The 288,358-nt window shown below is 39.1% G+C and overlaps 1 protein-coding gene across 3 annotated transcripts; it reads right to left on the bottom strand.

Moving 5' to 3' along the window:
• Positions 1-62,645: 62,645 nt before the first annotated feature.
• pcdh7b (protocadherin 7b) lies at positions 62,646-271,582 on the bottom strand. 3 transcript variants are annotated; one of them, XM_020937825.2, is made up of 3 exons: positions 268,508-271,582; positions 165,795-166,014; positions 62,646-63,118 (listed from the first exon to the last, which is right to left on the bottom strand). In XM_020937825.2, the coding sequence occupies exons 1-3, from the start codon at positions 271,580-271,582 to the stop codon at positions 62,646-62,648; spliced, it is 3,768 nt and encodes a 1,255-aa protein (XP_020793484.1). The 3 variants fall into 3 exon arrangements, with proteins under 3 accessions (XP_020793484.1, XP_055012697.1, XP_055012698.1); XM_055156722.1 differs by having other exon boundaries at positions 165,819-166,014; XM_055156723.1 differs by lacking the exons at positions 62,646-63,118; positions 165,795-166,014 and adding an exon at positions 209,094-209,596.
• Positions 271,583-288,358: the final 16,776 nt, after the last annotated feature.

The raw sequence follows: 288,358 nt of genomic DNA, 5'->3' as shown, positions 1-288,358 counted from the left end.
ACTGATGGATTCACCCCGAATGGCTTAACTGCTCACACTTTTATACCCAGACAGGAAGTCCCTCCCCCGGGTTCGTACCAACACACACAGTTTAGTTTGTCTTGCAACTTTCCTGTTTTTAGGTGTGCTTATATAATCGCTTATGAAGGCCTACATCCCCTTTAAATTAAACAGTGCTCAACATAAACTAGAAACACTGAAATAACAATCATACAAACAAAAAATCCATTAAACAAAAAAAGTGAATCTGAGTCTTCCCTCCACATGGTCTGGCCCAAACTTCCCCCAAAGCCTACAAATATGACTGATGAAGGTCACGCCCTCTTTTTATCTCCAGACCATGTGGAGTCACAGGTAAGATGGTAAGTTGTCTAACAAAATGAACAGATATAACCAAATAAAACTGATTTAAAGTAACTGTGTGAATAGTGATTAATTTAACTAAACAAAGACTAAATAAAACTAATCCGGGATAGTGATATTTAGCTGTTTAGTTGACTTATTGATATAGATGTAAATGAAATGAAAAGTGAATAGGGACACAGGCCCTCTTTGTCACAGGCATGTTCCACAATATGGCATTAAATGGTTAGATTTCCATGGAAGCAGGCAAGTAATGCTGCCAGGCCAAGGCACAGGTCAGGGGCCTCATTTATAAAGCTCGTTTACGCACAAAGCATTGCGTAGGCGCTCTTCACGCCAACTGCAGGATTTATGAAACTCCTCCTAAGCACTGCGTTTTTCCTTGTCTCTACAGCAGCTAGGACCCTGCTGTAAGCGCTACGCAAAGTCTTGAGACACGGGGAAAAGAGACACTCGTGGAGAGGAGCACAAGTGAAGAGAGTATGAGGAAGTATTTTATCAGGAAATCATCAGAAAATCCACGTACATAAAATAATTACATTCGGTTTTGTGCATTTAAGCAGACGTAAGCCAAAACATAGAAAAGGGCTGTTTATTCCATTCATTATTCTCTACATTATTATACATTTGAAACTTGTGCATGAGCATGGCGGCTTTCCTGGTGCAGTGTTCGGTCTCCCGCAGTCCGAGCCGTGACCACAGACTTCTATAGGTCTGTGGCTGTGACCCAACACAGAGGACGAAATAATGACCAGACCTGAGAGAAATCTCTTCCCTTGGACGAAGCACAGGAGTCAGGCTTTGGTTTAATGAAGCACTGGGATTAAACACAACTTCAACATTTTACTTCTGTCTTCACGCTCCGAGCGCCAGAGTGGGCGGAGTCTGCGCACGACACGAAGCCTATTGCCCCGAACCTGACTCGAATTCAAAATATTCCTTACATTTTTGTGTAACGGGGAGCTCTTGCAAATGAGAGCTTGCTCCTAAGTTTGGACCCAGCCCCCTTCTTTGACCATTCAGTCCACTGCATACACATGTCTCCTAGTATATATGCATAAACATGGCTAGTCCCCACACACATCATAGGCAGACTTAAAAATATAGTGATTGATATAGTGACTGATTATAGACCAATCAACTTGGATTTTATACATTGGATATATCAATACTTGTCGGTGATGTCGTCAACATTCTCTGGAGGTGTGATGCTAATGTAGGCACTGCTCTGTCTGAGGATCTGTTAAGGTCACCTGAAAACTTCAAAACTTAAGACTTTTTGGTAGTTATTGCTAATGAGTGCATTGTGTCTCCACAGGAACTAATGAACACTCTGCCATAGGGATAGATGCTTTTCCAGACTTAATATCACATGGTCAAACTTGTGTGAATGAAACGAAACAAAACTCTGGGTATGTTTTTAATGAGGTGAGAACTGGCTAAAAGTCAAGTTAGGGTAAATTTAGCATAATATAGTATCAAAAATACACATTTTAAAAGAGAAATTAGCCAGAGGAGTTGAGTCATATTGTATGTAGACATACTATATTTGAATATGATACAGTACAAATGAGGGATGTAACGATATTCAAATCTCTTGGTACAATATTATCATGATATGCATCTCAAGGTGCAATATTTATTGCGATACTTTGACAAGGCTGATATAATTGTCGATAGGACACTTTTTTGCTTTTAAAATATCATGACGAGATGTTTTGGTGTGAATTATTTCCATCACAACCCCAAGAATTCAAGTATTAACATGTTTACATTGAAATGAATCATGGGATGTCTGTGAGCTGTTGCTACTATAAAACCATGTATTTACACAAAGGAACTTGTGATTCAATATATTGTTAGACTTTTGATGATACGATATCACGATATTTCTGTTATTGTTACATCCTTAGTACAAATCAACTCAAGATTGCACTTAGTAGTAGTTCTATCATTTGTCAAACTTTATTAAAAGATCATGTGAGTTGTTGTAAATCAGCCCAGTCTTTTTGATTTGATATGGTCAGAGGAATTTGTTTTACAGCTTCAGTCTGTCTTTTTAAAGCAGTGTGTGTGCCGTGTAACACAATTTCGCTCAAATTTCACAAATGCCGACAACTTTCAAGAAATAATAACTTTGAAAAAATCTTTGAATCTTTTAACTTTTTTCTACCAGATGCTGTCTTTGCTTTTTTTTCCTAACTCCTTGCCACCTCGTTCTAGTTACTGAGCAAAGAGAAAGTGGAGAGTGTCACAATCACATTAGCATGAAGTCAAATCTGCCTTTTGTGAAATGCCAATCCAATTAGCACATTCGCGTTCAGCTCCCTCCTTCTAAATCGGAAGTGATTTTTACATCTTTTACTGGGACGATGTGCAGTAAAAAGGACCATTTTGTAAACTATTTCGCCTCTGGGTTTACCCTTCTGGGAGCTTTCGAGCTAGGTGGCTAATGAAACTGGCTGGTATAAGCTGTAGGAGGCGGAGGAGCGTGATGTGTGGGTGGGAGAGGGTGAGGCGGCGGGGGTCTCCAGGGAGGGAGCAACAAAGGGGGGGCTGATTCTTGACAGCGGGTGACTCTTTAAAGGCTCAATGTAGTATGGATTGTGGATAATTATCCTCATGATAGCCCTTGAAATGACAGGGGCCCCAATGAAAACCAGTCAATGTGGCTTTAAGTGTGCCGTGTAATAGATATATTGATAAAAAGTTTGGCATGCCCCGGGTTACATCAATATATAAATAAATAAATAAATAAGGGTGACGTCCATTTTTTTCATCACCCCAAAACAGAAAAAAGGGGTTGGTGATGTTGACGATGATGATTACAGAAAAGAAAAAAAAAAACAGATCCACACTGCAGTTCTTCTTAGCTCTTAGCTATTTTTGTTTTTGGACCCAGCACACAGTCTCAACATTTATTGGACGTACGTGTCTCTGTCTACTCAACGGTGATGATTATCCCATTGACGATACTACTGTCAGTCTAGAATGAGGCGTAAGTGTCACACAAACCATGGAATAGACAAGAAGTAAAGAAGTAAGAAGTAAAGTAGGTAAATGTCTCTGTATATCTTTGTATTTGTTTGATTTGTATTCTGTCTATGCCAATCAGGTTTTTGGTATATATTTTTATTTCTTTAAAGGTTCTATATTACGCAAAATTGACTCTTGAGAGCTTTAAGCCTTTACCTCATCAAAAACATACCTGAACTTGTGATTGCCAACCTTTTCCTCTTGTGTTCGTTAGTTTCTGCTGAGTTAAAACATACGGTAACATACAAGTCCAGATAATTTACTTGTTCCAATATTAGGCAAGGCAAGGCAAGGCAAGTTTATTTGTATAGCACAATTCATACACAAAGTAATTCAAAGTGCTTTACAGAATAAGAAATACATTAAAATCATAATAAAAACAAAATCAAACATACATGAAGATTAAATAAAAAAAAAAAAATAAATAAATAAAAAAAAAAAATATATATATATATATATATTAGAAAGCCATATTTACATACTTACATACAAGGAGTCTGTGCCGACATTTTTATGCAGAGACTCAATGTTTTACGCCTATACAATGAATTTTATACGCAAATTATAATGGCAGGCTACCATGGTTTAGACTTGGCAGCTCTTCGTTGGTGCAAAGACCAGTATCAAAAATATATACACATGTTAAAAACAAAATTAGCCAGAGGAGTTGAGTCATATTATGTAGAAATACTATATTTGAATTTGATACAGAACAAATTAGGGATATAACGATATCCAAATATCTCGGTACAATATTATCCCCATATGCATGTCACGGTGAAAAATTTATTGCGATACTTTGGCGAGGCTGATATAATTGTTGATAAGACACTTTTTTGCTTTTAAAATAACATGACAAGATTTTGGTGTGAATTATTTCCGTCATAATCCCAAAAATTAAAGTAAAAACATGTTTGCACTGAAATGAATCATGGCATGTCTGGGAGCTGTTGCTGCTATAAAGCCAAGCATTTAAGCAAAGGAACTTGTGATTCGATATATTGTGACAACTTACGATATTGTGAGACTTTTGAGGATACGGTATCATGATATTTCTGTTATTGTTACATCTTTAGTACAAATGACCTCAAGATTGCACTTAATACTGGTTCTATCATTTGTCAAACTTTATTAAAAGATCATGTGAGTTGTTGTAAATCAGCCCAGTCTTTTTGATTTGATATGGTCAGAGGAATTAGTTTTACAGCTTCAGTCTGTCTTTTTAAAGCAGTGTGTGTGCCGTGTAACACAATTTCGCTCAAATTTCACAAATGCCGACCACTTTCAAGAAATAATAACTTTGAAACATCTTTGAATCTTTTAACTTTTTTCTACCAGATTCTGTCTTGGCTTTTTTTTTTTTTTCTAACTCCTTGCCACCTCGTTCTAGTTACTGAGTAAAATTGACTTGAGACTTGTATTCTAATTTGTGCACACATTTTAGTTAATGTAAGTCTGAATTATTTACACTTACACTTGTTCTTTTTGTTTGTTTGAATGCTGGACAGAGGACCCTTGGGAGAGACAATCATTGAATCAACAAAGGGTGGAGCACGATTTAGTTTGTTTTAAGTTTGTTTGTTTAGTTTGCTTTAAGGTCACTTTATTATCACTTATTATTTTCTGTATTATACTTATTTGCCTTCTTGTTATTTTGATTAAGTTAGTAGTGTTAGTTAATTATTTAGTGCAATTCACCCCTCTTGTGTTCAGTTTTAGTTGGTCCTTAGGTATTTAAACACCCCTGTTCTTTGTCTGGTTGGGTTTTGTTTTCTTTAGTTCGATTTAAGTTACCCCAGTTTGGCCCGGCTTTTTTTGGTTCATGATTTACTTAATTCAAGCCTTTGTTAAATTATCTCTTTTTTGACATTAAATTTAAACTTATTTTTATACCTTTGCCTTTCTGTTTGGTCCACTACACGGGGTATTATCTGGCTAACAAGTCATGACATCATCCCTATCTGTAGTTCTTATCCTGTTTAGTTAGTTTTCTTGATGTATATCTATGAGTCTCACAGCTGTGATCAGAGCTCTTATCTTCAAATGACCTCGGTACAATAATGAACTATAGAAGTGATTATACCAAATAACTAAGCCTATTTATGTATCCGAACATGTGTAACCCTTTATTATTAGGCTGTCTACTTCTCCAAAGCTAAAAATGATTAAAAAAAAATGGGAGAGAGTGTTTTCTGTTTGAGAGAAGAACTCAGCATAAATACACCAGATGTGTGAATGAAACAAAACGTGACTCCAGGTGTGTTTTTGATGAGGAAACATTATAACATAGATCAGAAAATAGTGTGATATTTATTTTTTATAATATGTGTTGCATTAAACTGTCACCTTTGAAACAAGTGTAGAGAATATATTCGTTTCACTCTGGCTAATGACTGGCTTTATCGGCCCTGGCTCGCACTAACCGCTCATGGTCATCCGTCTTGAACTTTGATTTTTTTTTTTTTCCTAGCTCAGAGTTTGCGGAGCGTACACGTCTGGGAGGGAACCCAACCAGACCTTAAACGATCCTACTCTTTTCTCTGCCTCTTTTCATCATCTCTTTTTCGCGCACGCACAACCCTTTTTACTTGTGGACATTTTACCCAAAGTTCTATCTCGTCTCACTTGCGTATTTATTTCTTGCTTTCTTCTTCTCCTCCTCCTTTTTCCTCCCCTTGGTCCCTGCTTCTGCCAATTTCATGCCAGGCTAGTCCTTGGAGAATCACCAAGGGCATTTGAAACAATCACACAATTCTTTGCTTGCCAAAACAAACCTGAGTAGTTTGTGATCGACCGTTTAGTCTCAACGCCATGACAATTAAAAAGACGGAAATTATTTTTAGACATGGCTCTCGTTTTCTGTTACACATATCACAGTTCAAGAATATTTATCTAAACACAGCACTGCGCCAGTCTACATTCTGTGGCCTGTAGCTATTTTCCACATGGGCAACCGTGAAGTCGTATTGACACTAGACATATGGTGGGCCCCGTTCGCAGATAGGCACCGACTCCCTGCGTTGCACTTGTCTTAATGGATAATACCATGGTGAATTCAACGTCTGGAATTACGAGAATTTTTCAACAGCTATAAAGCCATGCATGAATTAAAATTGCTCTGTGTATCTTCTATAAGGTATAATCTGCTATTTATGTTATTTCTTGCCTGGAATGTTCCACAATATGGCATTAAACATACAGTGTCTTCCTTGCATTTGTACAATTGCAAGTGTTTTATCTGTGAATAGCGGCGACTCTCCATAGATCTGAATTGTAATGTAGCGTAGTGCCTGTAACCTGCTTGTCTCTCTTGTGATATAAAGGTTTAATCTACCGTATTTTTCGAACTATAAGGTGCACTTAAAATCCTTTAATTATCTCAAAAATTGACTGCGCCTTATAATCCAGTACGCCTTATGTTTTAATTCTGGTTGTGCTTACTGACCTCAAACCGATTTGATGTTGTACAGGGCGCTCAAAAATCTGTGAAAATGTTTTAGTACGACTTTGGTAAGTTACGAAGCTGCACAATTACGGTCACCAAAGTTGAGTTACGTCAATATCTGCCAATGGATCGTGGATGCCTTGGCAAAAGTATCAGTCTCAAGTGTCATCCGAGCTTTCACGAAGGCTGGAATCATCACTGAACAGCTAAGTAACGAGAGGGATCTGTGCCGAAATGGCCCAACTGTTAAACTCAGACACTGAAGATGAGAGTTTGATGAATTTGTGGAAGTGAAATGAACTGAAACAGTGAGTGTATTGTTTTGTATTTTATGTGTATTTACTGAACAATGTTGAGAGTTACTATGAATGAGTTGAATAAAGTTTGACTTTTCTGACTGTTTTGTTTCACTTAATGCGCCTTTTAATGCGGGTGCACTTTATGTATTAATTCTGGTTGTGCTCACTGACCTCGAACTGATTTTATGTGGTACATGGCGCTCAAAAATCTGTCAAAATGTTTTAGTACGACTTTGGTAAACTATGAAGCCGCACCGTTTGATGGATTGTCAGAACATTACGGCTACCGAAGTCGAGTTACGCCACTATCTGCCAATGGATCGTTTATGCTTGGGCTGAGGTAGGAGTCTCAAGTGTCGTCCGAGCTTTCACGAAGGCCGGAATCATCACTGAACAGCTAAGTAACAGCAGCAACGAGACGGACTCGAATAATGACGAGAAGGATCTGTGCATGCTTGATGCAGAAATTGCCCAACTGTTAAACTCAGGCACTGAAGATGAAGAATTTGATGGATTTGAGGAAGTAGAATGAGCTGAAACAGTGAGTGTATTGTTTTGTATTTTATGCGTTACAATTGAACAATGCTGAGAGTTATTGTGAATGAGTTGAATAAAGTTTGACTTACCTGTTTTGTTTTGCTTAATGCGCCTTATAATCCCGTGCGACTTATGTATGAAAAAAGATGAGAGAATTCAACATTATTGATATTGCGCCTTATAATCCGGTGCAGTTTATAGCCCAAAAAATATGGCATACTCTGGAACATTCTAGACAAAGCAATAACATTTCCATGCAGACAGTCAGGTGGTAGATAGACACCAACTCCCTGCGCTGCACTTGTCTTAAAAGTGCACTATATAACTTTTTGGCTGGGGGTCTGTCACCTTCTTGTTTCTATGGATATGCCATTGCTCTGCTTCGAATGTTCCACAATATGAGATTAAACAGATCTACCTTTAATTACAGGTGGTTTTAAAGCTCAAAAACACCTAGTAAAGGTGTGATTGCTTCTCTACAGATCTGACCTGTAATTTGGCCTGGTTTGGTCTCATGATGTTTGAAAGACAACATAAAAGTTACACAATGCACCTTTAATGGATAATACCATGGTGAATTCAACGTCTGGAATCACGAGAATTTTTCAGCAGCTATAAAGCCTTCATGCATGAATTAACACTCCACATTTCCATTTTTACATGGTGCCGGGGAACACAACAGTTTGTAATTTCATTTGCAATATTACCAAGAAGGGACTCAAAAAGAAAACCCATTTCGCTTGTAATAAGTGCCTATTTTTGTGTTGATTTTCATCCCAGATCCGTCGACTACACAGACCCGGCGAAAAGATTGAAGCATTTGAACAGAATCAATGATATTTTACGTGGCTAAAGCGAAAATCCAAGAAATATATCCTTTTGTTATTGAAATGCAGCTCTTTGAGGGGACCCTGGATTCATATCGAGACTGGAGCTATTCCTGTGTGCACTGAAAGAAACTTAATACTAAGCGACAGCAAAAGGAATGGAAATAATGAGATCTTATAAATATAGTGAAGACAAACGCGCCACCGTTGCTGAAAGGAGGAGTTATTTCTGTCCATTGGCCGTAGCAGTGACCTTAGAAAAGCACAAAACTCACATGGAGTAAAATGGTTCCTGGTTCATTTTGGCAAAGACCATACTAACTGACTGTCATGGTTTACAAACAATGTTGCTGCTCTCACTTAAAAATAAATCAATAGTATTAGTATTTATTTTGGTATTTATATGTTAAAGGGCCAATTAAATAAATGATTCACAAAATTCATCTTTAAAGGTGCGCTGCGTAATATTTCTAGTGGAGTGTCCGCCACCTGTTTGTCTCTATGGAGATGTTGCTTTGTATAGAATGTTCCACGGAATAGATTAAACATATCTATCACAAGGTAGACAAGCTGGAAACTATGCGATTACAGTTCAGATCTGTGGAGAGTCACCCCTATTCACAGAAGAAATTATTGGATTTTTGAGCAGTAGAAACACCCGTACTGAATAAATGCTAGATGGATACGTTTAATGTCATACCGTGGAACATTCCAGGCAAAGCAAAGCAAAAAAGTTGCACATTGCATCTTTAAATACATCGTTTTGTGGTGCTTTTTCTGTATAAATAGTTGTTTTGCACGAACTCTCGAGGAGATGTAGTCTTGTGAGATTTGTAATAGTTTTAATGCTCCCATTTTAAATGATTCATTGATTGGCAGGACATGTCTTTCGTCAACTACAGCCCTACTAAAATTGTGAATGCCCAAGAAAGAGACATGAGATGATTTATGGGTGCACGACTTGCTCGTTTTCAAATAATTTTAAGAACTTCTTTGAAGGTTGAGTACTTTAGTTGCCATAATTCTCAAGTTTCGTGACTAGCAGTTTGACAGTGGACATTTGTATAATAAAAACAATAACAAACAAAACAATATTTATCTTGTTTTTGTGCAAACATTTTAAGTGTTTAACAACCTCTCTCAGAGTGACTTCTGTAAGCCCCACCATTAAAAGGTGATGATGCCAGTGGGCTGTGTTTCCCTTGGACTTGACAGCTCATAAATGTAAAACCTTATTAAGCCTGATTAGCTCTTTATGAGGCTTTTGTGTCATAAGTAAATCTGGACTAATGACCTCTTGGCTCAGTGTAATACGCACAGTGTGGGTCAGTCACAGTCCCACTGCTCAGGACAGGCTGATTAGAGCTCTATCTGAGTGACCGCTCACAGGGTTTTGACAAAGACGTCCATGCAGGTCTATATGCTGCATAATGAGATGATTTTATTTCTGAACAAAATGAATATTACAAGTTTGAAGGCTCAGGGCTAATGAGCTACAGTGTGTGGTAACAAATGACCACAAGACATCTGTTTTTGAAACTTAATAAACCATTTGTGTAATAAATGTGCTTTTTGGACTTAAAACAACTGTGTTTTGCATATGAATAACCATGTAGATGGTTATTAATTATTAATTGATCATTGGATTTATAGCACCTCTCAGACCCCCAAAGCGCTTTACAGTGCAGTCACTCCACATTCGCTGGTGATAAGATACTATTGTAGCCACAGTTGCTCTGGGGCAGTCTGACAGACGCAAGGCTGCCAGTCTGTGCAGGTGTGTGTGTGTGTGTGTGTGTGTGTGTTGGTGGTTTTCCAAGTGGTTATACCAGGCAATGTAGGTGGTGTCTTGCCTAAGGACACAATGACATTTTTAACCATTGGAGCTCCACTGTGGGACCTGGTGTTCCCAGCTGTCTCCCATCCAAGTACTACCAAGGCCTGGCATTACCTTGCTCAGCTTCTGAGATCTGATGGGATCATGCTTTTACAAGGAGGTTAGGACACAATATGGGCTCCTGCACTCACCGCACACAGCTGATCAAGTGACTCTAATTATGGCCATAATTATCATAATTAATTATTGTGATATCAGAATCAGTATTGAGTGTAAGAGAATGTAAGTAATTTATCCTCCATGTACATCTTAGTTTAAGATTGACTTAAAAAAGCTATATTTACACCATGATCTTCCCTTGGCATACCATTGGCATACCGTTGGCATACCATTATCTAAATTGAGGGATATTTCTGTCTGACCAGTGCCTACTGGTCTTCATAGTCTCACCACACTTGCTTTATAAACCTCCCCCTTGCTTAGCTTAAGCTTAGTCAAGGAGCTTGAACACTCAAAAATCAGACTATGTTCACTTTTGAAATCAGACTATGTTGACTTTTCAAGTCCCCCCGGGCCTGTATTATTGATGGTAAATAAACTTCTCCTGCTTAAGACATCCAGTTGGTCTCCAGCATTTTATTTTCACCCTTCCTTGGACAAGCTGAAAACTTTTACAACATTGAGTTTTGAGTCTATTCCTTAATATCAGCATCAAAGTATCATCACACTAGTTGGTCCATCAAACGAGAGCAATTTCTAAAAATAATTTCCATCTTTTTAACTGTCATGGCGTTGGGACTAAACACTCTATCTCCAGTGAATCTGATTGGGTTCAACATGTAGGAAAACATAACCATACTAATATTCAAAACCTAAACTTGAAACTCTGATGTCACTTTCGTCAGTATTAGCAAATACAACTACTTGCTCCCCTTTGAGCACATATACCCACATACACCAGGATAGTGTCCCCTCTTCCCATCTCTCCCCACCCCCATCCATGACATTTTCAGTTTAATTTCAGCTCGAAAAGTCATTTTGATCTCCCGTAAATTTGCTCTTCAGACAGGTTCGAAATTAAAATTGGCTCTACAAGAAATAAGATAAAGCTTAACACAGCATACGTCAGGGGGATAAAAACAAAGTTGGCAGGGTTAATGAAGGTTTAATCTAGACATAAAATAACACATTATTTCTAATACACACTAATTTGAAATGATCTATCTTACCAGACGGCAAATAAGGGCGCTCAAGGCTTTGGACTCAGCACGCCCTTTGCAAATTAACTATGTATATTTCGAAGTGGCCTTGTCAAAAGTTAAAGTGTGTCTGTGGTGTTTATAGTAGAAGGGGATGACAGAATGGTAGTGTATGGGTTGGAGGGATGAAGGGACAAAGGTGCAGGTTAAGTGACAGGCCAGATGGCGTGAATGCTCAACCAAAGTGACTTTAGGCAGGCTCACTGTTTCACCTTCCTCATCTTACTGTAGAAGCAGCTGCTGACTTGGCAAATGCTGAGTGAGGACATGTACGTAAATGTAGGTAGGGCATTCTCATCGGACGGTACTTGTGCACATATAGTATAGCATTGATTTGAAGTAGTGATGACTACAGCACGTAGTGATGACTACTGTAGTGCTGTAGTCAGTGTTGGAAAGTAACAAAATAGAAGTAGTACTGTACTAAAGTATACATTTTAGGTATCTGTACTTTGGTACACTGCAACTTTTTGGTCTGTTACCTTCTTGTTTCTATGGATATATCATTGCTCTGCCTGGAATAGAATACTCCTGTGTAAGGATATGTGATAGCTGAAAAATACCTAGAAAAACAGGCATTCTGACTGTGTTGCCTCTCCAGAGACCTGGCCTGTAACTTGGTTTGGTCTCCAAAATAGAAAGGTTTAATGCCATACTGTGAAACTTTTCAGACAAAGGAATTAGGGATGGGCATGATTAATCAATAATTGATCATTAAGAATTTGTTCGATTACGTTCATTTTAATCGACAAACCAAATGTAGGTTGCTGTGCGTAGCGTGACCAAACAGGGGTCCGTACATGTGTCTCTCTGCACTCAGAAGGAGCAAGTAAACACAAACAGTCGGTCAGTCTGCAACGCAAATGCGTATTTAACGATAACTTGTACAAGAAATTCCACGCTTTTGCGTTGCGTTCGGGACAAGTGTGAGTCCATGTGCACAGTGCACAAAGCAGCACATATGTTTCGGTGTCCAGTGGGAAAAAGCTTTGCCAGGTGAGAGTCGCACAATGTCGATGACGAGGACCCACCTCCCGTACGGTGTCCTGGTTTTGACAAACGCAAATATGGTCACACTAACCTGTATTCCACTGAGTCATGTCTTTTAATCCAACAGAAGTTGACCGCATCAGCGACACAAGAGCTGTAGTTTTATCTTCGCTGAGTTTCTGCAAATTAGCGATGCAGTTTTAAGTTTCGTTTCTGTGAGAGTTGCGCAAAACTGCGTTAAACACATTATAATCTCAAATGGATTGATGTGGCTCTAGAGTCGTTACGGTTTATATGTCGTAAAGTTGAATTTATGTATGCAGATTAGTAGTGCAGATAGTAATAATAATGATGATCATTTTAATATAAACACGTTAATGATTAATCGATAATCGATCGTTAATTCTTCCGACGATCGATTAAGAAAATTTCATCGAATGCCCATCCCTAAAAGGAATAACATATTCATGGAGAAAAGCTGAAAAGTTACACAATGTACCTGTAAGTACATTTTAATGTGGATACTTTTACTTCTCTACATTTGAGAGAAGATATCTGTACTTTCTGCTTCACTACATTTTGCAACAGGATGGAAAAGTAATTGTTTTATTATTGTATGAGACTTGCTGAAAAGCCTGAACAGTTTATTTTTTAACCCATTTGTAGTTTGAGCAAATAAAAATCTACAAATAAAACAATGGGGGGAAAATGATTGATTTTGAAGTACATTTTGAAACAAGGACTTTAATAATTTACTGAAGTAGCTTTTTTCATGTGATACTCTTACCTTCTTCAATATTTTTTGCCCTAGTATCTGTACTTTTACTTAACACAATTGAGTGGTTCCACCACTGGCTTGCCGACCCAGACTGCACCAATGTGATTTCAACTGCACAGGACAAAACAGCAATTTGGCCAGAATCAAGTAATAGGAAACAATGTATTTATATAAAGACTAAACCTGTCAATCATGCATTGTATACTTAACTTAATAAATAAATAAATTCTAACAGTTTGTAGATTTCATTCCTCATTTTTGTTTACCTTAGTGTAGTGTACTGCCACCACAGCCTCCCTGTAAACCAGTTATGCAAATTGTACTTCAGTTAGTCATAGTATCTGACATGATCTTACAGCAGCTTTGATTAGGACAAGGTGAAGACTGTACAAGATTTGTCATTGTGGTTTTGGCACACATGTGCTTATTGTGTGGAAATACATAAAGGATGTTGGTGGTTTTTCAGAATGTGATGATGTCATACTTCCAGATGGGGGACAAACAGACTAAACTATGGCTTATCTTACAATTTGAACAAAGGTGGGGTAGCGTGAGACAGTGGATATGTGATTTGGATTGATTGGTATCATAAGATCAGGTGGCATTTCTGAAATAATGGTCATTATTTATTTATTTTACTTTTTGCTTTTCCAATCAAGTGAGACAACAGACTAAATGAGAATGAGGTGTGCTTTGTAAATTCTTAAAAGTTCCACACTAAGGCATCAAACCAGTGTTTCCCACGGCGCTTTATAGTTGGGATGGCTGCCTTGACATCAATTGCCCCTTCCTTAACTACATCCCTCCAAACCACGTGAATCCTCACAAAACTACGGTCATCGCTCCCTGGGAAAAAAAAAAAAAAAGTTCCCAATTAATTACATTGTTTTTTGCAATGAAATATTGAAAAGGTATATATCCCAATATGAAACCTGATCATTTCTATTATTGACAAAACCCAAGATCATTCTGTATTACAACAAAAATCCGCAGTTGAACAATATTCATTTGACCTGCCCCCCCCCCATCTCTGTTTGGCCTGTTCAATGCTGTGATGTTATCTGAAACCCAGCAATTAACTTCATTTGGTTTGTGTACTTAAACTTTTGGAAACATTATTTTATAGATTTTACATTTACAACATAAAACCTTCAGTCCTGATTTCTGAACACACAAAATGCAAATAGTTCTATGTTGTCATATTGATGTGTGAAGTAGTTCAAATGAGGTTAAAACAATAACTGCAAAGTTTGAATCCAAATCGATAGAGTCCAGATGTCTGTTTATCAGTATGTTTTTGCACATTCTTTTAAAATATACTCCTAACTAAAACGAGAACAAAAGATTGTGATGCCCTTGAAAGTCTGAGCTGTCACTTCAGTCAATCTTATAAACCAATCAGAAGCATTGATTTAAAATGGAGATAGATCTGTGAGATGCTTGTCCTGCTTACTGTACCTGTTGTGAAAGTCTATAGCAGAATTCTCAACATGTGTTAGTATTGACTTCCATTTATTGATTTGGTGAAAGTCAATTTAATCTGTGCCTTGTGCAAGGCCGCACATGCACAGAATAAGGATGAGTTAAAGGTCCTGTATTATGTAAAATAGACTCGTGTGAGCTTTTAGTCGCGTTGGAATGCTGTTTCCTCCTCAAAAACGTACCTGGAGTTGTGTTTTGTTTCATTCACACATTTATTATTAGTCTACATCTCCAAACCTCAAAATGCTCTGTTCCACCTGGTGATGTCATGAAGCAATTGTTTTCAAATTAATAGCTACATTTTAAGGTAGAAATCTCTCTGATGATGAGCTTGTTGCACAGATGCACATGTACCTTGTCACACTGATACAGCGTGTGTAGCGTGGGAGAAGTAACATTTGGCTTTGGAACAATCTCTCCAGCTCTCACTGTGGCAAGTCGGGTCAGAGTCCTGCACCAGGTCATGTACCTGCGGATTTAAGAGAGCGAGAACCCTGAGCAGGGTGTCCGCAAAGCGCAATCAGTCGACGGTTGCTCTTACCTCCGTTCAGGGCAGAGCTGCGGTGGTCTTTTCGCCTGCAGTCACCTAACGTTCTACAGGGGCGCACCTTAGTCCTGGATTAGTCCTGGGTTAGTCCTGGGTTAGTCCTGTCTTAGTCCTGGGTTAGTCCTGTCTTAGTCCTGGTCTTAGTCCTGTCTTAGTCCTGGGTTAGTCCTGTCTTAGTCCTGGGTTAGTCCTGTCTTAGTCCTGTCTTAGTCCTAGTCTTAGTCCTGGTTAGTCCTGTCTTAGTCCTGTCTTAGTCCTGTCTTAGTCCTGGGTTAGTCCTGTCTTAGTCCTGTCTTAGTCCTGTCTTAGTCCTGTAGTCCTGGGTTAGTCCTGTCTTAGTCCTCGGTTAGTCCTGTCTTAGTCCTGTCTTAGTCCTGGGTTAGTCCTGGGTTAGTCCTGTCTTAGTCCTCGGTTAGTCCTGTCTTAGGCCTGTCTTAGTCCTGGGTTAGTCCTGTGTTAGTCTTGGGTTATCACAGGCACGGGCGGTAATGGGTGGAAAGTTAACGGGTTAACTCTGGGTCAGGTCACTTTGGTCACGTGCGGTGATCACGGTGGCCCAACATCCACCGTGATGGGCCTCTTCGTACGGCGATGATTCAGTTTTGCAGTTATTGCGACAGCCCTAGTTACAGGTCAGATCTCTGGAGAGGCAACCCCGCTTACAGCCAGAATGCCTGTATTTTTGAGCCTTAAAACCACCTGTAATTGAATAAATGTAAGGTAGAGCTCTAATAGTCCAAAGAGGTTCATTTGGTCTTCCAATCATTTATGTTATTAGGTTATTTTTTCAGACCAAGAGTTCAGACGAAGTGCAGAGGGCAATGAGAAAACACAATATCAACACACCAGTGAAACCGTACAGAAAACTCAAGCAATTACTCATCCACCCAAAAGACAAAATAGACCCGGAGCATAAATGTAATGTCATATACGAAATACCCTGCATGTCCTGCAATAAAACACTTATCGGGGAAACAGGGCGTTTAGTGCATGAAAAAAGGAACATAGGACAGAATGCAAGAAGGAAACAGAAAAGGCGTGCACATGAGCAACAAAACACAAAGCAGAACAGGAACAACTCAAATTGGCCGTCTGTGACCACTGTAAAAGAAAGAACCACATTATGGACTGGAACAGTGCAAACATCATTGGGACAGAGGAAAACAAACACTGTCGCTGGATTAAAGAGGCCATCAAAATATGGAAACATGCTCACAGGACTATAAACGGGGACAAGGGGGCTTTTTTACTCTCACACAGCTGGGATACTGTCCTGAGGAAGCGGATGGCACTGTCATCCTGCCTCCACTGCTAGGAAGAGAGCACCAAAACCTGTTTAAATCAGCTGACCGGACACGTCACAGCAACATCACGCGACCACTCTGAGGAAGACCGCGAGTGAGCAGTTGAAACTGTCAGTAGGCCTGGGTATCATTCAGAAGTTGCCGATAAAATACATACCTCGATATATAGGCCACGTTATGATACATATCTCGATACAAAGAGCTTTCGATTCAATACAATATATTTCAAATTGATTTGATACAGTTCAATAAAAAATAAAGGATCAATCATTGCTGTGATACTAAAAGTCTTTATTAAGCCACTTCTTCTGCAAAGAAACACAAACATTTTAATCATCAAAACAGTGAAAATGTCAAATGTGTCACATAAACAAGTTTCCTTCCTCTGAACAAGTCACAAAACTGTAGCGTTGTAACAAAATAATTTAGTAAAATATACCATAAAATACTCTTGGCGATATATTGATTGTTAAATGATGTGATATATCGATATTTCAATATTTTTGCACACCCCGAACTGTCAGATATGAAAACAAACTCTTAATAACGTAAGATAGAGCTGTTTAATGTCATACTGTGTAACATTCCAGACAGAGCAATGACACATCCAGAGAAACAAGCAGGTGACGGACTCCCAACCGAAAAGTTACACAGTGCACCTTTTAAAGTATGCGAGGATGGTACGGCACCTTTAAGATTTTTCATGCAATTTAAATCACAAACATATTCCTATACAAACCATCATTCTTCTATAGGTGTACAGTAAAGCCATGCAAAACTATTCCCCAATGCATTAATGATAATAGTTAGCTGCGTTCAAAGGGGTGCCGTTAAAGATGGCCCCTCTGTGTGCTTATGTTGTGCACTGTTTATTAGATTTCCCCATCATTTCAAAACAATTACTGCAGTAAGAAGAGAAGGCAGACCGGACCCCCCTGCAGATGAAGCTGGCGGTGTGGCCCCTGATTAGGACTCATTACAACACCGCCAACACAAGATTTCCTTTCAGCTACATTACTGTGTGCGCCACCTCTGATGTCTTGTGATTGAAGACTTTGAAACCTTCATGAAAAAGTAAATAAAATAATGATAATAATAATGTGTACGCTTGCTGGAAGGAAATGTAAAGTTTGCATGAGGAGTTTGAATGAGTTTGGGTAAGAAATGCATGGCTTAGCTACTTATTGTTCTTGAAATACAACTGAAAATATGCAAAATAGTGTTGCACATCAACAACACCACTGTCTATTTGGATTGCTAGTTGTCCTGCCCATACATATTGTGCTATTATACTTAGTTAAATTTATTTTTATTGAATTCTTGCCCTTATTCTATCATAGTTCATCATCTATAATAAGTATTCATTGTTTTATGTTGCACCATATCACTGAACCTAATAGATGCATCAAGAATTTCTGCTCAAACTGTTTCCCTTCCCAACGGAATTGAAAAATAGTGAAAGGTGAAGGTGATGGGCAGTATTGATCCACAGGAAGGACCAAAAAGGAAACCTTTGACTGCCTAAATCATCCCGAGTTTGCAGCGAACATTTTGTATGTGCAGCACCATCAAAGCGGGATCCCGTTTGTTAAGTGAGACGTACAGAAGACAAACAGGCTGAGCTCGCACTTTCTTGTTCTTGTGGTTTTACAGCAACATCACGTCTTGGTCGCTTTGCAGTGGAAGGTGTTTCTGCGCGAACAGTTGGTGCCTTTCACTTTGGCATTGACTTTTTAAATTTGTAACCAAGGCTGAGTGAGGGATCGGTATTTTGCTTTGATGGCGCTTCACGGGATGATTTAGGCAGTCAAAGGTTTCCTTTTTGGTCCTTCCTGTGGATCAATCCTGCCCATCACCTTCGCCTTTCTCTATTTTTCAGTTCCATTTGGAAGTGAATCAGTTTGAACAGAGGTTTGCAGTCACACAGATCTGATTCCCTTTTGCATTTATGGAATTTACAAACAAATTTTTTGAGCTGTTTTCTGGTGTTAGGATCCAACAACCACACAATTACAATGTCCGAATCCCAAAACTAAAATATGACAATATCACAACCAGAAACAAAAGTGATATGGTTCAAAAGACTAGAAAAGACTGGCTTTGTCAATAGACACATCCCACTGGGAAAACAAACATGGCGATTTGATGCTCACTTTTTCTGAAAATCCTTCCCATTGCATTGCGCAATGACCGTAAATCCGAAATTCTTGATGCATCTATTCCATTGGCACTATCCTTGCAAGTATTAGTAAAATAGCAAGACATACACTCTCATCTAGGGATGTAACAATAAGCACAATATCAAGATATCGTATGGTCAAAGTTCTCACAGTAATAACGTGGTTCATCTCAGTATACTGAATAAATTTATAGTTATGGTGCCGCAATAGCTTAAAAAAAAAAAAAAAAAAAACGATCCCTTTCTCCGTTTCAGTGTAGACTACATGAAAAAATAGTATATTCACAGTTTTGTTAGCCTCCACAAAATATCGCAATTAATATTGTACCATGAGATGTATATGTCGTGACGATATCAAACTGAGAGATATAGATATCATTACATCACTACTGTAGTCACTAATAGAAGTGACCAGGTTCAACATTTGTGAATTGATCTTCTGGATATTTCATCGAAAAGTACAATGTAATCAATAGGATAAACTTGCTCTTGCCCCCCATTTGGGAATATGACATCATCACATTCTACAATCTGAAATATAGAAATACAGTAGAAATATGAAAGAAGGTACTCATAATCTCCATTGTCAATAAAATAGTGAATAAATAAATCAATAAATCAAGCGTAACAATTTGTAGACATCACTAGATTTCTCATTTCAGTTATCCCATATACTGTATCTACTGACACTGTGTGTTTAAGTAATATATTTTAACAGCGCTTATTTAAGGTCTATATTACACAAAATTGATTCTTGTGAGCTTTAAGTCGTATTAGAATGTTGTTACCTCATCAAAAACATACCTGGAGTTTTATTTTGGCTTTCATTCACACATGACAATAATCCTGTATTATTAGTCTGTCTACAACTCCAAAGCTCAAAATGCTCCATTCCACCTTGTGATGTCATGAAGTAGGAATGTAACAATAACCGAAATATTGTAATATCATATCATCAGAAGTCTCAAAAAAATATTGTGGACCATCACAATATATCAAATTACAAGTCTCTTTGCTTAAATTAAGAGTTATGGTGCAGCAATAGACAGAGGAAACTACATAGACCATGATCCTTTGCTCCATTTCAGTGCAGACTAAAAGAAGAAATAACAGGTCTAAGCATTTTTAAGTCTTAGTTCTTTGGATTAAGTCTTGTCAAGGCATTTTAATTGGAAACAAAGTAGCATATTAACAGTTTTGTTGCCTTCCACAAAATACTGCAATAAATATTGTATCGTGAGACGTATATCATGAAAATATCGTACAGAGAGATATGGATATTGTTACATCTCTAATCGTGAGCCTCCCCACCATATTGTGAGTTTTCCCACAACATCACAATAAATATTGTACTGTGAGGTTCATACCGTGACAATATCATATTGTGAGATGTGAATATCTTTACACCCCATCATGAAGTGTTCGTTTTCAAGTTAACAGCCACCTTTTACCTTTTGTTTAGCTCTGAAATTACAGAATTTTGTGCATTCCTTAAATGTTTTGACCTCATATAAATCATAATTACATCCCGACAGTTTACAGTAGAGGTAATAAACAATATAGCATGAATAATTAATCATTCTAAATATAAAAAAAAAACCCTAGAAATTAAACACAAACCATTCTAGTCCAAAGCTGTATCTTTGAATTGGACAATTTATCAAGCTATCTCGCCTCAGAATCCAATTTTTCTTGCACATAGTTTTGCGTAGACTGGCTGTCAAAAGATACAAGACAGACAGGGCCTAAGCCTATAATCACTGCGCTTATCCTAAACATACAATCAAAACTTTTCAAACAAGACCACGTATTGTCAAAGTTAGCTTAAAGATTAAATGATTTGACTCTGCTCCCTCACTGGCGCTTTCGTGTTCAGCGGTCAGACGGATGGCTCCACACATACGCGCATATAGACTTACAGATATTGATGACCGCGCAGTACGAATTGGTGTAATTAATGCTTGAGTTATATTGGAAGGACATGGGCAGCGTTGGGGCCCATTTATCACCAGCGGACTTTTGCTTATTCTCGCCCCATTGAGCCATCGGAGTAGTCTGGCTGAGCAGAATCTTAATTGTGGGCCCTCAACCTGGCAACCCCCCTCTGCTTCAAGACAAGAGGGACAAGACAGGAAAGTCAAACAGCCAGCTCTCGTCTCATTGGCCCATTTGCGTCGTTATGTCTTCTTCTTCTTCTTCTTCTTCTTGTTCTTCTGTGGGAAGCATAAAAGCGCCGCGAGTGAGGGAGCATAGGGAGATGGCTACACTTCGCGACAGGCTTTGTAGAGTAGATTATAAGAGTCCTAAGGCGATATTTCTTCTCCCCTCGGAAAGACTGTGCGAGAGGATTGACCACTGCAGAGAGCTAAAGTCAACATTTACAAGATGTCTGCCACAGCACACATCCAGTGAAAGGCTTGAGAACACGCAGAGGTAAATAAGAGGCCAACGGGAATATCAGCAGGAATATCGGGAGACAGGGAATTTGTATATCTTTTTTATGTAGACAACAAAATTACCTAAAATGTTAAATAACCTTTTTTTTTTTTTTTTTACACTTTAATTTATATAGAGCAACAAGCAGGACATATGGCATAAAATGTACAGTATAACCAAATGATTGCAGTGGGATCAGCGTACATCATTGCATCAGGTTTGTGTAGTTGTAGTGCATTTTTTTGTATCATGATTTTGTATATATGTGAAAATTTGCTGTGCAAGAGCATGGGTGATTCTTGAACAGGCTCATACTGAGATCGCTAGATTACATAAACACACAGGATGAGTACAGTATTTTCCAGATTATAAATCACTCCGGAGTATAAATCGCACCAACCAAAAAATGCATATTGAGGAAGAAAAAAAACATAAGTCGCACTTTTTGGAGAAATGTATTTTATAAAATCAGGGACCAGGAACCAACATTTCATCTAGAAAGGGCAAGTTATAGTAATAATAGAAGCAAGAGAACAGAGAACAACAGTCTGAATAGGTGCTAATATGTTAACTTAACATATTAACAGTTCTTCAGATAACTATAGCATAAACAACATAACGTAAGTTTACCAAACTTTCCATCTCACTCCAAATCATTAAATCCACTGAATTCTTCATCCTTGGTGTCACTTCTGAGCATCTCACCGACCTCCAGACGTAAATGGAGCGCAGCTTCCTCTTCTGCGTAGCTGTCGTCAGACTCAGCATCAGTTCCAGTTGGAATTATTCTGGCCTTTATGAATCCCGACAGGATGATTTCAGTTGTCATTGAAGTCCACTCTTTTGGATCCAGGCTCAATCCATCCATTGACTTCCAGGAAAGCTGCACGGCACACCTTCCCGGTTCCCGTGAAGCTGTGTTCTTCATCCCTGCTTTCCACCAGTCCCTCACAAGTTTCTCGCTCACTCCAAACTTTCTTGCTGCTGCTGTTTCCATTTTTGTCTGCATATTTCACTACTTGCAGCAGGACAGCATTCTTTTTGTTGTTTTTTTTGTGCAGGAGACATGTGCGAAGTGACAGTGATACCGGCACACAAGCCTAGAGCACCTTCTCGTGGCTGTCAGTGTGAAAATTGAACATATAAATCACACCAAAGTATAAGTTACAGGACCACCCAAACCATGAAAAAAGCGTGAATTATAGTAAAATACAGTAATTACTAATCACTGCATTTATACAGCACCTTTGAAGACACCCAGCACATTTTACAGAGCATTATTCATTCACTCAACACTCCCCAGACTGACGGAAGCGGGGCTGTCAGTCTGCACCATCGTCCCCACCAACCAACACCAACGCAAACACCGCACACACCGCTTTTATACTATGTAATGTGGGTGACGTGTCTTGCATAAGAACACTGGTGCTCCACTGTGGTGCCTTTAATACCCAGCAGTTCCCATCCAAACACAAACCAGGCCCGGCCCTGCTCAGCTTCTGAGATCTGATGAGATCAGGTTTTGACAAGCTGGTAATGACATGACATATAAAACCTCTTGCGGGAACAACGTTATTACATGGTGCTCCAAAAATTCAATTTTGCATAATACCCACTTTTTAATTTCCAGCTGAACTTAAAAGAAATGGGAAGGTTTTCTCTTAGTGGAGTATTATAACCCAATGTCTGTCTGTCTTTTTTAGTTGGAGTGTCTGTCACCTGCTTTTCTCCAGAGAGGATATTGGTTAGGATTAAATGCTTCTATCTCCATGGAGACCACCAGATGACAAGTTACAGGTCAGATCTGTGAAGAGGCAGCCCCCGCTTAGGGCACGAATGCATCTTGTTAAAGGCAATAATAACACCTATATTTGAAGAAATGTAAAATGGATAAGTTTAAGGCCATACTGTGGAACAGTCCAGGCAAAGCAGTATCCTCTCCATGGAGACCCCAGCGAGAAAGTTACATTGTGCACCTTTAAGGGGGATGGTTGTTTATACAGGCTGACCACCACATATTTGAGTCTCCTCTTGGGGCCTTTTTTTCCCCTGGCTCCTTATTATATTTTTAATGTGCGAGGTGGTCAGGGCATCTGGGCTTGTCTGGGGAGGGCCTAATTGAGCACGTAAATGTCAGAAACAAAAGTGAGGAGTTTGCATTGTGGAGAGCAGGTACCTGGGGAATCGCATCAAGTGTTTATTTCCATCATGGCTATTGGAGAGGTAAGGAAACCCCAATGGGACAAAAAAACTCACACAGGAAAATGGCAGGAGATGACAATGTAGGATAGTGTGTGAAAGACGGGCGTCAGGGAATAGCGAGATTGTAAATACCAAATGGATGTAACTGGGAACAGGGATGAGGCAAAACAAACTTGACAGGTAAGCTCCAAGGAATCCATACGAAATGTGTGAAACCATTTTTAAAACCTCACCTCATTTCCTCATTGTTTCTCAGCATCATCGCTCCTTTGAGTCTTTCTATCATTAGTTTCATCTCTACTGACTAACTGTCCGCCAAGTGAGAAAACTCAAATCCTCTAAACTCCACTTCATTATCAGATGCATTAGAATCACAACAGTCAAGATCACACATCTCCTTATGTCAGTATGCGGAAATATAATGTAAAGCGATAGACTGTGATGAGCCAAGTCGATAAGATGAGAAATAAAATAAGATGCAAAGATGAAGACTGGTATTCAGAATCTGCATTAGGAAAAAAAAGACAAGTTTAACAGTTCATAGACTTCATCATAAAGGTGAAACAAAACAAAAGTAAATAATTTTATCCCTTTATGTTTTTTGTTCCATCTTGTGATGTCATGAAGCTGTAGTTTCCAAGTTAACTGCTAACTTTTACCTTTGTCCACTAGAGATTCAGCCTAAATATGCAGAGTTTTGTGTGTTAAACATGTGAATGAAATGAAACACAACTCCAGGGGTATTTGTGATAAGGAAACATTATAAAATAGATCAGATAATAGCATAACATGGGCTCTTTAAGCATATGTTCAGTCACCATGGGGTAAATATTTCACATGTTCTAACTTAAAATAATGTCTACATTTGAAAGAAGAAAAAAAAGGCCTTGGAGTTCCCTCTGCTGTCAACAATAAGTGTGAACAATGGGAAAATATACAAATGAAGTCCTTAGCCTTGCTGATATGTTTACAGAATCATGTGTTAGGTGTGAACAAAATTTGACAACAGAATGTGTCCAAAGATGGCTAGGTATGTTTTTGATGATGAGCCAAAAATAAAACTTAGTTAAAGGTCAAAAATGTTGCATAATATGTGTCCTTATACCTTAATACCTTAATACCGGTCATGGACAAAACATGCTGAAGTTTAAGTATCCGTATTGCATAAAAAGGGGGTATTAAAGATTGATGGGACACAATCAGTATACATCATTGCTTTGTGAAGTTGTACTGTATTGTTTTGTATTATGATTTTGTGTATATATATATATATATGAAGATGTGCTGAGCAGGAGCATAGGTGCTAATTTTAAGAAGGGTTCAAATAGTGCAGAAGAGATCATTTAATTACTTAAACATGCATGGATGACTCTTGTGGGAATATTATTACATCTTTCTCCAAAAAGTCAAAGTCTTTAATTTTCATCTGAACGTACTCAAAAGAGATGAAAAAAAGCCAGTGCTGTTATTACTTAAGTTCATCAAGTTCAAGCCTCAACCTGTGTCAAAGGTTACACTTGTTGTACAGACAGTGGTGTAGTGGTGTGAAAACATAATTCCAATGTCTTTATGATGGTCTGTTTACTGTGTACTACTGCATACGTCTTCTTTGTTCTTGGCTAGACATAATGAAAAGCCTCTTGGTGCAGACTGGCTGTCAATAAAGGAAGGATGTAAACATGTTAAGATTTACACTGTCTGATTTACAGGAGTTGTATTGTGAGGTCCTCTCAGAATTTGGAGTACATTTTATTTGACTTTATTTTATTTTACTTACAGTACAATCTTTTTTTTTTTTTTTTTTTTTCTGTAATGGTTTAATTAATTTATTCCACACACTGTCTTCATTTGGCTAAGGCTTGTGACAAGGGTAAATGGTCATGGTCACATTTTTAAATAGTGCTTTTTCACCTTCCAAGCTCTCAAAGTTAAGGAACATCAAGGAAAAGTCACCCATTTCCACACAGACACCGGGGACGAATTGGATTAAGTGTCTTGCCCAAGGACACAACGACAGCACTCATCTGTGGGAGCTGAAATCGCAACGCCAACCTGAGGGTCAGTGAATCCAGCTGCTCTCTCAATGCCCTCAGTGTCGAGAGTGAGATTCAAACCGCCAACCTTCAGATCAGTGGAGAAACACTCGACCAACTAAGCTACTAAATAGTGTAGTGTAGTGCTATTTTGGACTAGCCAGGTGGCGCCACCTAGTGCCTCGGCTCAATTTCACTTCTCTCCAGCAACTAGGTCAGGAATCAGAATACACTAGACAGTTCGCAAAAACCCCAGAAGTGTGAGTCCGGGCACCAGCCAATGAGCGAAGAGCCATATAGTTGTTTCATTCAGTGTTGTCAACGATTCCCGAGATTGAGGATTTAAAGCCAGAATAAAGAGAATGTTTGGTGAATTTTATCAAGGGGAAAGACATTATTGCTCTTCTTTCTACGGGATTTGTGAAAAGCTCACCATATTTTCCGGGCTATTGGGCGCGCTCTTAAGCCTCCAACCTCATCAAAAACGACTGAGCGCCCTGCAATCCAGATCGCCTTATACACGAGTCCACTCAGGTGTCCCAGCACGACTTCAGTAAACTACAAAGCCGCACCACCCACAGCGCACGCAAACACACACGGAGCAGACAGCGACTGCGCAGCGAAAAAACACTCACACCCACACTCACCACTCCACACGGACGAGGAATGGAACGGAGGAATGAACTGAAAAAGCGAGTACAATGTGCCACTTCTAGTCCACAACTGAACAACTGAGTCACTGCGAACACGCCAACAATCCAGCGGTCCCAGACAGCACCCTCCCTACACGCCACAACTGAACAAAGCCAAGAGTCACCGTGAACGTGACAAACTGTTGTGTTTCATTTAACGTCTGGTGCGGTTTATTTGTGAAAAAAGTTTGAAAATAGACCATTTAATGACAGTGCGCCTTATAATCCAGAGAGCCTAATAGTGCGAAAAATACCGTAATATACCAGTTAGCCCTGTCAGCGGTGCATTACATACGTCACGACCAAATAGCAGCGATTGGTTAAATGATAAAAAGTACCCGCCTATGGTCGAGCGAATGAATTCCAACGCTGCGAGGTCAGACGGTTTCTACGAAGTGAAACCGGCCAACGAACCAGGCTAATTTTGGACGGCATTTAGGTCTTGTTTACAAACTCTATTATAAATCTGGATAGTAACTTTAGATTTTTGAGTTTTACTTCAAAGAACAGCAAAAAAACAAAACAAAACAAAAAAAAATACCAGTGGCACAGATGGATAGCGGTGCCAAATACAGTGTGTACAATAGCTCAGTGAGACTCCCCTCTGCCTGCTGCGTCTGCCCCCACACCCCTCGGGCTAAACACACTCCACTTTATTCCTCTTGTTGACTGGCAAGAGAAGCTGTCACCCGCCCTGCCGTCTTGTGCCATCATCTGCCACCTCCTTGCAGGGTTCTGGTGATGCTGTTTCGTTTTTTCATTTTTTTCCCCCAATGCTCGTTGTTTGCATCCGAGTGTCCGTGGGTGGTCCTCTGCCAGCCCTTGTGACTCGGGGCTGAAGTGATCGCCATGGCAGCGAGTGAGGCAGATGCTAACGCCATGTGCCAGTTCTGACGTACGTTCCGCCGCCGTCTCCGCGGAAACACGCAGGACAAGTTGTGCCTCTTTAGTTTAAATTTATGTCTGCGGTGTCGCTTACACGGGGGAGGTATGATGAGCGCTCAAGTACAAGTTCAGATGGAGGTCAAGCTGGTTCAAGTTGTTCAAGAAGGATTACAGTCATTCAAGTTGTTTTGTTTGAAAATGAATGTGTTAGTATGTGTCAGTTTTGTCAGAGCTTTGTAAACTTGATTACACGTGCATGAAGTAAGGTAGTTTAAACTTACTGCACCTTACGAAGTGTGGATTGGGCTTCAGCATATGATTCCATAGACAACTACAGTCACTAAAAACAACCATAAATATTAAGTTATAATTATCTACCAACCACAGATCATCATTCATGTCACTATTAAAAGATCTACAGTATGTCTACATTCATACTCATCAAAAAGGCAAATTCACTGCGCAATAGCAATTAAAAACATAGGGTTAAAACTATAAATATGCCAGTATGTTTCCTTATTTAGATTTAAATTTATAAAAGGGCCACACTGGAGTTGAAATTGAACTTCTCTGAATAGTTTTCAGACTCCATACTTTTACTCCTACTAGAATATTATATTTAACAGCACTTCCTTGAGTTTATTTGGTCACCTACTGTGAGTGAGATTACAATAAACAAAGGTTTTATGTTGCAAGATTAAGTAATATGACCATTTATATTTCTCGCACCCTCACTTCAGCTCATTTTTGGGATATATTCATTGAAATTACCAGATGTAGTTCATTAAAATCCTTCCAGTTACTTCAAATTATCAATAATATATTAGACCCAGAAAGAATGACTTGAGTAGGAGGTTCCCCCAATAAGTTTTTACTCTTGAGAAATTTCCAGAATTGCTAATTTGTACTTCTACTTCAATAAAAGTGTTTTGGAGCAATTATATTCTTTAGTACACTTGTCGGTTCTGCCTATCTCTGTGGGTAAGTAATTGGAAATGCTTAATTTTCATTGCGAACATTGCGCTGTTTAGTGGTTCTCTATCAATAAAAGATTGGGAATAACTGCCACATAGGGTCATTTAAGAAAAAAAATATATCATTTTAATGTTCAGCACAGACTGTTCACAATCCAGGATTTTGACAGTGGAATGAGAATGTTGCTCTACTGGCCTGTTTTATTTCCTTTTTTTGGGTCTTCTCCTGTTTTAGGCAATTGCAAGATAGGCATATTCTAATATAATATCCAGTCTGACGTTCACTTTATTATTTCTAGGTATATATTCCAAATAGTGTTCTTATGGGGAAGTACTTATGAGGTGCCAAGTAAGTGCTCTGTAGTGTTGCTTGGAGTGGAATAAGAAGCAGTGGGTAAAGCTTGAACGATGTCACAGCATTTGCCAAAGTTTCTCTCACGGTTGTTTGAGTAATGCAAACACATAGACAGTAAACAAAAACATCACATCATTTGATCATTTGTTGGCAGTGGTGAACGCAATTGTAGCCAAAAATATTTCGGGCTTTATAATTAATGAACGATATTTGTAGAGTTTAAAGGGGCGCTGTGTAACTTTTTGGTTGGGGTTGTGTCACATGCTTGTACCTATGGATATGTCATTGCTCTGCCTGAAATTCACGCAATGCACCTTTAAAGCCCTGTACTCGATTTGGTTTTGCCTAAAATTGGTCTTACCTCAGTACAGATATACTTTATAAGCAGCTCTTGAGGTCATCTAATTTAATTCTAAAGCGTATAATCAGGAAGTCCACGTTTGCATGGTAGTTGTTGCTTTACTGTGACTGCAAAACTCCAGTCTGGTCTCTGAGAGTGATGAAAAGCACATATAAACACATCAGACTGAATAATTAAGGATACTTGTAATGCATCAGGTAAGTGAGGAATAACTATGCACCACTGCAAACAGATTAAAATGAACTAGTTTAGTTTTAAGTAGAAATCAGACACAGCGGCTTCAAAAAAGGATCTAAAATATGTAAATGCTTAACTTGTGTAGAAAAACTGACTAACTGAACCATTTACTCTCTGTTGGGCCGAAATATGCTTTAAAGGTGCACTGTGCAACTTTAGTGGTGGAGGGTCTGCCACCTGTTTGTCTCTATGGAGATGTTATTGCTTTGCCTGGAATGTTCCCTGGTATGACATTAAGCATATAATTAGGGCCCGACCGATATATTAGTTGGGCTCCGATAAGGGCACTTGAAGACGTATCAGCTATTGGCCTAAATCTTGCCAATCTGGGCCGATAGTCCACGTGGGCATGTTGTACCTCATTATAAAGCTTAGACTCTTTATATTATGTCCATTTAATCCAATTTACAGACAGATAATTGTACTAATATGTGGCACCGCATCAGTATTTATTTATGGAGTAATTTGTCTGTGATGCCGTACTACCACTGAACGCACCCCCAGAGTCACGTCACTCACATGCACTTGTTTGCAAGATCCATTTGTGTAACACTGAGGCGCTGCTTTAAACTCTCTTCTGTCTGATCCACAATATTGACTATAAATAAAAGTGCACTTCAGCGCAGTTTAGGCCTGCAATGAAACTACTGCTTGTTTTTATCAGACTTATTTGTGAAGACTTGTGATCTGAGAGGTGCCTGTATGAGCGGTGAGTGTTGCAGTTTGCTGGTTTTGGAAGCTACTTTTGGTTATTTCTCATTGGGTATATTTTAGCTGCTGTAGCTGTCACACATAATCAGCCTGTTTCCTCTTACACTGGCCTAGTGTAAAGTGACTATAGTGGCTGTACACATGTTACTGGACGTGCACTGATATGTAAATGGCCTGTGAATAGAGGTGTGAATGATCCGCATTTACGCATATGATTAATTATCACAGCGCGCTTACACATATACCACTAAAGGCTAATAGCGGTAAATTACTTGCTTTGTTTACAGGTTAGAACATCATGCAAAAATGCCATTAGGCTGACCTACTGTCTTTAAATATGACTGTAAAGAGGCAGTATAACAATAAATGTAGCCTAAATAAACCCAACTTAAAATTCAGTAGAACCAGACCTAAGTATTATAATCAATTGAACATTTACAGTGAATTTTTACTAAATATATCGGCTTTTATATCGGCAGCTCCAACTCCCATTTTACTGGTATCATATTGGCCGCAAAAGTCCATATTGGTCGGGCCCTAATATGCATCTAACCTTTATTCATCACGGGTGTATTTATTGCTCAAAAATGGCATAATTCCTTCTGTGAATGGGGCGACTCTCCACAGATCTGAATTGTAATATCGTGTAGTGCTGTAACCTGCTTATCCCCCTTGTGATAGGTAGGTTTGATCTATACCGTGGAACATTCTAGGCAAAGCAACAACATTTCCGTGCATACATCAGATGGCGGATCCACCACTAGAAATGTTACGGCGCCTTTAAGAATATTATACAAAAACAGATAAGAATACTGCAGCACTCGGGCCAGAAGGAAGTAATAAAAGAGATTCACTCTTAAAAGCCCCCTACCCAACCCACATTTCGAGTGTGATGTGTCTATCTGAGAGGTAAATGTTTGGAGCAGCGGATGAAATTAGGAAGAGGAGATTAAATGTATAAATCAAGGTGCTTGGGGAGGCAGAAATAACTCGGCAGCTCAAAACAAAATCATCAATACCTCATCTGGTCCAAACATCATTTCTATTCAGCACATTTCCATCATGGCGGCGCGGGGCTCTCCTCCCTCTTCCACTCCAGTTCACATCAGTGCCCTCATCTCCGCGTTTACAGTGGGTGACGCTAACATGTGTACATACATAAACACAACGCATCGGCTTCACACTATTGATCTCGCGGTGAACTCTTAAAGCGACTGGTGGTCCAACATTGGGCTGTTTGCATATCACATTTACATACCAAAGTAAGACCGGCCACTGCCACTGCATCATGTATTATTCATATGCAGGTATTTACATAAGGTGCAGCGCCGGGGCTCAACCTGCTGTACACAGTGTGGCTACTTGGGACATGCAGGTTTCACGCAGTCTTGTAGTTTTGATTTTTGACAATAATAATTTTTGGAGAAGATGGTGTGAGCGTATGAACTCTGATATGAAAAACCGGTCTAGGACATCCATTGTTGTTTGATTGGTTGAATAAATACAGTGCAAAATTGTGGATTGGATTAATTAAAGGAAATGCTCCACTGTGTTTTTAAACTCCTTACAGCTTCACTAGAATCATTTGGGTGATTTCAGGCCTGGGATTGCCAATGTGTTCTAAACAAAAGGTAAAACTAAAGGTAAAAGATAGCCCTTAACTTGAGAACTACCACTACATGACATCACAAGGTGGAACAGAGCATTTTGAGCTTTGGGAATACTGACAGACTAATAAACTAGGATTATTCAAACATGTGTGAATGAAACAAAACGCAACTCCAGGTACATTTTTGATCAGGTAACAATGCTCAGACATGACAAGAAACCATTTTGTGTACTACAGAACCTTTAAAAAAGTAAAAATATAAAATTAAAATAGTAGTACATCAAAAATGAGCAAAAAAGTATATGGATAATAATATAACAATCTATTTTATTAAAGGTGCACTATGTAACTTTTCTGGTAGAGGGTTTGCCAACCGTTTCTATATATACACACACCTATAATTGAATAAATGCAAGAAAAATGAATTTAGTGCAATGCTGTGGAACATTCCAGATAAGCAATAACATGTCCACAAGATCAAGCAAGTGACATACGGTCAACCATGAAAAGTTACATATTGCACCTTTTAATAAAAGTAAAAACAAAACAAAACACAAAAAAACATAAAACAATGAATATAAAATGAGTATAAAATGAAAAAAATATGTAATAAATAAATTGGATAAATAAATGCATTTGGGAATAATATCAGAACACACAGACTGAGCCTCCTCTGCCCCTTGGCTGCTAAATTAGCCAATTTGAGCCTTTGCCAAGATCAATGAATGGCAATTGGTGTGGCTAACACAATTCACCAAATGAGGCTATAGCCCGAGATCCGCATGTTCAGGTTTAAACCCCCAGGGAGAGTGTCCCTGATTCTAGCGTCCACACAAGCACAAACAAAAGCTCCATGTGATGTATATAAATATGTGTTTATGCATTCATTATTCTGACAAGGACAGAGCTTTGTCTTTGATGTTTTATGGTACACAGGGTTGCTAGTGTGAACACTTTGCATACATGTTGTAGCATAATTATCCTTGGTATCTGATTGTGCTAAGGCAAAGTTGTCAAGAGCAACGTAATCAGTCAAGCATGGTGCCATGTGTTCTGTGTACATTTGCATGGTGGAGATGGTAGTGGCTTCTTTATTGAAGTATTTAGGTTAGGAAAAACATGAGACTCATAATATTAGCATGTCCAACATCAAAGCTCCATGTTTGTGACTGTCAGGCGGCGAGCAGCTGATTGATGCTTTGGGGATAATATGAATTGGAAATGTAAAGTTGTGTGATCAAATAAAGCCGTTGTGACTTCTGGAGCGTGGGCATTTTGACATGACATATTTTCATCCAAATGCAATTTCCATCATGGCCAATTTGCCAAAGGGATGGTGTCTGTTGTAATCATAGACTGTGTAAAGAAGTGGACTAAGGGACTGTGACCTCACCCACAGAGTTCAGCTCCAGTCAAATGAAGCTCATGATGCCAGAGGTTATAGGAGTGAATTTGGAGCCAGGTCCGCATGTGGAATAGGAATTTATTCACGTACAAATAGCTAAAAACCCCAGGATGATGTAGAGCGGGTTAATATGAACACCAGCATGACGAGGCTCACTGCAGCAGTTGAAGAGAGAGGGGTGACAATTTTTCAATGGAAAGTCAATTGGAAAAGGCGTCGATGGAGCCGGAAGCGCCCTCATGAACACTTCCTATTTGGAACACGGCAGTTAGTGGGTTAGCTGTTACATTTATATTTACAGTCTAACAGTTTGTAGCAAATTCTCAAAAGATGGTTTCTGTGAGGAGGATGCTGGTTCAATTCTTGCATCGGTGTTATGAACTAAGATGGTATAGGCTTGAATTTCAACATCAGATTCAATTGTGTGTAATGTTTTTTTTAAGGTGTTTTTGAGCTATAAATCATCTGTAATTCAACAAATGCATGGCAGACCTGTTTAATGCCCTACTATGGAAATAACATCGCCATGGAGACCTTAGAAGTTACATAGTGCACCTTTTAACTTTTGGAGTAGATTTGTTTTAATGTTAAACTTAAAATAAAAATTAACAAAGGAAATGAAAATTAGAACTGTGTGATTTTGGAAAAACAAATATAATAGTTATTTTTCTTGAGATATGATTATCAGTTAATGTTTTGATAATAGGATTCTGTTCAAATTTCACTTTTTTTCCACTTCAACACAGGTTCATTTGTTATTAGCAAAGGAGATTATTGCAGTTTTTGAGATTTGCTTATTGCGACTAATGAAATTGTCATTTTTATTTCACCGTGATGTATCTTGCAACTCGAAAAACAAAAATCGCCAGAACAAAAGCCTCCTGTTTAACGTCTTAATCAAAATATCACTACTGTTCCTTTACAAATTATATTAGAGTAGAATATTAAAATAAAACATGAAACAATGCAATGATAATAAACGTGAAAACAAAACACAAATACCTAAAAGATAAAACAAAAAAGATCACTCCAACAGTAAATTTGTTTAGCTAAAATACAGAAAACTGCCCTTGAAAAAATAGAAAAAAACAGAAGTCCCTCAGACAAATGAGTCGAAAATAGATAACGTTACGCTTTTTTTGCAATTTTATTTATACCAAACATCGCAACCCAGTTGACTGTGAAATAATATATCATCAAAAATAAACATTTACTAACATAACTCTAAGACGTGGCTGTTGTGTTGTGTTCATGTTCCAAATATTACAAAACACCCTAGTAATGCCCTTTAGCTTCAACACCAAATTGGACATCCGGATTCCCATGTGTTTTTATGTGTGCGGACCTCTGGCTTAAACCTCTGCTAACCCTGAAGGACTGCCTGTTTGCTAGCTGTGCACAGTTAATTAGTCCATTGCACATAAGCACCCACATTAGCGTCCTAGCGCACAGATGCATGCTAATCCTCGTCCAGCCGTGCGCGCTCATTGACACAGTTTTAGCGTACGAGCGCGCACGCCTTAAATCCACATGGGTTTTGATGACGGCGAGCTGTACGGCACCCCAGGGAGCAGGCTGTCTGACAAAACAAAACAGATGTTGGTGTGCGCAATGTCACCCTAATGTCAGGAGCTATGTAGTGATTCTCTGTATTAATTATAGGAAGTTGCAATTCATGTTTTGATAGGCTACGGGGGTATGGGGAGTGTAGTGGCGGAGTTTTGAGCCGGGACTGTTGTGAGTTGTCATCTTTCATTATCTGCTCCAGCTGGCTTTATTAAACGCCGCAAAGAGGTGGCAGTGATAGCGACATTTGGTGCTGCAGTGCTTTTGTGCTGTAGCTGATATGTAGGTAAGAAAAGGTCCTACATTACATAAAACTGACTCTTGTGAGCTTTAAGCCATGTTAGAATGTTGTTACCTCACTGAAAACATACCCAGAGTTGTTTTGTTTCATTCACCCATTTGAGGAATCCTTTATTAATTGTATGTCTACTAGTGTTGTAGTCAAGACTACAGTAATAGAGACCAAGACCTGTCTGAGACCAAAGGATCCGGAGACCGAGAGAAGACCAAGTCCTCTGAGGGTCGAGACCAAGACAAAGCCAAGACCACGGCCCGTCGAGATGACCTTGGTCATTTTCTTCATTTATTTGTATTTTACAGTTACTTGGAACATATACTGTATATAGCAATGTTTTTATAAAGCTATCTCCTTTATATCTGATAAATGTTAACTTAAGCTTAAAATAAGTCAAAATCCTCACCCACAGTTTGAGAACTCCTTCTTTAAGAAAACTCACACTGGCACTTTACAGAAAACTGCTTCATAAAGCGGGTAGGATTTTTTGTCATGGTCTTTTTTTTGTCCATGGTCTCCAAACAAGGGCATAGACGGAAGTGAGAAGTCCCGCGCGCCCGCATACTGGTACATGCAAGACAGCAGCGGCCTTAATGAAATATGACCACACTCGTCGAATGTCAGACCTCGAGTCCTTGAAGAGACTGAGTCCAAATGCCTTCAAGACTGAAACAAGACTAAGTCCAAATGTGCTTGAGTCTGAGATGAGACCAAAACAATTAAAAAACAAAAAACAATCTAATGGCCGGTCTGAAGACTACTACTACTACTATACTACTGTCTACATCTCCAAACCTTAAAATGCTCTGTTCCACCTTGTGATGTCATGAAATGGTAGTTTTCAAGTTAACAGCTACATTTTATCTTTTGTTCAGTAGAGTTTGGCAATTCCAGCGCTGAAATCATCCAAATGATTCTAGTGAAGTTGTATGGAGTTTAAAAACACAGTGGAGCACTTTGAGTGTTTTCATGTTGAGAGAAGAGCTCTCTAACTGTAATTTGCAAAGGAGCATAGTAATATTTTGATTAAGCCGTTGAATGGGAGGCCTTGCTCAGACAATTTTAGTTTTTCGAGTTGCAAGATACATCACAGTGAAATAAAAATGCCAGTTTTATTAGTTGCAATAAGCAAATCTCAAGGACTGCAATAATCTCCTTTGCTAATAACAAATGAACCTGTGGTGAAGTGGGGAAAAAAAGTGAAATTTGAATGGAATGCTATTATCAAAACATCAATTGATAATCATATCTCAAGAAAAATAACTATTATATCTGTTTTGCCAAAATCACACAGTTCTAATTTTAATTTCCTTTGGTAATTTTTATTTTATGTTTTTATTACCACAAATCGACTCCAGAAGTTAAAGGTGCACTATGTAACTTCTAAGGTGGAGTGTCTGCTACTTGCTTGTCTCCATGGCAACGTCATTTCTTTGCCTGGGATATTTTGTAGTCGGGCATTAAACAGGTCTGCCTTGCATTTGTCGAATTACAGGTGTTTTATAGCTCAAAAATACCTTTAAAAATCTTATTATGTCCACACTTGGTTCTCCGTAGATCTTACCATTCACCTGTCTCCATTGTGATTACCAAATTCATTTCCAAACTAAAGATGGCGGACACATTACTCCTTTAAAAAGATGAGGATAATAAAAATAGCATATATTGATTTTGAAAAGCTGTTGGGGGCGTTCAGAGTCACTCCCATCATATTTCGTTTAATTGTACATACATTTGGCCAGGTTCCATGCACTCTTTGCTTCCTATCTGTTTGAATAGAGGCTCAGCACCATGTTTTCCTCTATTGGCATGAGTGCGCTGTCAATCACGTCAACACACACAAGTTCAGTAAAAACTCCACTAACACTGGCTGACCTTTATCACGGCTCTGAGCCAGGAATACCAGTCTGTCTGCTGTGTCTGTGTCTGCACCAGGCAACCAGCAACACATGTTCTGTCTGCAAACGGATGACCTCTGCAATATGCTCTAATAAAGCTGAAAATGTTTGGTTTTAGATTCAGTTCATATAGACTCGGGTGAACTGATGTGAAATGCCAGTGTACAGAAATAACTGGCTCTTCTGTAGATTCTTTTGTCTTTTTTTTTTTTTTATTACGCAAATTTGAGCTTTTTAGGTGTTTCTAATGCTGTTACCTCCTCAAAAACATAACTGGAGTTGTGTTTTGTTTCATTCACACACGTTTCTACATCTCCAAAGGTCAAAATTCTCTGTTCCACCTTATGATGTCATGAAGCTGTTATTTTCAAGTTAATGAAATGCTGAAATCTAATCAAATGATTCTAGTTAAGGTGGATGCAGTTTTAAAAGTTTCCAAATTTCCTTAGTTGATCAAACAGCAGCCTCTGGTGGACAGGTGGGAAAGTGCAGCCAGGTGTACTGGAGGTAAAAAAAAAAAAAAAAGGGCAGAGTCTGCAGAGAATGAGCTTCTTTTAACTAGAACACTTAAAGGGACTGTCCGGAATTTCGGAAATAGGGCCTCATTTCCTAGTGAGCCAGAGTGTTGGAGACGTGTGGAGACACTTTTTAAAAATATTCCATTCAGTCCTTGTATTTGCAGAAGTCGCTGGTGCTAGGCTAGTGCATGTCAATGGTCATAGTTAGCCTGCCGCTATTATTACCCCAGACTGTCGATGTGAATGTCTGTGTCGATAAAATAATGTTTGAAATAAAACTAACCTTGCATCACATGAATCGTCGCATTTTGAGGGACTATTTTCTCAGCAGCACCAGAATTTTACTTTGCTGGTAAGATAGGTGCAAGGTGATATCAGTCCGCTGCTGCCAAGCTTTCTATCAGGAAGTACAACTCACTGCTGCTGCTCAGACACAAATCTTTCAAATGCAAGGTTGGTTGTACATCTAAAATTATTCTGTCAACACAGACATTTACATCAACAGTCTGGTGTAATAATAGATTTGCTTCGGGTGCTTTGTGGAGTGGCTAAGACTGTTTTTAGTGGCAGGCTAACTATGGCCATTGACATGCACTAGCCTAGCACCAGCGACCTCTGCAAATACAAGGACTGGATGGAATATTTTAAAAAGTGTCTACACGTCTCCAACACTCTGGTTCACTAGGAAATGAGGCCCTATGTCAAAAATTCTGGACTGTTCCTTTAATTCTCTGAGAAACCATGTATTACTTTATATTATCTGATTTGCTTTGATTTGTTGTTGATCATATGTTACACAAAATGGACTCTTGTGAGCTTCAAGCAATGTTAGAATATTGTACCACATCAAACACACCTGATGTTGTGTTTTGTTTCATTCACACATGTTTGAATATGCCTTTAATATTAGTCTGTCTACATCTTCAAAGCTCAAAATGCTCTGTTCCACATTGTGATGCCAAGTTAACTGCTACCTTTTACCTTTAGTTCAACAGAGATAGGCGATTGTAGAGCTGAAATTATCCAAATGAAGGGGTGTGGAGTCTTAAAACACAGTGGAGCACTTCTTGTATTACCACATGGCTGTTTCTATTGCCAGAGCGAGCAACAATTTCAAACTAAATATAAAATTGAAAAAGTTATCAAAATCTTGCATATAACAGGAGGATAAAATTCACAAATAAGCACTACTTTTTTCTGTAATTAACATTTTTTATTGATAGTTCAGCAAGCATTTTAAGTCAGTTGGCATTCCTTCACAACCCTGCTCTGCAAAACATTGATTCAGCTGCAGTTACATACATAATCTTATACATTTTCAACACCCCCCTCCTCCCGGGCTGGTATCCTCCACCACTATCTTTTCCTGCAAAGTCCCGATCCCGCTCTAAGCTCCCGAACCATTTGACTTCATACATAGCCATATCTCATATCAAATCTTGCTGCCTTTGCCGCTGTATAGATCTCCGCAAAGAGCTTATTTCGTAGTTCCTGGGAATACTTAAGCCTCCTTGTGCGATTTCCTTTGCTCCGGCCGTAATGAGAAGTGCAGCCGAGTGGCAGGGCTTGCAGGGGCACAGTGGGATTGAAATGGCTTGCTGTCTGTCAAAGTGTCCAAAATGGAATATAGCCACAGGTTGCAGCGAGGGAGCCGGCGTGCACGGACATACGCGCATGCATATACACATACATAGGCAAGTACATAGACACACGCGCACGGCAAGTACACAGACAAGTACATACTGTAGACACACACACATAGACATAGACATAGACACAGACACACATGTGGGTTAGTGCAGTATTTACGTGATGTGAAAGGTCACAACAATCACTGCTGACTCACTGCGGATAACCATCATGTGCAGGAATCTATCTTCTAAATTGAATAGACTGGAATGACATTTAAAAAAAGAAATTGCAAAAGTGGCAAAGCATGATGGGTTAGGCATTTTAGTGAATATTGAATATGCGTGAGATACTGTATATTTGTACTGTACTGGACTTAATGTGCCTATGAGTACTTCGTGCCTTCAGCTATTCATCATTTTATTTATTTATTTATTTTCTTATTTATGTATTTATTTTGGGCAAGTAGAGATTTACATTCTTATACAATGGAACATATAACATACACTACCGGTCAAAAGTTTTAGAACATTTTCCAGTTTTTTACTGTTTACTGTTGAGCAAAATGTATTCTAAACTTTTGATTCATGAAAGATTGGCAGATATAACAGCTGAACACACTCGAGACATTCTTTTTACAATATAAATCAAACATTCTTCAGAAAGTTCTTCCCAAGTCAGTTGCTGAAGTTCCCATAAATGTGTGACACTTGTAGGTTGTTTGGCTTTTACATTTCTGTCCAGTTCATCCCAAACGAGCTCGATGGGGTTTAAGTCTGGACACTGTGCTGGACTTTCCATGTTTTCAAGTTTACCATCTTGTTCTTTTTTTCTGAGGTCGTTTTGGCAGAGCTTGGACTTGTGTTTTGTGATCATTTAACCTCAGTACTTATCGTTGTACCATTTCAAGCTCTTCATTGAACATGCACAACTTGAATTGCAATTGCAACTGGAAAAACTAGGGTGTTGTAAAACTTTTGACTGGTAGTGTAAGTGAAATCATAATAGAAATAAAATTAACCTCAACAAAAAAATTGCCCAAAAAGGAATGGGAAGAAGAAAACGTATTTAATCCCACCCCCACTCTTCTAACCTAACACAATGAGCTATCTTTTGCATTTCTCAGACATTTTGCATTAAACTATATGAACTACTTACACGTGCAGATAATGAGTAACTGTTATAGCTTGGTCGAATACAAACAATGGTAACAGACAAACATAAACATGAACCGGCACTACAGAAGTTCTCTTCCACTATTGTTCTTATATTATGACCCTTTCTCTATATACTGTGACCAGACCATATGTTTATATAACAACTTGAATTCATGGATATATTGGTATTGCTTGAGATGTGTATCTAGACTGTTCCAGAGTTTTGCACCACACATAGACACATTCATCAACATGTGAATGAAACAAAACACAACTCCAGGAATGTTTATGATGAGGAAACAATATTATAACACAGGCTCAGAAAATAGCATTACATAGGTCCTATACTATAACCACTCTATTTAACTACGGTATTTTCCTCACTATAGGGGCTCTGGATTATAAGGCGCACTGTCATTGAATGGTCTATTTTTGAACTTTTTTCAGATATTAACCGCACTGGACTATAAGGCGCATTAAACGAAACACAACAGTTAGTTGGCTCAGTCGGACTTTGTTTGGCGCGTTCACAGTGACTCAGTTGTTCAGTTGTGGCGTGTAGGGAGGGTGCTCTCTGGGACCGCTGGATTGTCGGCGTGTTCGCAGTGACTCAGTTGTTCAGTTGTGGCTAGAAGTGGCACATTGCACTCACTTTTTTGGTTCATTCCTCAGTTCAATTCTTCGTCCACGTGGAGTGATGAGTGTGGCTGTGGGTGTTTTTCGCTGTGCGGTCGTTGTCTGCTCCGTGTGTGTTTGAGTGCGCTGCGGGTGGTGTGGCTTTGTAGTTTACTGAAGTTGTGCTGGGACACCCGAGTGGATTTGTGTATAGGGCGTTTGTAGGATTGTGGGGCGCGCAGTCATTTTTTGATGGGGTTGGAGGCTTATGAGTGTGCCCTATAGTGCGGAAAATACGGTAACTTTTAAGACTAAGACACGTGTTGTGCCATCGCACAGACTATTTCTTTTTCATGATTTCAATTCATTATTTAGCACATTGTTTTCCAAAGACCTTGTCAGTATCTGGAATACAGTTCTGCAGACTATTATTCATGTTCCAATATCGCTGGTTCAACTGAATGTTGAAAAGAAAAAGAAATGGGCTACATTTAATGTCCAAATAAGTGACTTATGGATCCTTTCATTGCTGGTTCAATTTCTGTTTTTCATTGTTTAAAACTTGAGTAATACTAATTGTTCAGAGACATGATCACTCAGTCAACAATAAAATATTCTCATTAATGTTCAATAATGGTCAAATCCACCTTTATTTTGTGAATTACTACTAATGTCTATTGACTTGGGTCAGAAAGGTTTGTGGAACACAATAACACATACATTTTTTCCATTAAAAAGATATAATTGTGTTAAATTGTTCAATCGCTATGGCATCAATTCCTCATCACTCTGAAACCCATGGATTGATCAGGTCTGTGCTGGTTGATTTCAGGAGCAGAGGAATCCTTGGGTAGACCTTTTTTTTTTTTTCTTCCATATCTTACATATCGAAGAAAGCCCATAGGAGCTGGTGAGATCACAGGCACATTCTCACAGAAGGAGGGGTCTGATGCGTGTTCGTGTAGGTGCCCTTGTGCATGTTAACAGGGAGAACGAAGACCTGAGCCTGTCCTCTCTCCACTGTCCCTCTGGCTGTCTCTATATGCACAAATTACAGCAGAAATGAATAAAAAGACCACATACAGAGCAGAGGTGGAGAGGGGGGAGATAACAGGAGAGATTTTAATGGAGAAAGAGAGATGGTCATACATATATTTGGATTATACTGTATGTACTGCAGTAAATAAAAGCAGAGTGGGAATGTTGTTGGGTTTTGGCAAAAAACTTAGGTCAAACTAGATCCAAAAGAAAAAGTTCAGTTTTGTGGCAATCTTAGTAAAGTTGTTTTAAAATGTAGTATTTCAGAATCAGAATCAGAAATTTTAATATGGTGACAAAATGAAAAGGTAGTCATCTGGACACTGTTTTTGAAATTAAGAAGTTTTGAGTCCCATGCAGAAGTCGTTTTAAATTTTATAAAAGCATTTGTACTGTGAAGTTGGTACTCCAGGTCCAACCAGTGCATATTTTTGGTCTGTTTGTACTGTGAAATTTGAGCGAGTGGTGGTTGGATGGTTTATAGGCACATATTGGCAGCCATTTTATCAATAAACCCCAGGGCACACTCCAAAAAGTAAAACTGAGCAAAGTTAAAATGACTTGAATTAGAAAACGTGGTCTTGATTTGAGAAAATTTCACTTGAAAAGTAAAATTATCTACTAATGGAACACAAGTTTTTGTAATTATAAAATACATCTTGTTACCTTTAAGATAAGAAGAACAAAAATATATAAATATAAATATATATAAATATATAAATATATAAATATAAATATATAATATTATATATATATATATATATATATATATATATATATATATATATATATATATATATATATATATATATATATATATATATATCTTATTCCATTGGCAGAAAATTTGACTCATCAAGTCTCATCTACTCAAATAAAGTAAAATGATCTTAATTTAAATTATTTTAACTTAAAGGTGCATTATGTAACTTTCTTGTTGGGGATTCGTCCCCTGTTTCGATGGATATGTCATTGCTTTGCCTGGAATGTTCCACAGTATGACATTAAAACAGTTCTACCTTACATTTATTCAATTACAGGTGGTTTTCTAGCTCAAAAATACCTAGCGGGGGTCACGTCTCCACAGATCTAACCTGTAACTTGGTCTGGTTTGTTTCTCCATGATGAAAAACTGTATACCATACTGTGAAACATTCCAGACAAAACAATAATATCTCAACAGCAGGAATGGGCAGGATTAGTTGACTAATCATTAATTGATCATTAAGAATTTTGTCGATCATGCTAATTTTTAATCGACAAATCAAATGTAGGTTGCTGTAGCGTAAGGAGACAAGACTGCGTCCAACAGTGCAAACACTGGAGTTCTGGCTTTACAGTCCCACATTTGAGCTCTGACTCCTTGAAGATTACTTGAAGATCACTGTGCCACTTTCATTTCGTGCACATGTGTCCAAAAGACAAACACTTTTCAGTCTTTTCATCACAACAGTCGCCAAAATAAATAAACTGACCAACTTAAATAAAGTGAGTGAAATGACTGTTAAATAAAGAGCTGCACATGTGTGATCTCTGAAAACATGAACCATCTCCAACACAACACCTGCACAGAACAGACTCACCATCAGCATCAACATCCCTCTGTCACAGAGAGAACACTCTTATTCCACTGAGTCATGTCCTTTAGTCCGACGGAAGCTGAACCGCATCAGAGCTCAAGGAAAGAGCTGTTTTTTTCAGGCTTACAGTTTATGCAAATGAGCCATGTGGTTTTAAGTTTCCTTTCTGTAATGCGTAAAAAAAATGTGTCAAAGCTGCATTAAACACATTCTAATCTCAAACGGGCTGATGTGGCTCTACAGTGGTTATGGTTTATATGTTGTAAATTTAAGTTTATTTATGCAGATTAGGAATAGTAATAATTCATTTTAATATAAATATGTAAATGATTAATCGAAAATTGATTGCTAATTCTCCCGATGACTGATCAAAAAGATTTAATCGAATGCCCATCCCTAATCCACAAAAAGTATTTGCCGAACCTCCACTAAAAAAAAGTTACACAATGCACTTTTTGTTTTATTGCATTGCAGCTGTTCCTCCAGAAATGGCAATCTCCACCAAGCAGCCAAAGTAGACAAATAATGCACAGAACTGTCATTTTTTATGTAACTGGATTTTTTTATTTGATGTATACAAGAAAAGTCTTGTTCAGCCTGTAGAATTAAGTACCAAAAATACTGAACAAAAAGATGAGACTCGTGTATTTAGTCTTGTAAATAATTTCATGTGAGAAATGATTATTGAAAACCCTGTGCAGAAGCTTTCTCAGTATACTAAAAGAGTCTAAATTTGACGGTTCAACATTTTACTTCAGAGACAGAAATAGCACACACAAAAGAGGTGTGAATGTAATTTATGAAATGGTAGGTTTGGAAAAGGGCACAGATGAGATATTCCTCCCTTGGCAGTGGTGTTAGCAGTGTATGTTAGCACCCGGGTTAGTTTAGCATGATTCATCGCTGATTCAGATGTCATAGGTCATGTTGTGTGCATTAAAGGTCCTATATTACGCAAAATTGACTCTTGTGAGCTTTAAGCCATGTTATAATGCCGTTACATCCTCAAAATCATACCTGTGGGAGTTGTGTTTTGTTTCATTTGCACATGTTTGTCTCATCCTTTATTGTTAGTCTGTCTACATCTGTAAAACTCAAAATGCTCTCTGATGTCATATAGTGGTAGTTTTGAAGTCAACAGCTGCATTTTTACCTTAGCTCAATTTGGCTGAAATCCTCCAAATTCTTCTAGCAAAGGTGTATGGACTTTAAAAACACAATGGAGCACTTCCTGTATTACCACATGACATCACAAGGTGGACAGAGTGTTTTGAGCGAAGAGTGTGTTAAACATGTGTAAATAAAACTAAACAAAACACAACTCCAGGTATGGTTTTGATTTCTTTGTGCATTTACAGGGTAGCCGCGGGGTCTTAAAAGTCTTAAAAAGGTCTTAAATTTCATGTTCCTAAATTAAGGTCTTAAAAAATCTTAAATTTTGTTGTCCAAGTCTTATTTTTTTCACAAAGGTCTTAAATTTCATTAGCCTATTTATTTTTGTAAACTCAACAACAGCAACAATGTGAAATCATGTAAAGTGAATGAACGTCTAATTTGGAGTATGTAGTAGAGCCCGACCGATATGGATTTTGTTGTGGCCGATATGAAACGGATATAATGGGAGTTGGAGCTGCCGATAGCCGATATAATCGCCGATATATTTAGTGATGTAAAAATTCACTGTAAATCTTGAATTGTTAAAAAAACTTAGGTTTGGCTCTAGTGGATTCTAAATTGGGTTTATTTAGGCAACATTTATTGTTATTTTGACTCTTTACATCATATTTACATACAGTAGTTTGGCCTAATGGCATTTTTGCATCTTTTTCTAGCTACTAGTGATGGGTATTCCAGTTTTTTTTTTTTTTTTTGGAGAACCGGCTCTTTTGGCTCGGCTCACTAAAGCAGCTGGCTCTTTCGGCTCCCAAGCGACTCTTGAGATTGTTTTGTTGCAAGCAGGACTAAACCAAAACTGAACCAGGGCTGAAAAAGGACTAAACCAGGACTAAAACAGATTTAAACCATGTGTAAAACAGGACTAAACCAGAACTGAACCAGGACTGAGTGTCGGGACTCGGTCTCTATCTCTCTCTCAAGCCCAAGTTTAGTCCTGGTTTATTCATTTTATGCTGAACTGCAGCCAAATATGCACCTTTTTTTTAATCCTATGCACACGCAGATTTCTGAAAGTTTCGTTTTCAGCCGCTGCTGCTGTCAAACTACGGGTCTACATGCAGCTTGAAGAGAAAAAGAGAAAACACGGCTCCCAATAAGAAACATGCTCCCGTCGTTCACTTCAAAGAGTCGGCTCTAAGAGCCGCTTCGATCGCGACCGACCCATAACTCCTAGCTAGTAAATAAACTACCGCTATTAGTCTTTAGCCGTAAAAACGTGCGCACCGCGGGATTAATTATATGCATAAATGTGGATCATTCACACGTCTATTCACAGCTCATTTACATATCAATGCTGGTCCAGTAACAAATATACGGACAATACAGTCACTTTACAATAGGCCAATAGAAAACAGCCTGTTTATGTGTGGGAGCTACAGCAGCTAATCGCTAACAGATAACCTAAACTAGCTTCAAAGTCGATGTATTTCCAACACTCACCGCTCACACAGGCTCCTCCTCACATCACAAGTCTGCACTAATAAATGTCCTTTTAATCCAGACTCAAACCGATTGTGGGTAAAAAGAAAATAATCTCAGTGTTGCACACGGCTGCGGGTGTAAACAAACACACGTGAGTGAAGTGACATGACTCTCTGGTGGTGTGTTCAGGGACAGTATGGACACAAATTACACCGCAATTAAATACTGATGCAGAGCCACATATTAGGACATTTATCTGTCTATAAATTGGATTAAATGAACATAATGTAGAGAGTCTACGCTTTATAACAAGGTATAACATGCCCACGTGAAATATCGGCCCATATCAGCAAGCATATCGGCCGATAGCCGATATGTCTCCAGGTGCCCATATTGGCCGATAATATCGGCCAGCTGATATATCGGTCGGGCTCTAGTATGTAGTAAACAATACTTTGGTTTGTGGCACCAATGGCAATGAGTAAACATCAGTAGAGTGGAAGATGTTGGATGGATCATGGGGAAGTGTAGGTTTAATCCACAGTGGCTCTTAGATTCTAGAGTTAGTATTTGGTTGGTCATTATTCGAATTGGATCTGGTGTTTTTTGCCTGCATAATGGGTGCGATGTTGGTCTTAATTTTCATTTAAGTGGTCTTTAAAAGCTCTTAAAAAAGTCTTAAATTTGAGGTAGTCAAACTCGGGGATACCCTGATTTAATCCACACAATAAAACCTGTCACGATAAAAAATTTTGAAGAATGATGTATTGCTACAGAGAAATACTGCGATAAGTGATAATATTGAAACTACTTTATACCATTGACCCAAAAACAATAAAACATCAATCTTGGTGAACCATTTTTAAATATATGTACAGTTTCATTAAAAGATATAAGCTGCAACAAGTAAGTAGCAAAACTGACCAATGATTCGCAATAAAAATGATTTATTCAATCCTCTACATCTCAAATCTTGCACTGTTATATAACAATGGCTAAAATCTTCCCACTATTGCAAAGAAAAAGTATACATGTCCCCCCAAAATATTGTTCCAGCTATCATATATTGAACAATCAGTCGAAATAGTAATTATCATGACAGGCCTATATAACAGCCTCTCCACAGAACCGACCTGTAACCTGGCCATGCACCATTGCCTGTTTACCTCCATAAAGATAGATGTTTAATCCATGCTGCGTAACATTGAAGGAAAAGCAGTCCCATCTCCATGGAGACAGGTGGCCTGCCAAAATCACACTCACTCCTTAAGCGTGTGTGCTGCTTCAGACTTTATTTGTCTTTCCACATCTGTTGTCATTGTGGCGTAATTTTTAATTTTAAAACTTTTCCTGCGAATAGTGCTGTATTTATTTTAGCACAGTGCTTAGAACTGGCACCTTGTTAGCACCTACTTACACACCGCCAACTGAAGAAACAGTGAAACTTGTGAAAATGATTCTGTGATTATAAAGTTTGAAAAGTTACACTGCCATATGTCCTTATTACCCAGCCATTTGTGATCAAAACAGCAAAGTTATAACTAGTGGAAGATAATATTTAACAAGACTAAATCAAGGAAAATAGAAAAAAAACACAATTTATTTTCCAAGGATAGAAAGCCTAGATCTGAACTTAAAGGCCGTTTATGAAGCAAAATTGGCTCTTATGAGCTTTAAGCCATGTTACAATGCTGTTATGTTATCAAAAACATACTGATGTGTTTTGTTTCAGTCACACATGTTTGAGTAACCCTTTATTATCAGTCTGTCTACATCCCCAAAGCTCAAAATTTCATGTTCCACCTTGTGAAGTGGTAGTTTGCAAGTTAACAGCTACCTTTTACCTTACACTGTTTGTCAATTCCAGGGCCGGAATTATCCAAATGTTTCTGGTAAAGACAGATGCATATACACACAGTACATGTGCAGGATTTGTGTTTTCAGCATGTGTGAATCAAACAAAACACAACTCAGGTATATTTGTGATAAGGAAACAACATTATGACACACATCAAAAAAATAATGTAATATGAGCTAGGGGTGGGCATCTGATTAAATTTTCTTAATTGATCATCAGGAGAATTAAAGATCGATTTTCAATTAAGCGTTAACTTTTTTATATTAAAATTATCATCATTATTATTATTATTACTATTACTAATCTGCATAAATACATTCAACTTTACAACATATAAACCATAACCACTACAGAGCTATATCATCCTGTTTGACATTAGAATGTGTTTAATGCAGCTTTGACACATTTGTTTATGTTTTACAGAAGCAAAACTTAAAACCACATGGCTCATTTGCATAAACTGTAAGCACTGAAAAAAACTCCTCTTTCTTTGTGTCCTAATGCGGTTCAGCTTCTGTCGGACTAAAGGATGCGACTCAGTGGAATATCTGTGTGTTCTGTCTGTGACAGAGGGATGTTGATGCTGATGGTGAGTCTGTTCTGTGTGTTTGTCACGATGGAGATGGTTCATGTTTTCAGAGATCAGATGTGTGCAGGTCAGATGAGTGCAGATTGTACGTTTGCAGGTTTAGTGCAGCTCTTTATTTAACAATCATTTCACTCACTTTATTTATGTTGGTCACTTTCTTCTTATCATTATTTTTTTGGCTACTGTTTTGATGAAAAGACTGAAAAGTTTTTGTCTTTTGGATGCACATGCGTGCTCAACTTTATTTTGGGATACTGCGAATACATGCACCATGATGAAACCAGGATACTCAAAAAATCCAACCATACCTGGGACACTGATGTGCATGTAAACACACTCACTGAGTGGTGAAGTGATCTCCAAGGAGGTGTGCCAGAGCCAAAATGTGGGACTATGAGGCCGCAGCTCCAGTGTTTGTTCTGTCAGACACAGATTCATCTCCTCGCTCTACAATACACACAGCAACCTACATTCGGTTTGTCAATTACAAATGAACTTGATCAACGGAATTCTTAATGATCACTTATCGACTAATCATGCCCATCCCTAACATGGACCCTTTAAAGTTATAAATATGAAAAAAATAAAAATAAATAATAATAATAATACTGTTGATCCATCCAACTTTTAAATAAATATGTTGACATCCCCTAAATTAGCTATGCAAAATCGTACCTACCCCTCGAAACCCAGCACGCCTGCTTCAATTTTGGTGACAATCTGTGGGAAGAATGTTTTCAGGCAAATTATAAAACCAAAACAAGACCAAAAAAAAAAAAAGAAAAAAAGTTTGCCAATAAATAAATAAATAAATAAATAAAACTAGTGTCATGTGTCAGGGCAGACTTTTGAGAACCCAAATAGTGAATGCGAGGCGGGTTAGGTGTCACACAGTCAATCATTCTAGCACCTTTTTCTCAGCTCCTTTCCCCCACAGAGCTCTGCCAGCGATTCGTCATCCCCATGCCTTCTCCCTCTCTCCCACTCACTTTCTCTTATGTAAGTCGCTCTCATTAATCAAGCCCCAGCCCGGCTCCTAATACTTGTATGGATTTTTGTCAAATTGCCTCTGCCACATAAGTCTAGCACATATAAATTGGAGCGCGTTCAGACTCCCAACCCATGTGTGATTAATGGCTTTTAGGACATTTGCCTGTTTGCTAGACTTTAGTTTTTGTGGCTGCGCTCAGTATATCAGCCACAATATTATGACTACTGCAGAGGTCAGAGGTCAGAAGTCAGTGACACAGGTTGACAAAGTGAAGTTAAACTCTTTGGTCGCCATGTTGCTGTCAGAAGCAAGATTAAGTTTGACAGGAGAAGAAATGGTTGCATTGTTCTTCATCCCAATTGATACTTTGCATCTGATGTCTTCAACATTGTCTGGGCGTGTGATGCTAACTGTAAATACTACTTTGTCTGAAGCTTTGTCTGTTGCTCAATTTAGCCTTTAATCTGAGTTGTATTTTAACACATTCTGACTATAAAGAACTGACTTACAAGTACAACAGGTGAGCTGATTTGTGCTGTTACAAGTCTCTCACACATAAAATGACACTCACGGCTTTTATGTGCGAGAGACTTTTGCATTTAACAGCACAAAACGGCTCACTTGTTGTATTTCCAACAGAGCCCAGGACCCGACACATAACAGTGCGGCGGAGGACACATTTTGAAAAATCACTGTAGGCGCAGACAGGAGCAAACTAAATATAAGTGTAAATTAAAATGTACAAATGATTAATGTATGCCAATCATACATCGTTTGTGTTGGATATTTTATTTGGCATTAATAAATACATTTTAAGGAGCCTAAATTTGCAGATGCGGTCTAATCTCTCTCACATTTTAGACCGTTCCTTTCCCTTCTCTGTGTGATAGAGTTTAAGAAAGTGAGCGTTCCCATCTTGCGGGATTTGTGGGCGGCAGCGGAACAAAATATCGCAGATGTGGGCGGGAGCAGGAATGAAAATTACAATTCTTTGCGGGCGGGAGTGGGACTGAAAACTGAGAAGTCCTAAACTAAACAGAACTAAATCAGTTCTTTCTGGTCAGACTGTGATAAAACAACTCAGATTCAAGTCTAATTTGAGTAACAAAGCTTCAGACAGAACAATGCTCAAATCAGCCAAAAGAAGTAACCCTGACAGTTACTACATCAACAATTAATAAAGCAACATTTGAGAGTGAATTCTTGCTTTTGTTGAATTTAGCGCTGTTTACATGGTACCAACACCAGCATAATGGACCATAACAGCACATGTCTAACTGCAGGAACAGGTTCAGATATCAAACTTATCCAGACGCAGGTTTCCGCCACATTGGACTTTCTAACTTGGACTCTAGAAATTCCAAGATTGCTGCTCATTCCCAGTCGTCATGTGCAAATCAGAACTCGTAAAATCTTTCCTCCGAGCATGACTGGAGCGCATCATCATTCTTAATCCCATGTATCAGATGGTGAAGCATACAGTTCCAAATAATGTTAAATAACTGAAACTTTTCAAATATATTCACATGGACTTCTTACTATGAAAATAACTCTTATTTGATCATTGATTTTGGTCCTTGCTTATGTGTATTTCTTTGTCAAGCTTCAAAACATGGACACAGATTTTCATGCAAGTAGAGAACTACAGCGACCTTTACCCTGAAGAAGCCCAAAGAAGCCCATTATAACTTGTAATATATGCCTCTCGTGCTCTTTTTTTGCAGGTGAAAACAGTTTGTCATGTGCAAAATGTTTTCAAAAAAAAAAAAAAAAAAAAAGAAGCAACTAGGAAACTGCTGAGATATGCTTGTTGTTACCATCCCTCCTTACTACCCCATGGCTTTGCTCTTTTCGAAAAATGAAAAACTATCAGGTAAGTTTAAAAGAAGCAAGTCCAGGTTTTGTACATGTCAGCAAAACACACCAACAGCCTGGAAGTGGATGAATTCTATTTTTAAAAAAAACAAAAAAACACAGGAATAAATTTGGACTGACTCTGCAGTGCAAGCTCCGAAATTAACTGTAATGACATCGGACCCTGGGGTGTCATCTCCGGCGAAATAAACGCTGATGCAATTTATGCCATCGCAATTAAATCAAAGTTATTGCTTGAGTTTCCGCGTGAACTTGTTTATTCGCTCCATCCACAACACATAAAAAAGTTAGGCCTACCATCCCTGGGCGCAGTGCTAAAATAAATACGAAATCAATTTAACATGACCCTTTAACTGCGATTCATCCTTTCCAAATATAAAATGTAAAGATAATAAAAGGAGTCATAAATCGTAAATATCAAACTGACTTGCTCAAAGGTTTCCGGTTGAATTCCCCCCAATGATACGATTTGGGGTCGTTATTTCGCACCACTGGTCATAATTGCCAGTGGAATTCCTATTAAAATGGCACACCTTATGTCTGATGTTAAAGAAGTGATCAATGGTTCCTAAAGGAGTAATGGTTCCTGTAAAGAAAATTGTGAATAAAATCTACTATTTTTGCATCTACACATCAAAAAACTAATTTCTTTTCATATGGAGAACCTTGTATTGCATTTTTATTTTTGTGATTATTGATTATTTGCAATATCAGTATGTTGTCTCATTACATTTGATTCCAACAGGCAATAAATCATAGTTTAGAGGGGAAAAATGAACATTCACATTCCCATTTTTATCTTTTGCTTTCTTTTATCATGATATTATATTATTTTTTTGTACAGTCACTTTACTTATTTCTGCATAAATAACAAGCTACAGCAGTGTGATACGCGGCTGGCGTGTGAATTAAACAATGTGGAAAAAACAATAAACATAAGTACTAAATAAAGGCCAAAGTGCACATTTAAAATATTTTTAGTAATTATTTTTATTAATGCATGTAAAGGATTATGTTTGGAAGTGGTTTAGTACTGTTGACGCCTGGGCCCCCTCCAATGCACATAATAATATTTAGAATTTAGAGAGAAAGCTTCCCTCTAGTCCAGGGGTCTCAAACCCAACTGGAGCAAGGTCAGAAGTTATAAAATAAGTGTTGGTCGGGGTCCACATATTATATAAGATATTATATAGAGACGTGGACTAAATTGTTGCTACCCCTCTGGCAATGAAAGAAAAATCTACAACCATCACTGAAATAACTTGAAACTGATAAATAAATACATAAAATAATAATAAATATATAATAAATAATAATAACATGTAAATAAAAACTTACTGAAAATTGTCCATCAAAAATCAAACATTGCTTTCACCCGTGCTTCAACAGAATCATTAGAAAAAACAAAATAATAAAACTTGCCTGGACAAAAATGATGGTACCCTTAACTTAATATTTTATTGCACAACTTTTAGGGGCAAACTCTGCAATCAAACAATTTCTGTAACTGTTGATGAGATTTCTGCACTGGTCAACTGGTATTTTGACCCACTCCACATGAGCAACCTGTTCTAGTCGTCTTAGGTTTGAAGGGTACTTCTCCACATGGCATGTTTCAGCTCCTTTCAGAGATGTTCAATAGAACTGAGATCTGGGCTCACAGAAGAACACTCCAGAACTGTCCAATGTTTTGTTCTTAGCCATTCTTGTGTGTTTTTAGCTGTATGTTTTGGGTTATTATCCTGTTGGAAGACCCATGACCTATGACTGAGACCAAGCTTTCTGACACTAGGCAACACATGTCGTTCCAAAATACTTAGACATTTTATTGTACCTTGTACAGATTCAAGACACCCTGTGCCAGATGCAGCTAAACAGCCCCAGAACAAAACCAAGCCTTCTCCGTGCTTCACAGTAGGGACAGTGTTCTTTTCTTGGTTTGCTTCATTTTTGCATCTGTGAACATAAAGCTGATGTGTTTTGTCTCATCTTTCCAAAGGACATTCTCCCAGAAGTTTTGTGGCTTGTCAATATGCATCGTGGCAAATTCTAGTCTCACTTTTTTTTTATGGTTTACTCTCAACAGTGGTGTCCTCACATGAAGTCCACTTTGGCATAAACAGTGGCGGATCGTGTGATCTGACTTTGCCCTTCGAGTTCACATTTAATTTGTTTGGAGGTTTTTCTGGGCTCTTTGGTTACCATTCGTATGATCCATCTCTTCAGTTTGTCATCAATTTTCCTCTTGCGGTCATGTCCAGGGAGGTTGGCTACAGTCCTGTGGACCTTAAACTTCTGAAGAACATGTGCAACTGTAATCACAGGAACATCAAGCTGTTTGGAGATGGTCTTATGGCCTTTATCTTTAAACTGCTTGTTTGTCATTTTCTTTCTAGTCTCCTGACACAGTCTTCTTCTCTTTCTCTGGTAAATGTTCAGTGTTGTGTCCATCATGTTTCCAAACAATAACAATGACAACATGTCTCCCTTTAAACAGGCAGACTGACTGAGGACAAGTTTGAAGACACCTGTGATGCCAATTAGAGGACACACCGAAGTTTAACATGTCCCTGTTGTTCAATTACTTAGAATCTTTTCTAGGGGCACCATCTTTTTTGTTTCATTAGTTTGTTTTTCAAAGTTATTCTATTGAACAGTATTGAACAATTCAAAAACAGTGTCTGATTTTCATTGGTTATTTTTCAGTATTTATTTTTTTATTATTATTATTGCTTTTCTCAGTTTCATGTTAGTTAAGTGACCATTGTTGATTTTTCTTTCAATACCAGAAGGGTACCAAAAATTTTGTCCGCGTCTGTATGACCGCAAACATGAATGCAATGTGTAGTCTGATATATTTAATAAGAGCCACATGATATGAGATAAAGATACTTGAAAACTATCTGTTGTATTGCAAACTATATCATATCAATATTTATATTTTGACTCAATAAGATGAAAATTAAAACTTATACTAAGACCAAACTGGGTTAATTGGGTTTACATATCTGCACCAAGGGAGTTACAGACATAAGACCTTTGCTATCTTTTCTTGCCTACAGCTCATTGAAACATTCCTGGTGTAAATTTAGTTTTATCAGCCTGGCACACTCACACTGTCTCTATAGGGTGCATCATGAATTTTAGATTTGGGTAGTGTATAAGTGTCAAGACCTTTCTATACACTCTCTCTCATTTAAAGCAAGAATTCCAGTCAATGTGAATTCAGTTCAACAATGATGCACAATAGATGCACAATACTATGCATCTAAAATGTTGGTAATAACCCTCTCTTCATGATCCTGGTGTTTTTATCTCCTCATTTTTGTCTGTTAATATGTTCCTAATGATCTTATTTTGGAAACCATAACCATTGTATTTCCTTTACTATATCTTTCGAATCACGTCTGTGTCGGGTCATTCCATCTCAATTCAACTAAAAAAATAAATAAAAAAAATAAAAATTCCATGTCCAATTGCAAAGAAGCTTGGTGTATGGGTAAGTCATAGCCAAGAAAGACCAGAATCAAATTTTTTTTAGCATGATTGGAGTAACGGTTTCCAAGATATCACAATTTAATTTTTTCACTTTTTTGCCTTGTCACCAAATTTCAAAACGATGGTACTGTAATGTTCCTTTGATTGTCAGCCGTATACATTGAATGGATATTTGGCACGTCTCAAGATGGAGGTAAATCAACTTCTGGGTAAATTTGTGTGAAAATTAAAGAAAATCCCTCCAGATTTTTTGCAAGTTGTAGTAGACATATAGAGCTACATTTTTTCTGTCATTGAGGTCAGGCATGTCCCTTATTGTCAATTTCAAAGCCAAAATATAGGTCATAAGGTAATTCATCTCAAAAATGCTCAAATTCAAAAATAAATGCCATATATGGATTCCTTATGATGTCCCCTTTCCAGAGATACCTTAGTTTTTGATATTGCACCAGTAGTTGCTGAATAAATGCAATTTGAAATTCGGCAACCATGCAAAAAAGTGAAAAAATTATTTTGCGATATCTCGGAAACCGTTGGTCCAATCAAACAAAAATTTAAAATTTTGGCTTTTCTGACAAGTTTCATGAACATTTGACAAAGTAGGGTTTAACTCATTGGGTGAACTGAGGTGGACTGACCCTGTCTTGGAAAATGCCTCTAAAGCCTTAACTGGCATGACATTTGTTTATACAGAAAGCCAGCAGGGGGCATAACTTTGCATCTGGTGGTACATTCAGAAGTTTTTGAAAAAATCTTGCATTGGAAACTAGCTTAAATCAGTACAAATTTGTTTTTGTGTATCAGTGAGATTTGCTTTTTGAGCTCAGAAGAGGGAGACAAACTACTTAAACATTACTGATACACGGGCCCGTTGACAGAAATTTGCAAGAAGTCTCACATGGGCCCCCCTCTAATATAAATTAATAGGAAGAAGGTCAAATTCTGGGCCCCTAAAACCCTGGGGCAACAGACCCGTTTGCGCCCCCCCCGCCTGCTGCCCTGCTGATACGGGTCCCCAGTGCCCGGCAGGTTTTTGATGAGAACACAACATTGTAAAACCCACAGTATATGCATTAATATAGGCGCTTTATTTGTACACAACATTTTGCCTTATTAAATTAACTACCGAGGAGACCTGTAATAAAAGTTATAAAAAGTATGCAAAGTTGCAAATCTGTGCTTACAATTCCCAGTAGTAGAAAGAATTTGAATTTCCTGTGTTAAGAGCTTTGTTACATCAGTCTGATTTGTACCTATACATAATTATTTCCCTTGATTAAAATACAGTTGATGAATGATACAAGAGGTACACACAGTTTTACATATTAACATAGTTTCTCTCTGAAAAATACTCACGCATACATAATACTTAATACTTTCCTCACAGTACTCTTCTATTAAATCGATTAAGTCTCCATTTTATTCATTAAGATATCCCACAATTCATTAGCATGCTTTGGCGAAACATTAATTACTTTTAAATTCATTCTAATTTGTCTCAATTTCCTTCCTTTGCTTTGAGGAAAAAAAAAAAAGCTTCTGCTACCTAGTTATTATTCTACGCCAGGCAGTTCTGCTCTGGACAAGAAAATGAGGAAAGCTTTTTACATGTCAACATGACTTAAAGCAGTAAAGCCATTTCTTTTCCATAAAAAACGCCTTTCCCCCCCGACCAATTTATTTTAATAATTGTGTTTTCTAAGTGTTTAGTCCAGTGCCAGGGCTAGTGCAGGTTTTGCCCACTGCCAGCCTGGATATATAAATAAATGAGTTGGTTCAGAAGGTCCAGCAATTTAATAGTGTAAGTGGCACTATATTAACACAAACACTTCCCATATACTGTTTATATATATATTTATTATATTTTTTTTTAAATATATTTCATTTATATAATACAATAATGCCATTGCTTGGCTTATAATGTTCCATAGTATGGCATTAAACATATTATTCTGCTTTTGTTTTAAAGGGCCCATATTATTAGCCTGATTCATCAGCCGGTTTCACTTTGTGGAAACCATCTGACCTCGCAGCGTTCATTCGCTTGACGGTAAGTGGGTACTTTTTTATTTAACCAATAACTGCTATTTAGTTGTGACGTATGTAATGCGTCGCTAACGGGGCTAACTGGTATATTAAGCTTTTCCCAAATCCTGTAGGAAGAAGGGCAATAACGTCTTTCCCCTTGATGGCTTTAAATTCATTCAGACATTTAAATCTCGGGGAATTGTTGCCAACACAGAATGCATGGCTCTTCACTGTTTGGCTGGTGCCCGGACTCGCACTTCCGGGGTTCTTGCAAACTGTCTAGTGTTTTACGATTCCTGACCTAGTCGCTGGAGAGAAATGAAATTGAGTGGAGGCACTAGGTGGCGCCTGGTTACCATATTAAGCCATTTTTTGATCTATGTTGTAATGTTATTAAACATACCTGGAGAATCCGCATATCATTTGTTCATTCGTTTTTCAAAATAAAACCAAAAATAAGAGAAAAAAAAAAAAAAACTGTTGTCTTTATGATTTGTCTCTCAAAATTAGAAACTGGACAACGAGTCGTTTTTATCAGTTTTCGATTTTGTATTTAAATGATTAATGGATAACACCCGTTTCGCATTTACATAATTTCAACTGTGATGCTGGACTATTGCACAGCATACGGACTGAACCAGGATTGAACCAGGACTAAAACAGGACTAAAACAGGATTAAAAAGGGATCAAAACAGGACTAAACCAGGTCTAAACCAGAACTTTTGTTTTGTTTTGTTTCATTCATACATGTTTCTCACACACGCACAGCCTACGTATTTAGATTGAGTTCTTTGTTCCACGTTGTGATGTCATGTGGTAGTACAGGAAGTGCTCCAGTGGATTTTTAACTCATTCACCTTCATTCGAATCATTTGGATAATTCCAGCCTTTAAATTGCCAATCTCCACTAAACAAAAGGTAAAAGGTAGATGTTAACTTGAAAACTACCATTACATCACATGGTGGAACAACGCATTTTGAGCTTTGGAGATGTAGACAGACTAATAATAAAGAAACAAAACACAAATCCTGCTATATTTTTTGATGAAGTAACAACATTCTAACATGGCTTCAAGCTCACAAGAAGCTATTTGCATAACATTAAGGCCTTTAATTATGAGCATGGTTGCCTCTTCACAGATCTGACTGGTAACTTGCCTTGCTTCCATACTGTGAAAAAGCCCAGACAAAGCAATAACATGGAGACAAACGCACCATGGACCCTCCACCAGAAAAGTGACTTAATGAAGCGTGATATCACCTTTTAAAATGGGGTCAGAGCTTTGAAAGACACGGCTCCTATCTTTAGTTTAAATCAGTTCATTAAATGCAAAATCTTGTCACTTACTTTCATTGTTTCTCCAACGCTCCCTCTTTAATGTCCTTGGGTCACTCGGTTGGCATTTTTCTTCATATCCTTGCCCTTTTGACTTGTAATTTCATAGAGCAGGCTAGTTGCTATTAGAATGGCATTAGTGGTTTGGGGCTACGGAGGAGGATGCAGCCTACAGTTAATCAGGCCATGGTCAGACGAGTGGAATAGATCTCTTAATTACCTCTGCAGTAATCGCCTCATATATCACACAGACATAGGCAACCCTTAAATACGGATAGCGGATATGCCCAAAGCTAACAGCTGCTCCATGCCCTATATGTTGTTACAGTAGGGAGCCAGTATAGACATGGGAGGAGGAGTGTCACTGTCACTTTTGGGAACAGTTTCTGGAAGCCTGCCAAATCCGGGTTAATTCCCACAGGTACAAACACATGAATGTCACTGTAAATCTCCTTAAATTTGCACAGAAAATTCTCAAAGCAGAAAAACCAGGGCGTTAAATTATACATGAATAAATAACATGTGATTTATGGGAAGAACAGTCTATTACTGTCTTATTATTTTGTATTGATTTTGGTCTTTTGTCCCCATCATTCTTGACATGAATGTTAACCCTTAAAGTGAGACTAGAAGTTTGGTTTGAGTTTTTATCTGTTCAAATAGATTTTCGCATATACTGTGTTAAGTTTTGCTGTAAACAAGAAGCTGCATGAGAGTAGGTGCTAAGAAGTAACTGCTTCAGCCTACTCCTTTTGGACTATTTGTGCTTCTATGTATGCATGTAATGTAAAAAAAAAAAAAAAATCCAAATAAATTAAATATTGCTATCATGGCTACAGTACACTATACAGAGCCACAAACTATTGTAAGAAATGATGTTCCCATAACTTGCGATCATCTCTAATCTCTTAAACACACTGCTTCTTTATGACTGTGAAATATAGTTTGGTTATCACAATTAAATTACAATTAAGTGTGTCATTTTTATGTGAGTAAAATTGACCAAGGGCGAGAAAGTCAGTTGCTTCATGAGATATACTGTGAAAAGTTTTGCTGTAAACAAGAAGCTGCATGAGAGTAGATGCTAAGAAGAAACTGCTTCAACCTACTCCTTTTGGACCATGTGTGCTTCTGTGTATGCATGAAATGTAAAGAAAAGTCCAAATAAACTAAAATAAACAAAATATGGCTATCGTGGCTACAGAGACACAAAGTATTGTAAGAAATGATGTTCTTATAACTTCTGATCATCTCTTATCACTTAAAGACACTGCTTCTTTGTGACTGTGAAATATAGTTTGCCTATCAAAGTTAAATTACAATGAAGTGTGTCATTTTTATGTGAGTAAAATTGAAAACAGCAAGAAAGTCAGTTGTTTCATGAGATATGCCTTAACACCAGCGTTTATGAAGCGTGATAACTTTATTTTCACTATAATCAGCAGCGCTTTTGTGCACAATATAAAAAAAAGAGGCAGACACATTTTTACCATATTATATTTTAATTTCTGCAGAGACAAAAATGACAAGCAATTTATTTACACAAACCTGTACAAAAGCAAATTAAATTATGTAAAATATCTCATAAATAGAAGTGGACTTGCGTTCAATACACTTTGCCATGTTCAGCTAAGCTGCGTGCATAGTGACTCATATTAAACAATGATAAATTTGTTCCTCAATTTCTATATCAACATCCAAGTCGCAGGACAGTAATAGTAATGGTTAATAGTACAATTCTCATTACACACTGTGAATACTAGACAGGGAGACCAGAGTGCAGCCAGAACACACACCTTCAGATATTGGGATAGCAGCTGTTGTCTCATTTATGGTTTTATCAATTTGCATATACCATCTGTTTAAACCTAGCTTTCTTCACCTAAATACAGATCCTGTTTTTTATACTATTAAAATTTGGCACTGTCAGCTTGTTCTAGATGTATCATTCTTTTTTTATTATTTGCGAAGATTCCCTCTATGAAATCTTTGTTTTCGTTTTATCTGATGTCGGAATTTCAAAGCCTCCCCTTCTTTATCACCTGCATATAAGCCTGACAGGGTTTCGTCATTCCCCGATACGGATACACTGTATAAGGTGCGTGTTCTGTCAGCTGCTCTTGCCTTTCAGCTTTTAATTTTTTTCCCCAACCATTCCAGCCGTCCTGTAAAACCGCCACATTAGCAATTTTATCTGCAGGCTCCCTTAGCTCTGCAGTCAAATGTCTCTGAGCTTATCCCCTCACAGCTATCAGTCAGTGCTTCCAAATTCAAACCTGGAGCTAGTTTCGCGCACAGTTTGTTTGACCTCTTGGGGAACACAGCAAAATTGAGTTGTATCACTGACTGCGATTACATGTACAGGGAATGCCAAACTTGATCAGAAACTGTAATTGAAATATGCAGCTATAGAAAAGTCCATGTATTATCTAGTTAAATTGCATATCACAACATGTCCATAGTATTGACTTGAATCTAATACAGGTGTTGGTATAATTATTTATCGCCATGTAAACGCAGTCATTTTAGTTACAATCTACAAACAACCCATACAGTTACATGATACAGGATATAAGTAAACCCATGTCTCAATATAAAAGTAATTTAGACATTTGACTGGTCATCCTTCGGAAAGCCTTTGACATCATGTGATTCCTATATGCAAATTTCAGCCCGTTCTTAATGCCACCCCTTTCTATATTTGTGAGCAACTTAACTGAAGAAGTACCATTCCAAACCAACAAGATACCAATCGGTATAAAAAGGCACAATTGCATATTTGCATTCACTCTAGTATTTTTATGATTTTTTTTTTCTTTTTTTCAGAAGCACTCTAAATATACAAAGTGGCACCAGAAAAGAAAGCAAAACACAGAGTACATTGTTGTGATCGTTGCTATGGTTTCCAAATGTTATTGTAGAACAAACCAGTATTGTATGGGATTAAAAACTTAAATAAAGGTTGTAAATGAAAGATATGAAACATTTGGACATGAATTGTTACACTCAAACTAATAATAATCAAAAGAAAATATAAAAAATTTAACGTATTACAGTCTTAACCAATGTACTAAGTTGTACTAATTGGCTAACGTCTCTTCAGGTATAACAAAAGCAAGCAACAAGGTGGATTCCCATGTTCACAAGGTTAACATTTTTTTGTACATTTTGTTTTACAGTTTTTTTTTCTCTTTCTTTCTCAGTAAGTGAAGTAGGTTCCCATTTAAACGTGCAGTAAAAAGTAAATATTCATGTATACAGTTGATAAGTATAGGAGCACTTTTTCTTCCAAACGACGAGTAGTACTTACAGACTAGTATAGACTTGCCGGAAATGCAGGAGGAAAAGTAGCATCTCCGGTTTCCAAACCAAAGGGGTTTTTGCTAACATACAAAAAGAGTTCCATTGCATCGGTTATTCTTTTGCTTGTTTTACAGTTATGAAAATCTGCACTCCTCGATATGCAAGACAGGAAAACAAATAAATAAAAAGATAGTTGACGAGGGAGGCACGGCATCTCCAACATTGTGTAGATGGTCTGAAAGTGAAATGCTTTAAACGACCCTTGAAATTCTGCTATTGAAAGGTGTCTTAGCGAGTGCTTCACTGTATTTTCCGAAGCTTTGGTTAGCCGTTGATCATGTTGCCTTCGTTTGCTTTGATTGTTCAAATTGGTTGACTTTTACATTCATGCTATACGATGCCGCTCCCATGTAACGCAACATTCTAGCTCTAAGTATAATTCCTATAGACTTCCTTGCCTTGACTTGACCTCAAAGGCAAATGAATGTATTTAATGTTCTTGGTCATGTATGGTTATGGTTTATTGCTCATTCTATAACACAAGAGAATGTTGTAAACAAACTTTAATTGGAGCTATACGGCCATACTGTGTCCTCTTTAGCCACTCTATACAATCTGGCCATAAATTGCATGCCGCCCTATGTGCTTTCTAAGGGTTCAGTCAGTGTCATAGCCTGCACTGAAAAAAAGTCAAGGTAACCACTATCACAACTAGTACGTCCCTTTGAGGAAACCACATGCTTTTCCAGCCATTGTCTGAGTCATGGCTCTAAGAACTTGTAGGATTGTGTTTGAACAGACAGTGAATGAGAGACTGTAGAAAGTAGCAAGACAAAAGGGAATGGTAGCAGTATTGGTTTGAGGTCCAATGTGTATGTACAGTTTGTCACCATTCACACTGGCAATGCAGACTCCCATAGTGTAGAAGGGATGTAGGAACTGTTGTCATGGTGCAGCAAATTCCATTGGGTCTCATTTCAGTCAGTTTCTGAAGAATTTCTGAAAAACACAAGTCTTTTCTGGGCAGATTCATTAAAGCTTAGTCTGTCTGATCCTAATGAGATTTGTATGTGGTCAAGTTTTGGTTCAGTGTTTTAGCCCAGAAAAGCAGGGAGAAAAGGCCAACAGAGTATTTCCTGTACAGAGTCCTCTTCGGGGAGTGGGGCTGCAGCGGGTGATGCATGCATGTACGCTATATGTCAAATGATTCTGTACACACTGTCAGACAGCAGGTCAGTCACAAGAGCCAGACGGGCCATGTTACAAGTTCCATCCATGACCCTACCCCTCGTTCCACCAAGTTCATGGCCAAAATGAGCACTTAAAAAGTAAGAGAACATCTCCACGTATAGTAGTCGTTATGGTCTTTGGGCACACTATAGTCCTACAGGCCCTACACAGGCCTTTCTACAGCGGATATGTGGAGGCTGGCAGCTCTGATGTAGTTCTTTGAACAGAGAGTGGCGCAGCAGCTGTGTCCAGTGGGGCCTCACAGGTACACCTCCCTCCGTGTGAGAGTGCCACACGTGGTGGGTTTGTACTCCCCTGTGGGAGCCAGTGGGATCTCCTCAGTGGGGTGGCCCAGCACTTCCTCCCCGGCTCCAGCGGAGCCATAGGAAGGCGAACCAAAGGCTTCGTAGGATGAAGAGGAGGCCATTTTCCTGTTGAGCAGGTTGCGGTTGCGGTCTCCCATCATGTGCGCGGCAGTGGGGTCTCCGTTGGCCATGGCGGCCATGGCGAGGGTCTCTTGGCTGGCTGGCTGCTCGGCACTGCTGCTGCTGCTGCTGCCGGTGCCGCTCATGAACGTGGAAAGCTTTGGTTGTTGGGGGTTGTTGGAGGACTTGGATGGGCGGCGCTCGGGCGATGTGTGCACAGGCATCCAGCAGGAGTCCGAGTGGCCGTATTCATCACATTCCCGGGTGCACTTGCCGGTCATGGCTACGTCAGGCAGGGGCCGGGAGTCTGTAACAGCACAGAGACAGATCATTAGGAATGCATGTTTTTTCTACAAACAGAATATTGTTTTTTGACAAAAACTGCACTAAGTGATGCGTGTAACACATAATAAAGGTTGCTCTGTTAGATGCGTGAATCTGTAATTTTCTTTCAAATGAGGTTTCAGCGCATCTAAATGTTAATGGAAAAATTAAAGACAAGAGGCTTATCTGTTACCAAGCTCCATTCACAAAGCTGTTCATTCTGTCTGTAACCTTTCTCACAGTTTTGTGGATAAAATTGCATTTGACTCATGCAAAACCCATAACCACATAACAGAAAGAATAACAAAACAAGAATGAAAAAGTTGACTGTACTGGCTACAACGACAGCCTGAAACTAAAAAACAGTGGCGTGAATCCAAATTGAAATAATGCCATGCTTTATGTGTGCTTTGTGAGGGGAGGGGCAGATGATGCAGCCAGGAGGCCACAGGGTCTGTTTGAGCACATCTGAATTTTAGGATTATGTAATAGATTAGAACCTCTGTGTTGGCCTGAATAGAAGTGTAATGCATTTTGTCAAAAATCATTAAGAAACAAAATCCTATTTTTCTTATCTGGTGATTGACAGACGACAATCATGCTCTGATCTAAGGAGCTTAATAGCTTTGTGTGGCTCAGGCGCTCTCATATCCTTTTAAATCCACTAATGGGGATCTGAACCAATTACCTTGCAAAGCTGTGGCTGCAGATTAGCTACTGTGCGATACTTAAAGCTCAAATTAGCTGCATAAAATGGCACAACAGAACGGAAAGTTGGACGGGTATTTTGACAATATTCATCAGTGAAACATTCTCATAAAAAGCTCGATTGTTGCTGTATACAACATGTTAGATGTTATGTTGTACATGACCTGATGCAAAACAATGGCAAAACCATAAAAAGCAAAGGTGAGTGCAAACCAAGCCAAGCATGCCTTCACCCATATCTGCAAAAAACAGTAAGATTTTGGACCATGGCTTACTTTTAATGTTCTTTTTCTCCTGTAAAAGAAAAAAAAAATAAGAGGGAAATAAATCACTCATTTTTTATCACTGGAGTAAATGTATATACACTGTACTGGAAATCCTTGAAGAGCAGAGAAGCTAAACTAAAAGACATGTTGACAAAAGGAGCGTGGAGAGTGACTTTATGTGATGCAGACACATGAGGACACAATGCAACTGAGACAAGGACGGCAAAGAAAGGCGAGGAAGACGAGCGGAGCCAGCAGCCCTTTGTAGTCCTGCACATTTGAATTTCTATGGAACATAGTTTCGCTTTGAATGCCCCCGAGCGCTAGTCTACGTACGTCCCCTATTGGTTTCAAAGTGCCATTCCACAGCAGCTGGGAGAAGACTGCAGATTCAACTGATCTGAATTTGGAGTTACTCTGTCCATATATTACGATCTAGCCAAGCCACATGTCTGGTAAAGAAAAATGGTTTAGGAAATTAAGATAAATAAAGTGTAGTAATGTTATGGTAATGGTAATGGAAAATGTACATGCTAAATTTACATAACTGGGGGGGAAAAAAAAAAAGCGATTAGAAGTATTTCCCAAGACTGATTTTAGAATACTACAACTAACTAATAACCACTGACTGCTACTGCTACAACAACAACCAACAACCTACTTCTACTATTATCACTGCTAAAAAAGAACTACAATTGCTACAACAATGACAATTTAATAAATGTTTCAGTTAACCATGCAAAATTGATTATGATTTTTAACTGTCATACATAATCATATATTCCTTTCACTCAAGACAGTAAAAATAAAACAAAATGTAATTGGAAGTATTAAGCTGCTGACCACCTGCTACAAATGACCAAGTGACGACAGGCAAAATGTTGCCAGGTGCTGAAATTTTAACATCTATGCACACAATAACTGGCAACCCGCAAGCCACAGCCACATGTCTCTCTTAAACGCTCGTCCAAATACCACAACGTCACCCCTGCTTAAGAACTCAAAATCATCAGGAAATGTTAGTTTTCTCCCTCATCCATGAGCGTTTCTTGCGTTGGAGTGCATAAAAAAAGGGTTGGTGATTATGTCCTCGCTATGGTCCATTGACTCTGCAGGCTTTCTCAGATGAACACGTTCCCAGCCATGCTAATGAATTGGACTACAATATGAAAGCTGGGCCATACTGTATTTTTATCACTTTATTGTAACAAATGATTTAATACATTTCCTGTCAAAATACTCAATACCGCAAAATCAGTCTACGTCATTGTGTTTTATGAACTAAACTTATTTTTCTACTATTAGTATTACTACCACTTATGTACTTCTACTATAATTGTGAGGATTTGATCATTGTACTATTATTTGTAGAGAAGGTTTCATCAGTAGTGATCTAGACTCTGTTTTTGCGATTAATATTTTGAGGTCTTATAAGGCTTCAAATGTTTAAATTTTGATAACAAATCTGTCGAATTCTAAATTCTGTTGAAAAAATAGTTACAAAAGAATATATTTTTTTAGCTGTTTTTATTGCTATTTCTGTTTGAAATAATAATAATAATAATTTTCAGTCCTGTCCCAAAAATGTAATTGTAGACAGTACAGATACCTACTCTCAAGTGGTATAGTAGTAGTAAAGTAAAAAGTATCTACTTAAGTAAAGTATAAATGCCTAAAACACTCTGAAGTACGGTACTTTACTATTTTTACTTTTTACTACTGAAGGATTACACCGTCTCATTGCCAACAACTATAACAGCTATTATATTTACACTGGCATACAAAACAAAACAATACTACAATATTACAGCACACTTTTTATCAGAATAGAATAGATTAATTAGAGAATCAATAAATGAATCAAGATACTGATGTGAGCGGATGTGTAAAATACTGGTAAAACTATAATCCCCCAAAGTACAAAACTGAGCTATATTTGCTTCCATTACCTCTCAGAAAGTTGTAGTAACCCAGTTGTTTTGTCACATATTCACCAGCCCACACAAAACACCACAATACAAGTGGGTCATACTTCTGCATTAAAAGGCCTCGCTGTTAGCTGAACAAAAAGCCAAGCCGGGACACATCCCCGAGGCCCTGGACATGATATTTTGGCTACAGAAGCTAGCACCATCTCCACTGGTACATAGTAAACAGTCATGATCAATACAAAGCCATTATCCTTGCTGCATTGCATTGAAATGAAATTAAAAACTGCCCAGCAAAATTGGGAAAAAAAAAAAAAAAAAAACAGCTCAACTTTCCACGGAGTTGGACGAAACTTTAACTTGAATGAAGTGAATTGGTTATTACCCAAGAGACACAGAGGCCCAAGTAGATAATAAATGCTACAAGCGGTGCAAAATCGTACATCTCAAATTCACCCGTATTAGGGACTCGAAAACTTCCATTATTTGAACATTCAGTACAAAACGTTGGCTGAAAGTGGGCCAGAGGCTGTACCGGCTAAACCCCGGCTCCTCTTAACTGGCTTTAGTCCGCCTCCCTATCAGCTGACGCTCTTACTCTGTGGGGTGTTTCAAAGAGGCCTGGGTACAGTAGCGATTGGACGCGGAGAATTTGCAGTGCCAGAATAAAAGGGAACTTCGTCTGGTGCCTGGTTACTCTGAGGCTGTTACAATCTAATGTGTGCGTTGCATCACAGGGTCGAGCTGGTTTAAATGTGCTCTTTCTGCTCCAGTTCCTTGTAGGGAATAGTTACGCATCATCTATTACCTTGTGAAGTTAGTGTATGAAGTAGTTAAAGGGGCTGAATTATACTGTTTTGTGATCAGTATTGTAATGTTTCCTTATCACTAGGGGTGTGCAAAAATATCAAAATATCTATATATGGTATTGTTTAATGTAATGACACAGTATCGATATCGTGGGCTGCTGTATCGATATATTGCCAAGACTATTTATTGATATATTTTACACAATTGTTTTGTTACGACACTACAGTTTTGTTGCTTGTGCAGAGGAAGGAAACTTGTTTATGCGACATATTTGACATTTTCACTGTTTTGGTGATTAAAATATTTGTGTTTCATATTCACTTTGCACAAGAGGTGGTTTGACAAAAGACTTTTAGTGTGACACCCATGATTTAAACATTATTTTTTAATTGAAACATATCAATTTGAAAAATATAATATCAAACTGAAAGTGCACTGTATCAAGGTATGTATGGTATCGTGGTCTGTGTATCGAGGTATGTATGGTATCGTGGTCTGTGTATCGAGGTATGTATGGTATCGTGGTCTGTGTATCGAGGTATGTATGGTATCGTGGTCTGTGTATCGAGGTATGTATGGTATCGTGGTCTGTGTATCGAGGTATGTATGTATCGTATCGTATGTCGTGGATGTATTGTATCGAGGTATGTGGTCGTATCGTATCGTGTATCGAGGTATGTATCGTATCGTGGTCTACGTATCGAGGTATGTATCGTATCGTGGTCTACGTATCGTATGTATGTCGTGGTATCGTGGTCTATGTATCGAGGTATCTATGTATCGTATCGTGGTCTATGTATCGAGGTATGTATCGTATCGTGGTCTACGTATCGAGGTATGTATCGTATCGTGGTCTACGTATCGAGGTATGTATCGTATCGTGGTCTACGTATCGAGGTATGTATCGTATCGTGGTCTACGTATCGAGGTATGTATCGTATCGTGGTCTACGTATCGAGGTATGTATCGTATCGTGGTCTGTGTATCGAGGTATGTATCGTATCGTGGTCTGTGTATCGAGGTATATATCGTATCGTGGTCTATGTATCGAGGTATGTATCGTATCGTGGTCTACGTATCGAGGTATGTATCGTATCGTGGTCTATGTATCGAGGTATATATCGTATCGAGGTATGTATGGTATCGTGGTCTATGTATCGAGGTGTGTATCATATCGGCAACTTCTTAATGATACCCAACCCTGTTTATCACAAACATACCAAGAGTTATGATGGTGGATTTGGATTTTTTGAGATGTAGACAGATTAATAATAAAGGGTTACTCAAACATTTGTGAATGAAAAAAATAAAAAATAAAAATCTAGGTTTTTCAAGAGGTAAGAACATTATAACATGACTTAAAGCTCAAATGAGTCAATTTTATGTAATATAGAACCATAAAGTTACATAGTGCACCTTTTGGATCCAGAGAATAGTTGGTAAAAATGAATTTGAAATGTGTTTGAAATGTAATCCAAGAGCTATTTACTGCATCTCTCTATAAACAATAAAAGGTCCATCCAATATACAACAAATTATTAAAGACCCTGCACAGCTCCATCCATTTGGCCGCTGAATAAACTTGAAGCGCACCTTCAATATTTAATTTTTACATCTTCTGAGTAAGACAAGTCTCAATTCATGTTTCATTTTTCATTCTCAGCTGTTTGCCTGCCTCCATCTCCTCACGTCCCTTACACTATGAGCAATTTGCTTTATAGATTTCAAGCCCAGTGACTTCCCGACCCCTTTTTTTCAGGTCAGATGATCCGCGAAAACATCATAGAATTGCGGCTGGACAGAGCAAAGAAGTGGAAGAAGAAAACTAAGCAGGAGCAATATGTCCTAATGCATTAATGTGAGTCTGCGGTGCTTTGACAGACACTGCATTTGGCCGGACAGCGATAGGGGTCACGGAGAGGAGGAGGAGAGGGAGGAGGGGATAAAGACAGGGATGATGTTGAAGGAGGGAGCGCGTGAACGAGTGCGCCGCTGAGTATAGCAGGGTCAGGGCCTCGGAGGGAGCGAAAGAGCAGATTGAGTCTGGGAGACAGCATGGATGCCTCTGGGCCGTCACAGGCCAAGCACACTGCCAAAGAGAAGAGTGGAGGAGACACGAATGAGGACAGGAGCAAAGGCAAGAGGGGAGAAAGTACAGGAAGGACAAAGAAGTACAGAAAGCATATGGGTATAGTTTATGTTAATATGCACTATAGCAACAGTGACATCTTGAATTTGGCTCTTAAAGTAATGATGAGCTGTTTAAAGTATAGATTATATTACACAAAATTTACTTTTGTGAGATTTTAGCCTTGTTAGAATGTTGGGACAGACTGATGGAAGTAAGTCAGTATCACAATTATTTTGCTCAACATTATTCAAACAATATTTTTTTTGTTACATAATGCATTTATTCAGCATTTCTCTCTCTCTCTCAAAAAAAAAAAAACACACACACTTTGTTGTTGATAGTTTATGCAAAATTTTCAAATTGAAAATAAATATGTACCTTAGAGCAGTTTTGCTATGTATAAAACAAAAAAAAATTTATAAAATATACTTTGAACTTTGAAAAACATCAGTGTATCCAAAATAAGCTATGTATCCAGCTGTTCTATAACAAATAAAATAAATATACTTATTTATACAAAAAATATCCCCAAATAAACTGTTTTAAGCTTAAAATTTCAACTTGATTAGGCTATATGAGTTTGGAGATTGTTTGACACACAAATCGAAATCGCGATCAAAATTCGATTAAATGCACAGCCAATCTGCGCCATCGGCCTCTCGGACCATCACCAATCACTCACATCCACTTTCATACTAGAATATATGGGTGAGGTGCCTTGCCTAAGTACACAATGACAAAACTTGGTCCGAGTTCGAATCGATCCTCTGACCTCTTTGAGTTGGGTCGCCCCTTTTGGACCGTATACTGCATATATTTATGATGTAAATATAATGATGAATGGACTAATACAAATCTTGGCTGATTTAAGCCCTAGTCGCACGGGATAAATACAACCTGGGGACGTCCGGTAATTTGTCCGGTAAGCAAATTCCGTAAATTACTCTATTTTACTGACACTGACACAGAGATTGAAAGCAAAAAGAACTCAGAAAGCAAAGAAGGAGATAGAAAAGGCACACAATTTCAAGAACAAACACAGATGCAGATTCGCACAGGACTAGAGTTATCACCGGACGTCTGTGTTTGGCGAAATATAGTAAGTAATTTGTGGCAGAATTTTTACTTTACAGACATGGCGCATTCGAATGGGATTAAGATCTCAGGCAAACCACCAAAGGACCAAAGGTAAAACTAATCCTGTGCGAATATGGCTTAAGACACCCTCGACTGATTAACTGAGTTTTAAAATAATATACTTTTCCAAAACCAACATTTGAAACATTGAAAATGACATTGTCCCAGTTACATTTTGAGTTTCAAATGACATCACAGCATTTTACATGTGGCTTAATGGACATTTTTAGTGTAGGAAAAAAATGGTTGGTTATGCCATTATTAATTTTTCTATAACAACCAACTGATTTAATTTTTATTTTATTTTTTTTTAATTGCACACTAGAAATTCTATCATTTGAACTGGTTTCATAAGACTTGACTAAGGGATACTGCACTGAAATAGTTTTGAAAAATGATTAAAGTTCCTTAACAACCGGAGCTGAAGCTGTGAGAGAGCGAAAATAACAATGCCTTGCTTAAACTTATCAACCCCGATTTGGACATTTTAAAATGAGCCCTCACATAAAGCTGCCTTTTGTCTACAGCTAAGCACGGAGCCACTCAACTCCACATTAAATTGACTCTAATCTAATTTCACTCATTAAGAGAGCTAAAGAAAACACTTTAACCTCCCTGATGCTATTTACACCCGCTCACACGCTTTCAATTCTGGGGCTAAGACAGAACATCGTCTCCCTAATCAACACAGTGAAGTTACAAGAGACGGCGGCGTGAAAAGGGCGAGTTTGGAAATGGGCTTTTGATTGGGCGCTACCCGTCGTGAAAAAGGGTGAAATGTTTGGACAGAATCTGTTTTGCGCAGCAGGGAGATCGGTGGCGGAGATGACAGACTACATCGGCGGGTGTCATGGAGATTAGCCCCGTGTAACTGAAGGAGGGTAAATGAAATATTTATCTGGGAGTTAGCAGCTGTTGGGGCGTCTTGAGTGTGAGCTATAGATGTCAAAGCAAGAGGAGTCAAAGTGCTTTTCCAAGGTTTGTGTCGGCTTGCTGATAAAACAATGGAAACTACTGCCAAAATGAATACATATTTTTGTAATATATATGCACAATTTCAAATACTTTTTTTCTTTTCATGTTTTCAAAGCGTTATTTACTATTGTGTGATTTTGGGAGTCACTTTATAATACTACTGCGCTCCCTGTTTAGCATCTTTGAATCATAATGAACAAAAAGTGTATGAAAGATATAGTAAAGTTAATACCATATTGCAGATCATTCGCCATGGAGATTACGTTTAATGTAATAAAATAAGATTATAGCCAGAGAAACAACATGACCATAAAAACACGCAGAGGCCCTCCTGCGGTTTTCAGTCCAAGTTTTGTGGTGCTTTTATTTTTGTCTGTTTTTAATTTATAAACTAATGAATGAAGTCTGTAGTTGTGTAGTTATTATAAAGTGTTACCAAACGTGGTTCGGTGTACACAAAGGATATAGGCCATTGTTTCCCAAAGACTGGATGGTCACAAGTGTTTTGGTTTTTTTGGGTCGCCTTGTCACAATCACGATACATCTCCACGTACTCGCCCACTCCTGACTTTTTTGGCAGCACCACCTTGCCTAACCAGTTTTCTGTGGGAAACACTGAATATGGTTTTTCCTTGTTTAAAACTTGAGTACCGTATTTTTCGGACTATAAGGCACCCTTAAAATCCCTTAATTTTTTGAAAAATCGACAGTGAGCCTTATAATCCGGTGCCTTATATTTTATACTGGTTGTGCTTACTGATCTCAAACCGATTTTTTTTTTTATCTCAAACCGATTTTCACTGAGTCGTGTTCTTTAGTCCGACAGAAGCTGAACCGCATCAGCGCACAAGGAGTGAGCTGTCTTTTTAGAGTTTATAGTTTATGCAAATTAGCCATGTGGTTTTAAATTTCGTTTCTGTAAAATGTAAACAAATGTGTGCAAAGCTGCATCAAAAATATTGTTAGTCAATCTATATTTGAGTTCTCCTCCTAGCAAATAAAAAAAAAAGTGTCGTCGTCCGTTTGTTTCGCTTAATGCGCCTTCGAATCCGGTACGCCTTATAGTCAGAAAAATACGGTAAAACTAATTGTTCAGAGAGACACGATCACTCAGTCAACAATAAAATATCCTCATTAATGTTCAATAATGGTCACAAATTGTCACTTACGAATAATGTCTATTGACTTGGGTCGCAAAGATTTGTGTCCCCAGAAAAAAAGTTTGGGAAACACTGATATAGACAACTGATTGTCCAAAATTAAGATTTTAGTTAGAAATCTAATAACACACGTAAAAAAACATAAAACATAACATAAAAAAACATAAAAATATACTGTATGAAAAAAGTATTTCTTTGTGTTTACGTGTTGCTATAATAATCCAGGATGCAACTGCAATATCGCGACACAGATCTGCTCTCTCCAAATGCTTCCAGCCACTGCCTCATCACACTTCTAATGGGGTCCCGTCTAATTAGGTAAAACTTGGAAACTAATTACGATACAAGAGTCTGGCTGTTTGGCTTTCGCACTTTCTCAGCGCTCCTCATGGCATCGCTTCACACAGCCAGGAGGTCTGCGGCATCAAGCGCAGACTGGCAAACCCCCACTAAACATGACACAAAGTCCCTCTTGGAAGCGGCAGGCACAAAAATAAGACCAGAGAGGAGAAGAGAAAGAATACGTGCTAAAATATTAACACGCTGACGGCTGCTTCGGACTGAACGATGTCCACAGGAAAGAGCCGTATTTGTCTGAGATGTTTGCCAGACTATTAGGGTGAGATGGGGAGAGATACTTGGTGGCGCTAGAGAAAATGAGAACCAGGAGAACTGTGCTGGTGAGGGTGACCTTTACACTGTAGATCATAGCGAGCTAAGCCAGCAGTTCTGTTAAAAAAATTGTACAAACTCTATGTATGGTAAAAAATAAGTCAAATTAAAATGTTTTAGAGTGCACTGGTAAGAGAATCATACCACCTACAGTTTGGTACACTACATTCAATTTATTTGTGTTTCAGTCTATTTAATGTTATTTTCTAGTCTGTTTTATAATGTTTCCTCATCAAAAACATACTTGAAGTTGTGTCTTGTTTCATTCACACATTTAACACGGAAAATCCAACATATTTAGACTTCAGAGTTCTTCTCTCAAACTGAAAACAGTCTGTTCCACCATGTGGTAATACAGCTCTGGAATTGCTCATTTCTACTGAACTTAAGGTAAAATTTAGCTGTTAATTTTGAAAACTACCAAGGTGGAACGGACCATTTTCAGTGTTGGAGATCTAAACAGATTAATAATACAGGATTACTTAAACATGTGTGAATGAAACAAAACATAACTCCTAATTTTTGAGGAGGTAACAACATTCTAACATGGCTTAAAGCTCAAAAGAATTCATTTTGTGTAATATAGAACCTTTAATGTAACTCTGCTCTCAAACACATGGACATACCGTCTATTTTCCCCATGCAAGTATAGTATTAGCATACGTCCCTGGACTACTGTGGGGGTTGTTAATATACATGGTAAAATAAAATAAGGTACTATGAATGTTGAAAATGTCATTCTGTTGTCTAAACACTTCCACTGTGGTATCAGAATAGTTTCAGTTTGATCTAAGGCTGAACAATCTATTGTTTTGGACCAAATATTGTGATCTCAGACAACATGATTTTGGGAACGTCAAAGCCGCGTTTTTTTGCAGTCCTCCTAAAGCCCAATTTATGGATTTATGGATCTGCGTTGAGAGCTATGTGCCGTAAAGTAATTCACCGCCACAACGCTCAGAAGCTAGGATTTAAACCTGGTGTTCTTGTAAAGTTTAACATGAACCGTCTCCAACATGATAGAAGCAGAGAACAGACTCACCATCATCAGTCACAGAAAGAACACAAAATCCAATCGTGTCCTTTAGTCCGACCCATCAACACCAAGAGCGAGCTGTTTTTTGTCAGCGCTTAGAAGTTATGCAAATTAGCTATGTGGTTTTAAGTTGTATTTCTGTAAAACATAACAAAAGTGCGCAAAGCTGCATTAAACACATTATTCCTTAATGTATATTGAAAGAAAGGACAGCAGAGTATAGGGAATGCAGTACAGGAAATATAAGTAGAGCGGTGGTAGAGAGGAACAGTCACAGCCCTTACTGTCTGCATCGCTTCCCCTTCTGTCTGCATCATTTTGAAGCGTAGTTAGAACATTTCGGAGGTGCACATCACTCGACACAGACAGTCTGCATTCTGAGACAGACGATTTGACGCTGGACCGTAAACTGGGCTTAACGGTCCAGCTTCAAATCATCACTGCAGAATTCTGGTATGATGTTTCCAAACGTTCATGTGCACTGAAACTTGATATGAAAATAATCGTGGATGAAATTGAAATCGCCAGAAAAATCGCAATTGTTTTTTCTTGAACTCATTCAGCGCTAGTTTAGTCGTTTCCTTAGTATTTTTTTTAGTCGCCATCTACTATCGTGACAACACTATATGGGCTAGTCTGCTGTGGTGAGTATTTATCTATTCAAGGAAGGCGATGAAGTTCATCCACCGATTATCTAATATTTCAGTTGACAAGATGTTTGACCACAGCTGTGTACTAAACCATACGAGCAAATGCATCCAACATGGCGACTGGCCTTTTCAGCAGCACATAGAAGAAGCAACTGTCACCGCCTATAACCCAGTTGGAAGAAGGGCTGTTGAAAGCAGGCAGCAGGTGATCCATTCTTCGGCTTCTGAGCTCCTTGAAGTATTTACTGCCTGGCGGGGGCAACTAAGGGAATCATCTTGGAGCCCCTGCCATGCTTTGAGAGGTGCGGGATGGGCCCAGAGCGAAACACAGCAAAAGGATCGGCAGCGTGACTGAGCAGAAAGAGGAGGTACACGAGCAGCCCCGTGAGTTTTGTAATGAGCTGTCACCTGCGTTGGCTGCGCTCTCCCAGATGCCCAACCTCTATATGCAGCAAGAGAGAGTGGAAAAATAAGGTTGTCCACTGGTGAGGGCTGTTTTGGTTCCTGGTTACGTAATGTTCTTCATCTATTTATTGGTAGACTATATTTTTTGCAATTTTATTTTTATCTTGTGCATCTTTTTGCAATTGTTTTTATTCATTTTTTTGACATTTTATTAATTTAGTTATTTCATTTTTAAAAATACTGTTTATAGTGTGGGAATCTGTTGGCTATTTACCATCTCTTTGTACTCCTCCTATATCTAGCTTAACTTTCCCATTTTTTTTTATTTTTTATTTATTTATTTATTTTTTTTGTCTTCATTGTTGAGTAGCAAACTCTTGATATTTAACAGTTGGCAGTGCATATTACATTACATAAGCTTTTTGTTTTTTTGCAATTTTATTTTTGTCTTGTGCATCTTTTTGCAATTGTTTTTATTTATTTATTTAACAATTTTATTTATTTAGTTTTTGTATTTTTTTTATTCTTTTTTCACATATATTCATATATTTCATTCGGTATGAATTTGTTGGATATTTGCATTCTCTTATCTAGCTTGACTTTCCCATTTATTTAGTTTTTTTATTTTAGTTTTCTTTGTCTTCAAGTAGTAAACTCTTTATATTTAACAGATGGGAGAGCATAAGGTTTTCCACTGATTGGGGATGTTTTGGTTTGTGGTTGTGTAATGTTCATCCATTTACTGATACACTTTTTTTTTTTTTTTTTTTGCTTTTTTTGGTAATTATTTCTTTTTTTTTTATTATTATTATTGTTATTGTTATCGTTATTATTATCATTATTATTATTAATTTGTTTTATTTAATTATATATATATTTTTTTTAGCTTTTTAGGTGCCTTTGTTTCCCATATTTTTTTTTTTAATACTGTCAATTTGATAGCTCTTTATCTTATATCTAACTCGACTTTCCCATTTTGTTTGTCTTTGTCTTTCAAGCAGCAAACTCATAACAGACATTTTAGCGAAATGTTTGGCAACCCATTTTAAAAAATTGCCTTGCCAATCTCAATCTTGCGCTTTAGAATTGAACTGTCAACCTTCCTGCTCACCTTGCAGTTATATAGCCCTATGTTTTCTCTTTCCTTTTTTCCTCTTTTTTTTATTTATTTATTTTTTGTATATCATATAGCATGGCACAGTTTTTTCCCAGTATATACAGTAGATGTCATAATCCTCTGTTTGTCACTGGCGTAGACACTACCCTGCTGTAGAATTACATAACAACCTTCCACTTTTGTCCTTAGCATCTCATTAACAGCAGGTAGCCATTCTAGTTTATGATATGGCTGCTACGCTCTCCCAGCCGGGTCTCTCCTCTTTCTGGAATAATAAATGTACTGCGGACGGCTCTGGCTCCTAATTAATTGCAGACAGATTAACTAGCATAATTTCATTCCGGTGGCAATCTCTCAGCCAATTATCAAATGCGCCTTGCACCCTCTCCCCTCTCCCCCGTGCCCCCTCCGTCGGCTCTGACCTGTTTGAGCAGTCAGCACCACTCAGGACCCCATAAATAAAGTGTCCCTGTATGTGGCGCGAGCTCATTCATCTTGTATGCTATCGCTCGAGCGCGCCACATCGCCAGGCTCTCCTACAGCAGGTGGTGGCCGTTGATGTTTACTGGAAGCATATTGTGTCTCTAGAAATGAATGCCGGTACTGCGCACCTCGTCCTTAAAGTACTCCTGACCTTTGACCCAAGCTATAAGTGGTAACAAGAAAAAGAGAGACAGAAGGGTGCAGAGGAGAGAAAGTAGCATGACTCATCCGCCCGGCTAATAAGAATAATGGTACTGGATTTCTGCCACTCTATAAGACTACTGAAAGCTCATCTCTGCAATAAGGACTTGGCAGTTTCTCAAATTAATACTCAAGAGACTGTGTTTTTAATTTTGGATAACATAAAAAGAAGCCATTTAGTGAAATGAAACATTATGAAAATAGCTCTCAGTATTTTCGACACTCTTGCCATCACCTCAAAGAAGCTTCAAGACAAATGACAGTGGCTTAGTAGTTAGGTAATCCACCAACCACAGACTGTATGGACATAGCTGCAGCGTTCCAAATACAGGGTTCCCACTCTTTTTCACTGACAAAATTTCAAAACGTTTCCATGACTTTTTCATAACCTAAAGTGAATTTTGCATGACTTTACGGCACCCTAAATGTGTAGAACTGATCATACTTTTAGGGATAAATATGAAATGTTACCCCATTCCACTCACCTTACGATTATGGTATTATAGTTTTTTAACATTCAAAATACTGTTGGTGCATTTATTGTCATCTCTTTTAAACAAAAGGCGCATACGTTCAAAAATAATCATAATAGCCTCATGATAACTTAACATTTGCATGAAAAAGATACTAAAATTCCATGACTTTTCCAAAACTTTCATTGACTTTACAAAATTCCTGCCTGGACAATGACATTTTCAATTTCCATGACTTTTCCAGGAACCCTGCAAGTAGGAAGTGACCATGGGGGCACTTCCTGCTCCATCGGTTCTTGCTGCAATTGACTTTACATTGAAAAACTATTGCCGCTTTCTCTGTAACTGCTGCTGCTTTAACCCACTCCAAATGATCCTGATATATGTTGGTGCTCTTTTGTTGAAATCATTACAGAATATGTTCAAAATCCAAAATAGCCAATAGGAGCTCAGAGGTAAGGCCACGTTTATCAAAAAGAAAATCAGAACAAACATTATGAAATTTTGTATATTTGTTAAAGGGTTCGACCTATAGAACAACACAGAAGACCTAAAATTGTGCACCATTCTCTTCCATTTTGTAAAGTAGTTTAAATGTTTAACTCTAGGCAGATACATGAATTATGATATTTAATTTGTGCTGTAGTACTTTGTTGTACTGTTGCTGATTTGTTTGTTTCCTCTTGCTGTATTTATGAAGATGAACTGGTGTCAAGATGACGCTCTGACAAAGGAATAAAGACCAAAATAAATCAATCTAAATCGAATCCAATGTATTGTGGGTAAATCCACTCAAATCAAGTTATTTTACCTAGATATGACTTTTTGCAGTGCATAGATTCCTTCCGTATCTGCACGACACACTTGAGTGCATTCTAGCCATGCCTGCATTATTAGTCTTGATGCACATGAACTATAATCACTTCTAAGCCGCAGCCTGGTGTTTGTAACTGTAATTCTCTTATGCCTGAAGACACAGACGCAATTATAGTCCAGAAGAATGCACTCTGTCATTAAAGCCCACTGTGTGTGTGCTGTTTACCCTGACATTCCACTCTGTCTGTTTCTACCCCAAAAGCCCCGCACGGATTAGCATTAGCCGCTCTGCTATGGTGCGCACATACAACGCTGCCTGCAACCGATAAAACAACATGACAGTCTCCGAGCGGTATTCCAGAAACGTACCATGCGCCGTTTGTGCGTGAATGGCATTTCGGAGACATAGAAGAAAAGGAAAAAAAAAAAAAGAAAAAAATCATTATCTGATAAGACAAACACATATGCAAGGGTGTGTGTAGAAAATGGTAGGGCTTGCTGAGATACTGTGGTGTTGTGAGGGTTAAATCAGTTATATTTTTCATTGTTTGTGACTTCTCTGAATTCACGCACCATCTCGCTCTCTCAGTGTACAGTCGGAATAAAGCAAGTGTCACTGGCTCTCTGCGGCTTATCTCACACGACCAGGCGCGCGCACACAATTGCCTGTTTTACACCATTAAATAGTTATTTGTCAAAAAAAACACAATTTCAATTAAATCAAGCCTAAAATAAAAATGTGCTTTTCTGCCATCATACTTACTCAAGGAAATATTTGAATGGTGACATAAACTTACACTTGTCTTGGAATGATAAGTACTGACAGTGCACAGGAGAAAAGAAGGGATGCGGAATGTTGTTCAAGGGTTATGGAATTGCAAAACAGGAAAGTGCTTGTTTGTACTGAATTCATAGACAAAACTGGAACGCTAGGAAGTGAACATGGGTGTGGCTTCCGGCTCCATCGACTCCAACTCCAATTCACTTTGTATTGAGAAACTGTTGCCCCTCTCTCTATGTCTGCTGCTGTGAGGCTCTTCATTCTGGTCTTAAAATGTTCGTATTAACCCACTCTACACGATTCCCGCTCTATTTCTAATCTGGAATTCTGCTCCAAATTTGCCCCTATGACTGCTTGCCTATGTGAGCCTCATTTGACTGTCACACTCCCTTAGGCCACTTCTTTTTACAGCCTGTGATTGAACTGTAAGTATTTTCTCTTAGCAAAAAACATACTAGTAACATAGAAGTTACATCTGTTCTATATGTATTTATTTATTTTTATAAGTTTAATGAACATTTTAACAAACACACAATCGAACAGTTTTCAGAATGATCAATGAAAACAAAGTCCAGAACATACTACAGGAGGGAGAGCATCTGACATAATTAAATGCATAATACTTTGTGGGTGGACACCGCAGAAGATGTGACATGTGGAGAGTCGTGTAACCTAGCAACCATAATGTAAACAAGGGCCAAAATGCCAATACATAATACTAATACTGTAATACTTATAATACTTCTGATCAGACTCCTACAAATAAAAGAACACAGCGTCATTTAGGTAGTAAAACGAAGGTTCGGGGTGTTAGAAAAAGACCTTCTTTGTGCACGAACTGCTTCTGCATATTCTTCCCGTTGATGACATAAGCGGAGGGATTCTGCTTCACAACTCAGGGCTACTTCTGAATTCTCCAACTTTGTGTTTTCTGCTTTTCTTCACAGATTTCTTCCCTTAAAACTTAAAACACCCCCCAAGCGCCTATTAGCCCATCATTTAGTCTCAAAGCATCAATATAATCTATACCAATGTTCTCAACCAACAAAATGTAAGATATTTTAAGTTTTGTTTTTTTTTTTTGTCTTGAACCACTACAGAATGGAAATACTGATAATTAATTGCGTGTACTAATAGGTAATCATTTAGTACATTTAGTACATGCACATTTTATTTATTTATTTTTTTTCATTTTGTTTGATGCACCTAGAAAATATAGCACATAGGCTACTCCCAGATTTAATAAACTGACACTGTCACGGCAAAGGTTCTCTTTGTCCTTGTGTTAAAACAAAGGCACCACTTGTGATGTTGTTATTAGTTTGAAGTGGCGGCCTGGCCAGCTCCAGTCTGAGTCAGCCAAATAACACCCACCACCACCACCGAGCACCCATGCAGATCATGTGTGCGCCTATCCAATGTGGCAATTAGCTGGGAGCTGATAGCACGCTCAGTCCGGAGCACACTGGCCCCTGTGAGTCACGACCTTAATGGAAAGCTAGTGGTGGAAACACGCAGGGGTAATTATGTTGACCTCCAGGGACGGCTTTTCACTTTTTCACGGCGTAGGCTTAGGAATAGGCGCACTGAGAGACAAATTATAGCTTGTGTGTATAGAAAAAAGTCTCAACGCATGATTACTTATAGATGATTACATGTGGAGCTTATCCCATGTGCCTCAAGTGTTTGGGGTCCTTGACATGTTTTGAATTTGGTATCCATTAAGAAGATAGTTTGCAAGATGTTGGCCCCATTAAGTCATGCATTTTTGAATGGACTGTGAAGATCATAGATATGGGGTAAATGCTCCTATTCACTGTTCACTATTCACTATTCACTATTTATGTAAAAATCATCTGTGCTGATATCTTGTGGCTAAAATGTGTATATTTGGATCTATCTTGCACTGACACCAAATTCTGGAGCAAAAACATTTTCTGTTGAATAGGCCCTGTGCACAATAGCGCCTAGCAACCTCACTTTAAATGTCACAACTTCTTGTCCAATTTTATCTCTGTGGGGTTTTTACCAAGTCATGCTAAAATGAATAAATACACTTTACTCTTTAGAACGGGAGAAATGTGTTTCTCAGTGCTAATGCTAATTTTGAGGCATAAGAAATATTAAAACACTGCAAACTGAAATATATTTCTCATAACAACAACCAGGTCACGTTTACTTTCATTAATTTGGATTTAAATCAGTTGTTTGTTTTATATTTTACTATTTAAATAAAAGTGACTTTTGAGACACAGTGAGCTAGCTAGCGTACTACTAATGCAACTGTTTACTTTCCTCAGAACCATTCCCAAATGACTGAAGAATACAGACTATCTGCGATGGCAAAAATGAATAAAAAAAGTATGAGTTATTTTCTAACAATCATTCTAACGTATACAGCCTGACACATGTAATGACTGTGTACAGGAGCTATGACTAGTAGTTCAAATTGATGTAGCACCAGTTAGCAGTGCGTCTCCATTGGTTCGGCGTCTGTGCGGGTACATATGGGTGCACCAGGTTGCGCTATACGAGACAGCTGGTAACATTTACATTTAACTCCCTAAGTCATATCACGAGCCCATGATCAAGTGGCGATCAGATGTAGCGCATATGCCAGCACCGGGCACGGTCACTTTTCCAAATGGCTGAAATTTGTGATCTTTGATTTCTGGAGTGCTTTAAATGATACCCAGGCAAGCTTGCAGGAGCACACAGCAGAGATACAGCTCGATAAAGCCCAAGGTGTCCTGGATTATAGATATATTATCTCGCTTGCGGGGCCAAAGTTTGTTCCCTTCAGCGGTGGTATATTGGATTTGCGGCAGAAGTAGCAACGTGCCATCACCTTTGCAGACTCCTTGACGATATCTTTGAATGGAAACTCAACAGTGGGTCGGGTCACACCTCCTCCACATTTTCTCAGAAGCATTAGAGCGAGTGAATGAGCGAGTGTGGGAGAGAAAGGGCTGCGCTCGCGTATGGTAGTGGGAAGGCTGTCATGCGGCGCTATGCTGAGCCATCTGCAGCTAATCATTTGGAAGATGGAGAGGCTTACAAGAAGGAAGGTTGATGAACGAGACCCCAGCCCCACCTGTCATGCTCGAGCCTTCTCTCATCTGTATCGCAAATGTCTGTATTGTGTCTCCACTCGCAAACAATGTGGAGAAATTATAGGCAGATTGTACTGTTGTTGGTGACAGTTTTCTTTATTGTTTTCCAAACGTAATGATTCAGTGTGAAATCTTGAATAATACCAAGCATAAAATATCAATATAAAAGCATCTGGCAATATCAGACATTTACCAGGAACTAGCCATATTTTGTAGTGATGAAGATACCCAGATCTTGACACGGGCAAATGAATGAGTAAATTTTCCACAACCTTGGGTTATCTCCCAAAGGTAATTCTATTCATATCCATTGCCTGTAGTGATACTTTGCAGTGAGTTTGTATGCATGTACATCAGTGTCCCAGTTATTAGCCATATGCCTGTTATGGTAGTATTTGGGGTACTGCGTTCAAATAGTAGTATCCTGGTTTCTTGACATAATCTTACAAATGCGTAAGCACAAAAATGAACCTAATTTAAGTTAATAAACCAGGAAAAATACAAACAGGAAGCTCGGGAGGTTATTTTAATAGATCCATGGGTTCTAACCAGTGATAAAGAGCTATGAGGTATCCCACAATCCACTGCACAGATCAAACCCAACGTGTAGTTTTTTTAATTAAAATATTCTGCATAAATAAACTCAGCTTTATAATATATGAACCATAACCACATCAGCCCGTTTGATAATATAATTCAGCTTTGTCACATTTGTTTACGTTTTACTGAAACTAAGACCGCATGGCTAATTATATATTAAATTATATATATAAACTGTTAGCGCCGATAAAAAGAGCTAGCTCCTTGTGCCGCTGATGTGGTTCAGCTTCTTTCGGACTAAAGGACACGACTCAGTGGAATATATGTGTTTTTTCTGTGACAGAGGAGTGTCTGATGATGGTGAGTGTGTTCTGTGCATATATCATATAGGAGATGTTTCATGTTTAACTTTTCAGCGATCATACGTGTGCAGGTCGTACGAGTGCAGATTCCTGTGCAGGTTTAGCACAGTCATTTCACTCATATATGGTCACTTTATTTATGTCACTGTTATAGTGGTGAAAAGACTGAAAAGTATTTGTCTTTTGGACGCATGCGCACTCTCATTTATGTTGCAGTAACCGGGATACTGCGTATACATGCCACAGTATCCCGGTTACTATCGGAAAATACCAGCTACAGTAACCCGGTTTCTCATAACCAGGATACTGCCATAACCAGGATACTGAAACCATATGCATGCATTATGACGAAACCGGGATACTCAAAAAACCCGATCATAACCAAGATACTCATGTGCATGTATATGCACTCGGTGACATCATGATGGGGTCGTATTTCTATGGCCAAATGTTCATTAGTTGCCATGGAATTCGATGGGGTATGCATGCCAGGTGGCTAGGTGGTGATGTATGTGACGTAAACATGTACGCGGCGTGAACAGATCTGACCAGAGTTTTGCGTCTTGGGCAGTGTAGACGGAAACGCTACGGCGGAGCGTGTTCAACTTTTCCACTCTGAAGGGTGGTTTCAGATTATTGCATTTTTAAGCTCTAAAAACGCCGTCACCATCTAAACGAAAGGCAGCTCCAATAAAATATTTTGACATTTTTACCCGCAAGCTCTCGTGTAAACAGGCCCTCAGTCTAACTCGAGTAACTGAGATTCAGACAGAGTAATGCTTTGAGTTAGCTTCACACCCCCAGGGAATGTTGAGTTGCAAAGTATCAAGTCACCAACCGTACGTGAAGTCACCTTTGGCACGAGGCTATCACTAGCTGGCACAGAATTCTTTTCCAATACCCTCTTTACTGAAATAGATTGTCAAATTCTTTAGTTTTCTCAGCCATCTATAAAAAGATCAGCAATGACCCCCAACATGTTAAAAAGAATCTGAGTAAATTATAAAACCAACTCAAATTATAAAACACAACAACTGGGATTCTGTCTGCAACAATGGCACAGCATTTTAAAGATTTATCAGTGCACAATTGAGTTTCCAGCCACAACATCAGGACAAAGCCCGGCTCTGCAGACATTTCACAAAAGTTGCTTCCTCAAACTCCAAATAGATTTTTATGCAAGTGGACATTTCAAAACACATTCTAATTTAATCTTTCAACCAAAAATGTTGTTTCTTCATCACAAACACATACACCTGGAGTTGCATATTTAGGCTATAGTTTTTCTCTAAAATGGAAAAAAGACTCTGTTCCAATTTGTTATGTCATATGTCAGTACAGGAAATGCTCCACTGTGGTTTTAAAGTCACTAAACTCACTTCACTAGAATCATTTGGATAATTTCATCCCTAAAATTGCCAATCTCTCCTGAACTAAAGGTGTCTAAATGTCGCTCTTAACTTTAAAATGACCACTACGTGACATCACAAAGTGGAACAGAACATTTTGAGCTTTGGAGATCTGGACAGCCTAATAATAAAAGATTACTCAAACACATGTGCATGAAACAAAACACAACTCCAGGTATGTTCTTGATGAGGTAACCACATTCTAACATGACTTAAAGCTCACAAGAGTCAATTGAGCGTTTCATATTTGATCTTCTAGACATCCTTTCAACCCACAATGCACTGGTGTTCTTTAGCTATATTGAACTATCCCAGTATGCTCTGAGACATATACAGTTTATTATTTAAAGCACCGAGAGCCCAATTTGTCACTCGGTCGGTCTCTTCACACACTGACTGTCACAAGGATCAAAGTAGCGGCAGTAGTAGCAGGAGCTTTTTGCCAGATTTTTTTCTTCCTCTGTTCCAAAACCCACTGACAAAATGAGTCAATTTAAAGCAAATGGATCTCCCCTATCAAAATAATGAGAGCGGGAGATGGTGACTGGGACTCTTATTGTGGGTGTTTGGGGCTTAGGCAGGTGGTCAGCGGTGGTGCAATATGGACACTCAGCCGGTCTAGTGTTGACTGCAAATCATTGGAGGTTGGGCGCAAATGGATGTGACGGAGCGGGGTTGCGGTCACTTTGCACGAAATGCTTGAAATTGTGTTCGAAGCGCTCCACTACTGAAATGTTTAAGAGGGTTATGCAACACATGGTGAGCCTGTTGTCTTTTCGGAAGTTGTGAAATTTGATGGTAACAGTACACTTGACAAAGGGAAAAGTCACAGGTGCAAACAAAGGTCGGTTTTAAACTAGAGTTTTGTTGAAATATTTTTCTGTAATAAGGAGGAGTGATTACTGACCCTGCTGTGAGACTCTGGGTTCAACTCCTAGAGATTGTAAATAAAAGAGTTGGATATCATTTCATTGTTTTTGTTGTGCAACTACAGTATATGGCTACTCCAATTCAAATCCAGTTGAAGGGATAGGTTTCAAAAATATGCATACGTTTTGTAAACCTTGAGAGCATGCGTATTAGAGATAGACTAATATATCAAATATTTGCTTTTTTACTTGTTTGCCAATATGTCATGTTTGCCAACCTATAGCCTAAAGAGAACATAAATATTTATTTGAACACTTAAATGTGAAGAGATAATAACCCAAAAGTGAAAACACAACTCCTTTAGAGGTTTGTGGTAGAAAATGGGCTGTGGGTGAGGTGGTTTGGAGTAAATTTAAATGACATAATTTGGGGAAAATAATCAAAATGGGACCCACATATCGGCAGAGCTTATCAGCCATCTGCTGCTGACTATTCTAAACAATTGTCATTGGTACCGGCCGTGAAAAACATATATCCGTCAATGTCTTTAGCATATTTTTTTCAGTTTTTAATTCAGAGGTGAACCAGAGGAAGCCGCCTTTGCATGCGAACTAGGTTAACTATTATCTATGCTTTGATTGAATGCGTAAATGTACAGGGAACACCATGTAGCTTAGCCAGCATTTTTCAAAGACTTCTTTCTAAGCAGTCAAAGGAGCTAACGGGATTACATTGATCATCAATACGTTGGAAGCTTGGCTGAATACTTTGTGCAAATACTGATTGCATGTTAAAGACATCTTTGAAGACGGTAAATGAACACTTGGGGAGTTCAAAAGACCTTTCGTTCTGTACCTTCTTTCCTCTTATATGAAACTCAAATTAACTTGACAGTGGATGACACTCCATGTAAAGTAACTTCACCATGCCTTCCTTGCATTCCCTTTGAAGCAGAGAAAACATGCTTCATTATTCAACCATCTTTGACAGGCCTATTTCCCCCCCTACGTTCTACCCTTCTACCCCCAGCCCCCGCCTTTTTAGCAAAGCTCTGGACCAATTGATTTTTCCTCTTCCCTCTGTCTGCCTATTTTCCCGTCCTTGATTCTAATGCTTCTGGGTTGTGGGAAATATTTATTCACATTGATCGACGATGGGGCTGATGGGTCTTTCATGAGCGTCAGAACTCAAACTGTTTTTTGTCCCACCGATGTCTCCAAATATCAATCACTGCTGGGGAGAAAAGTGCGCGCCGGACTGCAGATTAGGGTAATAAAGCCCCGAAAGGCTAGACTCATTTTGCGGTGTGAGCGAGTAGACAATAGAAAAAAATATACAGTCTGACCCTTGATGGAGTGTTTGTGTATTCAATGGGGCACTTTATAAGCTGTCAGTTCAGAAAAATGCTCCAGAGACAAAGAACTTTTCAGATCAATTGGAAAAAACGTATTGATAAAAAGTAGTTTGGACCCTTCACATGACAACTTGATGGTAAAGATTGGTAAGACAGAAACTGTTATTTAAGATGTCACTAATTTGTAGCAGTAAAGTGGTGTGGCCATTGAGGAATAAAGTTCCAAAACACCCAAGTAACTTTTTTGACTTGTTTTGCAAAGACAACTTTTTAAAATTAAACATACAGGGGATATTTAAAAGTGCACTATGCAACTTTTCTGGTAGAGGACCTCCAGTTTCTTGTCTACATGGAGATGTTATTGCTTTACCTGCAATGTTCCAAAAAGCATCAAACTTATCAGTCTCCACAGACACAAGCAGGTGACATCACCAGGTCAATTTGAATTAGATTGCATGTTTTAAAGGTATTTTTGAGCTAGGAAAACATAGCCTGATTCATCAGCCGGTTTCACCTCATGGAAGTCATCTGACCTCGCAGCATTAGGATTTGTTCGCTCGACAGTAGGTGGGTACTTTTTTATTTAAGCAATAGCTGCTATTATGTCGTGACGTACGTAATGCACCAAATTCCATAGGAAGAAGGGCAGTAACATTTTCCCCTTGATAAAATTCATTAGATATTCTCTTTATTCCGGCTTTAAATCCTCGATCTCGGGAATCGTTTCCAACAGAGAATGTTTGGCTTCGTCTACATCCATCTCGACTGCTTTATTTACTGTTGTGCTGTACCACAAAAGGGACCCAGACAGGAGCTTGAGTTTGACATCATGGCTTCACAGTTCACAGCTGACTGGACGGTGCTCGGTCTACAACTTCAGGGGTTCTTGCAAACCGCCTAGTGTATTCTGATTCCTGACCTAGCTGCTGGAGAGAAATTAAATTGTGCGAAGGCACTAGGTGGCGCCAGCCTGGCCAATAAAAACACCCATAATTGAATAAATGGATATCTTAATTTAATACCATATTGTGGAACACTAACAGACAAAACAATAGCATCTCCATAGTGACAGACCCCTAGCCTGAGATGATATGCAATGCATCTTAAAAAAAAAAAAAGAAAATAAAAAAAAATTAAAAAACACTTATAGTTGCTCCAACTGAAATGTTCCACAGGCAAAAAAATAAGATCTCCATGTAGACTAGTAGTTGTGGACCCTGCACCGCAAAAGCTACACAGTACACCTTTACTCTGTATAAATAAACATGGCCTCTTACAAGCTGTGCAATCTCCTTGTATGTAGAGGCCACATAAGGACCATTGTGTTATTGACAGTAGCGTTCCCCTGGGCTCCTTTTCCCCCTGACACAAACCTTATGCTGTGACACATGCATGAGTGCCCACACAGTCCATGTTCCATTCGTCTCCTCTCCCTCTCACTGCACATAAAGAGATGGACCTCTCAGCAGATGAAGCCACCGCAGTATTTGGAGTAACATTCATGCAGTACGTGTTCCATGTGAAACTAGTGACACCTTCTCTTGTACATGCAAACAGCCCACATGCACAATACAGCCCAATGACATAATAAACAATCGCACCTAAACACATTATGCTTTAATCCTCATGAATTCCTCGACCCACACAGGCTTCGCTGCTTCACTGCTCATGACTTATTTTCATATTCATACGCTGCTGCCACGTCCGAGCTAAAAGCATATCATTCCAGCGGAAAATAAAGCGCTAAACCAATCCGCGTTCCACCAATAGCTTCACGCAAGGTCATATGGAAATAAGGTTTGCCTCTCGAAAATGCAACAAATCAAAATAAAGACTAAGTAGTAAGGTGCTTGATAAATATACCACCTGGTGCAACTAAATATGAAATAAACTGGTATCTGGATAGTGTGAGAACTCAAAGTATGTCTTATTTTGTGAGCCTTGGGTAAACATTGATTCTATTTGCAAAGAGCACAAAGTACCATCCTCTGTTGGAAAGTTGCATTAAAGGTGCTTTGGGCAACTTTTTTTGATGGCTTGTGAGTTACTGCTTTGTCTAGAATGTTCCACGGTACAGATTAAACCCATCTATCTCAAGTGACACAACTATAGGATCCATTATAGGTCAGATCTGTGGAGAGGCAACCTTATTCACAAAGTTAATTGTTGTATTTTTGCACAGTAGAAACACCTGCAATGAGTTAATGCTAGATGGATGTGTTTCATTTCATACCCTGGAACATTCCTGGCAAAGCAATCACATCTCCATGGAGACAAACAGGTGGTGGACACTTCACCAAAAAGGTTGAGCAGTGCACCTTTAAATGCCTTGGAATAAAACAACAACAACAACAAAACACATTGAGAATTGCCAAGTTTCTCAACAATTCCAATGAGATATTTGTTTTTTGCTGCCAGACTAAGTTATGGGTCAGCTTTGGTTTGATTTCAGATCTGTGGAAAGAAGTAGTTTAAAATCCAGAGCAACTGAATGCGGATAACCTCTGTTGATATTTTTGGGCCAATATGTGTGACAGTCTTTGATTATTTTCCTCAAATTATGCATTTAATGATGTAATTTACTATAAACTCATCCACAGTCCTTTTTTGCCACAGACATTTAAAGGTGGATTGTGTAACTTTTCTGGTAGGCCCGCCACTTGTTTGTCTCCATGGAGATAATGCTGTTTTGCCTTGATTATTTCACAAAATTGGTGTAATCATAATGGAGTCAGGTAAATGCTCAGATCTATGGAGAAGCAAGCCTGCATGTGGTAAGAATTCATGTGTTTAATGGTATTTTAGAGCTATTAAACACCTGTAATTGAACAAATGCCCTACTGTGGAACATTCCATAAAAGTTACATAGTGCACATTTTAACAGAGTCGATTCTATTTGCATCCCATGTCACGCACAAAATAGCTTGGCAGCGGGCTACCTGCAATGCCTGTGTAGCTCTACGGTGTATAGCGGAATAATAAAAGAGAGAATTATATTTCACTATGGCTGCCCAAATAATCCCTCTCTCACAAAATGGATGTTTGTAGAATGACAAAGTGGTAGTAATCTTTGAAAAATGATATTACACTAACAACAGTGAATTTTATCGTTCCCTTTTAAGGATTCTATGAGCGCAAATAAATAAATAATTCCCAGAAAGCCTTTTGATGACGCCCAACTTAATCCTGGCAAAGCTGACGGAGAATTTCTGCTTTTTATATCCGTTCGGCGTGGTTCTATAGATTAGTATTGTCTGCTTTGATGGTGAAGTCTTCCTGGAGAGCACTAGAAGCTGTTAAAAGACCTATAGGAATGCACGGTACGCCTATGCCGAGTGTGTGAGTCATATACAGAAGAGCATCGCTATGGAGAGGCTATTGTGTGCTAATACCTGACGAAGACCATTTGGGAGAAGAAGCAATAATGCGTATTTACTTCCTGTGTTGCCTCATGAGATACAGTGAAGTGTGTGTGACCAAATTAAGAGGCAGAGAGAAGGGAAGAGTATATGAGTGAGAGACTGGTAATATGCTTGGGAATTTAATAAGACTCTGCACGCTGTAATAATATCTGCTGCTTCACATGGCCCTCTGGGAACCGTAAAAAATGTGCAGATAAAGTATGATGCCTCGCTGTGACAAACGGACTGAGCTCAAAGAAAAAAAAAAAAAAAAAAAGAAGAGGAGGAAGAAAACAAGTACCAACTCTGCCTTCGCGACCATGCACATGCTAATATGCAAATGCACCCGCGGCAACACTGCTACTTTAAAGAATTATTCACTTTCTTCTTCTGCGTTTTTAAGGTCATGCAGACGGCACAGTTAAAGAGCTGAATAATGTCATCTTTATTCACTGAAGTATTTGAGGACTTTGGGGTATTTTAAGACTTCCTGTTTATTTTTTGTGAGCATGAGAGACCTTGCACCTGGACGGCAAGGCTGAAAACAACTGTGCTAAGCTCTGCAATGTCATGTAGGCTATTTGATGACCATGCAGCAAAGAATACTAACAATACAGTATATAAAAGTATTGTCATTTGTATAATGATGCTCGTTTCAAAATGCTGGTGGTTATATAGTGTGGTTATACATGCTTTTCAGGGTTGGTCAGCAACTCTAGGCAAGTTAAATTGACCTAAATTGAGAACATTTTACTTTATTTGAGTAAATTCATAAATTCTTGACAAGTAAAATGATCTACCAGTTGAATAAGTGTGTTTTTCTTAATTCAAGCAACATTAGATTTTGTTTGTGTTTTTCTTATCAGTGTAGCAAGATGTATTTTCATGTTTTAACTACAAAAAGTCTTGTTCCATTGGTAGATAATTTTATTTGTCAAGTGAAATTTACTCAGATCAAGATAAAACTAATCTTCACTTGGTTAGATTTTCATTTTATGCAGTACACTTACTTCTTTTTCAGTTTATAAATGTCATTTTAAGGACTTTATGTCAATAAAAGGAGAGATTAATGTTTTGTTTGATCTATGTTTGGATCACGGAGTAAGAAAATTCCCACACTATGAAATTGTAGTTTAAAATTTCAGTTTTATGCAAAATCTGGAACAGTCTTGCTGATCATGTGAGACAGGCCTCTACTATTTTTTGTTTAAATCCAGGCTCAAAACGGTTCTGTAAAGCATTTTGAATTACTCTGTGTACAAACTGTGCTAAAGAAATAAACCTTGCCTTTAAATTATAACAGAATATTCGTACCATCATGAATTCAGTCCTTAATAAGTACAGTTGGTTAAGTCAGTATCTGCCTGAGTGAGAAAATATGAGGCTTTCACTGCAGTCCGGAGCGTGAGCTGTCAGAACACATTCATTATGCATATCTGCCCATTTCTGACACATTACTTAGTTGGAGTTTTCCTGAAGTGAAAACCCAATGTTGACACCAACACGAGCACGAGATGCACCTCCCCGACCTGCCCTGTCCTGTCAAATGAGCAGAGAATAGACAGCCTCTCCGCTCTGTTAAATCCTATGACATTTACATACCACACTGTCGGCAGGAGTCGGAATCACCCCAAGGCGCTACCCGGGCTTCATATTTAGGACAGCCACTTTTCCGCTTACCCCACAAACCCCGCTCTCCGCTCTCCGCTCTCGTCACCACCTCAGCGGGACCTGTTCATGCTTGGCCAAAATTTTGTGTCCCTTCCAAATATATACCTTGGTCTACTGCTGCTACCACCACTGCTGTCTTTTGGATGGGGGGCATAAAGCGTGAAAGGCAAAGAAGCATAGCCCATTTCTCTAACCTTCTTCTCTTATCGACTTGTTTGCACAGTTCAAGTTGTTGTTTTCACGGCAGCTACTATATGTATTTATGTATGTATGCATCAAGGTTTCATATTTATTTACACTTAAATTATTCACATTTATTTATTTGCATTTAAATCTCAAGGGACCGTATTATACTATTTCATGATCTGCGTTGTAATGTGGTTTACTCATCAAAAACATACCTGGAGTTGTGTTTTGTTGCATTCACTCTGTTTCACTTTGTGATGTCATGTGGTAATACAAGTGCTCCACTGTGTTTTTAAATTCCATGCATCTTCACTAGGAATCATCTTGATAAATTCAGCCCCAGAATTGCAAATCGCTGCTGAACGAAAGGTAAAAGGTATCAACTTGAAAACTACCAGTACATGACATCACAAGGTGGAACAGAGCCTTTTTGAGCTTTTAAGATGTCTACAGACTAATAGGGGTGTGCAAAAATATCAAAATATCGATATATCGTATTGTTTAATGTGATGATACAGTATCAATATCATGGGCTGCTGTATCGATATATTGCCAAGAGTATATTTTGGTATATTTTACTGAATTATTTTGTTACAGCGCTACAGTTTTGTCGCTTGTTTGGAGGATGGAAACTTGTTTATGCGACACATTTGACATATTCACTGTTTCGATGATTAAAATTGGTGTGTTTCATATGAACTTTGCACAAGAAGTGGTTTAACAAAGACTTTTAGTATCACAGCCATCTTTCTTTTTTTTTTTTTTTATGAACTGTATCAAATCGATTTGAAATATATCATATCGAACCAAAAGTGCACTGTATTGAGGTATGTATCATATTGGCAACTTCTTAATGATACCCAGGCTAAAAATACTAAGACATATGTGAATGAAACAAAACACAACTCCAGGTATGTTTCTGAAGAGGTAACAACATTCTAACATGCCTTAAAGCTCACAAGAGTCAATTTTGCGTAATATAGGACCTTTAAGCATGCTAATCCTGCAAAAACAGACAAAAAAAATCCACTTTCCTCATTTTCATCACACATAAATTGACAAGCTTTTACACAAATAGGTTACACAAGTTAGATGCATAAAACAGCAAGTGAAAAATACATTTATATGCAGACTGTACAGCTGCTTTCACTGATGCCAAAAAACCAATGCACTTTGCTGCTCTTCCCTTGTCGAATTCTTATCATGAGAAATCAATGTTCTTTCATGGCAACTCCATCAAGGCTCAACCACTCTTTTGTCTTCACAAGCACTAGCAATCCCCCTTTTTTTCCAATAGCGTTAGATCACCCACCCCTCCTTCCTTTTACCAATAACCACTGCTCATTCCTCTCATTATATGCCTCTGTCTACTGATTGGCCAATGACTCCCTATTGGCTAATTCGCGAGATTGATCATTTTTTTTACATGGGTGGCTGGGTTTGCTAAAAGGGGCTGCTTGGATCTTACAGTCCGTGGCACCCACTATATAGCCTCCATTTTGCCTCTAAGACTCCCTTGCTCCTATCACTTAACATGCACTGAGCTCTACTCCCAGGAGGGACTGACACAAGAAAGTGTAGAGTCTGAGGAGCATACTAATAGCGTACGAGAAAAACGACACCAAAAAGGAAAGACAGCGCCGAGCGAAATGATCACTTAATTCGCCGCAATTCTGTAGCATCATCATTTTCTTTTCTTCCTGTTTGTACGCCAAATAATGCGAATCCGTGTCGGACTGTTAGCGATTTGCGCCCACAGGCATGCGAAGATAGCGATGTTATAGTATTCCGCACTTAAGATATTCATTTGCCTTGCGGGACTTGGGGCAATCCGCTGTACTGTTCCTTTTCTTCCCTTTAATGTGTAAAGTGTGTAAGTGTACAACGTGATGTGTTTATGTACTGCGAATCAGAGAGGGGGAGAGTAAGAAGGACGGAGACTAGCATTTGCATGATTAAAAAGACAGTAACAAATGGCTGCTGTCTCGGTGAAAGCCATCTGACTATCCAAACAGGATCTAGGCCAATGTCAAGAAGTCTTTCCCCTATGGTTCGACATGTCTGCTTTGAAAGTGCCAGAAAAGGTCCATTGGGGGATGTTAAGAAGGGATGCATCGCCGGGACACGTTTTCCCAGACTTCTTTGAGGCACTGTATGCATTGTGTATGGAATCTTGAATAGGATTTGTATGGGCCGCATCTGTGTGGGTATATGTACATCAAATATTAATGGCTGCTGGTGGAGCCTCATTATCACAATTTCTTTTGGGGAAGAATACAGAATGGAGTTTCTTTCATTGCTACAACTGCTGAGTCGGAGAGAAAAGCCGGTGTCTAAAAATAGCCCCAAGGTTCCATGCGCCGTAAACTCTATTTCATATCATTTCTGAAAGTAGAAGCGGAAAATAATATTTTTCTTGTGAGTTTTTACTCATTATTATACTGGCTATGCATGGACAAATTTCTCATCATTTCCGAATTTAATCATTCTAGCTGTTGGGAAGTTCATAGGCTTGGCTTTCAATAATCTCCAATGGATAACGTCATTAGCTACCGACTATAAATTGGCTAAAGCTAACTCGTGGATTATGCTACTTGCACCCTGCATTCTTTTTTTCTCCAATTTTCTCCCCGGATAAGAAAGCTGTAGCCTTGTTCGTGTTAGCATAGTGGAAAGAACATGCTTCTATCTTGGCCTGTGGCTGCATTCCGAGGTTGGATTCATTAATATTGGAAGTGGAGGAAAGAGGAAGTGTGCCTGGCAAAGATTCTGTGGTACATTAGCGGTGGGATTTATTGACGTCTTTGCACGGTGGATGTGGCAGGTGCTCTTAGGGCTACTTGTGAACGGCAAAACTGCACCTCAACAACTGCCTCCGGAGATAAGTTTGTGCAGAGTAAACACACATGCGCACGCACACACACACACATATGCACACACACACACACACGCGGAGGAGGCTGTCAAGTTTGCAAGGAAGGTTATGAATGTTCGATGCCTTGTCAGGGCACAATCTGCAGTTTCAGACTGACAGGAGCCCCGGTGATGGAGAGGAGGAGCATGATGCTGCCGACCACTGAAAATCAGCTGATGGACACATAGTCACACCTTGGGAACGGACTTGGAATTCTAACTCAGATTAAATGTCTTGGAGTAAAAAAGCATTGGGAATTGGGAATTATTACAATCAGATATTTATTTTCGCTGCCAGACCAAGTTATGGGTCAGATCGGTGGAAAGGAATAGACCAATGTTTGTTTAAAAGCCAGGGAAACCAATGGCCAAGAAGCTCTTATTTTTGGGCTGATATATGGGGGCGTTTTGGTTATTTTCTTGAAATTATGTAATTCAAATGTATTACAAACTCATCCACAGCCCTTTTTTAACACAAACTTTTAAGAGAGTTGTGCAGTCATGTTTCGTGCAGTTATCTCATCATATGTAAGTGAAGGTTAAAGTCAGATAAAGCTTTTTTTAGGCAGCACCCAAAACAAAATATGGGCTTGTACGGGAGATTTACGGCAGATAGCAACACACGAAAAATAAAATATCTACCTCTTGAGATACAGTACTAATGCATGTATTTCAAGGTTCTTTTGACCAGTTAAAAACAATTGAGTAAATGCAAGTAAATCCGTGTATCATTTGTTCATTCGTTTAAAAAAAAAAAATCTTTTCTTCATTATTTGTCTCTTTTTTTTTTTTTTTTTTTTGATTTTGTGTTTAAATGAATAATGGAAAAAGATGGATAACGGCCGTTTTCCGTTTCCGTGACTTAAGTCTTAAACTGCAATGCTGGACTTTTGCACCACATACAGACTGAACCGGGACTGAACCAGGACTTAGTGTTGGGATGGGCCCGGACCAGACCAGGACTGAGACTGGGACTGAGACCAGGACTTAAACCGGGACCAGACCAAAACTGAGACCGTGACTGAGACTGGGACCAGACCGGGACTGAGACTGGTTTAGTCCTGGTTTAGTCCTGGTTTAGTCCTGGTTTAGTCCTGGTTTAGACCTGGTTTAGACCTGGTTTGGTCCTGGTTTAGTCCTGGTTTAGACCTGGTTTAGTCCTGGTTTAGGTCCTGGTTTAGACCTGGTTTAGACCTGGTTTAGACCTGGTTTAGACCTGGTTTAGTCCTGGTTTAGTCCTGGTTTAGACCTGGTTTAGACCTGGTTTAGTCTTGGTTTAGTCCTGGTTTAGACCTGGTTTAGACCTGGTTTAGACCTGGTTTAGACCTGGTTTAGTCCTGGTTTAGTCTGGTTTAGACCTGGTTTAGACCTGGTTCCTGGTTTAGTCCTGGTTTAGACCTGGTTTAGTACTGTTTTAGTCCTTCTTCAGTCCATATGCAGCACAAAAGTCTGGCATCGCAGTTACGTCACAGAAACGGGAAATAGCCATTATCCTTTTCTTTTCTTTTTTTCTCCATTATTTCATCATTTATTGAAAATATGAATCATTGTCCTTTTTTTTTTTCATTTTGGTTATGGAGACAAATAATGAAGATTTTTTTGTTTTGTTTTCTTATTTAAAATGAATGAACTGATGATACATGGATTCAAGTATTCCACTGTTGTATGATGGCCATGGACACACAAACAAAAGACATGAAAACATGAATCTCATTTGATTCTAACGGGTTACTGAACAATAGGGCAGCTCTAAATCCTTTTACAAATAGTCCACTAATGCAGTTTATTTTCATGTAGCTGTTGAATTCTATTATAAGCGAAATGTCACACACTAATTTTTTCCAACAACGACAGCAGTTCCTCAAACCCAATCTACAAAACCTACTCGCTGACATCTTTTAAACACCACCACACCGCCGCTGGAGTCCTCTCATTACACCACAGCGCGCGCCTCATTTACTTTTCACTTTACGAGACAATCTTGGGTTTTATGTGCCTTCTGCCTCCCACCCTGCCACGTCAGTCATGTTCAAATTGCAAAATCAGACATGAAAATATGCCAATGTCACTGGCAACTGACGAATGCAAAAGCTGTACATCGCCTGCATGATTCATTCCTTGGCCTTATCACGTAGCACGATGCTAACCTTTTCACCCCGCGTCGTAAGTCTTTCACATATGCCTATAGGGTGAATGGTCGACTCCATCACTCATCGCATAGGAACCACTGTATGGAACAACGTAACGGCTGAGTACCATTCAATTGTATGAGGCCTATGAGAAATGTCCTGACATCTATCCAGAAATTGTATGCTGTATGCAGGTTGCCATCGGTTGCATATTAAAGGGACCACATTACATTATTTTCTGATCTTATAATGTGGCTTCCTCATCAAAAACATACCAGGAGTTGTGTTTTGTTTCATTCATAACGCACGAATCCTGCATATTTGACCTTGTGATGTCATGTGGTGAAACAGGAAGTGCTCCACTGTGTTTTTAAACTCCATACACCTTCACTAGAATCATTTGAATAACTTCAGCCAATCTCTACTGTTCAAAAGGTAAAAGGTAGCTGTTAACTTGAATTCTAACACTTCATGACATCACAACGTGGATCAGAGCTTTGGAGATATAAACAAACTAATAATGCGGGGTTACTCAAACATGCATGAGTGAAACAAAACACAACTCCAGGTATGTTTTGGAGTAGATAAGAACATTTTAAAGCTCACAAAATATCATTATAGCTCCTTTAAATCGATGTGAATTGAGCTCTGGGGTACATTTGTATACTGAGCTATGGGTATAATGCTGTTAGGTTTTACCATTGATGCCCTATTTATGCTTTTAGCGTTTAAGATGCAAGCTGATTCTCATGCGTTGCACCTTCCCTTTGGGCTGACCATTCTGTTCCCATGTCTGGCTGTGATGCTTGTGAAATAAATTAGAACAGGGAAGGCGAAAATAAATCACGTTTTATATTGGATTTAGCAGCAAGAGAGCTACAGAATAAAAGAAAAAGGCTTATGGCGTATAAAACATTGTCTATTCTTGGACTAGTTTGTCCTATATTTTGGCGACTTGCTGTGTGGCTTGCGTACATAGCATAAATAAATACGCCTTGGTGTGCTATAGAAATAACAAAGTATTGTGCCATATGGAAGGCCTAGTGGTAAAAATACAATGAAAGGAGGACAGAGAGTTTCGCATAAACAAGGACAAAGCAGTCCTGGCTCTTTTATAAGATTTTCCATATGGAGCGCTGCTGGACCAAATACTCTAAGTACAATGAATACAGTGAAAAAATACTTCATACTATACAGCAATAATCTATACTACCACTAAACAGCACTTCCTACTACCACTACTACTTGCTCCAACCACATATAGTTTACTCCCTGTATTAAAGGTGCACTGTGTAACTTTTCTGATCGAGGGGCTATCACCACAGGGGGGGCGTTACATGGCAGATCTGTAGAGAGGCAAGCCCGCTCAGGTTAAGAATGCAAGTTTTTAAGTCAAAAACCCATGTTATTGACATTGACATTCCAGACAAAGCGATATCTCCATGGAGACAAGCAGAAGGCGGACCCTGCACTAGAAAAGTTACATTGTTCACCCTTGACTATTGCTAATTTTTACTTTGTGTATATAACTGCTGTTGTATATAACTACTATTTCAATTGCAAATACAAAACTATTACTACAACTACTTGCTGCTACTACACACTAATATTCACATTTTTATATTGCGCGTTTCCACCTTCAAGGTACTCAAAGTGCTTTACAACAAAGAACCACTCACCCATTCACACGCCAGTGTACACAGACACTGAGGGCAAGGTGGGTTAATTGTCTTGCCCAAGGACCCAAAAACAACATTCATCTGTGGGAGCTGGAATCACTCAATCAAGAACCAACCTGTGGGATTTGACCGCTCAACCAATTTTATTTTATTATTATTATTATTTTAATGTCGGGATTCTAACCACCAACCTTCAGATCAGTGGACAAACGCTCTACCAACTGAGCTACTATCGCCCTAATATAACAACTACAAATGCCACCATTGTTTCTTACCATTAGTCCAATTTTCCACACTATCTGAGTCGTCTATATCAGCAGACTGCATTTAAATCACACCATATTGTATTCTCTATATCTCGCCAGAAACAAAGCCTCTTCCTGTGTGGGAGTGGACGGATACAAACACTATAGAACACATGCTAACGCTGTGCACATTTCGCAAGTACAAAATCTCCTGTGACTGATAGAAACTGCACATTTCATAAGTAGTCAGGGAAGCCCACCAAATATTTAATATCTAACAAACAAGGCAGTGTCTAACAGCTGAGTGAGGATTAGGCCATCTTCCTGAAAGAGAGTCCTTATTTGCCGACACAAATAAACACGAAGGCATATTACCAGATACACAGTGAGCAGTGCCAGTGTATGAATGGTAAATTAGCTTTAGATGGATGCTGGGAATGGCTGTGGCAGAGGCAAACAGAAAAAATAATACAGTTGCAAATGCGGTGGGGGAGATTAAGATCTACACATCGCAAGCCCTGGCAGTAATGGCCCAGAAAGAAATGACAGTATTTAGCAGATTTGGTTTGCAGTGAAATGTGCAAAACCTTTGAAAAACTGGGCTATTTCGAGACTGAGGATGAGCTGCAGTACTGAGTGCAACCACAAGGGGTCAGCAAAGGAACAAATTGTTTATATGTTTTGTAATTGTGATACACCTGTTGAGATTATAATCCAGGAATCTATTTATGGATTTATTTAGTTTATAATTTATGAAAATTTTGGTGGCTTGACAACTAGAAAGCATGCCCCTGATTATTGAACTATTGTTAAAGGTCCTATATTACACAAAATTTATATATTATATTATTAGTCTGACACCTCCAAAGCTCAAAATGGTCTGTTCCACCTTGTGATGTCATAAGGAGGTAGTTAACAGCTCCTTTTAGCTTTAGTTCAGTAGAAATTGTCAGCTCCATGACTGAAATCACCCAAATTATTCTAGTGAAGGAGTTTCTGGAGTGGAGTTTAAAAACACAATGGAGCACTTTCCTGTATTACCACATGACATCACAAGGTGGAACAGAGTGTTTTCTGTTTGAGAGGAGAACTCGGCCTAAAGAAGAAAAGTTTTGTGTGAATGAAACAAAACACGGCTCCAGGTATACTTTTGATGAGGAAACTTCATAACATAGATCACAAAATAATAATATGGGCCCTTTAAGAGTGACAATTCTTGACAGTAAAAATTGCTAATTTGAAGACTGCAAATTTGCATTTTTAAATTTGGATCTACACGTTCACATGATTCACACAATGACAAATTCTTGTAATGGTAGATAAACAGGACGCAGATTTATTCCTTAACAATAATATGCTGTTAATGCATTTTCAAGTAGCTGACAGACTATAAAGCTTTGCCATCTGTGTCGCAGTCTCTTCCTCTCGGCAGATGCTTCTTGCACTGCGTTTTGTTTTTTTTCTTCCTCTTCAAAGGCTTTTTGATAGAGTAGCAGCCGCCACTGGTAAACCGGAAAAACAAATGGGCTCCACGGTTCATGGATGTAGATAGCTATTGTTTTGTATTGATTTCCGCTGGCTGAGGGGCTGGTGACAGGGAGTCGCCACTCATCAGGCTGGCTTATTGATCAGATGAAGGAGGGAAGCGCTAGGGGTCAAGCAAAAAAAACGAGAAAAAAAAAGTTGGAATGAAGCCCACTGGAAAAAACGAATAGAAGGAGTTGACCTGGACACAGTAATTATTGCTTAAAATACAGTCAATAACCCTTGGGAAGAGAAACATACTTTTATTCCCTGTAAAATAGTTGGTTAAGTAAGACTATCTTGTGCATAGTGAAAATGCATATTTATTGAGTTGTCTGGAGCAGGCTAAGGTCTAGGTCAATAATGCATTTTCAGCATCTTACTCTTATAGCCTATACCTCAAGCCCTGGCTCATAGACTGTATACTGTATATAAATTAACGTAACTAACCCAGTAGCCGCCGTGTTCCAAATAGAAAGTGACCATGGGGGCGCTTCCGGCTCCATTTCACTTTACATTGATACATTGTCAGCTGTCTTTCTGTAACTGCTGTAGTGAGCCTCGTCATTTTGGTTTTAAACATTTATATTAACATGCTCTACATGATCCTGGTAATTTTATTTATTTTGCCGTTTTGTCCGTAAATAAAATCCACTCTCTTTAAGTCCTTTCTAGAGATTATGCTCTGGCTATATCCACAGTTACAGCTAGTGCGTATCTTGAAGCCCTGTCAAGATGCGATCATGTTATGTCAGTTGGTGAATTTACTACTTCAGGTTCAGGAATTTTTTACCATGATCACAGTAGGATTTTTCTGACCATGATTAGATGTTCACTCTTGCCAAACATGAGCTACCAAAACGAACATAAGGCACTCTTAATGACAGTTCCATGCCAGGATAAATCAGAAATGCTATGCACATAAAAAGTAGTAAAAACACTTGAAAGCATCATTTTAAGTTAGTGACTAGACCCAAGAACTGAACTGCACCTTCTTACAATACTCATTTTAGCTGACCCCACATATATTCAAAACTCACCAACTGCTTGCTATAGGCCTATAATATTTAAAGGGACAGTCCGGAATTTTGGACATAGGACCTCATTTTCTAGTTGGAGACGTGTGGAGACACTATTTTTAATATTCCATCCAGTCCTTGTTTTTGCAGAGGTCGCTGGTTCTAGGCTAGTGCATGTCAATGGCCACTAAAAACAGTCTTACCCACTCCACAAAACACCCGAAGCAAATCTGTTATTACACCAGACTGTCGATGTGAATGTCTGTGTCGATAGAATATTTTTTGAAATAAAACTAATCTTGCATCACATGAATCGTCACATGTTGAGGGACTATTTTCTCAGCAGTAGCGGAATTTTACTTTTCTGGTAAAATAGGTGCTAGGTGATATCAGTCCACCACTGCCAAGCTTTCTATCAGGAAGTACAACTCACTGCTGCTCAGACATAAATCCTTCAAATGCAAGGTTGGTTTTACTTCAAAAATTATTCTATATGTGTATGTATATGTATGTATATATGTATGTGTTTATATGTGTCCGGGTGTATGTATGTATATATGCATATATATATTATTTTGTTTTATTATTATTGTTACTGTTTTATTTTATCATTATTATTTTTTTTTCTCTTGTTTTGTTATTATTAGTTTTAATATTACCAAGCTTTTTTCCTTTTGTTCAAGCTTGATAATTTCTATAATATAAGTACAATGACTTTATTTACTTTTAAAAAAGGAGAAAGGGGACTATAATTGAAATGCTGTGTCAATGTATGATATATATTGTTCCTTTGTTTCCAATAAACTTTAATGGGAAAAAAAATATAAATTATTCTATCAACACAGACATTTACATTGACAGTCAGGTGTAATAATAGATTTGCTTCGGGTGTTTTGTGGAGTGGGTAAGACTGTTTTTAGTTTCAGGCTAACTATGGCCATTGACATGCACTAGCCTAGCACAAGTGACCTCTGCAAATACAAGGAATGGATGGAATATTTTTTTTAAAAGTGTCTTCACACATCTCCAACAAAACTAGGAAATGAGGCCCTATGTCCAAAATTCCAGACTGTCCCTTTAAAATGCAGATGTGTGTTGTAAAATATCAAGATATACATTCTAGTCACTCACAGAAGGGTCCAGGTTCAACATTTGTGAACGTACTTCTGGGATATTTCACAGGAAAGTACAACATGATCAATAAGAAAAAGTAGCTCTGGCCTCCCTCTAGAGAATAAGACCTCATCGCTAGAATCTGAAAGCCACCAATAGTAGCACATATTTTTCAACAATAATACATACAGAACCTCCTAACCCTATAATTGCATGTTGTCTTTAGTCACTTGTGTCACCACAGAGCACTCAGAGAAGGTGTGGTAGGTCAGACGGATGACATTTCGAACCCCCACGGGGACTGAATCATTACAAGCCCCTCCCCTCTGGAAGTGAGGTGAGTTCAGCAATATTTCACCCTGACAGAAGGACCTGACTGGAGGCACGCTCGTCACCACCACCACCACCACCGCTCCTCACCCTTCTACCTCTTATTTATTTATCCATCTCCCAGACTCTTTCTCTTACCCCCCATGCAGTCTGAGGCTATGCCAGATTGGATCAAAAGCAGATTGAATTCAAAAGCGTGAAGGAAAAAAAAGTTCTTCTGCTCTAGAGGTAGTATGCCCACAAAGCAGTGCGTATGATTAGATATTTCAAACTCGGCAGTTTTCTCTCCCCCTCTCTTGACATTCTGCTTTATGTTTCTAATCACAAGTTGAAAGTAAATTTGTCTTGAGCTAACGCTGGAGTGATAGGGCCAGAATCTGAATGTGTCTGCCTAAAATAAAAGCGCAGATGTTAAAATGTCTTCTGTGTGCCCCTCTATCTGTCCTTCATGCTCTTGGCTTATCTGTTACCATTTGGTGCACGATTTGGTGAGTTATAGGCTTAAGAATTGCACGAGTTCTGTTATGTATTCACAAGAGAAATAAATCCATGTAAATATTCAAGTTAAAGACCTGTTGGTACAAACTTATTATTTTAGTATTCAAATAAGTCACGCTCAATTGATACTTTGCAGGGACTTCATTCTGGGGGGTAGTTACCAAGGTAACACAATGCACACATTAGTAAACACTGCCACAAAGAGTTTTAAGATTGTCTGAAAACGCAGGAAAAAATACAGAATGGATTTAAACAGCACATTTTCAGGAGCCTGTGATCAATATGAGCGTTTGTGGCCCTGTTTAGGTGTTTCAATAAAAAGTTGAGAGTGACAAAAAGAAAAATTGTTGCTAGTTTGTGCCTGTAATTTTATGCTCTCGCCTGTTGTAGTTCCAGCTAAATAAGTTCTCTCTGGTCACATTGTGTTCAAAGAAAGATCAGATTTAAGACTATTTATAGTAAAGGAGCATCCGATTGAGTAGCAGCTGCAAAATATCAATAGGTTCATCTGGTTGAAGACAAAACCAATTCGCAAAACATGAAAAAATATATGATATCAGAAAGAACATAATTAAAATACTTACTGAACTACATTTGAAGCCTTATAAAACTTAAAAACTGATGTGAAATTACTCTTTAAGTACATTTTTAAACAGGTACTTTAATACTTTGACTTCTCCAATATCTGTACTTTTACTTAAGACACTGGACTTACTTACTTAACAATATGGAGTACTTCTTCCACCACTAATACTTACTACTTCTGTGTTACCAACTAATGGCATTGCTACAGCTATTTTTGCCTTGTATTAAATCTTCCTAACACCTCACCAATAATTCCCCTATTTTTAAAACTGTTATTTTTGTCTTTGTTATAATCCCCATTATCGCCACAATTTGAACCCACTTGCCAATGAATAATTTTTACTCTAAAATGTGTTTTTGAAGTATTTGAATGACCCTTATCAGGCCACACTTGCACTCTATCTATTTTCAGACCTCCAATATTACTTATTCCAATCGTGTGAAGTTTTTTTTCCCCCTTTTTTAGCCAACGCTTTTTAAACCTGGCTTATTTGACCCTGTGTTAGCCATCATGTTTCACCTCTCCCTCTCACCCCTTTTGCCTTCTGCACCCGCACAAATTAAATGACTTGGAAATAACAGGCGTGTTTTGGCAGCCGGTCTCAGCCTCGTAATTCTCTCCAACAATTGAGGCGGATTACCTTTGGAAGCCACCGACATGGATTTTTTTTTTTTTTATTTTTTTACAGCGGACAGAAGCCACATTAAAGGTGCACTAGGTAACTTTTTTTTTTCATTTCAATTGCTTGTTTCTATGGATATGTCATTGCTCTGCCTGGAATGACCCACGCTATGATATTAAACAGCTCAACCTTACATTTATTAAATTCCAGGTGATTTTATAACTGAAATATTCCTAGAAACAGAGCAGTAGACGGGGGGACAAAGAGGTCTGTTGTCCTGGGCCCCATGGTTTGAGGGGCCTAAAATCTGACACTCTTCCTGTTGATTTATATTAGAGTGGGGCCACGTGAGGCTTCTTGTCCCAGGGCCTCCAAAGTTCTGTCGACGGCCCTGCCTTGAAAACTATGCATTCTGACTCTACGTGGCATTGTCTCGCCACAGATCTGACCTATAACTTAGTTTGGTCTCCATGTAGATAGACACGTTTAATACCAAACTGTGAAACATTCCAGACAAAGCAATCTACAATCTACATCTCCATGAAGAAAAGCATTTGGATGGACCCTCCACCTCAAACAAAGTTACACAATGCAACTTTAAATCACCGTGAAGAGTCCTCCCTCTTGTCTAGCTACTCGCCAAGGGGAGGACATGTTTGCCTGGGTGGTCTATGCTCTATATCTCTTTGGGGGATTGTGGCTTGTGTCTTCCAATTGTGTTCCTCTTGTCTCGGCTGATGAGATGTCCACTTTGGTAGTTAAAGGTGAAGTATGAGCAACATCGCAAACAATTTGCTTTGAGATTGTTCATCGAGCTGATCATGGCGTCCAAACGAGGAGGAGACTGTGAGCCGCTTGGGATCTTAAGTTGCCTAAGAAACAAGCAACACCCATTACAGTAGAGTGTGTTTCTGAAACCACAACAGCTCTTGTATTGTCAGAGTGCTGTCACATGCTGTCCTATTAGTCTCTGTTATGTTTACTGCTACTTCCACTACTACAAATGCTACTATCAATATACCACAACTACTATAGCGATTAAACTATTAAAACAACTAACCCAATTTAAATACATATTCATTCATACATATTTTATAGCATACTGCTGAACATTATTAGCCTGATTCATCAGCGGGTTTTACTTCGTGGAAACCATCTGACATTGCAGCATTAGGATTCATTTGCTCAGCAGTAGGTGGGTACTTTTTTTTATTTAAACCATCACTGCTATTTGGTCATGATGTATGTAATGCAATGTAACATAATGGGGTTAACTGTTATACTAAGCTTTTCTAAGCAATAATATATTGCCCCTTGATAAAATTCACCAATCATTCTCTTTTTTTCTGACTTTAAATCCTCGATCTCGGGAATCGTTGCCAGCACAGAATGTTTGACTTCGTCTACATCTACATCTTGACCACTTTGTTTACTGTTGTGCTGTTCCACAAAAGGGACCCAGACAGACGCTTGAGTTTGACGTCATGGCTTCACAGCTCTTCTCTGATTGGCCGGTGCGCGGTCTACAACTTTTGGGGTTCTTGCAAACCGTATAGTGTATTCCAATTCCTGACCTAGACACTGGAGAGAAATGAAAATGAGCGGAGTCACTAGGTGGTGCCAGCCTGGCTAGAACATTATAGTTAAAGGAACACAATTTCCATGGAAATTAGCAGGAGAAAGCCAAATAACAGGTTTGTGGTGATGCTTGTTTTTCAGGGTTTTTTTTTTTTTTTTTTTTTTTTTCCAATTTCGTGGCCAATTTTACATATGGACACGTTAATTAAACATTCATAACACCTCTACATTATTTTATTTTATTTTATTTTTTTATCTTAAAATTCCTTGATAGAACTTCACTGTTTTCTCATGCTACAGCTACTCTACTTTTACTTAAAACTCTTCCAAACTCTCCCACCATCGGAAACCTAATACCGTTTGCCCAGATCAATTAGGCTGACTGGTCGGGGCTCTGTCTTTGCCAGCCCAGGGGGTTGGCAGTTGCAGACAAGTTGTCCAATTAAGTGAGCACAAGCAAGTTGCCAATAATGGCTGAATAATGGGCCTTAAGGGGTGCATGATTCATCTCCAATGTTCAGCATTGGGGAAGAAGCCACCGTGAGCGTAAAACCATAGATTTCTCTTTTCAGATTAAAATCAATATGGCCCCCATGGCTTTGACAATGCCTCCAATGAGGGATTAGAGTGTAAAGACGCTAGTGTCCTGGGTCCGTGCCAATAGTTATTTTCAGAACGACGCTCACAGGCGGTTTCAGCAGATCTAGAAATGTCAACAGCTGCTGTTTGGGAATGGTAATTAGAATTGGAGTCTGGAATCTTAAATTGCTGCCGTATTGGGTGTCATGGTAAAGTACATTATAAAACATCTGTATTGATCCCAATTGAATCTACTGCATTGTGACCTCATATTGTAAATTGACTGAATTACATTGATTACAGCCTTAATCAGCAAAGTCAATTAGGGCTATAGGGTTTATAGATTTGCTTCCCTGCGCAATCTTCTAGTGCAATTTTTGCCAATATCAATTCCATTTAAACAAAACTATCCCAGTAGCCTCTTGAGCAGTATCTTGCTCTGATATTTCAGATAAAAGGTATGTGCATTTTAAAACCACTTATATATATATAGTATTTATCTGGATGATTATTTATTAGTTATTTTGAAAAGCCCTAGATTACACAGAATTGAAGAACGTTCCTATCTCATTAAAAAAAAAACAACCAACTTGGAACTGTGTTTTGTTTCATTTACACAAGTTTGAGTAATCCTTTACTATTAGTCTACATCTTCAAAGGTCAAAATGCTCTGTTCCACCTTGTGATGTCATGAAGCATTTTAAGTAAGCCTTTACGTTTTACCTTTAGTTCAGTAAAAATCATCAATTCCAGGGCTGAAATCATCCAAATGATTCTACTGAAGGTGTATGTGGAGTTTAAAAACACAGTGGAACACGTCCTGTGACATGACATCACAAGGCGGAACAGTGTGTTTTCAAGAAGTCTGCCTAAATATGCAGATAAATTATGTGCTAAACATGTGTGAATGAAACAAAACACAACTCGACATATGTTTGTGATGAGTAAACAACATTATAACATTATAAATCTACACCAACCCTTCTGGTTACAGTCTATGCTGAACTAAAGCTAACAATGTCACGATAATTCTTCGTTACTACATTCAAATTGAAATGGCATTGTTCCTTTATAGTCCTACATTCTTTAATTCCTCCATATCCGCCTGTCACCTCTTAAATAACGGCCCATAAGTGTTGAAAGGCTGCAATTTCCCCTGACATGGCATACAGTGCCTATTTTCCTCCCTACTCACTCAATCGGCGATGTCTTTTGTTGACGCATGGGCGAGTGGCAGGTTCCTTAATGCCACATGTAAGTAGCTGTAATTTAACTCATCGGGTGGGGCATGTGACAGCAGCGTGTTTAATCTCATCCCTGTCTCTGTGCTTGTTAGTGCCATCACCTGATCATAGGCTCCAAAGTGGGAAATGTCACGGGGAGCACAAAAGGGCCATCCAAAACGCCAATATGACAGGGACAGATGTGGCAGGGACAGGCTGCTAGCTAGCTCTGACAGGGTTCTTTTATCTGGCTGCTTCCCCTGGCGTACAGGCGATGTAGATATTCATGATGAAATTGTGCGATTATGAGTCAAAGGGAAAGTGTAGGAAGGAGAAATAATGATATCGTGGAATGCTATATAATTGGAAACTTTCACTCAAGAAGTATTGTTAGAAAGAATCTACTGAGAAAATTCTTGACAGTTTATTGAGTTTTTGTGCCAGTTCCAAGCCTGTGTTAAGAGAAAGTTACTTGGGCAATTCCAAAGTGTTTAGTTTTGGAAGTAACTTTAATCCAGATCCAGAATCAATGGGCAAAAATGGTTAACTAACAAACCAGCAGTGACTACCTAAAGGCCAATAAAATGCAGAGGTGGATGGGGAAGCCAAAAAGTTTACTCAAATAAGAGCAAAATTACTGAAAATAATATTACTCAAGAAATCACATGAATAAGAGAAAAGTAGTATTTGGGAAAACTACTACCGGTACTCAAGTAGTAGTAGTAATTGAAACTAATGTTCACTGTAACATCTGATTCATAATTAGAATTTAATGTAATTTGAAGGACAACACTATAAAAAAAAAGGTAGAAACCAAAGTAGAAACCACAAAAATTAGAAAAAAAAAAAATTAATAATAATAAAAATAAAAATTGAGGGGGCGATGCAAGAAACAAAGGTTAAAGTCATTCCATATTGTCATCATAACAATATTTCTTGTCAAATGTAACCAAAACGTATTACGAGTAGTGTTACTTCAAAAATATTACTCAAGTAGGAGTAAAAGTATACTGCTACTCTAAATAAAATGCTCTCCACGTCTGACAAAATGTATGAACAGACTGGAATACAAAATAATTGTGATATTAATAAGAAAGATTTTGAATATTTAAGGGTCCATATTAAACTTGATTGAGGAAAAAAAATTTGATGAGGAACAAAAAACGATGAGGAAAAAACATAGATCAGAAAATAACATAATATGGGCCCTTTAAGTTTTTGTCTATACCTATATCTTCCCTTCCAACCACACAGGAGCTTCTTCTTGGTAAGTCCCTGATCTGTTTTGCACTCGCTCCACGTCGGCTGCCTCTGAATCCTCTGAGTACATGGGCTGAAAGGTGGAACACGTAACCGTCCGGGATCTTACTTTTCCACCTCTTTCTCTCTCCGTCTCTGCGCTCCTCTCTCCGTCTCTCCTCTCCTCTCTCTCCTTCTCCATCCCAGGTGATTGTCTGTGCCCAGCCATGCACAGAGCACATCGGGGTCAGCAACAAAACGGATGACACTAACACGCCCGTTCCCCCGGTGCACACGTTCCCATGGCGATACCGGAGCTGTCAATCATGATGGCCTGGGAAATGTGTGCGTCAGGGCACCAACAAGCTGGAAATAATACAAATCTTCTGTTCTTTTGTGCAGACATCTCCTTCCTCTGTCCGTACCTGCTGCAGTCTGCTTGTACATTCTCTTTTCGGGATGCACGCCAATCCCTTCTGGCAAAAGAGTAGACATTTCTTTATCTGTAAATGGAAGCTGAAAATGCCAAAATAAATTGTACTTTTTGCAGGATAATTTCTTTTCCATTTGAGCAATATTGTAAAAGTTTGTTGTTAAAGAAAAAGAAAAGTTCTGTTTTCTTTGGTAAACAAGTGAATATCTTCTCTTTTTAAAGTCCACTGTGTCACTTTTCCTTCTTATCTCAATCCCAAGAAGTGTGACATCACCATAGCGTTCGGCTCTAGTCAGATCTCAAGATACTAGCCCAAAATTGCGAATTAAAAACACAAGGATCGTGTAAAGCGGGTGAATATGAACATTTTAAGACCAAAATGACGAGACTCACTACAGCAGTTACAGAGACAGGAATGATAATTTTTCAATGTCAGATGTCAAAGTCAACTGGAAACCGAGTTGATGGAGCCGGAAGCACCCCCATGCTCACTTCCTATTTGTTACCAAGTTGCAGGTCAGAACAGTGAAGAGGTATAAGAGAGAGATATTATTAAATCTAAGTATAGAATTAATCATATCTACCATACAGGCAATAACAAAGCAAAGCAATAACAATTCCATTCAGACCAACGTACTCTCTGATTTCTGGTAAATTGAATTATACAATATTTAATAAAACTACAAGAATTCCAGTTTATTTATGAACAGAGTGACCAATTACCTTAAGCTATAATGGTTTAATAATTTGGTCTTACTCGCTTCTAACGCTTTCCAGAATACAGCACGTATACCGACTTTATGTAGTTGCCAGAAAATCATTGTTTCGCCAATTTATTACCATTTAGCTCAGAAACAAGGGGAGCGAATTGCGTACAAGTGTTGAATCTCATTATATGTATTTGAACATCAGGCTAGCATGAGATTCCGCTGACCATAATGCCATGCAGTTACCAGCACGGCATTATGGGAGGAAAAAGCAATTTGCTGTAGCAGGGCTCAATGGCCTCATGAATCAAGCCAATACGGACAAAGCAGCCTCAGTTAAGAGACCAGCGCCAGCCGCCTGGAGATTTCACTTAATGTTGTTCTGCAAGAAAAAGTGTCTCTACAGTATTTTCAGTGCATACCAGCAACTGTATCTGAATACCGTTTTATTTAATAGCTCCACTATGCACATGCCTGGGACCTTTAATTACTGCAAGTAACCTTCATTTTTGTAAAGCCATTTTCCGCTGGAGGGTCTGCCACCTGCTTCTCAGTGGAGGTGTTCCTGTTTTGCCTGGAGGTAAGAATACTTTTTCAAGGTTTTTTGAGCAACAAAAAACAAAACGAATGCTAGAAAGATAGGTTTAATGCCATACTATGAAACATTCCAGACAAAGTTACATTCACCATTAGAATCAATATTAACATATGCATGATTATGTTAAAGGTGCATTGTGTAAGTTTTCTGGTGGAGGGTGCGTCAAATGCTTTTCTTTGTGGAGATGTAATTGGTTCACATGATGATATTAAACGTTTCTATCTTCATGGAGACCAAACCAGACCAAGTTAGAGGTCAGATCTGTGGAGAGACGACCCCGTTCACAGTCAGAATACATGTTTTTCTATTTTTTATTTTTATTTTTTTGATCTATAAAACCACCTGTAATTGAATAAGCATAAGGCAGAGCTGTAAATGCCATACATAACAAAAAAGTTCCACAGTGCACCTTTAAATAAGCATGCTAAATAGTGTGCTTAGCGGGCCTCTTTATGAAATGGTAATAGCCTAATCAAGAGTTTGTTTATAAAAAGTGCAATCATAGGGATAACAATGTGCTGTCTGTCAAAGTCCCAAAGTAACAGGGACTGAGTCTAGTTACTCCAAAGTACAACATGCATGGACACGGTGCTGTTGCTATGGAAACTTATGGACTAGGTTTTGCACAAGAATGATTTTGGCCAATCATTCTATTATAAAAGTAGCTGAATAATTGCCCATCACCTGCTGTTGACCATGGAGATGTGCCAAGAATGTTCCAGTATGGCCATAAACTGATGAAACTCTGGAGACCTGCAAGTCAGATTACAGGTCTGTGGAGAGATGACCCCACTCACAGTACGAATGTATGTTTTTTGAGGTATTTATGAGCCTTGTGATTAGTTAAATACCATACTCTGGACAAATAAACCAAACATCTCCATGGAAACAATCTTAAGTTAAGTTACACTGTGCATCTTTAAATGAATGATCGTAAAGATTATTGTATGCTATTTCTATTTCTTTTACAAACTCCTCTTAAACTCCTCATCCAACTTTAGCAATGCCACTTAAGCTTATCACACCTCTTACTTTATTACTGGCAATTTCCTAGCGTTATTCATGTCGCTCAAACCTCTAATGGTAATAACAGCAATCAAAACACAGGCTCTAATGCTACAATTAGCGCTGATCACGCTAATGAGGACGCTACCTGGGAGGTTGTTTGCCTAAGCTGTTTTCCTGCACTTTGCCCTTTGGGACCAGCGGAAAAGGGCCCCGCATCCTGCCGCAGAGCTCCCCGGGTAGTCCCTGAATTGTCCTGACAGGCCTACATGTGTGTCGGCTAGCTGCTAATAAACGCGCTAATTACAAGCGAGGGGAATGAGGTAACAGCTAGCGATCCTCTAGTGGTTTAATAGTGCATCCTGACTCCAGTGGGGCGCCCCCTTGTTCCCAGGAGGACCACGACTTGCCAGCGACGGCACTTTCTAAACAGTTATTTTTCATTCCTATTGCCGAGCTAAAGGCGCATCAGGCTGAGCAAAGGAGGAAGGAGGAAGTCAATGTACGTGTTGTTGTTCTTCGTAGCTCCCCCTGGTCTCTCTGGGTGACAATTAAAAGCTTAATAATTTGGCACCAAATTGGGCACCTTAAATGGCCTGTATAACACCATTTTCTGATCTGTTATAAAGCTGTTTTCTCATCAAAAACACACCAAGAGTTTGTGTTTCTTCATTCACTCATGTTCAGCACACAAATATTTAAGCTGACTGAAAACTCTTGTGTTGTGATGTCATGTTATAATACAGGAAATACTGTGTTTTTAAAGTCCATACACCGTCATTAGAAGAATTTGGATGATTTCAGACCTGGAATTTCTATTCTCTAAATGAAAGGTAAAAGGTAGCTGCTATATCATAGGGATGTAACGATATCCAGATCTCTCGGTACGATATTATCACAATGTGCTTCTCACGGTACGATATTTATTGCGATATTTTGGAGAGCTTTTTTTTTTTTTTTTTTTGCTTTTAAAATACCCTGACAAGAATTTGGTGTGAATTATTACTGTCATAATCCCAAGAATTCACATAAAAAACATATTACTTCATGTTGTCTGCGCTGAAATGAATCATGGGATATGTAGTTCCCCATGTTTATTAACTATTGCTACTATTAAAAAATGCATTTAAGCAAAGGAACTCATAATTCAATATATTGTGACCACTCACGATATTATTGTGACACTTTTGATGATACGATATCACGATATCGATCACAACTATATAACTTCGCAAGGTGGAACAAAGCATTTTGAGCTTTGGAGATGTAGCCAATGCAGTAATAAAGAATTACTCAAACATGTGTGAATGAAACAAAGCACAACTCCAGGTATATTTTTATAAGATGGTTTGAAGTTAACAAGAGTCAATTTTGTGTAATATGGTCCTTTTAATGATCAATGTAATCGCAAAAAAAGACTAAAAATAAGACAAAATGTGACACAAGGTGGCTGATTTAAAAAAAAAAAAAAAAAGAAGAAGAGAAAAGTACTGCCATGCGGGTGGATGGAACAGTTGTGGGACCACCTTCGTAATGTTAAATCCCATTCGTAATCTGCTGCTATTGATTTGGTGTCAGACGCATGCATTTACAAAACATGAGGATTGTAGAGAGCAAAGTTCCCCCAAATGGCTGTAACACCATACCGGCGATCCACAGTTAAATCGAAGGATAACGCTGACAAGAAGCACGACAGCTTGAACCACCGCTGAATGGTTAAAAAACAGGAGCCCTCCCACCGCCATTTTGGCTCAGACTAGCTTGGCAGTTGCCCTTTAAGAGTGAGAGTCCAATTGGAGAAAAGGGAAAAGCCCAATCCCCAGTTTGGTCATTAAAAGTGCTTTTTCGAGAATGGCATCCATCTGCTGTTTCCCCTCATTACTGCTGTGAGCGATGGCGGTAATGCTGCTAAGTACGGGACTGGCGGGTTGTCACGGTGACCCTTTGACCCGGGAAGTGGACACAAGACTCCTAATGATGCCAGTGTGTGGACAGACGCGAGCTCTGGGTTTTGTAGGTTGGACAAGCTAGGTAGACATTGTTACGGCTTGACTAATGTGTCAAGTGGAAGTAAAGGACTTTCGAAATCATTGCTAGTTTAAAAGTTAATACTAGTATGACATTGCCAGTACCACAGCTACTATTACTATGGTACAAAAAGACAAAAATAGCAATGAATATAGTTTTGAAACAGTAGTAATTGTAGTGGTTAAAGTACAGCTAATTCAGGCATTCAAGAAAGCATTGCTCATTGCCATTGTCTGGGTTACTTCCTTACCACACCCCGGAAATTCCTTTGTTACTTTTACAACCTATGGACAAAAAGAAGACAAAAAAACTTTGAAAGTGTGAAAATTAGTAATATGTCATTGCCAAAAAGCTAAGCCCACAGTGACTCAGCAAACGGCACATTCACCAGGGATAAAAGCTTTGTCCCTGGCAGCCATTTTGATTTCAGCACTCCCAGCGTGATTTTTGATTCTTGAATGCACTTCCGACAATTTCAAATCTCTGAGAATTTCCAGTGAATTGGACCCTCCCTTGTTTGTTCTTCCAGGGCTGCCATTCTCATTATAATTAATTACCTGCGGGGTGTAAGTGGGAACATGACTCACCCAGTTCTTCAACCCAACCACTAACAATGCACTTTTCCATCCTAATAACTAACAACTTTGTATTGGCTTGGACATAAATCTGCTTATGCAAATGCAGGGATAGTGGGAATTCTATTACAATGAACTCAAATGAGGATATATTAATCATACTGAGATGGCACTACCTGTGCAAGAAAAATACACAATACAGCCCGGACTAATGAACTCATCTCCTGTGCTGTCCTATCCATCTGTTGTATATAATAAGAGTAGATAATGTGCAATGTTTATAGTAGTAGCAGTACAAGTAGAAACAGTAACATTACCAAAAGTGCAACATGTTTTATAATAACCAAAGTATTTACAACTTTATTAAAGCATGAAAAAAGAGTAAAAACCTATGTTTAAATCCTTCTGTACAATTCATCCCAATTGTGTTAAGTACAAGACAGTAAAGTTTGGTGTATGGAGAAGTTAATTTAAGGCGTGATCCTTATATCCCTATAGGAGTACACTTTTTTTTTTTTTTTTTTTTTAGAAAATGGCCTTTGAAGTTAGTATCTCCCATATAAATCTATAGATGCAAGTTGATCTATGTGAAGAGATCAAAAAACAGATGAAAAACATGAGTTTTTCCTGCTGTGCCTCTCCTTAAGGCCTTAAAGTGTTGCCAAAGTATCTTATGTTAAGTATGTGTACTGTAGACACTCATTTGCTTGAGTGCAGGTTGATGCATTTGTTGTTGTCTCCTCAGACACAGTCTGCTTGTGAATAATACAATTGTAGTTTCCAGATTGGGCCCACATCACACTCATTTCTGTTATTCACACATGCCTACACCAACACCACAAATGATGAGAGTAAAGTGTATTGCTCATGAGCAGTATCCAGTGTATCTCATTGTTTGGATAATTGGAACTATTGTGGTAGTGAGCAGTGTCAGTAATAGCAGGGGTTTTGTCTTTCAGATGAGATAGTTCATAAAGATTTAGTGTAAATTGTTAATCGCTGTAGCAACTGTCCTACTTTTTCATCACTCTGAAACCTATGGATTTGCATATGGATGTAAACAGAGAATTCTATCTTTCTCCTCGGCCCTGTGTTCATTTTATTACATACACCTTCCTATATTAATCATATTGTGGCAGTGTTTACATGTGTGGAGGAAAAAAATCCACTGTACTGTATGAACTAATGAGTTCATAGCTGCTCCATCTACACCATCCTTGTCATTTTTGCAGTTTCCACCAGCGCATCTCACTTTACCTGCATGCACTGTTGTTTTCCTTCCTATTTGCTTGTCTCCCTGCATCTATCCCCGAGGCATATCCCAGGGAATCTGACTGATGTGGTGGCTTTTTATTTGCAGTGAAGTTGATGGGGAATATGGGCTTCCTTGTGGCAAAAAGAAGGCATACGAGGTGAACAGCAGGCAGGTGATCTGCAGCGAATACAAGACATTATAAAGGAGGGCAGGCTAGTGTGTGTTAGCGACGCTAGCTGGTGACTTTTTAGCCATTGTTTGGGTGACACGGGCGCAGCCGGAGCACTGTGGCGTATTCTACCCCGAAGCGATACAAACAAGGTTCCAGCCCACAGAGCCCGCGCTGGAGCAGATCTATTGTGTAGCCCTCTAGACAGAATGGAAATATGATTTATAGAGTTCTATTGTACAGCACTGTGCACTGTGGAAAGTAGTGAGAAATTGGGTACTTTTTTCTTATTAGTATTTGTAGTTTTGTGTGTATATGGTTATAACTATTACATGTATTACATTGATCGATAATTGATTCATTACCAGCTACCATTAAGCAGCTCTACTATATGCATCTAAATCTAAAGTGCTTTACTGTTTGAGAATCAGGAAGTGTGCAGTTAGTGTGTTAGTTGTTATCATTATCATGAATTAGACAAACTTTATTGATCCACAAGGGAATTTATTTGGACACAGTAGCTCACACATCACAAACTGAAAAAAATGTAAATGTCAATAAATAAATAAATAAAAATGACTAACAAAATAGGAAGAGGCTGGTGTTAAATAAGGCATAGTTATATAAATGTACAAGTAAAAAAAAAGTAGAAATATAGTAATACAAATATATCTCTCAGCTATAATAGAAGGGGTCATAGGAGAAAGCAATACAAAGATGCAACAGTGTTTGACACGAAAGAAGTTTATCTATTATACTGTTCTGTCTGCATCTAATTGTAAAGCACTTTACTGTTCAAGAATCAGGAAGTGTGCGGTTAGCATGATAGCTATTATTACTATGACGGCAAAATTGTGCTCTCATTGTGGTGAATAAGAATGAGGAATAACTTTTGAAGCACTGCAAACTGTTCATATTTCAGATTTTACATCAGGTACGCCACATTATATTCTCAAAATAGCACATAAAAATACGACTGTGATTGACAAAGAAAATATTGCTGGACGCGATGAGTGGTCACGTTGCTAGGGAAACCCATCCACACCAGTATGCACTAGTTCCGCTTGACAGGGACACAATAAAAAGGGCACTTTAATCCCATAAAAGACTTCTTTGTGGTATATGATGCCTCGGTACAGCGCTCTGCTCCACTCCGGCTGGTAATTATCAGTGTCTGCCAATGTAATACCTCATTACAAAGTACGGCAAGCGCTAAGGACAAAAGTAGTAGAAAAGACCAGGGAGGAAAGTAAGCGATGAAGAGGTATTATTATGGACCCATTTGTCTGAAACATTGGGTCGGAGAGGTAGTGCCGGAGCTTGCAAGAGACTTTAAAAGCACTGAGAAATTTAGGTGAGATTTTTTGCCTGTTAGAAATGGACTACTTGGCGACGGCATGCAAAATTAACCAAAACCTAGTCCTAGAGAAAAATGTAGCTGACTACTTCAATTCAATTTCATTATTCTACCTTTAATTACTTGCCCAATTTAGGCTATTGCATGGCTTGATTAAAATGGACACTATTTAATAACCCTGGCACCGGCAAAAAAGAGAACGCACCTTGAAGATGGAATAATTAAAGCAGGACCAAGATAAGATTCATATCAGGCCCCTCTAACAGGCTCAGTGCAAATTGGATATGGGCTAAAGAGGGACAGGGAGGGGTGCGGGTGATGGGGACAAGCTGCAGTGGGGTAAAACTGCACATTAGTAAAGTGAATGATTTAATTGGCAAGTATAATTAATTAATTTATGAATCAGTTTATTTAAAAGGGACAGAACGGAGAGCATTGTCGCATCCCAAATAGCAGCCGATGCCATGTTCATCCAAGCCATCCGTAAATCTATACATTTCAAGTTTCCATTAAAAAAAAGTTCCTTAATTCAAACAACAATAACTATAAGACGATGTATTCATGTCATTCATACTCACCATACAAGGTATTTGCTATTCGTGTACCATTTGATGATTTATTTTCTGTACTATACTTATTATTTTGTCACGGTTTTAATCGAGAACACTTTTTTGTCAGCTTTTTTTTTCTGTTGACTGCTGCAAAATACACATCCTCAACACATTTAACAACATAACTTCAATATATATATATGTATAATCTATTACCAGCTCTACTTACAAATTATGAATAACAAAATAATAATGTTTTCTTTTAAATTGTTAATTGCTGTGTTAATACCCCCAATTTCTCATCATTATTAAACCTATGGATACATTGGCTGTCACAGTACCCCCAGATCTAAACCCCCATTTTGACCCCCATATTATACTGAACCCAGCGTCAACATAGCTCTACAGTAAAGTGACCCCCCTATAGGATTTTGACTTCCCTTAATTTTTTCTTTAGTAGTTACTTATATGATCATTATTTCTCATGTAATTTACTTTTATTATATATTGCTACATATTCACTTTCTTTTAATGGATAACGACGGTATTTTGTGTAAATGTAACGTATTGTTAAAACTGCATATACATAGCAATCTTGTCACTTTTTATTTTGTATTTTACATTGGTATAGTTTTTAGTTTCTATGTTCAGATAATCCTTAATCATAATGTCAATTTAGGCAATGGTTTGTAAGAATAATGACCTTGAATTTAGTAATGTTGTGTTATAATAAACATACTGGGGATCAGATTACTATAGTCATAGTCATATATAATTGATCATTGTCAATATTCAACTAACCTTACTTGTTATTTTACATCATAATAACTATAATAAACATATTGGGGGGTGAGATTACTATAGTCATAGGTATCCGCTATTTAACTACTCAATTGATAAGCCCTGTCTTTTTTTAACAAGATTCCAAATCATTATACATCACTTTGATTACCTAAATAATTAATAATTACTTACCTCATTTTTAGTAAAATATGTGTTTAAACAACTCAGTAATTTTTTTATGTTAAAAAGTTATAATCGACATAAAAAATGAATCTGAGTTCTTCAAAAAACACTTTTAAATATGTCAATATGTTTTCATTTGCAGATATTGTATTAATAATCAAAGTTTTTTTCTATATAATTCAAATTCTTTATTAATAAAATATAGATTTTCATAGGGGAGTCGATATTCTATGGGGGGGTCAACATACCATAATAGGATTCTGACCCCGGAGTCAAAATACTATATGGTATGTTGATCCCAAAATCCTAAAATCCTAAACCACACCTGGTCTACTCTAGGGCTTAAGAGTGGACTACATCATTTCCACGATAGCTCCAAAAAAATAAAATAAAAGATCCAAAGGAAGACAAAAAAGTGGATAAAATGAACTAAATCAGGCAAAAACACAGGCTGTCCAAATACCACACAGCTTGAGAAACACTGACCTATACTAAACTATTCTATTTTGATTCTGCCCACCTGTTTGTACGGCATTGTAGATGGATTAGAAATCAAGCTGCAGACACTGGCTGTAATACAGATGATGGGAGCGTGGAGCAGGTGCACATTTCTTATTAATACGACCCGTGTAAAGCTGTGGCAACTCCCCATGTTTAACACAGCTGAATGGTGAAAAGTGTCCCTAATGTGGTGAAGGGCGCCAGGATACAGGGGGTTAGTGGGGTTGTCCAGTGTAGAGTCCCTGGAGAGAGGCTATTTTAAGAAAGGGACAGCGCTGGTCTTGGTAAGAAATGAGGAGATAGAAGTGGGCCACGACATTTGCAGTGTCCTCCACATGCTTGCTATAATGTGAAATTAGCATGAGGCGCATACATTGAGTTCTAAAAGATTTTTGCATTTTAAAGCCCGGTTTAATGATTCCCAGAGGATGTAGTTTTGGAGCACAGTAACAAATGTCGGAGTCTGCACTTTTTGTTAGTTTTAATTATTTACCATATCCAAAGAAATGATATAAGGCACGCTACAGTAGCTGGAAAACTGTGTGTGTTTGTTCATTTATTTTAAATGAGCTTAACTTACAAACCCTTTACCTTTAGTTCAGTAGAGATGGTCAATTCCTGGGCTGATATCATCTAAACCAGTGGTCCCCAACATTTTTTGTGCCACAGACTAGTTTTATGTCCGACAATATTTCGCGGACTGGGGGCACGGCATATGGGGGGAGGTGCCGTTCGTGCAGCATGGTTTAGTCCTTGTCTAGTCCTGGTTTAAGACCTGGTTTAATCCTAGTTTAGTCCTGGTTTAGACCTGGTTTAATCCTGATTCTGTCCTGGTTTTAGACATGGTTTTAGACCTGGTTTAGTCCTGGTTTAGTCCTGATTTTGTCCTGGTTTAATCCTGGTTTTAGACCTTGGTTTTAGTTCTGCTTTAGTCCTGGTTTTAGACCTAGTTTAGTCCTGGTTTTGTCCTGGTATAGTCCTGGTTCAGTCTTGGTTTAGCCTGGTTTTAGTCCTGGTTTAGTCCTGTTTAGTCCTGGTTTAGTCCTGGTTTAGTCCTGATTCAGTCCTGGTTTAGTCCTGGTTTAGTCTGGTTTAGTCCTGGTTTAGTCCTGGTTTAGTCTGGTTTAGTCCTGGATTTAGTCCTGGTTCAGTCCTGGTTTAGTCTGGTTTTAGTCCTGACTTACACAGCACGATCCACGCGGTGTACAGGAGGAGTTTAAAAACATAATGGAGCACTTCCTGTATTACTGCACATCACAAGGAGGAATAAAACTGCAGGATCTGTGCGGTGTGTGAATGAAACAAAACACAACTCCAGGTAAGACCTTCAGTATATATTTCGCCCCCTTTGTGAAATGATTTATCCAGTGCTAGTACTACATTAAACCAGTATAGTTCCATATATTACACAGTTTTGTTTTGTTTTTTTCGTAACATCAAATTAAGTTCACATCAAATATAATCTTGTATCTCGCTGGCATTTCTAGCATGTAACTGTAACTTGGAAAGACAGACTTGTATAACAGTGTGCATTGGTGTCTCATGGAGCAGCCCGTAACCTGTGCCCCTGTCGGTGGCACCTATAGTGAGACCGCACGGCTCGTTAGGCTGGCAGGGACCATCGCTCCTGTCGTGTATTTACCGCAGACTCAGAAACGCACACAAGGACCTGCACCAGTGCTCTGCTCTGGCCCACAGCATTACCTACAGCCATTTTACAACTCCAGCCCTCTTTACCCGTTCACCAGCACCCACCCCTGTCCCCACCTGCACCTCCTCTCCCCCCTCCCCCCTTTGTGCTCCCGTGTGAGTCACCAACAATTACTGTCATCGCAAACTGGATACAGGGTCAAAACATAGGTGATGTCTGTAGTGTTATCTGGAAACAAGATTGCTTAAAAGTGCACTATGTAACTTTTCTGCTTGTTTCTGTGTTGTTACTTTTCCTGGATGCTGCTCGGTATAGTATTAAACTTCTGTCTCCATGGAAACGGGGACATACAAGATCACAGTGCAGGTGTCTGATGCATAGCCATGAAATCTCCTTGGAGATGGCGGATCCTCCACAAGAGGGCAGTGGAAAGTAGAGATAAAAAGTAGTAAAAGTAAAGTAAAAAACAGCATGTTATCAGTTAATACTATACTTCTTACTACTTCTGCTGAACTATTGGCAGTATTCTCACGTACTACTACTGCTAAACTACAATAACTACTTCTTACAATACCATAAATGCAACTTTCTCTGTCAATAGCATAGTCTTTACACTGAATATATCCAGTTATGAGTGCTGGCGAGGTCCTGCAGTTCACAAAGTTACTATGCAACACAGCACGGCGTTAACAACAGAGGAGTTTGTGAACGGGCCTTCATCACATCGGTGGTCCATCCGCAGAGCTGTGAGTGCGTCAGGGCTTTTCTCTCCGAGCCTGTGCTTTCACACCAGGGGTCTGCACTGAGACGGAGGCTGTGTGGTTTGAGAATACAACACAAAAACTGCTAGCTGTTACTTTCACAATCAAATAAAAATATCCCAACAAGATAAGGTTGTAAGGGGAAAATGCTGATGTGAACGCACTGTGTAATTTTTCTGGTTTAGGGTCTGCCTGCTTGTCTTGTGGAGATTTTGATTATTTGGTAAATAATCATGGCTTCAGCAACTCGCAAGGAGGGTTATGTGTGTCTTGCCGGAGGACACACCAACAGCATTCATTTGTGGGGGCTGGAATTGCAGTCAGTTTGACAACTGCATTGTCAGTAAATCTGACCTCTCCACCAAAGATGTTTATATCGAGAGCGCGAATCGAACCGGCAATTTTTTGATCGGTGGACAAACTCTACCAACTGTCTCCTCATTTGCCAGGAATATAACATTTAATTTAGGCTCTGTTTACACGAGAACGCTTGCGGGTAAACATGACAAAATATTTTATCGGAAGTGCCTTTCGTTTAGACGGTGACAGCGCTGTAACGTTTTCGTCTACACTGCCCAAGACTCAAAACTCTTGTCAGACCTGTTCACATCACGCATTTACATCACATACATCAACACCTAAAGTCCCCACCCAACCGCCTGCCATGCATACCACACACTTTTGCGTCACCGTGTGCACGCAGATTTCCTCCTGACAACATTCGTCTAAACGCGGAATTAAAAGTGAAGACGCGACGCCACTTTTTCGTCTTCTGTTCAGACCGTCATCATATTAATCTTGTTTTTACAATTACAAGACTTTTCTACACCTCTGCGCTGACCTGACCTGTAACTTGGCTGGATAGTGTTACCTGCGTGTCTCTGGTGGAGCCTAATAACATCACCATGGAAACAAAAGCAGTTTAAAAAATCCATAGTGTATCTTTAAACTCTTTAAACTGTTTTGCATACATTTTTGCATTTTAATGTAGACAATTTGGTGACATAAGGGACAAAGTTAGACCCGTGTTCGCTACTTTGTTAAGTCATTGCTTCGCAGTACTGGCACACTTGATGTATACTGGTAACATTCGTTGTAGTAATCCCACCTGTAAGTTCCTATTTTTGGCAGGAAACACTCTTGGCTGAGGGTAAGACTAATCCTAAAAATCATCAGATAAGATATTCCAAACTTTTCTACTCGACATCCATCTTAATGCAATATTCATCAAGTGTGCCAACAGTGTAAAAAACCTATTTAAATTTCATGTGTGGTAGTTAGCGGCTTAATCTTTGAAAGGGACCTCCTCGCAAAAGCAATCAAAACGAGCGATGCCTGGAGAGACTAATGTAGAGAGACGGAGCTGGGGAAATCACAGCATGCTACCCCTCGTCTGGGTCAGCACATTTGAAGTTAAAGTCAGCTCTTAAATGGGCCTTCAGACAGTCTCAAATGAAGCAATGACCTTTACAAACTTTACTGTCTGCGATGAGGAGGGAGCTGTGGCGCTGGGAAAAAAGTATCGCCGCTCCCCGCTAGCTTCTAATTGAAATGTTTCACAGTTGAGATGAACTACTGAGATGTTAAAATGAAGATGTTTTGACTTTCTCCTTCCTGCAGTAAAAACAAAGACTGCCCGGCAACAGTTTCGCAAAATGTGTTGAAATCTAGATGAGGTTGTCATGGATGTGTTTAAGGGTCCAACATTGCACAAAATTGACTCAGAGTTGTGTTTTGTTTTATTCACACGTTTGAATAACCCTTTGTTTTGAGTCTGTCTACATCTCCAAAGCTCAAAATGCTCTGTTCCAATTTGTGATGTCATGTAGTCGTAGTTTTCAAGTTAACAGCTGCGTTTTACCTTTAGTTCAGTAGATATTGGCAATTTGAGGGCTGAAATGATTCTAGTGAAGGTGCATAGAGTTAAAAATCAGAGTGAAGTGATCAGGAAACAACATCATAACAGATCAGAAAATTGTGTAAAATGGGCCCTTTAAGAACTAAAACTTTACAACAGAAAATGCAATCAAATATATATTTCTTTCCAAAATTGTGCATACTACAACACACCATCTCAACACAACAATACCTCTTCATACCGACGTAGTTTACAGAAACATCTTTAACTTTCTTGCAACCTTCTCAACAAACTTCCAAAGATCTTGTGGGACTTTGCGAGATGGATTTTGGCTCCCTTCATCTCTGTACTGTATTTCCCCCCGGGGTTAGCGAGTGCATGACTTATTTGTTGATGCTTTGGCTTTGAGCGTGAGTGTGTACCGCGCGCAGGTGGAGTGGCACTCATCGGAGACAATTAAGCACCTTGGAAGCACTCGGCCAAATCGTCCCTGTCTGTCTGTCCCCTGTTGCGGTGGCTGTCGCCGTCCCGCCCCTCCCTCCTCTCCCTCCCTCCCTCTGTCCTGTCCGACGCCATGACAGATGATTATTCAGGGGGAGCTAAGGGGTCGTGGCCTGACAGAGGAGGGCGCCATCAGCTGAGATAACCATCGCCGGACACGGATGGCCGACGGCGACTTGGCAGATGAAAACAAAAACAAGCATACGGCAAAACTTCTCAAAGGCACGCTAAGGTTTATATAGGCCAGTCACGATGAACACTACTGTATATCGAGTTATCCTTCAATACATGATAGATGGGGTAATCATTTTTGGGGTCGAATTGTGTCGTGGGTACTTTTTCTTTGTTCTTCTGGGAATTTTTTCTGTACTATAATGAGATTTGAGCAGTAGGGGGTTGAACTTCTGTGACTCATTGTAGCAACGACTACACTATATAATGAGTCACACATAACTAATAAGATTATTTATCTTTTTTTTTTGTACATTTAGAATACTTTTTGTGGTTTAAATCTGCTCTATGGTTTACTTCAGCAATATATCACACTTCAAAATGAGTTATAGTGACAGACCTTGGCTTATATACGCTCAGATTCAGCGCCCTGGTCCTTCATGTGCTAAAGTTAAAAGTGGTGGAGAATACTTATCCATTGGCAACAGGCTAGGAAATGAACGCTAAGGTACAGTCAAAGTTGTGCCACGCTTGTTTAGTCTGCTTTTGACCCTTTCACAAATCTCAAAGCATGATCTATTACGCCTTTTTCTGATCTGTTATAATGCTGTTTCCTCATCATAAACATACCTGGAGTTGTACTTTGTTTCATTCACACATTTAACACATAAACTAAACTAAAACAGGATACAGAACGTGCTCTTTTGTAGGGCTGGGTGTGATTAAGAAGTTGCCGATATGATACATGCCTCGATACAAAGGTCACAACACGATACATATGCACTTTCGATTTGATTCAGTATATTTTAAATCGATTCCATATGGTTCAATAAAAAATAACGGCTAAATCATGGCTGTGATACTAAAAGTCTTCTGATGCAAAGTTCACATGAAACACATCAATTTTACTCAAAAAAAAAAAAAAAAAACTGTGAAAATGTCAAATGTGTTGCATAAACCAGTTTCCTTCCTCTAAGCAAGCAACAAAACTGTAGTTCTGTAACAAGATAAATGAGTAAAATAAACCAAAAAATACTCTTGGTGATATAGTGATACAGCAGCCCACGATATTGCTACTGTATCATCACATTAAAGCAATACGATATATTGATTTCCGATACTTTTGCACCTTCTTTGTCTTTGTAAACGCCATCAACCTTCACTAGAATCATTTGGATAATTTCAGATCTGAATCTCTTTCCAATCTCTACTGAACAAAAGGTAAAAGGTGGAGGCTAACTTGAAAACTAATGCTTCATGACATCACAAGGTTAAACAGAGCATTTTACACTTTAGAGTAACAACAATGGATTCCTCAAACATGTGTGAATGAAACAAAACATCACTACAGGTATGTTTTTGAGGAGGTAACAAAATAACATGGCTTACAATGTACATTTAACCTGACTTTATATAATAACCATTCATTGTAACTTGTAGGTAGAAGGTTTTCATGCTCTGCTTACTCATCCCAACTGTTATCTATGTTTATGTAGCCACTGTTTCCCCCTAAGTCTCCTAGAATGTCTCCCACACTCAAACACAGCACGACAAAAACTCTATCCCTGCTCAGACACTGCCGAGGTCAGAAGGCCTCTCTGGTTCCCCACCACGTCTCAAGTGCTCACTAATTACAAGGAGCTGGCTGGTATCATCATATGCTCTCTCTAATTGCGGGAATATTTTAGCAGGACAATAATACATTCACTGTCACATCAGCGAGATTATGGTTCAAAACTGGGAAAAAAAGAAGAAGAAAAACTCAAAACGGGGATCGACCGTCAGGCTGGCTAATTATCGCTTGTTGAAAAGAGTGGGCTTCATTTCTTGGAATCATGTTGAGGGGGAATCATTTGTGGGGACCTCGGTGTTGAGACTGCATTCAAGCGATCACCACCACCCCCTACGCCTCCTTTAGCGTAGCTCTCATTTTGACGGCTAATTCCGCTGTTTTCATTTCACTGGGACAAGCTTAGTTCTGGCATATATTAGCGTTTGCCTAACCAGCCGGTCCCTTCTGCATTCTGTTAGAATCCAGAAGAGACTGAAACTGGACAATAGAGCATAAAAAACATCTGTCCAAACTTAAAATGAACCAACTGCAGCCACTAATTTGTAGCACGTGTCTCCCAAATAATTCTTCTTCACAATTCTCAACATTCAGAACACTGCCACTATTTAGACATTGACGTCTAATTGTCAGAGTAGCAGCATAAACTTTTTTTTAACTTCGACTTTTTTTCATTGTCAGATGAGCGGCACTTTACTATTTTTCAAACATTCCACTTTTCTGACATGAATGACGTTGATGTGATACTTTACGTTCCCATATATCATAAGATGCTTGGGTCGGCTCAGAGCACTTGATTAGAGAATATTTCAACCACATAGGGTATCAGACAGTGGGAAAATGTCCCAACCGTGGAAAACGGTCATACATTTTGAAAAAGGGCATAGGCCAGCCTTCGGGAAAATATCTAATCTAAAATGGAGGCTGCATGGGCCCTTTGTGCCTCATTTATTTCGTCATGTTAGCGATCTGTGGAGAACACCAAATATGACGTGTCGGAATAGCGGTACTAAAACGTGTCGGAGAACCGGCACATCTAAATAGAGGCATGGTGTAATACTGGCATGTCTAAATAGAGACGTGTCGTAATGAAGGAACGTCGGAATAGGCAACGGACCACATATATAACATATTTTACTTGAGACAGTAATAATTTTGTAGCCTGATTCATCAGACTACAAAAAACGTGGAAACCGTCTGACCTTGCAGCATTAGGATTCGTTCGCTTGACGGCAGGCAGATACTTTTTTTTTAATTTAACCAATTGCTACTATTTGGTCGTGGTGTATGCAATGCGCCAAATCCCGCAGGAAGAAGGGCAATAACATCTTTCCCTTGATAAAATTCAAACATTCTCTTTGTTCCAGCTTTAAATCCTCGATCTCTGGAATCGTTGCCCACACAGAATGTATGGCTTCATCTACATCCATCTCGACCGATTTATTTACTGTTGTGCTGTACCACAAAAGGGACCCAGACAGACGTTTGAGTTTGACGTCATGGCTTCACAGCTCTTTGCTGATTGGCCGGTGTGCGGTCTACAACTTCCGGGGTTTTTGCAGACCATCTAGTGTGTTCCTGACCTAGTCGCTGGAGAGAAATGAAATTGAGCGGAGGCAGTAATAATAACCATAATTAATAATTTGGTGACTTGGTTGTTGATTCTGTAAAAATCTACTCTGCTTCTCAGTCTTTTTATGCAGTTTTTCTGTTGTTTTTGGCGAATGGAGCATGTCTCGTGCTGTCTTTATAAAATTTTGTCAAAGCGTGTGGTTTTGGCTGGTCAGGTATCATTAGCATATTAGTAAACATCTCCCTATGATTCTCTGTGATAAAATATGTAAGCTAAAGTCTCCAGCGCCAACCGTCTGCTGAGTGTTCGCCTCCACATATTAGCTCTTCCTTAATGCACTGACACTGTTAGCCCCCTTGTGTTTAACTGCGCGATAAAAGCTGCGGCTTGGCTAACGCAGCGAACGCCACACCTTTCATTTAAGTTCAGAGTAAGTGCAATGGACCCGGGTCAAAGCCGGGGCACCCACATGATCGATGCTAACCTGATTAGCGACACTATAGTGCTAAACCAGATTCTTTGCTGGCACCCTTTTGGTTCAAGTTATGAGCAGTTTTTCCCATCACACACCACACGGAGCCGGTAAAAGACATGCGCAGGTTGGTGCTGGACCGCCCATAGCCGATAATTCGTTTATGAGCGTGGACGCGATGGAGGGGGAGATGTTTACTGTCAGCAGCTATATCATCTAACTGTCACACACGAGCTTCTGTGAAATCCAAACAGCTCCACTATTGGCCTGTTCATTTGCTGACCTGCACCTTGTAATTAGATTAGATTCTTAAATGCCATCCCTTGTAAACAGCCCGGCCATCAAAGCTATTTTTGAACACAGCCTGTAATAGAATTTAAGAAATGTACATAAGTTAATCAATTTGCTGTGCTCTATTTATCACGCAGACTGCCCATACTGATACGCCGCTTGCAGTGTTATTTATTTTAAAGGTGCACTGCGTAACATTTCTAGTGGAGGGTCTGCCACCTGCTTATCTCTGTGGAAATGTTATCGCTTTGTCTTGTTCCACACTATAGATTAAACCTAAGGAAATTACAGCACTACGCTACATTACAAATCAGAGCTGTGGAGAGTCGCCCCTATTCACAGAAGGAATTACGGTATTTTTGAGCAATAGAAACACCTGCAATGAATAAATGTTAGATAAGAATGTAACAATATCCAAATCTCTCGATACGATATTATCACGATACGCATCTCACAGTACGATATTCATTGCGATATTTTGGAGAGGCTGATGTAATTGTAGATAGGACACGTTTCTGCTTTTAAAATACCTTGACAGAATGTTGGTGTGAATTATTTCCATCATAATTCAAGTAAAAAACACATTTCTTCATGCTGTTTGCACTGAACTGAATCATGGGATATGTAGTTCCTTATGTTCATAAGCTGTTGCTACTATAAAACAATGCATTTACCCAAAGGAACTTGTGATTTGATATATTGTGACAGCCCACGATATTATGATGATACGATATCACGATATTTCGGTTATAGTTACATCCCTATTAGACAGATATGGTTCATGTCATGCGGTGGAACATTCCAGGCAAAGCAATAGCATCTCCATGGAAACAAGTAGGTAGCGGACACTTGTCAGAAAAGTCATGAAGTACTTTAAAGTAGCAAATACTGTGATATTATTTACTTGACTTTCTGATTATAAAGTGCCAAAGTCATTTCTCTAATGAAAAAGTTACTCAGTATGGAATTAAAATTAAATCAATATGTGTTCACTACAATTGTCCTATCTTAAAACTGTATTATTATTATTATTATTATTATTATTATTATTAATTATTAATTATTAAGCAGATAGCCAGATACTCAACAAACACCACCCACATATCACATCCATACCCACTCATACTTAATACAAATCCATAAGGAGAGAAATAATGGTAGTAGTAGTAGTGGTGGTGGTGGTGGTAGTAGTAGTAGTAGTAGTAGTAGTAGTAGTAGTAGTAGTAGTAGTAGTAGTAGTAGTAGTAGTAGTGGTAGTAGTAGTAGTAGTGGTAGTAGTAGTAGTAGGTAGTAGTAGTAGTAGTAGTAGTAGTAGTAGTGGTAGTGGTAGTAGTGGTAGTAGTAGTAGTGGTAGTAGTAGTAGTAGTAGTAGTAGTAGGTAGTAGTAGTAGTAGTAGTAGTAGTAGTGGTAGTAGTAGTAGTAGTAGTAGTAGTAGTGGTAGTAGTAGTAGTAGTAGTAGTAGTAGTAGTAGTTGGTAGTAGTAGTAGTAGTGGTAGTGGTAGTGGTAGTAGTGGTAGTAGTGGTAGTAGTAGTGGTAGTAGTGGTAGTAGTAGTAGGTAGTAGTGGTAGTAGTAGTAGTAGTAGTGGTAGTGGTGGTGGTAGTAGTAGTGGTGGTAGTGGTAGTAGTAGTAGTAGTAGTGATATTAATAAAAAGAAGAACATGAAAAACACCACAAAATATACCAAAAGAGTAAGCAAACAACTCTCTCAAGAATCACACTCTCAAGATCTTTGCCAGGATCTTATTCACCAGCATGGAGAATCAAACTTGTAGCCTGTTTTTATCAGAGGTGAGTGAACTAGAATGGTAGCAACCTTGTGTACAAAAAAAAAAAAAAAACTCCAATGAAAAGCACTCGTGCCTGAGTGTTAGCAGTAATATGTTAATCCTCAATCTTTATCCGAGACGACTAAGGACAGCGTATGGCATCTGAGGCGAGTGACTTGTTGACATTTACACACCGAGCTCACAGCAGTATCCCAGAATGCCCTGCTGCTCGTGTACTGGTATACTGTTAACCCTATTTGACAGCACAATGGGAAAAGTCGGGCCTTGTAATGCTTAGTCAAAGAACGCTTTTCTCAACTTAGCTGCTGGTTTGTTAGCAATAGACGTGGTACGAACACCTCTATTAACACTTCGCCCGGGTCCCATGATGCCGCTTCTATTATTAGACCAGCGCCCTGAAGCTGTTGGCGTGGCTGTTTGCATCAGTCGCCGAATAATACTATAATATAAAATAGTATAATACAATATACACCATAAATAGTAGTGATTATATGATTAAATATATAAATAAAAGGAGGACGCTAACAACTTGACGATGTGTGATATACTTGACAGAAGCAAATCAGTTTTACAGGTGCAACACGTACATTTTTGGTTGGTTGTTTCCATGGATATGTCAGTGCTCTGCTTGGAATGTTCCACAGTATATGACATTAAACAGCTCTACCTCACATTTATTCAATTACAGGTTTGGTTTTCTAGCTCAAAATACCTTCAAAAACAAACATTCTGACTGTGAGCTGGGTTGCCTTTCCACAGATCTGGCCTGTAACTTGGTCTGGTTTGGTCTCCATGAAGCTAAAAAGGTTTACAATTATACTGTGAAACATTCCATACAAAGCAATCACATTTTTGACATTTCAACATTTGACAGACCCTCCGAAAGTAAAGTTACACAATGTACCTTTAAAGTATTCAACAATTATTACAATTAATGCATTTTAAATCATGGTATGTATAAATAAAAAAAAACTATCCCCATTAATGCACCAGTGTTTTTACAACCTATATGTTGTTTTATTCCATTGTTTTCAATTGTGTGTCTTAAATGTTGTTTGTACTGTGTCCTTGAGTCCCCAGAAAGGCGTCTTTAAATAAAATGCAATATTATCATTATTATTACTACTAAATATAAACTGCTGAATAAATAAATGCATATTAACAAGTAAATAAAATAAATTGAGCCTCTGGGACCCTCTGCTTGAAAACCGCTGGACTATTCTACCCACAGTAAGAGCTAAGCCATTAAAGGTTGGCCACCATTATTGGGTTATGCGTGGAACTCTCTCTGTGAAATTGAAAACTGTGGAAAATCTATACTGTTTTTCAATTAATCAACTCTACAAATTAATTCTGCGCCGCAAAGACAGGCGGGATGAAATTTCATCTGCAGTAATGGCTTAATAAACATAAAACTAATCAGCGCTGGCTCCAAGTTAGAACAGAAGGACTCCGAATCCAACTCATTTGTTACTGGCATATTTCTGTATTCTTTTGAACACTCTTGCATTCTTTTTAACCAAGCCAACTCCGCTGCTATCACACAAGCACATGCAAATCCTCCACGCTAATAAACCTGGAATTTTTTTTTTCTTCTTCTTCCTTGGGAACATCTGACGCCAACATCATAACACGGAGCTAGCAGACATCGGCAGAGTTATGAGTCTATTATTAGCTCGCCCCCTCCCCATAGAGATGGCACTGTCAACATAGATGACTGGCTTCTAATTGGATACGGAATAGGGCGCGTCCGTGTAGCACATGCTGCGGAGCGGGTGTCCAGTGGTGAGACGCAAATTCGCAATTTAACAAGGACCTCAATGGAAAAGATACTGTTTAAAGATGCACGGTGTAACTTTTCGGTTGGAGGTCCGTCACCTGCTTGTTTCTTTGGATATATATACATTACTCTGCCTTCACAGTATGACATTGAACAACTACATTTACTCAATTACAGGTGGCGTTGTTGGTCAAAAATACCTAGAAATATGGACATTCTAACTGGGATTGGGATTGGGCCTCTTCACAGATCTGACCTGTAACTCGGTTTGGTTCGGTCTCCATGAAGATAGAAAGGTTAAATACCATACTGTGAAACATTAACGAGAAAGTACTGCCGTTTCCATGGAGAAAAGCATTTGAAAGACCTTCCACCAGACAAACTATGATTTTGACAATTTCATAGCTATATCTTTTTTCAGAGTTTTTGTCTGTCAAGGCTGAGGCAAGACACCAGCGGACATTTGCCATCTGCACGTGTTTGCACAAAAAAGCAAGGCAGACTAAACCTACATTTTCTCCCAGTTGCGATTCCTACACTGCAGAAAGCAATATCTAGACAAGTTAAAATGACTCAAATTAAGAACATTTTTTACTTTATTTGAGCTGTTTCGACTTAGTAAGTAAATTTAACAAGTACAATTTATCTACCAATGGATTAAGTGTGCTTTTCTTAATTTAGGCAATGTTGAATTTTCTTTCTTACTTTAACTGCAAAGATTTGTCGTTTGTCTTCCGTGTAGCAAGATTTTCATATTTTAACCACAAAAAGTCTTATTCCACTGATAGATAGTTTTACTTGTCAAGTGATACAACTTTCTTAGCTCAAATAATCTCAATTTGGCTAGATTTTAGTTTTGGAATAACTATGTACCAAATACTGAAAATTCTAAAAGGATTTGTCAGTGATAGAAAAGGTACAATTTAAAATACTGCTACGATGTCTCTTGCTTGTCACCATGGAGTTGTTAATGGTTCTTGTTGAATGTTCCGTGGTATTGCATTGTAAATTTATCTCCAATCTCCATGGCAACAAAGCAGTGACACCATCAAGGCCGAGTTTCAGGTAAAGGTAAAGGATGCATGCTTTTAATGTTTTTTCTTTATTCTGACTTTAATGTAAAACCGAGGTACATTCCAACGCAAAGCAATATTATGTCCATGGAGATAAGACCCACATCTGATAACTTACACTGTGAAACGTATATAAAGAAAAAAAGAGTTATTCCCACCATCATTACAAAAAAGTGAACCAAAGAAGAGTTCCCTATCTGTGTACTACTCAAACAGTTGGCACTCCATTTTCATATAAGTCATGGTAGCGTAAAATAAGGGCAAAAGATATCATGCAAACATTCAGAGAAACTTGTATATAGAGCCTGGCAGTGGCTGTATATCTCCATGCATATTTACACTGTGCATATATATACAGTCACAGAGCGCGACAGCTGCAAACACACAGCTCCTCCGCTGCCTCAGAACAGACTGGATCACAGGAAATATGGAAGGGTTTTTTCACAGTTTTTGTCTCTCAGGGTTGAGTCACGACACCAGCGGACCTTTACCGTCTGTCTGCACGTATTTACACAAAAACGAAAGGCGAGCTAAACCTACATTTTGCACTTGTTTACAGCTGAAAGTGGTCTGTCCCATTTTAATGTTACCATTTTTCCCACTCGCAATTGTTTTTATCTGGGTGAATTTTCAGCATTCGGTATGTAGTAAAGCCAAAGAGTAAAAGCTACTGTTTATATTACTACAGTGATATGATTTCTACAGTTTCATAGCTATAGCAATGACTACCAAAACCCTCTATGAAAAGTCTTAAATTATGTGTCCAAGTCTTATTTTTTTTCCACAAAGGTCTTGAATTCCATTAGCCATTTTTTAGCAATATTTAACAGAGGGAAGAAAAACAAACAAACAAACAAACAAAAAAAACGAGAAATTGCGTAACTTGAATGAACGTCTAATTTGGAGTATGCTTAAACAATACTTTGCTTTTTGGGACGGCAATGAGTAAACATCAGTACAGTGGAGGAAGACGATGGATGGATCATGGGCAAGTGTAGGTTTAATCCACAGTGGCTCTAAGATTCTAGATATAGTATTTGGTTGGTCATTATTAGAACTGGATCTGGTGTTTTTGCCCACGTAATGGGTGCGATGTTGGTCTTAATTTTCATTTAAGTGGTCTTAAAAAAGTCTTAAAATTGGGGTGGTCAAACCTGAGGATACCCTGATTGTGTTGACCATGAAAAGGTAAATTTTTGGAACCAACTGAACCCAAAACAAGTAGACAATAAAACATCTTCATAGTCTTTAATCCCTATCTAAGTCTTTTTTTTCAGGATGCAGGGCCAGAAGTGTGTCAGGCATAGCTTTTCATTAGCGAAAGTGCCTTCCGATTCTTCCCTCTGCTCTTTTTGTTTCTCATTATTATTTTTCGACCTCTCCACAGATTACAGCCAACGCAATCTGCCGCCTTATGCACAGCAGTCATACGATGTAATCACTCTAAAGGATTGGAGTGTGCCAGGCTTGAACAATGGTGCCTCCTCACGCCCACACCGGGTCCCAGTGTCTATGTGCTCTCATCACCTTTGCCAGAGGATAAACTTTAAAGCTCACAGACACAAAAACGCAGCTCAACTTCCATTCTTCCGTAATCGCTCAGCAAAAATGTTGTTTATGCACTTCTTTTAACGCCATTCATTGCTACTCTCCCTTTCAAGCAAACTGCGCTCGCTAAGAGACAGTGGTGAAATGTATGTCTATGTATGTCTACACAGAGTCTGAATCTATGTAAACTCAAATGTAGGATTAACTTTACCTGATTTTGTCTATTTATTTCAAGGAACTCTGGATCTTGTTCAAGGTGCACTAAGGCATGGTTTCCCAAAGACTGGGTCGCAAGCCTCAGGTGGGTCGCAAGAGATTTTTGGGGGGTTGCCTTGTCACTATCTGCATGTAGGTCTGCAATATACGGCTCTGACACATGAGAGAGCGAGTGAATATCTTGTCCTCAATAGGGTCAGTATTTTTCTATGCTTATTCCTTTCACTACTACATATATGTGTGAATTGGGATTTTCTGTGCTCACAAAAATGAAAAAAATGAAGCCAAAGCATAGAAACAGACTGAATGCTGATATGCGTGTTGCTCTCTCCTCCTGCACCCCAGACGGGAACGCAGACAGGCTCACCTATCTCATTAGAAATGTTGAAATGTTACAACATGTTTTGTATAATTTGTAATCTTTTTCTAATTATTTTATTGACTATATTGTTCCAGTATTGCTGGTTCATTTGAATGTTGAAAAGAAAAAAGAAATGGGCTACATTTAATGTCTAAATAGGCGACTTATGGATCATTTTATCTTTTATTGCTGGTACAATGACTGTTTTTATTGTTTAAAACTTGAGTAATACTAATTGTTCAGAGAGACATGATCACTCAGTCAGCAATAAAATATCCTCATTAATATTCACTAATGGTCGACCTTTATTTTGTGATTTCCGAATAATGTCTATTGACTTGGGTCGTGAAGGTTTGTGACTTAAAATATGGGTCCCCAGAAAAAAAGTTTTGGAAACACTGCACTAAGGTATGGCATTGGCTACAACATTGCACTATATGGCAATACATTTATTTATCGTTACCTCAATTTATTAAATTACAAGTGATTTTACAACTAAAATTCCTTTGAAAAAACATGCATTCTTAAAGTCTTCAAAGCTCAAAATGCTGTTTCTCCTTGTGATGTCATGAAGCAGTAGTTTTAGCTACCATTTCACATTTTGTTCAGTAGCTATTGGAAATTCCAAATCATCCAAATGATTCTAGTGAGTGTATATGGAGTTTAAAAACACAATGGAGCACTTTATGTATTACAACATGACACCACAAGGTAGGAGTTTTTTCAGTTTGAGAGAAGAATGCAGCCTAAATATGCAGGGATTGTATGAGAATGAAACAAAACACAACTCCAGATGTGTTTTTTGATGAGTAAACAAGATTATAACATAGATCAAGTAGCATTATATGGACCCTTTATAGTACCACATAAATATTTCCACAATACATTTTACCACACACAAAGTTGAACAGCTTTCACAAATATTTTCACTTTTACTTTAGTCCATATTCTGAGTACTTATTTCATCAGCGCTAAGACTTCACTTCCATCATCAGGCAGCCATCGTTTTAAGAGCCGGATTAACCCATGTGTGTTTTGACATGGATTAAGTCTAATGAGAGGTCATGACAGCCAAGTACTTTTTGGAATTGCTCTGCCAGACTAAGTCCAAGATAATGCTCCAAAATCGCATATGAAATCAGCCAAAAGCATGGGTAGTAATAATAATAACACACCAAGGAGGGACTGGAAGAGAATACACAATCAAGAGATGCCTTCGGATACGCACTTTCCCCCTTAAAACCATCTGCTGTGTCTGCTGCTAATCCCTATAGCATCTTTTGATTAAGATTAAACCTTGCCGAGGTATTAAGGGCCTCATTTTGGGAGAATCAAAAAAAGATTTGAGCGGTGATTTACTGGATTGGGGAACAAGGTGAGGCTGGTGTATTTATGTGCCTGTTGATGCGTATAGTGAGTGCTCTGGGGTGTCCTTGCCGTGTCGGCCAAAGCGGGCGGATTACGGTGATTTATGCCGGACCGCCGTGACACCGGGTGCGACGTCGTGCGGGGTGATGGAGCTATCAGTCATCCAGCCCCTCCCACAGACCCAGGTCCGTCAGGGAAATTATAAGTCATAACCGGGGTTGGCCTAATATGTGTATGTATGTGTGTGCGTTTGGTCTTCGGAGTTTTCGTCACGGCGAGAGACCATTTCTGATTATGTGCTGTATTTCGTTGTTAACTTTTCTCTGGTGTGGCTTAGAGACCAGCCAATATGTTTTTGTTTTTATCATGACCAATGCCGATAGTATTGTTTAGAATCCAGAGTAGATCCGATGCCCAATAAGCTCTGTCGATATTTTTTGGGCTGATATTTGGGACAGATTTTTATATTTTTTTCTCTAATTATGCAGTTTATATTTACTGCAAACTACTCCCAAGCCCTTTTATTTTTACACTAAACCTATAAGAGAGCTGTTTGGACACATTTTCTGCAACTATCTCAATGGTTAGCTTCATTAATTAAGCTTGATTAAAATCCAGTTTAGTTTGTAATACGGCAGCTGCATTGTTGAGAGTCCATTGATCAAAACAATCCATGTTTTCCCTTTAGTTATAGAAGCTTCGCTGTGCAAGTTCTTGTAAAAGTTTGCTGGTCTGTTGCCTCCAAAATGGTTAAAAAATGAATAGCATATACCATCACCATGTTGATAATGTCCAGGAACTGTGGCTATAAATTAACGATTATTCCAACCATTATAAAGCTTTGTGTGTATTTTCTGGGCAGCATATTGACCAAAACAAATATTGGCTTGTGATGAAGATTTAAGGCCAGTAGCTAGTACATTAAAAAGTCCAAACATCACCTCGATATATCTGCCAAACGATATCGGTCTATCTCTAGTGTGATTATTCAAATCTGTTAACACTACAAAATACATTTCTAATATTTGTATCACCGAAATACGGTCAGAAGTCTTCAGCTCAATCAAAAACACGACTACTTACAACTACTTCTGCTACTGCTAATGCCACTACCACTGCCATCGGTACTTTTTACTATTACTAATGCTATGTATGTTGTAGCCATAACTTCTTTACAAAAAAAGATACCTCATTACGTTCCTCTCTTCCTTCACCCTGGATTTTGGAAAAAAAAATAAATTCAAAATCAAATTCAGCTTGACACCTAACTATTTTTTAGTTCATATTCCATCATTTCGGACACTCAACTGTTTCATATTGCGGATCATTTTGGCCATGTGCGTGGACATGACAACCCGAAGAGAGGTGGAGAGTGAGAGCTTCATATAACTGGATAATGACTAGGACTTGTGTGTGTGTGAACCCAATCTGTCACTTCCAACAGAATTTCAAACTCAAGTGTACATAGTGAGTGGGAGGCAGGCAAACAGTGCTACTCTCTATGGCATGTAACATCACCGCACAGAAATACTCATTAGCATACAGCCACCATGCCATAAATGGACTTTGAGAGAGGAATTCATTTTGTCTACTCCAGCTGCCCGTGATGCTATCTGTTGGAGTGATAATAGCCACTAAATGTCAGCGTTTTACGAGCAAAGGTATAGCTCAGATTAGAGAATTAAAATTGCCTACTCTAGCAAGCCTGTTGCGTAGTTACCTGTATAAAACAGCAACTGTCCAGTGCACGCAAGATGCACTGTGTAACTTTTCAACAGAGGGTCCACAACCTCTTTGTTTCCATGGAGATGTTTATGCTTTATTTTAAATTGTCCACAGTATGGTATTAAACTAACCTGTCTTTAGTATTATTCAACAACAAATGCTATTTATTGCTCAAAAAAATTATTACTGTGAGTGGGGTCGCCTTTCTGCAGTCTAACCTGTAATTTGGTCTCCATCTAGATTCTTAAATTTCTGGCCATACGATGGAACATTCAAGGGACATCTCCATGGAGACAAGCACCTTGAAACTTTTTTTCTTTTTGAAGATTTGTTAGCAGTATTCAAGTACAAGTAGAAGTAATAAGTGTAGTCCTAGCCATGAATAGTAGTGTTAGTAATTGTGCTACTTTTCATTCCACTGGGGTCACAACACATATGTAGTCTCTATTTTAAAGGTGTACTGTGCAAATTTTCTCCTGGAGGGTTTGCCACTTGCTTGCCCATCTGCAAGGAGATGCTATAGGCTCTATTCACGCTTACGTCACAAACTAGAAATACGTTTCGAAAGAAGTGATGATAACTTCCGGTGTAGTTCCCGACACTGGGCTCGCCAATCGACTGTGATAAAACAAATTAAAATAAATGTGATCAGCAGTAAAATGAAGACTGCATACGTATGTGGAATCATCTTGAATTTGCCGCCCTCATCTCTTCTAATCGCATGTAACCAGAATGCGTCAGTGGGGAAATTAAGAAAACAGAGGTATTGATGTAACGGTTGATTAGCTGAACATAACGGAACACTACAATGACATGTAGATGAAGAAAAATGGGCCTGGGAAGTTGTGATCGCATTGTTCCAAACATCTTCCTGGTTTTTGACGTAAGCATGAATAGAGCCTATTGCTTTACCTTTTGTTCCCACAGTATAGTGTTAAATATCTCTCCATATGAACAAGTTGACATTCTTCACGTCCACTCCGCTCAGTCTGTGGACCGGATTAAAATAAAGTGAAAAAAAAAAAAACACATCTGTAGGCTTTGGCTTTTAAAAAAAAAAGTTTAGAGTCACTATCCTGGATTTTAATGGGTTTCTATTGTTATATTTTATCACACCTGCATTGTGATGTTTTTATTTTTTTTGTGATTTAAATGTTTGCATTTTCTCTTTTTTTCTTTCTTTATTTTTATGATTTCTTAAGCTGTATATAAAATTACTAATATACTTAGCTGAACATGTTTTCATAGTACTACCACATATCCATATATATAGTTTTCTTTCTCAAAATATTTAATTTTACCTATAATTTCTTACCCCACTTTTTATTATTTTGATTGTGCAAAATTCTCAACCAACCCTTACGTCTTTCCATCTTTTCTTTTCTTTTTCTTTTTTTTTTTAAACCATATTCATACGCTTGTACAGCACTTTGGTTTACTGATTTATAATTTATAAATAAATTTGACATTGACAATTATTGCCAAAGGTTAATGCTGTACTGTGGCACATTTCTGGCAAAGAAACAACATCTCCATAGAGACAGAGCAGGTAGGAGATCCCCCAGTATAAAGTTACATACTTCACACTGAAATTCATTCAAATGCGTTGTTTTGATTCATTTATTACTAGAAGTAGTAGCAGTAGTTGTAGAAGTAGTAGTAACCTTGGTGTATTTGGGTAAATCTGGCACAACATCACATTTATCCACTTCATTATTCACAAGCACACATTTCAAAAGCTCGCACTTATAATTTCAAGGTGAACACTGCTCCCTTCTTACTTAGGCATTCCTAGTCACTTCTCCTCAGTCTTTAGCCGCCCGCAGCAAACACCTAGCATCTATCTTTGCTATAATACTTTAAAGTACACACCCGCCTTGGCTGCAGTTCCCACTTAGTCTCAACAGCTCTTTGTATTGTATATTTTCCACATGCTGCTGGCTAAGCACACCTGCACCGCTAAGCAATCCCTCTTCCTTATGCAGAATACGGGTTTGTGGTGTGCCAGGAGTCGCCCGGTAGCATCCCTTAACAAATGCATGTGCTTGGAGGGAGTTAGCGGTAATGCTGTGTTTAAGACTGCCATCGGCTCATTGCGATGCTTCCACTTAGAGAGATGAAGAGATTTGTTTAAACGTAGTCCGGTGCAGGTCTGCTTATTTGGGGGGCATTGAGCAGGGATTTCGGCTGCATCTTGAGGATTAGGGCTGTTTAGATAGTCGAGTTGCATTATCTTTGTTTTTGTTTTTTTTGTGATATATTCTAAGTAGTTTTAAAGGTGCATTGTGTAACTTTTCTGGTGGGAGGTCTGTCACCTGCTTGTTTCTGTTGGGATGTCATTGGTATGCTTGGAATGTTCCACAGTATAACTTTAAACAGCTCTAGTTTACATTTGTTCGATTGCAGGTGGTTTTACAGCTCAAAAAAACCTAGGAAAATAATCTGACTGTGAGAGGGGTTGCCTGTCCGCAGATCTGACCTGTAACTTAGGCTAGGTTCAGACTGCAGCCTGAAGTGACACAGATCCGATTTTTTTTGCCCCTATGCGTCCTGTATCTGATCTTTAATGACAAGGATCCGATTTTTTCAAATGCAACCCAGGCCACATGAATATGTCGTCCGAAAACTGATACATATCCGATATTTTGACATGCGACTTCAGTCTGAACGGCCAGGTCACATTCATCCCACCTACACACCAGGCTCGGAGTCTAGTCAATGGAAGGAAAGTGAGGTTAGTGTGTTAATTAAAGGTTGTATAGAGGATATTTTAAGGGAAGAGAAATAATTTTTCAAATGTTGTGCATGTGTGACACCACCTTCCTCCTCCACAGCTCCTCAGTAGAAACATCTCGTCCCGTCTCTTTACTCTAGAAATCACGTTTGTTTACAGCCAGTTCAGAATTACTGTTGAAATGTCCTGTCTAGAAATAATTCCGACCGACGCGTCTTCAGTTTTTAGACCCTTCGTCTGCTTCAGTCGCGCCATCGCTGGAAGGAATCTCCAAGAATCACCTCAGTTTGTCTTTGCTCCTTTTCTCCTTCTCTTCTTCTTTCAGCGACTTAAAAAAACTGACTTTCTTTGGCGGCGAACCGGTCGTGGATTCTCGTCCGACATCGCGACAAACTTTGTGCGAATTGCGACGAAGCTACAGTTTGAAAAAACCTCTAAGAACCACCCCGTACACCACGAAATCCCCGCGCGACGACAAGTCAGTTCCACTAGAAACGTAGGGAGTTTGATTGACGACCCAACAGCCAATAGAAAAAGAGGGAGCCTCGTTTTCTATTGGCTGATGTTAATCTGGCCTCAACACGTCCACGGTTGATGGATTTTCATTCTTTTTTTTTTTTGGTCATCATAATTACAAAGCTGCTGCGTCTCTGTAATGGTATTTTAAACTTTCATTGACAATTTGAAACTAAAAAAAAAAAATCCTCCATACAACCTTTAATATTTTAGGAGATCGCTGTATTCCGGCGAAATCTTATCGAAACCTGGCAGATTTTGAAATGATTGTCCAAAGAAATGGCCGAGCGCGGCTACAGGCGGTCCTAGCTCCAATGTCAACAAAAAATAAAGAGCCTGCAAGCCAAATACAAAGAGGCTAAAGACTCAAACAAACGAAGTGGCCATGGACTAACCTGTCTGTTTTACAACGAACTGGACCATATTTTTGGAGACAAGCCCAGAGTTTAGGCGACTTCCGTAAACACTGACCACGCTTGCTGTTGTGTCCTCAAATGCACATTCAGGACACTTTTGAGGTGTTTAAAGTTCACACTGGAGATCACATACAAGTCGTGTTTAATTGGAAATGTGAACAACCTCGCAAAGAAATCGGATTTCACAAAAGAAATGCGACTTGAGCATTAAGCCCTGGAGTCTGAACATACAGTAGTCTTAGTCCAGTTCAGTCTCGATGATGATAGAAAGGTTTAATGAAACATTCCAGACAAAGCAACAACATCTCCATGAAGAAAAGCATTTGACGGCCCCTCAAAGTTCCACAATGCACCTTTACGTTATTAGACATTTTTTTTGTGTATTCAAAGTTGTCAAAAACCCGTCATGTTTGATCGTGATGACGAATGACTGTTGCGAAAACTTTAATAGAAAATGTGATGGGAACTGCTTCGCCAATGGCACGCAGACGGATTCTTTTAAACACTTAAAAAGGGCAGTTCTGTTTTCACTCCATCTTCATGTCGGCGGAGGTGACACGTGAAGCCTGGAGTCTAAAGCCACATTTGTTAGAGAAGGAACTTGGCAAAACAATGGGCCATGTCAGCTCCTCAATCCTGCCCTGACTGTCGCTCATTAGTTAGCCCAAATCCAATCGGCTCTGCCCCAAGGAGACACCTCTGTGACTAGTTCCACAAAAGTCCACTGAAGTGATGGCCCCGGGGCCTGCTTTCTGCTGCGGACAAGATAAATGCTATTGTTTTAGCCCCAGAGCCTGCTATTAGTCTGAGGGGGCATTGCAAGGGAAAGGCCACCAAAAGTCATGCGAGTTGAAGCAGAGTTTCACTTCAAAACAGGTGTAGAATTTGTTTGTTTTATTCATTTGTTTTTTTTTATTTAAAGGGCCCATATTACACAATTTTCTGATCTGTGTTATAGTATTTCCTCATCAAAAACATATCCAGAATTGTGTTTTGTTTCATTCCCATGTTTAACACAGAAATTCTGCAGATTTAGATTGTTAGTTCCACTTTATGATGTCATGTGGTAATACAGGAAGTACTGCAATGCGTTTTAAGCTCTATACACCTTCACTAAAATCATCTGGATGATTTCAGCCCTAGAAATGGCATGAAACAAAACTAAACTCAACACAACTCCTGGTTTGTTTTTGTAACATAACATGGCTAGAAGCTCATGAGTCAGTTTTCCGTAAAATAGGACCTTTAATGACAATTTTTATGTATCATGTTTTTATGGATGTATTTGTTTATTTCATTCATAAAGTATAAAAAGACATCAACTGTGTCACAACATCAAACATACAAGAAATGAATGAAAAGGAGCAGAAAGAAGAATAATCTTATGTTATCTGCCTTCTGTTCCCTATTCCAGATAAAACATCAATACCGACAGTTACTTGAAAACATTTCAAATTAGTACATTTCATTTCAGTCACAATTATTAATCAGTTGCAAATAGAGATCACCACTTTTATGCACAACACGTTAGTTTTCTTGTTCATACACACACATTGCACTGGATTTTATGTATTTTTTAAATGTCATTGTTGTCAAGACTATTCCGTAAATGAGCTCCTTTCACAGCAACTCTCCATATGGTTCTGAATTTGTTTTTTTTTTTTTTTTTTTTTTAAAGATGTAGGTTCCTTTTAAATTGTAAAATACTAAACAAGATTTGGAAGCGTTCATTTGCAAAAACAGGTTAGTGCTATTAAAAATAAAAGTAGCTGAGCCGTGTAGACAATGGAATAAAATATACTGAGTCATCCAACTTTATTTTCACATTCTTCACACTGTTGAAATCTGTCACGGCAAACTTCGGTAACTTACTTAAAGAAACATTGCGTGTAACTTTCTTGAGGTGGTATGTCAGTTGGATGACTCCATGGAAACAGAAAGTAGTAGTATGAAGTTAGATACAGTATGTTCTATAATGTACTCAGTAATATAATAATGAAAGGAACGACATTGGCATTGTATAAAAGGCAGAGTTAAGAGTCAGGTTTGTTCAGATGCAAGTGTGTGCTGGCAAGGATTAAAAAAAAGAAAAGAAAAAAGAAACAGGCTTCTATTCTTTACTTAAAAAGTTACACAGTAGTGCTTTTTATCTTGAAACCACATCTGAGACTATTGTCCAACACAGGTGCCACATACTGCAACCTGACCCCTACTGTATTTAATGGTATGTTTTGACTCAGGACTAACTACGTATTGTGTTTTCAGTGGAAGCCCTGAACTGGCGCGTCTTACAGGAAGCAGGGCGTAGGGGCCTGGAGCCATCAGACCTGCACCGGGTTAGCGCCGGCTCTTTGTGTTCCAACAGCAGCTGCCTTTTCAAGCCTTCATAATGCACTAATCACCAGACAAAGGACAGTGAGTGTGTTTGTGTGGAGTGTGTGAAAGCCTGGGGGGGAGTCTGTACACCTGGGAGTGCTGCAAGATCTCAAAGGGACTGCCACTGTGTTTACATGTTAATTGTATTTAGTTTATGAGTGGGAGAAAACTGCATTAAGTACTTTTTAGATAATACACTTTCTGTTTCTGTGGGTGGAACACTTTATAATAATTACACCAAATTAGCGCTAATAAAGGATAAAGAAAGAAAATATTTATTAAGAATGATTCAGGCTTAGTAATTACTAGTACACAACAAATCTCTATAGAAGTTTGAATGTATTAAAGTAAAATTGTAATTGCAAACCTATTAGTAGCAATTGTAGTCGCAGTAGTGCTGATGGTAGTACTTGTAATCACTAGGACTATCGATTCAGATCAAGATCAAGAGTACTTTGGGGTTCTCTGGGTTAAGGTACCAGTACTTCTGCAAATAGAGTTGTTAAAGGGCTTTGTTATGTTGTTCCCTCATCACAAAGATACCTGGAGTTGTGTTTCATTCACTCATGTTTAACACACAAAACCTGCATATTTAGTTCTTCTTTCATACCAAAAACCTTCTGTTCCACCTTGTGATGTCACACGGCAAGACAGGAAGTGCTCCTTAAACTCCATACAGCTTCATTACAATCATTTGAATAATTTCAGCCCTGGAACTGTCAATCTCAACTAACTAACTGGCTAAAAGGTAGCTGTTCATTTGGATTGCCTCTACACAGATCTGACTTGGCCTGACCTGGTGTGTCTGGTTTGGTCACCATAAAGATCGAAAGGTTAATTACCATACTGTGAAAGATATCCAATAAAGTAATAGCGTTTCCATGGAGAAAAGCATTTGAAGGACTCGCCACCAGACAAACTATTTTTACAATTTCATAGCTATATATAATTTTTTTTCAAAGTTTTTGTCTGTCAAGGCTGAGTCAAGACTCCAGAGGACCTTTGCCATCTGCACGTGTTTGCACAAAAAAGTAAGGCAGACTAAACCAAAATTTTTCCAACTTGCGATTCCTACACTGCGAAAAGCAATATCTAGACAAGTTAACTCAAATTAAGAACATTTTTACTTTATCTGAGTAAATTCAACTTGACAACTAAAATGATCTACCAAGTGATTAAGTGTGTTTTTCTTAATTTATCCAATGTAAAAAAAAAAATTTTTCTTATTATAAGTGCAAAGAGTTGTTGTTTTTCTTCTGTGTAGCAAGATGTATTTTCATATTTTAACTACACAAAGTCTTCTTCTACTGATAGATAATTGTACTTGTCAAGTGATTTTTACACAAATAATGATACAGCTTTCTTAATTCAAGTCATCTCAACTTGATTTTAGTTTTTGAATTTTCATTATTTGATACAAGGTAAAGCCAAAAGAGTTCTACTACAGTGTCACTCGCTTGTCAGGATGGAGATGTTATTTGTTCGTGCTGAATGTTCCACGGTATTGCATTTTAAATCTCCATGGACACTTGCAGGTGACACTATCAAGGCCAAGTTTCAGGTAAAATCTGTGGAGAGGCAATCCCACTCACATAAGTACTCACATACTAGTACTTCGACAAATAATAGAGTTGTTAAAGGGCTATGTTTTAATGTTGTTTCCTCATCACAAACATACCTGGAGTTGTGTTTCATTCATTCATGTTTAACACACAGAACGTGCATGTTTAGCTCTTCTTTCTGGTCTTGTGATGTCATGTGGCAAGACAGGAAGTGCTCCACTGTGTTTTTAAACTCCATACAGCTTCATTAGAATCTCTTGAATCATTTCAGCCCTGGAAATGTCCATCTCTACTGAACTAAAAGTAAAAGGTAGCTGTTAACTTGGTTGTCCTCTCCACAGATCTGACCTGTAACTTGGTCTGGTTCGGTCCCCATGAAGATAGAAAGTTTTAATACCATACTGTGAAAGATTAGAGCAAAGCAATAACATGTACATGAAGAAAAGCATTTTACGGAGCCTCCACTAGGAAAGTTACACAATCCAACTTTAAAGTACACTGCAAAGACTAGATCTCGTATCGCCCTAAAATAACCCCAACTTGTCAGCTGGTTGTTTTATTTCGCCGACATGCACCCTATATTTTGCCACATATAGTGCTGACGACATTTCATTTTAGCACAGGGGGAGAACTTTGAGCTAGCTCGAGGTTGTGGGAGGAAGGTGAATGAGGTAATGCATTTTTAAAGTCTGGTGAAAAATTGTCCCTGTCTCTGTCTTTTTTCGCGATTTATTCCGCGGTTAAAAATAAACTATGGCTAAAAGAGACAGCACAATGGGGAAAAAGCTAAAAACCCTTTAAGTGGGACAACAATGCATAAGCAAGCAGCCTCACACTAGCAAAGAGAGAAAACTGCAAATAGACCAATTTCACGGCTGCAGTAAGAAGGGAGCCGAAATGCTACGTTTTTAAGTAGGCTGTGCTCCCGGTCTCATAAAACATGTAAAGCTCTAATGCTGACCACTATATGAAATTCTCGCCTGGTTGTCGCTAGGGGATATGATGTTTGATGGAGTGGATGGACAACCTTTTGTAGAAGAAGAAGAAAGAAGTCAGTAAATGCACGCTCGCCTTTGACAAAACCTCCACTTTGTTCTCCTTTCGACTACTGAGGAGACACTGCTAAATTTGTTCGGGCTAAGAAAATAATGAGCTTCCTTCGCGAACCCTGAAGTAGCAAAATACAGAAAATTTCGTAGAAGGTCTTGCGCATATGGTATGACTAGTAGTAATTGTATCCATGAGCGCCTCTTTTGAAATCTGACCCCAAAAGTAAAGCTAAATGAAATTCTTCAAGCCAGGAGCTCAAGAGGATATCGCCCCCGAAGGTTGCGCGAAGCATGTATGAGATGGTTTCTGAAAGCTTCCAGAGGCTCATAGGTCAAAGTTCACGCCGAGCGCCATTAGGAAACGTCGACACAGTTTTACCGGTAGACAACTTCTTTCAATAAATCATTCTCCTTCCATCTCCCCAGGCATTTCCTCCCTCCTTTGCTGGCGGATTTTCAGCTCTAGCCGTTATAGACGCCACATTAGCTGCATTCGCAAACACATAAGACTTGCGGTGCTAGGGAGAAAGTGCCAGCATGCTCCCCCCCCCCCCCCCTCCTTTGTAACAAGCTTTCATCTATTTTTATATGGCGAAAAAAGGGGAAGTAAAAATAAGTTGGTGGGGCCGCAGAAACCCCCACTGAGAACGTGATTCATTCTCATGTGCTGGCATGTGCAAAACATACAGGAGTGATGATGGAAAACTCCATGAGATGTCTGTCAAAAATGTTTCATGGATTAAAATTTGGATTCTATTTTGAGTTGACCAAATCACAAATCAGTAGATGTGAATAATGCGAAGCTATGTTATTTCAGAGTATTCCTTTTCTTAAAGCTACTATATTACACAAAACTGACTTGTGTGAGCTTTTAGTCGTTAGTTATTAGTTATAAAGTTGTTCCCTCCTCAAAAACAGACCTGGAGTTGTGTTTTGTTTCATTCACACACTTGAGTAACTCTTTATTTTTAGTCTATCTACATCTCCAAAGCTCAAAATGCTCTGTTCCATCTTGAGTAGTGGTAGTTTTCAATTTAACAGCTACCTTCTGCTTTTTGTTCAGTAGAGATTGGCAGTTCCATGGCTGAAATAATCCAAATGATTCTATCAAAGGTGTATCGAGTCTAAAAACACCGTTCCTGTATTATCATATGACATCAGAACGTGGTTTTGACTGAGAGAGGAACTAAATTTGCAGGATTTAGGCTGAGTTAAACATGTGTGAATGAAACAAAACACAAATCCAGGCATGTTTTTGAGGAGGAAACATCTATTTTAACAGAGAGTGATATTTTGCTCTTAACTTTGCTCCAAACCACATCACTTTACTGATGTCATTGGAGAATATACATTTGAATCTTGTTTAAAATGTGACTAATAGGGAATGGGAACGTGACATCACACGATTTCGCGCGTGAGAAGGAACCGCCCACGAGGTGCCACACTTCGGTGTAAACTGGTTCAGTGAAAGTGGTAGATAACGCTGTCAGTCTTTTCGCCATGGGATAAACTTGTTCTGTTGTGTACGGTCCGTTCACACGATCGGAAGGGCAGGAAAACAGACAACAGAATATCATTTTATTGTTTTCCTGTGTGAAAACAGAATCAAGGGAGTTACATCACCGATCAAACTGTTTTTTTTTCCACCTAACGTCTCCTCGCGTCCGGCAGGAGTTTGCTCCTGAACAAGCCTTGGCGTTCCTTTCCACTACTTTTAAGAATTCAAAACAAAACAAAACTATACCAAACTGCAGATACTATAGCTGTGTCAGTAACAAAGATTATGCTCAGGTAATCAGATTTTGAAGCTATTCTAATAATTCTCATCCAAATAGTATGGTTAAGTATGGCACAGCTCTACACTGTATTGACTCTTCTGTTTATTTACTCACACCTTGCAGATTACAGCAATAGAGGCACTTTAAATTACGCACATCAGTTGAGGCTTTCCAAAGAGCCTAATATTAGCCCCATTTAGTCTGTTAAATGTAAAAGATACTAATAAGCCACACACTCTACCTCCTCCATGCAAACATGCTCATTACCATTAACTTCCTACACAAAGCCCTCAGCAGCACAGTCTTTATTTGCTCGTATTTTGACAGTTTTTGCCGCATTCAGCCTCTGACTCATCAAACCAACCCGATTAAAGACCAGCGTCAAGTCAGATTCCTAAATAATACGACCTAATTGCTATCAATTAATGGCGGCACTCCAAGCTGCTGACAAAAAGCCCCTCTATAAGGAAAATCAGTTTTGCAGTCATGACAGACTAAGACTCACACCCAGAACCAGACAGAGATGAAATGAACATGTTTTGGGTTGCGCTCTATTCAGATGCATTCTGTGGAAGAAGTAGTGGGTGGAAGGAATAGATAGAGTAAAGGAACAAGAAAGGTTAAGCTGCCAGGGCATTGTGTTGTACATGATATTAAAGACGGCGTATAGAAGTCCAGGCGAAAATGTACGCAAATTTCGATCTCACCCCAAAGGTCATAAGAGGAATAACATCGAAACACAGCTAATTCTACAACAGCAAGCTACATCTGGTTTAGAAAGAAAAAGAGGGAAAAAATCCATGCACCTTTTTGTGTTTTTTGTGTCTAGTTTCCTTTTGTGCAAAATGAAATAGTTTGTGGGTATGAGAGGAATTTGCTGGCAACGGAGATAGTCTTTAGTTATTATTAGGGATTAGATAAGATTCTGCACATATGACAAAAATAATCTTATGATATTTATGAAGTAGAAGTAGTCAAGTACTGTTTGTCATTAAATATCTTACTATAGTAGATATATTTTACTTTTACTTCACTACATCTGACAGCAGGTATCTACTTACTACTCCACTACATTTTTAACAGGACTGAAAAGTAAAAGTATTTATTTATTATAGTTCATGACCTGCTGAAAAGTTTGTAGTCTGAGCAAACAAATTATACAAATTAGTAAGAAACAAAACAATCACTTCAGTTGTTTCTGTTGAACAATACCTGCACAAAGCTTTTATTAGATCTCAAAATCTCTGCGAAATACTTTTACTTTTTGCTCTTTAATTACATTTTTTAACAGGTACTTTAATATTTGATTGATTTATTGATTGATTTTGGTCACAGGTTCTGACATTATTTCACAGACATCTTGTCACATTTAACATACACTGATCGAAAAGGTGAAGGCTGAAGTTTGAGTTTATTATGCCTTTACCTTTAATTCCTTTATCAGAGCATCATCTTGACACCAGTTTATCTTCATAAATACAGCAAGAGAAAACAAGCAAATCAGTAACAGTACAACAAAGTACTACAGCACAAACTACGTATCATAATCCATGTATCTGCCCAGAGTTAAACATTTAAACTTCTTTATAAACTGGAAGAGAGTGGTGCACAATTTTAGGTCTTTTGTACAATTGTTCCAGGTCCACCCCTTTAACAGATTTTTTTCATGTTATACTTTTAACTGAGTATTTTTTGTACTATCACTTAAGTAACAAGACTGAGTACTTCTTCCACCACTGCTGAAATGGAGACAAAAATATCAAATCAAATTAAACAAATAAATATGAGGCAAAAATTGGAAACTGAATCGCAAAATGCATTAGGAACAGTGCCAGAATCTCGTCTTATCTCATTCTCGTGGACCCAATCTCGTATCTCATATTGCGGAAAGTGTGTCTCCTCCCACCCCTGGTTATTATACATGAGCGTACGTGTAGGTAGATGTTATCTGCACGTAATATAGTTAGTTTGAATGAATGTATGAGCGGTCCCAGCTTGGTGCCGGGCTCCAGGATGTGTGAACACCTGAATCTTCTTGTTTATTTGCTGCCTTTTCCAACAAACTCCCCCAAGTGCGAAAAGAAAATGAATGCCTTTTTTTTTTTTTTTTTTCGTGTCTTTGGCTTGGTCTCACGCTTTCATATGCTCCCATTGCGAACCTGGCAGGACCCAGCATATGCACATAAATGTACCCACGGATGCGCTGGTCCGATATAGTGTTTTGTTTTCCGTTGAGGAGATAAATAAGTAAATAGTTTGTGTTATTGGCATGCGAGGCAACCAGCGCCGCCTAAGCCTTGCAGACCACACACTGGGAATGACATGGTAGCCCACTGCGCACCAGCACGGTACACCTGATGCTCCAAAGGCAGGCTACGGCAACTACGATAGCTCACTTCGGCACAACCTGTTCACCTGAAATGCACCGCGGTGATTTTCCAGACAAAAATGGAGCAGAAGCTGAGAAGGAGGAGGAGAAAACAGGGCAAAGGAGGGGAGGACAAGCCCCGAAACAGTGCGTCGGGGAGGGTAAGGGACGAGACCGGGGGGAGGTGCTGGCTGCGTGCCTGAAAGAGGTTTAATTGTCTTGAGTAAATACCTGATGCGCGTTCTAAGGCCGAGCATCAGTATCAGTGTGCATTCAGGCATAACATTATAACCACCTGCCTCTTATGTGTACCTGTGATATGAAGAGTTACCGCTTTCTCATTTGTGGCCACAGATGCAACATATTGTAATGGGATTCTGAAAACTCTTTATTAGAGCTAGTAATCACTGTCAAAGCTAAGTGCTGCTGGAGATGCTTTGAGTAAATTCTTTATTTTCAAATAGCTACAGTTCTGTACATGCGAAAAATGAAAAATGTTTAAAATGAAAATTCTGATGTGACATAATCTAAACACAAAAGCATGCTATAATAATGACAACATACAACAACACTGACTATTCTTGTTTAGCTGTGCTGAAACTGAAACTTTTATGCCACACTCTTCTCTCTTCTTGTTTAATGTTAATTTGATGTTTTGATTTGTTTGTATTGTGATTTTAATTTGTTAGTTTATTTAATTAGTCTTTCTTTTTCTTTAAAGCACTTTGAATTACTTTGTAATTGGACTATACAAATAAACTTGCCTTCCCTATTCCATGTCAGTGGATCTCTTCGTCACTGTGTTTTTTTTTGTTTTTTTTTTCCTTTGCTGACGTGACAGGGGTAGCCAAGCTGGTGTCACCTAGTGCCTCCGCTCAATGTCATTTCTCTCCAGGGACTAGTTCAGGAATTAGAATACACTAGACCAGGGGTGTCCAAACTTTTTTCATCAAGGGCCACATATCTAAACACAGACCAAGCAGAGGGCTGATCGAGGGCCGTAAACTGGTGCTCAGTACAGTGAATAATTGAAATACGTGCATGTTTAACAGGTTAGAATGAGCCATCAGTCTTTATTCATGCTAAGATCCTTAAAACCACACACTAAATATTCAATATTAGCTTTATCAAAGTAGATTTTCAAAAAACATGCAGTAAAAAGTTCATTTTTAATTGATGTAAGGTAATTTGGGCCAAGTCACCTGGAAGCCTGAGGGCCAAGAAACAATTGTCTGAGGGCCGCATTTGGCCCACGGGCCGTAGTTTGGACATGTCTGCACTAGACAGTTTGTAAAATCAGCCAATCAGCAAAGAGCCATACATTCTGTGTTGGCAACAATTCCCGAGATCGAGCATTTAAAGAGAACGTTTGACAAATTGTATCAAGGGGAAAGACATTATTGCCCTTCTTCCTACAGGATTTGGGGAAAGCTTAATATACCAGTTAGCCCTGTTAGCGATGCATTACATACGTTACAACCAAATAGCAGCGATTGTTTAAATAAAAAAAGTACCCGCCTACCGTCGAGTGACCGAATCCTAATGCTGCGAGGTCGGACAGTTTCTACGAAGTGAAACTGGCTGATGAATCAGGCCACGACAGGGGATGTTCTGGGACAGTTCTCCGTTTGCATTTTTTATGAAGGCTGGTTAAACTGCCAGTCTGTTATTGACCAATGTCTGTTTTACTATTTGGTTTTCTAACTGTCTGTTGGTTAAATCAATGATCTTGTTAAGAGCTAAGAGACAACTTGTATGCTGTGATTTTGGGCTTTACAAAGAAATAGCTGACTTGAATTCATGGGAGAATCCGTGGCATTCACTGGTTATTAAATCATTCCTTTTCAATGTACAGTAGTGTAGTGTTGCATATTGAAATCTATCTATCGGATTTCACCCTGTGTTTTTCACGTCACCTTTTGTGGTCATAATGTTACGCTTGATTGGTATGGAGTACGGGCACTGCATATTAACAGCCGCTGGAAGGAAGCCATTTTTATTCTGAACATCACCCATTTGGATGCTGTCCAAATTGCTATAGTCAATGCTTGGTTGAGTCTAAAAAGGCACCAAAAACGTATCAGCTGTATATGACTGTAGGGCCCTCATTGAAAATACAGTTGTGTCGCCGTCTAACAGAAAACCCTATTCTCCTCTGCCTTTTTTCTCTTTCTCCCACTCGCGCCTTTTCAACTGCAGCTAGCGCAATGTAAAAATATACAACAGGCAAGCGTGTTTTAAAAGCCAAAAAAGAAATCAACACACATATGCCCTGCTGAAACAATATGGCCGACTTACAAGAGCAGGTCCTTTCATTGCGTGAGCCTGACAGCACCACTTTTAAAAGAACGGTACAGAAATTGAAGCAATGGAAGGATTTTTTTTTTTCTCTCTTCTCTCTTTCGTCTTTTTTTTTTTTTTTTTTTTGCTTGCACCAAATGGCCTCCGTAGCTGTGGCTGTGTTGTGTGATGCTCGGTGTGTGTATTGGTGTTTATAACCAGCTGAATGGCTTTTTTAATCTTTGTCAGGAGTGGGTGTCAGGATGCCTCTAGCTCCCCAGAAACAGCACCAGTAACAATTCCATTAGACACAGCTGGACCTCCACAATGCCTTGCCTTCCTTTGTGCTCGACCCTGGAGTTGCGCATGTACAATTGTACTGTTAGGCTGCATGCTGTCTCCTGTGTTACGAAAAGGGTGATTAGAAGGCTAAAGTTACGCACCATTTCTCTGCTTACGATGCATTAAAGAACCCGTATTACACTCTTTTCTCATTCATGTTATAATCTTGTTTACTCATCGCAAGCATATCTGGAGTTTTGTTTCATTCATGTTTAACACACAGACTCTGCATATTTAGGCTGAGCTTTTCTCTAAAACAGAAAACACAATTCAGGAAGTGCTCCACTGTGGTTTTAAACTCATTCAACACACACATTCACTAGAATCATCTGGATGATTTCAGCCCTGGAATCACCCAATCTCTCCTGAACTAAAAGTAAAAGGTAGTGGTTACGTTGAAAACTACAGCTCCATGACATCACAAAGTGGAACAGAACATTTTGAAGATGTAAACAGACTAATAACCCTCTCAGGCTCAAATTACATTTTAGTAACAGGAAAAAATCTGATATTTGGGGAAAATGATCATATGGGGCAGTAATATACAATCCTGACTTTTTTTTGAGAGAGACCTTCACATCCAGTGTGTTCTGGGATGTTGCAGATTTGCAACATTGGTCCGGTGTGGTAAATTAACACTAAAGACTGAAAATGATATGAACGCTAACTTTATGTGTAAACCACTTTTCATAACAATGAAAACATAAAGCACAGTGTAACAGCTTTACAGTGGCAGAACAACATCACTTTTTTCGTGTGGTTCTCCAAGAAACAATTTTTATCCTGTGTAAACAACAAAAGTACTTTGCACTTCTGGCAGGTCATTTGTATGTAGCCATTCTTGCACAGTCTGCATCGTCCACGTTTATCAGCATGGATGTGAAAAAAGGCTCCTGAGTAAAAAAAGCTCATAAAATATGGATTTGAAGTAGGTAATTGGCATTTAGCTGTTGCAAATCTGCAACGCCTTCCTGGAGAGGGATAATAAAGTGTTACTCAAATGAATTAAACAAAACACAACTCCAGATATTTTTTTTATGAGCTAAGAACATTACAACATGGCTTAAAGCTCAGAAGACTAAACTTTGCATAATACTGCACTTTTAACGCAATTTAAAGTGGCTGATCCAAATAAAACAGAGCGTGCAAGTTTGAATAGATAACGGGAAGCTAGTCTGGAGATCTGTAAAGGGTCGGCTTACAGAGAAACATGTGTTGCGTACTGAGTAGGTGGGATATCGATATGAATTGCAGCGTGCGGTAAAGCAAGGCCACAGCGTCTATGGAAAAAGATCTTACTATTCATTCTCCATTACAATAAACCATCAATATCTCTTTGAGGCTGCACACTATCGATGCTACATACACTAGAGCAACAGTTAAGAGTTATGATGAGATTACACGTGTATGCTCTTGTTGTGTCCTTGGGCAAGACGCTTCACTCACTTTATGAATGTGTGAGTGATTGGTGATGGTTGTGAGGACCATTGACACAGAAAGACAGTCTCCCCAAGACAAATTAGACAAGAATTAGAAGGGAAATAATTCTGAATACAGAGTAGCATTTTAGAGGCTTGTCACAACATTGTAATATAATGAAAAAAAGTAGAATTATGTTGAGTCTATCTTAGCTTTTACTTTGGCCCTTCAGTCTGGGACATGCAACAGGACAAAAATATGTTTGAAGAAATCACCACTTATACTTTACATTGGCATCATGCTGGGGGTGTTCTACATGTATTTGTAGTATAGTAATATTCGGTGGTTACCATGGTGACACAATGCACACACTAGCAAAAACAGATTCTCTGAAAACTCAAGAAAAAAATATAAAAATGTATTTAAATAACACATTTTCAGGAGCTTGTGATCATAGTCTTGAATTTCATTAGGCTTTTTTTTTTTTTGTGTATATTCAACCGGGCTGCAGTACAATGTTAAACAGAGGGAGGAAAAAAAACAACAACTTGAAATCACATAACATGGACGAACATCTAATTTGGACTAAGCGCAAACAATACTTTGGTTTCTGGCGCCGGCAACAATGCGTAAACAATCAGTACAGAGGAGGAAGATGTTGGAGGGATCATGAGGAAGTGCAGGTTTAATCCACAGAGGCTCTTAGATTCTAGATATAGTACACCGGTAGTTGTTTGGTCATTGTTAGAATTGGAGTTGGTGTTTTTCGCCTGCGTAATGGGTGCGATGTTGGTCTTAATTTTTATTCAAGTGATCTTAAAAAGGTCTTAAAAAATGTCTTAATTTGGGGTAGTCAAACCTGGGGATATCCTGACTTACTAACTGAAAAACTGTTGGCTGTAGCTGTAATTTTATGGCTTTATGACAAAAAAATCATCTTACTTATTATAGTTCAAACTGAGTCAGAGCTTTCTGGTCAAGCTGAGGTTAAGGTTAACTTGAGCAACAGCGCTTCAGACAGAGTAGTGCTTTCAGTTAGCTTCAAACTCCCAGAGAATGTTGACGACATCAGATCCAAAGAATCAATAGAAATGCATCGTATCACTTTTAGACTAACGGAGCCACTATGATTCCCGTCTATACTGTAGTGCGTTGTATCCATATGCTGTGAGATACTTGTAAACAGCAGAGCTATGCCCTTTTTCTCCAAGAGACTCTGGACACTCTCGACTGAAACTGCAGGTGCACTCAACAGTCCACGAGTGTGAGACTGCACTGTATGCGACACCCGCCGATGATTTGAATACCTGCCCGCTCCAGCGCCACAGTGATCAATCATCTCCCCGTCAAAAGCCACTCCCTGCTGGGGACTTGATCATGCGTGTAACCACCATCCCCTTCTTCTCTTCTCTCCCCTTTCTTCCCACTCACTCTATCCCTCGCTAAATTTCATCTTTTTTGGCTCCCGTGCACTCATTTACTCTTTCCTCCCTACGGTCACAGCGGGTTTTCTTGTACGTTCCTCATCCCTCGCCATCTCCCTTGCCCCAGGACAGTACGTAGACAGAGCTGGGGACAGATGGAAATGAATACGAGACACGCTTGGCAGACCCTCGACTCGGGGCAAACATGAAAGACAATGCCATGCTGGGGAGATGTGTTCAAACAAAGCGTCGCTAGCTCCGCAATGTACTTTCGGGGCGGTCCAGATTGGATAACTTAAATTAATGCGAGTACAGTGACCTTAGGGAGGGACTACGATAGACGTGGAGACTCGCTGATTGATAGCACTGCATAATGGCGCGCACATACAGCAGCTACAACCGGGCTTACTCCGACTAAGTTTGGGGAAATCAGACCTAAAACCAGTGCCTGTGCAGCTCCGCTCTTGAAATATGAATGGTTTTAATTAAACAAACTCGCGTTGCCATCTGGCCCCACAATCTCGCTCAGCCTAATGAACACACTTCCACACATGCACCAGCACACACGCACATTATTAACCAGCCTGAGCAATGTGTTGCAATGGGTGTAAATAGGCAAAAACGACAAAAAAGCAGGGAGTATTTGGAAAATGATAAAGCTACTGCAAGTTCTATTGTGCAGTTGAGTTGATTAAAGTTTGATTGCTGCCAATGAAGGATGAAATGGTTTTATTAATTTATTTTTTTATTTTTTTTAAATCGTGATATTCGAGACAATATAAACAATAAAAGACATTAGACATTCTGACTTGACGGAATATGGAGCGCATACATCAAGACGATAAGAATGCCTTCTGTTCTTCTTATATGGCAGTGAAAGTGTGTGTGTGTGTATGTGCAGGGCAGTAGATGGGGAGGGGACAAAGGGGTCTGGGGTCCCGGGCCACAGGGTTTTAGGGGCCCACAATTGGACGCTTTTCCCATTACTTGACATTAAAAGGGGGGCCCGTGTGAGTCTTTTTGCCCCGGGCCCCCAAATTTCTATGGACAGACCTGTGTGAGTGTGTGCGTGCATGTGTGTGGTTATGAGTAGCTAAATAACTTTTTTTAAATGAAAAAAAAGAAATGTTTTTTTTTTTAGTTCAGATGCCCTTCCTGCTCCCCACAAGTCAGATATGACAGCAGTAGTATGAGTAATCTGAGAGTGTGAGCATGTTGGTTAATCTGTTTATCTGTATTGACCAATGACTGTTTCATTGTTTGATTTTCTAATTTTCTGCTGGTTAAACTAACAGTTTGGTTAAGCCCTGTGAGACGACAGCTGTTGTGATTTTGGGCTCTACAAAAATGAACTGAATTGAAAATGTTGTGTGTTGAGTTGAAGTGCCTGTTAACTCACATACACACATACTGAGCTCCCAGTATCGTAGTTTGTTTGCTGTTTGTGCATTGTTGTATGTCAAGAATTCACCTGAATCCTGAAGAATGTAGACATATATCAAGTACATATAAGATTTTTTTTTTTTGTAATGTGGTCATGTGGTCTACTACTTTTGGCTCCTTTGTCGAATCCGAATCTTTTGGACGCATTCATGTCAAAGAGCCATTCAAAAGACTAGCTCTTTTATATTTATTTATGAACAGAAGCTAATGTGAGATCTCTTTTAACTACAAACTAATCACCGGGAGAAATGATCAAGGCTCACATTAGTTTAAAATGTTTTGAACTGAAACTGAGAGTGTGTTTACCCTTTTGAAATCATGAAATTCTAAATAAGATGTTCCACCACAATAATAGTTATTACAAAATGAACTCTTATTAAAATGCTGCTTCTTGTGTAGAGTAAAAATGCAAACAAATCTGGAAAGAGAAAAATGAGATCCGGATCCAACCGCTAAGGACCCGTTATAAACTGTTATAAAAACCCACTCCCAAACGTCAAATCACAAGTACTAGTTGGACCGCGCTCCCATTGTTGTGAATAGAAACACGCCACGTTTCTAACAACACCAAGCGTGTGTCCTTTAATGGTTCCTCGTATTCAAGTATGTCCAGTATTTTCCTTTGTCGGTCCCCAATACCTGCCTGATAACTGCTGTGATGTTTTCTTGTCTGTCTCCACTGCGCGCGCTATCCGACGGTAAATGATGATGTTTGTAATCCAACACAGGTACCCCGAGATTTCTCAGCAGGAGAAGCAGGCAGAAGATAGAAACTGTGTGTGTGTGCGTGTTTGTGCGTCTGTGAGAGTGTGTGTGTGTGCGTCTGTGCTGGTTGGGGCTGGTTGTCTGGCAGCCAAAGTTGGAGAATGAGGGAGAGGGATGGGGACGTGGGTGGAATGTTAACGTTAGCAGCTAGCGGGATGTGCTATTACTCTCTTAGCAGCTACAATAAATTTGCACTATTCATCTGTCTTTGCAGCCAGCATAAACAAAATCAGCCTCCGCACAATGCACTCTATGATATAGCGGTAAATAAAAGTTGAGGACTGGAATGTATTTCTTCCGGGCTGTGGGCAAACAACAAATGTGCAAAATAAAGTAAGAAAACTGCAAGTCTTTTGAATACAATTTATTTTACCATTTTGTGCCCACTGGATTAGACTGTCTTGGCATGTAGCGATTGTTCTTGGCTTCTCGTTCTGACTGGAAGAAATTATTTGGATTCGTCGTAACGGTATCAGTCAAAATACTGATCGACACCTCACACTTTCTTTTGTTTTCCTCATAGTTTTTTATTTATTTATTTTCACATTTGTGGATTTGCGGTGGTGGGAGCCAATAGCGACAAGGTGCCTCAGGTAGGGTGCATCAAAAACTAAAAACGGTGACATTTTAGTTTAGGGACCACATATTAATAGCTAACGAAGTGGTAACTTATCTAGCCAAGGTAAAATGATTTGATATGAGCAAAATAAAAGTCAATTTATCTACCTATGAAATAAGATTTTTGGTGCTTAAAATATGAAAATACAACATTTCAGTGTATGTACAAAAATGTCTATTGTAATCCAAACTGCTTTAATGGTACAAAAATAGTTAATGGTTTAGTACTTGAAAAAATACATCATACTAATAAAAATATTTCCTCTCATTCATTCATTTCAGACACACTAATTTCCAGGTAACCCACGACCTCTTTGCTGAGAAGGTTAAGGTTAGGTTACTTCAGGAGTGTTTAGAGTAGAGGGACATGGCTGGACGCTTAGAAAGGCTCCACCTGGTCGGGGAATCCAACTTTGAACCTTCTTGCTGTGAGGCTGATCATTACAATAATACAGGAATTGCTCCACTGTCTTTTTTAAACTCAGTACATAATAATATCTTGGATGATTTCAGGCCTGGAGTTGCCAATCGCTACTGAACTAGGTAAAAGGAGCTGTTAACTTCAAAACTACTGCTTCATGACATCATAAGGCGGAACAGAGCATTTTGAGCTTTGTAGCTGTAGACCACGGGTGTCCAAACTTTTTTTTTTTTTTTAATCAAGAGCCACATATCTAAACACAGGCCAAGCAGAGGGCTGATCAAGGTCCATAGACTGGTGCTCAATACAATTGAAATACGTGCCGTCAGTCTTTATTCATGCTAAGATCCTCAAAACCACACACTAAATATTCAATATTAGCTTTATCAAAGTAGATTTTCAAAAAACTTGCAGTAAAAAAGTTAATATTTAATTGATTTAAGGTCATTTGGGCCAAGTCACCTAGAAGCCTGAGGGCCAAGAAAAATTAATCTGAGGGCCGCATTTGGCCCACAGGCCGTAGTTTGGACATGCCTGATGTAGACAGATAATAATAAAGGGTTAATCAAACATCCGATTGAAACAAAACACAACTTTAGGTATGTTTTTAATGAGGAAACAACACTCTAACATGGCTTAAAGCTCACAAGAGGCAACTGTGTAATATAGGCGCTTTAAACATTATATGCAGATAATAATATTAAGTATATGGAAAACCGCTCGGAGCTATGATGAGTTATTCTTGCTCATTCTCTGAAAAACTACTAAAAGCAAAAGCCTCGCATCCATTTTCAGAAGAATCGCTTTTTGCATTTGGCATCTTTAACCTATTGATTAAACTCATTTGCACACACAGTAGCGTTGATTACATGTGTACAGCGTAGCCACTGGCAGCACATTATAACATCTATAATCCTCGGTGCAAGGGCGTTCTGTAGAGGTCAGAGGTCGCGGCATTACATTAGCCCGATCCTCTATTTCGGTACATGGATTGAAAGGGAGATAGAAATGACAGGGTGACCTCGCGCACAGAGGGTGTACGGCATTCCACTTCGGTGTAATACAGTGAACATTATAACATTACATCTCAAGGGCCTCTAGCTGTTGAATCACATGAAAAGACACCTCATACATCTCGAAAGGGCAAGTGTTTTTTTGAGGTAAAAATTGAAGAATCCGCTATCCCCCAGGCGAAGTAAAGATCAATAAGAACTTACGTATCTTTGACCCTGCAATAATGCTATATGTGTAGTTATGGGAGACTTTTTAACATCTATAATGGCCTAATCGAGCGCTTCACTACGTGCATTCAGCGTGGATTAATATAAGATGAATACCGGAGTAAGCTTATGAATAAGTGAGAGGCTCAGCTGCGCATATGGAAGATCAAGATGTGGTAATATGTAGTGATAGAGAGGACTCAGTTGTGATTTAAAAGTACGATTTATTTCATTATTCAGTCTACAAAACACATTTAAAACCCAATGTAAGTATTTATGCAGCTTCTATGAACTCTTTTACAGTTAATTACTCTTTTTATTGCGCAAAGTGCCTTCAAAAATATGCATTCTTATAACTGTGTGTGCCTCACCTCTTGTAGTTCCAACTAAGTTAGCTCTATGTGGTCAGATTGTGTTAAAACAAAACTCGGATTAAAGTCTAACTTGAGTAACAGAGCTTCAGACAGAGCAGAGCCTACAGTTAGCGTCACACCCCCAGAGAATGTTGTCGTCAGCTGTCAAGTAGCAATAACTAAAGATTACTGCAGTTACTTACTGTTGCTATGACAAAAATCACCACGTCAAGGTCAAAAATTAAAAAAAAATTAAAAAAATGCAATGTTTCTAATACGTGTGCCAAAATGTAGTTACTTTTTGGCCAAACTGCAATTGGTTTTACTACAAACCTTTTCACAGTGGGATTGAATCTTTTTAAATTGAGTAAGAATTTGACCTCAAAAACTGTATTTTCAAATCAGAATTCTAATAATAAAAACAAATTTCTTGTAAAATAGTGTTCAACTTGGCATAATTCTTTGAGTGACCCTTAATATTCTGCTTTAAAAGTTTTGCTGAAGATGGAGAAGTTGTTTTGCTGGTGTTGTTTCTGACATTCCCCGTGGACAAAGAGAGCAGCCAATAAAAAAAAATAATAAAGTTCGAAAACCTGACCTTGATGAAGGAGATGGGGGTTGAAAAAATAAAACTTGGTCCCTGGGCACAAGTGTGGAGAGATGTAAGATAGGTCTGTGCAAACATGGAGGTTGTCTTTCTGTCCGCTGGTCCATAAGGTGCCTGCATGGATGTGGCTTATGAGCTGTCATGTTTTTATATTCGTGAGTCAGACAAGAAGCTCCTGCTAAAGCTAAGGGTTAATAGTTCTAGCAACAGTGTTTGAGAGAGCTTTGAGAGCACCGAAACAAAAAGGGTGCATAAGACTTGTTCACTTGTTCACGCTTAACCTCTTGAACGAAGAACTGAATAAGATTAGTAGAGATAAATATCAGTTCTTAAAAGTCCTCTTTAACACAAAATTGACTCTTGTGAGCTTGTTTGAGTATCCCTTGAGTATCTGTCTACCTCTCCAGAGTTCAAAATGTTCTGTTCCACCTTGTGATGTCATGAAGCAGTAGTTTTCAAGTTAACAGTCAAATTTTACCTTTAGTTTGGAAATGTATGGAGTTAAAAACACAGTAGAGCTCTTCCTGTATTACCACATGACATCACAAGGTGGAGCAAGGTGTTTTTATTTTGAGATAACTAAATAGGGTTTGTTCATTAAACATGTGTGAATGAACAAAACACAACTCTAGGTATGATTTTGGTGAGGAAACATCATTATAAAAACATTATTTGAAAGAGAATATTCAGGAAATATGTTATCAGTCATTACAAAATATAACACACTTGTAAATGAATAGTTTATTTGAAAAAACATAATATAAATATGCTGGAGGCTCTCAATTTACTCTTTGTCTAAGTATTTATTTCAAAAGCCAACTTCATTTTAGTGCATCCATCCTTGAGCAAATTCACTCAGTGGTATTTTCATTAGGGAAAGAAAATGTGACAAATGCTCTTAATGAAGATATCTGTTTTTGCAAATGCACTCTTCAGATGCCGTGGCTGAGGCTCAAGTATCACAGTAAATGTGAAAGCTGTAAAATTAAGCACAAAAGTGCAGAAATATCACCTTACGCCCTCATCCAAAATGGTGCATATCATCAAGACAAATATTTTACATTAATAATAATAATAATACATTGGATTTATATATATCCTTTCATTTACACTTTACATTTGCATTAGTAATTTTTTTTCCCACTCGCTGGTGGTCAGATGCTACTGTAACCACAGATGCCCTGGGATGAGGGGTGTAACAATATCCAAGTCTCACAATAGGATATCGTCACGGTATGAAGCTCACGGGTACGATATTTACTGTGATATCGTGGGAAAGCTCACAGTATGGTGGGGAGGCTCTCGATTAGAGATGTAACAATATCCAAATCTCTCAAAACAATATTTTCACAATATACACCTCACGGTACAGTATTTCTTGCGATATTTTGTGGAGGCTAACAAAACTGTTAATATGCTACTTTTTCCTAAGATTTAAAAGAACTAAGATTTACAAGTGTTTAGAACTGTTATTTCTTCTTGCAGTCTGCACTGAAACGGAGTAAAGGATCATGGTGTATGTCGTTCCCTCTGTCTGTTGTTTTAGCTATTGCTTCACCATAACTCTTAATTTAAGCAAAGAGACTTGTAATTCGCTATATTGTGAGAACTTTGACGATACGATATCACGACACTTCGGTTATTGTTACACCTCTACCTGGGACAGATTGACGAAAGCGAAGCTGCCAATCTGCGCCTTTGGCCTGCCTGAAAACCACCAACACTCACCTCCACACCACATTCATACTAGCCAATGTGTGCGAATGTGTGTCTTGCCTAAGGATACAACAATACTTTTTGGCATCCGTGCCCTAACCAGGACCAACATTGATTCTAAGATGTGACAAGTTTTCACGAGCTGGTATGGCAATAGCTCTTTTCAATAAGAATAACTGATACAATGCGCTACTCGAAGCTCTAAAAATGCTTTTGTTTTAACTTCAAACTTTATTATTACGCACACACAAACAACAATCCCAAACACTAGCTACGAACCCTAATAAAATGACAAATAAAGGGAATAAAAAGGAAAAAAGGGCTAAATCCAATCTATGTTTTGATGGCTTTACTACCCCCTCAGCTACTTTCTCTGGGTTCACACAAACACTCCGACCACCTATCATGCATGTAAATGTCCAAAATTACCTGTCGCTAACAGCACCCCGGCTAGTACTAAGACCAGGCGCCATCTGCTAACTTTTGTTCTCCCCCTCTCCCCATAATTTTCTCAAGTGTTTTTGCACAGTGTCAAAATGTCTACTCTGTGCCTGGGTTACAACACAAGGAGGAGTGCTAATGACCGCTCTTACCTCCCCTTAAGAGGCCACGGCGGTTTGCCAATATTTGCCCTAACCTTTAGATGATTCCATTTGTTTTACATGCTCAAGTGTGGAGTAACTAGCCGAGCAGATAAGAGCATCGTGTCCACCTCAAGGACACTTTCCAAGGAAATTTAAAGCTTTTGTGTTGACCAGGACTTTGTTGATTCTCTCCAGACCATAACGCTACCCTGTCTCTTAAAGGTGCACTGCGTAACTTTTCGGTTGGGGGTCTGTCACCTTTTTGTTTCTATGGATAAGTCATTAGTCTGCTTGGATCTATTTTCACAGTATCACGTTAAACAGATCTATCTTCGTTTATGTAATTACAGGTGGATTTATGGCTTTCTAACTGTGAGCAGGGTTGCCTTTCCACAGATCTGACCTCTAACTCACCCATGTTTGGTCTTCACGATGACAGAAAAGTTTAATACCATATTGTGAAACATTCCAGACAAAGCGATAACATCTCCATGGAGCAAAATAGGTGGTGAACCCTCCAGCACAAAAGTTACACAATGCACTTTTTAAAGATTTTTGCTAACGATTGTAAAAAAAAATATAATCTGAATTGTATCTGAAACCAAAATTGTCAGATCTGTGAAGAGATGGCACTCAGCATGTTGTTTGTTTTGGATGATTGATTCATAAATTGACCTTGACTTGATTCCGCTAAAACTCTTTGCTATGCAGCATCTTTTTCAATTGCAAAGCCAATTCAATAAGGAAAATGCTCAAATTTCAATTTATGCTAATATATTCACTCTTATTTTCACAAGGTAACATGTAATCTTGGCAGTTTTTTCTTAACTGTTTGGTAAATCAAAATGTTTAAACAATTCTGAATAGTAATTATTTGTTTTGTTCTGGTATTGCGTTACACTGTGTTCTTTACTGACAATGACACGTACAACTCCATCTGAAACCCACATCTGCAAAGTTACAGGGAGGATAGAGATGGGATCTTTAGGAGATTTGAATATCTTTATGCTAAGCTGCAGTGGGAAAGCCTGCGCACTTAGGCTTAGCACTCTCAAGACAGCTCCTCCTTGTTAAGCATGGCCTCAGACTGCGACACTATGAATGGGACCATTACCTCCATCTCTCAGTGCACACACAGGCGCACCCGTCCTCACATATTTGGGATCTAGTTGAACTAAACTAGTGCATGTAAAGTACGAGCTTCCACTGGGAGACTGTGCCGCGCCCCAGGACTGCCACAGCAATCTTCTCCAGCGCTCCTGCTCAGATTGGCTCCACTACAGTTTCTTTACTGCATCAGTTCCATCTGCTGATTAAATCAAAGATTCACTCAAGACAAACCCACCGTCTGTCCAACAATCCAGGTCAGGTCTTAACCCCCTGTTGTTTTTCTTTTCTACTTGATCCATACAAATAAAAGTCATTCACCAGGAGTGCACAGGAGATTTAACCTGAGATGAAATTCAGCTGGAATTGTAACAACGGCCAAGACATAGTGCAATATAAAAGGAGACAAGACGGCATGAAGGGTGTTGATTTAAGAGAATATGTGTCTTACATATATTCCCACATGTAGCCCCTTTGATCAAATAAGCCTGCTGTTTCTGAAACAGAAACAAAGCCTTTAAATCCAGGAGCCCCTTCTACATGATGCGGAATTTTGGGTATTAGGCCTATTCAAAGGAAATAACAGCTACGGCAACACAATCCTCACGCTGCTATCTGAAGCCAAGAACTGTCAGACCACAGCTAAGCCACAGGACTCTCAAAATAAAGGGCTTCTGTGTGTGTGTGTACTGGAGCTAGTGTGTGTGCTATGTGATGCTCTATATGTTTCCTACATCTACAGGCTGTCTAAGCTTTCTTTAGTGTTTGCCCCTACCATTTTCCATGTGCTCTGCCTCACCGACACTGCCATCCGGCGTGGTCCTCTCGTAGCTGTCCTCGGGCAGGGGCAGGGCGCCCAGCCGTGGGCCTGACGAGCTCTTGCTGCTGGGCGTCTCCGACTCGTCCAGGCCGCTGTCGTAGCAGCTCTGCAGCGATCCCTGCTGGTGAGGGTCCTGGGGCTGGCTCACCACCGAGAAGGTCACTCGGCGAAATGGCTACAAGAAAAACCAAACGCCGCGGGTCACTAAAGGGACTGTTTGTGTTCAGATTAGAGGATGTGGCATCGTCTGGGTTTGAAAAAGGCTTAGGTGAGCATTTAGGTAAGCAGGAGAATATAGGTCAAAAATATGGGTAAAGTTGTACTGGGAGAGTCAGGAAAAGGAATTGTAGGAATTTAAGGGCACAAAGAGGAACGCCTTACCTCTAAGCTCGCTGCACTGTTACTTCTGTCATCCAATCTGCTCCATCACAAAAGCTAACAATGACCTTTTTACCACAAACAAGGTCCTGGCTTTCACTCACCCTGAACACCTTCAATGGGAGGACCTTGTAAAGGGACAAACACAAAAAGCTCTACCCTCACAAGACACTGAGGCTCAGGGGAGAGGCGGGCATGGCAGCTGGCTCAACCTGTTAAATACAACTAAGACCAAAGCACTGCCACGGCCTCATTCATCGTTTTTCATCTGCACAAAGAGGCCAAGGTGAACAAGGCTCTGCTGGAGATCTGAATTACCAAGAGAAAAGGCAAATACCTGTTTTCCATAACACGCATTGACTAACAAAGACTTCTGTCCTACAAACCTTGTGTTCATTCTGTTTATGTTTGTACACTTGATCAGAAATGGAAGTGGGTTACCTCAAAATCAATGCTCTCTCCTATAATCCTGTCACGATAACACATTTCAAAAGCACGATATGTTGCTCGAAACTACTTTATGCCTTTGATACTGTAACAATAAAGCAGGATTAACCACTTTCAGATATTCATCATCATTAAAAGGCATGAACTGTGACTGAGAAACAGCAGGATAATGCAAAAATTACACATAGAAGTGACTTTTTCTAACCTCTACAGCTCAAATCTCACATGAATACAGCAACATGAACTATAAATATCTAAAAAATGTATGGATGTGATGAATGAGACTGAATGGGACTAGTTTTAGTTATCGATTTAATGGATGAGATGATTTTATTCGCATGTACGCCATGTACGACACCAACCTGTTCAGGGACTGGAGCACAAAAGTATTACCTCTTTGTGTAGGTCAATGTTCTTATGTGCATTTTTCCTGATGAATAAACTAAACTATTGCAACAAAAATGACAAAAATCCCCCCACTTTTGCACAGAAATTGTACACACGGTAAATACTGAGCCCCAAACTGTATTGTTCCAAATTTCATGTATTGAACACTAAGTCGATATAGTAATTATCGTGATGAGACGGTTCCCTATGACGATTTTGAAGCCGGAGACAGAAAACGGTAGGCGATCGGGACAGGGTGAACATGAGGTGAGGAATGGCGCTCCCTGCTTCCTCATTACCTGGATAAATAGCATAACAAATGGCTAACGCTAGTCATTAATTTCGTACAAACACAACCAAGCAACCTTCCTCCGATTCGCCCCCACCTCGCCTCCTCCTTCTCCTCTTCCTCCTTGCTCCGTCATCAACATTAAACGCGACGCAGACCCATTACTCATCCATTTCGGGTCCCTCCCTCTCCCTCCTTCTTTTTGTTTAGCAATTGTCACACCTGATCAAGCGTGCTCCCTTGTAAGGCCCAATGATAACTTTAATTTGTACATCTGCCCGTAATCAATCTTGGAGCTTCGGCGGTTGGATCGGGGGGGAGACTGACGTTGAGTGTGTTTTGCCAAAGCTTATCTGCTGACAGGTACTAGGTGTGGAGTCGTGTGTCTTTAGCGGAGAATGATAAATGGAGTGACAACAAGGGGTGGGGAGCGAAATACAGCCGGTGATGACGTGCTGCCCGGGTCAGATCTGTTATACGTGTTCTGTTTCTGTGCAAAAGCTGTACACTGTGGAACTTGTGCACTGTGGGGTGGAGCTACCTGCTTGTCTCCACGAATGTTCCCTGGTATGACATTAAACATTTTCATCTAGCACAGGGGTCTCCAACTTTTTCCTCTGGTGAGCTTCCTTTACAAAACGAAAATACCAGAGAGCTACTAATTTTAGCAGTCACACGGAAAAAAAGTGTACATAAGAGCCATGTCAAAACTTACGTAGATGGGGAAAAGTTTGAAAAAACATAAACCATTATTTATTTATGAATTATGGATTTACAAGAATAATAGGCATTTAATTAATTAAATGTGAATTATTCATATCGTTCTCACTCTTTTTCACTGACAAAATTTCAAAACATTTTCCATAACTTTTTCATGACTTAAAGTGAATTTTCCACAACTTTACAGAGCCCTATAGAACTGATCATACTTTTAGGGCTAAATATGAAATGTATTATAGTTTTTAACATTCAAAATACTGTCAGTGTATTTATTTATTGAAGTGTATTTTAAACAAAAGGTGCAACAGCCTTATAACAGAACTTAACAGAACGCTGTAGATACAAATATTCTATGACTTTTAAAAAACTTGCATTGAATTTACAAAATCCCATGACTTTTCCAGGATTTCCATGACCGTGGGAGCCCTGTATTCAGGATAATACGTGTAATTCAGAAATCTCTTGGCGAGCTACTTGGAAGGGGGTGAAGAGCTACAGTTTGGAGACCCCTGATCTAACATTTATTTATTATGAGTGTTTCTATTGCTCAAAAATACATAAATTCCTTCTGTGAATAGAGGCGACACTCCACAGATCTGACCTGTAATGTAGCGTTGTGGTGTAACCAGCTTGTCTCCTTTGTGATAGATGGGTTTAAGCTATACTGTGGAACATTCTAGACAAAGCAATAGCATTTCCATGGAGACAAGCAGGTGGCAGATCCTCCAATAGAAATGTTACACTGTGCACCTTTAAAGGGAAATTATCGCCAATGCATTCTTACTATGAATCATACAATGGTGCGTTACACAACAGCACATATTTCAATTATTTTGTGAGGGTTTTTATTTTAGGAGTACATCTTTCTAATCTGGCCATGACACAACCAGTCTAAAGTTTCTGTGACTAATTTTGCAAAACAATGTTGAGAAAATGAGTTTGAAAGTGAGATAGGATCCACTGTTTTTCTAACATCTCCTTCTGATAAGGTGAGAGATGCATGATAAAAAACATTCTGACAAGCACATCCAAACCTCTGCATGAAGTGATTCCTCTTGGAGTATGTTATAATTATTATAAGAAAATATATGCACATATTTTCCCACAAAGTTTCTCCTTTTATACTTTAGCCATGTTCAAAAACAGCTCACTGACAAGAGATCACAGTTAAGGCTAGACCTACAACCAGGCTCTTTTTTGGAAGAAGATTTTCTGTTTGATAAAACAATTTCCCACAAGCCACTGGGAGAAGTAGATTTCTGCCTTGCACATTGAGCGAGCGTGTGTGTGTTAGTGAATTAGCATTTATATTTCTACCCTGTTCCTTTTCTCTGGCTGGCTGGCTAACACAGCAATCTTGGCAATAAATCATGTTTCCATGTAATTACAATCAACACTCAACAAATGAATCAGTATAAATATTCATGCAAATTTCACTTGGATAGTCAAACATTTGTTACATAATTAAAAACGGGCATGCAATAGGAATGCTACTAAGTGTAATAACGCCTGGAGGAGATGTGAAGCTAATAAATTACGTTTCCTTATATGTGTTTGTGGCGTGAATGTTGCAATGAAAAATCCCAAATGTCACACAATTATAAAACCGGTTTTGGATGCACAAGAAATTCAATTATGTTTTGAATATATTGCAAATGGAGCTAACCACTCTGCCACCATGTACCTCTAAGAAAACTATTATCATTTTCATTTAAAACACCAACAAATGCATCAGATTTAGAGGAGGCGCGATATTCCTTGGAAACCACATTTTCTAATGATACAAATTAAATGACTGTTGTGTAATGAATTGCTGGCGAGAACGCAAAGTAAAGAAAAACAATTGAACGGGCCCAACACTACGAGAAAATTGAGTTCGGGCAAGTGAAAAAAAATAAGTTAAATGAACAAATAGATTTTATTCACCTGATTCCCCCCCTTATTTTCACTGGAGGCAGAGTGAGATGGAGGAGAGGGGAGAGGAGGGAGGGAAAGCTAATTTGTTTGCAGACCAGGATGGAGTTCATGCAGGGACCGCCGGAGGGTTTGGATTAGAATCTGCAGCTAGTGCAGTCTCCACGGCGACCTTCGATCCCGCCATTCTGTGTCTTTTAAATAAATGAATAAAATAAAACATCATTCCTGCTTCGTCAATTTTCTTTATGCCTATCCGGGTGCCACGAGGGAGGGGGAAAGGATTGTGTAATATGTGACTGTATTTTGAGTGGAGCTGGTGTTTGCTCTGTCTCTTAATACATGGCCATATGTCAGCACCAATCTGTTCTTGGTACTTCCAAATATATTTGATATTTTTCTCCTCTGACCAAGGCCTAGCCAAGTTTGTGGTGTAGGAGTAAAACAACCGTGATGCTACTACTGCTAATGCAATTTCTTACTTCTTACTTCTACTATTACTATACTTCTACTACTACTACTACCACCATCACTATTACTACCACTATCACTACCACTACTACCAGTACTACTACTGCTACTGCTACTACTACTACTACCACACTACTACTACTACTACTACCACCACTACTACTACTACTACTATCACTACTACTACTACTACCACTACTACCATTACTATTATCAGTACCACTACCACTACAAGCACTACTACCAATACTACTACAGCTACTGCTACTACTACTACACACTACTGCTCCTGCTACTTACTACTATTACTTACTTCTAAAGCTATACTACTAATACTACTACTACTACTACCACTACTACCATGACCACTACTGCTCCTACTACTAGGTACTACTACTACTTACTACTAATGCTATACTACTACTACTACTACTACTACACTACTACTACTACTACTACCACCACTACTACTACTACTACTACCACTACTACTACTACTACCACCACTACTACTACTACTACTACTACTACTACTACTACTACTACCACCACTACTACTACTACTACTACCACTACTACTACTACTACTACTACTACACCACTACTACTACTACTACTACTACTACTACCACCACTACTACTACTACTACTACTACTACTACTACTACTACTACCACTACTACTACTACTACTACCACCACTACTACTACTACTACTACTACTACTACTACTACTACTACTACTACTACTACTACTACTACTACTACTACACCACTACTACTACTACTACTACTACTACCACTACTACTACTACTACTACTACTACTACCACTACTACTACACTACTACTTACTACTACTACCACCACTACTACTACTAACTACTACTACCACTACTACTACTACTACTACTACTACCACTACACTACTACTACTACTACTACTACTACTACCACTACTACTACTACTACTACTACCACTACTACTACTACTACTACTACTACCACTACTACTACTACTACTACTACACCACTACTACTACTACTACTACTACTACTACACTACTACTACTACTACTACTACCACCACTACTACTACTACTACTACTACTACTACTACTACTACTACTACCACCACTACTACTACTACTACTACTACTACTACTACTACTACTACTACTACTACTACTACTACTACTACTACCACTACTACTACTACTACTACTACTACCACTACTACTACTACTACTACTACCACTACTACTACTACTACTACTACTACCACCACCACTACTACTACTACTACTACTACACCACTACTACTACTACTACTACTACCACTACTACACTACTACTACTACTACTACTACTACTACTACCACCACTACTACTACTACTACTACTACTACTACTACTACTACTACTACTACTACTACTACTACTACTACTACTACCACCACTACTACTACTACTACTACTACTACTACTACTACACTACTACTACTACTACTACTACTACCACTACTACCTACTACTACTACTACTACTACTACTACTACTACTACTACTACTACCACTACTACTACTGCAACAACCACTGCTACTACTACTACTACTACTACTACTACTACTACTACTACTACTACTACAACCACTACTACTACTACTATATACCACCACTACTACTACTACTAATACTCTACTGCTACTACTACTCTCACTACTTCTGCTCAGTGCTCCAGCTGTAACTATCTACTTACAAGCTAACAGTGTAATCATTATGACTAAAACCATTTACAATCATATATTATACATAGCTTTAGTTTCCACTACAGCAGAGGGAAATACAGCGCATGTTTAATTTCACTATAATCTATCCACTTTAGGGTAGATTTGTTATTCTCCTCTGTCGGACTAATTGCAATTCTGTACTTGCATGGATCATTATGTATTTCCTGAATACATACAATGGTAAAGGAGCATTAGTAGCTGTAAAATGTCTGAATGCGCCCTGCCTTTTGCACATTTTTCAACTTGAGCATACCCAAAGCCTGTTTACTGAGCCTGACCGAGTCCACCTCCCGATGACCTCGTGACCTCCCGCTCCACTCAGCTGTCAATCAAACGGAGCAGTAACCGGGCCAAGAGAGCCAGCCAGCACATATAAACAAACACATGTAATGTCATGACCCTCAGCAGCACAGTTTTATGGAGTCACACCTCCTTGTTTCAAATGACAAAGCCAATGTAATCAATACCTCCTTGTCATATATCAAATGCAATTAAGTGACAATAAAGCATCTGGGAATTTTTTTTTTTTTTTTTTTGAAAAGTCTGACACAGGGCAGTGGTGGAAGGTAACAAAGTAAATTTTAGGTATCTGTGCTTCACTTAACTAGATTTTAAAGTGGGTATTTTTATTTTACTTTTACTTCACCACATTTGAGAGCATGTATCTGTACTTTCTATCCCACTACATTTTTAACAGGACTGAAAAGTAAAGTATTTTTTATTATAGCGTAAGACCTGCTGAAAATCCTGAGGGCTTTATTTTGAACACAAATGCAGCTTCAGCAAACAAAATTATATAAATAAAAATATATAATAATAAATAATAATAAAATAATAAAGCCTTAAAACCTACCACTTAAAATCAGTGCAAAATATGTTTACTTTTTACTCTTTAAGTACATTTTAAATGGGTACTTTAATACTTTTTAAGTATCAAATGACAAAATGTATTTGAGTATTTTGTATTTATACTTACAAAATACAAAACTGGGTACTTCTTCCCCCACTGACACAGGACAATATTAAAGGAGCACTAAGTATGTTATTCTTGACAGGAATGTGAAAGAATTTGGCCTTAATCTATGTAGTATTAATACTATCTATACCATTATTTTGGCTATATTTATTGCTCAAAAGTACCTTGAAAAATATCCATTCTTGCTGTAAGTAATAGTAAATTGGCATGGTGGTGTTACCTATACCTGTCTCCATGGAAATGTATACATTTGATGCCACTGTGGAAAATTCTAGTTAAAGCAACGACATCTCCATGGCAACAAAGACCTTCTACCAGAAAGACCTTCCATCAGAAAATTACAGAATGCACCTTTAAAGGTACCTAAATCCTTCTGGTGTCCATTCCCAGGTAAACTTAAGCAATATTTAACAAAAGAAAAAAATAATACTCATTTCAATCATTTTTTAGCCAGCAACTCAAAATAACCTCCACCAGATGCCACCAAAAACTCAGTCCACCAAATGAAAAGCAGATGTAGCCAGAGCAAGACTTCTGGCACAATCCCACACCCTTCATCCCTTGAGTACACACACACACACACACACACATATACATATACACACACATAGTTTGACCATTCCCTATACCGTGCCAAGAACAGGCCACGACCCTCTTGTATGTCTTTCATTACGAGTTAGCTCTGCTTTGCTTTATCGTGACCAGATGCAAGGACCTCTTTTTTTATAAGGTCCAGCCAGCCCCAGGCCTCTTTAGGGTGTGCCCGTGATGGAAAAGCCAACCGGTGACAGACACGGGTGAGTGAGCAAATCCGTCATCCCCAAAACCTGACAATGCAAACACGCCACAGGTCCGTTGGAATGGCAGCGATAGACCTTGGCACTGGTCCTATATCCTGGACACTAAAGGGGAAACACATGGTACCGCCCGTATTGACTGAACCTGGGGCCAATAAAAACAGCAGTCCGCCACTCATGTCAATAAAGTGTGACCTCTTGGATTTGATTTTCATTTCCTCTCTCCCTCATCGAACTAAACATTGCAGAGTTTGGGGGAAGACTGACATGTAACTTTTTTGCTTTTATCTAGAAATCTTGAAGGAATAACTCACGTACTATGCAATATTGTTACTGTCAAGACTATGGGGCCCGACAATGAGCATTTTTCAAATAAATTTCAGTTCAAGTTTCTTAGTATGTTTTGTGTTCGTTTAGGTTCTCTCATCAGACTTTTTAGAATTTAGGATTAAAGGTCCTATATTACACAAAATTGACTCTCGTGGTCTTTAACATTACGTTTACAGTGAAACGAAATACCGTATCACTGTATCGGAAACTATTTGCGTCCAGATACGTCGTTTCTGTGTTCGCAATCAAAGCCACAGTAACGCGAAACTGGATGAAATGCTAGTCACATGACTGGGCTGGCGTCATGTCATCACAACATCACATGAGCTGTAAAAACAAGAAGGTGGAGCACAGTGTGAAGTTGCACCAGCCGATTTCAAGCCGAGGAAGATGGCAAGCATGAAAACAGTCTTTTTGTGGACTGACGATAAATTTCAGTTGTTATGAACGTAAGACTGGATTTTAAGATGAGCATGGCAGCTCAGAGTGTGGATGACTGATCTCATGAACCCGAATCAGGAAGGCACAAGTCACAGTGACGTGGTCCAATAAGGACGGCAACTAGAGCTCAGCGTATCAATGTTTTCAGGTGTCCACTCAGTACCAGATCAGATCCGTACTCCAATGAATTCGTGAGAGATCATTCCGTCTCTGGAGCCGTTTTCGATCGGATTAGTGTGGATACTCGAATACGTACTAGTGTGTAGTAAGCCATGTTATAATGTTGTTACCTCATCAAAAACATACCTGGATTTACGTTTTGTTTCACTCAGATGTTTGGGTAATCCTTTATAATTAGTCTGTCTACATCTCCAAAGTTAAAAATGCTCTGTTCCACCTTGTGATGTCATGACGTGGTACTTTTCAAGTTAACAGCAACCTTTTACTTTTGTTCAGTAGAGATTTGCATTTCCAGGGCTCAAATGATCAAAATAATTCTCGTGAAGGTGTATGCAGTTTAAAATCACAAAATAGCACAATATGAACTCTTTACTTCTACCTACCTATTCTGAGAAAAGTGGTGTAAATAATTTCTTCTATAACAGGCATTTTTTTCCCTTGAACTTCCTATGATCTATTCAAGCATTTACCATAGCAATGCCTTGGAAGAAGTCTGCACTCTGTACTCAACTTTATACTTAAATGAATTACACACATGTCTGTTTGAATACAATACTGTCTGAAAGTGAACAGGTATGGCTGGGTCAGAGGATTTCTTTTGCATGTGGGATTATATTGGTTACAGTACATCAGTTGCACACAATGGCCGCTTGTATTTACGCTACAATGCTAACTCTATTTAAAGCGTTCAGTCTGAGTGCTCGCCTGGATTTATAATTAAGCCCGCATTCAGAGCTGCCTCCGGACAACGCTGAGGGCAACGAGGGCTGCCGAGGTGTGGTGGGTAGGTTAGAGTGTGCAGTCTCTAGCTCTAAGTACCTTGGGCGGGTGGCAGTGACCCACTACCGTGAACCACAGGAAGCAATTGCGGGCTGGGGCAGGCTTCGGGGCGAGGAGGGCAAAACGTAAACTACAAGGCCAGTGTCTTATTGCAGTCAAGCGAGTAGGAGAGGTGGAGGGATAGACAGGGGGAACTCTGAGTAAGTGAGATGGAGGTAGAAGATAAAGAGGCCACAGAAGATGGGACAAAGGGAGAAGAGGATTTGGGGTGACATCTGAGAACTGCAAGGATTGCCAAAAGTGCCAGTCGGTAATTAAGACGGCGTGCTTCATTTTTAATGGGCTACCAGACAGTGACCCGTGATACGCCACCTGAGACCTGCCTGAGTGCCAAATAGCTATGTAAAAACAACTCCACCACTTGCTGGGGAACACTAGCCTACAAATTGAATGCACCTAATGTTCCAAATATATACATTAGTGAAAGTTACATTTACATTGATACTTGATACTTAATGTATTGTTTTCTTACTCAGATTAAGTAAAACAAAAAAGGTGGTATGGAAGAAGAAAAATGTAAAAATAGTTTCTAATAAAATGTGTTTACATGAGAATACGTCAAAGGTACACTGCGCAACTTTTCTGGTGATATTATTACTTGTATTTTTCAGACTATAAGGCACACTGGACTATAAGGCGCAATATCAATAATGTTGAATTCTCTCGTCTATTTTCATACATGAGGCGCATTAAGTGAAACAAACAGACAACACTTGAGACCGAGACCTTAACCCAGGCATCCACTATTCATTGGCAGATCGTGGCATAATTATGAATGTGAATGTGGGTGCATAATTTAAGTTTTCTTTTTTATTTTCCTATGAGGAGGACTCAAATATTCAAAGAGTAATTAATGCAGCTTTGTGCACATTTGTTTACGTTTTACAGGAACAAAACTTAACATTTTACAAATTTTCATAAACTATAAGCTATGAAAAAGCTTTTGAGCGCCGTGTACCACATAAAATCATTTCGAGGTCAGTGAGCACAACCGGAATTAATACATAAGGCATATAGGATTATAAGGCACACTGTAAATTTTTGAGAAAATTAGAGAATTGTAAGTGTGCCTTATAGTCAGAAAAATACAGTACTCAGTCTAGAAAGTTCCTCATGGCATTTCACTTTTCTATCTCCATGAACACAAACGGGTGGCACTACCAGATCAAGTTACAGTTCAGATCTGTTGAGATGCGAGCCTGCATGCTCACGGTAAAAATGCATGTTTTCAAGGTGTTTGGTTAATAAAACACTTGTAATTAAGTACATGCTGGATGCACTATTGACACCAAACTATCAAACTTTCCCTGCAAAGCAATTACATCTCCAAAGAGAAGAGCAGGTGGCACAGACTTTCCATCAGAAAAGTTAGGCAGTTTTTGGTTTGTTTGTTTTTTTTTCAAATGTAGGAATTGCATGTCCCAAAATATCCCTATTTCATTGTACGCTTATGCAATATGTGACCTTTTTTCACCCCTGCTTCCGTATAAGCAGATGCAACATGCAAAGTGTAATCCAGCCCTTGACGATTCAGCGATGTTAGCACGATAAATGAGACAAATGCCCTCAAGGTTAATGTCTGACTGGAAATCAATAGCAATGTGATCGGTTGGATTCAAGTTCTGTTTGGGTGCTTCTCAGTTGCTCCTTATTACCATTTTAGCGGCTAAGCTCACAGCGCTCCTATCCCTCGGAAAACCCTTGGTAATCTAAAACAAGATAGTAGACCAGCTGCAGTGGTGGATGATGTATTCTATTTTGTTACATAGGTTAAAGGGCAGATACAGGGGCCAAACGATTACTCAAGTAAAAGTATCGCATGAAAAAATCTACTTTACGTTGCATTGTGTAACTTTTCTGGTGAGGACATATAAAATAATTTTCTCCATGAAGATGTTATTGTTTTGTCTGGAAAGTTTCACAGTGTGGGATTAAACCTTTCTATTTTCGTGGAGACCAAATCAGACCAAGTTAGAGGTCAGATCTGTGGAGAGGTAACGCCGCTCACAGTCAGAATGCCTGTTTCTCTAATTGTTTTGAGCTATAAAACCACCTGCAATTGAATAAATGTAGAGTAGAGCTGTTGTCTGGTGTCTCTCAGATGTAATAAGCCCTGCGAGCCACCAGGGGGAATTTCGATGAGTTTTTGGTCCAGGTCAAGTTGAGTTGTTGGCAGAGGAAAGGTCCGCCGCTGTGTTTGTTAGTGCACCCGCCCACAGATTCTTAGGTATCATGTCTTACCCTGACTGATAGCTTTGGCCCTGTCAAGCTCCACTGCTCCTCTACACGTTCCATCTTCTTTAAGCTTCAAACCCACTCCGTGCATTCCTCCCAGGTCAGTCTCACACGGACAAAGAAAGAAGAAACAATTTTTGTGGAAAAGAAAACCGCCCCAAAAGAAGCAAAAACAAAGGCAAGATAAAAGGAGTTCTTGTGGGCTTAGAGTTTCTGTGCATTATCGGCAGAGTCAACAAAGATGCATGGGGCTTTCTCCCCTACTTGTTCTAGTCTGGAGTTTGACTAATGCAATTTTTCATATCCTTTTAGCCCAGAAGGTACAACCTCACCTTTTGTGCAGATATATTAAATCATAACAAAAGAGTTGCATACCATCTTGCACACTGTAGCATTTGAAAACACAAGACAGACCAAAGTTTTAGTGTAGTGTGAAAAATATAGTCCCCCATGAACGCTCAATGACTGGCAGTGATGGGAAGAATACTTTGAACATATATTTAGTCACAGAATACTGAATACCTTCATTACAATGGAATTCATAACATTCTGGTACACGGTCAATCAGAGTACTTTGTTCTAAATACCTAGAGGACTTTAACGCAGAGTTGATAGCGTAAACACACACTTATTTTCCTATTACTAACTAATGCATATCACATGTCACTATATTCTGAATACCACCAAGTCTGTTGTCTTAGTGGCCCACAGTTGGAATCTCTGCCTATTCATTTATTGTATTTTCACCACTATTGGGCTCTCTGGATTATAAGGCGCACTGTCATAGAATGGTCTATTTTTGAACTTTTTTCACAAATAAATTGCACCGGACTTTAAACGAAGCACAACAGTTAGATGGGTCAGTCGGACTTTGTTTGGTACGGTCACAGAGACTCTGGGCTTTGTTCAGTTGTGGCGTGTAGGGAGGCTGCTGTCTGGGACCCCTGGATTGTCGGCGTGTTCGCAGTGACTCAGTTGTTCAGTTGTGGCTGGAAGTGGCACATTGCACTCGCTTTTTCGGTCCGTTTCTCCGTTCCGTTCCTCGTCCGCGTGGAGTGATGAGTGTGGCTGGGGTTGGTGCAGATTTGTAGTTTACTGAAGTCGTGCTGGGACACCCGAGTGGATTCGTGTATAGGGCGCTCTGGATTGCAGGGCGCGCAGTTGTTTTTTGATGGGGTTGGAAGCTTAAGAGCGCGCCCTATAGCCCAGAAAATTTGGTATATTAGTTGGGGCCTATGTGAGTATTTTTGCCCCGGGCCCCCAAATTTCCATCAACGGGCCTGCTCTGAATACTTTTTCTGGAAACAAAACTGATGACTGGTTGCATTTACACCGTTCATACTACTCTCTATTGAATCACTGCATGTCCGTGTCAATGCTACAAATCTATCTTGTATTTTTTATAAGAGAATTGCACAAGGTCATACAAGCCACATGGGCCCAACTGTTAGTAATAGCATTTTAAACACCTTTTAAAAATACTTTTATTACCCAAGGTGCCGACATTATGAGCAACATGGCGCGGCCTTGTTAAGAGTTGATGATGCTATTAGCGCTCTCTGGTCAATTTGAAATCGCTGGCTTGTATTTTTCGCTCTCCACTTTAACGGCATTCCAGGCACATAGCAATCAATTAAAAATGCTTTGTTGCTTTCACTGCATACCCCTTCTCTGGGAAAAAAAGAGAAAATAATATATGCTTTTGACCAGTAGTAGAAAGAGAACCAAAACACAGACTCCGCTAAGTGTGTCCCCATTGCCAGCTTGAGTCGTGCAAAGCTGGAAAAAGTCCTCTTCTCCAAAAATTCTAGAGGGACAAATTGTTAGTCTTATAGCTTGGGCGTTGCGAGCAATTTTAAAAAGGGAAAAATAGAGCACAGAAGCGGCCTAAAAAGGACGTTGAAAGAGTAAGGGATAGGATGATAAGGAAATAAGAAAGTGGCTGATCATAGCATTGCTCGCTTCATTTTGCTTGCTTCAACCACATCCCCACTTTGGTCTTTCTTTTTCTCCCCAGTGCTTTTTGGAGGAGGGCCATGGATAGCACTTTCGTATTAGCATGCGCCACATGAATGCAGCCGGAGAGGAAGAAATAAAGGCGGGAGAGAAAGAGAGGGAAAAAAAAGACATCACACATGGCTACTTTTTTAAACTCGGGCTAAACTTTTAATTGCTCTTCAAGTGGCGGATTAGGCCAGTGGTGTAACAGAGATACTATTCTGCGGGGACGCATTCTGAACATCCTCGCAAGCTTAGTCCAACCTTTGACCTGCTCTGAATGGCAAAAGAGAAGTGCTTCAATTCTTTATTTTCGTGTCTTTGATAGCGTCGGGGGGTGCCTTGCGGTGTTGAGTGACAGTGGATTAGTTTCAAGCCGACAAATAGCACCCTTCTGTGGGATTTCTGCTGGCCTAGATGAACACTAGCCCTCGTGTCATGTAACCGATAGCAATGAGACTGAAAAGGACATAAAATGGTTTCATAATTCATAAAGAGGGTCTTGTCGTCTGCCAAATGTGTTTTCTTTTATGCCCGGGGACATTTTTGTGGATCTCCAAAGCAACATCCGCCGCCGTCAATCGCGAATTGTCTTACATCCTCTCATTATGAATGGATAGGGCCTTCTCTGGTGTCGGCCATGTTAGAGCCGCTGGGGCTTAAAGGTGAATCGTGAAACTTTTCCCGTGGAGGGTCCGCCATCTGTTTGTCTCCATGGAGATGTTACTGCTTTGCCCGAACTGTCCCATGGTATGACATTAAACACATCTATTCTAGCATTTAACTACGGGTGTTTCTATTGCTCAAAAATACACGCTTTCTCTCTGTGAAAGGGTTGCCTCTCCACAGTTCTGGCTTGTAATATAGTGTTAGGATAAATAGCTAGGCTTAGGTGGTGTATAACTACTGCTATGATGTATCGTTATTTATCCTAACAATAGCCTATAGTTGTCTCCCTTGAGATAAATAGTTTTAATCTCTAACATGGAACATTTTAGACAAAGCAATAACATTTCCATAGAGACAAGCAGGTGACAGACCCTCCGCCAGAAAAGATGCACGTAATGCACCTATATTGTGCAAATTGACTCTTGGGAGCTTTAAGCCATGTGTAACCCAAAAAGAAACCTTTGTTTCATTCACACGTGTTTGAGTAACCATTTATTATTAGCCTGTCTACATCTCCAAAGTTCAAAATGTTTTGTTTCACCTTGTGATGTCATGAAGCAGTAGTTTTCAAGTTAACTACTGTCTTCTACATGTGTGTACAATCCCTAGGTTGTCCAGGTGGAATTCATGGCAAAAGAAGAAATTAAATTTGTCAACTGGACAAAAGTTTATTTTTGATCGCCTATGTTTTGTAGCCAGTTGATACACTGAAATTATACCTTTTGTTCAGTAGAGATTGGCAATCCCCGATCTGAAATGATCAAATGAGTCTCCTGAAGCTGTATGGAGTTGTGTATTGAGAACATAGTGGAGCACTTCTTGTATTACTGGATGAAATCACAAGGTGACAGTGTGTTCTGTTTAGAGAAGAACTCTCTAAGTCTAAATATGCAAGGTTTGTGCGTTAAACATGTCTAAACAAAACAACTCCAGGTATGTTTGTGATGAGGAAACAACATTCTAACATAGCTCAGAAAATAGTGTATGAGCCCTTTAAGGTGTCAGCCTCACCCCTGACTTGAGTGTTTCTTACAGTCTGGAAACACATCTTCCGATCACGTTTCCAACATTTCTTTCTTTTTTTTTCTTCTTTTTCTCAAGTAAAGTGACAGCTGAGCGGCGCAGTGCGAGAATCCCCCCTCCCCCTCTGCTCGATCACCCGTGCGAGGCCTTCTTGTCTGTGTGGAAGTCTTTGGCAATGTCGTGTCACTTCGTACGTCACCCAGCCGTCAAAATCCAACTTTGGCGAGGAGGGGGGCATATAGGTGTCACATGTAGGGAGCCGTCATATCTCTCCCAGCTTTGTGTCTGACCAACGGCCCACTAACTGTCAGCCTGTGATTGGCCCAAGGGTTACTGCTGACGCGAGCTTGTAGTGACACAGGTTCGAGTGTCAGTGGCAAAAAGACGTGGCATCGTATCAACAATCCTGGCAGATTTGCAAAACAGTCCACAGCCAAAACCTTTTAAGCAAGCGACAAACAAGGAAAGCAAGGTTATTTGGCAAGGGAAAATAGAGCGATAGGTAGATAGAGTGAGAGATTTGGAGAAAAGAGGCCTCAGAGAAAATAGTTTAGATCCATGACTTGATATGTTATTAAAGGGCCCGTATTACGCTATTTTCTGATTTAGAGTTTTTTCTCGAACGGAAAACAGTCTGTGCTACCTTGTGATGTCATATGGTGATACAGGAAGTGCTCCACTGGGTTTTTAAACTCCATACACCTTCACTAGAATCATTTGGATCATTTCACACCAAAAATTTTCAATCTGAACAAAAAGTAAACAGTTGTTGTTGCCTTAAAAACGACCACGTCATGACATCACAAGGTGAAACAGAGCATTTATAACTTGAGATGTAGACACACTAATAAAACAGGGTTACTGACACAAGTATAAATTAAACAATGCACAACTTCGGCTATGTTTTTGAGGAGGTAAGAACATTCTAACATGGCATAAAGATCACATGAGTCAATTTTGTGTAATACAGGACCTTTAATGAATTTTAACTTTTTGTTTTAGTCAATAAGAAAAGTAAAAAATAAAAATCTGGCTGGAATCTGGCTACCTGTATCAAACATTCACACTGACTATAAGAAAAACAAATGATAGCATGTACCAGACAACAGAAGAAGATGATGAGGCAAAGGAAATGGTGTGTATCAGCTTTAATATGTTTGATAAATGATTGTTTATTTACCACGGTGAGACTGTGCTGACAGATAACCCACATTTAAGGGATCAAGGCTGCCATCCACACAGGCGAAAGGGAAGCCGGAGATGGATAGGGGGAGGTCAGAGAGCATATCCAGCTTCTACGCTAATGAGCCCTTCTATTTGGCGATGATGGCTTGGGTACATATCCTTCCTGTGAGATACACTGCAAAAAGCGATGTCTTGGTAAGTTTAAAGATGCACTGCGTAACTTTTTGATTGGAAGTCTGTCACCTGCCTGGGATGTTCACACTATACAGTTCTGCCTTGCATTTATTCAATTACAGGTGGTTTTATAGCTCAGAAATACCTAGGAAAACAGGCCTTCTGACTGTGAACTGAGTTGCCTCTCCACAGATCTGACCTGTAACCTGGTCTGGTTTGGGTCCATGAAGATAGATTTAATACCATACCGTCAGTGTTGGGGAGTAACAGATTACATGTACCGGAGTTACGTAATCAGAGTACAAATTATGAGTTACAGTTACTGTTTTAGTGAGCGGTAATTGGATTACAGTTACTTTGTTGAAATAAATGGATTACAGGGCAATATTTTCCTGTTTTCACATTTTGGGCTATATCCCCCCCCTTTTTTTTTTTTTTTTTGCGGTAATTCCACTCATTGCTGGAAACTAAACCAGATCTAAACTAGATCTAATCCAGGTCTAAACCAGGTCTAAACCAGAACTAAAATTGGACTAAAACAGGATTTAACAGGACTAAATCATGCTGCGTGGACGTGTCTCCTCTTCTATCAACAACATTTTTAATACAGTTCAGTAAAGTCTGGGCTTTTTATTTTCTTTTAGGAGACAAAACATCTTATGTTACGATATCCAGTAATCCAAAGTATTCAGATTACATTACTCACTTTAAGTAATTTAATGGATTACGTTACAAACTACATTTTGGTGTATGTAATCTGTAATCTGTAGGGGAATACATTTTAAAAGTAACCTTCCCAACACTGCATACCGTGAAACATTGCAGACAAAGATCTCCATAGAGACATGCATTTGACTGAACCTCCACCAAAAAAGTTACACAATTCACCTTTAAATTACTCAAATTAAGAACATTTAACTTGAGTAGATTTGACTTGACAAATAAAATGATCTATCAGTGGATGCATGTCTTTCTTGATTCAAACAACATAAGATACATTTTTGTATTTTAAGTACAAAGACTTATTCCATTAGTAGATAATGTTACTTGTCATGTGAAAGTTGCTCAAATCAAATTAGCATTTTCTTAATTCAAGTCATTTAAACCTGGAAAGATTGAACTTTTTGCAGTGTGTAAGTCTACCAGTGTAAGTCTCCCCCTCCTTCTCTGTGTGTATGCATGCCCTTGTATTCTTTGGCAGCCACGAGGGGGAGCCTCGCTGGGCTGAAATGAACGCCAAGTGTCACAGAGGTTTCAAACACACTCCTTACAGATCCCATACGCCACCTGTTACGGCCAACGCTAGGCAATTACGCGGGCAATTATTACAAATGAGTAATTAAATACTATTGTAAGAATAAATAGACTGACAGTGAGGAGGGAGAGAGCGGAGGAGGTTGAAAAAAAGGGCCCAAGGCTAGTGAAAGGGATGATTAAGTGGCGAGAGAGGAATAGCAAGTAGGACTAGATGACATGCCTGGTACATGAAACAATTTTGAAAAAATGAAAAATTAACTTTCAGTTTAGTTCCAAATATTTTAAAAGACAAATGGTCTTTTTTTACCCAAGCAACTGTGAAGTATTTATATTTGTAAGTTAAAGATGCACTGTGTAACTTGTCTGCTGGAGGGTCCATCATCTGCTTGTCACCATGGAGATGTGATTATAATGTTCCACAGTATGGCCATAAACCAAATTACAGGTTAGAAATAGAAGTTATGTTTTTTGTTTTTTTTTTAAACTGAATAAATGCAAGACAAATTAGTTAATATACCATACTGTCGACAAATTAAACCACAGCATCAACATCTCCATGGAGACAAACATGTTGAAGTAGGAAAACACATGATGCAGAAGCAGTGATATATTTTTCAGATATCTAATTAAGAAATGAACTTTAACCCAAGCAAAACGTGTAGTAGATTTACATTGCTGTAGTAGTAGTAGTTCTTTTTAATTGCGCTTGAGCCACCTCTGGCCTTTCCTGGCTTTATGCAAATGTTCGGCATTGTGAACTATGTAAATCACCCACAAACACATAAAGCTCTTAAACGTTTCCCACACCACAAACTTGGCATCAAAGATACGCCCCATTTAGTCCTGTCATGTTGCCATCTCTCTATCCTCGTCCATCATCTCCACTCAGACCTTATCTCCAAACTTCTCTCTTTTCCTGTCTGTGTCATCCTCGATACCTCCCTCTCTCACGCGCTATCTTTGGGGAGATCACAGAAGGTCAAACCTCCCTGACGTTTGATGGATGAAAATGGAATTAAGATGAAAGCACACTTTCAGATAATGAAGATATGCAGCGGGAGATTAGGAAGCCAGGAGAGGCTGCAGAGGTGCCGACCAAATTAATATTAAAATTTATGTGTGTTTGGCTCCAGCCTCGACAATCCCCATGTGTTCTTTTTTCACCAGGGGGCCCCAAGTAGAAAACATAACAAAAATTCTAATGGGGTTTCAGGGGGAGCTGCGAAAATGTGTTTTTCCCATTTGACAGTTCTCATTTTGTCTGATGTTGGGAATACAAAGTGATTTACAACTCTGCCATTCAGGAAACGGAAAAGAATAGCATGGGGAATAGTGAACATGTGCATATGAGGCTACGCGTGAAGTCTTGAGGCACACGTCTGGACACTTGCTGTGCGTAGAACGGAAGCCTGTTTGCATACCTCCATATGCCTTGCTCTATGTATTTGCATTTTACTTTGAAAGGCATATGATCTGCTTTACACAGAGAGACGCACACATATGACAATGCAATCTCTGCATCTCAGCACTTTTGAAAGGAGGCTGGATCAGCGTGTGCCGAGGAGATAGGCACGACGGATAAGGACCCTTGCCTTAGCCAGCTTCAAAGGCACTGTCTATCACATCTTGCATCGCCGTGTGATAGAATTGATATGCGCGCTAATCCGTATGTAAAGTAGATCTCTCCTACCAAGCCACTTCTTTGAGTACACTTCACCAACAGCCTTTCCTATTCTTGTCAGGGAGAAGATCCGCAAAGTGAAGGTCTCAAAGGTGCACTGTGTAACTTTTCTTGTGAAGGGGTCGTCAAATGCTTTTCTCCTTGGAGATACTGCTGCTGTGTCTGGAATGTTTCACAGTATTAAACCTTTCTTTCTTCGTGGACCAAGTTACAAATCAGATCTGCGAAGAGGCAACACTGCTCACAGTAATAATTCTTGTTTTTTTAATGCTTTTTTTTTTTTTGCACAAACACGCCTATAACTGTATAAACGCAAGATGCATAAGTCTAATGCCACACTGTGGAGAATTCAAGGCAAAACAATAACATCTCCATGAAGAAAAGTATTTGATGGGCACTCCACCAGAAAAATTACACAATGCACCTTTAAACTCGACAAGGAGGTCAACGCGGTCGTGAAATTCACTTTTTATCACCTTGGTCTTTTAGCCATATTGAAACCAATTTGATATTTTTCAGACTTTGAGCGCTTTTATTTCTTCACGTCCGGACTCCTGCAATGCTCTTTACACTGGAATGAAACAAAATGCATTTTATCGCTGCCACTTATTTCAGAACTCTGCTGTGAGACTTTTAACACAGAGCAAAAAACATGAGCATGCATTTTTGCACTGGCTTCTTGTTAATTTTAGAATTGATTTTAAGATTGTATTGTTTGTTTTTAAAGCTTTGACTGGATTGGCCCCGCAGTATACTTCAGGTGTCATCCAAAATTACCAAATCTGAGGTTTATTCTCTGGCTTTTAACACCGCCTGAGTTGTGTGGTCCTGTATTCTTTTATTGTTTTGTTTTATTGATTTTATTTATCTATTTTTATGGGTCTACTTTACACTTTACTTTTATTTGTTTTTACTATGTTTTTATATTAAATTGTAGATTTTTTATTTCTCTATGTGCAGCACTTTGGAAACTGTTTTTTTGTTTATGAAAAAGTGGACTGGACTAAATTAGATTGTCAGGGAGAAAGAAGATCCACAAAGTAAAGGTCTCGAGTGCAGACCCCAGACTCTATTAAAACCCATTACTCAGTTGTTGACAGAGCTGTTATTTCACAAATCTTAAATGGGAAATTTGATAAGAGTTTCAGGTTGTTTTGATTTCTACTGTCAACACATATTTTACCACTTTATCCTGTTAAAAAGTTCAGAAAGATTTCCGAATTTGCTATTAACAGTATGACTTTTTCACTCCCCCTCGGCACTACCTCACAAAATAAAGTTTACACAAAAGAAATAGGAAATGCACTTCAATTTGACTGTGTTTTTGTCCTGCCTAAGCTGCAAGCTGCTCTGTCTTATTGACTAGACAAGGAAAGAAGCAATGCTCAGGTTACATGAACAATTACCAACAATGAAGTCCTTTGTTCGGCATTAGATAAACAGGTAGAAAATGTTATCTTCTTTATTTAAGGTTACAGAGAGGTCAAAGCGGAGTGATTACCGGACACCTGCTCTTGTTTTTCACTGTCGAGCTGTACCGGTGCCCTCCTTGTGCCAGCTATTCCCCACATAACAAGTGAATTCAGTGTGCACCTATCACCTTACCGGCAGCTGGTATCCAAGGGCTAAAGCTTCGCCGGTGAAATGGCGAGGGAGACGCGGGGTTGTTGTGGGTGGGAGAGCGCGAGCTGTGTCTGCACGTCCGAGGGGCAGATGGAAGAGATCTTGTTACATGTTGAAAGTACGCCCCCCCACACCTCCCGCCTCCCTCCCTCCTCCTCCTCCTCTACCTCCCCTTGTTCTTTTCGCCCATGCAGCAGGTGAAAGCAGGTGTCTGTGTGCGCGGTGATCCTCCTTCCTTCCACAGTTTAATCAAGAGAAGAGCCAGGAAGAATGCCGCTACTGAAGTAACGTAAGCCAGTGGAGAAAGATAGACGCATACCAGACAGCCCTCCCCGTCGCCCGCGCCTTCCCTTCCCTCCACGGTTCTGCTTCGTAAGTCCGTTAGCAGCGCCCGGTGAATGAGTGAGTGCGCGTGACGGCGGGGGTCAATGATTCTGAGATGGCTATTGATTTAAAATGACGGATAATGGCGATGAGCGCTAAGAACGCCACGGTGAATCACGTGCTGCCTCATCACGAGTGTATGATACCGGATCAATACCGAAGCATGAAGTTGGTCGTGGAGGTGGGGGAGTTCGGAGTGGGGGGGGGGTTGAGATGTGTTTGTGATTACTGTGAAGAAGACTCGCCGCGTCCTTGTGGATTTTTTTCAGCGGCTTCGTCTCTCTGGCGCGTTTTTTCATTCATTTTTTTCCTTTTTGCTTTCATATTCTCCTCCCTCGATCACCCTAGCCACAACAGAAGCTCTTAAAAAAACAAAAAAAACAAGCTGACATCACAACTCAAGGCCAGACTGGAGGCTGTCACACAAAATAAATGTAATGTTTGACAATGGGTAAATATGTGATTCAATAGAACAATTTAAAGTTGCATTGAGTAACTTTTCAGGTGGAGGGTTTTTCAAATGCTTGTCTCCATGAAGATGCTATTGCTTTGTTTGGAATGTTTCACAGTATGGCATTAAACCTTTCTGTGCCTTCTTTGTCATTGTTGATCATAAACGAAAACAAAACTGGGATCTTTAACAAATGAAGATAAAAACTGAGGCTACGTTTTTATGATGACGGTCTGAACAGAAGACGCAAAAGTGGCGTCGCGTCTTCACTTTTTATTCCGCGTTTAGAAGAGCGTTTTCGGAAAGGAAATCTGCGTGCATACGGTTACGCAAAAGTGTGTGGAATTAGATTGGGTATGCAAGCCGGGTTTCAGTGAACTGAATATATGTGATGTAAACTCGTACGCGACGTGAGCAGATCTGACCAAAGTTTTGAGTAAAATTTTGGGCAGTGTAGACGGAAACGCTGCAACGGAGTGTATTCACATTTTCCACTCTGGAGGGTGGTTTCAGATTTTTGCGTTTTTAAGCCCCAAAGACACTGTCACCATCTAAACGAAAGACACTTCTGATAAAATATTTTGTCGTTTTGATCTGCAAATGTTCTCGTGTAAACAGGCCCTAAAAGAAAAGGAAAAAAAAGTGATTGTATTTCTGGTAGAGGCTTAGTGTATGAAACAATGATGATTTTAAAACACAAACATCAAACACTGTAGAAGCCTTTAAAAAAACAGTATAATTATTATGTTTTGAAAGGTATAGAGCTCTGGAATGAATGCATAATGGATTACATTTTGTTTGTTTTAATTGATGTTTTGTCTCTTATATATACAGTAAATCATAAGTGAAATCGTAAATGCAAATTTGCTGTTCATACAATGCCTTTATTTCTTGGAACCCTGTCATTGTTTAAAAGGGTTGGGCATTAGAAGTACTTTTTACTTCAGCCTAAACCCTTTCAGTCATGATTCACGGGGTTGTAATCTATGTTTTGTTTTGTTTTGTTTTGCAGTGCTGCACAATGACTGAATAAAAAAACTACTACTAAACCAGACCAAGTTAGAGGTCAGATCTGTCTGAATGCCTCTTTTTCTAGGTATTTTTGAGCTATGAAACCACCTGTAATTGAATAACTGTAATGTTGAGCTGGTTAATACTGTGGAACATTCCAGGCAGAGCGATGACATACCCATAAAAACAAGCAGATGACGGACCCTCCACCAGAAAAGTTACACAATGCCTCCTTAATTGCGCCATATAAAGTAGTATCTTTCACATGATGTAGTCCTTGTGGATTTTTAAATGAACTGTGAAGTCGAGGAAAAAAAAGCAGTTTCGTCTCCCTGGTGCGTTTTTTTCTTTTATTTTTGCTTTCATATTCTCCTCCCTCCGTCACCCTGGCCACAACAGAAGCTCTTGAAAAAAAACAACCTGACATCACAACTCAAGGCCAGAATGGAGGCTGTCACACAAAAAAGGCAAACATCTATTTAATTCGGGCTCATATTACATCGCCATTTTCCCTCCACTTTGATCTAAGAACAATGGGCGAGCTTTGGCGTGGACTGGGCCCCTTCCAAAACCATTCCGCTTGGCTGTGCTCGGTTTCTGATGAACAGGTTTTCTCCCTATTCTCAGCCTTAGAAAGAGGGAGCCAAATCCTAACAGCGGCTCTCAGCACCCCACAGCACTAATGATGGCCTTCATCAGCCCGGCTAATTTAACCCCCAGTGTAAATTGAGTGGTAGAGGTCATGGGGGGAGTCGGAGGAAGGGAGGGGGCTGCTATTCATCTAAATCTGAAACTGTGCAAGCTTTAAAACAATAATCAGTTCTCTAGAAGGAGGAAAAAAGCTGTGTGGCCCATATTTCTTCGCTAACAAGAAAATTGGGAGTCTTTTATTTAACCGCGCGGCATACCACACCAGATTATTATGAATTCAGGGTGTCACAAAAGTAGTTATTTTGAAGATTTCTGTTATTCTTGCGGTGTTTACATCCACCTCTTCTCCTGCGATATAGTCCACTCAACCTCAACGCGCTGAACTTCACTGCTCGTTTTTTTTTTTTTTTTTTGCGGGTAGAATGAAAAGCAGGTCAGGCGTAAATGACATCTCAATAAGGTAAGTAGAGTACAGTTGGAGGGGGAAAAAACGTGAAGCGCTTGGTGGCCGTGTACTTAGCATGCAACACAACACCACAGCCAGGGAAAGGGAGAAATATGCAAATCGGCTTCAGAATATGATTTCAGGTGCTTGCATTGTAGTCCGTGAGAAAGCCGGTCCCAAGGGGCAGTTTGGAGGAAGTTCGGGTCGGCCTTTCCCTGAGCTACATCAGCTAAATCTCTTCACTTTGTTGCATTATTATGATTTGTGCTGCATAATAAACTTGTTAGCAAAGTCATTACAAGCTGTCACTTATGGAGCCAGTCCCTTTGTGGCCTTTATTGGTATGACACCCACTTCTAGTTCAAGCACTCGAAGCTGCCATAGAAGTCATAACTTGCTTTGCTTTGAATTTCGGAAAATAATGTTGCTAGGAAAGTCATTATACTGTATTATGCCACTTTTGGAGACGCTACCTACTGGTCACTTAAGGGACTGCACCACGCCCGACACATGAACCTGAAAACCATCATCTACACTAGTGTTTCCCAAACTTTTTTTCCGGGGACTCATGTTTTAAAAATCACAAATCTTCGCGACCCAAGTCAATAGACATTATCCGTAATTCGCTAAATAAATTTGTGACCATTACTGAACATTAATGAGGATATTTTATTCGTGATCGTGTCTTTCTGAACAATTACTACTACTCAAGTTTTAACCAGTAATCCCGCAGAAAATAGGTTAGGCAAGGTGGTGCTGCCAAAAAAGTGAGGAGTGGTGTGTGCGTGTGGAGATTCTGTGCATGGAGAAAAAGTGAGGAGGAGCGAGGGGTGTGGGGTTGGGGGTACGTGCGAGATGTATGTATATTTGTACATTGCAGACCTATATGCAGATCGTGACGAGGCGAACTCCCCAAAAAATCTCTTGCAACCCAGTCTTTGAGAAACAATGATCTACACCGTATCTCACCCAGATAACAAAGCTGAAAATTTGTTTGCACCAATCTTATCCATAGACTATCATACGTAAATGGACACGGCTAACCCGCACGCCGCTGCGTTCCAAAATAGAAAGTGTTCATGGGGGCTCTTCTGGCTCCATCGACTCGGGTCCAATTGACTTTACACTGCAAAATTGTCACCCCTTTTTCTGTAACTGCTGCATTGAGCCTCGTCATTTCGGTCTTAAAATGTTTGTATTAACCTGCTCCACATGATCTTAGTTCTCACATCAACTTGGCTCCAAATTCACTCCCATAACTGCCACCGTCGCTGAGCTTCATTTGACTGGAGCCCAACTCCACGTCACACTCCTTCAGTCCATTACTTTTTACCGTCTGATGATCTTGACACAAATGAATTGCCGTTCCGTCCGCCTCACAGCGCCGTGCCAAGTTTCAGCCCTCCCATATGTGATCATTACTATTAACGCATTAGTTTTTTTCAAGCTCCAACAACTTTTCATTTTACTTCCATCTGTCTGCAAATTCTATCCATCAAACCATCCATCACTGTCGGACCCACTCCCTAGTCCTCATGTCTGGCTGTACTTAACACGCTTCTTCTGGGCTTATCATAATACTAACAAGCTGCGCTGAAAGGTGAAGAAGTACAGAAGTAAAAGTGGCTACGACGTATTTTTAGCACATTTCATTTGAGTTAACCTTGAGGAAACCAAATCACTCAAAATCACTACATTTGCTTTAATAGCTCTAAAGATCTCTGCAAAATATTACACATGTCTACATTACATTACAGTTCATTTTTTCATGTGATACTTTTACTTGAGTAATCTTTTGCCCATGTATCTCTACTTTCAGTACAGTAACACAACTTTGTCCACCATTTCTAACAAGAAGAGAGGCTGCATTGGACTGGTGAATGTACATATATATATACGTGCTTAAGGTTCCTGAGTCCTTGTCATCCGTGTTTCCACTAATGAGTTCAATTTCATCCCACGTTCCTTATACTGCTTTCAACCTGGCAACTTCTCTGCGTTGATCTGAACCTCGACCGTCACTTCTTAGCTTTCCGTACAGTGTGCCTGATATCTTGTTAAATTTTCATCAAGTGGGGAATTTCACCTCTTCAGGTCACATTCTAGGCCCGGGTAATTATATAGTCAAACAGCGACCTAGCATGGGTTTTAATTCACGTTCTGTCTCAGTTCTTCTTGCAGGTTAGTTTTTTTTTTTATGAAGTAAATCAGCAAGATTAAATTAATTTGCTCCAGTTCTCATAGCAAAATATCTGTGAGTTGGAGATATTTGTCGCAGTGAGGGACAGGAGGACACTGGACAAACTGGTCTCCATCACGGACGCTCCTGCTCACCCACTGCACCAGACTATAGAGGGAAAAAGGAGCTCATTCTCCAACAGAGGATTACAGTCATACAGTACTCCATACAACTGTACAACAACTCAGCCTTAAATCATAGATAACCCTATGTCCTGTCAATCATTATCATCTTTGCACTGTTTTCCTTATGACCTCTTGTGTATAGCTGAGATATATTTGCATTACTGTATTTCTATATTTTATTTTGTGTGTGTGTGCATGTTTGTGCATGTGTGTGTGTGTGTGTGTGTGTGTCTGGGTTGTTTGGTTGTGTGGGTTTGGTGGTGTGGGGATTGGGTTGGTGGGTGGGTGGATTGTTTTTAATCGCTGTAAAGCACTTTGTGTTACATTTTGTATGAAAAGCGCTTTATAAATAAAGTTTGATTTGATTTGATTTTACCCAGGGACCATTGCAAGAAGGGCCCCCTCATAAAGATTTCTAATATACATCACTAGACAACATGTAGTGTGGGAGCCTGATTCATCAGCCGCTTTCACTTTGTGGAAACCATCTGACCTCGCAACATTCGGATTTGTTCACTCGACAGTAGGCGAGTACTTTTTGTATTTAACCAATCGCTGTTATTTTGTCGTGACATATGTAAAGCACCGTATCGCGTAGGAAGAAGGTCAATAATGTCTTTCCCCTTGATAAAATTTACCAAAAATTCTCTTTGTTCTGGCTTTAAATCCTCAATCTTGCGACTCACCAACACAGAATGCTTGGCTTCGTCTACATCCATCTCGACAGCTTTGTTTACTGTTGTGCTGAACCACAAAAAGGACCCAGACAGGCTCTTGAGTTTGACGTCATGGCTTCACAGCTCTTCACTGATTTGCAAATGTCTAGTGGATCCTGATTCCTGACCTAGTCACTGGAGAAAAATGAAATTGAGTAAAGGTGGCGCCAGCCTGGCTCGTAGTGTGGGCCCATCAAGATGATTTGTATTAGAATTTGTTTAATACACCCCTGCATATACATACATTTATAAAACTATGCCTTATTTGACACCAGTCTCTTGCTATTTTTGCTATTTATTTTGAATTTATTATTATTATTACCATTTATATTTTTTGCTTTTCATTACTATAACATATTGTGAAGTGTGAACTACTATGCCCAAATAATTTCCCTTGTGGAGGAATAAAGTTTTTCTAAGTCTAAGTTGTGAGCGGGATCGTCTTGGTAGCAGCAGCAGGGGAGTTGGCAAAGGAGATTTCAGAGAAAGGCCACCCAAACGCACATGAATAAAATAGTGTTGGTTTTAAAGTGTGGTGCAGCTAAATGGGAAGCAACCACACTCATTTGCTGAGTACAGATTTATTTTGGTCAGGGACAATTCCCCCGGTAAAAAACTGAGAATATGATAGCGCCACAGTGGGTTGGAGATGCAATGAACTTGAAATTTTAGCTAATTAAAGCAGCATTTAAGATAGTTTGCAAGTTCTGAACTATTAAATATTTCATTGGGCGTACATGCAGTAAATATGTAGATGGTTGACAGTGGGTGAATAATATATGATTCAAAGTAATCGAGAAGGGTTTGCTTTACTACATGCAAGGAGACAGTGGATTGCATGGTTACCCTTTTGATAAATGATCCAAAAGAAATATATTTTTTAACGTAATTGTCTTATGATTGTATATCGGGTTCTTTTACCATATATTTGGATCATAAATGCATGAAAAATAGGTAACTGCAACATGTAAAGTAGCATGTTTTACATACTGCCGTCCTTGGATAACCTAAAGACATACACTAGCCACGTATTTAAGTAATAAAACTGAGTACTTTTTTCAGTAGGATATAAAAAACTTTAAGTGTACCTTTTTCCATACATTACTTTGATATAAAAACTTAACCTGTTAAATATGTACATTAAAAAGACAAATAGGTCACATCATGTTAGAGAGGGTTTTCAGTAGAAAATGTAAAAAAAAAAAAAAAGACTACATCTGGCTGAATTTCAAAAGCTGCATTATCCTGTATATGGGCGAGATGAATGAGTTCTCAAAGGGAACACCAACTAATATTAGATGTTTGGAGATGAAATCAAAGAGAAGAGGCCATATTCATTTGCTCTGAATACGACCTCTTTGAAAACGAGCGTAAGTGCATGAAATAACGGTAAGGTTAGAGCTCAATTTCGCCTACTACAAGACCATAGAGCAGATGTAGCGAAGATGAATAGATAATTAGCCCATGTGAACGGAGAAGAAGCAGATAACAGTGTTGGGTTTGAATTTTTGGCTGGTAAAAACACACATTTTTTACAATTTAAGGCTGACAAATCACTATCATCTCACAAATTTCTTCTCTGAATTGATTTTCTGTTTCTCAGCTTGTGTTGGACATCTGTGTGCTAGCAGTAACTATCTGTGGATCTCAAATGAACACTGACTCTGCCGGTTTACCCTAGATACAGCTTCGGAACTGGATTAACAAAGCCTCCCATCTCGCTGTGCAAGATCTTTGATTAATACTGCTTCTACCTCGCAGCAATATGGTAGGAAAAAGCATTAACACTGGGGGATCTTGTGCATTGTACAATTGTTACAACCTGTGAATAGACAGTAAATGCTCACTATTGTGCAGTGATTCGAATGTAGGACACGGCAGGAGATGTGATCGGGCTCTTGCTGTTTTATTTTTTTTTCTCCCTCTGCTGCACAGCGAGCCATGGTTGGATTTAAAAAGATCACAACGCCTTTATCTGCTTAAGATTGTGAGTGCAGTTTACGTAAACACAAGGATAGGGCTGATCCTGCCTCCATACGTCTCTGAGGCTGGTTAAGGTCATAGGTCACCATTTTGAAAGTAGTGATTATTAGCAGTGGCTATCCCTACTGTGGGCAATGATGCACACTAATACCTGACCTAGTGGCCTTGCTGTCTGCAGGCCTGCTTAGAGCTATTGATTGGTTCTTGGGAAAGGAGACTTGGGGTTAGAGAGAGCAGAAGAGATGGACGGCCGTAATGTTAAAATTTGACCAAAAATCCACCAACTACTGGTCCCTGCTGGGCTAATTTAAGCAGGCGAATAAGAGCGGCAGCCCAGGCAATCTGGCATTATAAAGAGATGCTCCCCGCTGCAGCCAGCAGGCTGAGGCCGTCACATGGAAAAACGGCCAAAATCGAGTCTGTCAAAAACGCTTCTGAAAATGCAGGAGGTTTACCTTATAATTTTCTTGGATGAAATTAAATGTGTAATACAGTGTAAAAAAAGGGGTTAAAATATAATATGTTACGAGGTTAGACATTTATGTAATACAGCTGCTAGATCAATATAATATGTAAAAAAAGAAATGTGTCTAAATGCTAAGCTTACATTGCTTAATATGTGAGTTGTATATTTATCATTGATCCATAAATGATCCTATATTACGTGACTTGTGAATTTTTTGTTGTTATAATGCCACGCCACCATCCAGGTTTGTTTTTGATGAGGAAAAAACATTATAACATAGACCAGAAAATAGCATAATATGAGCTCTTTACATCTTCATTGCATTATCATGCCACTGCCTTGATGGAGATCTGTTGAAATCTATTCTGGATTTCAATTTACGTCTTTGAAACTCCATTTATTTTCGCCACATTCTAGCCTTACCCTTTGTCGATTCTTTAAAAACCCGTCTCAGACTTTTGGTCCACTTTATTTCAAATGCAACCAAAACGACACGCCCATCCCACACATAGCCCAGATCTGTCCATCAGCCGCGCGTTTAGCCAACCTGCGAGAACTGGCCCAATCAAAGCGCGGAGTCGAGTCTTGTCAGTCACACATTAGAGCGCCAAGCCAACACGAGGCAGAGGAGGAGATGAGGCTGAATGCTTATTACTGCCTGTGAAATCTCAGCCCCACAGCACCTCCCGCTTCACCCAGTACACGCAGGATCATCATGGCTTTTTCTTTAAAGGGCTCATACTACGCTACTTTCTGATCGACGTTATAATGTTGTGTCGGCATCGCAAACAGACCTGGAGTTGTGTTTTGTTTCGTTCATACATGTTTATCACACAAATCCTGCATATTTACGCTGAGTTCTACAGAAAGTATCACAACTCTGTTCCACCTTGTGATGTCATGTGGTGATACAGGAAGTGCTCCACTGTGTTTTTAAACTCCATACATCTTCACTAGAAGTATTTAGATGAGGTCAGTGCTGGAATTTCAAAATATCTACTAAACTAAAAGTAAAAGGTAGGTGTAAACTTGAAAACTACTGCTTCATGACATCACAAGGTGGAAGAGGGTGTGTTGAGCTTCGGAGAATTAGGCAGACTAATAATAAAGGGTTATTTAAACATGTGTAAATGAAACAAAACACAACTCAAAGTATATTTTCAGACTATGTGAGAGAAGAACTCAGCCTAAATATGCACGGTCTGTGTGTTAAACATGTCTGAGTAAAATGTTTGTGATATGAAAACAACATTATAACATAAAACAGAACAGAAAATAGCGTAATATGGGCCCTTTAATACTCGTATCTAGCCACAAATTGTCAGAAAACAACAGTCCCAAATTTGGAAAAATCTAAGCAGACCAGAAAATATTCTCATAACAAACTTCATTGTAATTTGCGAGTTTACACACATTGTATACAGGTGATGTTTACAGTTCTCCATATTTACTGCCACTTTCACAACTCAGAACTATAATTTACCCCAAAAACTGTTTAGAAGAGTCACAAACACTATTTCGAATCTTCCAAAACACTCCTCTTGTGGCTTGCATAATTTGGCGCGTGTCTGCAAAACCTTAAACATTTGCGTTGGTAATAAAGAGTGGCTTTACAAACAGGCGCCCACGCACACAGCACATCCGAATGGGAAGGACATGGCATTTAAACGGATGTGACAGTAACACAGACAGCCCTCCGCCAGCGCCACATCTTCTTACAGACTGGCTAAGAATCCGGGGCTCTCTTGTCTTTCTCCCATGTGCGCATTGCTGTGGAAATAACAACGTGCTGGCATATTTGTCCAGCAGATGTAGCTACTTTACACTTGCCGGTGAAGATGTAATTTGCAACGCTTTTGTACGAGTGGCGACACGAAGCAGCTGCCACTCAAAACTGCATTTGATGGTTGTTTTAAATCATACGAGACAAACGCTGGCGGTAATTAAGATGGCAGCCAGACAGAAAAAATAAAAATAAAAAAAAAAGAAGAAAAAGAATGTTTGTGTATTGTACAGCTTGCTAGACAAAAGAACGGTCAGATTTAGATAACAATGTTGGTCTTGGAGCATTTTTGATATACAATTTATTTGTATTTTTGGATTTAAAGGTGCACTGTGTAACTTTTCTGTGAGCAGGCCAGCCACTTACTTGTGTCCTTGGAGTTCCAAAGTATGGTATTAAAGAAGGAAATGCCACCAGGCCAATTTACAGGTGAGATCTGTGAAGAGGTGATCCCACTCACAGTAAGAATACATGTTTTTAAAGGTTTTTGTGAGCAATAAAAACACCTATAATTGAATAAATACATCTCATATAAGTTTAATATTATATTGTGGAACATTACAGGCAAAGCAAAGGCATCTGCATAGCCTGAAAAGTTACACAATGCACCTTTAAATGCTAAAACAGCACTTTTTCATCTTCAAGGCACTACGGTGGCCGGCAAGTGCAAAACATTTTTACATTTCATCACACACATTAACAAGTTTGAAAACAAAATTACATTTAAAATACACATTTACATCTTGAAAACAAATTTACGTTTCTTAAAACACACCGAGATAAATGTACATGTGGCAAAAACACAAATACAAACCCCTGAAACACATTCAGCTTTTTCACAACGGCCGGAAGTACTGCGATGCAGAGTAAACATCACTCCCGGTTAATGCTTTTCTATGGCGAAATATCTGTGGAAATGTCTAGTGTTTTCTCCAGCAGCTTCATAAATCTGCCCCATCACCAAATCTTCATCCAACAAGATCCACAGAGGATAAACATTCTAACATGAAGAATTTATCCACAACTGTCAAGGTCAGAAAGATGAAAACTTAAAGGACAACAACAACGAGGCATTATTGAACTACTGAACAAAACTAATATTATGGTTGGTCGTCATTTCCACTTTTAAAGACAGTCTGTTTCCCTCAAGAACTTTCTTGTTAACTTGTTTCGGGGGTTTGTGTTTTTGCCACATGTAAATTTGTCTCGGCGTTTGTTGTTGTTGTTGTTGTTGTGTGTTTTGTAAATTTGTTTGCTCATTTGTAAATGTGTTTTATGAAACGTAAATTAGTTTTTAAGATGTAAATATGTATTTTTTTAAATTATATTTTTATTTTATTTGTTTTTTTCAAACTTGTTAAAGTGTGTTGTGAAATGTAAAAGTGTTTTGCACTTGCCGGCCACCGTACTACACACCTGTTCACACACAGAGTTAAACACAAGTGTACACAGTCATTGGGGCGAAGTGGGTTAAGTGTCTTGCTCAAGGACACAACAACAGCATTCATTTAGGGGAGCTGAAATCGCACCGCCAACTTTCAGATCAGTGAAAAAAACTACAATACCAAATGAGCTACTGTCAGTTTAGATATATAGTGCCAGAGTCATGATCAGGAATAATAATTTTTTTAAAAAATGAGCAAAATAAATAAAACCGTGCAACTATTCTACAATATTCTTTGTCGTTTATCTTCAACAGATGCAGCCATGTTACAGTCGCTGTAAAAGATGAAATTTGTAACCCACTGGCAGCGAGTAGCATCTGCCTCTCAAAAAGCTATTTGTTAGTATCTTTAAATCATGCAACGCTGGTGGTAATTAAAACAGCAGTCTGACATTGGAAAAAAAATCCACCAAATTTTTTACATTTGTAGAAACATATGTTCTTTGGCATGGAGACGATTCAGAAAAACTGTCGTATCTCTGTAAGCAGCGTTTCCGCACTTCGAGGACTGACCATCAATGGCGTAGCGTCCCCACTCAATCTGCTCACTGTTTGATCTGGGGAGTCGGAGCCAAAAGAATAAACAAGTTGATCACAGAAGGATTTTTGCATACAAGAGCTACTGCAAAAGAGATACAAAGCAAACAAATACATGTGCCAGGCCGTTCCAAGGATTTTTCTGGGCTGCGTAATTAGGCAACATTCATAATACATGACCAGAGGGAGCGAGGGGAGGAAGAGAGAAGCGATGAGGAGGTAGACGAGAGCGCTATAGCGATTGGTGGTGGTGGCAGCGCTGGTGTTTGGTTTGTTTACTAAAGCTTGTTGGGTTGTTTGTGCATCTCTTTACCTGAATACAATTTGCATGGTTATATTTTTTATCATTTTAAAGGTGAACTCCATGGAAATTTGACTGGAATGTTCAGTAGTCTGGCATTAAACGAAACTATCTTGTGCTACGCTATGCAAATGTGACTCTTGTAAACTTTAAGACATGTTATAATGCTGTTACCTCATCAAAAACATACCCGGAGTTGTGTTTTGTTTCATTCAAATATGTTTAAGTAACCGTTTATTATTAATCTGTCGACATCTTCAAAACTCAGAATGCTCTGTTCCACCTTGTGATGTCATGTAGTGGTAGATTTCAAGTTAACAACCTACTTTTTACTTTCAGTTCAATGGAGACTGAGTTTTAAAACACAGTGGAGCACTTCCTGTATTACAACATGACATCACAAGGTGGAAGGTTGATGCTGTCAGGCAGAAGGTACAGGGTCCCAAACTGTAAACTGAACAGATTCAAACATTTATTTATTTATTTATTTATTCATTTATTTATTTATTTATTTATTGTGCAATTAATGCCGTTAATCTGTTAAACTAAGAGAGTGCAGTTAAAAAAAATAAAAAGCTTAGAGAATGTGCAATCAAAACTGCACATGCACATAGGCTTAGGGAATGTGCAATCAAAACTGCACACAGACCTAGGGAATGTGCAATCAAAACTGCACATAGGCTTAGGGAATGTGCAATCAAAACTGCACATAGGCTTAGGGAATGTGCAATCAAAACTGCACATAGGCTTAGGGAATGTGCAATCAAAACTGCACATAGGCTTAAGGAGTGTGCAATTTTTAACAGAATACAAGGGTTTGCCTGTAAAGAGTGACTTAAAGGTCCTGTTGGTGTATCACTTGTGGTCATACTCTTATTTATTTAGGTTCTGTGGTGGATGTTTGTGTGGTGCTTTTATTGTTGTATCCTGTCTTTTGATAAGGCATGTGATCCCCTCTCCCAAGACAAATATCTCCCATGGGAGACGATAAAAAAAGGATTATCTGATTATCTTATTAGATTGTTTTCAGTCTGAGAGAAGAACTCAGCCTACATATGCAGGGTTTGTGTGTTAAACACGTGTGAATGAAACAAAACACAACTCCAGGTATGTTTGTGATGTGCAAACAACATTATAACACAGATGAGAAAATAATGTAATACTGGCCTTTTTAAAGTTTCTATAACCTGCACTACTGAAGCATTAACTGACCAAAGCAAGACTGCCAATCTGCACCAACATCTTCTCTGACCACCACCACCAATCACTCACCACACTGATTCAAAAGTAATTTAAAACCGCTGCCAGATCCATTGCCAGATCCAAAGCCAAATACCTGCAAGTCGGTAGCGAAAAGGCCAAACAAAAAGAAGACAACCACTATTCCACCTGCTTGGCTTGATCCTCTCACTCATTGATGTCTGGCGTGTTTACCCCAGCTTGTAGGCCTATTTATGTGTCTCTTCACCTGACAATGTTGTGTGTGTATGTATGAAGCAGAGGCAAGGGAAAGAAAATGGCTTGGGCCTTTTCATTTGACACTAGCGCACCTTCAAACAAACTACCTAGGGCCCCCGCGCACACCCATAATCCATTCAAGGTAGCAGGCAATTTTCATTATTGACTGGTGAGAGAGAGAGAGAGAGAGAGAGAGAGGGCTGGAGAAAAAGGAGGGATGGAGAGAGGTGGAGGAGAGGGGTTAAGCGAGATGGAAAACAAAAAGAGAATGGGTCGAGATTGGAAGCCGTAAAAGCGGGGGTTGAGAAAATACATAGCAGATAAAGAAAGTGAGCGAGGGGGAGAGATGCGTAAAGGTGGGAGGTGCTATAGGGAGCCAGCACCCAGGAAGTGGTTGTTTATGGGTGACAGCGCTGACATTTACAGAAGTGCAAACTGTCACTTTAAGGCGTCGCCACCCGTGCATGTAAACAGAAAGATTAGAATGGATTTTGACTGTAACACTGTGGATGGCCATGTTAGGGACCAATAAACAGCAGATTTGATTGTTCTTAAGCTTGGCATTTCATGAGGCTTGTGTTTATCAAGTCATATTTAGAGATGCCAATAATTTTACTATTGTATCGTGAGCTTTTAGCCATGTTCTAATAGTGTTACCTCATCAAAAACATACCTGGACTTGTGTTTTGTTTTCACACATTCTTACATGTTTGAGTAATCCTTTATTAGGCTAAATCTCCAAACCTTTTACCTTTAGCAATGTCAGTTCTAGGACTGAAATGATCCAAATGGTTCTAGTGGAGGTGTATGGACCCAATGAAGTGCATTTGGTCTTCAGATAATTTGTTATTAGGTTATTTTTTCAGACCAGAAATTTGTTTTCATGAATGAGGACCTTTCTCAATTTTTATAAATGTTACTGTATGTGTACGGCAACTGTTGGGTCTCTATATATTTTTGTTTCATATTTTTGTCATATACTTACATTTTTCATTATATTATTATTATTAAGAACAATGGAGTGTGTACGCCCATGCACGTGTATATGTGTGTGTGTGTGTGTGTGTGTGTTTTTTTCTCAAAGGCCACACCCACCCCTTGTTTTTAACTAAGTCCTGATGAAGACCAGTTTGGTCGAAACATGTTCGCTTTGACCATCTACATAAACGCCTTTTAACTATATTTTTCCTCGTGCAATTTTTACTTCTTTGGAATGTCTGGATTCCGTTGTGTTTAAAGTTTGTTTTCATACCTGACAGTTTCCACAGTTGACAGTGACAGTTGACAAAACCTATATAAATCAGATGACCGGACACATCACAGCAACATCACGTGACCACTCTGAGGAAGACCGCAGTGAGCATTCGAAACTATCAGGTATGAAAACAAACATTTGATCTGAAAAAATATCCTAATTACATGATGGTGTTTGGAGTTTAAAAACATGGTGGAGCACTTCCTGTATGACCACATGACATCACAAGCTGTGTTTTCTGTTTGAGAGAAGAACTCAGCCATGCAAGATTTGTGTGTTAAAAGCAAGAATACAAATACGTTTAGTAAAAACAGATTAGAAAATAGCAAAATATCAGTCTTTTAATATGCACTAACTTCAAATAAATGGATTTTAAAAACGCAATTTAACATTTTGAATTCTACATAAGCATTTGAGTATATTGTGCATTTAAAACTGGAAAAAATCTGCAAAGCTAGATTCCTTTCTGTATCAGCTTTAACTCTCATACAATATTCTCACTCACTCCTAAATAATTCATCATACTATTTTGAACCACTTTTAAACCTGTAGTACCAAACCAGACTTGAACATTTGACATTATGATAGGGCAGACCTTGGCGCGACACCAATCAGTTCTGACCATGAGCAAAGGAACAGAAGGAAAAAAAAAAAAAAAAAAGGAAAAACCACACCATCCCTGCTCTATGTTTCATCATCTTTAAAGTTGAAAGAATCTTCGTCTAGATCTATGGCGTGCTACAGCCACTTGTCATTTGCGCTTCGACTCCATGTATCAGAATTTAAGAACATGGCAGGTGAAATTGGCAGGGCATTTTGGGACAGGCTCATTGAAATGCAGAGAAGAAGATGCAGAGAAAACCAAGGGCTGTAAGGGGAGGTCTGGCACTCGAAATAAATCTCCCTATGTGGTATATATAATCACACACAGCTTCAGTGTTTAACTTGAGACACCATAGCTACCTCTGAAGTAGTCCACCTCTTATGATTAAATAGCTTCTGTGTGATGTGATGAAGACTGGGGGCAAAACTCTAGTCAGCGGGGAGCATCCTCTGCCTCTCCGAGAACCAGGAAGTCGGAATGAGCCAGAGAAAAGATTGAGATTTGAGTCTAGTTTGAGTCAGCCGGCAGTTTTTCTTCCTTGAAACCGAAGCAAGCCTCTGAGAAATGTGTGAATGTTGTTTTGTGGTAAGTTTTGATTTAGTTTTATCCATTACACAAAAGGGCTGGTGTTATATAGGAGAGTGACAGGGGCAGCCTGGCAGGGGAGAAGAACCTCTTGTGATGTTGACGAGGTTAGCTCCATCCCCCGCTGAGGAACTGTGTGTCATCTTGTACTAGTAACACAGGGAGAAGTGCGGTAAAGATCGTGCCAAATAAGGACATAGCAGAGTTGTTTGTATGCGTTTATTTTATTTTATATCACTGGATTATTTATATTTTTATTATAAATGCAATTGTGGCGGTCAAGTACATTTTGTTGTTTATGTTTTAGCAATATACACATGTACATATACTAAAAATTATCCTTTTAACCCAGAGCTAGGATTGGGCATAAAGCCAAAAAATGATCCAAGACTTCTTTGGAACTAAAAATGTTTGAGTAGACCTGTAACAATAACACATTTTGAAATATGATACTGTATAGTGATGAAGAAAATATAGATGGTAACATTGAACCTAACATTAACACAAAGCAGGATTATCCCAGTAAACCAACTGTTAAATATACTGTATCATTAAAACTAGTAAACCAGTTATTAGTCATAGAAGTTATTTATTCTACCCTGTTACATAAAAATAGCAACAAAAAAAAACTCCCCACTTTTTCAAAGAAATTGTACACATGATAAATACTGAGCCCTAAAGTATTTCATTCCAGCTTTCATATACTGAAGCAGCGGTCATCAAACTAAGGCCCACGGGCCAACTCCGGCCCTCCACGCCCCTTTGACCAGCCCCCCCAGCCCCTGTGTCCCCACCACTTGAACTGGCCCTATGAGGCAATCTTCAATCTTGTCATGGCCTATTTTTGTAGATTTTTTTCAATTAAAAAAATGGTATTTATATGAAGCATTTATATTTATATTTGAATAATTATGACATATTTACATTTGCCGCAGAATTTTCATTACCTGACAAGCTCGAGATCAAACGGTGAGAGTTCTGTAGTGTAGAGCCAAGTTTTCAAAGAACAGGGTACAAACGATTATTTTTTTGTTCAGGGTAATGACTGTGCAGTTTGTCCGATATGTAAAGTAAGTGTGGCGGTTTTCAAAGAATATAATCTGCGTCGTCAGGGTCATACAATTCTGTTATACGGCGTACCCGACCCCGGCCCCCATCACAGTCAGGAGCGATAAAGTGGCCCCCAGAGAAAAAAGTTTGGTGACCCCTGTTGAAGGATAAGTCAATATAAGTAATTATCATGATAGGCTTGGGGTTTCAGCAAATGTCAAAACACTGTAGTTTGTGTTATGCAGCAATGAAGCTACACAAAGTGAATCAGTATGGGGCAATTTTTCCTGCCAGTCCAAAATCGGGGTAAAAAAGTAGGCTTATATCCGTAGGCTTGTTTGGTGATCTTTCAAGGTAGTCTGTTTAAAAAAAAAAAAAAAAAGGAAAAAATCTGTCAAGTCACTCAATAATCTGAGCTTTCCAAATGATGTTTAACATTCACAGCATCACTTCCTGTTTTCAAATCCCTTCCGCTTCCCTTTATCTCCTCCTCCCTCTTTCTCTTTCTCCTACACTTACCGGGATTTAAGATTATAATTCCTGTCTTCTTTTTTCCCTGGCTTTACGACCGGGGCTATAGCGGCTCGAAGTTGCTTCTGTCAGCACAATAAGGGCCCATAATGGATGCTAATCAGTCAGCGAGCGTGGCGGCTATGGCTAGCTCGAAAAAAAAAAAAAAAAAAAAAAAAAGGAAAGAAATAAAGTGAGGGATCAGGGGAGGGGGCTGGCTCCTCCGCTGCTAATCTCAGCTAATGGCTTGTGCCGAGCCAGGAGAGAGCTATATGCACTAATAATGCAGAAAGGAGGGATTGGACGCAAGGGGCGAGGAGGGAGGGAGGGAGGGAGGGAAGGAGAGAGGGAGGGGGTCAGTGGAGGGAGAGAGAGAAAGAGAGAGAGTGTGTGTGGGAGGGGGCAGGAGGAAAAAGAGAAAGGGAGTGAGGGAGAGATGGAGGCAGGAAAGAGGGATCAAGAGAAGGGAAAGGAAAGCAAAGTCAGCTTAAGCACTAGGTTTAATAGCATCATTATTGTGGTGCGCAGACTACGGTTGGGATTTGGAGCCAAACACACACTCACTTATATGAGCAGGTCAATTTAAAGACTGCCCCGCTCAGTACATATAGAGGCAAGAGTGTTACAGTTATTTTAAAAGATTATTGACAGAAACGTCCGTGGTGACCTCAGAGGAAAACATCTGCTTTTATAGGGGACCTGTTGCAACCTGAAACCTGACGGACTGTTACTATCAATAAAATGACAAATAAAAAGCTCTTTACTAAGCAAATAAATAGGTTTGTCTCTGCAGTTGGGAGTCGGTCCATTCATTCATAATGTGAAGTGCTGAAAATCACAAGCGAAGTCTGTGACATTTTGTTACCATCAACATGATCTAATTTACATCGCTCACGGCAACCACTGAAATGCTCTGACAGTCTAGATGGATATTTTCTAAATGCAAAATGGTTTTATCAAAGCAGGAAGAATGAGCCGTGTTGTGATTGGGGCCTGTGCTGTGATTGGCCGGTGCAGTGCAGTTGGCCAGTGTTGCAATGAGCTGTGTGCTTTGAGGGATTGGACGTTTGTCTAAAGGGATTAGCTCAGGGATAAGCAGAATGTTTCCCATATCTGTTTAGCCTAACTGAGCAGAGACACAGCATCAGTATTTGTTTGTTGCCTGGCTCATTTTCCATTTCCAAATATATTTTTATCCTTTTATCCCTTTTTCATCATCTGCAAGGTTATGCAAGCCTTGAGCAGTGAGCCTGAAAGCCTCACAGCAAATGACCGCTGTCCGCTGCTCATGAGCACGGCCCGGGCCTGGGATTGGACCAGCAGGCGCTCTTTTCTCATTACTACGCCAACACACACAGATGGCCACGGCCAGAGCAGGGGATCACATTCATTGGACAGCACCCAATGGGTGAGCCATGAGCCTCCCCACAGTCAGGGACAACAGTAATTGGGAGAAGGAAGCTTGAGATAAATCTGAACCGCAAAGTACGCACAGTTCCTTCTCTATGCTGACAAATGATGATGAGGTACATAAGAATGAAATTAAATGTGTCCAGAGGAATGGCTTTCTGTCATTGCCAACTCAAATCAGAGACATAGCGTGTTTCAACTCAAATCAGAGAGCACATTTCACTTAGTCCTGATAGGGACATTTATCTACATCTGCTCACATTTGAAATCATTCTCACTGAGGGACCCTGGATAGATGATGTGCTGTACATTTAACACTCATTGCTTTACTAGACTGGTCCTAGTCAAAAGCAGCCTGCAGTCCCAGAATAGAAATAGGTCAGGTTTTAGCAGCAATGGAAAAAAAATAAAAAATAGATGTTTTCTGTAGCATGTGAATAAAGCAGCCACACAAAAGTATCCTTTGTGTTTGGGCAATGGATGGGTGACTTACAGTACACAAAGGCCCGTGAAAGTAGGTGAAGAGTATTTGAAAACTGGTGCGTACAAAAGATCTGCCAGAGATTATGAAGCAATGTCCAGAAAGAGCTAGTGAAGGCCAGCTTAGCCTTTGAGAATAATAATAAAAGAGAATAATAATCATAAATAACAATAAGTATTTTTGTGAACAAGAAGGTATGGCAGTGCAATTAATCAAACGTTAATAGCTTCAGTCATTTCTAATTGTCAGTGATTGATTGTAGTATTAGCAGTATTATGCCGCTTTCTTTTGGCTTGAGTGGTAAAGACAAGTCAGAACCCGTTCGTCTTACCCAAACTTCCTTCACACATCCATAACCAAAACTTAAAATTCTCTGACAAAATTTGCATCTGTCTGCACTGTGCACTTTACACCTCCACTCTCTCCATTTGCAAGAATGATTCATGTCTTTTAAAACACCAAACTACCATTCATCACCAAAGACTTCCCCCTGTCACTCCCCTCTGAGATTTCTTCTGTACCTCGAAAAACAAAGCTAATGCTATCAAAAGGGGCTCACTGTGGAACTACGCGCACTATTGTAAACACACATGCACTCCCACCTGCCGAGACTGACTCCAGGCAGTGTGTCAAAGCGCCTGCTCCATGCTTGTTGTTGACATTCAAAAGGTGTAGTATTTTTTATTTTATTTTAATGTTTTTATTGCTGGTTAAAGGTGCATTGTGTAACTTTTTGGTTAGTGGTCCGTCACCTGCTTGTTTCTATGGATATGTCATTGCTCTGCCTGGAACGTTCCGCAGTATGACATTAAATTAAACGGCTCAACCTTACATTTATTCAATTACAGGTGGTTTTATAGCTCCAAAATACCTGCATTCTGACTGTGAGCGGGGTCGCCTCTCCACAGATCCGACCTGTAACTTTCCCTGGATTTCCGTGACGATCGAAAGGTTTAAAGCCATACCGCGAAACGTTCTAGACAAAGCAATAACATGTCAGCCAGAGGTGCAATGTATATATAAATAAAAATAATAAATCAAAAAGTTGGGACATGGTGTAAAATGCAAATCAAAACAGAATGCGTTTTCATATTTTCAAATCTTAGAAAAGTGAATTTTATTTACAACCAAACAAAATAAACACGAAATCAGGCTTTGAATAATTGGATATTTGGAAACACTTTAGAATAAGTCACCACTATTGAGTAGCAATACTGTAATAATCGTAATATAATCACACATATTTACTGGAAAATGAGAGTTATGGCGATAAGAGAATTCATGCGATTTATAATTTCAACAAGCGTTTAATGTAATTCATATTGAAACGATACTTTGCAAATAGTAGTAGCAAACAGTTGAATCTCTACTAAAAGTGCTATTTAAAGTTGCGCTGTGTAACTTTTTGGTTAGGGCTCCGTCACTTGCTTGTTTCCATGGAGATGTCATTGCTCTGCCTGGTATGTTCCACAGTATGACATTAAACAGCTCTACTTTACATTTATTCAATTACAAGTGGTTTTACTGCTGAAAATACTTGGCATTCTGACTGTGAGCGGGGTTGCCTCTCCATAGATCTGACCTGTACCTCGGTTTGGTTTGGTCTCCATGAAGATAGAAAGGTTTAATGTCATACTGTGAAACATTCTATAGCAAAAGCAATAACATCTCCATGAAGAAAAGCATTTGATGGACCCTCCACCAAAAAAGTTACACAATGAGCCTGTAAATGTTTTCTTTATTGTTATATTTACGCAGGGATTATTCAAAAGTGTTACAAGAACGTTCATGAGACAAAATAAAAAACAGGGTGTTGACAGGATGAACAAAAGGCAAAGAAGGTGGTGGTTCTACTAAACACTCATTTTGCAGCTAAAAACGTCCATTGGCAACAGTGGGGTGAGGGCGTAGGCTCGGTATACGGTAAAAGTAGTATAGTCTCTGTTATAAGTATTGCATGTATGGGATGCTTGTGTTGTTGGGGTCCTCGAGCGGCACTGCTTTAAAAACAGGCAAGATTCTGTAGTGGAAATCAGGATCAGGAACCCGTCCGGAAGTCAACGTCTGTGAACATACAAGAAAAGAATCCAAATATAAGCATTGCGTCTTTATTTATTTGACATTTTTACAGTGTCTCAAGTTTTTGGGGGGGATTAGGTGTTAACAAAAACGAGAAAGTTTGAAGTTTGTTAGTTGGTTTGGTGTTCTATGTGACGACAATGCACAGGTTTCATTAGGGATGAACCGATTCGATACTGGTAGCTGGATATCGGCGCTGATACTGAAAGATTTGCTGGATCGAATATCAGCTTCCAAAAGTCTGTTCAGCAGATATCCTGGTCTGTAGTGAGACTATTTCCTGGTCTAATTGGCCCAGAAATTCTCATAGTTTTAGAGTTATTTTTATACAGAGCTGTTCTGTAGTTACTTGAGAGACAAATAACAGAAACAAAACAGATCCAAATGTGTTAAGCTATTTTATTGTTTAAAGGAAATAAGTGCTGTATTGGTTGATATAAAGTATCGGCAGATTCTTAAAGCTGTGTAACTTTTCTGGTAGAGGGCGCGCCAGTTACTTGTCTCCATGGGGATGTTATTTCTTTACCTCCACTATTCCAGTATGGCATTAAACTTTTCAATCTCCATAGAAACAAGAAGGAGACGCCAGTTTACAGATGAGATCTGTGAAGAGGCGACCCCACTCACACTAAGAATGTGTGTTTTTACAGGTATTTTTGAGCAATAAAAACACCCAGAATTGAATAAATACATCCCTTATAATTTTAATGCCATATTGTGGAACATTACAGACAAAGCAAGAGCATCCCCATGGTAGCGGACCCCCGACCTGAAAAGTTACACAAAGCCATCGTATCGAAATTGGTATCTGGAAAACAAACAAAAAAAGAGCTGGATCAGTGCGTGTCTAGTTTTCATGATTCATGTCTGCACTCTTAACGAAACATCTGTAATCCATCATGGCCTCCTGTTTGTCTGTCGAGTTTTTTCGGTCCAGCTCCTCATTTGACCAGAGAATGAGTGAATGTTATCATTTTCCGTGCCCTTGACCCACAGACAGACCGCGGCAGATTGAGAAAAAGATGGAATGAGCGGACGGCGCAGAAAACTCGATAAAAAGAGAGGAGAAGACAAGCTGCTTCTGATATGAAAAATAGTAGTACACAATAGACACAACAGCGAGTAGTGCAGAGAGGAGTTTTGTCAAGTTGAGAAAATTGTGTTTTAAGGATGTACTGTGTAACTTTTGTGGTGGACCTGCTTGTTTCTATGGATACATCATTACTCTGCCTGAAATGTTCCACAGTATAACAGCTCAACTTTACATTTATCCAATAAGAGGGGATTTTATAGCTCTTAGATACCAGGAAAATAGAAAGGTTTACTGTGAAACATTTCAGACCAAGCAATAACATCACCATGGAGCAAGGCATTTGACAGAACCTCCAACCGAAAAGTTACACGATGCACTTTAAAGTTAAATGATCAAGTTAAAATGTAGAGATGTTAGTTTGCATTAGTATGAAGATCTAACTTTGACTACAATTAGTATTACTTTTAATCCAAGCTCAAATCCAAGCTCAGTTCTGTTAGCTCTGCATGACTATAAGCATTTTAACTGCACTCTTCTCTTTTTACACTTTTTATTTATTCATATGTATTTATTTTGTCATTTTAATGCCTTTATATTCTGTAACTTTGAATTACTCGTGTGCAAATTGTGCTCTACAAATAAACTTGCCTACAATGACAACTCTAAGTATTGCGCACTTTACAAGCCCAAAAACACCAGTCTGGATTTAAAGTAAAGGTCAGATTGTTCAAAGATGAACTTTGGGTCACTGTGTCACCGAGTAATTTGTCCAGTGGTTGTTTTTGTCTTTTTTGTCATAAACTTTTAAAATGCAGAGCCTGTTTACACTTAAGATAAACATGTGTTTCAGAAGGCAGAGCTGACTCGTAAACTATGCATTGTTCTGTGGCGTGTCATTGTGTAAAGTACATAGTGTTCCCTTTGCAAATATTATAACTATACTACTATATGCAAACATTTAAGAATCACATGCACTACCAGTCAGAATTTTGGACTACTCTCTACATTTGAGATGCATACAAAAGATATCAAAAAGTATATATCAGTGTTTCCAAACTTTTTAAAATGGGGACCCATATTTTAAAAGTCACAAATCTTCGCGAGTCAAGTCAATAGACATTAGCAGCCTAGCCCACATTTGTTTACATTTTACAGAAACAAAACTCAAAACCTCAGGGCTAATTTGCATAAACTAACTATAAGTGAAAAAAAAAAAACTTGCTCCTTGTCAGCTTCTCTTGGACTAAAGACAGAGAACGTGGAATATATCGGTTTGATTTGAGTATAAGTACAACCAGAATTAATACATAAGGCGCACCAGATTAGAAGGCGTACTGTCGATTTTTCTGAAAATTCAGGGATTTTAAGTGCGCCTTATAGTCCAAAAAATATGGTACTCAAGTTTTAAACTATGAAAAACAGTATTCAGTGTTTTTCACAGAAAATTGTTTAGGCAAGACTGTGCTGCTGAAAAAATTAGGACGGGGGTGTGGAGATGTATATTGCAAACTTACATGTAGATCGTGACAAGGCAACCAACAAAAAATCCCTGTATTTAGGAAACAAAAGTATAAATGAAGGCAGATGAATGGAATTATGTAACAATATAGACATTTTATAACCAAATCCTCCAATTATCACTTTTGGTTTATTTATCATATATTTGAGGTCTTCTATATGCATCTAAAATGTGTTAGTAGTAAGACAAAAGTAAAATAAATAAATAAATAAATCTACAAATGAGACAGTGAGTCCAAACTTTTGACTGGTCATGTATGTTTAAGAAACTTTTGACAGCGTAGTTTTAGTAGACACTGTGATTTTTTTTTTTTTTTTTTTTTTGTCATTATATTGTCTTTTAAATGTATTTTTTCTTCTTTTTTTTTTTTTTTTTAAACTAATAATCACATAATGAGACACTGCGCCTGCGCTCCTGGTCATACACAGTCCAAGCATGCAGCCATCAAACAGGACTTTAACCTCTGTGTCTGATCCTACGACCTCCAGCTTGTAGATGGTTATCAGGAAACACGCCGAACGACACGGAATTCGAAACATGTCTGCAAAGTTTGAAAGCCCCCAAAAAGTTGCTTAACATTGCCACGTTTTATCTCCCTTTCCCTTCACTTTTTGACACTATCAGGTGATCTAATAGGATTTGGGTTTGCACACACGGGCACGCACGAGGCCCAGGCACACATCGCGTCTGATCTGACTGGTACTGAGGTGACACCCCGCTGGCTGTAACGCTCCAGCAAGGTCAAAAAGGCGACTGCAATTCCACGGGCTTTTCAACCACGTTCACTTGTCTTTTGGGGCAGATTAAAGACCCTCAAAAACAGCCCGTGACAAAGAGGATGTCAAAACCCAATGTCACCCGGACACAGAGAGGAATCGGTAATTGGAGAATAAGAGAGGAAAGTGTGGAGAAAAGATGACATTTTAAAGGGCCCATATATATTTTTATAGATATTTTCTTTATATCTATGTTATAATGTTGTTTCCTCATTACAAACGTGCCTGGAGTTGTGTTTTTGTTTCATTCGCACATGTTTAACACACAAATCCTGCATATTTAGACTGAATTCTTCTCTCAAATATCCACTTTATGATGTCATATAGTGATACCGGGAGTGCTCCACTGTGTTTTTACACTCCAAACACCTTCACTGGAATCATTTGGTTGATTTCAGCTCTGGAATTGCCAAGCTCACCTAAACAAAAGGTTAAACGTAGCTGTAAATTTGAAAACTATCGCTTCGTGACATCACAGGGTGGAACAGAGCGTTATGAGTTTTGGAGAGGTTGACATGCAAATAATAAAGGATTACTCAGACATGTGTGAATGACACAAAACACAAATCCAGGTATGTTTTGAACAACATTATAACATGTCTCACAGCTCACAAGAGTCAATTTTGTGTAATAAATAGGACGTTTAAGTAAAAGATCATGAAATTTTGCAAATATCTGAAATAATAGATGAATCAAACCAGGATTAAAGCGGATTATATCAACTACAAGTCCTAACATATACTTAACCATTACTTGACTAGCACTACCAGTGACATCAAGCAACAGAAAGGAATGTCAGTGTTAAGTACTTTAATTGCTACTTGTCATGTCACCACTCTGACCCAACCTCAGTCACATGTTTTTGAAGATGAGTGTCAAAAAAGCCTTCGCCAGCTCAGCGCCAGACCAAGACTAAACCAAATTCCAACTAGAACTAGACCAGTCAAGACTAAACAAGGATTAACACCATCACTATAACAAATTGTGCAATTATTATGAGGAGAAACCTTGTGATTTTGTATTATTATTCACAATAATTGAACTGTAAAAGTCTTAACCCACGCTGTCTACCTTTCTGAATGATGCAGGAAAGTAATTGTGACTCAGGCAGCCAGACTAGACTGACTCAAAATCCTTATTTTGTCTTCTAAAATGGTCAGAGTGATCATTCTTTAGTCTCTATTTGACCCATGTGTATAATCCCAATTTTGAAACTGATTTATTTTGACTTAGTGAAACGTTTCATTTTTATATTTTTAATTTATTTTATTCATTATTATTATTATTATTATTATTATTATTATTATTATTATTGTTGTTGTTTTATAATAATAATATTTTTTATTATTACTTTTTTTTTCTTGTCTTGTGTCTTTCTGTGTGGGTTATGTTAAAAGCAAATTACCATACTGACATCTTAAACACACGAAGATGAAAGCAAAACATTACTAATCACCAAAAAAAAAAAAAGAAAGAGGCTCCTCCCCTTCCACTGCTGCATCCCCCATTCGGACCCCCAGCAGCTTTAACATATGGCGCTTTAGCTGCTGCTGCTGCTGCTGCTGCTGTATGCTGCATGTCTTTCTTCTCCTATAGCCAAAGGCTCTAAGAGGCTCGCACAATTTTGAAACGCCGCTGATGTCAAAAGAAGGAATAAAACTCAACTGCTCTCACCATTGCATAAAAGACGCTCTCGTCATGCCCCCTATTTGTTGAATGTTGAAAAGAAAAAGTTGCCATGAGTCACTGAAACCCCACTAACTGCTCTATGCCAAAGAACGGACAGAAGAACGTAATATGAATAGGGGGGAATATTTTAGAGTAATTTCGCGGTTGGAAAGCAGTGAATGAAAAAAAAGAAGAAGGCAAGTGCACTTCGAAACACAATGCTGCTTCTGTCCCAAGGAGGGACACCTGTTCGTTAAAACCAGCATGTAGCTTTTGTCCAGACGTCTCCTGAAACCTTTGCAGTGTTTTAACAAAAAAATCTCACAAATGATAAGGTGACGGCCTCTACTTATCCTTCACTCCGTCTTACCCATGCTGCATTCTTTAATTCCACACTTCGTAAAAAAGCAGGCTTTGTAGAATTGCAAAGAGAGGGGAGTTCAAGAGGGGCCAAGGCACAAGATGAAAGGGTAAGACTGAGGGCAAAGCGCCACTTCAAAGCCCATCGGACAATGACTTTACTTCTTTCTCAAACTGAAATTACGTTTTACTTCGAAACAGGGCACTTAAAAGAAAATTGCGAAAATTAATTAACTTTTTTTCCTCTTAATATCCGCTAAGTAGGTGCAATGAGCACTTTAATATAAATGCAACAAAAGGACAGCCTAATGAAATCTTTTTTAGTTAATTTACGGAAATCATGACAAAATTACATTTTTGAAGAACTGAAATAAAATATCTGGTATAGTTTCAAAATGTGTCAGACTAAATTCAGTGAGTAAAACTTAGGATAATTAAGGTCAAGGTCGTTTATTTAGAACTTACAGGTGCACTACGTAACTTTAAACTCTGAATCTGCCACCTGTTTCCATGGATACACTTGAAATGTTCCACAGATAATGCCACCAGGTCAGGTCATGTTTGTTTAGTTTATTTTTTTTTTCATTTTTAATACATGCATAGATACAAATGAATAGATATGTTTGATGCTATACCGTGGAACTTTCCAGGGTCAACAATAGTTTTTTTTTTTTCCATGCAGAGGCGGTGCTACCATTAGGCAACAGTAGGCGACCTGGAGGGGCCCCCAACCAATGGTCCTCAGTGCCAATGGCCAAGGCCTCAGAGCAATTTGATGTTTTATCAGTATGACATTAAATGAGAGTAGAAAACACCATCAAAATAGTGTCTGATTGTCAAATCTAGTTTAACTGTCAAAGCATCCCCCCCAAAAAACAAAAATGTAATTGTACTAGCAAAAACATAAAACTACTTTCAGCTCTGGTCATCTAGTAAGCTGCCTAACTAATAAGACAAGTTTCCAGTCCACCATATTTCAAATAAAGATGTTTGTGTCTCAAACAGACAAATAAAAAAAAAAAAAAAAAAAGTGCATTATAGTGAGGGCCCCAAGCTCAAGTTCGCCGATGGCCCCCAAATTGTTAACTCCGCCACTGTTTCCATGAAATCTTGCAGGTGGCTGACCCATTGCAATGAAGGATGAGTCAAATGCAGAAGATATTATAAAGTCTAAATGTACTGTGCATAAAACCTTGTAAGATTTGCGGGCTATGGAAGTCTGACATGTTTTTCTCGCATGTCATACAGTATACCTGCTGTCTGAATAGATTTGGCTCTGTGACAAATTCTAGCAGCGGTACTCACTTGGGACCACTGCTATCACAATCAAAACATAAGCATCACATTTACAGCCAAGCAAACCGAGACAAAGACCTCTATTAACAGTTAAAAGGTCCTATACTAAAAAAAAAAAAAAACTACCTGGAGTTGTGTTTTGTCTCAGTCACATTCACATTTTCATTCGTATTGAAGTAATCCTGCATTGTAAGTCTGACTAGTGACTTGTAATGTCATGAAGCAGTAGTTTTCAAGTTAACAGTTTTGTTTAGTAGAGATAAGAAGTTTACAGTTAAAATGATCCAAATGATTCTAATGAAGATGTATGGAGTTTAAAAACGCACTTCCTGTATTACCACATGACATCGTAAGGACATCGAGTGTTTTCTGTTTCAGAGAAGTAGCCTAAACATGCAGGATTTGTGTGTTAAACATGTGTGAATGTAACAAAACAAAACTCCGGGTTTGTGTTTGTGATGAGGAAACAACATTATAACATAGATCGGAAAATAGCGTGACACGGCTCCGTAAAACAATATGTCAGAACTGAAATTGTTGATATAGGCTATTGTGTTGAATAAGAGATTTCCTGATGATTATTTCAGCGTCAGATGAAAAGCCAGATTTCCATTCCTGTCCACGAGTCTGTTTGGGTTAAACGCTCGACCTCTGACCTCTCACCTAATACTTTATTGGTAGATTGACTTTTCCTTGGCCATTTGGATACATGACTAAATCCTACCAGGTTCATCCAGATGGTCACTATCTCGCATATACGACGCCACATCTGCTTTTGCTGCTCTGCGCCTTTAATATTTCAAGGTTGTAAGCCTAATACATGCGTGCGCTGGGACATTCAAATCCACTTCAAAAGACGAAGGGCGTGTTTAACCTAGAAAACTGGCAATTCTTTAAAATAGTTGATTTATGAATTTAACTGATTTACGTATGACCAGGAAATACAGCATTACAATCATACCATACTCCATACGACTGTACAACAACTCGCCCTTATGTCCCTGATTCCTACTGAAAATAAAGGTAAAAACGTAGCTATTAACTAGAAAACTACCACTTGATGACATCACAAGGTGGAACAGAGCATTCTGAGTTTTGGAGATGTAGACAGACTAATAATAAAGGATAATGCAAACATGTCGGAATGTAACAAAACACAACTCCAGGTATGTTTTTGAAGAGGTAACAACATTATAACATGACTTAAAGCTCACAAGAGTCCATTTTGTGTAGTATAGGACCTTGAAATTTAGGATCATGAAATTTTGCGTCATTTAAAAAAATCTAAAATATATGAAACAATAGATTAATAAAACCAGGATTAAAGCGGGTTACTGTATATCAAGTCTTGACAGGAATTTAACCATTACTTGTGTTACTATGCAGAGGTGGCTTGGACTGAGTCATTATTTTTAGAATTTGAGACTTGACTTGATAAAAATGGACTAAGATTTGGGACTCGACTTGGACTTGAGGCCTGTGACTTGAGAAGACTTGAGACACACTTTTAAATATGATTTCTTTCTATTCTGACCGTAATGATTCACACTAAGATCTTGTCAAGACATTTAAAAAGGAAAAAAATAGCTCCAACTCTTATATAAATACTCATATATAAATACAGTATGATTTTTTTTTTAAGTAAAATTTATCTTAAAATTCATATAAATTGCAAAAATCTAAGATATATTTGGTACTTTGGTTTAAAAACTTGAAATGACTTGAAGCTCAAAGCAGATGACTTGGGACTTTGGGACTTGGGATTACTTGAGACTTGCAAAACAACGACTTGGTCCCTCTTCTGTTACTATGTATTGAAAACTGATAGTTGAAGTCAATATTAGTCAGTATTTATCGTGACAGGCCTACATAACACTGAGAACTCTGAGTGTTTGAGAAAATAAGGACAGAGCAGCTGAGTAATTTATCTTTGTATGTTAGTATCCGGGCAAAAAGAAAAAAAATAAACAGCAAGTGATAAACTTTGACACTGCGTTTCTTGGCCAAGATGTTACAATTCTTTGCTCGGCGTGTTCCCTGGTCAAACCATAAAGAAGAATTATCCATAAAAACTATTCTAAATGTACAATATTGTTTAAAAAAATGATCTGCAATAAATAAAAAGGAGCATGAAGCAGCTTAGTAGTTAGTTTGTATCTATAATGAAACATAGACACTTCAGTTAATATACAAAATAACCAACATTTTTCAAGTACAAGTACCCACGATAAATACTGACCCACAAAAACAACTATTGCATCTATCACGTTTTGCATGATGGTGCTTAGAAGAATAAGAAGAAAAGAGGTACTGCGGGTGGTTTATCTTATATCTTTATCATATCTCATCTGTATGTTTGCAAAGTAAAACTCCAAATGATAAACTCAGAGACTGCATTTCTTGGCCGAGATGTTGCAATTCTTTGCTCGGCGTGTGTTCCCTTTCTGTGCGGTCCTCACATCCTCTTCTTCGTCTTTTGTACCGTTGACACGCTTGTACGTTGTGGGTGCCTTTTTTTTCGGTAGTGCTATGTCATGATCAATTTAGCGCTCGGCACATGACGGCCTCTAGCGCCTCCGAGGATTTGAAGGACTTTGTGTGCAATCCTCGGCTCCCTGGCTTTTCTCTCACTCTCCCTCCGTCTCCCTCTCTCCAAGATACAAAACGGTCATTTGTATTCTTATCCCACTGTGGAGTGAGATTGTGGCCTATAGCTTCTGTCTCTCTGGCGGTAGGTTAAGGAGGAGAAGGGACAGCTAGCCGTGACTAAAAGTGGCATCTGAGAAGGTATATAAAGCAGCCAATAACTGAACACTGAGGAGTAGAAAGAGTTATAATGTTAGAATAAGTGGATCAATGAGTAAATTTAGGCTGGTTAGGCTGGCAGAATATAATAGGTTGAAAAAGACTGGATAGCAACGTACAATACAATGTTGTTATCCATTAGGAGTAGGCCTGGGGATGGACCGATCTAGCTTTTTCAGTTCTGACACCAATTCCGTTGTTACAGCTTTAAATATTTGCCATTACAGATATTAAATGATACTAGTGTAGTGTCTGAAAACAGCATTTCTTTTTTTTAAGCAAAATTAAAACAAGACAAAGCTGATCCAAATGTGTGATGAAGCTATTATTTATCTCTCAAGCAACTAGAGAACTAGCCTGATTCATCAGCTGGTTTCACTTTGTGGAAACCGTCTGACCTCACAGCATTAGAATGTGCTCGCTCGATGATAGGCAGGTACTTTTTAAATTGAACCAATCGCTGCTATTTGGTTGTGACGTATATAATGCGCCACTAACGGGGCTAACTGGTATATTAAGCTTTTCCCAAATCCCGTAGGAAGAAGGGCAATAACATTTTTTCCCCTTGATAAAATTCACCAAACATTCTCTTTGTTCCGGCACTAAATCCTCAATTCGCTGATTGGCTGGTGCCCAGATTCACGCAAACCATCTAGTGCATTCTGATTCCTGACTTAGTCGCTGGAGAGAAATGAAATTGAGCGGAGGCACTAGGTGGAGCCAGCCTGGCTTCTACAGAACAGCTTTGTATAAATAAAAGTTCTAAAACATCATGAGACTTTCTAGGCGACTACGACCAGTAAAAGTCTTATTACAATTTATCTCTCCAACCAGGATATTTGGAAGCTCATATCCGATTCCATCTAATTTTTCAGTATCACACTGATATCTGATACCAGCGTCAGATCCTTGCAACCCCAACTAGGTCATTCAACAATATTGAAGTTTTGTGTTCCATTTAAAGTTGAATCATGTTTTGTTTTTGGATTGGGAGTGGTGTTCTAGGTCTTGACAAACCAATGCAAAGCAGCAGGAGTGCCAGTTGTACCTAAACAAATACCAGCCTTTACCTCACAGTGTAAAAGTACTGATACCCAGAAATGAAAGCATCAGATCAAGTTTTTAAATATAAATTAGCAAGTATCAGTCCTTGTCAAAAGCATCACTCCAAAAAGTCTTTGTGTAGTTCCTGTAAGTTCAAGGTGACGATCAGATCAACTTCCTGCTCCTTTGTTAGCTCGCTCCCGTGTTTTGCTTTGTGTTCAGGTGTTTGTTCAGACGTGAAAGATAGAAAAAAAAAAGACAGAAAACCTAGTGAAGCATTCTGCAAAAAACATCAGACTCAATCAGCGCTCATTTGTTCGGAGACTGTGAGATAGCGAACTCATTGCCTGCACATAGAAACACCAGAAAGTGGTAAGGGGAAATGTTGTGTCTCGTTCTCCACAGTATATTTGTACACCTGCTGCCAAAAAACTACTATTACTACATGTACTCTGTGTTCTTTGGTCTGAAGTCTCTCATTATTTGAGCTTAAAAAGGCCCCACAATGGTCAGACGGCTCTCTGTAATGAGCCGAAAAACATGTCCGCTAGTTTCCTTTTGCACTCCTCAAAATATAGTCAAATACTAAATAGCTAAGGTTAATATTTCACCAGAGCGGGGAACAGGCTGTAGAGGAAGTTTGTAATTTCACAATCTAACGTAAGCAACGCCACTTCAGCCAAAATATGAGTTTCTGCTTGAGTATGCAGTTTGAAGCCATTGGCGAGGCTGTGGCTGCTAGTTTTATATTTGTGTGTGTGTGTGTGTGTGTTGCATCTTAACAAACTCTGGGTCAAACAAAAATAAAACAAAAAAGAAGTTTAGTCAAAGTCAGGACTATAACTGATCTTTAAGAATCCAACATTCAAATCAGTATAAAACAAACCAAGCCAAAATATTGTTTCTTTGAATGCTGTTGGTACCACTCAAGTGAAAGAAGAATTCTATTTTCTGATCTTTTTTAAATGTTAATTTCTCGTCAAAATCATACCTGAAGTTGTGATGTGTTTTATTCACCCAAACCCTGCACATTTAGGTTGAGTTCTTCTCTCAAACTGAAAACCCTGGTCCACCCTGTGATGTGGTAACGCAGAAAGAGCTTTTAGTGTTTTTAAACCCTATACACCTTCACTAGAATCATTTGGATGATTTCGGCATTGGAATTGCCCATCTTTACTGACTGGAAGGTAAAAGGCAAGGCACAATTCGTACACAAAGTAATTCAAAGTGCTTTACAGAATAAGAAATATATTAAAACCACAATACAAACCAATAAAAACATAAATAACCTTAAACCTTAATCTTAAACTAACAAACTACCACTACATGACATCACAAGGTGGAACAGAGCTGTGCAGATGTACACAGACTAATAATAAAGAATTACTCAAACATGTGTGAATGAAACAAAACACAGCTCCAGGTATGTTTTTTTATATAACATGGCTTAAAGCTCGCAAACAAGAATCCATTTTGTGTAATATAAGGGCTTTAACTATACCTCATGAGTTCTCTCCCCCTCTTTCTCCCTCCCTCCTCAGTGTGATTTTATAAGCACCTCGCATGCAGCCCTTGCGTGGAGGCCAACAGCAATTGTATAATGCAGTTTGCTATAAAAATCTCCCTCATGAAAGGCACCTGCTATTAATGAAACCGCTGAAGCAAACACATTCCTTTGGCTATACGAAAAAGAAAAAGTGTGGACACACACCTGCCTTGTGCTGTGGTAACTTTTTGTAATTTAAGGGCATTAAGGAAACGTTTAAGATTTGGTGGGAGGTCCGTCACTGTCTTGTTTTTATGGTCATATTGTGGAACATTGTGATAATTAAATGGATTTACCTTGCATTTATTCAATTACATGTGGTTTTATCGCTCAAAAATACCTAGATAAACAGATTGTGCCTCTCCAGAAATCTGACCTGTAACTTGGTCAGATTTGGTCTCCATGAAGATAAAAAAGGTTTAATACCATACTGTGTAGTAAGTAGATGGCAGACCTTTCACTAGAAAAGTTACACAATGCAACTTTAGTAGCCACTGCTTTCCAATTTGCGAAACGAACGTCAACCTGATTTATACGGAAGTTGGCCTGTCACAATAAATACTATATGGATTTATCATTCAATATATGTTAAATGGAACAATAATTTTTGAGAGTCAGTATTTATCGTGGTACTTTTTCTTTGTACTAGCAGGCATCTTCTTGTTATTTAAATTTTTGGTTGTAATACAAAGAGATCTGAGCTGCAAATGGTTGAATAAATGATTCATAGATACAAACTAAAGTGTGTTAATTCAGCTATTTATTTATTAACGTTTGCGTCTTTTAACTATATCACAAATTTTAGAATATTTTTTGTGTATTTATTGTAAGTGGCATGAATTATTTCCAGTGTTATAGTTTATTATCTACATTTTCTTCAGCAATACGTATATCCTCCTTCTGAATGTGTTCTGGTGACAGGCCTGTACAGAAGTAGGTTTTCAGACATAACTGGCAGCTGTGTTTCCTATTTGTCTGCATTATCTAAGTAGAGCATTTACAACTGTGTGTCCAATGATTATCGGATACGGCCGCAAGCACAATCTGAAGCCTTGTTTAACGGATTGCAATCAATACGTCATGTTATGTTTGCCAGTGCTGCTCTCTTCCCATAGCAGCCAATCAGCGCGTGTCCCCGGGTGATTCACAGTAGCATTACAGCCAATATTTCAATATGACAAATATTAAGCACGTTTATTTATGTTTATTTTAAAGGTGCATTATGTAACTTATTGGTTGGGGGTGAGTCATTTGCTTGTTCCTATGGAGATGGCATTGCTCTGCTTGAGATGTTTCCCAGTATGACATTAAACAGCTCTACTTTACATTTATTTAACCTGATGGTACAGAAGTATAGCCAGACTGGAACCACCTAGTGCCTCTGCTCAATTTCATTTCTCTCCAGAGACTAGGTCAAAAATCGGAATACACTAGACGCTTCGCAAAAAACCCAGAAGTTCAAGTAGTGGAACTCAGATTCATTTGACCACTGATTCATTTTCAATCTGTTAATGAGAAATATACTGCCAAATATACATATCTAATTGTAACAGATTGTGATTAAAGGTACACTGCGTAACATTCCTGGTGGTGTGCCCGTCATCTGCTTGTTCCCATGGAGAAGTTATTGTTTTGCTGAAAATGTCCTACAGTATGGCAAGCACAAGGCCAAGTTACAGTCAGATCTGTGGAGAGGCAACCCGACTCACAGTAAGAAAAGAAATTCAACGTAGATACTTCAATACCATGAAGTAGTAAAAGTTACAGTACATAACAAACCTTTAAAATATAATCGTTCATATTTTTATCTTTAAGGTGCACTGTGTAACTTTTCTGGTGGAGGGGCCTGCTTGTCTCCATGGAAATATTATTGGTTTGCGTTGATTATTTCAAAGCATTGCAAGTTCAGGCACCAGCCAATCAGCGAAGAGTGATATATTCAGTGTTGTGATAAAAAGTACCCGCCTACTGTCAAGTGAACGAAATCTAAGGTTTGTACGAAGTGAAACGAAGTAAAACCGGCTGATGAATCAGGCTAACAGAAGTAGGCCTGTCACAAAAAAACTACTATATTGATTTATCATTCAATATACGGCAATATATCATTTTTGAGAGTCAGGATTTATCTTGGTACGTTTTCTTTGTACTAGTGGGGATCTTCTTGTAATTTTTATGTACTATTTTTATTCATTAAACGGCTCTACTTTACATTTATTCAATTATAGGTGGGTTTATAGCTTGCAAATACCTAAAAAAACAACCATTCTGGCTGTGGGCGGGGTTGCCTCTCCACAGATCTGACTTGTAACTGTCTGTCTGACGAAGACAGAAAGGTTTAATACCATACAGTGAATCATTCCAAACAAAGCACTAACGTCTACACGGAGCCTCCACCCGAAAAGTTAGTCAAGTTTATTCATTTTTTTTATTATCATATAAGTCGTTTTACATTTACAGAAGCTACTGGCAGTGAGTCTGTTCCTACCGGATCAGGTTAGACTACCATCAGTAGATTAAAGCAGAGAGACCAGCTATGCCTCTGTACGGTTAGCTTAAATTACTGTTTTTGTCAATGGAGTCTGGCAGCTTTGAAGAGCGCTTAAGGGTTTGTGTCTGTGTCAGAAATGACTGTCTGGCAGCCGGCTACAGCACAGGAAATAGCCCAAAGTAAGGCGTAAATTCTATGTGGTTTGCAGCTGTAATACCCCCCTAAAAATCACCAAATCCCTCATTTCCTGAATTTATTTGCTTGGTTAAAATGTGCAAACCATATTTTATCCCAATAGAGCGCCGCAGACTGGGCGCACTTACACTAATATCGATATATATACAGCAAATAGTATGTAAAATCCTCCGAAAAACATGTCTAGATTTGCTTTTTGTTTCATTCACGCATGGTTGAGTAATCTGTTATTATTATTCTTTCTACATCTTCAAAACTCAAAATGCTCAGGTCCACCTTGTGATGTCATGAAGTGGTTGTTTTCAACTTAACAGCTACTTTTTTACCTTCAGTTCAATAAAGATCGGCAATTTTGGCTGAAATTATCCAAATGATTGTAGTAAAATCATTCTTCTATATTCTTGTATTAGCGCATGACATCACAAGGTGGAACGGCCTGAAGTAAGGAGTCAAATGTATGTGGTTTGCGGTTGTAATACCCCCCTAAAAATAACCAAATCTCTCATTTCCTGAATTTATTTGCTTGGTTAAAATGTGCAAACCATATTTTATCCCAACAGAGCACCTCAGAATGGGCGCACTTGCACTAATATCGATATATATACAGCAAATAGTATGTAAAATCCTCAAAAAACATGCCTGGAGTTGCTTTTTTTTTCATTCACACATGCTTGAGTAACCCTGTATCATTAGTCTGTTCACATCTCCAAAGCTCAAAATGCTCAGGTCCACCTTGTGATGTCATGAAGTGGTTGTTTTCAAGTTAACAGCTACCTTTTTACCTTTAATTCATTAAAGATTGGCAATTCCAGGGCTGAAATTATCCAAATGATTGTAGTAAAAGTGCATAGAGTTTGAAAACACAGTGGAGCACTTCTTGTATTACCACATGACATCACAAGGTGGAACAGCCCAAAGTAAGGAGTAACATTTATGTGGTTTGCGGTTGTAATACCCCCCTAAAAATAACCAAATCTCTCATTTCCTGAATTCATTTGCTTGGTTAAAATGTGCAAACCATATTTTATCCCAATAAAGCGCCACAGATTGGGAGCACTTGCAGTCATCCATCCCAGGCATTCGACTTTTGTTTAAATTAGAATTCTTGTCACTGCTAGCTGTTAGCCGGGGTAATTAGAAAAGGGAAACAAACATCATTAATAACCAGCACAAAGTTGTTTGCAGTCTGAAAGCAAGAAATTAAAAGAAAACCTGACCTCCAATAGAGCACTGCCTTCTTTTGTTACAGAATTAACCAACATATCTATTCATTAGCTGTGGAGCCCTATGGCCGAGAGAGTTAACTGAATTTTGCTCATATGAAAGAGCAATCCACACTTAAAAACATGAATGAATTAAATTTATTATCACACATGAGCTGCACAGAAAAAGGCAAATAATGTTTTTTCTGTTTCTGTGTTATTTATTTGTGAAAATTTCAAATTAATTGAGATCCAAATGAAAAAGAGAAAGTCCCACAGGGTGACGCTGTTAATAGTGGAAATCAGATTCATTTGCCCACTGATTAATTTTCAATCTGAGCATTTCTGTTAATGAGAAATATACTGCCAAATATAAATATCTGAAAAATATCTTAGATTGTGATTAAAGGTGCACTGCGTAACATTCCTGCTGCTTGTTCCCTTGGAGATGCTATTTTGCTGAAAATGTCCTACAGTATGGCATTAAACTTACAATATATATCTCTATGTAGACAAGCACAAGGCCAAGTTGCAGTCAGATCTGCGGAGAGGCGACCCAGCTCACGGTAAGAAAAGAAATTCAAGGTAGATAAGTTAAAACATAATAATTCATACTTTTATCTTAAAGGTGCACTGTGTAACATTTCTGGTGGACGGTCCTGCTTGTCTCCATGGAGATATTATTGTTTTGCTTTGATTATTCCAAAGCATTGAAATAAACTTGGTAATCACAATGGAGACAGGTTAGTGGTCAGATCTATGGAGAAGCAAGCCTGCACACAATAATTCATATTTTTCAGGTATTTTTGAACTACACAGCAAAAACTGGAGGGTTAAAATTTAAGGGTAAATTATTTCAGAGTTGTTTTTAACACCAAAAGTGTTATTTTAACTATTTGAAAGTTAAATGGGGGTTTGAGTTGAGGTTATTTGCCAGAGTTGATGTGGTTGAGGTTAATTCAACTTCTCTTCGTGTTAATTTGGCTCCTCCCATTCACCACTTCAATACAGACCATGTGTTACGACCCAGCTCGTTTGGGGTGAGGGAAGTAACAAAAATAAAAACAAAGATGTAAAATGGAATAAATTAAATAATGTTTAATTAACAGGAATTTAAAGGTAAATTAACAAAACACTAAAAATATACAGAAAACAACCTAAACTAAGAAACAGAACAACAAAATAAACAGAGTTTTGTGCCAGAAAAGGGGTCACGCAGGCTTACACAAAAACGAGTGGTAAAGCTTAGGGACACACACTAAACTAAAACACAAGTTCCCCAAATTAAACCACATAAACCCACAAACAGAATCGAGTGACCAAATCAAAAAATGCACAAAACAGAAGTAAACTAAACTACACACACAAACACAAAACGGCAGACTGGCCACCAAGGCCAGCAGCCCCGAACAGGTGCTGGCAATCTCCTTAAATAGGGGGCGGTGGCTGCAGGTGAGGTGGGCGTCGACCTGCCCCACCAATCACGGACCAGGGCTCCTGCAGCAGGAATCAGAGTAGTCGGCAACAATCACACAACAAAGTAGACCTAAGGCCTGGGGCCGTAACACCATGTTTGAACCAGTTTTGTACATCATTTCATCTTAAATTAACTCAAATAAAGTAAAAATAAAATAAAACAGCTGTGTGTGTTGTTTAGTGAAATCAGGATAACTCTACAAAATGTTATCTGTTTACTCTCAAAACATTCATATAACTCTGGATTTCGGGGTTAAACTGTGTCCAGTGTTATTTAATGAACATTTCCAAAAATGTTAAATTAACCCTAGAACAGATTGGACTCATATAAACTCTGAGAAAATGTTAAAGTTGATTCCGTGAGAGTCAATTTTAACAGTTTAAAACACCTGCAATCGAACAAAAGCAAGGCAGAATATTTTAATGCCCTACTGTGGAACATTCCAGGTAAAGAAATAACATCTCCATGGAGACAAGCAAGTATAACCATCCATCTTAGAAGTTACACAGTGCACCTTCAAATGTAAGATTGCAGATATGAAGTTACACGATGCAATAACATATGCCCAGGCAATATCTATAATGAAAGCTTATCCCACATGTTACACAAACTGCCCCAAATCTTTCAGAATCAACAGCCTATATTATCTTTTACCATTCCTAACAAATCTTCATCAAAGTCTGCAACATTGTCCCATTTGTTCTCGGCTTTATAGCTCCTTGTTAGGCTTTGTATCTACATGGATCTGATTTAGAAGAATTAGGGCCAGGAGAGAGCAAGTCAGGGGAGAAAGACGTGGCTTATTGTGCACAAAGCCCCTTATTTGGACTTTTGCGAGGTGCAGTGAAAGCTCCCTCTGCCAAAATGAGATGTAACAGCAAAGAGTTAAACACGAAACAGCTTCCAGCAGGACTGCGTTGCCAGAAGCTTTTGAATGATCCAGAGGTCTAAGAGAAGGTGAACCCCAGACAGCGTTCATCTCCCAGGCCCTGACACGTGTTGACTTATAGCTGTGTACACAAGCAAGCGTCTCTGTAGCGCCGCATGCATCACGAAAACCTATAGGCGGTCTAGTGTCGTGATAATGTCAGAGATGGGGCCGTGACAGCTGTGAAAAGACAAAGTCCATGCGCAGAATCTGTCTCGCTGAACTGCCTTTTTTGGACAATATGAGATCTTAAAGAATGTTACTACGAGAAGCACGATGATCGACCTTTACGTTGTTGCTATATGATTCAAATTGCTGTTTTGTATTTTGGCTACGCATGTAACAGACTCCTTTAATGGTCCTGTATTACGCAAATTTGAGTCATGTTTAAGTGCTCAAAAACGTACCAGGAGTTATGTTTTGTTTTGTTTCATTCACACATGTTTGAGTAATCCTTTATTATTAGTCTGTCTACATCTCTAAAGCTCAAAATACTCTGTTCCAACTTTTCAATTCAGTTCCTTTATCGTCATTGTCATATAATGTCATATATAACAAAGAAATTACACTAGAGCATCACACAAACTGCACAGCCTTTTAAAAGTGTATAATAGTGTAGAGCACGCACCCTATGACACCCACCACGTAAACATTACACCCACTATGTAAACATTAGAATACAGTACTAGTAATAATATCAGAGGAGCAGCAAAGGGGCACATCAACAAATCAACTTTGATGTCATGAAGTGGTAGTTTTCAAGTTAACAGCTACTTTTGATTACATTTAGTTCAGAAAAGATTGGCAATTTCAAACGATATAGTGAAGGATTTTAAAAACACAGTGGAGCACTTCATGGCGTCACAAAGTGGAATAGAGTGTTTTCTGTATGAAGGTGTGAATGAAACTTCAGGTATGTTTTTGATGAGGAAACAACATTATAACATAGATCAGAATATATCGTAACACAAGCCCTTTAAATATAATGAATAGTTTGATATTTTTTAGAAAAGTTAGTGATGGATTGGACCACACAAGTCAATCACGAACATACTGTACCTTTAAAATCACATTTGAATATCACAGCCAGTTGCCTAAAAGCCCTCAAATCCTTGTGTTTGTCTGGTGCTGGACCTTGTCTCCATGGAGATGTTATTGCTTTGCCTAAAATATCTCATCGTGCTGACAAACGGAGAATGTCATCAAGCTGAATTACAGGTCAGATCTGCAGTGAAGTGACCTCTCTCAAAGTAGGAACACATTTTTAGCAATAAAAATACCTGTAATTGAATGAATTGGACATTCTAGGCAAAACAATAACATTACCATGGAGACAAGTTGGAAATGTTACATAATGTATCATTAACATTCTTTTATCAGATCAACTTTGGGAAAAAAATAATGACTTTCTTTAAAAACTACCACCCACTAGCAATAATAAAGACCTGTAATTGAATCAATGCAAGCTGGATAAAGCAAGTATGAGGAACATTCTAGGCAAAGCAATAACATCACCATGGAGACGAGCAGGAAAAGTTTCACGGTGCGCCATTAACGTTCTTTTATCACATCAACTTTGGAACAAAAATATTGACTTTCTTAATAATTCAGACCTGTAATTGAATTCATGCAGGATGGATATGTTTAAAGCAAGTATGAGGAACATTCTAGGCAAAGCAGTAACATCACCATGGAGACAAGTAGGAAATGTTACATAGTGAACATCAACATTCTTCTATCACATCAACTTTGGGGACAAAATAATGACTTTATTTAAAAATTACCACCCACTACAAATATTTCAGATCTGCAATTGAATTAATGCAATATGGATATGTTTAGAACAAGTATCTGGAACATTCTAGGCAAAGCAATAACATCACCATGGAGACGAGCAGGAAAAGTTACACAGTGCACCATTAACGTTCTTTTATTACATCAACTTCGGGAACAAAATATTGACTGTCTTTGAAAACTGCCACGCACTATCAATAAAATACACCTATAATTGAATCAATGCAAGATCGATTCCTTTTAAAGTAAGTATGTGGAACATTCTAGGCAAAGCAATAACATCACCATGGAGACAAGCAGGAAAAGTCACATGGTGCGCCTTGAATATTCTTTTACCGCCTTAACTCTGGGAACAAAATATTGACTTTCTTTAAAAACTACCACCCACTAACCTGTATGCTTAGGCTGAATAATGCATTATAAACATATCATTTTGAAACTTAACTCACCTCAACAACTTTGCATTTTAATTGCCTTTACACTTCATAGATTTCCGGTGACAACTTTGCAACTTTTTTGTTCATCTCCTGCAATGCTAATTTGCAGTATCCCTGAGTCACACTTTAGAATACCTGTATATGGAACCGTCTCACAATCTCGACCCCCTGCCGCTTTCATGTTCTTGCCTTAATTGCCTGTCGACTGGAGCTCCACACATAATTACGTTCTATATGCATATATTATTTCAGTTCCAGTGACATTAAGACTTGCTTCTCTGTGTCTCTGCCAATGCATGGAAAACTAGGGAGCATCGAAGTACCATAGTAGCAACAGGCTCTCGGCATAACACTTTTTTTTTTTTGTAGCATTTGACTGTGAAAATGGCAAAGGATGCATGAGTCACACTGCTGCGAGACCATCGTCATCGCGAGTTTTTCTTTTTTTTTTTTTTTTTATTAGTTTTGAGTAAGTAATATACAGCATATTTGCATGGAAAGGAAAAATGTAAATGCAATAACCCTTCTCAAACCCAACTGAGGCTCAGAAAAAAATTTAAATAAATAAATAAATAAAAACAGACAGGAAGGCTTCATTTGCATACAGTCGTTATTGGAAAAAAAAAAAAAAAAAAAAAAAGGGTATTAATGTGCTTTATTTTATTTATTTAATTTATTTATTTGCATTTTTTTTTTTTTTTAGATTTGATAAAAATATAAGTTTTTTGGGGAGAAATAACATTGCTTTTTGTCAGTGCAAATACATGATTAATTGAGCCATCTATCATTAAAGAATCGACAACAACTACTTTGCATTTCTCTGCAGACATGAAGCTGATTTGCATCTTTGGTCCTTACTTGCAATGATCCAGAACCCATAAACATGTAATAAATCTTGTGACTCTTTTATTTATTTTTTTCCTTTTTATTAGAGATAGGCTGTTGTTTTGTTTTGGTTAATCTGCTGCCTGAAAAATACACACAAAGCTTTGTACAAACGCTTTAATACGAAAAGATAGCAGCATAAAATGTCACTACACAGCTCTTTTATAGGTTTGTGCCACAGGGGTCAAGTTTGGAGTAAAGTCTACTTTTTATCTACACAGTGTAACAAAGACAACGTACTTCTTCATTTTTCTTCATGGAGATGTTATTGCTTTGTCTGGAATGTTTTCATAATATGGCACTTTTCTATCTTAGACCAAACCTGACCAAGTTACAGGTCAGATCGTTGGAGAGGCAACCCCACACACAGCCAGAATGTCAGTTTTTCTAAGTATTTTTGAGCTGTAAAACCAACTGTAATTGAATAAATGTCATTTTGTGGACCATTCCAGGCTGAGCGAGGAGATATCCATCGGAAACACGAAGGTGACGGACCTTCAACCAAAAAGTTACACTGTGCACTTTTAAACGTCTTGGGAGATTTTGAATATATTTCTACCAAACACCTTTAAGCATTTCTTCTAAAAAATATCAACCATCAAAGTCCCAGATTTCTCACATTGCTGTCTTCTGCCTGAACTCATTTTTGAAGCTGCATCAAAAGGTCTTAAGAAAACATCTTAGACTATGAAAAAACTGTGATATGAGCAGCCCACCTGTTCTGTCCCTCCGTCTTCTCAAACTGCTTGCATTTCTAGTTACTCAAAGAAATTAAATAAATAAATGCGAAGTGGAATGACTCTACAATGACCCTGTTGTACTTGTGAAGGAGGAAATGCTTACTGAACTTACAAAAATATAAAAACATGTAGTTTAAGATTCATAATTCTTTTATACTACAAATCTTTTATCACACTTGTTGGATTCCTCAATGAAAACTTTATGAACAGTTATGCAGAAATACTGTCATGATAAACACTATATCATCTAATTGTTTAATATGTGATAGATTAAATCATTTTTGGGGGTCAATTTTTATCATGGTGCTTTTTTTTTTGTACTACTCTGATTTTTTTTTCTCTCTTTTTGCTTACATTATGTTTCTATATTTTATTTTTACTTGTGCATATACATTTCTATAATTATGTCTTATTTGTCACCAGTTTCTTGCTACTTTTGCTACTTATTTAGAATGTTTTATTACCATGAATATATTTGCTCTTTGTTATTGTAATTTAATGTGATGTGTGAGCTGCTGTGTCCAAATAATTTCCCCTGTGGGTCAATAAAGTTTGTCTAAGTCTAATTTTGGGTTATTTTTCAGCACCGTAATGAGATTTGAGCTTTAAGAACTTCTATGAACTTCTAGTTAGTACGACACAAAGTAGCTACCAAAATGTTGCTGGAGAAAAGTATTTGAAGGACTTTCCACCCAAAAAACTCACACAACGCACCTTAAAATCTGCTTCGTGGTTTGGTTTCGGTATTATCGCTTATCGTCTATATTTACTTCAGCAATATATCGCGCGCCGAAATGAGTTATGCAAAAGTACACAAACGAATAGCCACACCCTCTTTAGCAGTACACAAGCTGTCAATCCATAGAAGACAAATAAGCCAAGGAATTTTCTGTGTATTTAAACGTGACACCTAATTATTTTTGCATTTGGTGCCATTTCGCGGAAGAATTCCAAGGATCATTGTGCCGCTAATCCAAATCCACCCACAACTGTTGGAATAATAATCTGCTTTGAGCCTCTGGGGAGAGACAGGCCCAGATACTGATGACTGGATGGTTTTCTTTAGCTGCTAAGCCACTGGAAAGCACCTACGTTAGATATTTCTAGTATTTAACAGTTCTTCTAACGCGTACTTTTACTGCAATATGTTTCGAAAGACAATGCTGGAGCGTTTACTGATTGTAGAAGCTATTGGTGACATAGTTTTGGTGGTAGTGGTAGTAGTAGTAGTAGCAGTAGTAGTAGTATAGTAGAAGATATTTTCTACTTGAATAGCTTTGATTTGTAGTAGTAGAACTTGTAACACTGAGTGATTGTTGGCACAGTCTGAGGTTTCATGAGGTCAAACAATATTTCACAATGTGCAAGAAGCGTGCCCTTGTTACTCACCTATTGTCAACTTGAAAGAACTCCCAGCATGCTCTGCACCTTTACAGTATTCATTACATCAAAGAACCGTAGAACTATCACTCGCAGTGTATTATCAGAAGAAAGCAATCTATTTCCAACCACCAACTATGTTCATTCCACCTTCACATCATAATAATTACTCTGTTTAATTTTTCTTTTTGTTATTTATTCTCCCTTTTGTGGTTTGTAAAAGGCATGTCTGAGTGTAATTAGTGATCACTGAGAGGAACAAGAAAGACCTGTTTTTGTTACGCTACTGTTTTTCCCCCGAGGGACCAATGCCTCACGCAATTTGATTCAAGGCTGGATCCAAACACACTAGACCTTACCCACTGTGTACTTACAACTGCAATTACAAGCTCCATAAACAAAAACCAGGATTTCTGCAGGAAGGTTGAGATACTACAGTGAATTCCAACGGTGGTGGTCACTGCTGCCAAATTTGACGTGAAATATATATACTGTATTTTCGAGCGCACGTGTTGCTTCGGCAATCGAGAACTTGACCGACTGCTTTCACATTGTATGCCTCTAAGCTAGCGTGACAGGTTTAGGAAATCTGACAAAGAAAGTCAACAGACAGTCTGCGTTGTATAATAGGTTTTAAGTGACGTCATGGCAACAAAACCATTATATTATAATAATTAAGATGAGTTTAAAAGGTGAGGATTTAAGCAGGACATGCCAAAGTCTGGGTGGATTGTCAACAGTATCAGAAATCAGACACGAATCGACTAAAACTAGTATCGAAACTAGATACTCATTTGAGCAAGTACCGACAGAAAAAGTAACATTCACAGGACATAAATGAAACTTTCTTGAATGATCTTGAGCTGTATCCGAACATAGAACGTACTATTGACAACAAAGATATAAGACTACAATGCAAAATTTAAAAAGTACTACGACTTAATGTTGAAAATTACACTCTGTTGGCTAAAAGAATTATCACAGTGGTATCGGAAACAGTATTGGGTATCGAGTCTGTTCCACAGTATCGAAATTGAGTTTGAAATTTTAGTATATTACCCAGCCCTGAATATTTTGTAGAAGTGAAATAGTCTCAGTTATTCTGCGACTCTTTTACATAAACATGAAAACTATTCAGTCGAAACTGGAGACAGATTTTCTTTTTTACCACTGTCTTGGCTGAAAACCCGCTACAATCAAAATAACACACAGCATAATAGATCGAAAAAATAATCAACCAACACAAAATCACTTATTCACACCTAACCCTGAAGGAATAATGGTAAGTGCCCATGCTGCAGCTCCTCCGTTATTGAGGTTTTAAAATGAGCATTCATAATAAGTGGGGTATTAGGTATGGATTTCCTGTAATGGCAGTTCCCGACAACGGCGATGCTCCCTGTCGTGGCGTAATGGACGGCGAAGGGATCAATGCAGGATAAACAGCAGGCGTCCATGTTTGAAAAGTTACTCAAACAATCGCCATTTCCAATCTTTAATAACGCTGTTTAGACTGAGCGCCCGCTGTCCGATGACTCCTCGCGCCACTCTCCTCTTTCTGTCAAGCTAATGGACAGTAATTCTTTAAAGGGCCCATGTTACACTATTTTTTGATCGATGTTTTAATTTTGTTTATCATCACCTGGAGTTATGTTTCGTTTAATTCACACGTTTTAACACAGAAATCCTGTATATACACTCTCAAACAGAAAACACTTCACATCATAAGCGGAGTTTGAATTTTGCGCTAGGGGGTGGCAAACATTTGAACGTCACGGCACTAGGTTCAAGATTTAAAGTGCGTATTGTCATGTGCACAGTAAGGAAACTCCTTGCCCTGTACAATGAAATTACTGCTTTACTGTCCTCTCCGCTATTACACATGCAACAGTAAGTGTTCATAAGCCTCCCATAAAGCCAAACTCTACAGCACATCACACATGATCTGGGGTGTAGTGAGCGTGGTACGCAGGGGTACGCCATCCACCCACTTCTCCAAATGTGAGATATAAAAAAGAACATATATAAAATAGCTACAACTTAAATGTCAAATTGGAGCAACTGGCAATGGGGAAAACAACCTGCATAGGCTCATGATATCTGCACTACTGTCCTATAGTGACCTGAGACATGAGGGACCAGGACTGAACCAGGACTGAACCAGGACTGAACCAGGACTGAACCAGGACTGAACCAGGACTGAGTGTTGGAACGGGCCCGGAGGTGAGTCTGCTAGACTGTCGGGTGACAGCGGGAGAAAGGACTTGCGTGGAGTTAAGCGCAGCCGACGCCCGATCGCACTTTGCGGTCCCCCTGCTCCACAGGCTCGGGGTTCTCTCTCTCAAGTCCAAAATTAGTCCTAATTTAGTCCTGGTTCACACTAGGATTCATATTTATTTCATACAGTCCTTTTGTTTTATTGACATATTTAAAATATTAAAACATTTAAAAAATATATAAATATTTGTATTGGCCATATTATAGACTCAATGTTGTGACATATTTCAGCCACTAGAGAGGGTAATGTCACCCCTGACCCCCTGCAAACTCCGCCTATGGATGTCATGTGGTAATACAGAAAGTGCTCCATTGTGTTTTTAAACTTCATACATGTTCACTAGAATCTCTTGGATAATTTCAGTAAAGGAAAAGCAATTCTACTAAACCAAAAGTAAAGGTAGCTCTTAACTTGAGCTTTGGGGATGTAGAAAGACTAAAAGCAAAGGATTACTCAAAGTGTGTGAATGAAACAAAACACAGCTCCGGATATGTTTTTGATGTTTAACAGCATCGTTTAAGCTCACAAGAGTCAATTTTGCTTTATAAAGATCCTTTAATTAAAAAGCGAAGATCGAGCCCTTATGCCTTGACTTTTTACTGATTATGTTTCGGTTCAGGGGTCAATGCGCTTTTCAATCTTGCAGAAATGCCCTGCTTTAGCAAGATGCACAACCCTTAATCTCACCGTACTATATCTACAGCAACTAATAGCTGTTTGGATAAAGCACCTGGCTCTCCGGCAGCTCCTCATCCCCCGCTCCCCTCCTCTCTCCCTGTCTAGACGGCCATCCCTGTCAAGCTAATGTATGTCGATTAGATAAAAAAACGCATTGAGATACACAGTTTATACCAAAGCCAAACACTTTTCTAAGACTTGTAAGATTGATGTAACCCAGAGTTTGACTTCACGGGTCACGCTCATTATTTCATTTCCCTCTTTTGAAGTAGTATGTAAACTTTTAAAATCTGTCGACAGCCCTTAAATGCGCACTGACAAAGAATCACGCAGTGCACCTTTGTTCTCGCTATACAGTCTACTATATTCTTCTGAAGCGCTTTTTTTCCCTTTATTTTGTTTATCGTAACACATTCCTGACCTTTCCCCGCACTAGCAACATTCAAAAAAGGCCATTTTGCACAGTTTTGTTCCAGATCCGGGTTGAATAAACACACCGGGAGCATCTCCAGGAGGGCCAGCTGTGTCTCAGGCTGTACAGTAGTTTAGCTCAGGTTGTCCAAATGAATGAGGATGATCTGGTTAAGACTTCAAAGTTACGAAGGGCGGTGGACAGTGGGGAGTCTGGAGTCCACAAGGGCTGAACAAAAAAAAAATCGTAGAGCTTAAAACTATTTATTTGACTGTTTGAAGCATTGAATTCAGTGTGGAATACAAATAACCCTTTTTGTCAAGAAGTTCTGAGCAGATTTGTGTAAATTTGGCCTTTTCCAGGAGAGTAAGATTTCTTTAGCGCTTCGAAATGAACAGCTGAAATACACAGAGATTCCGATGCCCTATCAGTTACTATGAAAATGGCTTAAGTGTTTCTTTTAACTAATGACCTTGCATTTTCTGAAGTGCCAAGATTCCAGCACGAGCTTGAAATCCGAGATTTTTGCTTTCGAAGGCTGAAATGTGCTTAGCATTTGGATAAAGCGCGTGGAAAATTTTAATTACTTTTTTCCACTAGCCAATTTTAGGGCAAGGTCAAATCAGTGTTATTTAGTGGTTAGCTTAGTTTTCAACAGTTTAAGCAATCTTATACAAGTTATATGTTGTTACAGTATTTTGCAACTACTACAACAACTGCTACTACTACTACCATGTGTATGTATTTACTTTTGGTCAAGAATAGACCTATGCAGTTCTTGTAAAAGTGCAGGAATTCAACTTTAAAAGGTCTAATAACCCTAAAAGATTGTTCACGATACAGAAGAGTTCAGTCTGAGTTCAGTGACTATTCCTGTAGAGCACATGAGCACTGGCCTCTATATTAACATGTCCATTCCAGATGTATATAGATAGTCACAGTTAGCCCCAAAGCCATTCTGGGCCATGATGAAACAATGACCCAGGATCTGCCAAATTTAGCGTCATGCTTGGTCTCGGCGGATAGCATCTCCATTTGGGCTGCAGTGGCAAGTGTGACCCCCATCTCTGCGCTCCTCACCTCTGACTAATTGAATCAGGCTGCTGTAAAAGGAGTCCAACTGCAAAGCCCAAGCTCTCATATTTTCTATTGTAGTGTTAAAAGCAATGGTAATGAAATCACCTTTTTGCCAGATCTAAGAATCTTTAAAAAAAAAAAAAAAAAAAAAAAAGTCTTGTGGGCATTCCCTGGGAAATATGCATGATAAATCTTCTCTCCAACTGTCGACCTTTCTTTCTCACAGGCTTTTGACTAAGTCTGATGCATGGTTTTAATTAGAAAAACAGCTGAATAAACATTAAAAATGCATGAGTGAAATTGCCGCGAGTTCTACATTCTTATTCTCTCTTACAGCCTTTCATTGAATCTACCAAAACAATGTTTAGGCAGTGCGGGGAGCCTTCCTAGTGTTAATTAAAGGTTTTGACTGTGAGAGGGACCACACTGGCATCAAAAAGGTCTGACATGGACAGACACAGGGGGCGCTCAAGGGAAAATGCAGATTGCTAATGCTGTCCTCATCAGTGAGCGAGATTTAAATAGGGCTTTGAGGAGTCTGGGCCTAATAATGAGTCGGTAGTGTGCATTAAGGAGGCTGAGGTAAACAGGGTTTAATTAGGAAGAGCAGAGCAATGTGGGACAGATGTTGTGCACAGGGATCACACTGAGACTGTTTCTGTTTGAGGCAGAGCTGTGGGCCACGTCCTCCAGAGAGACAGAAATAACTGTCACTGTACGGTCATGTGTAATTCTGAAACATACACTGTGTACTGCAATACACAGAGGTAATATTTATCTGGGGCACAGGATATTTGGTAGAATAACAGAAGAAAACTGTTTGTCTGTGTTAAGAACGTACTCAAATAAGGATCAGTATCCAAAGAAAAAGTTCAATCTTGACAAATGGACAAAAGTGTTTTTGTCTGGGTTAAGTGCTTTATAAATAAAGTTTGACTGATTGATTTGAAATTTGATGCTTAATGAAAAGGTCTGTGTATATTGTGTTTCAAATTGCGCAATACACAAGACGTCAAAGCCTGCAGAGAAGAAAAGAAGAAAAAGGACAGATTATTTCCAGCTAATATTTTATGACATAAACAATATACAAACTATTCTAACAAATACCTGCAATGCTTTTTGTGGTATTGCATAAATCACCTATGAAACAGAGCAACCTTGTGCTACAGTCAGGAGACAAAACAAATAGATGTTTATCCGCTCTAATTGATTTAACCTGAAGTGACCCCAAAACATGACCTATGCACATTCAAATTTCTCTGCAGTTGCACATTGAGATTCACCAAGGCTGCAGCTTTTTAGCCGCCTTCCTTTAATCTGACAAAAGATAAAATCCTTGGCTTTTTGCTCTTTTGTGGTGCGAGCCCCGGTGTGCAGTCCTCGCGCTTCTATTAGCTGTAAACAGTTCACAGGCCTGCGGGGTGAGGCGCTAACAGTTTCCTCTGCTGGCGAAAATAAACTGGGACAGGTTTCGCGAGAATGTCTTCCAGACTTCCCCACCAAGAGACAGCTTAAACCCAACCGACGGGGCTCCACCTGGGCCTGCGACGCTACTGAAAGTGTCAAAACCCCCATCATACGGCCAGTGGCTAACACGGATCAAGCGCTAGAAAATGCTGTTTCGGGGAGGGTAACAAAGGCAAACAGACCTAAGGCGGGTTTTATAGAGTCTAAGCCTTAAATAACTAGAAGAAGAGCGAGAAGGAGGGGGAGGGAGAGAAGAAGAAGAGTGTGAGAATTGTTGCTGGAAGTAGCGGGCAGCATGTTAAGACGAGACGGTACAGGTATAATGGGGAAAATAATTGAACGATATCTCTGTGAAACATCTTGTGAAACATTACATTTGATCTGACAGGACCATTATTACAATTTATATTAGCTTTAATTGTTATAATCGAGGTTTTAAGATTACGGTTTTCCACACTAATTTTTTATTAGTTTGCGATGCATTTCTGTTTTATTTTTGCCGAAAGCTGTTACTACCAGAACTAGGAATTGTTTTATAGTTTTTTACCCAGTATTGTGTTTTAAAGATGCACCCTCTTGTTTCTATGGAGATGTCATTGCTCTGCCTGGAATGTTCCACAGTATGACTTTAAACAGCTCTACTTTACATGTATTAAATTACAGGTAGTTTTATAGTGCAAAAAAAGAAAAGTTACCTAATGCACCATTTTCTAGGCTTTTTTTTAAATTATTTTTAATATATAAATACAATATATATTTTCACTGTGGCTTTTTTTTTTTTTTTTTTTTTTTTTTTTTTTGCCGAAAGTTGTTATTGCCAGAACTCGGAATTATTTTCAAAAAAATTTCCCAGTGTTGTATTTCAACGATGCACTTGCTGGTTTCTATGGAGACTTCATTGCTCTGCCTGGAATGTTCCACAGTATGACTTTAAGCAGCTCTACTTTACATGTATTCAATTACAGGTGCTTTTATAGTGCAAAAATACCTTGAACAACATACATTCTGATTGTGAGTGGGGTCACCTCTCCGCAGATCTGACCTTTAACTCGGTAGGCACGAAAATAGAAAGGTTTAAGACTGTACTGTGAAACATTCTAGACAAAGCAATAACATCTCCGTGGAGACAAGCATTTGATGTATGCTCCACCAGAAAAGTTACCTAATACACCTTTTTCTTTTCATTTTCATTTTCTTTCTCTTTATTATTATTATTATTATTTATTTATTTATTATTATTATTATTTTTTTAAATATATAAATACAGTATATATAAGATTTCACTGTTTGTATGTTTTTTGTTTTTTGGGGTTTTTTTTGCCAAAAGTTGTTACTGCCAGAACTAGGAATTGTTTTCTAGTATTTTTCCAAGTATTGTAATTAAAATGTTCCACAGTATGACTTTAAACAGCTCTACTTTACATTTATTAAATTACAGGTAGTTTTATAGCGCAAAAATACCTCAAAAAATAAGCTTTCGGACTGTGAGCGGGGTCGCCTCTCCGCAGATCTGACCTTTATCTTGATCTGGTTTGGCCTCCACAAAAATAGAAACAAGTGAAACATTCTAGACAAAGCAATAACATCTCCATGGATACAAGCATTTGACAGACCCTCCACCAGAAACGTTACACAATGCACCATTTCCTAGGCTTATTTTTTCATATAAATACAGTATATATAAGATTTCACTGTGTTTGTATGTTATTTTTCTCCGAAAGTTGTTACTGCCAGAACTAGGAATTGTTTTCTAGTATTTTCTCCCCGTATTGTGTTGCTCTAAAAACAGATAGGAAAATATCCAGTCTATAAAGGCCAAGTGATGAAGAGGATGACAGTTAGCAGTAAGAGACACGCGAAAGAAGTGCTGTTCTCGAAAAGCAACATGGCAGGATCACACAGCTATTTTTCATTCACACTCCTCTGCATTCACAGACACAATGATTCCAAAAGGTACCCCGAGCCCCAAGGAAGCCTCCCAGCCAACAACGTGCACGCCAATTTCTCAAATCTGTCACCACTTTTCTGCTCACGAAGGCCTACCTCCGCCTCTCTATTGTTGTTGTCATTGTACTATTGTAAACACGTGAGGCAGGGTCGTCAATATTGCAACCCACAATGCATCACTCCCCCCAGGCCGCGTCGCGAGTCGTCATGTATGAATAACTGCGGATGTCTGGGGCTATACACTGGAAGACATGCTTGCACACATTGTTTCATCACTTATAGTTTTTTTTTTTTTTTTTTTTTTTGTTTTCTTTTCCACACACCCTTTTCACAGCTAGAGGCTATTTATAGACGGTTAAAATTTACTACTGAAACCGTTTTGACCACAGTTCCCATGTTTTTTTTTGAAAGGTGTCCAGACATAACAGTGAAACCGAACTGCAATTTCTCTGTGGCTTTTTGGAGACTGTTTACAATATGGCCGGGAGGGGTTACCTTAGAGGAAGAATATACTTTGCAGACTGATATTTTGAGCCAAATTGCACCTTAACTATTTCAACACGCTGCAGATTACGCAAACAATACTACTTTAACTATATGTAGTTATATAAATACATGGGTTTAGTATATTTTAAGTATAGTGGATGTAAATACGAGGGAAGGGAAGGAAGAGGATGCATGCCAACATAAAGAACCAGGCATGTCATAGCGTTATCCATGCTTTAGGGATCACTGCGTAAAGACCGCTTATTTTGTTTCTTAACTGTAGCTGGAAAGTCTAGCTCCTGCATACAGTACAATATAATTACTATACTAAACTACTATTACCAAAAGTAATTAATTAATCCTACTCTGTCACTCTAGGTCGTTAACAAGTCATTTGCATAGTGTTGGAGATGAGGCTTATAGTGGCTGTACATGATTTTTTTGTCATTGTAGTTGAGTAAAATTTGAAACAGGAAGTGCACCATTTGAAATCTAGTTGTTATTAGCTTTACTACGGAGGTAAAACTGAGCTCCGGTTTTAAAAAGTTGGGAAATGTTTCTATAAACTCATTGCTGTGAATAATTGGAATCTTAGGAGGTGTTTGCAAAGTGAAAAATAACTTTGGAATTCTGTTTTTCATTATTTTAACAGTAAACATTAGATACAATGCCTTAAAGGGGAAAAAAAGAATAATAATAACAACATTGTGACCTACAAAACAAGCAAGAGTCAATGTTTATATATTATTTATGTCTGTGCCTTTCCGGATGTCTGAAAACTCTGTATTACTTTACATTCGGCATATCCACTTAAAGGTTTTATTTATTTATTTGGAAGGGGGGGGGGCTTGTTTCTATGGATACGCCTCTGCTCTGCTTGGAATGTTCCACAGTATGACATTAAACAGCTCTACTTCTTTACATTTACTGAATTGCAGGTGGTTTTATAGCCCACAAACATCTATAAAAACAGGCATTCCCGACTGCGAGCGGGTTTCCTCTCCACAGATCTGACTTGTCACTAACACCATACTGTGAAATATTCAAGACAACGCAATAACATCTCCGTGAAGAAAAGCATTTGTCTGACACTGCACCAGAAAAGTTACACAGTGCACCTTTAAACGCTGACTTCTTTGTAACCCTGCTCCAAAACATCTTGTCATTTAAACTGTCACTCCATAAATCTACTTAATGCCAGCTGCACAAACCATTAATTAGCACTTCCCTTTTGTTCGGAGTTCGTTAGCCAACCACCCATAACTTTAGCTGCGGTTGATTTAGCGTTAACAGTTACCCTTAATTATCCACCGTCTCCACGTGCTCAAGTTTAAAAATAAGAGGAGAGTTTGAGCTCAAAGAAGTCACAGTGATCATGACGTAGTTTAAGTATGTGTAATAAGTTGGTGGTGATGGTGGTAGTAAGTACTAAGTAGTAGTAGTAGTAGTAGTAGTAGTAGTAGTAGTAGTAGTAGTAGTAGTAGTAGTAGTAGTAGTAGTAGGTAGGTAGGTAGGTAGGTAGTAGTAGTAGTTGTTAATCAGTAATAGTAGTAGTTGTTAATCAGTAATAGTAGTAGTTGTTAATCAGTAATAGTAGTGGGTAGTAGTAGGTAGTAAGTAGTAAGTAGTAGTAGGTAGTCAGTAAGAGTAGTACGTAGTAGTAGGTATTAAGTAATATGTAGTAATAGGTAGGTAGTAGTAGTTAGTTAGGAGTAGGTATTAGTAAGTAGTCAGTAATAGTAGTAGGTAGTCAGTAATAGTAGGTACTTAGTAGTAGGGCATAGAAGTAGGTATTTACTAGTAGGTCATAATAGTAGGTAGTAAGTAGTAGGTAGTAGCAGATAGTATGTAGTAGGTTGTCAGTAATAGTAGTAGGTAGTAAGTAATATTAGGTAGTAGTAGGTAGTCAGTAATAGCAGTAGGTAGTTAGTAGTAGGTAGTAGGTAGTAGTAAGTGGTAGATAGCAGGTGGTAGTAGTAGTAGTAGGTCGCAGTGGTGGTAGTAGTAGCAGCAGTAGTAGTAGTAGTACTAGGCCTTATAATAACATGTTTCTTTGTAGTAATTCTAGTAGGCGGTTGCAGTAGTATAGGAGGGAAGTTTGAGCTGGGCAAAATGGCGGCACAAACAGGTCACCGCTGATCATGACATAGTTTGTGTTAATTAAGTCAGTAACATGTGCAAAACACCGGGGGCAGCTCCATCCTCGGCTCCGCTGCATCCAGCCACAGTCGCGCGTACGCACCCAGGTTGTCACGTATGTGGAGTCGCACTTCATTAGACGTGGCCGTGCCAACAGTCATTACAGTGAAGGCGAGATGCTGTACACTATAGCACTGCTGACACACACTTCGAGTACGCGCTCTCCTCGCAGCTCCTATCAGGCCACATTCTAGTCAATCAGTGAGGTTATAATTAGAAACATACCTGTAAAAACAACACTGCAGCCAGTGGTGGGGAGCTGAACGGTACAGTATTTGGCTATAGTAGTAGTAGCAGTAGTAGTAGTGGTAGTAGTGGATGATACCTCACAGATCCAATCAGACCACATTCTAGTCAGTCAACAAGGTTATAATTAAAAACATACCTGTAAAAACAACATTGCTGTCCAGATCTGATTTGAATAGTACAATATTTCAAAGTATTTCTATTCTAAGTAGTAGTTGTGTCAGTATGACTAATATTTAATTGCAGTGGTGGTGGTGATGGTGATAGTAGTAGTAGTAGTAGTAGTAGTAGTAGTAGTGATAGTAGTAGTAGTAGTAGTAGTAGTAGTAGTAGTGGTAGTGGTAGTCGTATTGGTATTGGTAGTAGTGGTAGTAGTAGTAGTGGTAGTGGTAGTAGTAGTAGTGGTGGTGGCAGTAGTAGTAGTGGTGGTGGTAGTAGTACTAGTAGTAGTGATAGTAGTAGTGGTGGTAGTAGTGATAGTAGTGGTAGTAGTAGTGGTAGTAGTAGTGGTGGTGGTAGTAGTAGTAGTGGTGGTGGTAGTAGTACTAGTAGTAGTGATAGTGGTAGTGGTAGTAGTAGCGGTGGTAGTGGTAGTAGTAGTAGTAGTAGTAGTAGTAGTAGTAGTAGTAGTGGTAGTAGTAGGCCTTATTATAACCAGTTTCTTCGTAGTAATTCCAGCCTACTGTGCTGGAATTACAAATACAGTTTTAAGTGTGTAGTTGTGCTGAGTACTTTAACTATTACTTTTATTTTGATCCAACTTTGGAGTATTTCTTTAACCTCTAATACCCATAATAATAACCCCATTCAGCTACACTCATGCGCTTCCTATTGAAGTCTATGTATCTTTAATCTAGCTGAATGGGGCCATTGATATGTGGATGTTTTATCGCTCATTTTCTCTCCTCGGGCTCGTCAGATATGGAATGAAATATACAAGGCTTGTTTCATGTGTCGTTAAGACTCATGGCTATTTGATACTGAGGGATAGTGTTTGAAAATAGTGCATTCCTACTCGGCACAGTGCATCAATAATAGACCTGACCTTGTAATGCTTGTCTTTCTTATGTGCAGAGCTGTCGTGTGACTCAAATCTTTTCAAATGTTTTGTTCGGACACATTCTCGCAGTAAGAGGCGGTTAGAAGGCAGCACCAGCATGGTTTATAAATAAATGAGAGTTAAGTCAAGTTAGCGCGATGGTATTGCATTTTTTTGTTGAGTTTGCTTCTATTACTACAAAAATAACAGATAGTTTCTTAGTTAGTCTGACATTATAGGGTTCTATCTCCATGGAGACAAGCGGTAATGCCACAAGGCCAAGTTATGGGTCACATCTGTAGAGAGGAGAAGGAAGATGTATTTTTCAAGATGTGCAATTGATAAAATAATAAATAAAGTTAAATGCCATACTGTGGAATATTACTGGCAACCCTAACCCCGGCAAAGTGATAATATGCATTAGTGTTATGTCAACCAGAAAAGTTGCACAGTGTAGCTTTAAACACGTCCTTGTGATTATTTTGAATTGTATTTATTTAATTTATTTTTATTTTTATTTTTTTTTACATTCTCAGAGTGGCTCTCCACAAGACTGACATGTAAATTGGCCTGGAGGTCCATTGTATCTAACAGTGATATAGTTAATGCCATACTGTAGAATATTTCAAGGCAAATCAATCACATCTCCATGGAAACAAGCAGATGGCAGACCCTCCAGCAGAACAGTTTCACTGTGCACCCATGTAGTGAGTAGTAGAGTTCGGTCACTCACCCACTTTGGAAGACTTTAGGCATTTATAAAATGACAACGAACTAAAAAGTCTGTTTGTTTCCATTGATGGAATAAGTCAATCAAAATCAAGTCAACTGCAAAACCAATACAACTGATGACGAACACAGTGAAACTATTACTTCTATACCATTATTACCACTATTTGGGATGAATAGCTCACAAAACCCTAAAAGCATAACTCTTGCTCCTTTCTAATCTTCTTTTCATCATCAGTTAAGTTGCCACTCATTAAACCACACCTTAGACTGTGCCAACGCACTGGCCTTGAGTTAAAGAGCAAACTATTGTGCTAATGCCGATGTTCTTTAACTGTCTCATTTGATCTCATGAATCAAGAACTCAAAGTGTGGAGAGACATAAATTACGGTTCCCCGCTGGGCCTTGCCACACTGACTGGATGAATCTAAAAAGAAAGAAAAAAATGCTGCCAACAGAGTGAAGAGAGAGAGAGAGATGTTTGAAATGCACCCCACTAGGCCAGGTGGCGTTATCAAAAGAGTTTAGGCGAACAAGGATTCCCACGCCTCATCCCAAAACTAAAGGCCAGTGATGTTAAAATACCGTGACCTTTTTCCGAAAATACGGGAGATTTACTTTTGGCAGTAAAATGTCCAAATTACAAGTTGAGTTGCACCAATCTGATTTTGGTATTAGATATCCACGCCAATACAGAAAAAAAAATTGCAGAATTGGATATCAGCTTGCAAATACTGGTTAAATCGATATCCTGGTTGGACAAATAAATCAAGTAAGTAGACGATTTACTGGTCATAGTCAGTCCCGAAATTCCAATAATGTTTGAACTTCGTTTCACGCAAAGTTGTTCTTTCTATTGTTACTTGAGCAATTAATAACAGTAAGCACCCATAACACATGGATCAGTTTTGTCTCATTTTATTTCTTAAGGTTTAAGGAAGGAAGAAAGGTTTAAGGCTCAAATTAAGTCAAATTTTCAATCTAGTATCGGATGATATCAGCAGATACTTCAAGCTATAATATCGAAATCATTATCAGAATAAATCCGTGATTGTATTGAACATTACCATTTATTTGCCATTTATATATATATATATTTTTTTTTCCCTTTATTATTAAATATTGTGGTGTTTGAGCTACTGTGTTCAAATAATTTCCCATATGGATCAATAAAGTTTGTCTATGTTTAAGTCTTCACCTTCAAGAAACTGCTCAAAATCTATTTGAAACAGCTTTTAATGCTTAACTTACTTTTAAATCATGCGTATATTTTGTCTCATTACCTTTTTTTTTTTTTGTATTCTTTGTGCATCGTCTCTGAGTGTTTAGAAAAGTGCTATATAAATAAAATTATATTATTGTTGTTATTTTTATTATTACAAGCCAGGAGAGCGTGCCGGGAAGCCTTTTAGAATGTAAGTCCGCGGGAGATCTTGCACTGGGATAGGCGGGAGGTACATCGCCATAGTAACTACATCTAGCCCACCAAGGATTCCTAAACAAACACGGGGCATACGCTCTGAACGGCAACCCTCGCTGTTCAAACACATTCACGCTGGGGCAGATAACGCTGCCATCTTTAAACATAAATTACAAGCTCTCCGATTGTCATGTCATGTCCCCAATTCAGGGAGATGGAGAGAGCTGCCTGGCCTGAAAAGAAAAGCTTATTCAAAGAGATTCGGAAAGAGAGAAGGAACGAAAGACACACGACGTAAATCTTTCAAATGTGGAAGGACGCAGAGGGATGGGGGAGAGGGCTCTTTGTATGTTAAGCACATTTGAGTTGACATCAAACGCCGGGCCGCCAATTGGCTTCACAGGGGGGTAAGTAATCCTCGCTACTCAAACATTTGCGGAGGAATACTGATGGCAATTATACAGGAAGTAGCTCTGCTGTGTCTATGGCGGAGCTTTCTAAGGAGCTTCCATGATGTGACCACTTCAAAGAGCTTGTCATATTCCCATTGAGACCACTAGCGTCTGTTACAAATGAATCATTACACACATTTAGCTGTGATTCTCAGAGCGGAGTTGTTATTATTCATTGTATTGTAAGTATTATGAGTGGAGGAGTTTATAGCTTGGATTAATCACTTCTCTTTCCAAATTAAGCACGCAATATGTAACTTTTCTGGTGGAGTGTCGGTATCCGCTACCTGCTTGGCTCAGTGGAGATGTTATCGCTTTGCCAGGAATGTTCCACAGTACAGCATTAGATGTATTTATGCTGCATTTCTTGTAATATAGTCTAAAATACCTTGATGATCATGTATTCTTACTATGAGGGGGATTGCCACGCCATAGTTCTGATTTGTAACTCATGAATTGCCTCTTATGAGTTTTTAGCCACGTTATAATGCTGTTAACTCCTCAAAATCGTACCTGGAGTTGTGTTTTGTTTCAATCAGATGTGCTTGAGTAACCCTTTAATAGTCTGTTTACATCTCTGAAGCTTAAAAGGTTTCAAGTTACCACCCGCCTTTTACCTTTTGTTCAGTCGAGGCTGGTAATTCCAGAGCTGAAATCATCCAGATGATTCTATTGAAAGTGGTAAGACTTCATTTTAGGGTTCACTTACTAACATCTAACTACCTGCTAAATAGCATAGTTGCAGATGGTTAATTTGTCATTAATTAGTATTTATTCAGCCCTTATTACTGTCTAATTCCCCATAAGCTTATTCTTATTAGACCTTTACAAACACTTTCCTATTAATACACTTCTTATTACTCCTCTGATATTAGGCCATTTTTGTCCATGAACTGTTTTGTACAACTACCTATTCATATATGATCTATTAATATGCATGTCACAATATATTCATATGTGTGAAGAAGACTTTAGAATAGGGACCATATTTCATTTTAATTTCTGTCAACCAAGTCATTTATTAACTATCAGTATCATTAAAATCACTTTAGAATGGGGAAAATATTTAGAGCTTAATGATCATTAATAATCATGGTTAGTTGGACTCTATTAACACCTAACAGAGAGTGTTTTATTACATAAGGGTAAGCAAAATTTATTAAGTGCAAATAAGTAAAACTGACATTTCTTGTGCTACTAGTCTTTAACAACACACTTATTACCAAAAGCTTATTCAAGTCATAATTCACAATAATGTGGAACAGAGTGTTTTTGGTTTCGGATTGACGTGGCAGTTGGTGATTTAAAACAACACCTCGTCAAATCTAACGTTAACTTCTGTCTTTTTGCTCACCCAATCAAAGGCCTACTACCTTGGTCACTCAGCCAATCAGCTTTCAAGACTCCATTATCCTCATGTTAGCTACGGCATAGGAAGTAGAACCAGCAACCTCAGACGTATCCCAAACAAATCCATCACACTCGTCCTTTGTAGCATCACTGACATCATCACTTCATCATCATCAAGGTCTGAAATTTGATCCCGCGAGTTGTCAGTTAGTCTAATGAGCCATAATATTGAGATTTAAATAAGTGCATACGCAAATAAGTAAATAAATCTCCCAAAATATGTTCACAGATCTGATAGTACTTAATGTCGTGCTTGTCTAGCTTTGAGCGCAGTCAAATATGGAATTGTGGTGTGTTTAAATGCTTTTGTTTACCATTATTCAAATTATTTTCCCGCCTCCAGACATGTCAGCGTGATTGATATCCTCACCGCTCCACACTCCCAGACCTCATCAGGCCCAACAGCCAAACAGAAACAAATGTAACAACACAGTCCCTATTCCTGGCCGGGCTCTCCACGGGCTCCTCGCTCCCCCCCCCCAAGGCACTTCTCGCTACTGACTCCACTCTGTAATTTACAATTGGCTATTGTGTCCCAAGCGTTGCATCGGAACAACTCAGAGTAAATGAACTATGTCAACTATACCGGCCTTTGGTAGCGAACCTTCTTGATTATGTCTTTGCATTTCTTTCTTAGGCTGTTATAATCGCAAACTCAGCTCGCGAAATGTAATAATTCACTGGTGTGGTAGGCGAAATGTCCACTGTGAATTTCCATTGACCAGTTTGATTGAATATCTGTAGCAGTTACGAAGAAAGCCAAAACATGGAGGAAAATGATGGTCTGCTTTTGAAACCAAAGCAACCATACCGACTTTTGATACCCGCCATTTCTGATTATGTCCATGCATTTCTGAGGCAAACGCGGCTCTCAAAATGCAATTATTCACAGCAAAATGTCCACTGTGAATTTCCATTGACCGGTTTGATCGTCGCAGTTACTAAAAACACCAAAAAGATGGAAGGGAAATATGTTCTGCTCCTCCATAGATGCAGTGAGAAAAGGAGTAAAAGGTGAAACCAAAGCTAGATAATAAACAGGCTATAGGGCAAGGTGCCGCAAATCAATACCTGCAACCATATTAAATGTCTGGGGCTACTCAATCCGCAGAAGAATTTGTCTGACTAAAGCCGGCTTTACAGTCGCCAGCACTTTATTTGCAGTTGCTAAAAGGCCAAGTCTATAGGTATGATGAGTGGAGTGGAGCTGTAGTGCAGGCCAGTCCATTTAAAGCGCATAAGCTACTGCTGAGCAACTATATGCATTTAGAGTTGTTAAAGGTGCACTGCGCAGCCTTTTCTGGCGGAGAGATCGCGAACCCTTAACTAGAAATGTTACGCAGTGCAGCTTTAAGTTTAAAATGCAGTATATTTTAAAAATCTGACGTAGTTTTTGCATGGTAACTGACAGACAATTTGCTGCATTCATTCATTTTCAACCAACAACAATAACACAGATTTAACTTTATTGTTATGGGGTAACTGCTATTTCATCTTAGCCTGATTCAACAGTTGGTTTCACTTTGTGGAAACTGTCTGACCTCACAGCAGTAGAATTTGTTCGCTGGATGGTAGACAGGCACTTTTTTATTTAACCGATCTCTGTTATTTGGTCGTGCCATATGTAATGCACCGCTAACGGGGTTAACTGGTATAGTAAGCCTTTCCCAAATCCCATAGGAAGAAGGGCAATAACGTCTTTCCCCTTGATAAAATTCACCAAACATTCTCTTTGTTCTGGCTTTAAATCCTCGATCTCGATAATCGTTGCCAACACAGAATGTATGGCTCGTTCGCTGATTGACTGGTGCCCGGACTCGAACTAACGGGGTTTTTGCGAACCGTCTATAGTGTATTCTGATTTCTGATCTAGTCACTAGAGAGAAATGAAATTGAGCAGACGCACTAGGTGGTGCGCCAGCCTGGCTAATTTCACCAAGCATATAGACCAAAAACCAAATACTGGTGCCAGTCCCAAACCCAAATAACCCCACTAACAGGACGGGCATCTGACTTAAAATGAATGCCAATGCCACACTGACACATAAATTAATATGCAAATTTGTCTGCGCAAAAGGTCGAGTGTTTTGACCTCTATACCTAAAAAGCCATAAGGAAAAACAATGTAAAATTGAAATAGATTTTTAAGGCTGCTCCATCAATAGACTATTGATACAAGCTTCTGAATGCAAATGTACCAACATACAGGGAATACAATAAATCAGCATTATATAAGGTTACATAAGGTATTTGGTATTGTGTAACAGTCTAATATTATCACTAAACGGTCGCCCTAGATACAATATATTTTTGTGAAATCGTGCCTAAACTAAGACATCAGCTGCAGTACAAGTTATAAATGTGAAAACTTCCCCTATCGAGATACAAGCTTCTGAATGCAAATGTACAAACAGACAAGTCAAAGTTATGTCAGATTATATCAGGTATTTGGTATTGTGTAACAGACTAATATTATTACTAAACAGTGGCCATAGACAGAATAAGTTTTTGTGAAATGATGCCTAAACTAAGATGTCAGCTTCAGCGCGAGTTATAAATGTGAAAACTTCCCCTTCCAAGAAATATTCAAAATGAAAAATTTGCATAAGAAAAAAAAAAGGCTCTTGGCCAGTCTCCGTGCTCCAGCCGATGTGATAGCAGCTCGCTTGTGTGGCGTCTCGTAACTCTGGCTGCCCCGTGACCTTCATTCTTCTGCAGACTCTTCTAGTGCCTGACAAGATTTATCACGCTGCAGCTAATAGCCTGCTCTCTGCCAGGTAAGGCCTCATCGATATGTGTGCTCGTCTTGCCCCGGCTCTAATGAATATTTCTACCTTTCTGCACACGGGCCCATATGAGCATGTCCGAGGTTGAACCCTATTGGAATATGTGCCTTGAGTTACTGCAAAAGTCAATGCAGAGCTCGCCTATGGCAAAATGAAACACTCTGATTTTGCATCGCCCATTGTGGCTCATTACTCTTTGTCAATAATGTAATTTATGCCAAAGTCGACATTTTTAGCTTGTATCATTAAATTAAGTAGCATTTTAAGATATCTGCAAATGTCTACTTTTGAGTCAGTAATAAATCTTAACAGGGCATCCAGATCCACACATACACACGTGCTTTCAGATATCTTCTATCTAGGGATGGCGATGATTTTTGGACAATATTAAGACGATTTTTCAACAATGGAGATGTTTTTGCAATGTTATGTTCCATGGTAGATATTAAACATATCTGACTCAAGGGTGACAACTAAAGGCGACATTACAGGTCAGATCTGTGGAGAGTTGCCCCTATTTACAGAGAGAATCAATGTAATTTTGAGCAATAGAAATATCAGTGATAAAGAAATGCATGATAGATACAGTATGTTTAATGTCAAATCATGGGACATTCCAAAAAAAGCAATAACATCTCCATGGAGACGAGCATATGACAAACCCTCCACCAGAAAAATTGCGCAATGCACCTTTAAATCTAACACAAAACCTTTCTGTTTTTAATAATATCTTACGGCAATGTTTAATAGCTTTAATTGTACATGACAGAGTTGGGACCAAGTCGTTGTTTTGCAAGTCTCAAGTAAGTCTCAAGTCTTTGACCTCAAGTTAGAGTCAATTCCCAAGTCAAAGACAGTCAAGTCCAAGTCGAGTCCCGAGTCACTGGTTTATAAGTCCATGTCAAGTCCAAAGCGTCTGCTTTGAGCTTCAAAGTCATTTCAAGTCTTTAAACCAAATATAGCTTAGTTTTTGCAATTTATATGAATTTAAAGGTAAACTGTACTTAAAAGTCATGATATATTTATATATGAGTATTTATGTAAGAGTTGTAAAAATGCAATTTTTTCTTTTTTAAATGTTTTGACAAGATTTAGTGTGAACTAGTACGGTCAGAATAGAAAGAATTAAGGTTTAAAAGAGTTTAATAACAGTTTTTTTGTCATGTATTCTGCACTGAAATGGAAGGATCATGTTCTATGTAGTTCCCTGTTTTACTATATTGTACTGTATATTACTGTAGTACATTTGATGATACCATCACAGTACGTCAGTTACATCCAAAGAAACAAACAGAGGAGTGGGACGGACGTGTTCCAGTTTGTTCCTGTAAAATGAATCACTGCATTTATCAACTGCAAAGAGAAAAGTATTTTCTGAAAACAGATTTTTTTTTTTTTAGGAGAAACATCAAGTCTTCTCAAGTCACAGGGCTCAAATCTGTTTCAAGTCCCAAGTCATTGACCTTCAAGTTCAACTCAAGTCCCAAGTCTATTTTATCAAGTCAAGTCTCAAGTCCTAAAAATAGTAACTCAAGTCTGACTCAAGTCCAAGTCATGACTTGCAGGTCCATACTGTAATTTTGCACATCTCCAAAAAAAAAAACAAAAAAAAAAACAAACAAATGAGATATTATACCATTATTATAACATTTTCCGATATATCTCCTACCTGTACTCTGCTAAAATATGCACTCTTAGTTACACCCAGCTTCAATAAACACCTCAAATCGGCTAAAGTGTTTTGCTTAAGGGCAGAGAGAGAGAAAGGTGTCAAAACTGTACCATTTATTACATTTTAACCTGTGACAATAATGCATTTCTTTAGCCCTGGGCCTGTGCCGCTGCATGGAGACGTTTTAGTAATAATACAAATATAATGAACTGGCATCCACAGTGGGGTCGCCACAAATGGAGAATATTGGAAACTCTCTCAAGCATGTCAGCAGCCACCACACGTGTGCCTGCCGTGTTGCAAGATGAAGAGGCTGAACCGCGAGCCCCCTCCCCGTTCAGAATGTATGCCCCTTCGCTAAATCACACCCCACACGCACACACACACACATATATACGCATAGGCAACGACACACCCATAGACTCACATACATGCCACTGCACTGTAAAAAAAAACCTTTCAAACAGGTCCCCCCAGGCTTTGATGGATGGTTGCTGCGTACTCTACCTCCTGTTTCATACACACATAATCTCATTTGAGGTGAAGCCGGGTGTGTGTGTGTGTGGGGGGGGCACCTGGTGAGAGCCGGCACCAAAACAGGGCTAATAGAAGAGAGTCAAGCTGTCCTATTCTCCCCCCCATGTCAACTTAAATCCATTAGGACTTACTTAAAGAATACTTGGGGCTGGTAATAGCGGCTATAACCTTACACCATTTGTAACGTGAGGACCATTCTGAGACCAAAGTAAATGAGGAAAATAACATGACGTGACAAAAAGGGCACAAAGGGCAAAATGGAAAAATTTCACGCTATTACGAATCCAGGGGTAATGGATTCAAGGTTGCCGTTTTTACTATTTCTGTAAAATGCTTTAGCCTTACAACTCTGACTTGTCTTGTTGTGTTATTTTATTTATTTATTTATTTTTTAGTACTACTTCCAACTAGAACTATTGCTGTTAATATTCACAACCTAGGCTATTATTTTAAAGGGCCCATATTACACTATTTTCTTATCTATGTTATAATGTTGTTTCCTCATCAAAAGCATACCAGGAGTTGAGTTTTAATTCATTCACACATGTTTAACCCAAAAATCCTGCGTATTTGTTCTTCTCTCAGACAACAAGCACTCTGTTTCACCTTGTGATGTCATACAGGAAGTGCTTCACGGTGTTTTAAAACTCCATACAGCTCGACTAGAATCATAGCAATGATATCAGCCCTGGAATTGCCAATCTCTACTGAAGTAAAGGTATGAAGTAGAAAAGTAGAAGAGTAAATTTTGTGTAATATAGATTTTTATTATTATTTTTTTTTAATACATTATATTATCAGTAAACGGCACTGATTACACTAAATAAAAATCTATTCATAACAATCATTAGTACACCAATTTTCTTCTTAGGCATAATAGAATATCTTCCGATCCTGCTATGTAAAAATCTCACCAAAAACATCTTTAATCTTTAATCATCGCCGATCTCGCCAATCAATTTGCACCATTTGTCGGAACCATTACCTCCTTGTTCAAGCGGCTCCTGTCGACAATGGGAGCAAAAAGCAACGCATGCATTATTTATCCTGGACAATACTAATGTGTCTTAAGCAGCCGGGAGAGCCCTGTGCATCTTAATATTTAAGTGCCCTCTCTGTATGAAAGCAGAAAATCGAGAAGAGAACGAGGAGTGGGGGGTCGGCCTGTCACGATAACTACTATATAGACTTATAGTTCAATATAGAACAGATTGAACAATAATTTTCTTTTGAATTAGTGGGAATATTTGGGTTACTTTTCTGTACTACAATGAGATTTGAACTGTAGTAGGTTGAAATATGAACTTCTATGACTCATTATTGATACAAACTAAATACTAAAAGGTGTGTGTACATTCTCGGGTGAAGAGTCTGTCCAGTGTTTTTCTCCCTGGAAATGTTATTGCTTTGTCTGTAATGTTTCACAGTATGGCATTGAACCTTCTTATTCTCATGGAAAGTAAACCAGATCAAGTTACAAGTCAGATTTGTGGAGAGGCGACCCCGCTCACAGTCAGAATGCATGTTTTTCAAGGTATTTTTGAGCTCTAAAACCACATGTAATTGAATAAATGTAAGGTAGAGCAATTTAAAGTCATACTGTGGAACATTCCAGGCCGAGCAAAGACATAACCATAGAAACAAGCAGGTGACAGACCCCCAACAAAAAAGTTACACAATGCACCTTTAAGTGTTAAATGATTTCTGCAATTTACGGTACGATATTTATTGTGATATTTTAAAGAGGATAAAATAATTGTAGATGGGACTCTTTTGTGCTTGTAAAATACCTAGACAAGATTTTAGTGTGAATTATTACTGTCCTAATCCCAAGAATTCAAGTAAAAACACATTTCTTCATGCTGTTTGCACTGAAATGAATCATGGGATATGTAGTTCCCGATGTTTATAAGCTGTTGCTACTGTACAACAATGCATTTAAGCAAAGGAACTTGTGATTCAATAGATTTTGACAGCCCACGATGATACCATATCACGATATTTCGGTTATTGTTACATCCCTATTTTTAAGGGATAATTCCGCTTCATGGTTTGGTTTCAATATTATCGACTATTTTTTCTTACTTTACAGCCGTATATCTCTCTTTAAATCAGTTCTCGTGACTGGTCTAGTGGGGAGACTGCTGGGGATATGGACCAAGTGCCTATATCAGTCAGGCCTTTAAGGAATCAATGTGAACGTGAACCCGGGGTGAAGGTTGCTCCTATTAAACATGCTCCAATTACGGCTAACTTCTCCCTTGTCAACACCATTGTGAGGGCGCCCACTGACCCCGTCATCTTGGCCTCTCCCTCAATCCCCCTGTAATACAACATGTCAGACCAAGTGTCTTTTTTCGCCACCTGTCATCTCCACTTAATAAACAAGCTGACTTTGAGCTAAGGGGTTTTCCAGTTGACTGCCAGAGCAAGAAAAGGTAGCACATGTAAAGCAACATTATGAACCGATTTCTTTGATTTTCATTTTTTATTTTATTTTAAAGGTTCTATATTACATGGAATTGACTCTTGTGAGCTTTAAGTCATGCTGGAATGTTGTTACCTCATCAAAAACACCTGGAGCTGTGTTTTGTGTCACTCGCACATGTTTGAGTAGCTCTTTAGAATTAGTTTGTCTACATCTCCAAAGCTCAAAATGCTCTGGTCCACCTTGTGATGTCATGAAGCAGTAGTTTTCAACTTAACCACCACCTTTTATTTTTTGTTCAGTGGAGACGGGCAATTCTAGGTCTGAAGTTAAACAGATGGTTCTACTGAAGATGTATGGCGTTTAAAAACACAGTTGGAGCACTTCCTGTATTGCCACATGACATCACAAGTCGAGCAGAGTTTTCCATTTGAGAGAAGAACGCAGCCTAAATATGAATTGCTTATGTGTTGAATGTGTGAATGAAGCAAAACACACCTCCAGGTTTCTTTTTAACGAGTAAACAACATTATAACATAGATTTTAAAAAAGTAATATATGTCTGTAACTGTTAACGCCAGGTTGGACAGGGTGTAAACAGTTGCCCCTTGACGACAGGCCACATACCCCGGCGACTGTTCCCTTGACACCGCAGGCCCGTGTGCTGACAGCCGGCCATTCATCTGATTCATTGTATGTTTTCTCAGCAGTAACAAGGAGGCACTTACAGTATATATTTCGTGGCAAAAGGTACTTGAGGTTGGTGCTCAAGTTGAAGTACTGTGATTTCAAAACAATGTTAATCAAGTCCATGTAGGGCCACACAGCCGCAAATTATTGTATAAGGGTTCAAGTTCTTCTGAGAGAAAAGTTGTTTGAGTTTAGTTTTCTTCATGTAAGTCAAGCATTGTGGTGTTATATAAAAACAACTACACCCTACAGCCAGTGAGAATGGCAGCCACATATAAGGGAGTCTGCCCCAAGACAGCTTTGGTATCAAATGAAACAACTCTAAGATCAAATATTACTGCGAGTACTGCTAATACTACTACAAACATGGTGTTGTGATACAAAAATTTCAAGCTATATTTTGATACAAACGAAAAGACTCAATACTTAATACTAGGGATGTAACAATAACTGAAATACCATGATATCGTATCGTCAAAAGTCTCACAATAATACCATGGGGTGTCACAATATATCAAATTACAATATCCTCCAATATCCTAGTACCAATAGCTAATAAACATCAGAAACTACATATCCCATGATTCATTTCAGCGCAGACAACATGAAGAAATATTTTTTACTTGAATTCTTTGGATTATAACAGTAAATAACAGTAATAATTCACACTAAATTGTTGTCAGGGTGTTTTAAAAGCAAAAAAAGCGTCCTATCTACAGTTATATCAGCTACTCCAAAATATCGAAATAAATATCGTACCATGGCATACATATCGTGATAACATCATACTGAGAGATTTTGATATCGTTACATCCCTACTTACCTACTGATTCCGAGACCACAATGATGATTTTAAAGCACTTCTTTAGGCAATAGAATGTGATTTTCAACATTAAATCATGGTACTTTTGTTTCGGTCTGTAATGTCGTCCAGGAATGTTCCATAATGGTCCAGCTATGTATCTCTGTTTTTAAAATTATTTTGACACTTTTAACAACCCTACAACTGCATTTCCTTTTCCTGCTTCGTGAAATAAATCCTCTTTAAATGCTCAAATGTTAAAATGTAGTTTTCCATTGAACAAAAACAACAAACAACACCACCATGAGCCTTCCGCCACCTGTTTGAATTACATCAAGGCTGCAAACGACCTCTGACCTTTGCGACAAAACAACAGTAAAAGCGAGACTCTTAAGGTTCGCAGTCTGCCACACTTTCTTTGCAATTTTGATGGGCTACAGTGCAGTAAACACAGCACCATTGTCTCGCCCATTAGTCTCACAAACAGCCTGTCTTCGTGTTTGATCCATGTTGTGATCCAACTTGTCGGCTGCGTGGACTATTCCCCAGGGCGGCACCAAGCTACAGCTAAAGCAATGTACGCACTTAACTGGGCCTAGCATCTCCAGTCAATACCAGCAGACAGCGACGGAGAAGCTACAGCGAGCGTACATACCGTAAAATCTCTGGTAAAGGTCAATATTGCAGTGGAGAGTCAGCCTTAGAGAACACACAGTATGCATTCTAGTGGCTTTATTTCCTCTGTGAACATGCTTTCGGTCACCTTGGGTTTGACAGGTCCACCCCTTGCCTCACTCCTTACGCCGAGTTACAGGCCAGATCTGTGGAGTTGACCTGCTCACAATAACAATGCGTGTTTCTGCAGTAGTTTTGAGAAATAAAAACATCTGTAATTGAATAAACACAATACATATTTACTGTATTTATTGACATACTGTGGAACATCCCAGGCAAAGCAATAGTATCACCATGGAGACGAGCAGAAAAGTTACACGGTGCACCTTTAAAATAATGTCTACATCCGGAAAATATACTTTGTAAACTTCACCTCTGTTTCCTTTGAGGCGTTTGGGTTTTGGAGCTCCCTCTGCTGTCCGCAAAGGGAATTAATTAGAATGTAAACTAATTAAGTCCTTATCTCCCCATGCTAATAGAGCCATGCATTCATTGTGAACACAGTTTTAACGCAGAATGAATCCGGTGATGGTTTATGGGCTTACAAACAACATTTAGTTTGATCTGACTCAGCTAAAAGGGCAAAAAATGCAATCGGAGCATTTTCCAGAGCTCAAAGAAGATTGTAGGATACATTAAACAAACATGAATGAAATGAAATACAACTCCAAGTATATTTTTGATGAGGGGACAACAATGTAGCATGATTTAAAGGTCAAAAGAGTAAATTCTGCATCATAAGTGTTATTTAACAATGCAAATATGAGTTACGAGGCTCCGTGATTGACAGTGTCACAAAGAAAGGCAAAATCGCAAACATGAATGGGGCTTTATTCCTGCGAAGCTGGATCTAATGCGATCGCTGTGAGGGTATGAAATGCAATTCCACTTTCAATGACGTTAAATTGAAAGAAGCGGTGAGAATAAGGTGGCATCCTCGACACTGCCACTTACAATCAGTGGCGTGGAGAGCAATCAAGATGGCGTGTGGCTTAAATTCACAAACCTGTTCTTTCCTTCACCTCTTCTTTTCCTTTCACATTTTTTCATTCTCTTTTCAAATCTTATCATGACAAATGGAGCTGGCGTGAATTCAGCTGGGAAGACCTAACTTCGCTCCTGAGTTTACCTGATGCAGGGCCCACCTTCTCTCTTCTCCTCATCCTCTCATCATCCCCTTCACGCTACTCATCCTCTCATTGTTCCCTTCACTACCCTCATCCTCTCATCGTCCCTTAAACTCTCCTCATCGTCTCATCGTCCCCATCACTTTCCTCATCCTCTCATCATCCCGTTCACGCTGCTCATCCTCTTATTGTTCCCTTCACTGTCCTCATCCTCTCATCGTCCCCTTCACTCTCCTCGTCCTCTCATCGTCTCTTAAACTCTCCTCATCCTCTCATTGCCCCGTTTATTCTACTCATTCTCCTCATCCCCTTCTCTCCTCATCCTCTCATCGTCCCCTTCACTCTCCTCATCCACTCATCATCCCCTTCACTCTCCTCATCCTGTCATCCTTCACTCTCCTGATCCTCTCATCGTCCCCTTCACTCTCCTCATCCACTCATCATCCCCTTCACTCTCCTCATCCTGTCATCCTTCACTCTCCTGATCCTCTCATCGTCCCCTTCACTCTCCTCATCCCCTTCTCTCCTCATCCTCTCATCGTCCCCTTTACTCTCCTCATCCTCTTACCATCTCCTTCACTCTCCTCATCCCCTTCTCTCCTCATCCTCTCATCGTCCCCTTCACGCTCCTCATCCTCTCATCGTTAGCTTCACTCTCCTCATCCTCTCATCATCCCCTTCACTCTCCTCATTCTCTCATCATCCCTTAAACTCTCCTCATCCTCTTGTTGTCTCTTTCATTTTTCTCATCCCTTAAACTCTCCTCATCCCCTCATTGTTCCCTTCACTCTCCTCATCCTCTTTATCATCTCCTCACTCTCCTCATCCTGTCATCATCCCCTTCACTCTTGTCATCCGCTTATCGTCTCCTTCACTTTCCTCATCCTCTCACCTTCCCCTTCACTCTCCTCATCCTCTTATCATCCCTTCACTCTCCTCATCTTCACCTCTTCTACCTCCAGCGTCCAGGCCCCGGGGGGGGGGAAGACATCTCCTAAACACCATCTAACCAGCCGCGCCCTTCATCTTAAAGTCTTCTGTCGGTCTGAGCGCTAAAGATAACTCATTATCAATAAAACTACTAATACTTTCTCTTTGTGTGTGTCTGAGTCTCTCCAGGTTGAAATGTAGCAGATGAGATTTCAGTTCGTTCGATCAATGCTGTTCACTTCCATGTAAGGGAATGCATTGTGCTGAGATACAGTATGTGAGGTAGGACGGGGACAGCGGGTGGTATTTGATATTTCGTTTGCCCTTTTGGTTTCTTGGCATCCGAAATCATTGTTTCTGTTCTACAGCTCCTAAACCTCCCAATGTCTTAATATATCATTTTAATTGCTTGTACTGCCTAACTGTACTAACCTTTTTGAGAAGAAATAATCGTAAAAATGCATTCTTTGTTATGAAAACTAAAAAAGCTGACTTACACTGAATCTGAACTTTTTAAATTTATTTATGAAATCAAATTGTAATTTTTCTAGGTGTTCCAATTGTGATACTGTACAGGTATGTTCAAAACGTAGGATTCAGTCAGAGTACGCACTGTAAACAACTCCAGAAACATTAACATTTGTGAGAAAACTGGAATATAAACTTTAAAAAGCACAGCTAAGAATCCTATGCGCATTTGTAAAAGTCTAAACTACGGATACAACTCAATTCTTCTATAAAAAGACAGGATATTTTGTTCACTGCAGCCTTTGCGATTTGAAACTTAACTCAAAGTTTAATTCAATCCTGATTAATAGTGCAGCTCTATGTCATTGTTTTGCATTCTCCTGCTGTCTCTATACAGCCCATAAGTCTTTAGTTACTTCTCCCCGACTTCTCTCATTCTTTCTATAACCATGCGTGCTGTGAATCAGGTAAGTCTAATCCTTAGATTAGTCATTGCCTTCCAGCACAACACATTCAAATCGCCAAACCAAATTACAGCTCAAAACGCTGCCCGCTGCAATTTCGTGAGTATTACCGAGCGCGCTTACTCCTTCCATTTTTGCTTTTGGAACATAATACAAGAAAAAAGCTGGAGCAGTCGCAGATTGAATTCGCTCTAATAGATCCAAAACAATTGTGATAAAATTAGCCACAGTCGGGGGTATAACAGCACCATGCAAAGGACAAACGCTAATAATAATAATGTTGCTATAAACAAGCTAGCTCATTGTGCATTATCTAATTCATCACTAAAAGATTTCCACACTGATTTTACACTTTCAACTACAATTCTATTTTGTTGTTTCAGAGTCGAGTGTTATCAGGAGAAAGGAGAAAAAAAGAGAAAAAAAGGACATGTTCCGTTTCGAATCTATGAAGCGACTGCTGCAGGCACACCTCCTTTTGGAAGGCAGGGGGATGACCAAACACATTAGAGCTCCTGTGGAACCTCTTATCAAGTAATTACCTTGGCGAGTTCAGTGAGTGACTGGCTGCTGCAACTGTTTAACAGATAAAATCACGCGCCGGCTCACGGGGGAGTTTGTTGCCTTCAAAACACAAGTGGTAATGAGTGGCACAATTAAAGGAAATACACAGAGGTGCAGATAATGGCGCTAAATTGCTTAATTCTACATGAGGCCTTATAAAATAGGAAGGGGGCTCAGTTCCTGGGAGCTTTCAACTTTCAATTAAGGCCTGTTGTGGTTTTTCAAAAGGTGTTCAGTCAGTAGCTGCACATTGTCGGATACACAAATGAGCCCGGAGGCGAACAACTACATTTCCATATTGGTTTCCTGATCTCCCCCAAGCACACTCACATCCTATGTTTTGGTTACAAACGCCAGACAGGTGACCTCCATTTGCATGCTGGCGTTGTTCACCCTGCTCTGGGTCTGCGGCCTATGTAAATCAGGTGCGGGCTGGCCGGCGAGCGCCTAGAAAAGGAGGAGTAGTTGAAACACAGCGGGCCAGGTTAAGGGCGATGTCCAGTTGCATCCTCCCCGCGGCGGTGTACGCCCGGTCTAAGTGTGCGGAGCTATGGTTGTGCTTGCCCCGAGGCGCCACACTGCAACAAGCTGCTCTGGCTCACGGCTGATTAAAACTGATCTACCTGCCGCGAGTGTGGGGCTTTGAAGTGTGAGGATAAAACAAATGCCCACGGTGATGGTTAAGCGATTGTAATGCGTGCTGTATAGTGGCTGGTATGGTGTCATTTTGTGTAGATAGCAGAAAATAGGTTGCGAATGGCCAAGAGGCTTTTTTTTTTGACGCTGGGATGATTTTAAAGAGGGGGAAAAAAAGACTGGAAAATGCACTCTAGTGATGTGTTTATCAATACTGATGGTGGCATTGTAAAGCAGTGTTTCCCAAAGACTGGGTCGCAACCTTTAGGTGGATCGCAAGAGATTTTTGGGGGGGGTCGCCTTGTCACGATCTGCATGTAGGTTGAAATGTTAAGACATTTGTGTAATTATGTTAATGTCTATTTTGTTCTAATATTGCTGGTTCAATTGAATGTTGAAAAGAAAAAGAAATGGGCTACATTTAATGTCCAAATAGGCGACTGATGGATCCCATTTATTACAGATTCAATGACTTTAAAAAGTTTAAAACTTAAGTAATACTAACTGTTCAGAGAAACATGATCACTCAATAAAGCATACATATATGTTCAATAATGGTCAAATCTGATTTATGAATAATGTCTATTGACTTGGGTTGCAAAGGTTTGTGACTTTTAAATTACATGTCCCCAGAAAAAAGTTTGGAAACCACTGCTGTAAAGTATTGATTCTCATGCTGAAATATCAATACTGTTTCAATATGAGATTCTTCAGAAAAGTTTTGGTCCATTTTTGTTTATATTGTATACTGTTGTTTATATTTTAGTTTTTAGGCTCATGTATAAAATACTGACAACACAGTAAATTTTTTGGGATGCACCAATCCAACCTTTTCAGTTCTGATACCGATTCTGATCCCACAGCTTTAAGAATCTGCTGATACATGATCAACCGATACCAGTGCAGAGACTGAAAACAACATTTATTTACTAAAATCAAAACAGACAAAACTCTCAAGTAACTACAGAACAACTTTATATAAATAGAAGTTAAAGCATCAAGAGGTTTAAATGAGAGTTTTACAACAATTTATATTCCAAACTAGGATATCAGCAGAACCGATATTTGGCCAATATCCAATTCCAGTATCAGATCGATGTATGCCTATTTCAAACTGAGGTGGACTAAGATAAAAACTCTTTTAAATGTTAAATAAATACTTAATGAGAATGGAAAAACCTTGAGACTCTGGAATTCCTCCACAAAGGTTTAGAAATCATTATCATCTTGTAAACTCGGATAAGAACTACAGAATCCAGTGTAAAAACTCATCTACACTCGTGTCCAAATCACTAATTACAAGAAGATGGTTTAAAGTAAAAATCCCAAACTCAAAGTGAACCACACTTGGCTAAGCTTTAAAGCGCGGCGCTAAAACAAATGCTAATGGTGACGGCTAAGTGATTTCATTGCTCACTGCATTATAGTTGGGGCTGGCGTTATTTTTCTGGCAATGTAAAAGGTACCGGAACTGCAGCCAAATGCAATAAAGTTAAGTGTTCTGTAAAGTGCACGCATCAGTCTTTGAGATGTAAGAACAGGTATGCGCTGATCAGATGAAGCCCGGGCTCTCCTCCTAGCGTGCCATTGCGAGACGGGGTTAGAAATTATGAATAGCTGTAAGCCACAATCAATAGAGTTACAGGAAGAAGATGAAATGTCAACTCTCTTTGCGGCTGGGACGTGAGGCTCACTCGAAGCTCGCTTGATGACTATTTAAATGTCTCGAAAAAAATCAACCTTTGCGAGCCTATCCGCTGCCTTCAGTTGCTTAGTTACCTGCACTTATGGTTAGATTAGATATAGGAGGGAAACTTGATATGTCTTAAGATTACAACCCGTGGCTTGTGTGTGTGTGTACGTGTGTGGGGTGGGGGGACTAGCGGTTCTATCTCCCCGAGCTCTACCCTTGTGAAATCCCTCGTGAAACAGTAGGGGCCATTCTCCATCGCGCTAACAGGGCTGCCTTTCTTCTCGCCATGTCCCTATCTCTCTCCAGCAAAAGCCAGGGAGCAGTAAAAAGAGAAGGGCTTGTGGTTTAGGGTGTGTGTGTATGGCGGTAATGCAGACAAGAAAATCTCCCTCAGCATAAATCAAAAAACCAAGGTCTAAAACAAGGCGAAATCGGGATGAAGCCAGGACTTAAAAAGGGATCATGATAAATTAAGACCAAACGATGACAGCTAATATTTAAGCAGAACTTGGTGATTGCTAAATTAAGTCGTAACCAAGGCAAAATGAAGAATGAAGAAGAAGTAAAAAAAGACTGAACCAGGGGCTAAGCAACAAAAACAGGAGTACAAACATTACCAATGATCAAACTCCATACATACCAACAAAAAAACAGCCAAACCTAACCAGTAGATTAAGATTAAAACAGCCTAACCCAGGATTTAAACATGCACGATGAGGGTCTTCCAACTGCTTGTCTCCATGGAGATGTTCCACAGTATGGCATTAAGCTTCTCTATGTCTATGGAAACACATGTCTCCATAGAAACAGGTCATAGCCAATCAAATTAAGAATGTGTTTTTAGCAGTAAAACACGTGTAATTGAATGAAGATAGTTAGGTTTAATGACTGTGGAACATTCCAGGCAAAACAATCACATGTAGAGATGCAGTTGGCGAACCCCTCACCAGATAAAAGTTACATAGTGTACCTTTAAATCAAAGCTAAACTACAATAAATATTATATAAATGTGGACTTCAACATTGTGCCACTTACACTGCAAGAAGTCAAATCTTTCCAGGTTGAAATGACTTGAATTTAGAAAATGAAATTTGATTTGAGTCAATTTCCTGATCTCCCAATGGAACAAGTACTTAAAATACAAAAATGCATCTTGTTAGTTTGAAGATAAGAAAAACAACAACTCTTTGCACTTAAAATAGGAAATTAAATCTTATGTTGTTTGGACTAAGAAAGAAATACGTGTTCCGTCGGTGGATCATTTTACTTGTCAAGTCAAATCTAGTCAAATCAAGTTAAACGCTGTTAATTTGAATCATTTAAGCTTATCTCGACACTACTTTTTGCAGTGTAATAATCGCAGTAATCTTATGTGCAGCCATGTTACAGTTTGAGAACCTGTACAATCCTTATTACAAAGCCTTTCAATCGACCGGATTAGCAAAACCAACAAGTACATCTCCTAACACGCGGCCTCCCTTCTTCCCCGCACGCCTCATGACTTAACTATTTTTAGCTCTCCAAAACACAGATCACGACCGTTATATTTAATCCGGTCATTTTAATACCATAATTGGAGCACAAAACATACTTTCTCCCAGATAACTCTCCAGTGCAGCTATTAAATTCTGGCCTATTGACCCCCACTGGAACAAATGCTTCACTACTTGGTTATTTACTGAGCCTGTAGGAAATAAAAGGGAGCACAGTTACGACTACGCCTAATATAGTAAATGGGCTAAGACACATAACAGAATATTGCAGACTTTATGGGCCGCAAAACCAGACAAGTAATTTGATTAAATTTGAATATCCAAATGCGTAAGAGTAGATAGGAAGTAGGCTGTGTTTGGTCAAGGAGGGTATTCGTTTCACTTGAAATTTGAGCAATTATCTAAAAAGTTAATTGAAAAGTGCACTCAGAAAAGCTCTTTGGCTCAACTGTTTTAATTAAAGTTTTTGAAGTGGGTTGGAAAAAAATAGATGATTAAAATACAGTGCTTGCTCCACAAGAAAAAAAAGAAATATTTGGGAAAAAAATTAAAACATTGCTTATTTTTGGCATTTATTATTATTAGTATGCGTGTAGTGTATTCATGCTATACTCAGGAAGGGCATCTGATGTAAAACTCATGCCAAAACCATTTGCAAATCAGCGCATACCATAAATCACTATTAAATATCTATGACACCGCCAACCCAGACACGCTTAAAGGAAAGAACTAGAAGCCTGTAGCACATATTTGCTGCACAACCGTCGAAGTGGAACTGAGAGGTCGAAAAATCCCAAACAAAATAACTAAGCCATTAATCACAATCAGGGTTTGAAAAATTGAGTTAGCTGATATATTGAATTGAGGTCATATCAAGCCAAGGGCCCGGCCAGGCAAGCAGGCAAGGCAGGCAGGCAGCGTATATAGCCTATGCAGTCCATTTACTGGTGCATAACTGTAGACCCGCGGGTAAATAAATAATTATATAAGTGGGGAGTAGTGACACACAATACATGCAGCGAATGGAGTGCCCTTTTAATTATGCACGAGACATCGGAAAGCAACAGCACTCCTCACACTCCGGCAAGCCAGCTCACTGAACACTGTTAGAAAAGGCCAGCACACAGGAAGCCAGAAGAGAGGAGAAAGAGAGGAGAGGTATAAGGAGAGAGAGAGAAGGAGGGAGTGAGGGATGAGATTTAAAAAAGACATGACGACTTAAAAGCAGGGAGGGGTATTGTAAAAAGGAAGACTGCAAGGCTGGTGTATAATGCGGTTCGCAGTACAGTACGCAGTAATAATGGCGGCTGGCGTGTGCCTGTTTGCACCTTTAACTGTTAAAATCTCGTATACTCTGACTTATATAGTCCTTTGTACGTGATTGGATGTCTTTTATTGTTTTTTTGTTTGGTCCTGGTAGTCTAGTAGTTTACTCCTTATTTATTCCTGGATCTATAGAAACTCAGTTCTTTCTGATGTGGTCCTCTGTGTGAAAATTCTGAGAAATGCTGCTGTGGAATACAAAGGAACAGTCTTTAAAGGAAAAGAAAAATGAAAGCGAAGGAAGTAAAGGAAAAAAAAACAACAATCCAGCTAAGAGCAGCTCCACAAATGTACAGTAGGGGCGCTGACACCGGTAAGATCAATAATTCATTAGACTAACAGAGAAAACATCTGCAACAATAGTGAGGTTTTAAACAAAATCAGCTAATTTAATAACCCAGCTTACGGCGTACGTTGTCTTTTATTGATTCAGATATGTCACTTGCAGCTTAATAACGAATGGGAATAATGGTTGCTGAGAAAGAGGAGGGGGATGCGATAGAGAGCGGTCGACGTTTTTATGAGAAAAATAAGACGTGGCTGTAACATGAAACACAATACAGGATATGATGTGATAAAAATGTCCACGTAGAATGATTTGACCCTGAATCAGACATGACGCCAAATGCTACCTCCTGGACACATGTTTCCACTTAAGGCTAAAGAATGTAAAGTCCAGAACTGTACAAAGCCAAGTCTATTTTGCCTCCAACTACCTTTGAGCTGAATGCTTTGACTATTGCAAGAGAAGAAAGGCTAGTTTGACATGGCTAAAGGGGAGAGAAGGCTATGGCAGGCCCGTGCTTCTACCCTCTGGGAAAGAATAACTGCAAAACACTCCCTTATGCGAGCTGTCTATCGCACGTTCGCCGAGGTTAGTGCTTGTGACAGCCCGGGCTGCGAAAGCAAACTCACGCTGAGATGAAAAAGTTAGTGTAACATAATCCCCTTCCTGATCTAAACCTTTAGCTTTCTTTGCTGCTTTCAATGGACACAAGTGAATGGCACTCCAAACCAAAACAAATCAATAGCGTTAACTTGACTCAGATTAGCACCATAAAGGCAACAAGACTACTGAGACTAGCCCTGTCAGAACGCATTATGGCAGAGAGGAGAGGAGAAACAAACATACGACATATAAGTGGAAGGGAAAGGAGAGGGTATAGAGAAAATGACATGTCTTTGCTTCTTACCTGTTTGTTGTATTTGTTGATGGTTTGACTGCTGTACTCGGAGCAGTGGTCGGATCCTAGTGATATGTTATCTCCGGTGCCCACAAAGGTGTTGGCAGGGGGCAAGTCTTGGACAGCTTGGTGCTTTTTCCCCGCTGTGGGAGACTGAGGGTGCAGCTGAACCGTGGGCAGGGGCGAGCTGGACTTGTAGTGGCGTGCCAAGTCCGGACTGCCGGGCCCTCCGTTGACCGAGCGGTACCTGCCCATACCAGGACTGTCCGAGAGCTTCTCGCTCACGCCGTCGTAACGCTGTCCGTTAGGCTTGGAGGCTTCGACGGTGACGATGCTGCTGTAGAGTGGCTGCTTTGATTTCTGCTTCTTTTTGTCCTTTTTGGGTTTCTTGGATTTGTCGTGCTGCTGCGGTGTGAAGAAGTCCTCGTGGTCCTTTTTGCCAGCCTCGTATCCGTTCTTGTTCTTTGGGCGGCAGTAGCGGGCCATCACGACCACCAAGATAATTAGAATGACAGTCATGATCCCAGATACAACTCCAATTACGATGCTTAGTCTCTGCTTGCTGAGGTCATAGTTGGGGTCACCGGCTATGTTAGTGTTTAGTGAAGTGCTCAGACTCCTCGCCACTTGTGCGTCCACTATGGTAGAGTTGGATAGGGTCTCGTTCACATACACATGCACAAGAGTGGTGGTGCTTTGCGAGGGCTGCCCACTGTCATTCACTTGCACTACCAGCCTGTGGAGCCCGTAATGCTTTTGCTCTAGTTTCCCCACAAGCGATATGACCCCAGTTCCTCCATCGATCTCGAACAGTTTGAAAGGATTCCCGCCAATGATGCTGTAACTGAGGTCAGCGTTGATGCCAGTGTCACTGTCACTAGCTTGGACTGTTCTAACCACTGTTCTGATGGTGCTAGAGGGTGGGAGGAGCGTGTAAGAACTGTTTATAGGGAAGTTAACAGTGGGGGCGTTGTCGTTCTCATCCATGACGAAAAGCGAGACAGTTGCGGTGGCTGACCTAGGAGGATCCCCGCCGTCTACAGCTTTGACCCTGAAAGTATAGGTGGTTTTCTGTTCTCTGTCAAACGACAATGTGGAAAAAATTGTCCCTGTATCATTCTCAATAGAAAAGATGTCCTCTTCCTCCTCGATGAAAAGACTCATCTCTGCGTTCTGGCCTTTGTCGGCGTCAATCACCGTTACCATGCCGACCGGACTGTTGGGCTCAAGGTTCTCTTTCACATAAAAAGTGAACACGTCCTGCATGAACTTTGGCTCGTTGTCATTTTTATCCGCCACCAGGATAACCACAGTGGCTGAACCCTGTAATATAGGAAGGCCCTTATCTTTGGCGATCACTTTAAATTCATACCTCTCTTTTTGTTCCCTGTCCAAGATGGTGTTTACTCTGATGTCCCCACTGTCAGCATTGATAGAGAAGATCCCATTTACAGCAGCGTCTAGGGAATAGGCAATTTCTGCGTTCTTGCCGCTATCTGCATCTATGGCCAGTACTGTTGTGACCCTCTCCCCGGGGGCATTGTTTTCTGGGAAAGAAACTTCCACTACATTCTGGCTAAAGATGGGTGGATTGTCATTAGTGTCGCCTACTTTCACTATAAGGGAGTTATTACTTGCTAGGCTGGGGCTTCCGGAGTCTACAGCCACTATCACCACATTGTATTCCTGTGTGGCCTCATAGTCCAGAGCTGCCGAAGTGTGGAGGAAATATTTCTTTTTATTCTGCTCTCCCTCCATCTCACTGGCGGGCTTTAGCTGAAACGGCACATCCCCTACCACTGTACACGTCACGATGCCATTCTCCCCTTGGTCCCGGTCTGACACTTGAACCAAAGCAATGGGCGTGTCCACAACTACGTCCTCCGCCACATTGGCTACACCATCTTTTAGGAATATGCGTCCAATCTTGCGTATCTCTATGGCAGGGACATTATCGTTCTCATCTTTTATGTTTAACACTACTGTGGCCTTGTCCATTTTGGGGGGTTGTCCGCGGTCACGGGCCATTACAGTAAACCTCAATTGGCTCACTTCTTCACGGTCAATGCGGTGCAGGACACTAAGCCACCCCGTGCTCTCATCCAGCCTCAGTAACCGCCGCACTGACTCTGTGGCTGCTCCAAACACATACTCTATCTGACCGTTCACCCCCACGTCCGCGTCGGCTGCCTTTAGCTGTAATATGGGGGCCCCGGGGGAACTATTCTCGGGCAGGTCAGCCTCGTAAACGCTCTTCTCAAAACGGGGGCTGTTGTCGTTCACGTCCGTGATCATGACCATAAGGATGGCCTGGGAGGAGCGTGGCGGGTCTCCTCCGTCTCTAACTCTCAGTGTGAGTTCATAAGAGTCTCTCTGCTCTCTATCCAAGGCCCCTTTTATAATGAGCTGGGGCTGCTTCTCCCCGTCTGTGGTGTCAGCAACTTGCAGTTCAAAGACGCTGCTCCTGCTCGCGCCCTCGTCAAACCGCCTCTTGCCCGAGTACGAGTCCCCAGATGAGCCAGAGCGTCTCGGGGTCTCTCCGTTGTCCTGGATAAGCTCATAACGCTCTATTCCGTTCCGGCCAAAATCTCTGTCAGTAGCAGTGGGCAGCAGGTATAGGGTTCCAATGGGTCTGTTCTCCTCCACAGACAGCGTCAGGACAGGGGAAGGGAAAGACGGCGTGTTGTCATTTATATCTAAAATGATTACTTTTCCTTCAAACAGGTCAACCCAGCTCTGCGCCGGTCCAATCACTGACACCTCAAAATCTATAAAGCATTCGTTCTCATCAAAAATCATCTGGCACTGCTGTAATTTCTCACGGTCTATCCGCCTCTCATTGGTGGTCAGCTCACCTGTGATGTTGTCTATTTTGAAAAAATCAGAGCCAGACTCAAGCGTGAATGTCACCTCACCGGACCCGGCCACGATGCCCAAGTCGGTGGCTACGTTTCCTACCCTGATGTCGGCGGGTCCCTCCTCGGCCAAGCGGTAACGCAGCACTTGCTTGGCGGCGGGTTGATGCACAAACTGCAGGATGAGCATGCAATAGTACAAATACTCCACTGCACCAGTAGTCCTCATTGTCCCCGTTGGAAATTAAAATGTCCGTGAATGAGCGAGGAAAAATATAAAAAAGAAAGTAGTCACTGCGTAAAAGTCCGAATGTAGACGGGTAGTGTCATTAAAAGAAGCCTCCCTTTCGGAATGCCAGACACTTCATCCTATACATCGCTCCTGCTGCAGTCATCAGCAGCAAGTGCACAGGCTCACGGCTCTTTCCTCCGCTCTCCCTCTCAAGCACTGCCTTAGGTCTCGTGTGATAAATGAAAAAAAAAAGCCGACGAGTAAATATCAAAAATGCGCAGGGGATGCCCAGAGCGCTCCAAACATTCTGATTCTCACGCGCGTAAAAGCCACAAATCAGAGTCTGAACTCACGAGTAAATGAAGTCCACGTCGCGCTGTATTAGTCCCAGTTTGTGGCTTTGGAATCCTCCGTGTGATACTCCCCAGTCAAAGGTATAGCCGCGTAGTTTTCAAACTCATCTCAAGGCGCGGTTAGTTGACAAGAAGCGGCGAAAAGAAAGATACCTGTCCGGCTCCGCTTTGAACGTGCTGCCCTCTCCTCATCCAAGTCACTTCCACACTGTGGAGACTAGTTCTCTCTCCTCTCCACAACTCCACACAAATCCCCGGAAAAGGCAAGCCTCGCAAGGACTCAAAATGTAATCCGTTTCAGCTTGCGTAAAAGGACACGATGGTTCAATTCCCGTGCGTTTCGGAGCGTTTATTTCGTCCTCGCACCTGCAGAAGCGCCGCATGTGTTGGCAGCCCCTATCTGCAGCACTGTGAGAGGGATTCACAAATGATATTGCAGTCTCTACCGCTCTCTCTCCTCTCTCTCTCTCGTTCTCGCCGTGTCCCTCTCCACTCCACCCCCATCGGCTTCCTTCTTCTCCCTCAGCAGTGACAGCGGTGGTGGCGCGTAAATAAGGGTCCACTCAAGTCTTGGTCAGGTCCTGTAGAAAATATTTTAAGAGAAAACCACTGACATAAGCGTGTAACTGGATATTAGACGTTGTATTTGGATACGTGCTGTGGGTGCTTAATTTTTGAAGCGATCACGTGAGAGCGAGACAGCTGGTCAGTTTCCTACTAAGTGTCCTCCGAAAACGCGACCACACAACCACCCACCATTTACGACAAAAAAGAAAAAAAGAACATTCACAAAACCTGGCAAAATGTGCAACGAATATCACCGCGTTGGTAACTTTTACGCGCGGCTCCGTATGCCTTTAAATGGCACCAAAGTGATCTAGCCAAGGGACGGGACAAGGTTTGGTGGTGCTCTGTGTCGGGACATGAATGCGTGTGGTCGCCCTTTATAAATAGTCTGAGGAATCTATACATTTTGGGGATGGGTTTCGTGGATGCCAAATGCGCCACAGCCATCCGCTCGCGTATACAGTAAGCTGCGTGTGTGTCCCGCTACATCAAGTGCACTGCCTTCCTCGCGTCTTAATCGTATCACTGTAATGTGATTTTGGAGACAGTACACGAAACTAATATGAAATGTTTTGCGTGGCGGCAGTGACAATGCGGGTCGGATGGAGAGATACAGCGCGTCCGCGTAATGAGTGAGCGGGATGGAGGGATTTGCGAAAGAGAGAGAGAGAGAGAAAGAGCTGGAGAGAAGGAGAAGAAGAGTCCGTCTCAGCAGCTTTTACAGTGCTCACTCAGACTTACATTCCAGCAGAGGCTCGACTCTATCCTTGCTTACGGGTGCCCTCTATCGACGAGTTCTATTCGCGCACCCTCCCCGTGTTACACATATATGAGTCATGTACAGCATTTTTCATAAGTGATGGCTACCTTCTGTTTGAAACGCCTATGCACAAATATGTTAATTCCTCAAGATATTGCCAATGCCTCTGAGCAATCATTTCAATACAGTCCAGTCATACAGTGTTCATAAATGTTGTTTGTGCTTTCAGATGTCAGTAAGCCAAGAATCATGCTTGTTTTTGACAATGTGTATTTTCGTTTTAATTTTCTTTTTAAAGATACATCATTTAACCTTTCCAGTGGGGCTGTTGTCGCTTGTTTGTCTCGACTGAATGTGAATCTGTTTGTCTGGTATGTACCTGTAAAAGTATCCATCTATTCAATTCCAAGAGTTTTTATTGCTCAAAAACACCTTGAAAAACACATATTTTTACTGCTGGGTCGCTTCATCGCATCTGTCTGACCCGACTTGGTCTGGTGGTGTCAGTTGCTCGTCTCTGTGGAGGTGGAGGAGTTCAAAGCGATGCTGCGGAACAATCTAGGTAAAGTAAGCAAGAGGTGGACGCGGGTCCTTCCCACAGAAAAGTTACAAAGTGCACCATTAAGGGTGAGTCCTCTGAGGCTTTCTCTTTCTTTTTGAGGGTGTGACTCTGACCATTATAATTATAGCTGTTTTGAGTCATAATTTCAATATATCTGTGTTTAGCTGGGGAACTGGTTGATTTGGGTGTGGTGGGTTTGACTGTCAGCTTAATGTCTTAATGGAGTCTAGTCATCAGATCCTGTAGATGTTCTTACTCAAAGTCATTCAGGTCAAATGGCACATTTAAATCAATGGAGGTATGCTTCTGACTGCCCTGCAACTGTGCCATGCCCATGTGGAAATTATGGATTTAAAGGTGCACGATGTAACTTTTCTGGTGGAGGGTCTGCTACTTACTTGTGCCTAGACTCCTGCACGGGTCCATTTTTGGAGACCCACACCCGCACAATACAGCACCACACCCACCCGTTAACCCACGATTATTTTAAAGTTAAATCCGCATCCACCCGGACCCATTAACATTCCACCCGTTACCCGCCCATGCCTGCGGTAAATCGGGGTCAGCCCATTAGTCCGACAGCCCGATAGTCTAGGACTAAACCAGAGTCTACGCTGTGTCATTAGTGGATTATAAAGCAAACTGCAGGGCCGATCGCCAGGACTACAACAGGACAAGACCGAGACAGGACCAGGTCTAAACCAGAGCTAAAGCAGGTCTAAATCAGGACTAAAGCCACTGGTTACCCACAGGTACCCAACCCGGTGCAGGACTCTGATTGTCCCTATGGAGATGTCTGTGCTTTGCCTGGAATGTTCCATGGTATGACATTAAGTCTATTCATTTAGCTTTTGTTTTCATTACAGGTGTTTCTAATGCGCAAAAATACAATAGCTCCTTCTGTGAAAAAGGGTGACTCCACAGATCTGAACTGTAATGTAGTGTAGTGCTGTGTATTACCTGCTTGTCTTGAATAAAATACTAATCCCCCAGCCAGGTACTCCTGACACATTGCCAGTGTGTGCCCTTTCTATTCTTTAATATTGTCCCAACAAATACAAAATAACCACCCGGAGTATTTGTGTGTTGAAGGTGCCCTGTGTAACATTTCTGGTGAGGGTCTGCCAGCTGCTTGTCTCTTCGGAGATATTATTGTCAATGCTCTGTGGAGCATTCCACAGTATGCTTCAAACATATTGATCTCCGTGGAGACAAGAAGGGGTTGAGTTTCTGATCCGATCTCTGGAGTGACAATAACAATGTATGTTTTTGCAGGATTTTTTTTTTTTTTTTTGAGAAATAAAACTCAGTAACCTGTACAAATGCAAAATAGATTGAAGCCAAACAACGAATTACTGGTCATATTTTTATATAGCACTTTTCCATCTTCAAGGCATTCAAAGCTCTTTACAACAAGGAGCCACTCACCCATTCACACACACATTTATACTCCAGTTTACACAGACACGGGAGCTGGAATCACACCAGACATCCTGTGGGTCAGTGGATTTGACCACTCAACCAATGATTATTATGTCAAGAGCGGGATTCAAACCGCCAACCTTCAGATCAGTGGTCAAGCTATGACCTACAAACTGAGCTACTATCGCTACATATTCCAGGCATGGAGACAAGCATGGCAGCAGAACCCCCACCAGAAAAGTTGCTCAGTACATCTTTAAAAATAACAGCTTTACTTTTGTCCTCAGTTTGGGTGCAAACGCAGGTATTCAAAGATAAAAGCCCAAACTATGAAGACCCATCATGAGAGCGGACCATCTTTGTGCGTTCAATCGATCTGACTCTTGAGAAGATGAGTGGTCAAAATGATGCCAGCGCTCTCCATTCTTACAAAGACTACTACAGGAGAACACTGTTGGGGGAAAAGAGAGCTTCTGCAAAAAGACAGTTTTATCAATACATTTAGGACTTTTAAAAATATATGTTTCATGCCTGTTGCGAATTTTGGAGAGGTTCTGAAAACACAAGAAGAAATGTAAGCCATCCTTTACCTCTACTTTAGGTGCCATACACAGAATTAATTAATATTTTGCTCAAAAACATACTTGGAGTTGTGTTTTGTTTCATTCACACACATTTAAGTAACCCTGCATTATTAGTCAGTCTACATCTCCAAAACTCAAAGTGCAAAAGTTAACAGCTAAATTTTGCTTTTAGTTTATTAGAGATGGGAAATTCCAGTTTTAGGAATGCTCTGACCCATTTTCAGCTTCCTCTCATACGTTGCCGCTTTGGAGACATTCAGACTATATAATTTTTTTTTTTTTTTTTGAATTGTTAAATAACCATGGCAACGGTCCAAGTATTTCATCACTCTGAAACCCATGGATAGTCGTTATCACAGTCAAAACATACTCAACTCAGCTAGACTTTTAGACAAACTTTATTGGTCCACAAGGGAAATGACTTGGACACAGTAGCTCACGCATCACAATATATCATAATAACAAAAAGGAAAATAAAGCATAATTGTAAAAATATATACAGTATGTGCAAGTAAAAATTAAATATACTCAATTCGCTGGTCAGTTTTTCTCTGAACATGTTTCTTCAAAGTCTTTATTCTCATTCATTTCCCTATATACCCACCCTATGGTATCACAATCACTTTTAACTATAGGAGTCATAAAATAGCTTGCCTCATTAAACAACTGAAGAGCTGTTTTTCATTACTTTTTACAACTTGATGACATTGAGAAAACCCTGCTATGGCACTGAATACAAGCATTTGTTTTAACCAAAGAAAAATGACTCTATTACAGAACAAGTTGTGCTTTGGCCAATGTCTTCAACAATAAAACACAATGCTGAAAATGTTGCATTGATTTACCAATTACAAGGTCCTAAAGGTGCACTGTGGAACTTTTCTGATGGAGAGTCCGTCACCTGCCTTGAATGTGCCTAGAATGTTCCAAAGTGAATCTCCATGGAGTCTTGCAAAACAAATTACAGGTTAGAGTTGTGGAGAGGCAAGCCCACTCACAGTAAGAATATATGATTTTATTCTATTTTTTTTTCTTGAGTTATAAGTAACACTTCTAGTTGAATAAATGCAAGACAGATACTGTGGACCATTTAAACCAAAGCATTAACATCTCCATGGAGACAAGCAGATTTCACCCTCTTCAGAAAAGTTACACAGTGCACTTTTTAAATACAACAGGACAACTAACTCTTAAATGTCCAATTGTTCCACACTGACAAGGATTCTAGTTTTATCTCCGTAAAGGCCCGTCGTTGAGTTAATTGTCAGTTTCTAATCACGATTCATTCAAAGTCAAACATCGCCTAAAACTTTAAATTGTCCTGCAACTTAAATTGGCTTGTGGATCTGGATTCAGCGAGCGCGATTGATTTAATCTAGCCACTGACGCATGCGTTTTGGTAAATTGGACTATTCAGGTAGCTGTTTGACCATTGTGAATTTGAAAGGGCATATCCTAATCTGTTTGAACTATATTTTAAATCCCAGTTTGGATATCAGGTTTCAGATGTTGAACCATTAGTGAGTGAACAATTGAATTTAAATAAAGGCTGTACTGCGCTTGATTTTTTTTTCTTTCTGCACATCTTACTTATTCAACACAATGCTTTTCACTTTTCAACTTTCAGAGACCAGAGCGGAGTTTTGTTATCTATTAACTAGCATTCTAACAGTGCACTTCCTGATGACTGGAGAGTAAAATGCTTTGTAATTAGATGCAGATAGTACACTTATTTTTAGACTTATTTTAACCTCAGGAACTGCTTTTACAATATATTTGTACTGGAGCAAAGCAAATTGTGCTAAAATACATGGAACAAATTGGGTACAGGGCCTTTAAAGGTGCACTGCGTAACTTTTTGGTTTGGGGTTCATCACCTACTTGTTTCTATGGATATGTCATTGCTTTGCCAGGAATGTTCTACCTTATGTTTATTCAGTTGCAGGTGGTTTTATAGCTCAAAAATACCTCGAAAAATAGGCTTTCTGGCTGTGAGCAGGGTTGCCTCGCCACAGATCTGACCAGTAACTTGGCCTGATTTAGTCTCCATGAACATAAAAAGGTTGAATACCATACTATGAAACATTCCAGAGAAAGCAAGACAAGCATTTGGGCAACCCTGGACAGAAAAGTTACCTAGTGCACCTTTAATTTACTCTCTCCAGACACTTCCTCCAGCCTGTCGAAACAAATTTAACGATGTTTTCATTTAGTTACTTGCATACCCCTTAAAATGTACACAGCGTTTTAAATCCTTACTCAGAAATTTAAAGGTTGAGATAGTGTCAAAGCAAAAAAAAAAAACTATTCTATCCGGGTTCAGTAGTTTCAATTATTTGACTGTTTTGTTCACGTGGGATCAAATGCAGCGCTCCTCTGCCAAACTTGTGTTCTTTGGAGGCTTTCCCAGCGTGTGAAGCTCAGACATCAAACCTGCGGCGGAGTGAAGGGGCTGGGGGCGCCTGTGTGCTGCTGTGGGAATGTAACCTTCTGGGCCCATCACCAGTGCCTCAGATCACATCAGTCCCACAAGGCGCGCTCTGGATCTGCTGCTTCCTTTGTCTCCAACGGGCAGAGGTGGAGCTTTAAAGAACAGCAGTGTAGGTGTGTTAACTTGTGCAATTTGCAACACTAGGTTAAGGTGAAAATGTTTTTGTGTGTGAATTTAAAGAGCCCACATTACACTATTTTCTGTTATAATGTTGTTTCCTCATGAAAAACACACCCGGAGTTGTGTTTTGTTTCATTCACACATGTTTGAGTAAGTCTTCATCATTAGTCTGTCTGCATCTCCATAGCTCCACATGCTCCGTTCCACTTTGTGATGTCATGAAGATTTCAAGTTAACTGCTACATTTTACATTTTGTTCATTACAGATGGGTAATGTCAGGACTGAAATTGAAACCAAATGATTCAAGTGAAGTTGTATGGAGATTAAAAACAGTGGAGCACTTCCTGTAACATCCCATGACATCACAAGGGGGAACAGAGTGTTTTCAGTTTGAGAGAAGAACATGGTCTAAATATTCAGGGTTTGTGTGTTGAACATGTGTGAATGAAACAAAACACAACTCCAGGTTTATTTGTGATGAGGAAACATTACGACTTAGATCAGCGTAATTTGGGCCCTAAAGAAAGTAGATGAGTAATTGGAGGAGCATAACTTGATCATGGGAGGCTTTGAGTCTTTACATTGTTGTTTTAAGTGAAAATTCTTATTGTTAATAATGTTGGTGGCTGTAATCTGAGAAACTGTTATAATATTCATAGGAGCACTGATAGTAAGAGTAAAAGTAGTAGTAGTGATAGTAGTAGAGGTTACTGTAGTTCAAATCATAGGAAAAAAAAAAGGAGCTAATAACAGTGGTGGAACATAACAAAGTAAAAGTACTTAACTATACATTTTAAGTATCTGTATTTAAGTAGGTTTTAAAGTGGATTTTTTTTTTTTACTTTTATGTTTGGACTGGACTGAAAAGTAAAAGTGTTTTCGTTATTATAGTGTGAGACTTTAAACACATTTGCAGTAATAAAAATATACAAATAAAAATGGCTAAGAAAAAAAAAATGCAAATCTTTATCAAAATCAATAAATTTGAAGCTTTATTAGACCTCAAAATCTGTGCAGGTACTTTTACTTTTCACTCTTTAAGTGCATTTTGAAACAAGTGCTTTAATACTTTTTTCTTAAAGGGACAGTCTGGAATTTTGGACAGGGCGTCATTTCCTTGTGAACCAGAGTGTTGGAGACGTGTAGAGACACTTTTTAAAATATTCCATCCAGTCCTTGTATTTGCAGAGGTCGCTGGCGCTATGCTAGCACATGTCAATGGCCATAGTTCTCCTGCCACTAAAAACAGTCTTACCCACTCCACAAAACACCCGAAACAAATCTGTTATTATGTGAGACTCTCAATGTGAATGTTTGTGTCGATAAAAGTAAAACCAACCTTACATTTGAAGGATTTCTGTCTGAGCAGCAGCAGTGAGTTGTACTTCCTGATAGAAAGCTTGGCAGTGGCGGACTGATATATGAGAAAATAGTCCCTCAAAATGCGACACTTCATATGATGAAAGGTTAGTTTTATTTGAAACATTATTCTATCAACACAGACATTCACATCGGCAGTCTGGTGTAACAACAGATTTGCTTCGGGTGTTTTGTGGAGTGGGTAAGACTATTTTTAGTGGCAGGCTAACTATGGCCATTGACATGCACTAGCGTAGCACCAGTGACCTCTGCAAATACAAGGACTGGATGGAATATTTTTTAAAAAGTGTCTGCACACGTCTCCAACACTCTGGCTCACTAGGAAATGAGGCATTATGTCCAAATTCTAAACTGTCCCTTTAAGTAGATTTTTTCAGGTGATTTTACTAATATAACTAACTACAAAACTGAGTACTTGTTCCACTACTTGCTAAAAGTAGTAACATTAGTAACAGATATAGTAGCACAGTATGTAAACCCATGTAAACGCTGAGAATGAGAAGTCGGTAGTGGCAACTTGAGGATGGATACCCCAACAGTGAACAGTGGTAATAGCACTACTAACAAAACCCGCAGCCTTCCAGGTATTCAATTTTGCTTTCACTTGACCAAATAACAGTCTGTAGCAACAATACTTTTCCTTGAGCGCCAATTTGCAGTCCCTTTCCCCCTTTTTTCGAAATAGTGCTAGCTAAACACAAACACACAAACAAAGCAGTTGTAGTATCGTCGGAATGGCCCCAGTCTCCACCGCATGTTAGGATAATTGCTTCATTTAACATTGCCAGCCTGCATTGATGCATTGATTGGGTGTTGGCAAAGGCTTCTGGGAGTTGCAGTAAAAGAACGGGCCTGATACGGCGAATGGTAATTAGCTTATGTGATGAGAGGACGCGCTCGTTTTTTTACTATGACCTTAATACGAGTTGTAAAGCCGGGAGTTGAGTCGTAATTTATTTCAAAGGTTGGAACACTCTTAAAGATTAGCTGGCTCGGAGTAGCTATTAAAAACATCTTCGAAAGGGAAAATACAGTTTGGATTTATTGTTTTGGATTGTTTTTTTTTTTATTGCTCACTAAAGTATGTACCTACCTACCTACCGCGTTGGTTGAACTGCGATTTAAGTTGCTCCAGAAACATATTCACTGCTAACAATGTTTTTGCAGTCTGGCATTCTGTGTGTTGCTTGGTTTGTGAATCTGCAAAGAAGTCCAGAAATAATGTTTGGATTTGGATAAACAAAAATTGAGGAGATTTGCAGCCCCTGGCCAATAGTGTACTACAAATATTTCCAGTGAATTTAACTTCCTTTAAAACATTTTCCTGCAGATATATTTTAGTTCTATTGATGCCTTAAAGCTGGTCTTGCCGTAAAATATGTTTGTGGTTTATAAATACACTACATTTTCTTTACTGAGCACTGGTATAATTATCTGTCAAGCCATGAAAAAACAAACAAACAAACAAAACTGTTATTTACAATAATTAGTTACCCAATAACTTAATTCAGGCTTACATTTCATTGCATTTTAAGGGCTATTTTAAGAGTTGCTGCTTATCTTGTCTACATAGTTAGTCCATAGTGGAATCTATGGATGGGCATTCGATTAAATTTTCTTAATCGATTGTCAGGAGAATTAATGATCAAGTTTAGAAGAATCATTTATGTTTTTATATTAAAATGATCTTTAATATTATTACTATTATTAATCTGCATAAATGAACTCAACTTTACAACATATAAATCATAAACACTACAGAGCCACATCAGCCTGTTATAATGTGTTTAAAGTAGCTTTGCCATATTTGTTTATGTTTTACAGAAACGAAAATTAAAACCACATGGCTCATTTGCATAAACTCTTTCCTTGTGCCCTGATGTGGTCAACTTCTGTCGGACTAAAGGGACACGACTCAGTGGAATATGAGTGTTCTTTCTGTGACAGAGGGATGTTGATGCTGATGGTGAGTCTGTTCTGTGCGTGTGTCGTGTTGGAGATGGTTCATGACGTGTGTAGGTTTAGTGCAACTCTTTATTTAACAGTCATTTCACTCACTTTATGTTGGTCACTTTATTTATTTTGGCTACTGCTGTGATGAAAAGACTGAATAGTGTTTGTCTTTTGGACGCATGCGCACTCAACTTTATATTGCAGTAACCGGCATATACATGCAGCATGACAGGACACTGATGTGCATGTAAAGACACTCATTGAGTGGTATAGTGATCTCCCAGGAGGTGTACCAGAGCTCGAACATGAGACTGTGAGGCCGCAACTCCAATATTTCCTTTGTCAGACGCAGCCTCATCTCCTTACCCTACACTATGCACAGCAACCTGCATTCCTTTTGTCAATTAAAAATGAACACGATTGACGAAATTCTTAACGGTCAATTATTGAGTAATTGACTAATCATGCCCATTCCCTAGTTGAATCATTAAGACGGGTAATGCCCATAGACTGTATAAAAACGTGAACTAAGGGAGTGTAATGTCATCTATAGTTTTTGGCTCCAGTCAAATGAAGCTCACAGAGGCTGGCAGTTAGTAGCGAATTTGGAGCTGAGATCCATATTAGGAATAGGAATTTATGTACAGACAAAATGGCAAAATAAAAACACCAGAATCATGTAGAGCAGGTTTATACGAACATAGACCAAAATGATGAGCAGCAGTTATGGAGCGAGGGGTGACGTTTTCTGAATGCAAAGTGATTTGGAGCCAGAGTCAGTGGAGCCAGAAGGGTGCCCATGCTCACTTGCTATTTCGAACGTAGTGGCTATGTCCATTTATTTATACAGTCTATGGTCTTGCCTGAGGACATAATGACAGTATGCATCTGCCATCAAACCCTCAACCTGTTTATCAGTGCACTCTCCCAGCTGAGCCAGCGCTGCCATGCTCACCTATCTGGGCCAGAAGAGCATTGCAGAGTCTGTTGCAATACTTGATGTGAATCCAAGTCCTATAGTTGGTTTAAAATGTGATGTATGATGACTGGACTGTGGCTCGGCTCTGTGCTTCTTGTTAATTGCTCCTCTTGTGCTACAAACGCTTTATTGTGAAAGTCGGACTGCTGTATTCTCCCATCCATAAACAGCAGAAAAAAGGAAATGTAATTTGCTCTTCATTTGGGGGCCACTTGACTAATTACATTGGTCTTTTATGACTATTCGCAGCAGTGCCAGGTGTTCAGGGCAAACCAATTGAATTAATTACGACTTCTGAAGCTGCAATGTTGAAAAGGTTTAAAATGACAGAGTATTGTTTATGCAAAAAAAAAAAAAGCTCACACTGAAGTGTTACAACAAAGGCTTTTTGTGGTTTCCTGCTGTGAGGGTTATTCCAATGTAAAGAGGGGCAATTTTGTTGTTTGTTCAAAACTAAGAAACACTTTTCTAAATGTCTTCAACATAATGATTTATAGGTTTAAATGAAATATAAATAAGGTTTGAGGTTTTTGTGGGGGTTTTTGCGACAGCGAGAGCTGCTACGGAAAGACTGGGAAGTACTCAAAGAACTTTGTGATGGCTGATGCCAGTGATTTTTGTTTTGATCTGATACCAAGTCCTACTGTGTTAAATGGCATGATATCAATCAGAAAACAACAAATAAGTATTAAAATGCATTACATATGCAATATCAAACTATCATATAGAACATTACATTGACACACTGGCTCCATCACAGCTTGAACAGAAAAACTTAAAAATATATATATTTTTTCAGAATAAATCTTTTTTTTTACACTTCATTCCCTATCAATATTTTGGTATTAATATGCCCATCATTGTACTAACTGGCTCTCCAATTAGAGCGTATCATAAATAAATTAGTATTACTATCAGTTCCACATTTCTCATTTTTTGTTTCTAGTTTAAAGCTGTTGGCTGGGGGTCCAACTCCTGCTTGTTTCTGTGGATAAGTCATAGCTCTGCGTGAAATGACATTCAACAGCTCCACCTTACATTTACTTAATTACAATTCTTTTATAGCTCAAAGTTACCTAGAAAAACAAGCATACTCACTTTGAGTGGGGCCGCCACTCCACAGATCTGACTCGCAACTTGGTCTGGATTTGTCTCCATGAAAACAAAAATGTTTAATGTCATACTGTGAAACATTCCAGACAAGCCATAACATCTCCATGAAGAAACACATTTGACTGATGCTCCACCAGAAAAGTTACACAATGCACCTTTAAGTGCCTATACAAATTGCTTCACTTTTTTATCTTAGGGTGATCTAGCAATTAGAAATATATTATTATTATTATTATTATTATTATTATTATTATTATTATTATTATTATTATTGTTTACTACCTGCTTGATCATATTTTCTAACTGATACATTTTAATCACTCCTTCTTTGCTGGTACCTGTCATGTCTGAAGCCCTTCTAATGCTTTTCTCTGTTGTTCTTGTCAGTCAGGGTCCCGCCTGAGCCCTGGTGGACTCATCGCCACTTGGCTTCAGGGGGGAATAATACCATCTGTCAGCGTGTGTATGAAAAGTTAGACAGGATTGTGAGGCAGATCACTCTTGGGCGACTCTTTTGTTGTTCAGCCTGAGAGGTAATATGTCACGGCCTCCGCTTTGAACGGAATAAAAGCAACATCAACAAGGAGTGAGTCAAGCGCGGACACTCAGACCTCTCTTCTCTCTCTCGCTTCTCCCTCTCTCCTGTCCTCTGTTCTCCTCTCTCTTTCCTCTTCTCTCTCTCCTCTCTCTCTCTCTCTTCTCTTTCCTTTCTTCCCTCTCCTTCTCTCCTCTTCTCTTCTCTTTCTTCCTCTTCTCTCCTCTCTCCTTTTTCCTTTCTCCCTCTCCTCTCTCCTCTTTCCCTCTGGCCACATGCTATTTTCAGCGCTTCCTTGTTCCTGCCCCTTTTCCCCTGCAGGGCTTTAGCATGAACTGTTGGAGACACTACAATGCACAATACAGGCACTTGAGCGGGTCAGACTCCTCACAGAGTCCATTCAGGTAATAAGCAGGGGCAGAATAGAGGCTGTGGGTTGCCTGGTTTGCAGCCCGAGTAACAGTGAAGACACTGTTGACATGTTGAGTGATACTTGACACTGACATCCCATTAAAGATCATGTTTTTTTCAATTTTAAATTAAATTGATTTTTCAATAATACTTATAAATATTGTGTGTGTGGTGTCTGTAGAAGTACTTGAATAACACAGCGACAGTGGCTCAGTGAAGATTAAATTCTGACAAGTCCTTAGGCAAGACACTTGATGGTGATTAGACAAATGGTGCAGCCCTGCTTCAGCCTATAAAGCCTATAAAGTGCATTACAAGTGCAATGCATTATTAAGAAAGTGGTCTGTGTATTCAGTATCTCAAGCTTTGCAACAGTTTCAAGAGAGCTTTTTCTTCCCAAGGCTGAATATATTTCCTAAAGTCTTAAATTCAGTTTGAGAATAGAATATTGTTATGAACACAGTTACAAGTCGATCAGAAGTGAGTAAACAGCAGATCAACCACCTAGATTTGCTTATTTAATTAGTATTGAGAGAAATATCAGCCATGCGACTTCATGAATACAATGCCCGAGCTTTAAAAAGCTAATTATTGATTTTTCTTTTTGATACCAAATTCATAAGATATTGTGTGAACATTTTCCTATTTTCAAATCTGATGCCAAAGACTGTCCGTCATAGAAGAAACAAGCTGGCTTTGAGTATTTGTGTTTTCGGAGGCTACATTGAAGGGTGCACACATTTTTCCATTTTTCTCCAAGAACCCTCACACGTGTTTGATGTCAGGCGCAATGGAGCCTATCTCAAGGCTTTCTGAAACAATGGGATCTGTGATGGGTGGCCTCATCTCCAACAGCCTCTGCAGCTGCACAGTTTGGTAAAAGCAATATTTTTGACACCGACAAGACATGTGCTTTCAGTCTATTTTGTTATATTTCTTTCTGTATTGTTGAGAAAACCAGATTCAACAGAAAGTTTGTAGCTCAACGGAAAACCAAAAATACAGTGTGATACAATTTTCAAATCTCAACTTTTTCCATTTGTGTCCAAAATGGTGTTGCTACAATACTAAGATGAGGAAAAGGCTTGATTCTTCTGGCAATACTAGGTCAGATTATACTATTAAACCGTACTGCCAGATCTAAATGACCAAAAACTATATTATACTACTTCATCAGCCTCAACATATCTACTAAATATAACCTGGATTTTAGCTTTAAGAAAAGAAAATCATCATAAAATTCACACAGTGCAGCGAGCAGTATTCTGTATTCAACATTTGCAGATCGGATTAATGTTTCTTTTCTTTCTTATATTGTACTTTCTTATTTCTTACTTCCTTCGCTTGTCAGAGTTCACACAGTTACAGGAGATAAAGTGTATTGCCCAAGGGCTCCTAAAAAAGGTAACACGGTGATCTAAATGTGTCTATATTACACTATTTTCTGATCTATGTTATAACGTTGTTTCCTCATCACAAATATACCCAGAGTTGTGTTTTGTTTCATTCACACACGTTTAACACACAAACCCAGAGTTCTTCTCTAAAACTGAAAACACCTTGTTATGTCATGTGGTAATATAGGAAGTGCACCTCCGTGTTTTTAAACTCCACACATCTTCACTAGAGTCATTCGGATGATTTCAGCCTTGGAATTGCCAGTCTTGCTGAACTAAAGGTAAAGGACAGTGTTGGGAAGGTTACTTTTAAAATGTATTCCCCTACAGATTACAGATTACATACCCCAAAATGTAGTTGGTAACGGAATCCATTAAGTTATTTAAAGTGAGTAACGTAATCTGAATACTTTGGATTACTTGATATTGTCATGCTTTTTAAAACTACATGAATGTAGCTACCACATCCCTGCACGGGAGGACGGCGGTGTCCACGCAGTAAGGAAAGAGATGTGGTCCGCGCGTTCTCAGGTTTATGACGATGATGAAGGTGGGTGTTTGTGTCGACCACCTCATGTCGCAGGTCACTATAGGACAGTAGTGCAGATATCATGAGCCTATGCAGGTTGTTTTCACCATTGCCAGTAGCTCCGGTTTGACATTTAACTTGTAGGCGATTTTATATTTCTTATTTTTTTATATCTCACGTCGGGAGAAGTGGGTGGTCGGCGTACCCTCGCGTACCACGCCCACTATACACCCGTCCCTCTCTTCTTTAAATACAAAGTGATGTCTGAATTTCCACGACACAAATGCGTTTTTGCCCGTGCACTGCTCACTCTGTTCTACTGGCTTCTCGACGTCGTCCATTGTGTGACTGAAGCCACCAACGTTAACAAGACGTTTACGTAGCTCTTATAGCGCGCATTCTGTTTGGGATTCCAGCAATGAGTGCAATTACCAAAATAAACAAACAAACAAAAACAAAAAAAACAAAAAAAAAAAAAACTGGAAAATACCGCTGTGTAATTCATTTATTTCAACAAAGTAACTGTATTCCAATTACCACTCATTGAAACAGTAACTGTAACCGAATACAGTTACTCATAATTTGTTTTCTGATTATGTAATGTCGGTACATGTAAGCCGTTGCTCTCCAATACTGGTAAAGGATAGCTGTTAACTTGAAAAATGCCACTTCATGACATCACAAGGTGGATCAGAGCATTTTGAGCTTTGGAGATGTAGACAGCCTAATGTGTGAATGAAACAAAACACAACTCCAGGTATGTTTTGATGAGGTAACAACATTCTAACATGGCTTAAAGATCACAAGAGTCAATTTTGTGTAACTAAAATGATTTTTTTTATTATAAGTCCTAAACATTTCTCTGTTTGCAGATGAGATAGAAGCTGTCAGTATCCATTCTTTATCAGCACAAGACCCACATACATTGTTGACATGTCTCTGCCCCCGAAGCGTTTTCCACTTAATTACTGACACCAGTGACACACGGGACAGCTCCTCCTTTCAACAGCCCATCGGAACTTCAAACAGCTCGTCTCAAAGCTCCCATTCAGCCCCTCTTACTCAATGGGACAAGGGCCACCGGGGTTTGCATGAATACTTTGGTCAGGCCGGGGCATCTTGTATTGTGATAATTCCACTATTCCACTCCATGTACTCACTGGTCTTGAATGGGCTCTACACTTGTCACAGAGAGAGTATCTGACACTTGAAAGAGGTCTGGTTGACAATAGCGTTGACATTTCTTCCTAATATAAATAGGAATAAAGCAATTGGGCATACAACACTGGCTGCTTTATTGGGTGTGTAATAAAAAATCAAACTCCTCCCATTTCTTAGAGCCAAAAATGTGAGAAATACCAATCTTGCCAAAGGGTTTGTGGATTTCGTGTGTAGAGTTTAGGAGCAATGTGGTGATTCAAACTTGGAGAGTACCAACTGAAACATGGAATCAATTCAGCGGTCGGTGGAAGTCTTTCATATATTTAAAGGTGTATGATGTAACTTTTTGGTGGTCTTCATGGAGATGTTATTGCTTTAGCTGGAATGTAGCACAGTATAGTGTTTAACTTATCTATATTGTACCTTTTTTGCCCATAATAGGCTTTACAGTTGGT

The sequence above is a fragment of the Boleophthalmus pectinirostris genome, unplaced genomic scaffold (assembly GCF_026225935.1).
Source record: "Boleophthalmus pectinirostris isolate CB_2022bp ecotype Guang Dong unplaced genomic scaffold, ASM2622593v1 HiC_scaffold_20, whole genome shotgun sequence".
Classification (NCBI taxonomy): Eukaryota; Metazoa; Chordata; class Actinopteri; order Gobiiformes; family Gobiidae; genus Boleophthalmus; species Boleophthalmus pectinirostris.
The sequence above is the reverse complement of the archived record's forward strand: the minus strand, read 5'-3'. Positions and strand labels throughout refer to the sequence as shown.

Bases quoted from the DNA above. Each gene is read 5' to 3' on its own strand.
- pcdh7b (XM_020937825.2), bottom strand. From the start codon at position 271,582: ATGAGGACTACTGGTGCAGTGGAGTATTTGTACTATTGCATGCTCATC. The intron at 166,015-268,507 runs GTAAGAAGCAAA...TTTTTCTTGTAG, and splicing joins TCAACAAATACAACAAACAG to CCATTTCGCCGAGTGACCTT. The intron at 63,119-165,794 runs GTAGGGGCAAAC...GTGCTGTTACAG, and splicing joins GGCAGAGCACATGGAAAATG to ACTCCCGGCCCCTGCCTGAC.